This window comes from Drosophila albomicans, chromosome 3 (assembly GCF_009650485.2).
Source record: "Drosophila albomicans strain 15112-1751.03 chromosome 3, ASM965048v2, whole genome shotgun sequence".
NCBI lineage: Eukaryota > Metazoa > Arthropoda > Insecta > Diptera > Drosophilidae > Drosophila > Drosophila albomicans.
The window spans coordinates 39,198,323-39,453,687 of record NC_047629.2 but is presented as its reverse complement, the minus strand read 5'-3'; the positions used below and the strand labels follow the sequence as shown (position 1 = coordinate 39,453,687).

The following is a 255,365-nucleotide window of genomic DNA, read 5'->3' as shown; positions in this document are numbered from 1 at the left end:
CCCACATCGAGTAGATATATATAAACATACACTATATAGCATCTCTCCCCGCTAAAAAGGGCCCCAGCAAGACAACAGACGCCACATTCCACGTCGTTGGGCATTCCCAGACAATGCTCAATGAAAGAGACAGTCGGAGAGAGACAGACAGAGCGAGATGCAGATCTATCTCTGGCTATAGAACTATAGCTATATAGCGACTATATAGACAGACAGCAGATCTCCACCCCGCCGTCGTTGTTATAACTTTAAATAAAACTTTTCGCTCTCGACGAACACACAACATTTTGTTTGCTTAGGATTTTCCCCTCGCTTCTTGCTTCATCGTCATCATCATTTCTCTGCTTTCCTTTCAATTTTCATTTATTCTCTTCGTTTGTGTTGTTGTTGTTATTGTTGTAGTTTTGTGATCTTCTATGTTCCTTTTTGTGGTTGGCTTTTTTTTTGCGTTTCGCTACTTTATTTAGACGCTGAAAAATGTTGCTATTTTGTTGTTGTTGTTGTTGTTGCTGGCGTTGTTTTAAATTTCTAATTTTGTGGGCAAGTGAATCTGAATTTGAATTTACGCTGCCATCCGTAGGAATGATCTAGCATCCACCAAGGCAACACACACACTCACACTCACACATAGCACGTGCTTATATGTCTGGCTACAGACGCAACTCGCTATAGCACAACAACATTGCTGTTGTGATGAATTATAAAAAAAGTTAGCCAATCTTTTGTATTGACAAAAATTCAATGTTTCATAAATACAACTTTAGCTTAAAGTTAAGTAAAAATGAAATGTTTTTAATTACATATCAAACACAACTCAAAGATAACAAATTATTACAGAAATAATAAGTTAATAATCTCTTTTCATTACCATCAAAGCGCTACGCTTTGTTAAATTAAAAAAAAATTTGCTTACTATGTTTTTGTAATACTTTGGATGTGTGAAGAAGAAATTTATCAGTTAAAAATTCTTTTTCATAACCATCAAAGCGTTAATATGTGCCTAACTAAATTTAAAAAGAATTATTTACTATATACTTGTAAAATTTGAGAAACACACAGGGAAACGAACCTGAAGTTTGGGAACTTGATTTTTTAAGATTGAACATTTTGTTTCAAATACATTTTTCTTGAAGATCTAAAAGTTGTTAAACTCAAAATTTTCATTCTAGTTTTTAGAAAGTAAATGTTTTTTATTTTAATTGCGAAGTATTTACTATCTTAAAGATTTTTTACAATCTTTTTGAAATTGTTTTGATTGAAGTATGTTATTACTTCTTTTTAATCAATCAGAAGTAGTCGTAATTTTTCCTTTTCAAGAGGACCACTATAAAATATCTGCACATATTCAGTAATGATTGAATAAATAAAAACTATTTTATTTATTCGCTGAGCAGTTTAATTAAATAAAATGAAATGAAGTTTATTTGAAGTTACTCAATTTATTACACATTTTTATTGTATTGTATTGTAAATAAAAAAATAAATATAATATAATATAATATATATATATAATATATATAAAATCAGAAAAATTTATAACTTTTTTTTTTTTAATTTTTCCTTTACTTTTAAAAATGAAAAAATTAAATGTTAATGTATCCTTTAAAATATAAATGTGAATTATAATCATTACAATTAACTTTCACCTAAAAGTCGCTCCAGTTGGTCTTGTCGAGTCTCCACTGTGGCTCTCTATTAAAGCCAACTCTGCTGCATAGTGTATGCAAATAGCGCGCTATATGAACGAATGAATGCGACTGTCCCGCTGATTTGTCCCTAGAATGAAACTCATTGGCGAGACGCAAGCAGACGGAATTTAATTTGTTGACACGGTCACAGGGCTGCAGTTGAAATGCGAAAATGAAGTCGAGCCGGCAATAAAGGATGTGCAAGGCAAGCCTATAAGTAGGCAACAGAAAGTGCGCTGCAAGGATGCAAAGCAAGTTGGCAGCCCTGTGCAAATGAGTCATCACTGTTAGCGCCAGCCCTGGCAGCACTTTTTTTTTGTTTTCTGCTTTTTGTTTTCGAACGGAGCGCCACCGTTGCGACATTATTGCCAGCCGGGCAACGTTGACTGCGACGGAGACGACGACGCTCGCTGCGACTGCGACGTCGACTGCAGCTGGCGATTGCAGCAGCAGCAACAGCAACAGAACCGCAGCTGACGTCGGCGTCGTCTGCTGCTTTCGTTTATTTTTGGCCTGTCGCTAGGCTATTTTTTGACTGTTTGGTCCACGGGCCGCAGTCGCGTCGTCTGTCTGCTGCTTCTGCTGCTGCGATGGACGAGCGGCGAGAGGTGCAAATGTGTGCAGCAGGAGGGAGCTTTCGGGGGTGGGGAGGTGGTGTGTTTTTTTGGGGTGCAGATCGTTCGCTCTGCTGTTTTGCCGTTTGTCGTTTGCCTTTGCTTTGCTTTGCTTTGCATGTTATTTTTGGTATAAACATCTTTATGTGCTTTTAAATATGCTGCGAAGTGACATTAGCTTTTTCTTTTTTTTTTTGTTTTTACTTTGTTGTTGTTGTTGAGCGCTTTTTACTCGGCCAAGCGGCGGGGCGAAGCTGCAAGGGGGGATACACGAGACAGACGTCGCCGATCCGCTACAGAAATAAAATTTGTCACAGACAGTTAGATCACAAATGTCTCTTTTGCTGTTAGTATGTGTGTGTGTGTCTGAGTATATGGCAAACATGGCTAAACATAGCCAACAGCGACAGGAGATGGAGACGAGGGAACGTTGCTTCTGCTGCTTCTTCTGCTGCTGCTTTGGCTGCTGTTGCTGCTGTTGATGATGCTTTGATTGATTGTTGCTCTGACACCGCAGCTGTCCAAGGTGGCAACTATACTCCAGGCAGCAAATATCCCCCCGGCTATTTGGCAACACAGCTTTAATTGATACGCCGCTCAAGCTTCAGCTTATAGATGAGCACAAGGTCTCCAAAAACGATTCACAGCTTTTCTTGGAAAAGCTTAAAGAAGGTGACAAGTTTAGAAGAGTGAACAGCAATTGCTGAAGGAGCTTTGCCTACTGCGTAACAATCTTAGTAAAGAAGAGCTTTACATTAAAGCTATATTTGATAAAAAGCTCCTTACAATTTGAGTTAAGTTTTGTCTCAGCAAATAGTATAAGTGCTTCGCTATAGAAAAGTAGAAGAGCTCATAAAAGCACATTAGCTTGGAAATTTGCTATATTTATCGACAAAATGCAAGTCTTTAGGTATTATAGTATGAGTAAAAAATGAACAAACAAATGCTTTTAATTAAAGATATACGTATTTATTTTCAATTTTAATGTAGAAAATTTTAAGCAGCAAACAGAAAAGAATATAAAATTAGGAATATTCAAGCTTAATTTAATAAACTTTAACCTTTTTCTGATTACTTCACTTTTATTTTTACTTACCAAGTTTCTGGAAGGCTCATACCATTACAGATTAAACTATAATGGCAACTTTGGAAAATTGTCAAGAAATTTATTATTTAAAATTGGTTCCATAAATGGAAAATCTTTATGGCATACATTCGATGAGATTTTTGTTTAACAATTGTACACAGAAAGAAAAAACGTGCTCTCTTTTTTTTTTAAGACAATTGAAGTTGCAGAAAGGTTGCACCTGATAAAGATACCATACAAAACCTGACATATGAATATTAGAAAGAAAGACTTTTTAGCTTGTGTTTTACAAGTATCCTACAAGATTTAAACTTTCTGTTTTATTTCAAAATAATCTTTGGTAATATTTGAGCTTCGAATTGAATCTAACTATACTGTATTAGTTAAGGCTTCAAATTGGAGATGCAAAATTCGATAGATTAAAGTTAAAGAAAATAATGATAGACTTCTATCTAGTCAATTTGCAATAAGCGTTAAGCTTTCGATTAAATTTAGAAGAAGCTTTGGGAAATTTTAACTATTAATTAAGAACACAAAGAGTTGTTGCCCTAATAATGTTATGCTATGTAAGAAAAAGGCTCAACCTGTAACAGATGTGATATATAAGAAAGAAGTACTATGACTATAAGGAAGAAATACTTTAAATAGTTGGTTTCCTATAAGTTTTAAGCTATCGATTAAATGTAGAAAGAGCTTTGGGAAGTTTTATATAAAAGTAAAGCCCAATTATTGCTTAAGAAGTAAAAGAGCTGATGCTCTAATAAAGATAATTAGTTTAATCACACGTAGTTAAGCTAAAATAATAATAAATTCACGTTTGAATTATCTGTAGTACAAAGTAGCATTACTCAAAACTTCAAGACAAAGCTCCGTTAGCATTCCACAACTAGCTGTTTGTTGTTGTTGTTGTTGTTTGTGTTGCTTGCTGTTTGTTGCTTGTTGCTTGCTGCTGATTTTCGTGTTCGCTCGCTTCGCTGTTGCCATGGCCATCTCTAGACAAGACCCCAGATTGCCAGCAGTCATAGCTCTTGGCGCAGTCAGACACAAGACACAACCACACACACACACAGAGAGAGAACACACATCCGTTGTCTATTCGTCTGAGAGTTGGCAATTGCATGTGCAGATACAGATACAGCTACAAATGCAGATACAGATGCAGATAGAGATGCAGATACAGATACAGCTACAGATGCTGATGGAAATGCAGATGGAGAGATGGAAACGCTAAGCGCTTTTTCTTTCCTGTGCATTTATTTTCGAATTATTGCACACACAAATACAAATACAAATACACACACACAGACAGAGAGACGGTTCTTGAGTCATTCTTCCGCATTCTTGGCTGCAGAAATGACCGTTGGACTTGCCACAGCATTTTGTTGCAGCTACTGCTTGATGATGCTTGTGATGCCAGCCTTATTTGGCAAAAATTAGCAATGTCTTTTGTCTGTCTCTCACTCTCTGTTGTGTGTGTGTGTGTGTGTGTGTGTGTGTGTGTGTGTGTGCATTGTATGCAGATATGCCAAAGCCGAACCCTACAACAACTTCTACTATGTAGTTAGTGGCCAGTTAACTCGCTTCTATGTTATAGGTGCTGTTGTAGGCACTCCTCTCAAGACTATTGGAGTTTGCTCAAGGCGTAACTGATAACAATGGGCCGAGCAAAGCGGAGCGGACGAACTGCATTCCAGGCATTCCATAGACCACAAATACACAAAGTACAAACACACACACATTCAACTCGGCTCGACTCGACGCTTTTCATATTCAAATGTGCGACAACGTGGCCCAGACCCAACAAGCCACGCACTTAACATACCAACAACAGAGTCACAGCAACAACAACAACTTCAATCCACTGCAGTGGACAAATGGAGACGAGACAAGCGGGTGATGCTGGCGATGTCGATGTCGATGTCGATGGCGTTGCCAATGGCGTTGACGATGACGATGACGCTGGCAATGATGGTAATAGCAATAGAGAGATGGAGACGGAGTTGAAGTTAGACTTCGGTGATGATGTTGTCGCTGCAACTTCAAAAGCTACGCAAACAGCACACGAGAAGCATTCAATGTGAGAAAAGAGCTGCAGTTGCAGTTGCAACTGGCGTTGTGGCGTCTCGGTCCTAGGTTCTTTCTTCTTCTCTTTTTTTTTTTTTGTGGGTGCAACACTGCAGTAATGCGGGTCAGCCCATTGCATGAATGCGGTTAAGTGACTATGGTAAATGGCATATAAAAAGGTGGATCATAAAGCACCTATAAAGATAGGCGACACCATTAAGGTTTTAAAAATCAACTAACATTTGAATTTTCTTTAAATAATACTTAGAAAACATACATATAATAAATTAAACATAGTAAAAGGCATAAATCTTGGAAGGAAAATGTTTTAAAATATGCTTAACACTTTCAGAATTGAAAAAGGAAGCTTCAAAATGTATTACAAGTTTTCATTCCACAGGTAACTAGCATTAAAGATATATTTTTTGGAGCCTGCTGATAATTAATTAATTTTATAATACTGTAAGCTTAAGGCTTATTTTGCCAGTGCTTTAATAATGATGTTAGTGTTAATATTGATTATATGCAACCCTTTCAAGTAAATAAAATAGTCTTGTGAAATCTGCACAATTGTTGTCCGGCCTATAGGGGTGGCTTCCCCACAGTGTTTGATATGTATGAAATTCAAAAGTAGCGTTTACAAAAAGTGTCCTTCTTAATAAAGGAGTTGCCCAATTAGAAAAGTTTCACTGTGAATACTTTAAAATATAATATTTGTTAGTATTTTTCCCTTAAATAAAGTAAGAGAAATTGTAGCCTGTTTATAAGAAATACATTGTGATAAAAAATGGAAGCACAACCAAATGAAATATTTTTTATTTAATAAAATGAGTTTTCTTGTATTTATATTAAACAAAATTTGCATAAATTATTTAATATAACTACAATATTTTGCGATGTAGTCTAACTGAAAGAATTATTAATTTACCTACACTAATTTTTCAATTAATGAAATAATCGTTAATTGTCTTAGTCTTATTATTCTTATTAGTGTTATTATTATTATTGATTCTATAATATATTATATTAGATATTCATTTTCCGAATATTTATTGAGTAAACAGTAAAATCCTTTTCAATTGATCGCTTTAGCTAGATATAAAGATCAAATTACTTTCATTTGTTTATTCATTAATATTCAATGGAATCTTAATCAATAAATAAACTTGCAATTAAAGTCGCTTGTTTTCTTGAAACACCTTTTTACTATTTCTAGCCTACATAACTGTCCTTCTTATTGAATCCTCATTAATTGGTTAGTTCCCACATTTCACTTCAGTTTATCGTTTGCCAAAATTCCGCTGAACTCTTGTGTTTGTTTGTGTTTGTGTAAGAGCGTGTGTTTCCTTCAGGTTTCGTCCTTAACGAGTCTTCCCGGTTCCCTATTCTACTTTTTTTTTCGAGGGGTGATAAATCCTTTGTGTCGGCACAACAGATAAAACTGCACAAATTAGTTCCCGAAAAAAAAAATCATCTTGTGTGTTTTCATGAATGGTTTTAGTTGCAATTGTTGTGTGTTGGTTGGTTTTTTGATGTTTTTTTTCTTCCTCTCGGTGAGAATGGAAAGTATCTCACGCTCGTTTGTCGATAAGAATTGATTGCATATTTACAGTAATCCAAGATGAGCACCTCCTTCGATTCCAAGAAATTTAACGGTCTGCCCTTTTTGATGTCCTCAAAATCACGGTCAGAGGTCACAGGTCAGCAACGGCCTGAAAGAAAAAAAAAACATATGTGGCCCTCGGCCCTCGACTTGTTTGTAATCAACACATCACTTCCCACACTTGAGACGAAACGAAGGAGGAGGAGGAGGAGAGGAATTCTTCTTCGATAATATTGCGGCACTGTCACTTTGATATTGGCACACCCACGCACACACACACACACAATGCTGGCCACAGGAGCTGACAACGGACAGCAGATCGATTCCAAGAGCGCAACTCGTAATCACTTTACATTCACGATACCCTGCACTTACTGTAAATGGGTATAATGGTTTTGCCGGAGTAATTGTAACGGTACTTATAAAATAGTTCGGATTGTTACAATTTAAAATTATATTCTTACATTTTTAAGTCAGTTGCTTGAGCTTTATTTATTCTTTATGTCTGTTCCTTCAAAAAGTATTTAAGCTAAAGATTTCAAATTTGGTATACAAATATATTTCACGCTTATGTACATTAAATTTGTGTTATGGATTAGCATTTCCCACTAAAAAGAATAAGGAATAATTTATATATTAAATTTCTTGAAAATTAATTAGAGTAATTGCAACATAAGAGAGATAATAATCTAAGTTTACTATTTACAAATAAGTAATTTATAAACTAAATTAAATTAGAAAAAACTCTTATTTATTTTCAACTCAATGCAACAATAAATTTCTCAATATACAAAAATTAAAGAGTAATGAGAGAACTTGGAAATATTTTATGTCTTTCAATTGGTCGTCATCATAGCAACAGCTAGATTGTTTATGAAGTAAAGAAGTTAGAAAGTTAGTTAACGTATTTTAATGGTTATAATAAATTTACTTGGTTTGTATCAAAATATTTTGGTTTGCACATTATGTTGCAATAAAGAAGATTATATTGTATTGAGAAGTAATTAGTGTTGTATATAAATTTGGTTTGGTCTTAATTATTTTCAATAAATAGAGAAGTTCAATAAAAACTTGTTAGAATTTACTAAGAAGCAAAGAAAATGAACTTCTTTATATTGTAGCAATAAAAAAGATTGCAAAATTCCATAATCTTAAAAATAATTAATAATCTTAATCCCTATAACTTCGTCTTGTTTATCTCCGATTAAATATTGAAGTGCAATAAGATTTTTTTTCTGCACAGGGTATTGCTTAGTTCAGCAATTGCAATTGGCACGTCCTTGCTTGTGTGTGTTTTTTATTGCTGCTGTGGTAATCTGTGGCACAGGAAGTGGTTGTCAGCAAAAATGATTACACGCTGACTAAATTGTATTGGGCCTCCCAAAGAGATGTCTCAGTGCTGTCGAAATTCCAGGAAAACCCAATGGCCGAGTGATGAGTGCCGACAGCCGACTGCTGAATGCCGAATACTAAATATTGAATGCCGAATGCAATCGTAAATGCAACTGACCGACGACGACGCCTTCGTCTTCGACTTGGTTCTAAAGAAAACCCTAGCGATCGCCTGCTCCTATTTCAAATGCCTGCTCAATGAGTTCTACGAATTTTGCAATGCATCGATGGCGATGCGATACCCACAGCTAATGCCAAATGAGTGCTGACCAAGTCACTTGGCTTGACACACGCAGCGACACAGCGACCAATAATAATACTGATATCTTGTCCAGCAAGAGATATTCCGAAATTGAAACAGAACCCACAACAATCTCAGACAGACCGAGAAATATGCCCAATTTGTTTGTTATGCATAATGCCGTCGTCGTTGATATTTTTTGTATTCTGTTTTTTTTCGAGCAAGACAAAAAAAACACCGCCTACAATGCAATCCCATTATTAACCCAGCCAGACACTTGAGTTCTGTATAGTCTGGTGGTGTTGCTTTATGCACTTCATGGTCTTCTGGTCTATTGCTCGTCTAGGTCGTTCATTCTCAATCTCATTCTCAGTCATTGTGTAGGAGTCTGTGTGTGTTTGTGTGTGTGTGTGTGTGTGGGAATGACTGAGCTGGGAGTTCCCACTAGAGTGGGATGCATCGCTATCTCTCTAAATCATTATCGATTTATAATGTAAATTGACTTTGATCTCAAAATCGATCACTGCATAATGGATGCGATTTATCTAATGGTACTGAAAACTTAAGAATGGCTAAACATTTTGGGTGTAAGCAGAATAAGAATAATACGATTACGATTATATTTAAATGGAAATGAAAACGAAACTCATTTTTTCGAGGATCTTAAAGATTGCTTAAAGCGAAGTTCTGTTTCTGAAGGCTAAATTGGACAATGGATTTCTGAAAGTATCTTAGAATGGGGAGGAACCCTAGAGTTTAATGATTAAACTATAGTATATTTTTGGAATAAAATAAATCAAATAGATCACGGCTAAATGATTAAAATGTGATATATTATTCGAATAAAAATGTATTATCTTAATTTAATCTTGAAACTAAATTTACAGAGGAAAAATATAGAGGTTGAAAGTACACAAAATAATTCATTGAACAAATTAATGAATCAAGAGTTCTTAATAAATGATATATTGAGGAAAATATCGCTTATGCGGGATCAAAGTATTTGCATGTTTATATCTCAAATTTTAAGAAAATTTATAGTGGATATTATAGTTATGCGCTTATGGTATGAAACAAAGATATTATTGGAAATATTTAGAATCTGAAGAATTCATAATATAAGAGTTATTAAGGAAAATTTTGCATCAGCATAATGAACTATAAGTTTTGCATGCTTATAGAGTCTCTATCGAGTCTTCATAAAGAAAGTAGTTCTCTACTTTAATCTCAAAATATCTCTTCAAGTGCTTATTGCACTTAAAGATCTCTTTTAAGTATTCAAGAAGTAAGTTTTAAATAAATATTATAAATTTACGCATTTACTCAACTAACATTTCTTTATTAACATTCTTATTGGATCTACATTAAGCTTACTGCTCTATAAATAATAAAATTAGACACATTTAACTTATGGCTACCATAAAAGTAAATTCCCAGAGAATTTAATCTTTAAGACATGTAAACTACATAAGGTTTAACCCACGCAAGGTTTTCTTTTTAACGATCTGTTTTTTGGGGAAGTACGAGTTCTGAGTGTGTGTGTGTGCTTGGAATGTTCTATAGTCAAGTTTTACAAGTAACATATATCGGCCCAATTATGACGATTTCCTAATCAAATTCCTCATTCAACTTGCATATCATTCTGAAAGTTACCGAGTGTTGTTTGTTGGTGTGTTGGTTCCATCATCCAGATTTGTCTATCTATTGGGCGCTGTGTTTGTCTCGCTTCGACTTTAAACTGACTATCAATCTCTCTCGCTCTTTCTGTCCGTCCGTCTGCTTGTCTATTTGACTAACTGTCTCTCTGTCTGTCAGCCTGGTTGGGCTCTGTCTGCTTTTGTTATGCTTGGGCCCCATTACTGCTGCATTCCACATGCGCAGTGTTTGCCTTGATGTTTTTAGGGTGTTGATGTAGCTCTTGTTGTTGTTGTTGTTTCTGTTTGTTACAAAATCATTCATCGCACACACACACACATGCACACTGAGCATATGTAGATAGAAACATATAAAAATTCTTTGCATTCCAATGAATCATGCTGTTGCTGTTATTATTATTGTTGCTGCTGCTGCTGTTGATGTTGCTTTAACTGCGACAGCGTCTACTTCTACTTGTAAACTTTAATTAGGTAACATTGAAGTATGTGTAGGTATGTATGCATGTATGTATGTTATGTATGCATGTGTGTACACACGTCTGGCACGTCGCAGTTGCCGGAGTAGAAAAAAAAAGTTGTATGCAAGTTGCTGCTGCTGGCGCTGCGACTTCTGCGTCGCTTCTGCTGCTGCTGCTTCTGCTGTTATTATTAATGTACGGACTACGCATAGGCAAAGCGACGGCATACGCAATGCACTGCGCAAAACGAAAGAGAGCGAAAAATAGAGCAAACGAGTAGTCAGCACTATTTTTTGTTTGTCAAGTGGCAACGCTGACAACTCCAACTACAAAGCAAAATACAAATGTTTTTGCACTCTCTTCATTTTGTGCTTTTTCTTTTTTCTTGCTGTGTATCAGCAATGTGCTTGCAAGCGTGTTTGTGTGTGTTTGTAATTGTAAATAATGATGATAACACGATTACACGACTAGTTAAGGAATTTATTGTAATTCGCTTTGCCATTTGAGTAAGAAATTAAGACAACAGGTTATGCTGCGAAGAAGCAGCAGCAAATGAATCATATTGCCGTCGTGGCAGCATTTCATCAACGTTGAGTTCAAAGTACACTCCAAGGCTTTTAAGAGAGCAAGTTAGAGAGCGAGAGCGCGCATAAAGAGAGTGAGTTAAAGGCAAAAGTTGTATTAAAAACATAGTCAAAACATATTTTTGGGGCCCCCTTTCAAAGTCAAAACAATGTCCGTGTCCGTGTTTGTGTCGCATGCCAAGCGCAAAGAGTCAATCGCACAGTCGCAGCAGCAGCAGAGTGCAAGCTACCAACAACAGTGACTACAACTACAACCACAACCACAACTCCAGCAATGTGCAGTCTGCTTCTGCTTTTGCTTCTGCTGCTGCTGCGCGGCTGCAATGTTGAAAATTGTGAATGAAATGACGGCGGCGGAGGTCTAACCTCTTTGGTTTGGAATGCGGTATTGGTATTGCGACTTGCCACCGCAACTGGTTTGCAATGCCCACAACTCCACTCCCCTCCCCACCCCCTTTGTGACTCCCATCTGCAGTCGCAGTCGCCGTCGCTGTCGCAGTTACAGTCGAGTCTTTCGTTCATTATCGCTTTGTTGGCAAGACAGGGTGGCGTTAGTGGCCCCATGCTCTTTGTTTGTATGTATGTATGTAGGTACATACAAACTTACACATGCATGCGTACTCGTTCATACTATGTATGCGTGTGTGTGTGTATTGCTCTCACGCTCTTCGCGCGACGTCTACGTCTACGTCGACGCCGACGTCAATTAATGTGTGTTTGTGCCCACCTCTCACCTATCTCCCAGTCACAGTCTCACTACGTGATCTTCGTCTCGTCGACCCCCCCTTTCCACACCTCCACCTTCATCAACGTTTGTACTGCGATTAGTATGAGCGTATGCATTGGTATTGACGCGAGCGTGTGTGTATGAAAGAGAGCATATGTGTAGGTGAGAAATTCGCGCACATGTGCGCGTGTGAGCGATCAATTGGCGCTTGCCTAACTGTGTGTGTGTGAGTGTGAGTGGGGTACGCTTGTATGTGTGCGTACATTTGCTCGCGTTCGCGTTCGTGTTCGTGTGTGTCATGTGTGCGGGAGCATGTGTAAGTGTGAGAGAGATACTAGCTTTTGTTAGTTTTTGACATATTTTTGTTGTTATTGTCGTTTTTATTTGGAGAGCCGCAACAGCTTTCGTTAACATGCTTTGTGGGCTTTTGGGGTGCGCGAGAAGTGGGAGGGCTATTCACTATTGCTCTTTGCTGTCGCTGCCGCAGCCGCAGTTGTTATTGTTGTTGTTATTATTGTAGCTGTTGTTATTGTTGTTGCTGTTCTTTTTGAGAGCGTCGAAAAACATAATGGCGGCGATTTTTTGATAGAAGACTTAAAAATTGCGTTGTAGCAAATTGTTTAAACTTTTCAACATTTGCCTGTATGCACATTTCATTTTTCTTTATTTATTTTTTTTTTTCATTTCAGAACGGCAATTAAAATAATTTAATTACCCAAATATTGTAAAGCTCTTGAATTACATAAAGAGCGTTCATAAAAAATATTTTAATTAATTGTCGTGTATTGTATTACATAATTTAATGTTGAAATGCATACGCATAATCACATTAAAAAATATGACAGTCATCATTGTTTTTATTTTTGTTAGTTTTTGTTTTTCTATAAAAACTATATTTGTTTTTTTCTAATCTTATGTAATTTCTATTTATTTGAAATTGGAGGCAATAAAATGTAATGCATTAGCTTCCTTGTATAGGAAAATATTTTTAAAAATACTCTAGAACTATGGAATGTTTTTATGGAACCCTAAGATAATTAACCTAAAATTCTAATCTGTTAAGATTCCTACTAATATGATAAAAATAATCAAATTAAGTAAATAATTAAAATAATAATATTATAAGATCTTCTATATTTAATAGTCTCTAAATAATTGAAAAATAATTATATTGATTTTTATTTTTGATTTGTTATTTCTAATTTTTTATTTACAGTTTTAATGCGTATTTTACTGTAAAATAATAAAGTAAATAATTCAGAAAATTAGGAAATAAAACTGCCACTTAAAAATCATAAATAAAATAAGTATTATATGCATTTCTGGGATGTATTAAGTACTAATTAAGTATTAAGTATTACTATTAAGTGTTAAGAAAAGCCTTACCTTAATTTATACTATATTTTGATCAACATTTTAATTGATGGAACACATATTAAATAGGCTAAGAGCATTTTCTTCCTTTTTTAGATAGTCTTCAATAAGTAAGGAAATAACTAAGAATAATTTAATGCATCACAGAAAAAATCATGCTTTAAATTAGGGAACTTTACACCCCTAATCAGCTTTATACCCAATTTTTGTGAATGAAATATCAGATCTATTCTTGATCTTTCTGGTGTGATGGGAACACCTTTTTCATAGAATCCCGATGCTCTTTAAGACGAAATCAGCTGCGTTCGTCCCTCTAAAATGTTTTTCGATGCCGCAAAAATAAACAAGAGGCATTCAAAAAAAAAACGCATAGCATGCAAATTTATTTAGCGCATTAACAAAACGACGAGGCGCAAAGCGAATGCAGAGAGGCATAAACAGGATATGGACATGGAAAAAATGCGAGTAATTATGTATGAATATGTGTTATGTATATGTATTATAATTAACATTTCTGGGAAAATTCGAATGCGATGCGCACAGGACAAAAGAAGAGCGCAAAAAAAAAAACAACAACAGCAGAAAAACAACAAAATACCCAAAAGCAAAAGCCGATGATGCTGTGGCGGAGGCTGTGACTGTGGCTGAGATTCAGACACATTCAGACAAGACGCACAACAATAACAACGGCGACCCCGACAACAACAACAACAAGAACTGACAGGAAAGGTAAGGCAAAGGTATGAAAAGGGATTTGCGCCTGCGCCTTGCGCCTTCTCTCACACACATTTCCCATTATAAATGAGCAGAGCAGCATCCCAAGTCCATATCCACATCCACATCCACGTCCTAAGTGCCGAAGTGGCGGCGACTTCTTGTTGTTGTTCTACTGGTTTTGCGAGATTATGTGCGGATTTTTGCACAGTCTCTGCTTCAGCCTCAGTCGCAGTCGCAGTCGCAGCCGCAGTCAACGCAGCCAAAATGCCTGCCAGAAATAATCATAATGAACAATATGCAGCTCAGGAATAACATCAGACTACGACGACTCCAACTCCAAGTCCGTTTCTTTCGTTGACCATCGTCAAAAGCCGAATTCAAAAGAAAAACAGCAACGCCTTCCTTCTGTTCCTTCTGCTTCTGTTGCTGAAGTTGCTCCTTACGACTCATCGCGTCCACTTATTCACACTGACTCGACACGCTTCCCTCTCTCCCTCTCTGTGTCTCTACCTAATAAATGATCAACGCCTAAACCTGATGATGGCCATAATAAGTCGCTATATACACTATTATTTAGCCTATCAATGCGATAATTACACATTTTAAGCGCAACCAGTTAATCCAGGTTTTTCAATTATTCAATTCGATATCTTTAAGATTTGCGGATAATAATTATTTTCGATTACTGACATAGTAGTAAACGAAATCCTGTCATCATCAATTTCATTCATTTATACATAATTTAAATTTTAGAACCAATAATATCAGTTAGTCCCAGGAGATAATATCTGAGATAATTCTAAAGCTGTTTTTAAATATTTAATTTAATATCTTAAGATTTACAGATAATAATTATTTTCGATTACTGAAATCATAAAATGTTAGTAGTAAACGAAATCCTGTCATCAATTTCATTAGTTTATTCGTTATTCCATTTTTGAATCAATTATATTAGTTAATACTAGAAGATAATATCTGAGACAACTTTAATACTGAATTATATTATTACATCTTGGAATAAATACCATATATTTAGTATATACATTTTTGTTATTAACATCTTTAATTTCCAGAATATCCAGAATATTCTCTTTTATTTAGCCTATCAATGCGATAATTACACATTTTAAGCGCAACCAGTTAATCGACGTTTTTCAATTATTCAATTCGATATCTTTAAGATTTGCTGAGAATAATTATTTTCGATTTCAGTAAACGATCATCAATTTATCAATTGATTATTTAATTTAATACCTTAAAGTTTGCTGCTAAGAATTATTTTCGATTTCTGAAATCATAGTAAACGAAAGTAGTAAGCGAAATCATGTCATCATCGATTTACCTAATTAATTTATTATTTCACTTTTCATCAATGATATCAGTTAATCATAGAAGATAATATTTGAGACAACTCTAATAGTGAATTGAACGACTGAATTTAAATACCAATATATGGTATTTGGTATACGAATTTTTGGTATTGACATCATGGATTTAATACCATATATTTGGTATATATGTTACATTTCTGTTAATAACATCTTGAATTTGCTTATCCAGAAATTAAACGTAGTACCCACAAAGCGAATAAGAAATTGTAGCAAAAATTGTATAAAATTCACTAATTGGGTCAAAATGTTTCTATATATATTCAAAGGACAACAAAGAGTACTTTTGATAGTTATTAAATTATAAAAATTATCTAATAAATACACAAATACAAAAGGAGATCATTAATATGTTCGTTTTATCGTCGTTATGATATTGCTAATCAAATTATGTGCAATTTCTTTCAGGGACGATTCAATGTAATTTTCGACATTCCTTTAAAATATAATTTTTTTATCTACTATTAGGCAACAAAATGTAATAAAATTCAAATTCCTGTAAGCAAAATTCCAGATAAAAAATTTTAGACTTAAAAACAAAAATAGATTTTTTTACGGAAATACCATATAAATTGTAAATTTTTCATAAATGTTTACAAAATTAATAAATGTGATGATCGAAACAAGAAAATACAGTAATTTCTGCTTATACTTTTTTTTGTTGAGCATCCTTCTAATAACTTGTAACAATTATTCTAGTAATCAAATTTTTATAGGTGTACTTTAAGTAAAATTTTTTAAAACTGTTTCAAACTTCATAATTGTACTTTAATAAAATTCAAGATTACTAACAATGTTATAATTATGTTGAGAACTTGAATAATGTGGTAAAGCTTTCTTTTACGAAATTCCAGATTGATGAACAAAATTCCAACAATGTTGACAAATTAGAATTTAGCAAATTCGATAAAAAAAATTTAAAGAATTTTCTAAATTTGATTAAAAAAAACCTAGGAAATCAATAAGAATTATAAAAAGATCTTTAGCATGCAAAGAATGCAACATGATCTGTAAACATTAAGAATCATAGATACTTATCAAATTCCCAAGGAGTGCATTTATAGTTAGTTTCGAGTATTGAGAATGAAATGTTGTTGTTGTTGGTGTTGCATTGAAAACGCAATCCGGATCTTAACATTGGGCCAACGAAATGATGATGCTGCCTGTTGAGGTGAGAAGATTTTCTCTACCCGTAAGGCAGCATTCCATGCAAAATGCAGCAACAGCAACAGGCAGCAACAACTCCAGACTGAGGCCAAAAACTTGAGGTGAGAGGACAATCAACTCGGTTGTCGAAAGAAAAGAAAGAGAAGGAGTGAGAAAGACAGGGAGAGAAAGAGAGAGAGAGAGAGAGAGAAGAATGGGCAGCAGAAACTCGTGGCTAACTCAAGCGCTTGCGCCTATTTAATTTGGCTGCCAAGCTTCGAAGCTCCCACAGATTCCAGATTCCTGCTTGCCACGCCACCATGCCACAGCACAGCACAGCACAGAGCACAGCACACCATGCCACGCCACGCCGCACCGTTGTCTTGGCATCTTGTTAACGATCATGGCAACAGGATTCTGCTATTTTGTCGCTGCCCTGCGCCACAACAGCAACAACAGCAACAACAACAAACAAGAGAATCGACAACAGCAACAAAAAAAAAAAAAATTATGCAGCCTCGACGATGGCGGCGCGCACATTCCACAAGCGGTGGCAGCAGCAGCAGCAGCAACGTCAGCAGCATCCCAAAAACGAAATGAACTGCTTGCAACAAAAATCGCTGCAAATGCAAAAACAAATCAAAACAAAAACAAAAGCCAAGCAAAGCGAAAAGAAAACAGAGAATGTGGCAAGCAAACAGAATAACTAAATGTGGCAACATACAGTGCTTCTTCCCCTCTCTCTCCTCCTCTCTGCCCTTGGCTGCCGCCCCCCTCTCTTTGCTCCTTAGGCCGCCCCCAACTGCGGCTTTCTGTCTCGGAATTTTTGGCTTTCTCTTGTCGCCGGCTTTATTAGCCAAGTCTGGCATGGCCAAAACACACGCTCTGTCTCTCTCTCGCTCTCACCTTAAAATGCGCCGTTTTTGGCTGCTGCAATACGAAAATTCCACAAAGAACTCTTTATGTGTATACAATATGAATGTCTGGGGCATGCAACTGACTGCAATCAAACATTGGCCATGGCCCAAGCTCTGTAAGAGTAATAGCCGCCGTAAGTCTCCACTCTCCACACTCCACACACACTCTCCACACGCTCTCTCTCCACTGCAGCAGGGATTGCAGAAGTGCCCAGCGCATGAACGAGATGGAAATGGATAGCGAAGGGAGAGAGAGAGATGGAGATGGAGAGCAGCGACTGCGAAGCCTTCGTTCGTTTCGTATCTTGAAATGAAATGCAAAGAAAAGAAAATAACAAAAACAAAGTTTCTCACGTTCCTCTTCCTAAATTCTTGGAATTGCAATACATTAAAAAGAGGTCTTTGCTTCGTCTGCTGTCTGTGTGTTCGTCTCCCTCTCACTGTGTGCGTGTGTATGCGTGTCTGTGTGTGTGCATGGGCGGACAAACGGACCTTGGGACAGCAGCAACAGCAACAACAGCAACAGCAGCAGCAGTTTTTGAGCCGTGCTGCAGCAAGCAGACCAAACGCCCGCCCGTTCAACATATTCCTTTTCTCATCGATTTTTTAAGTCTATAAGTGAATGTGTCGATTGTCTGCACTGTCACAAAAATCACAGGTGAAACAGGCAATTACCAAAGATCTTACTTTACACCTCCACGAAATTGGGGAAAGAAAATCAACGCTTAGAAAAATAATCATAAATATATTTTATGCAAATATTAATACCATACCGATATCTAATCTTGTAATTCAATATGATTAAAGTGAAAACACTTTCTTGTCAAATTTATTAAATAGATCTTTCGATATAACCTCAATTTAATAAATTCTTCTAAATTACTGCATGTGATTTAGAGATTATAAATTAAATGGTATTCGAATTAAATTTCACCTCTACATATTTATGACATTTTCGAAAACTCTCTATTCTCTGTAGTATAAATAATAGGAAACCGAAAATCATGTAAATGACTCGCATGAACAAGTATTCTTAAATTTATTACATTTTCTTTAATGAAAGTCCTCCAGAAAAATGAAAGTATCTTGATTAGGAAGAACTGGTCTCCATTGCACTTTATTCTATCAATTGTATAAATTATATTATAGCTATAAAATGAAAAGTGCTGTAATACCCTTCTACTCTATGGATACTTGGTTAGAAATAATTTGATTTTTTAAGGTTTTAACTGTATTCCCTAGTTAGGATAACGCTTTTTTTTAGCTAACTATATTAGTTTCATACAAGTATATACATTTAAATAATAGAAAACTGGCTGAAACTAATTTTATTCAGATGATCCTCAAGTATTTTCTTACAACAAATCAAAATATATAGTTCAGAGTTTAATTTGTTCTTCAGTATTAAAGAATTGTACCAAGATATATGGTAGCAATTCTTATTCTTACAAAAATAAAATAGAAAGTAAAGTAATCGAGTTCCTTAATTTAATCGTAAGATAGCAATAAATTCTATATATCCATATAATACATAATGCAATTGTTCAAACTTTAGGTAGTTATAAAATGTAATCACTTCATCTTAATTTATACTTCCATGTCTCTTTTAATATTAAGTATACGCTACAGAAAATACACCCATAATTTTCACATCAAATAAAATTAGCCTTACGGTAGTAAGCCCTAATAAAATACGCTCATAAATATTCTAATAAAAAAAGTTGCATTGAAAATGAAGCAGTTACCTTTGCTGACGTTGGTATGCACGCCCTGATTTCTTGCAGTGTAATGATGTGAAGCGCGCAGTTGTTGTTGTTATTCTTGTTGGATGTTGATTTTGTTGCTGCTGCTGCTGCTGTTGCTGTTGTTGCTGCTGCTGCTACTTTGGCAATATGATTTTGTTGCTTCTTTGCTGCGGTTCAATTTGATTTTGGACTGCATTCGGGCGGTCGAGCGATCGCCTGCCCAATGGTTAAACAGCAATGCAAGTCGACGTCGCCGTCGCTGTTGGCGTCGCTGCTTAGTTGCTTTGTTGCTGCAGTCGTCGTCGTCGTCGTCGTCGTCGTCGACGTTGTTGTCCATCGTTGTCGTGGCAGGAGTTGGAGAAGGTTGAGGAGGTGGCATGGCCATTGGGGCATAATGAAAGTCGTCGTTTGCTGTTGCTGTTGTTGTTGTTGTTGTTGCTTCGTGGTTGTTGTTGACGTCTTCGGCGGTTTGATCAAATGAATGAATATTATCATCGATGCCCCTTCTCCACACTGCTCCACACACACACCTCCCCCTCTCCGCTGCTGCACTTCTGTGCTGCTTGCCTCTTGAATGTAGACCGTAGACCGAAAGAATGTCTGATATCTGACTGAGTGTGTGTGTGTGTAGAGTGTGTGTATATTTACATTGGCGGGTTTTGTAGCTTGAGCGTTGACTCTGTTGCTCTTTGCCTGCAGGCAATGCGAAGTTGGGAGTTGGGGCATGGGGTATGCAACAGTGCTGCATGCAGTTGTTTGCCACTCAGCAGGAGTAAACGTTTGATCTAATTGGTTCGCTCATCGGCATCTCGATGATCTCTTCGATCGAGGTGTCTGCAAAAAGCGCACAAGAGATGCTTGTCTTCGCTTCTCAACTATTATTATTCGTTGCCGATGCCGTTGAAGTTGCTGTTTTGCGATTACATCTATCAACTCAGAGACCATTGACCAACTGATAATCAACTTTAGCCATGGTAAAGTGGCAACACACACTCACACACACACAAAAGGTCACGCTCAGGTTAAAGGAATGCAGTTGAGAGATACCAAATATAAATAGCTTTATTAACTTGGCTAGAACTATTTTAAATGCTTGAAAAGCTCTTACGAAGTTATGCACATTCCTTTTTCCGCTGTAGGTAAGCTGAGAATTCAGAGGTGCCAAAGTGCTGCAATTGGCGTGATTAAAAGTTAGTTCAAAGCTGTGTAAGTTAAAATAAATAAATTAACCTTTTTTTAAGGGAAACCTATTTTTCAGTTTTGCTCTAAGGTGCAATGAAGATATACATAATGTAATAAAGGTAGAAAAATATTAATAACAAGAAAAAAAAGAAAAGGTAATTCATTATTTCTTAAGTGCTAATCCATGATATTAAATAACAATCTTGTTTTATTCACAAAAATTCTAGCTTAAATTTAGGCATTGCATAAATTTCTAAAGGAAGCGCGAAAATTTAACTCGACTATAATATAATATTATGATTTAAATTTGCCGCAAAAAGTAGAATACGGAATGGGTTGCGTTTAATCGACTAATGAGTATTATCATGTTTGTGGAACTTCAGAAAAAATTAAATTATTGAGTTCAGAATAATAGGCAATAGAAATACATATCTTAAAATCATTGGTGATGCCTAATTAAACAAAGTTGTATGGATCCTGTTACCTTAATGATAAGAAATTAATGCTTACAAAGTGAAACTAATAAAGTATCCTTTTAAAGACTATTTGATGAATGAACTTGATCCTAAATTAAATAAAGCCACTACAAAACATGTAAGAAACCGAAGACGAGTTTGCTTGACTGTGAGATACCCGGTACCCATTTCGAATAAATGCAACCCAGTGTAGTATTATTCTAAAAGAAAATATAACAAATTAATATACTGCAAAAATATTAAAACATATCAAAGGATATAGTCGGTATTTTGATTCTGTACTATATTGAATATTTACCATCGAGTATAAAATATACCAGATTGTTAGCCAAAGCTACCAGGAATCGGAGTAAGTAGAAGATGCCTCCTTCTTAATGTTACATACATTTCCTGGAGGCGCAAAGTTATAATATCCTTCTACCTAATGGATAGCGGGCATAAAAATAGAATAAAAATGGCATATATGTTAGCAAAGATTATCGAAGGATATACGTTTCAATTTTAAAAATAATAATTTAAAGCAATTCCAGCTTAGTTATGGAGATAACTATATATTAAGAGATAGATATTAATGAATTCTATTTAATTTCAGATAAAGAAAAAAAAATTAATCAGATTGGCAAATACCCAATATAATCAAATGATTTCCATTTCAATGATTGGATTTTATTTCAGATATAGAATTAAAAAGAAAATTTATTTGGTAAAAATCCAAAATAGTCACAGGATATCCTTTTCAATCAGTTCAATTGTAGTTAAACACAGAAATATGGATAATTTTAACGAATATGATAAGAAGTGAAGTTTTCTGCAGGCGAAGAATGTTGTTATTCAGTGCGTCTTTCAGGTTGAAAAGTTCTTGCTGGGCAGAGAATGCATAAAACACCGCACACACGCATCGCGAGAGGCCGACAGACAGACAGACGGAAAGTGCAGCAAGCGGGGGAGAGGAGAACTGAGACTGAAACTGAGAAGACAGACGGACTGAAGGACAGACAGACTGAAGGCAGACACAACAACAGGGATTGGGACTGCGACTGGGATTGGGACTGAGACTGAGACTGAGTCTCAGACTGGGAGACAGAGTCCGACAGTCGACAGTCGACGGCGTGTACAAATACAGCAGTTGATATTTAACAAGAGTCAAAATTCCAGGAATTTAGGATTGGTTTTTCGGTTTTTTCTTAAAAGAGAGAGAGTGAACTGAACTGAAACCTGGTCAGTTTAGGCTGGCAGACTGAAGTTGAGCTGGAGTTTGAGCTCGAGTTTGAGTTTTAGTTCAGTTCAACGGGGCATAATTAAGTGGCCTTAAATGCCGCTAAAGGAATTTCCCGCAGGCGACATTATTATCAGTTTTTAGGAGACACTTGGACAGACATTATTTTTATATACTGATAGGTTGAATGTCGTCGTTGTCGCTGTCGTTGTCGATGGCGATGGCGATGCAGTTCCCTTGTTGTTTCCCATCGGCATCGTTTTTGATGCTCATTATTGACTGGCATTGATCTTTCGATGCAGTTTTGTATTTTTTTTTTTTGGGTATTTCTAGGTATTTTACTCCATTCTTAATCTTAATGCCTATGTCGACAAACGAGACAATGGACCATCAAATTAATATTGTTACTTTTCTATTCGTAATTAGTTAAATTCATTGACGTGACTAACTGCATCTCAAAATGTCTTTAGAATATTCAAATTTAAATTCAAATTTGAATTAAAGATTTCAAGTTTAATTGCAAAATGCCAACAGGTTGATGCAGTTGATGCAGTTCTGTCTTGTGGCTTGCACAACATTGTGTTCGTCATCATCATCATCATCAAGACACACATTCCAATATCGTGACTTCATATCACAGTCACTTCAGTCAGGTGCGTAGACACGTGGGGGGAAAAACGATCTGTGGGTGGATAAATTCCATTCTTTTCTCAATCAATTTTGGAAGTGATGACCAAACAATTGTTTACAGATTTGCGATGAATATTTTATTTAACCTTATTTGAAGATATTTCACTTTTGAAACCTGTGAAAGAAGTGCATAGTTTAACTTTATTAAAAGATGTTTCAGATTTGAAACCAGTGAATAAAGTGCATGCAGTCATACAAAATATAAAGAAGTTAAAGTTGACAAAAAAATGTTTAAGAAATTTGTTAGGTTCATTCACGAATTGATATCCATTTCACCGATATCGATTAGCATAAATATTATTTCTTTTTTGCATTTACTTATTATTTTGAGAGATATATTTTTGAAAATAATTTCTCTTGTTGCTAGAACTTTCTTAAAGAAATTTCTTCAAAATGTATAAAGATAGAGAATAAACAGATTTCAAATTTTGAATTTTCATATATAAGAAATTTCGTCAAAATGTTTTTAATTTAAGAGAATAAAAAGATTTTAGATGCAGGATATACATAAATATATAGATTTAAAACAAATTCTTTCAACTCAGTTGAGTTGAGGAATAATTACTGCAGTGTTATAAACTCTATTTAGAAAAAAATAATAAATATACTTATTATAAGAATAATGCGTTCCAAAAGTAAGAAAAAATAAGAATGAATCGTCTTAAAATTATTTTAAACCTTAAAGAAATTTTAGAAGTATTATTTAACAGTATTATGTAGATCGCTTTGCCTTCCTTATGAAGATTAAGTAATAACTAAAGATATAATTTAACTTGATTCAAGAACATTCTTAGCAGTTCGTACTTCATTTCAATGAATAATCTACAATAAATTAAATAGATATGCCAGTTAGCAAACATAGTTGAAGGATATTAGCAAGCTTTAAGGAATAGAATAGTAGAAAAAATAAGTAAATCAATTAAAAATAATGTAATTGAAAATAAATGATATAAATAAAGTAAATTCAATAAATTGAATAAATAAATAACGTAAATTACATTAATTCAACAGATTGTGAACAGCATTAGGTGAGTTCGAGTGCCTTTAATTTGTGTTCTCTGAAAATAAGTCATAAAATAATACAATTCACAATCTTTTGAAATAAACACTACTGTAAACTGAAGTTTAGCAAAATCCCATTAAGAAGCAATTTAAGTAACACATTTCACTCACTGCCAGGACTTTAAAGGATAATCTTAAGTAATTTGTATATTGCCCAGCACTGTCCAATCGCAATTCTTCAGATATAGCTATATCTTTATAACGTGCCCCTTTTATGGGGTTTTGTGACGACTTCACTGCTTGCAACTACTTACTGGCAATGTAACTGCAACTAGAGGTACGTTTGTACTTGTTCTCAGTCAAGTCAAACCAGTTGCCCCCATGACTCAGACACAGACAGAGACAGAGACAATGAGAGAGAGAGAGAGACAGCGAGCCGGTCGCAGACTGCGAGCCAATCTCTCAGATACAGATGCAGATACAGAGATACAAAGATACAGCTAGGCCAGCTAGCTGGCTGGCTGGCTTGAGAATTTAACTGCAGCGGCAAAACTAATTGCATATGCATTTTGCATAATCTTATAGTAATTACAATAGTTCGATCAATGCGGTTCCCCGGCGCCATCAACATCGCCATCGACATCGCAATTCATTCATTCATTCATGCAACCAAACAGATCACAGAAACAGCTGCAACAGTTTGAAGCTTACAGCTGCAGTTGCTGTTGCTGTTGGAGTTGCTGTGACTCCCAGGGCCCCATTCATGAAACTGAAACTGGCTGGCGACCGCGACTCTGACTCTGAATGTGATGGCTGAAGGGGAACGGGCGGTGGAGGTGGAGGAGGAGGAAGGGGTTTTGGTTCATTCTCATGTTCATAAGTAAATACAAGATTGTGTCTGTGTGTGTGTGGCAGTGCATTTCATCACTTTACCACTCGAACACACAATTTAAGAACCCAGCCAGAGACAGAGAGAGATAGCACGATGGAGTGTGTGATAGAGAGCGCGATATTCACGTACGTAGTTGGCCTGCATTCTTCATGTAAGTAGTTTTTTGACACCAATGCACTTTGGTCTTATCGCGCATATTTCATATCTGGTTTCTCGCCATGCGATGGTAAAAACTCCGTGTTAATCTCTTTTCGTTTGTGCCCGCTGATAAACTTTATGGACGGGGGCATGCAGCGACAATGGGGGAGTGGCAAAGTGGCGACGCATTAAAATTAAATGCCTGCTGCACTTGTTAAAGAGCTTTCCACAGAGAGAGTGTCTAATATTCATTGTGTACATATATTTCAATTTATTAATTTCGTATGCATAAATCTTGCGCTTTATTTATTCAATTTGAAGTCTTTGTTGTCTCGTGGCGTTGGCCCTGGCCAGACAAACACAACACAACATATCTACAATGCGACTGAGTCTGAGACTTGGAAAAACTGGCCACTATCGTTTTGAAACCCAGAGCAACAGCAGCACATTCGATCTTTGACTTATGAATTCTTGGAATGCAGTTAGTGGAGCATTTTTAATGGAGTCGGTTCGCTTTCTGTCTGGTCAAATGGACGCCCCCCAAAAAACGATCTCCGAGTCCAACTACAACAAGCATGGACTCGCAACTCCGTGTTCGACTTTGACTACCGAGCTCGAAGTCAAGTCTAGTCAACTCAAACCATAGTTGCATGCCACAACAGCAGCCGTAGCAGCCGCAAATTGAGGCCAAATCTAATTGAATATTTGAATATTCGATCAATATTTTAATTGTGCTGCAACCCAAATTCTACACAACGTTTTGCTTATCTCACACGAAACGTAATAATTGTTATTTGCTGGTCAACTCGAGAAAGTCCTGCAAGACTATTAAACGATTTCATTATTTTCAATGATAATACTCTATTATTTAACACTGTATAATAAGAAAAATAGAAATAGGAAACAAAAAGATTTTTCATATCAAAATAAAATGCAGAACTGTAGTTAAATTTAATATCATTATAGCTTAAGTTGATTTCTGAAGTATTTTAAAAATATTTTATTCAACTGAAATTCCTAAACCAAACCAATAAATTCTGTCTTGTGGAAGAGTAATATAGATTGTTGACTTCTAAAAAAATTCGGAAGTGATTTTATACTCCAGAGATAGCACAACCATGTTTTCTTTAAAAATTTAAATACATATTTGATTGATCTATTTCCAAACTAATTGCGTGAAATAATAGCAGTTTCAAAAGATATTTGGCATACTTAGAAAAAGGATAAACGACATAAATCGTAAAATTAATTGTATAATCGAATATTATGCAAACTAGAATTTAGTTGCAGCTGTTTTAACTACATTGTTTGTGAAACTAAAATTGTTAAAAATAGTTAAATTAAAGATGTAATTACAATTTTTTCAAATGATACATACTTTTAAAGAAATTGGGAAATTTAATTGCATACTTGATAACGATAAAATCTTTATGTTAGCCATTAAACGAAGACTTCATATAAAACAACATACAAATAATAATATTTATATTTAGGATAATTGAATTTGGGATATGTTTGGGGTCAAGAACTTTGTAAATTATTTTATTTGTCACTTTAAATGAAAGAAAATTCCTTTTAAAGAGCAGTTAGAGTTAAAAATTGTAAGTTGAAATTATTATATATCACTTCCCTTGGATAAAAGATGCGTGAAATTTATTGTTAAACAATTGTATCACATTTTAAATTAGCTTATGGTCCTTTTATGTGCCTATGCTAGAAAATAACTATTGTAATGACTTTAATATTCACTGAAATTACTGAGTTTCTTTCAGGTTTTCATGCTGTGAACCTATCAAAGATCTACTAGAAACATTAAAATACATATTCTATATCCTTTTGCGATCCTTTCAGCAGCAATTTCTGTGATTATATAATAATAACGATGCAACTAACAAATTATAAGCTATGTTTAAAAACATTTCCAACAGTTTTCTAAATATATATAGACAAAACTAAAAACATTTGAGTGTTGTCAACGAAAAACAGACGCCATTTTGTGTATTTTAAAGTTAATTCTGAGCAGAAATTGTGTAATTTGTCTTTAATATTAATACAATTTAATAAATAGTAAAATGTAAAATATTTGTTATAATATGTACAATTATTTTTGTCTATTGAAAGCAGTTGAAATTCGCAAATTTCGCAGCGTTGGTAAAAATAAAACCACGTCAACAAAATTCACCTGACGGCCATTTTGTTTTCTCGGTTTTTATTCGCAACGCGTGAGTTTCTCTCAGTGCGAGTGTCGAGCTTTTTGTTGTTGCTAATTTCGGGTGCGCTCTCTCTTTTCTCACTCTGTTGCCGTGCATAGTATATATAAAATACACACATTAATTCGATTCATGGAGGAACACGTGATTTCTTTTTTTTGGCAATATTTCGACTAGAATTTTTCAAGGAAGTTTTGAACAAAGAGTTGGAATTTTCCCTACTAAAGAAGGACATTTTGAGTGAAAGGTGGAAATTTTGGAGAATTTTCTGGATGTCTCGACGACATTTTGACTATTATTCATATTCGATATTGCGTACGTCATTTGGAGCTTTGGCATTCTCACTCTCTTCGTGTGCGTGAGAGGGTGTATATGTGTGTGTGTGTGTGTGAGTGTGCTGCGATCTTTATAGAAAGAAATTTGCTAAACTTTTGTTGTGTGTGTGCTTGTGAGCTGAGTGAGAAATGCTGCGCATGTGTGTGTGTGAGCGCGATGCGTTGATACGTATTGTGCACGCCCCTCACACACACACACACACTCACACACATACAAAAGTATGACAACGAGTGTCGGCGACCCTTACGTCAGCATTAGCACGTGGACTATTATTAAAGCGTTTAATTAACTTGAAGAAGCATTTAGGATCAAATTAATACATAATTGTTGATGTTGATGATTTGGGGGGCCATCCAAAATGGAAAACGTTTAAGGGCATCTGTTTTGAACATTTTATTGGCTGAATGATTCTTTGATGTGCGTATAAGTGTGTGTGTGTTTTCACTGTCTTCGCTCTTCATGTTGTTGATTTTTGATGTTGTGTGTTGTAGCTAGCTTGCTTGCTTGCTTGCCTGGACTGGACACAATGACAACTCGTAAACTGATATCAGTTGTGTGCGGTTAAAGGTTGGGCCCACAGTCTTTCATAATAGTCCGTTTGTACTTAGTTCCGTTTCAGTATCAGTCAAATTGTCAAACTCTATTGTAAGCATTTAATTGCATATAGTTTTCATTTTGTTTTTATTTTTTTGGGTTTCTTTTCTGAATTGTAAGTACATTTAATTTGATATCAAATTCATTTCAATTTCATGCTTGCCATTAGAAAATGCCCTCATGGCAATCACACACACACGCATACACGCACAAGCATATGAAGCAGCTCTCACACTCACACGCACACACACACGAACACAGACCCCCAAATCGAAATGTTTTCTAGTATCAATGTGTCGGTGAGTCGCTTGTGTTTTGTGACGTTACACATTTCATATGGCACACGCTACGCGAGTGTGCGTTTGTGTTTATGCGTGTGTGTGTTAGTTTAAACCTCTTGCTCTGCTCCACACACACACACACCCCTACGTACATTCATTTGTATGTATATACATATACGCGCTTCTGGCACAGGAATTTTTTCTACAGATTTCGTTGGGGCTTTGGCTGCGTTTTTTTTTCGTTGATTTCGATCGTGTGTGTGTGTTTAAATAAGTGTCTTTGAGCACACTACACTGAGCACAAAACGCATGCAGTTCGCTTAAATGCAAAGTCTGGCTTAAAGCAAGCATATTGCTTAAGTAATTTCAATGAATATCCTCGACAATTATAAATTAAAATGAGAGTTACTAATTCAATTGGTATTTCAAATAAATAAAACATGTGATTACGTAAATATTAGCAATAAAGTGATCTAAAGTCTAAAAATAATTGAATTAAACCAAAAATAACCATTTTATTAACTCGCTTTAAGCCAAATTTATAAAAATATACTATGGAAAAATCAAACAAATTTGATTTACTTCATAGAAAATGTCCATATTTAATAGAAATATCAAAAAGTAAGCATCTGAAATGCAATTTGTGCTTAACAAAATAATGCTAAAATATTTTTATAACATTTTAAACATTTTCATTTGCAGTAAAACATATTTAAAATGCGTTTATTCCAAGTAAATATAATCAATGCCACTGAATATTTGTAGAATTTGGCACATTACCTTAACAAATTATTAATTTATTGATTAATGATAATTAAATTAACAATAGAATCAGCGTCTTAAAGTCATAATTCATAACTAATTGATCATCTAATGGGATAAAATTGCAATTGATAGGCTAAAATTGCATTTGGCTGGGCCGCCATTTTCTTTTTGCTTCGTTCATAAAAATTTTTTACCGTGCTAAGCAATCGTATTCACTCACGCACACACACACACAGAAGCAAACGACCGCAAGCTTTTGCCATTGCCGCTGCTGCTGGGACAAAGTGAGCGACAGAATGTGAGAGAGATAGAGAGAGAACTGCTCTCTTTGATACGAATTCCTGTGCATGTATGTGTCGGTGTGTGAGGTGTCGGTGTGTTTGTTTTGCTATTGTTTTCCGCACCAAAGCAGCAGACATAAGCAAAATGTATAAATTTTTGTTGTCCATGGTGGCGTTAACCATTACATGCAAAGTCACACTCACAGTGTCGAAGACGGCGGCAGAAGCAGCGACAGCAGCAGCAGCAGCAACCGCTGCGAGCAACATTCATTCAGTAACGAACTTGTTGCTTTTTGATGCAGTGGGCGCCCAACTCAAGGCATATTCATTGATCTCTGCTGCTGCTGCTGCTCTCGCAGCGCTGTCGCTGCCTCTGCCTTGAATGCCTGTGTGTGTGCGTGTATTTTCGTCGCGTAACTATTCGCTGCAAACGAAGCTTTGGTGAGACATTTGTTTCAGTACGTCACCGACAGCGCCAACGTCAAGAAGGAGGAGGCGGTGAACTGCTTGCTCTGCCTGGGCGCGGCGGCTTACACTGTGTGGCTGTGTGCTTGCTTCATTTTGGGCTCTTCTCCTTCTGGTCTCTGGATGGCGACAACGACGACAACGACGACGACGGCGGCAACGAGCAGCAGCGACAGCAACGGCGGCGGCATCAAAGTGAATTTCAATTAAAACTGTGCAAAGGTGTTGGTGTTTGGCCTGTGTCTGTTTCTCCGTCCTATATGTGTGTGTGCGTGTGTGTTCGAGTGTCTGCATCTGTCTGTGTGCATGTTTGTGTGTGTGCCTTGCTGTGTGTCGCCATTTAACTAATTATTAATTATATTGCTAAACAAACATAAAAAAGCGACAAAAAGAAACTTGAACCCAATTTCAACTCGATCAAGCTAAACACAAAATAAAAAAAAAAACCAAAAACAAAAAAAAAAAATTGCAAATTTGCGACGCAGTTTTAAAGGCCATAACGTAGCGTAACGTATAAAATAACGTAACGTAACTGCTTAAACGACAACAACAATAAAAATAACAAGAAGCAGCGGAAGAAGAAGAATTAAAAACAAACTAGCGCGCGACTTTTGAGCTTCGCAACTGAATAATTAAAATTAGAAGCGAAAAGTAAATACAAAGAATAAAATAAAATACAAGCCAAAAGCAACAATAAAAAAAAAACTTAAATAAAGAAATGAAATGTATACACACACATACAAACACACACAGTTACAAACTCGTATGGATTTGTATAAAAAAAAATGGCGCACAAGGCAACAGTAAACTTATACAATCAAAATTAAAATGTTTGCATGTATTGCAAAAATGTATAAAACACAAAAAAAAAGAAGCAAAAACAAGAAGAGCAAGTGAACTTTGTACTAAATGGCCCACAAGTGACAAGCGATGATGATCAAAGCTGATGATGATGATCAACATATCGATAAACGACAATCGAGAAACTAAACCGCCCACAACTCGATTGAAGTTGAAGTTTGCAGCTTAGCTGTGATAAGAGAACGATGCCACTTTTGGCTTTGGCGGCGTGCATTGAACCAATTTCGTAGTTGCTCGTAGTTGCCTCATTTTTTATAATACCTCTGTATATTTATTTAAAGCGCAAATGTTCAGATACGACACAAATGTCGCCGCCAGCCCAGCAACAACAACAACGACAACAACAAAGTCAACTACATCAGCAACAACAGCTACAAAAACAACGACAAACAGAGACCAAACAACAACTAAGGCAAACTTGCCTATCTGCCTGTTGCTTCTGCTGCTGTCGCTGTCGCTGCCTCTGCCGCCGCTGTCGTCGCCGTCGACGTTTCGTTCGGTTGAGTTAGTGCGTGTGCTGAGCATTTAGTAAACTGGCACACACCAATACTAAAGCACTCTCACACACAGAATACTCCACTCAGTCACACACAAACACACATACTTGTAGAATAGCCCTGAGTATGTGTGCGTCGCTGCTTATATAATCAACATCGACATCGCCGTCGCCATCGCCATCAGCAGTCTGCCTAATGGCTTTGTTTGTAAGTATCAAGTAGTTTAAACTTTTACTAGTTTTTATACTCACACACGCGTACACTCGGTTCTCTGTGTGTGTTTGATTTTGTTATTGTCAGCGCTGTCAGCGCAGTGCGGAATGCAGCTAAAACAGCTGTTTTTGCGCTGCGCTTGTCCGGCCGTGCATTACAAATTGACAACAGAAAACAGCTGTTTTGTGCAGCCTGCAGCAGCGACGCAGCGCAACGCTGAACAGCTTAAGCCAGCCATCCCCCTTCTCTGTAGCCCCACCAGGCAGACAGCAGAGTCCTCCACAAACACTCACATGTGCACTCTCGCGCTCTCTCATTCATTCTCTCTCACTGTTGTCCTTAAGTGTGCGCTGGGCTTTTTGCGCACCAAAGAAATAAATACACACAAACAGCGACACACAGTTAGTCAGACACGACACAACGGAACAACGAACAGACAGACAGACAGAGTGAGAGACAACCCAGACAACAGCAAGGCCAGCGAGGCCTAAAAGCTCGCTCTCTCTCTCTCTCTGTCTTGCATACGCTCATTCACACACTCGCATGCACACACACGCCTGCTTGCTCACCCACACAGTCATAAGCGCAACAAGTTGTCGCTCTTGTTGTTGTTGTAGCTGTGTGCTCTTAAGCTCTCTCACGCTCTTCATGTTGGCCTTTGCGTATAGCGTTGCCACACAGCCGCGAATGCTGTTATTTTAAAATGCGACAACAACAAAAATGAATGATCGTAAATTGTCTAATTAGAACAAATAAATTAATTTTATTAAGCTAGATATACGAAGAACAAAAAACTATTTTTGAATAATTAGCTACACGTGCCGTGCACAAAACGTAACTTGGCGTTGCCACCTGACGACATACTACAGACTTCGAAGCTGTGAGAATATTGCGCAAAAACGTTTTTGCAGTGCGGTCGGTCGGGTCGGTCGCTTTGCTTTTGCTTCGCTTCTGTTTTTGTTTGCAGGCCCATAAACTATAATACATAATAAATAGCCAAGGCGCAATATGCGCAGCTTCAAAATGTCGAGAACGACAGACACATGGTCGGCCAGCGCGATCAGGGTTTGAGGGAGGGAGCAATGGGTAGGGGTAGCATTCGCAGTCGGGGTAGAGAGCGAGCGAGAGAGACAGAGAAAGAGCGCACGTTTTTGGGGGAAGAAGGCGCCTTTTTTCCTCAAGCCTCAAAGTTCACAATGGGCTGTAAATTTGCTGGCTGCCAGTGAATACTATTTTGTATTGTTGTAGTAGTTGTAGTTGTTCTCTACATACACACAACATACATACATACTTATTTAAATGCGCAATTAAGATTGGTACAGTCGAGGCGCGATCAACAACAACGACATGAAAAACTATCAACAGAATTGAACCAGTTTGATATGTTACGCATTTATCAAAAAACAAAAACAAAAGCAACACAAACAAAAAAGAAAAAACTAAACTAAATATATCAAGAAGCGAGAAATCGACAATTGAATGCGAAAAGCTTCACACGGATCACCCTGTGAGCGTGTGTGTGTGTGCGATCGCCCCGTCGATTAATTATCGATTGGTTATTTTTGTTTAATGCACAATAATGTAAATCCATTGGCAACTCTCTGCCACAGTGTCTGGCATAATTACGCGCACACACTTTTAATGAGACGTCGACGTCGGAACATTTTTCGAAATGATCTCTGGACTCCTTCAATGGCCCCGGCGGAGAACGTCATCGGCCGCTGCTCTAATATAAATAATCGTAATCTAAATACGGAAAAAAGGCGAAGAAATCGCATGGAAATTGTGTTGATGCTGCTGACGTAAAAGCCACCAGTGTGTGTGTGTGTGTGTGTGTGTGTGTTGCAGCTAGTTAGTTTACTTGTTGCTGTGTTTGCTGTGCGCCAATTTTCATTTTCATTTCGTTTTCATTCAGCTTTCAATGACGTACACAAAGTTCCCTCTTCCTATCTCCCCTTTCCCCTCCAATGATATTACATTGGCCACAGACGGGGCAGACAACCTTGTAAAGTTTGTGCGTCATTTGGTCGGTTAAATGTTGTGTTGTTATTATTTTTTATTTTCATTTTTTGTTATTTGTTATTGTTTCTCCACATTTGAACAATTTTCGCGGCACTTTCGCTTGTAATTTTACCGCTTCGATAAATATTAAGTCGTAAAAGTCAAAGCCAGGGCTTGTGTGTATGAAGGTATCATATAATATTATATCGTACTATTTATATTTGCCTTTAACTCGACTGAGTGTTTGTGTGTTTGTGTTTTACCTGCAATGTGCGTCATTGTTGTTAAGAAAAAAAAAAAACCAACAATCTTGAAACATTTTCTATTTTTATTTACACACATCTCTATATTTTCTTTGTAATTTTTACAAAACTTTGTTGTTTTCTTCTTTTTATTTTTGTGAATTTTATGACTTTTGTGCGGTGAGTCCAAGTGGCATTTGCATTACCAATTCCAATTTCCATTCAGAATTTCCATTTCCATTCGAAATTTCCATTTCAGTGTCGAAGGCACTTGTGATACAATCAATCGAATTTCACCAGAACTCGATCAATCATAGCCCCATTTGTGTCGGTCGACAACAATCGTGTTTCCCTGACTCAGACCTCAGACTCAGCAACAAGCACATGTAACAAAAACACGCCAAATGCAAATTTCTTAATGTAATCTTTTTCTTAGAAAATCTCAGCTTATCGAAAAAATCCCGAAATAAAACTAATGAAATCAGCGCAAAAACCAGCAATAACATCAACAACAACAGCAACAAAAATGAAAACAAGTAGAAAATAAATATGTCAGCGTAATTTATCGGACAACCGAGCCGAGCAGGCAGAGTTAATTCATTAATTTCTCAACTCAGTTTTTGCCATATCTGAATTCCATTAATCTGGAAGCCCTTTATCGTCAGCGTATTTAAATTTAGCACTACAGTTTTGGGTTTCATTGTTTATTAGGTTTGTAATCAACTTCTTCATCTTCTTTAGTTACTATGCAAATATCCTTTGGTTGCACAAGCAAATATATTTCTCTCCTCTTTATCATACCGGATATTCAAATAATTGATTTTATTATGAATAATTAGGGTTACGGTTTTATGTCCTTAAACGTTAAAAGTTAAAGTATTTTAATTAAATTAAATTTAATGTTTAAATTTTTTAATAGAGTTTTAAATAAATCTTTTGTAGCAAGATTTAAAAAATAACATTTTAAATTCAAAGCTGCAAAATAAAAGTATTTTTTTATGATTGTTCAAAAATAACTTTAAAACATAATTACTTTTTATTAATAACTATAAAATTTGAAGATTTTGGCAAGCAAAATTAGTTTTAAGTGTAGAAAGAAATGTTTCAATTAAATACAAAATTATTTTAACTACTTTCTAATTCATAAATGTTTAAAATTTTAGTAAAATTAAACTGCATAAAGGAACAAATTCTTTACTAATTTAGTAATGATTGCAAAATTGAAACTCACAAAACTTCAAAATGTTCAAATTTCAAAATTTTTATCAAGGCTTAAAGTATTTTGAATGTAGGAAAAAATTCTTAAATAATTTAGAAAAATATATTTAGCACTTTCAAAACTCGAATTCAACCTCAATTAGTGTTTTAAAAATAGTTGCTGACTTCTTACTATGATGAGCAGTATCAAGAGCAAAGCACAATCTAATCTTAAGCCTAAGTTCGCCCTTGTGTATTTAATGCGTGTGTAAATAAATGTATGTATAAGTACACAAGTATGTATGTATGGGTATTATATGCCTGCCATGTGAGTGGATACTTGAAGACATCAAATATTCTACAAGTATCTTATCCGTAGTTGAAAATCAGGCGGGTATTCATTCATTCCAATGGAGCATATTTCTTCACGTTATGTCGTTGTTGTTGCTCTTGTTGTTGTTCTCATTTACTTCCGTTTTTACTGCATTTGCTGTGGTTTCAACATGTGTTCGTGTGTGTGTGTGTGTTGTCGTTGCTTTGGCTTGGGATTTTCATTCATTAAATGCGAGCGCAGTGCTCAACGCACACACACACACACAGACACACACAGCGAGCCAAACATAATCACATACACTTTCATTCATAAATTCATGCAATGCCGCAGCAGCAGCAGTAACAGCAACAACAGCTACCGCCGACGCCGCCAACGCTGACGCCGACGTCAACGTCGACGCCTCCGCTGCGGTCTCTCGTGTCATCGCTCCAAATGCGTTTCGTTTGCTGTTTGTTGTTGGTGTTGTTGTTAGTTTATCGCTGCCATCGCCAACGCCATTGAGACCCCCAAACCATGTGTGCGTGTGTGTGTTTGTATGTGTGTGTTTAGTGTAGTTGTAGTTGCTGCTTGCTTGGTTGCATTTTATAGATTTGCTCTAAATTTCAATGAATTTTCATTGAGCACACGCACAACAGCAAACACACACACACACACTCTGCTCTGTGGACAGACATAAACTGATAAGTGCGGAACGCATCCGTATCTCCTCCGCTGTTTTTTTTTTTTTTTTGGGGTCAGCACCCAATACTCTTACATTTTTTGTTCACTGCATATTGTCGCAATCACAACAACTACAACAGCAATAACAAGCATATTGTATGCTGCCATTGCCCCATTCCCAGTGCCAATTCTCCACTCTGCGCTTCCCTCTCCTACATCATTCTCTACCCAATTCCATTCACATACAGTTATGAATGAATTGTGCGCAAAATATGAATGAAAACGCACACACACACATGCGCTACGAATGTCAGAAAGAGACAGCAACAGCGAAGAGTGTGTGCGAGCGAGATAGCACTACAGCTGCGACTCGTATCGGTTGCCGTCGCTGGCTTTCGTCTATATAGTCACAATATTTCCGGCCTTTCGGGGCAAATGCTTATTTATAGAGCGCCCCCTCCTCCTCTTCTTCTCTCTCCCCTTCTCCCCTGCTCCCTTCACACATACCACAACCCACTTCCACTGCCACCCCGCCAACACGACTTTGCAACAACAACTCGGCTCTAAGTGGCATCGGCCTTTAGGGCCTGCAATACCCTAACTTCCTTCGATGTGTCACAGTCAGGCAAAAAACTTGAGATTCATTCGGAATAAAACCTAAGGAATGAAGTGGCTTAAATAAAGCAAGAAATTCATATTTATTTATAATTATATGCGTACTTCATTATAATTATATTAAATATTAAAATATCCCATTTATACTCAATAAATTAAAAATAAAAAATATACTTGTTAAAAAATATATTGAAAATTTGATTGTAATCAATCATATGTCATACAATATTTTCTTTCCATTATAATAATTAAATAAATAGCAGAAACTAAACAAAATTAAACATTTTAAAATTAAATGATATTATTCATTCATAATTTTTTTCTATTAAAATAATAAAATAAATAGCAGAAACGAAATAAAATGAAATATTATAAAATAACACAATTTATTTTAAGACCAAGTTTTTTATCTTTTACTTAAAATAAATTCAATGATTTTATAGTGTTTAATATTTTCGTTTTTGCTATTAATATAATTATTGTAATGAAAGTGAAATTAAAATTAAAAATGTATGACTCTTAAAATAATAAAATCATCTTTCTTTATTTTTGCTGCACAACAAAATTGTGTTAAAATCAGCATTATTTTAATGAAATTCCAATTTGTTGAGAGTAAAACGTAATATTTTAAGTAATTTTTAATTTGTAGATGACCCATATCAGAATAATGCAAAATTATGACTTATTTTCTTATGACTTTTTTGAATTACCAATTTTCTTTAGAATTTTGTGTAGAGCATCCAAATGTCGCCATTGCTTCGCATTTTGTTTGGTATTTTTTACGTTTGATTTTATTTTTGGTTCGTCTCCAAAATGCGATTGCATTTGCCACCTTCCATCATCCACTTGGAGTTCCAGTTTCGTATGTGTGTTCGCTGCACTTCCATTTGCATTTCCAATTCCATTTTCAGTTCCACTTCCAGTTCCACTTCCATTTCCACTTCCTCATTAGGCCACACGCACAGGAAGTGAGCGGGAGGAAGCCGCTAGCTGTGCTCACACTTGAGGCATTAGTCACTTTTGTTTTCGTTTTGTTGACTCTCCATCTCTATCTCCCTCTCTCTCTCTGTCTCTCTCTTTCTGGCACTCTCTTTCTTCAGTTGCTTCTTTTGCTGTTTTGCCACTTCCTACCACAGTTTTGCTTCCCCCCCTCAAGACACTTGAACGCGCCTCGTCTGCAGCCAGTTTCCGTTGATAAAACATTTGCAGCGGGGCAACTGGCTAAGCGAAGAGGGGAGGGTGAGTCGCGGGAAGAGGGAGTTGGGGGGCAGCCGTCACTTTTGCTATTTATGGCGAAAGTGTTGTGCGTCCGAGTTCAATAGTGCTTTGAACTTTTGGCTCCCTTTTGCGCCTGGGAATGAGATTCGGATTGGATTTGGTTCGGGAATGGGAATCGGAATGGGAATGGGAACGGGAACGCAGCCAAAATAGAGCGGCACATTGTCTGCCAACAGCAGCAGCAGCTAAGCTAAGAAGGGGCGACGCAAGCAGTCGAGGGGGGTGAGGGGGCAGCTACAACTTCCGCTGCGTTTGCAGCTTTACGCAAAAAGACGTTAAATTTATGAATATGAATGAGGCATACGAGAGAGAGAGAGAGAGAAGGGGAACCGAGGGGCATGTGGCTTTGGGGGCGACGCCAACGTGGTGGCACAGCTGCTGCAAGTTACGTGTCGCCGTCGCCATCGCCATCGTCGTCGCCCCCACGTCGCGTTTTTGTTTCGGGGGAAGTGAAAACTGGGCCAAATGTCATTAATACATCTCAGATCGAAGGCGGAGCTGCAAATCATGCGCTTGTTGAGAGGTGAGCGCAGAGTGCAGACGGACAGAAGGGGAGGGGAACGGAGAGGGGGGAGGGAGATCGCCCACATTTTTAGAGTGAACTCCTACTTGGCAGCCGGCAAATCCACAGTCCACAGCCAGCCGCCACATCCGATTGCAGCTACTTTGTGCCATGGAATGTGCTATAATTATGCCAGTCTCTATCTCTATCACCCTCTCTTTCTCTCTCCTCGTCGTCTGTCTCCCTCGCTGGCTGTTTGTGTGGGCTCAGGAAGCGGCAACTGCAATTGCCTGCTGTGCGACTTTCCCTCATAGCCCATCCCAAAAAACAAAAAGAGCTCAAAGTAGAGATGCACGTGTGTTGTTGTTGTTAGGCGGGGGCTGCCATTTGTTCAGAGGGGGCTGCTAACACACAGCACAGTACACATAGCCAGCGCCCACTGCTGTGGCAACAGCAGCTGAGTCGCTTCAATGCATTTCGCTGCTGCCTCTCGAGACTCTTGAGAGCTCACTCTGCTCTGTTCGTTAGTGGCCAACACTTGTATGCTAATGCATGCAACATGCAACATGCAACTGCCAAAAGTCCTATGCAAACACATACACACACTTAGTGCACAGTGGTACCGTTACCATTTGCTAGCTACTCAATTAGTTCAGTCATTGACATGAAATATATAACATATGTATGATTATAAAAAAACAACTTTTACCTCTTCGTATCAGACCATGAACTGAACTCTGTGCTTAGTCAGCTTGCCTAACGATGCATTACAATTGATTTGATTTCTTTAATAAGAGCTACTTTAATTTTCTCAAAAAGTTTTAGGGATTTCACTTTCATGTCTCAAATATAAGAAATGCCGAGAAACATCGAGAATTATTTAAAAAGGTCTAAGAATTTTATAAATTTGGTTGCACTTATTCAATATGATAAATATTGATAGAAAAGATGTCAAGAAGAAATTAAGAAATAAATATTTTTGCAATTTTGGATATTAGTATTTAATATATCTTAACCTTCAAGTGGATTGTTTATAGACCTAATCTAAAATAATCGAGAAAGTCCCAAATTTTATTATATTTAACATAAACATTTCAACTTCCCAAAAAAACGCGAAAAATCTATACTTTATTTTTTGTTAATTGTATATTTAATTCTGCCTAATTGTTTCTTCATCTTAAATCTTCAAACAGAATTAAAGATATATAATATAACCATAATGCCAATAATATTTATTAAAAAATAATTTATTATCAAAAGCTAGAAAGATAAGTAGTAAACATCTTATGATTGCATTTTTTTTACTTACATTTTTTGACTGTTGATTTTTGCATTGAGTTGCCCCACTGTGCCATTAGCAAACTCATCAAGGTGTTGGCAAATTTTGGGCTAGTTCTCATTTTGCTGTGGCGTCGGGAATCAAAGCAAACTCAACTTTGGTTTAGCTGCTGTTGTTGTCGGTGTTTTTACTGTGTGCAGTATGACGACGATTCTCTTCTAGTGGGCTTATCAGCTAAGCTAAGCTCAGTTGTCGGTTGCAAGTTGCAGTTACGAGTTGCCGGCGGCGGCGGTTGCAACGCGTCGCTTTTTGTGTTGTTGTCTGGCAACAGATTCTCTCATGCATAAAATTGCACACGACATAATTTCCATGACTGAGACTCGAGAACTGGGAACTGCGAATGAGAATGCGACTGAGACTTGCGACTGGCGACGAGTCTTCAACGGAGACTAACTAACTAACTAGTTGCCCCAGGGCTTATCCACAGCTCCGTCTCAGTCTCTTTTTTAGTATTCACATGTCTGCTTTTCTCCTCTCCGCTCCTCTTCGCAGTCGGTTCTAACTGTCTGTCGCAATTTGGGGCAGGTTCGCTGCACTTTTCGCTGTCACTCGACTAGAAATTATGTGCAATTTGTCTGGCAGGGGGTCTAGACCCCTTTCTCGTAACTGTCGTAACTGCAGAGTGCAGTCATTGGCCCATTGTGTGTTTGCAATGCACATCACGTGCTCCCTATTAGACAAGCATTATTAAGTATTAAAGCCCATAGAAAACTTTCGACGAGCAGAGAAAAAAACAAAAAAATACAATACACAAACCCATTGACGATTACGTGCGTTCGTTCATTTCTTCGATTAGGTATCAACAAACAACACACAACACAAAAAAAAAAGACCCGTGACACTACATTCCAATCTTTTCACGTCATACAAAAAAACTTTACAGCGAACAAACAAACACACATAGCGAGAGTTCTCTGATAAGATTTATTAATTATTTTTTATGGTCTTGACGTTGCTGTTGATTGTTGTAAATAGTTCAAACAAGTCGAAAGTCCACATTGAGAAATCCCAATCGCTTAAACCAAGTGCTATATATACATATATATTTATTACAATTTCCGTTTCATTCTTTTTTTCTGCTTTTCCTTTTTCAGTTGTTTTACAGGCCAAGTGACAAGCGTTAACTACAACTCTTCGACCGCCCCCTGCCACCTTCCCCCGCTCTGTTTACCAGGTAAGTGTTAAGCATGTGACTCAAAAAAGTTGCAGCAATTCCATCATAAGTCTTTTATAGTTGCTTTTGGACTTTTGATAAGCCAAAGATTGAGCGCGTGCTTCTTGTTTGTATTCGTCTGTCTCACCGTCTGTCTGTCCGTCTGTTCGTGTGTGTGTGTGTGTGTGTGTGTGTGCGTGACTGTGGCAGGTGTGTGTACACTTTCGAAATTCCAGAAATTCTTGAATCAAGTAGCCGCCGTCGTGGCTTATCGATCGTCTCCATCGTCGTCGTCGTCGTTGTCGACTTGATGAAGCATTTAAAGTTGTCAATGGACTTGCATTCATTCCGATTGCAGTTGTTTTTTTATTTTACACCTGGCGCCCTAGTTATAGGTAAAATATGATGATGCATTTGCGCCCGCTTATCAAGAGTACAAAATGTAAAGTACAAAACTATCGGTATCAAGGCTCTGACAAGTTAAATTGCTCACATGATTCTCGAAATGATTCAAAGAAATTTAAGTAAAAAGTCTCGGGCTATATGCCTACTACAACAACGTTTGGGAATTTCCTGGCGCTATCGAAGTTTCCCAGAAAAAATGCAGAATCAGCTCGGATGTGATATCATATCTGTGAGAAACTATTTCAGCTGTAAGCAATAGACTATAAATTTCCAGAAAATTTTTAGCTATTTCATTGTGGAACTATTTGAAAACCAAATATTGAACAGTTGATATGATAAACAAATTGCTCACACTTTTTAAAGTTTATAGTGCATTCGAAATTTTAAAAGAAACAGATCGTTAATAGATCTAAGATTTAATAACACTTAAAATTAAAGTGTAAAGACTTTAAAATAATTTTCTTCACAACACACTTTAATATTATAATAGAACATTTACAATTGATATTTAATATCTTTTGATTAAACTGTAATTTATAAAGCATTTTTACAAAACTTTAAATTAACTAGTTTATTTCTTCCTTCTTGTTATTTCCATTATTTTCATTATTATTTTTTTTTATAATCTATTAAGATTATAAACAACACAATATTGTACAATAGAAGCCTTTCAGCAAAATTTCATTTTATTTCTTGAGTTTTAGGAATATTTTATTTTCGGTAATTTGAAAATGTTGCAACACTTAATTTTCCTTGGATTCCATTTACTGTTGTTAATTGAAGAAAAGTCTAGCTAGAAGCAGCCCCCTATGTGATTTCAATTATCGCTGTAATTAAAAGTTTGATTGACATTCCCCTATGGAAATAAATTGGGATTAGCATGCAATAGATGCATTTTCCTACAATTTCAGATACTTTTGTATCTTTAGTCAATAATAGCCCTCATATATCAATATCTCAGTTAAAATTGATAAGTGTGTGTACATTGCTTAAGCTGAGATACATTTGTATCTGAGCTACATTTTGTATCTCAATCTGGAATTGTATCTGTATCCGTAGATTGCATATTATGCATGCCTCTGCTTCTTAGCCATTGTCACCCACATTTCGTCGATCGCTTGACATTTTGACGCCCTTCCCCTTCGACTTCTTCCACTTCTGCACTTCCCCTCTGGCCCATCAGTTGTGGCATTTCCCCTCTGTGCGTATTTCGTATTCATGACATGCCGCTGCCCCGGCAACTATAAATAACGCCTATTTTAAATTTAAAGAGTAATGCCTATGGAATTTCCTATAAATACCTTCATGACGAACACAACAAAAACAGCTTTTTAATACCCTGCCCTGCCTCCTCCCACCCTCCGCTCTTCCACCAGCGTGCCCTTCCCTTGGCCCCTTCGCATTTCGATCGTTGTGTTATGTTGTGCTTTGCTTTTTTTTCGTTGTAAATGACCTCGTTCACAAAAAGTTCAGAAATTCCATTTACAAACATGTAATTGAAAAAGTCCACACACACACACTCACACATGCAGAGAGCGACACACACACGTAACAAAGTCAAACACGTTGGAATTTGTTTTTTTTACCGTTCAATGGCGAATTTCGGCTGTGTGTGAATGTGTGTGTGTGTGTTTGTGTGTTGTTTACGCAAAAGAACGCCACCAGCTACAGCAACATAAAAAAAACATACATACAGGCATACATAAAATAAATGTACAATACATACAAACATTCCAAAAGACACTTACGAAAACCACAGCAGAAGAAGAAGCAGCGGCAGCGACAGCGACAAAGGCTGAAAACTTGGCGCAGAATGTAAAACGAGTAACAAACAAAAAACTGAAGAATTAAATTGCTTGGCCCAACGGGCTAAAGTAGCGCATAGTTTTGGACGCATCAACACAGAGCGAGCGAGAAAGAGAGAGACACGAGATACTCTTTTTAGTAGTAGTAATAAGGGGTGTGGAGGAAGGGGGGTCAGTCAGTGTCAGTTTGTTTGTGGAATGCCGTTCTGTAAGTTTCGTATGCGCTACCCAAACATTTTCATGGCGTAGTTCAGTTCAGTATCGAAACTTTCTAGCACACACACACATTTACAAACAAACTCGCATACAGATCCAACGGCAGAGACAACACAAATACACACACACGCAAGCACAATCAACTACTTTCGAAATGTACAACAACAACAACAACAACAAAACAACATTCGAAGTGCTGCCGCAGTCGCCGTTGCTGCCGCTACAAACGTCGCCAGCTAGATTTCGCTGTCGCTGTAGCCAGCGAGCGCATGCGCGACGCCAACAACGACAGCGACGTCGAAGTCAACGGCGACAGAGCAGAGATGCGAGCAGCAGTTTCGAACGAATGATCGGCGCAAAAGGAAAGATAAATTTTCATTCAGTAAATTTTTGTAGGTGCAGCCGCATGGTCGTTGCTTGAGCTGCGCGCGGACCGTTTTTGTTATGCCTTCGACATTTTTTGCCGTTTTGTGTGAGAACGGATGTAACAACAGCGATAAATATGAGTACAACGAACAAAAAAAAAATGTATACAGTGTGAAAAGTAAATATTGAAAATGCAAACTTGACACTAAGAAACGTTGCGAAAGGAAAAAAAGTTATTTAAAAAGCAAAGAAATTAAGTAAAAAAAAATACCAAAGGCTCAGTCAGGAGCAGCGCAAAAACGGAGCAGACAGCAATCATTCACACACAAGCAAACAGACAGTGCATACACACAACATTACATACATATGAAACTTGTGCGACCGCATTCCAGAAAGTTCAAATAACGATTGGTTGGAAGAGGAGTTGGAAAGGGGACAAGGCGGAGGAGCCGCACAGCATAAGCAGCGTGGAAAAATTAATGTTAAAGAACTCTCTTACTCAATGTGTATGTGTGTGTGTGCGAGGCTTGAAACTTTGCCTGTGCATGTGTGTATTTATGTAGCCTGGAATGCGGTTCCGTTCAACAACTCTACGCGAAGAACTAAGCCAAATAGAACTTGCGCTTCACAAAAAAAGTGAGTAATAAAAAAATGTGGTGTCCAGAAACTGGTTTTGATGTTGGCCAAGACTTTGTGTCGTCTGCATGGAGGGGCAACGGCATCGGCATCCAATCCATCCATCCATTGACATCTAAGGAGTTTCTTTGATTCTAACCTCGAAGTCTGCAGCAGCAGCACATGGGCAAAGAGAGCGCAAGACTTGTGGAATTTGCCAGCAGCAGTCAATGCGCTCTCACGCACAGATACATGCAAGTATACACACACACACACACACATATAGACACTGTGAGTTACAAGAGTCGAAGACAAAAGCTCGGCTTCGTCTTTGGAGACGAAGTAAAATATTTATTGGCTGAAATTGGATGCTGCGCGTCGTCGCTTTGACTGTATGTGTGAGTGAGTTAGTGTATGTGTATAGCGTCTATTTAGAAATTCAAATTGAAATATTTGAAGCATGAGTCATGCAAGACGACGACGACATCGAGCGTGGGTCTTGAGCCTAACTTAACTCGAGCGTTATTCATAGTGCAACTTTAGCTGTGTGCGGTGGACATATTTCTCAGCAGCAGCAATCAAGAAATAAATATAGTTTTATGATCACAATTGATTTATACATGTTACAAAGTTATTAAAGATCAAGACTCGATTAGCTGTAAATTAAGTGCATATTACAGTATTTTTGTAACTTGCAGTTGCAATGTAAAACAAAGGGTAAGGCAAGGAGATTGGGAAAGAAAGGGGGTTACCTCGTGTGCCTATCATAATTGCAATCGCTGGACTTAAGAAGTTGCATCAACAGCAGAAAATGGCAAAACGAAGAAAAGTCAACCACCAGCATAGAATGCGGGCTGGCAGAAAAAAAAAAAAAAAACAAAAGCAACATCAAGAACCAACAAGTAAGCAATGTCCGAATATGATCGACTGTAAAATACCCGTTAACGAAAATACTTTTTGCGAAATTGAAACATTATTTGCACTTGATTTTCTACTCACTAAAATTATAACTGAATGATTTACTTAATTATCCGTTCGTTAACTATTTATATTTGGAATATACATATTTCTATCAACAATTTGAAGTATAAATACCCTTTTCCAACGTATTGTGTAACGGGTACAAAAATGAAGAACACAAGCAGCAGGCAAGCATAACCAGAATTTTACAAGAACAACAACAGCAACGGACGAGCGAAAAAAGCTAGAAGGCATGAGAAGCAAAAGCAGGCAGACAGGGACAGGGACAGTGACGCCAAAGTCCAAAGTGGACAGAAAAACAAAAAGGGTAAAAAAGGGAGCGCAAATGTGCTCTCCTTCTCTCACACACGCACACATGCATCGTTGGTCTAACGGACAGCGGCAAAATGATCCCTTGTTGATGTAGTTCTTGTTCTTGTGTAGTTGTTGTTGCTGTTTTCTTGTTTCTTTTTGCGAAAAGCGAAAAAAAGGCGACAGTAAAACGTTGGCGGTGGTCGAGTGCAGCAGCAGCAGCAACGAAGAACGAGTTGAGCTTGCGGAATGCTGTTATCGTTTTGGTGGTTTATCGAAATCGCTAAGCTCTATCGATTGACAGACAGAGTTGTTGGCAAAGAGTTTGTTGGCCGTTTTATTTTATGCAGAACAAACAACACACAATAAATGTCAATTAAAAATGATATTTGTATATTATCGGGGCGGCAGTTGCTGCTTCTGCTGACCGCCATAAAAATGTGCTATAAAAAAGTAACGGTGAATGCTACGGTCTGCTGAAGTTCGTGTGTGGCTCGAAAACTATTTCTGTGTAAGTTTTTTTTTATATGTATGTATGTGTGTGTCCGCTCAATAGAAAGTTTTTGTTAATAAAAATGGCAGGCACACAAAAAATGAAGAAGCAGAGATAGAGAAGAAAAAAAAAACACTAAAAACTAAACACACAAAATATGTCGAAATATAACAACGAAAAAAAGAGTGAATGAAAAAATGTTGACCTAATTTTTGATGTGGCTGTGGCTGCTGCTGCCAACTTCGCTGCTGCTGCGCCACATACTTTCCCACAGCTTCCCAGCAGCGTGTGATCACATCTCGCGGGAGCAGCGACGACAGCGGCGACGTCGGCAGCGGGCGCTCCCTTAGCACAGCCACAAAGGCAAACAACAGCTGGAACGACGTCTAAATTAATGACTGTTAAATGAAGATTGTTGCTTCCAGCATTCCAATGCGGCGCTGTTGTAGTTGTTGGCGCTCGCTCTCTCTCTCTCTCTTTCTAACTAACAGGGCGCGCCTGCGCAGCGCAAACTTTGATTTTCTTCTTCTTCGATTTTGTCTATTACGTACACCTTTGATTTCTTGGCTATATTTAGCGACTCCCTCCCCGGATTCGATAAACTCCCCTCGTTGAATAGTTGCAGCTGTGATCAGTTTATTTTCTCTGATTTTCTCAGCGCCACTAATTGTGTGTGTGCTATTTATATTAGAAACCAAAACCTTAAGATGCTGCCCGAATTTAGTCGCTGTCTACGAGTGTGTGTGTGTGTGCTTTTTTTGTGTTTGCTTGCTTTGCGCGTGTGAAAATATTTAGGCTACGCTCTTTGAAAGCTTTTGTTTTTTCTCGTATTAGTTTTTTTTTTCTTTTTTCTTTGTGATGTGTTAACTGACAGTCAATAATTGCGACTTGACACACATAGAGTAATCATTATGATTGTTATTACTATTATTATTATTAAATATGGCTTAGTTCCAGGTGCTATGGTGAATTAATTGTGAGGTGAGTATGCAATCTAAGTAACTAAGTATTTGTGTGTTGTGTACATTCAAGGAAAACGAACTAAACTAAAATTTTAAAAGTGCTACTTCTCTCTGATTTGACTACGAAACCGGTTTTCGATTTGGTTTGACTGTTTTTCATACAAGTGAGATCATTTTGAAAGCTGATTTTGTCAATGAATACCACATTCCACATTCCAATGGTTTTTTTTTCGAGTAGTGTGCCCTGCACACAAACATAAGCACAAGCACACACACACAAGCGCACGCAATCGTGTGGTGTTACAAAGCTTTGAACTAATGCCGACAAGCAGCGCGCAGCCTCCAAAACTCTTGTTGTTTTTGTTGCTGCTGCCCTGAAGGTGAGTACAAAACATTCATTTAAAACTCTTTGTATGTGTGTTTGTATGTGGGTAAGTACACAATGTGACTGAGCTTGCAGCTGAGCGAGCGAGAGAGCGAGCTTTTTCACTGGGTCAAAGCAGCGACGCCGACGTCGACGGTAACGCCAACGCCAATGCTTAAACTGCGCGCAAGCGCCGAACTTAATTTTTTTTCTCCGGCTCTTGTTTTTTTTTTTTTTTTTTGGACTGCGACTGTCAGCTCAAGGTGAGTTTGCGGCGAGCTGGGCGCCTGATCGTTTGTCAGACAACATTCCAAGCATGCCAACGAAATCTAAACAACACAACTGCGTCTGTGTGTGTGTCTGAGTTGGTATTTATATGCTTTGTTTGCGCATTACAAAAGGCCTCGGATGATAAGAGAAGCCACAGCCAGAGCCACAAAGGCAGTGGTTGGGGGCGGGGACAGGCAGGCAGGCAGCCAGAGATAAGTAATCGACAATCAAATATGTCGTCTATCTACCTACACACCAATACACATGCATAACCAGCCACATACATGTGTTTGGCCTCCGCATTGCAACGACGATTTTCATTCATGAAATGACTTCTCCCTCTTCCTCTTTCTCCTCCTCCTCCTCTTCTTGCACCTCCTGCTACCCCTCCTCTGGCAGGCAGGTCGCACTCGAAACTGACCAAAGTGGAGCATGGAAACGAAAGCTAAGCACGTTGGCCCAAAGTCGTGATAAACATATTTACCAATTGATTATTTTCTAACACACACATACTCACATGGATACAACGACAACAACACATGCTCTGGGCAGAGCTAACCCAAAAGGTGCTAATCAGCATAAATATGCCATGTATGTGAGTGTGTGTGTGTTGCTTTGGCTGTGAATTTCCGGGTGACTTTCTAAATGCCCATGATGAACCAACAAACGAACGAACGAACGAAAGGGGATCATCATGAACGGGTGTTCAAGCTGCCAAAAGGAACTAGTTCCGCAGCTGAACTGCAATTGCAACGAACAACAACAATAATAAACAAACAAGGTCAATGGAATGCACTTGAAGACAAACGTAATACGGGAATTCGTAAAATACGAAGGAGAAGAAATTAAATAAGCAAAGAAATTTAACTTATTATATAAATAAATAATAAATCACAAAGATATGTTTCTAATGTAAATGAAATTGATTAACTATAGAAATCTGACTTACTATAAGAATAACTAAAAAAATGTGTTCATAAATCTGTTTGTAATGTAGAAGAAATTAAAAAAATATGCAAAATTAATTTATTATAAAAATTACATTAAATAAATAACAACGATATATGTTATTTGTAAGGGAGAAAAAATTCAATTAGAGAAATTTATTTTATTAATTATTATTCAAAGCTACTTAAAATACTTTTACAGATCAGACTTATTAGCGATGTGTAAAAAATAATTTTACAGATCAAAATTAGTAGTAATTTTTATTATTTTATTTACGTTCTACTTGAAGTTAGTAAAGACAAAATCTGAAAACACATATTTTCATATGATATCGAAAAAAATCAAAGTTATATTCTTAAATAAAGAAATGATTATATTCTTATCTTTGAAATCAAAAAGATTTTATAAATTAATTCCACTATTTTAATATACAGTATTAGTATTATAGTAACAATCTGTCTAAGGATAATAAGTAAATGATGTGAGAGAAATATGTATTTAATAAAATTGATAAAGAAATGATTAAATGATTTACGAAGACGAAAAAAAGAAAAAGTGTACTGATATAAGATATATATTTATGATCGTGCTAGTTAATAAGATTCAATGCTTTATTTATGTCAAAGATTAAGCTCGAGGTATTCTTATTATAATACAAAAATAAAAAAACGAAAGTAAGTTTTAGCATTAATAAAAACGAAGTCGTTTCTTTCTTAATCTAAATTTGTTTTCATTTAAGAACTAAACTTAAGATACGGTAAATCTTTGAACGTCATTATATTTTTAAATATTTGAGGGATTTATTGTGAATGTTGAATTGATATTAATTGTTATTGGTTAAATGTCTAAAAATAGCAAAATTTAACAAAAATTTAGAAACGCTTTTGAATTGATTGTTATGCATATGCCTGTAATAAAATATCTGAAAATAGATGCCGAAAAGCAGAATAAATGAAAAAAGAAGCGAAAAACAGATTGTAAATAGTTTTCGTTTTGGGTTGAAAGAAAGAAAGAAAGAAGAAATGTTGCGTCGGCACAACGCATTCGCCCCTCTTTTAATGTGCTGGTCTCGATATTATTTAAAATGCGACACGTATCGGTCGCTAGGTGAGTGGCCCACAGAGAGAGAGAGAGCAACAGAGAGAAAGAGAGAGAGAGAGAGAGAGAGAGAGAGTAGCCAGAAGATACAGAGAAAGACGCAGACAGCGTGCAGACGCAGAGTGGTAAATGTGTCTCGAAATGAAAACATTTCACAATCCCGGATACGCATCGGAATGCGTCTGCTGGCGACCGATGGCGATGGCGATGTTGATGTTCATGGCGGTGGCACTGGCGGCCCATAAAGCTTTGCAAATGCGGCCAGCGCCAGCAGTGCTTAGGCCAAAAAGATACAGCAGCGAAGTGCGACTGCGACTGCAGACACATACGCACTCACAGATACAGATACACAGCTACAGAGACAACTGCAGCAACAGCTACAAGATACAGATACATTTGCAGCTAAAAGATACAGATACACGCACTGAAGAGAAGATACTGAGTGCATTTGCGCTGCGCTTTCTTCTAAGTAGTTGAGTCTTAAGCATTTGCTTTTGTACTTCAAGTTTGCTCTCATACCCGGTAGCTTTGCTTTCAAAAGGGTTTAATTAGGCAACGCTAAAATAGAAGCAAACTTTTTGTATAGAGTTGCAGTTCCTTCATTGTAGTATAAGTAACTTAATGAGTGTTGTCCTGTCAGAATAATGTCTTGTTACTCTACTGTCCGTCTTTCATTAATCATTAAATCAACTGGAACTCTTAAGTCTTTAGGTATTATTTCTTAGTTATCAAGAATACCGTCAAAGCTGCAGGAGCTCCCTAAACTCAGTTGAAATTTTGTCTTTAAATATTGACAAATCCCCTTAGCTTTTACAATATTTAAGCTATTAGTTGAAAAGTCCCTAAAAATCACTAAAATCTAAATTTTTAAATGGTTATTCAAATGTTCCAAAAATTTGATAAGGAAGTTTTTTTAAATTAGAAACTATTCTTTGTAAGGTCCTTGCATTGTTCTAACATTTGAAATGTAAATTATAATTTTACAAATATGTAATTTGATTTTTAAGGTACTAAATTCTACTTATTAATATTCTTCTTAATAAAATCTAAGATAGTATATATAGCTTTATAATAGTAGGTTTTTGTTTAGTAAAAATTTTCATTTTTATGAATAAAAATTATTCATTTTAAATTAATATTAAATCTATTAAATATTTTTCTATAATAATTTGATATATATTATGCTATACTGCTTACATCGTTTTTCTTTAATTGTTGTTGAAAGTAGCTAAGGTAAAATTAGGATAATTTTTCATTTAAGTGCACCTTTTATATATTACTATTTTCAATAACTTGTTTTTAATGATAATTGTACATTTTAAAATTACAAATGCAATACTTTAAATTGTAAACCTTAAGTTAAAAATTTCTTCCAATCAATAATTGAAGTACGTAAGCTTTATGGATAAATTTATGCTTTTTGTTTTGTATTCATACTTAGGTGGTCAAAAATTGACCCTTCTAGAAATGAATAGAATCTGTGGCAACCAATTTTATTATTTCCTTTTAGCCAACACTCTATGTAACAACAAACTAATGCCTAACTAATTTAAAAAAATAAATAAAAAACAATTTTCTTATTTAAATTATCAGTTATTAGCACATAAATAAAATGATTATTTGCCACTATAATTTTATTGCATTTTCTTATTCCTTAAACAATTTTTGTTAAGTGGCAAAGGGTCTCAGGCAGTCGAAGCAGCGCGTGCAACTCTTCATGTTGCAGCTTGTTAGAGTTGATGCTGTTATTGTTGTTGTTGTTGTTACTGCGGCAGTTGGCCTTCAGCTTGGCCACGTTTCGTGTGCAGATGTATCTACGAGTTGTGCAAGTTCAATCCTGTCGTGCTCTGCATTGTGTCAACCCCAATGCGGAGAAAACAGAGAACGCCTTGGCAACACACAACACACAAAACACAAGACAGACAAACGGACAACTAATTAAATTTTCTATGGCCAAAGAATGCGCTTTTGTCGGAGGCAACAACTCTGACTGTTGCGACCCCTCTTCGCCTTCGTCTTCGTCTTTGGACTTATTAAGTTGCCGTTAAAGAGCGATTGCGAGTGGAAGTATATTTTTATCTTTTGCTTGCGCCAAAGGGTCGCACAGGTAAGAGGGGAGGGGAAGCGAGGTGAGGTGGGGTGAGGCAGAGGCTATTCATATTCATAAGCACCAACATTTTCACAGCCACCAATAGCTCGTAAAATGTGTGTGAAAATGGGGTGCGCGAAAGCAAAGGAAAGGAAACTCGCTGCGACTCCCGAAGCGAGATCGTTCAGGGTGGCTGCCTCTTCTCTAGCTATCTCTCTCTCTCTCTCTCTATCCAGCTCCATCTCTTTCGCCTGCAGGGAAGCGCACGTGTGTGTTTTTTGCTGTTGCCAGGCCGAAGTTTGTTGAGCTTTTGTGAAAATGAGATCATTGTGCTACCAACTTGATGCGCCATTGCGTAAGCTGGCGGCTCCTTTTTTGTATTTATTTTTTTTATTAGAAACTGAAACTGGAACTTCAGCTGCGCCGGCGCAAAATACAAACAACAACAACTGAAAAAGTATCTGCGAGTACGCGAGTATCTTCTGCTGGTAGAAGTGTTTCTCCCCTCTCCAACATCATGCTTAATTTATGTAGGCTTTTTTAGATACTCGAACTCGCCGTCGTAATTGGCTAATTATATGTATGTATGCATGTGCGTTATGAATTTCATTTAACCATATCTTTAATTTAGAAATTGAAAACTTTTGTTCACCAAATTGAACCGTCTGACAGTCGAAGCAAAAGATATGCGGGTTCGCCCAGAGTTTTTCATATTTCACCCAAACGATATGCGAGCATACTTTTGCACGAAATGTAAATTACTTGATTTGTTGCTTGGTTCCGCTCCAAACTTCAACTTCAACGTCAACTACAAAGCAAAACAAAACAAAACTCCCTCCCATTTCCCATTTTCCACATTTCACATTTCCCACTCGCCCAACTCGCAGCAAAAGCAAAAGAGATTGCGTTTGCCCGTTGCACATTTTGATAAACATTATGGCGGTGGCCCATGGCCATGTGAAAAGTGCAGCACTTTCACCATCATCATTTCCCTCGCCGTCGCTTTTCCAGTTCAACTCACATCGAAATCAATTTTCTAAAACTCCCCTCCTAGTTTAGGGGAGCAACAGTGTCGAATACGGGGGTGTAGCCCTGGTTAATAATCTGATGTTGATCTTGGCAGCCGATAAACATAAATAAACTAAATATTATCACGAGAGGGAAACCAATTCTTAGTTGCGGACTTCACAGTTCTAATTTTACAAATACTACTGCTTATGAGTTGCATTTGAAAATTACGAAAGTATCTTAAACTTTTGTCAGATTTTCTAGATTTTACCGAGTGAATAAAATCTAGATCGAAAACTAGATTGCAAATTTTGATTTAAGGAAAGATCTTAAAGAAAAACAATATTGACATTAGATGTTTAGGTTGAAATAATCTTGATTCAATTTTGAAATTTTTCCATTCTTAAAACAAGATTATAATCTTGAATTTCAAGATTGGGCAATCTAGATTTTTTTGTAGATTTTCGATCTCGATTTAAGAATAAACTTTCTTGGTTCAGTTTTGACATTAAACAATCTTGATTCAAGATTATAATCTTAGTTTTAGCACGATTTGTTGTTCTTTATAGAAATCAACCTCAGCCTTCTCAAGTTAGCTACATTCCTTAAACAGATTTATATATAACTACTTGATTAACTTTCCTTAATTCTTTTCTTTAAATGTCAATATCAATTGCACTTCCAAGGATTTAATTTACAAATTGATGGCTATAGAAGATTGAAGAAAGTATCTAGAATTAATAGTTCTCTTCTTAGTCCTTCCAGAATTCGACGCAGAGTAAAGACTTGTTCGATGATGAGTAATTAAGATAAGCTACATGAAATATGATTTCACTTAATAGAGGCTAGATGTAGTTTCCCAAATGCAACTGATTCATAGGTGAACTGCATCTGCAAGATACAAAAGAATCTTTCATAACTAGAACTGACCAAACTTTATTTTCTTTATATTTTTTTAATCTATAAATTTTCATTATCAATATCTTATTATCATAGCTAACTCGCTTATACTTATAATACACTTTTCATAAATTGTGAATTTGCTAGCTGAGAAAAATCTTAGTATGACACTTATAGAAATCAAGTTTACTAAGTTGAACATTAGAATTCCTAAAATAAAATTCCCCCGCAAATGGAATAAATTGAATATTTACTACAATATTTATGATTCCTGCATTCCTGATTTAGATGCAATCGAATACAATTATTAAATTTAGGCAATAAATACTTTGGTGTGACATAAATCGCATACTGCAATAGGTTCTTAGTTTCTTTGGCTGACAGTTTGGTATATTTATTACTCAATGGTATATTTTGAATGTAGAACTATATTAATATACCAAATAAAGCTTGAGGTATATTCTATTATTTTTGAGGTATATTCAATTGTTATATTTTAAGAATAATATTGCGTATCTTTTGCTCTTCTTTGAAATGGGTAGCGGGTATCTCACAGTCGAGCACACTCGACTGTATATTTCTGTCTTGCTAGTATTGGTATTTTTCTCAAATATATATACTAATTTAAATGTATCTCAAAGATACATCCTTTCTAGTCTTTGGATTGTTATTTTTCTCAAATATATATACTAATTTAAATGTATCTCAAAGATGCATCCTTTCTAGTCTTTAAATACATATGTAAGCAAATAATGGAATTACTCGCCGTTATTATTGCTAATAAAATATAGTTGAACATGTCTTTAGATCCAGATTTGAATTGAGCAATTCCTTTTTGCTGGATTAACTGCTTCTGCTTCTGTTGTGCTTAAGAAATCAATGGGATCGCATTGTTTAATCGCAGCCATTCATTGCTCCCTCAGTCAAGCGACCCTTTTCGCAATATTTCAATTGCGCGAATACGACTACAATTATGAGTGTGAGTGCGAGTGTGAGTATGAGAGTGAGTGTGTGATTGTGAGTACTCGTAAGTACGAGTATTTTCTCTACAAATAATTCAGGTAGATGCCTTAAGGTCATCTTCATAAATGCAAACAGATTCGAATGTGTGTGAATGTGAGTGTGTGTGATTGTATTGTATCCATACTTATGCGAGACTTATGATCATATGCATAACTGTAAGCATGGGCAAGCCAAACCATTTCCAGTCGCTTCCACACTTTTCGTTTGAGGTCTCGTCGGACGTCCGTCTCCATCGTTCAACGGCTGTCGCTCTGTCGTCGGTCGTCAGTCGCTTGTCGTCTCTGTGACTGTGCAAATTATTGTCGCGCATAAAAAAAAAAAAAAAAACAATATTGCAGGCCAGTGGCAGACCGACCAGCCAGAGAGTCAGATTCAGATTCAGAGTCGCTCCAAGACGGAAGTTCAACTAACTCATTTCCGGTTATGTGGCGTGTATATTTGGCCTGGCCTGGCCCGGCCTGATCCGGCGTATACACACAAACATACATACATATATAAATCCGCTCTGCCCCTGCTTCCACTTGCCACTTGCCACCGCTTGCTTGGTCCGCGGTATCAACACACACTCTCACTCATTCATTCATACCCATACTCATACTCATACTCATACTCATACTCATACTCATACTCATTCATACACATTTCATATTTCATGGCAGCTCGTCGCTGCTGTCTCGTTGTACGTGGTACTAGCACAGTATATAGTAGCTTATAGCATATAGTATAGCATATATATTCTCATAGCGCTCTTGCGATTCGATTCGATTCATTCATGGAGCAGTCAGGCGGCGCATTCATTGAGAGTCGCTGCTGTTGCTGCTGTTACTGCTGCCGCTGCGCAAATACATTCTTAATTAAGTTGTAAATGAAACATAAAAAAAGCTCTAATTACGTCGTAGCGCGCATAGTTTTTCCTTATTTCCACACTCTTACACACACTCAGCGGCAGACACACTTCTAATTTTTCGTATTTAGTACATGCACTTCCGCTTATCACTAAAGATTACTTAAAAGGAATTTGGGTCACCAGCAAACGACACAACATAAAAAAACACAGCAGCAACAACAACAGCAACGACTAGCACTATAAACACACACTCAGACACACTTATACAACAACAACAACTGTAAGCAGACCTCTGGACTTTGTTTATGTGCACAGATTCACGTCATTTGCTTTGTGCTTATTGCAAGTGTCGAAACGTCCTAGAGTTCCAAAGATTACCGGAAATACTTAAAACTAATGCTTGCGTGCAGCTCGCTTTGAAAATTTAAATTGCAACAGTTACGCACACTTATCGAAAATTGAATATTTTTATCGATGACTTTTCGAAATTAAATTCGTAAATTCTCGAAGTTCGAATTGTTTCCTGAAATAGCCAAAAAATGAACCCCAAGGACGCTCAACAGTTTCCACACTTGTGACATAGAGGTCGTTCTCATGCAGTGGCGTCATCTATACGTTAGTGAGCATCATCGAAATTCAAATTGTTTCCTGAAATAGCCAAAAAATGAACCCCAAGGACGCTTTACAGTTTCCTCACGAGTAACATAGAGGTCGCTCTCATGCAGTGGCGTCATCTATACGTTGGTGAGCATCATCGAAGTTCGAATTGTTTCCTGAAATAGCCAAAAAATGAACCCCAAGGACGCTCAACAGTTTCCACACTTGTGACATAGAGGTCGCTCTCATGCAGTGGCGTCATCTATACGTTGGAATGCATCATCGAATTTCGAATTGTTTCCTGAAATAGCCAAAAAATGAACCCCAAGGACGCTTTAAAGTTTCCACATTTGTGACTAGAGGTCGCTCTTATATTGTGGCGCCATCTACACTTTGGTGTGCATCATGAATGCGTTGACAAAATGGTTGTAAGCTAGGATAGCGCATGCAGTAGGCCAGTAGATGGCGCATTTAGTTATTTAAAAAGCGTTGCCACTTGAATGGAAAAAGGTAAATGCGTTATACGTGTAGATGTTATATTGTATAACATTCATATAATGGAATGCAACGAATATTTGAATTTGAATATTTGATAAATGCAATGGAATCCATTTAATTTCTTAGCGAAACTACATATTTATTGTATATACTTGAAATATTTAGCTATTATTGCGTTTAAATATCTCCTGTTTTGCATGTAATTTAAATATTTGTATTTAGCAAAATTATTTTTATAAGAACTTGTCTGCTTTATATACATTTTCACCTGCAGTATATATTTGGATTTCATCGATGAACTTGATTTTGAACAACCCGTTATTTTTAAATCTGTCCTTGACATGTATTTAAAACTTCTAAGATAAAAAAATATGCATGAGTTTTTATTTGATATGCTAAAATACGAATTAATCTTTCCATGTACTTTCCGTTTACTGGAAGCATTTTGTTTTCATTTAAGCGCACAAAGGAAGATATTTAATGTCACTTTTAAAATTAAAACTAGCGATAGACTGTCGCTTGCAGCAATTAATGTTCGCATATCACCATAAACAGTGGTTTTAGAATATCTTCCTTTTGAAATAAGGCTGTGGTCAGTTGGCAATTATTACCTGAGTTAACTACCCTCCTATGTAGAGCATTGGGCAAAGAAACCTTAAAATATATGTTCTAGTCGCCTGCAAGAGATTCTCTGAGAGAGTGCCCCTTAATACTCGCAATGCCAATAAATATTATATAGACAACACAAATTCATAATAAATGATATTCCTTTTCAGTCATTAAATATTTGTACCAGGTAAGACTTGAAATCATTAAAATTGTAGAAAAAATATTAATTATATTGAAATTGTAATAATAATAAATTGTAATAGAACTAAATATGAGTAAATTTTGTGTTGTTGTATAAATAGCTGTCAATACTTTTAAGGAAGAATCTAAATAATAAAATAAAGAAAACAGGGCACCTTTATATAAGTTTTGTTAAAGTCCCGTACAGTTTTCAATTAATCGGTTTGATTTTCAGCAATTAGAGCCAACGAACCATTTGATAAGTTCAGCTAAGCCCCGATCATTAATTTTCTTTTTGCGCGTATTTTCCCTTAATTTCGTATAAAATCTCATTTATTGAAATGCTGCTGGCGACAACAACAACAACAACAACAACAACATCAACAGCAAGGCGTCTGGATCAACAGCGCAAACAAGAAACTTCCCTACAGTCCACTTTTCCACGTCCACTTTTCCTTTGTTGCAGTTTTGCGACAGTTCTCGCAGTTAAGAGGATTATTGCTAGCCAAAATTTACAGATTTTCCCCCGTCTATTGTTGTTTTTGCCATTTTTCTCGCCGTCTGTGCAAATTTTATTGAAAAATTCCAAATCCACTTTTTTCAGTTCGTTTGCGAATGAATTTTTTTTTATTTTTGGGTGCATTCTTTGTATTTTTTTACCCATTTTTTTTGTATATGTCGCCTGTCAGTCGCATTAGCAGACGACCTTATCCGGGTACGTTTGCAATTGCAATTCCAGAATTGCTGCTCCTTCTGATCCTGGCTTGACACTGACCCACGCGTGTCAGGCGATGCGCTTCGAGGTCGCGAACGGGGTTGGCAACGCTTATTAATGGGTTCAGTTAATGTGTGTCACAACCCCTTCATCGCCCTTGCCCCCATCCCTTTTACACTAGATTAGCTGCAGAGTTTCCCAAAAATAAAAAGCAGAAATCCTCAAAAAAAAAATTAAATTTTCCTCCTCAAAAATTGGCAACAAAAATACGTAATTTATTAATTTCGCATGGCCATGTGACAGTTGCGATCCTTTCGATCCTTTATTTACACAATGCGCGGCGGCATTTGGCTGACCCTTTTTACCCCCTGCCCTAACCCTCAACCTTTTGATTTCTCTCTTTTTTTTCAGCCAAAATGTCATGAAATTTCCTTTTATTTTTTGAACAATTTTGCCTGGAAAATTCGCATTATTCGCACCCAAAAAAAAATGAAAAAAAATTGCAACATTTTTGAATGCGGAAAGTGCAAAGGAAAGGGTTGCAACCCTTTCCACAGATCAATGCGTACCCCTTTGCTTAAAAGTAATTTGCGCTGACCCCTTTTGAAATTGCATTTTTGGGTTAAAATTTTACACATTTTCAATGAAAAGTGTTTTCCGAAAAATGTGGAACAACAATTGATTTAGAATCGAATATCAACCCTTTTGCGCCCGTCTAATTCTAAAACTAAGCCCAAACCCATTCCTCATTCCTCTTTCACAATTGTGGAGCATGTGACAGTCTTGCGCTTCGCACGCGTGTTGATTTCAAATTCAATTTCCAATTTCTGTATCGAGAAACCAGCTGCCAAATTCGGACAATAAAGATAGACACAGAAGGGGAAGCACCACACCGCGTTTTAAAAGTACAAACGACCCGTAACATCGCATACACACACTCACACATGTATCGGTAGATACATTTGTATCTGTATCTTATATTTTATGTGTTTATGTTTACTTACTCGATTTCGATATTATTGGCGCGAGCGAACGCGACTGTTTGCCCTAGGCTTAGGGTCTCATTTAGGGGTCGAAGTTGTAATTTCCCATAAAAAGATAAGAAAAATAGTACTATTGTGTGTATTTTTTTATTATTTTTTTTCGTTGGTGTTAAAGTTGGCTCTTTTCACGTTTAACTGGCGTCGCCATCGGGGTCGGGGTCGGTGTTGCTGCCAACAGGAATTATGACTTTTAAATCAAGACACGTGCCAATGGAAATGCTCAGACTTCAACATAAACTACGCAGAAACTACTCATATGCTGGCTTCTCAGCGATATCCGCTTTAATAGTGTTGATGATACTTCGTTAAAAAGTAATACTGAAAATTATATGGGCAACGTGTATCGATGGTCATCATAACAATGTTTTATTAACTGCAATGCTAATGCTAATGATTTCCTGTTAAAAAGAAATATTTCCTTTTCCTAAAAAGAATAATGTATAATAAGAAATATTTCTTTTTAAGATGAATATTTCTTTTTATACATTTGTTTCTAGTGGATTTATATTTATTAGTATTAAAAACCCAGAACAGCTTGATCTTTTAGAATCGTCATTACCTATATACAAAAGTTCAATATTTTAACATTTTAATATTAGATGGATATGGACAACTTCCATACTTTATAAACAAGCAACAGCAAAATAATAAAAAACTTAGTTTTCATTTATTAGGTCTGTCTTCAGTTTAATGAAACACGTAGCGATTTTTTAATTTATGTAAAATTTGTGTTCTTTGAAAAATAATATGACAGTAACGAATTAACAAAATTGTATATTATTTTTCATACGCTGTTTTTTTTATTCAATTAATCGCTTTAATTAAAAAGGCCAAGTTATCCAAGTTATAAGTATTTGATATATACGTTCACTGTAAAAAATCCTAAAGACTTGTATGTATTGAATAAAGAAAATGTAAATAGACAAAAGTGCATTTCAATATTTTAAAATAACTAATAAAAATTGATTTTTCATTTCTACTTTAAATGCTGCAGTGCAAATTCGCTCGTAAATTAAGCTCCTTACTTTAATGTCAATAAATTCTCATGATGACAAATAATGTTACAAATAAATAACTCTTTGCAAAATATTTCCAATTAATTTCACACAAATTTGTAAAGCATTCATTTCGCAGCAGTCGAAAAGTGAGAGTGAATTTCGAAAGCCAATAGAGTAATGGAAATATATATATTATATATAGTGAAAGTGTGTGTGATTGTGTGCGTGGGCTAAGTAGAAGTATATTGGCAATATATATCTTAGTTTTAGTTTTGCTGTTGCTGTTGCCTTCAGTTATTGATGTGCTGCTGTTGTTTGTCATCCGCAGCCAAAAAGATAAAATAAAAGTCTGGAGCGCAAGAATACGAAGAAAAAGGGGCGAAGGAGAGTTGGCCAGTTGGTCATCGTCAGATTGTTTGTATCGCCCCTTTTCTTTACTTTTTTTTTTACTTATTTAATATAAACTCGACACAAAGACTGACCACACACATACACACACACAATCGCAATCACACGCCGACACACGCACTTTTGTAAGCGGCTTACTTACGCACTTCAATATCTGTAGCTGTAGTTGTAGTTCTATCTGTGACTGTGTATGTATGTGAATGTGTGTGTCCGTGTGATAGTGCATGAAATTTATTGGCGCATTGGGGGCGCCTCAGTTTGAGTTTTATTGAGGGGGAGAAGAGGAGGCAAAGGAAAAGGGAAAAGAAGGGACTTCGGCTGTTGCTGTTGTGTCAAGTTGCGTTTGCTTATTTTGTTTTTGGGGCGAAGCGACGCGAAGGCTTTTATAATTTTATGCCATTTCTTTCAATATTTATTTTGTTATTATGTTTTTGTAATGAGTCCTTGTTGCTGTTGTTGTCAACAGCAGCGGCGACAACAACAACAGCAACAACAACAACTTCGGCAGCAACAACAACTGCGACAACAACAACAATAATGCCAACAACTTTGACGAAATTAGGACGAAAATGTTGGATGATGACGTTGAAATTGGAAAAATTGTATCCATAGATTGGAACTTGTGTGTGTGTATGTGTGTGTATGGATTGCCATGGAAAATTCCGACTGGCACTGGGCACATAAATTAATTAATTTTGTTTTTGCCGTTGCTTTTTTTTGGGCTTTTTTTCTCTTTATATTGTGAGGGGGGAGAACGATTTTTCTATCGAAATTTTATTGATGTCATTGAAATTGAACTACTTACAACAGCTCGAGATGGCAGCTAAAGAGGGAGAATGAATAAAAGAGCGAGAGAGATAGAGAGAGAGACTGCTTGTTGTCACGGTCTAAACTTGCGTTTACTTTCTATTGATTTTCGCATAATGAGTTGAGTTGCAAAATCACATAAAAACTGGCACAGAACAAAAAGTGTAGCATACATTTCAGCAGAAAATGGGGCGGAGCTTGACACAGTCAAACGTGATTGCCAGCAACAAACACATACAAATGAATGTACAAATCTGTATATATATATGTAAAGGCCATTTATTTTTTCGTCACTTTTGCTTGACTTCACACAAGCTTTGGGTAATCTGGCTTTGGGATATTGGCCCATTATTTGGCTGCTATTCTGATTTCTCTATCCGTAGTTGGCGTAGTTTTCAATTTATCACCGTTGCTTCGATTGGTTTTTAATTAAACGCAACTCATATTTATTGCTATAAATAATTTGCCAGCAAGCCAAGCGCTCAACTTTAATTTCAAAAGCGATAAATAAGAAGAGAGCTCCCCATTCGAGCAGAAACTACAATAAGTACACAAACACACACACATACATACATACACATGCCGTAAAATAAAACACAAATGAAAGTGAAAAGAAAGTAAAGAAAGCGGCAGCTACAACAACTGCAAAAAGTGCTGAACGCAGAAAAGTACAAATTGCCCACAAAATATAAAAACGAACGCACCGAGGAGAAGCGCCCGAAGGAAACCCAAACCTATAGAAGCCTCCCCCTTCCCCTTCTCCTTCTCCTTTTCCTGCTCATACTCCTTCCCAGTGCGTTGTCCAGGCGAAAGCCAAAAAAGAAAAAAAAAAGTTCAATTTACTACTTTTCACTTTAGCATCCGCCGCGTCGCCCTTCGCCTAATACGAAACACACGCACCCAAAATGCCAGCAACAACATCAACGTCGACATCGACAACAAACCAGGACTATTCAGCACCATCCCCCTTCCCCCCTTCCGCCGCTCGGTCGAAAAGGGCGACGGCGGCGTCATGAGTCTCTGAAATTGGAGAAGCCGCCTTACAGCATCCCGAGCGTAAGGGGGAGGGGCGGGGACAGCAGTGGACAGCCGCCACAGCAGCAGCAGCAACATCCTTGGCAACATTTTCTCCCCTGCCAACAGCAAAGTTTTGCCTTTTGCCTTTGCGTTAAATTTTTCTTTTTATTTTGGAATTTTTCGATAGCCTCACCGTATCACACACAGCCACACACTCACTCACTCATACGCATGTGTGTGTGCACGGTTGTGGCATGCACATACACACACACACACAACACACACATACACTCATATGTATGTACGCTTATGCATAAGTGTAGCAGGCGGACACGAGCTACTCATTATGCGACCTAGCTGAAAATGCAAAGGGTATGACAGACTTATTTAATACTTAAAAATGTACAACATTTGAAATATACAACAAGTGATATTTTATTTAAAAATAAGTAGATTATACTGATAGTTTGCGATAATATTTGAAACTTTAAACTTTTTAACTAATTTACGGAATAAATAAATTATGTTTCTTACACTGTACAAATTCTTAAAATAAATACTATTTATATATTTTAGCTTTACTAATTAATTTATTTTGTTATAAATTATTATCTACTAATAGTTTTTAATAAAATTTAAATTTTAAAAAAATTTACAATTTAATTCATTAATGTATTTCATTAATGGAAAAAGAAAATGTATTCGTTATTACAATAAAAATAATAATAATGATATACAATAATAATAATACAATTTATTTTTAAATGCACAATTTAAATTATTCTTTATTTTTTTTAAAACTTATAGTTCTGGTTATATTTCAATTGTAATATATTTTTAAATAATGTACAACTAAATTCAAATTGGAATTCAAATAATAATTAATAGTTTTAAGAATTCATTAGCCTTAATAATTTAGAATAAAGATTACTTATTTTTAGTGTCTTCAATTTATTTTATTGTAGTTTGTAAATGAATAAAAACTATTAGCATTCAATATAAGTAAAATCAATCACATCTAAAGTTTAAAGGGTTCATCTTACGTCATAATATGAAATTAAATTGAATAATTTTTGTGATTTATTATTATTATTAAATGTTATTTTTTCCTTATACTTTTCTAGGGCATCCCTAAGTCGCGCTAGCCTTTCACAATACTCCCGCTTGTCTTCCTTTAAGGTCAAGCGAGAATAAAATAAAAAGAAAGTTTTTTTTGATGAAAATTACAATTTTTCTCTTATTTTTCTCTCAACTTTCTTACAAAATGTGCTGCCATCTTGTTGCTTGTTTCCTGTAGCTTTCTCTGTCTACTGCTTGGGGTCCCCCCCTTTGTCACCCCCCTCGACAGCTGCCCCATTGTAACTGCTGCTATGTAACCATACATGTAGATAGCAGCGTGTGTGTGGTTGAGAGTGTGTGTGTGTGTGTTTGTACACCTCGGGGCAGTTTTGTGCCTGTTTCGACTCCCCTCCCCCTTACGCCCAGAACTCATCAACGCCCAATGACCATGTGGATGTGAACTTGTGTGAGTGTGTGTGTGTGTGCGAAGCCAATTGAAAGGGAAAGGCGCAAGCGAAATCTCAAAACGCAACAAACTGAGCTAAATCCCAGTTTAGTTTGATGGCTTTGGTTCGGTTTCCCATTCGTATGGAGAAAGCTGCCAAACAGATTGGAAAGTGAAAGTGAAAGTTGTGCGTCCGTACTTAATAAAAATGCTGACGTTTCTGCCTCTCTTTCTCCAAGGCTCGCTCCCTCTCACTCTAGCATTTCTATGCTGCTCTCAGAGTGAATTGTAATAGACGCTTGTAGGCAGCACTTAAACTTCGGTTTGCCAAACAAAACGAGTCGCAATAGCAAAGGATGATGATTTCTAATGTTAGAGAAAAGGAAGAAATTTAGCTACTATATATATTTTTGTATGTATATAAATCTAACCACCAATTAAAGTTTTCAATGGTAGCTACAAGAATAAATACATAATTTTAGTTGATTCCGAACAAAGAGATCCAAAATCTATGAATCTATGACAGTTGCAGTAAGATGTTTTAAAAATTGTTAGTATAATTCGCATAAAGATTGACGTACATACAGACGTTCTATAAGTATTTTATTCCTTTAAAAAAATAATGATATTTTATATATACTATTTCCAAAATACTTTAAAACTGTCTTTAAAACTCTCAAATTATATTTATCCAAAAAATTTGAAATCTATATGCATTTGAAACTTATTTTAAAATGAATTGATTCAAAATTCGTAAAATATTATTTTTAAAATGTTGTAAACGTTTTCTACAAAACACTATTTTGTGGTATATACTACTTAGCTTCAAAATACTATAGAACTCTATGTCCTTGGCAAATTCAAATACTTTCCTATTACCCTCAACGTCTGTTAAAATTTAGAATGCATTTCACAAATAAATTAAGCAAATGTTTATTATATTCAGTTTTTAATATCAAGGTAGATTAAAATACTAATTTATGGTATATATGTACAATTCTACCTTGTTTCGTAATAGTATATAATAGTATTAACTGTCAAAGTAAAATATTTTTTATTCAATGTTTTTTGCTTTTGAAAAGTATTTCAAATAAATTGACGCAAACTTTAAAACATTCTTTTTAAATTTTATAGACTATTTTAGAGTCCAACATGAACATCTTGGGCTACCTGAAGCAATATGTGGAGCGCGTTCACCGCAAGCTGGGCATCTTCTTCGTCCTCCTCGCCTTCTTCACTTTGCTGTTGGAACAGAGTTATTACCGTGAGCAGCGTGACTTGATCTATTGGATCGATCAGCTGAAGATGGTGTGTCGCCATCCTTATATGATTTTATTGGTGCTGTTGGTGATTCTCTTGGGGCAGTTGTTGCTAGTGAAATTGCAAAGACGAATCGAATGGTTCACCTGCGGCATCTTTGCAGAAATCATGCGCAAGTATCGATCCCGTAAATTTGCGGATTTCATAACGCGACGTCTGTTGTGGCACTTGGAATTGGCCATGTTGCGCATGCCAGTGATCGAAGATCAGAATATGTTGCACAATGCAAAGGTGCAAGAACGCATTCAACTGGCCAAGAATGAAGCTTATCTGGCTGTGGATATCTTTCGACGAGATGCGGCTGCTTTACTGATGAATCGCTTGCCGCTAAACAGCGAGGATTCTCCATTCTTCATCCTCGACGAGGAGGAGCAGGCGCTGCTCCGTGGTGGATACTCTCGGATCGGTCTGCGTGTCAGCAGCGATGTGCTCAGAAATTTGCTTTATCCGCAGAGCAAAAGTCTTGACTGAGTCACTGGCGCTGTTAATCTCCCACGAAATTTATCGTTGTCCTCTTGCTTTTTTCTTTTGTCCGGCTTGTATATATGAACTGAAATATAAATGGTTTAAAACTCGTCGCAAACTCATTAGGACGCAGTTCCTGCCCCTTGGCACCTCGTCTCCCACCTCTCTCCAGAGTTCCTTTTTTTTGTATTTCAGTTTTTTTTTGTTTCGCTTAGTGCGTGTCATTTATTTAAATTGCCACGTTTCGGCTCTTAATGTGCATATGCTGCCGAAAATAACAACAGCAACACCAACAACAACAACAACTTCGTCGTTTAGAATAGGCGAACAACAAAAAAAAGTGGAAAATAAAACTAAAATTTCCACCCTCACTGCACAGCTGGAAAATGTTTGGAAAATGAGGAGAGAAAAAAATACAACCAAAATATTTTCTGTACAAAAATCCATAATAAGTTAAATTATTAAAGTTTGTCGTTGTTGTTGCTGTAAGTATTAGTGTTGTTTCTCTTGTTGCTGTTGTTGTTGTTGGCTGCCTGTCGTGCTCAGTGTAGGTTTTTGACACGACGACGACGACCCAAGGACTTGTGACCATTTGCGACGCGACAAGGATAATAGCAACAGCGACTATAATTCATAATACACAGACTAGGAAATACTCTTCTTTGAATTTTTAATACTTACTATAATTTATTTTTGGTTGTTATCCATTCGAAGCACTTTTGAAGACTTATAAGGTCTGATTTTTATCCAAGCGGCTGATGAACATTCTGTATGTATTTTTAAGACTTTTGATGGTGTTTAAACAAAAAGCAAAATAATTATTTTTAAATCAAATATAATATAGTAGTAGTATGTAGTACGTAGTACTACATTCAAAATATACCATAGAATACAAAATATACCAGATCCAAAAGAATTTCTTAAATAACTTTTAAATTTTTTTTCAGTAATCTTAAATGATGTTTCTATAATTGTATGTATCAAAATCTTTTACGCTTGCTATTCGATTTTTGTCAATTTCGAAATGGGCGAGCCAGAAATTTGAAACAAACTTTGTCTGCGTACAAACATAAAAATTGCTGTTGAATATAATAATATAATAATAAGTATATCTCTATCTCATAAAGTCTCTGAGATCTAAAAGTTTATACCAACGGACAGACACACAGACGGTCAGACAGATCATCTTGGCACGCTCAAGAATACTTGTATATCTCTCTTGAAGATGACTTCATCTGTCTGTTACATACATTTCCTGTAAGCATAAAGTTACCCTCTACCCATAGGTTAAAAAAAATCGAATATAATAATATTGAAAAAATTTAAAGAATTCAAAAGATAATAGAAAATTTTCGTTAATTCAAAAAATGTTCAAAGTTTCAATAAATTGTAATATATATAATATTTTAGAAATACCAATATTCATTTCTTAAAATTAAACTTTCTCTTATTCTACTTACCATGTTTATTAGAAAACTATAAACAAAATTTATTTCAGTCTTTCGTATATGCGCTTTAAATAATTGATGTGGTAGAAGAAGAAGAAGATTATACACAAAATTACTTCATTCTTTCGTATATGCCCTTTAAATAATTGATGTAGTAGGGTATAAAGCCGCAGCGACATTTGAAAATGGTGCCAAAGCATATGGTGACAAAATTGTTGTTGTTGCTGTTGCTGTTGTTGGTTGTGTTTGTGTTTGGCGCCGTTGTCGTTTGCCGTTGCCTCCGCCTGCACAATTTAATTGAGAATCCAAATTATATACACACACACACACACTCACATATAGAAATATGTGTATATATGTAGTAGTATATTTAATAGCGTCGTGGTGTCTTGGGGTCGTGGAACTTACGTATTTTTTGGGTGTTTAATGCCCATGCACATGTCCATGTGAGTGTGTGTTTGTGGTGTATAATTTGTTGTGTTTTGGCTGCGTGTGTGTGATTGTAAAATCGATTAAAAACTAATTTTCAACTTGTACATTTTGAGTTAATGACCAGTCGAGTAGCAGCAACAACAATAACTGTAAATAGAGTAGTTTCCCAGTTGAGCATTTTATTGAAAGGCGATGGCGATGGCGGCACTTAGACTCGACAGCTCATTATGACGTATCCCTGGAGTAAAGATAGCCAAGTGTTGATGGGGACAGCAATAAGCAAAACAAACAAACAAACAGCTTGAGTGATGCCTCACTCTACCAAGCATAATACTCAATTCTCCATCTAAAGAAATGCTGAAAGAGACAGAGAAAAAGAGAGAGAGGGAGAGAGAAGCGATTCGGCAACAATGTCATCTCGTATTTTGCGGAATTATCAAACAGGCTTTTATATGAAAAGTTTTTGGTCAACAGGAAGGAACATCGAACTATGGAACTGTCACAAACACGCGCCGGACACACCCCAAGAGAGTGAATTCCTTTCCTTTCCTTTCCGCATTTCGCATTTCCCATTTCGCATTTCACTTTCAGCCTCGAGCATCTCTCGAACATCTCTCGCATTTTTCTCCGGCGCATTCTTTACAAAAATTATTGATAAGACAGCCTCGCATGTAATACAAATATTGACATACTCTGATTTCTCAGGGTGGTTGTTGCTATGGCAAAAAAAAAGAATAAAATGAAACTGAAAGCAAATGTCAAAACTCAAGTCAGGAAGGGGCCCGAAACAACTTTGTCTCAAGGGCCGCAAAATCAGCTTAGAACTTTCCTCAGAGCAAAGTGAGTCGGAAAATCAAAGGAAAAATTATACGCCACAAGATTGCGGGATTTCTTCTTTTTTTTCGGCTGTAATAAGAAGAGATGATGACACGTCCAACGATTTCTTTCTTCTCTTGACACATGAATACAATTTGTGATTTTGTTGTTATATTTAATGGTTTAAATTCATACAATATATATATGTATATGGTTGTATATATATTTAATATAATCATTAAAACACATACAATTTTTGATAAATGCTCGCTTACAATCGAATGACAAAAGGTGTGTGTGTGTTGTGTGTGAGTGTGTGTGGAAGAAGGAGGTGGAAAGAAGGAGAAGCGGATAGCGGATTGAGGATTGAGGTTAAGGTTAGTTAGTTAGGATCAGGGTTATGTTTGAAGTTTTGGGGTGCTTTTGATTCTGCTCTTGATCATAAATGTTTTGTTTTGTTCTCATTTCGTTACACATTACATATAATATATAAATATAAATAATTATTTTTAAGTTTATGTTTTTTTCGTTTTTGTTTCAATTTGTTTTCACACAGAGTTTTACATAATAACAAAGTTGTTTTTTTATCGAAGAGTAAAATGTTAAATATAATATATATTTAGATATATATATATATATATATGTATATTTGCCAATTGCAAAATAAATTGTTTTTTGATTTTGTTCTCATTGTTTTTTGAATATAATTCTTTTTGATTTTTGCTCATCGTCTTTCGTTTCCATCGTTTTTTGATTTCATGCTCGTCTCCTCACTTAACTCAACATCATTTTTTAATAATAATTAATTTTCAATGCAATTTTGAATTTTGTCTTACAAACTAAACGCTAATAAGAATGTTTTGTTGATGTTTTCATATTTTTTATTTTAAGGGTTTTTGAATTTTGTTTTTTTGGGAGTTTCGCTTAGATCTAATAAAATGTTTTTGATTCTTCTCCAGCTCAACAGACGTTTTTCATTTTTGTCTGCGGCCAAAATTTTGATTTATGCTCATTTTAAAGGTACGTTGCAAGTTCATTGTAAAATTGTTTACTTAACCATGTATATACTTAAACTTATATATTTTTCGTTTTTCTTTTTATATTATTCATTTTGTCAATTTTGATTTTGTGCTTTATTTGTGTGCCACAACAAAAGTAATTGAATTAAATGATAGCAAAATCAATAAAAACCCAAGCCAACATCTAACATCAGCCTTCATGTGCCGCAGTAATATTGAAATATTGTGAGATTGCTAAGATTGGCAATAATGTGATTTCGTTTAATGGCTGCAACGCTTAAATTTGCATACAGAATTTTTGGCAAATGGTGCAAATATAATATGTGGGGAGGGGAGGTAGCAAAACACCCTCGGAAAACGTGACAATGTCACAAGTAAATTGCATTTTTCATTTTTCACATAGCACTCGTAATTCGTATTCCTTCTTTGCCTTTGCCTTGCATTTATATTGCATTTTCCCTTCGCACACTTTTAAACATGCAAATTGTGGCAGCAACACAGACACACACACACATACGATACTCTTGCCACCCCACGTTGCACACAGTTTGAGGCGGGTCGCGTTTTTGGCAATTGCCTGGCCCAGGATTAGGACAAGCACACAATGCCAACTATTATAAATTGCCATAAAAATTCAATAGAAAATATAGAAAAAAGTTCGTATTTGCATGAAGAGGGTGCAATTCGGATTGGCAACCTTCTTTCTTGAGGGTTGTTTGCGATATTTTTGTGCCTGGACAACGGATATCAATTGGCATGCTGCAGATAGTTAGATGTGTAATTGCAGTGAGTGAGAGTATCGAATATCTTTAATCAATGAAACTGAATTTGCATGGCCACGTGACAAATAATTAACGTCGAGATGCCTGAGGGTCGATAGCTGGATAGCTCGATGGACACTCGCCGAAATGTGAGCGCGATTTATGAAAAATATTTTTAATGAGCATTTTTCGTTTCATCTACATTTCTCTCAGTAGACTTTGAATCAATTGTAGATTTCCATGCATTGTGCACAGTTTCTTTTTTTTTTTTTACTATTTACTACCAGCAGTGGCAGCTGCTTGATTTGAATTTTCCATGGAAAAATGCTCAGCTTGACCCACACAACGGCTGCATTTGACCGTGTGCGTTTTTCTATTTTATACTCTCGCATTATTGTTGTATATATTTTTTATCGCTGTTTTCACTAATCATTTGGAGGGTATTTTTTAAGCAAATAGACTAATCAGCGTTGCTCTGTGTGCGTGGGGGTTGAGCCGGAAGTTGAAGTCTCTACGTTTTTTTTTTTTTTTTCATGAGGGTTGCATATGATAACCGACTGTAAATTCCCGACATTAGATTCGAAATCGAAGCTAAGAAGCAGCTGCTGCTCAGTATGAAGGCATTAACATGTTCTTTGCTTTGTTGACAAATTTCATTTGTAAAATTCAATCAAATAACAATTTCATAATTTCATCGAACTCTAAAGGCGTTCAACCGGCATGAAGCATGAAGTGGCCCCTATACCGAAACCCAAACCCAAACCCAAACCAAAGTCACACACTTCTTTAAAAAAGAATTAAGAAATTGAGTGTCAATTGTGGGCAATCAGTGACAATTTTTTAAGGGCTGCGATAAGATTGAAGTACAAACTCGAGTCTGGCACGCTTTGGCTGTGAAAAATGTTTGAGGCGAGGGAAATGAAAAATCAAAATCGAGTGCATAATAAATCAAGTGATATAAATAAAGAGAAAACTCAACTCAAGTTTAACACATGTATTTTTTTTATTAATATATACATTACAAAATAAGATTAAATGGTGCAAATAATTATATTTAAATGGTAAATAAAAAATTAAAAACTATTTTCTTATTTTTTGATAGTATATTGATTATTTCTAGTTTATTTTTTTGTTATATGGGTTTTCTTTGTTGTTTTGGTTTAGTATTTGAACAGCGACGCAATTGCTAAAAGGCACGCAGCATTTTAAAAAACACACGTTTTTAAAAAATAAAATTATAAATAGCGAAATTAACGTCGCTGTTCAATATATCTATTATTTTGTTTTATGATATTCTACAGACTCGTCAAAGTATCAGCAGCTAGAACACATTTTCATAAAGAACAAACGCCTTAAATACTACAAAATAATATATGAAAATGTGTTAAAAGTTGCAGTAATTCGATGAGTCTGATTCTGGATGCTGTTAGTTCGGATTGTATATCATCTATAAGCTGTTGGGAGAGAGAGCATCGCTTTCAGCTAAACTCACTCCCAGCCTTTGACTAGAATGAGCTTTATGGTTATTATTAATATTTGCGACTAGCATCGTAATTTTTGGTCGGTTTTGGGTGCGTTTTTCTTTTGCTTTGGAATGTATATACTTACAATTAAAACTAAACTTGTATAGCAAATAAAAATTATTTAATACTTTCAACTAAAGGCTAATTCAATATATTATAAATTGTGGTGCTTTCGCTTTTTTTTTGTTTATCGTTTCTTTTTTTTTGTGTATGGCATGTTTGGTTTCTTGAGGTAAATTCACTAAAAATTTCATTTACTTCTGCTCTATATATGTTGCATTATTTTTTGTTTTTGTTAAGCATAAATGTTCATATTGTTATATAAATTCATTTATTTAAATTATTGTTTTCAAGTCCGTCTGAGGTAGCATTTAAAAATGTTTTTTTTTTTTACTTCTTTAAATTATTTTGCATTATTCATCGTTTTATATTCACTTACTTTTCATATTATTTCTTTATATTTATTTATTCAATTTGTTTAGTTAGGTATATTTAAAAAGTACTAATGGTTATTGTACTTTTTGCCCTGAGTTGTTCGTGTTGTTTTTTGCCTGCTGCAAATAAAAAACCTTTACTGGCGCCTTTCTTTCTCTAACGTTCCATTCTATTACAATTACTCTACTAGGTATAGCTCCCCTCCTCCTAACTTCTCTCAACTTTATATGTACAGTGTGAAGTTGTGTGTGTTTTGGCAATATGTGTAGCGAATTATTGTGAATTATTTTGTGCTGGAGGAAAGATAAAGATTCCTGACACAAAAGTAGTTGTAATAATTGAATTGTATAGCTAACATATTTTTTTTTGTATAGGATAGTCTTGAAATAAAAATTGTGTGTTTTTATAGAGCAGAAATGAATAATTTATCTACAGTGTGAGATTAGTTAAAGATCGTTTACTATTGGAACTCGCCTTAGAACTACACCTTGTTGTCTCTACTTTAATTTGTGCGATTCAAAAGTCGCCTATTTTTTGATTTTGAGCAAATTTGTGCATAGAATTTCCCTTATATGCTGAAGCTTGAATCGTGTACCTCTAGTTTGTACATATAACTAGTTAGCACTACTAAGTATATTCTTTTTTTGTGTTTTTAGTTTTCGTTATCCCAAATCCTTTAACCTAAACGCACCGAACCCAGCCATATACATAGTATCGATTATTATTTGTGTAATGTGGCTATGGCTACTACGATATATTGTTTTGGTTATATGTATATATCCTCTACGATCCACACGCCTTCCCTCTCTCTTTCTATCTCCAACTTGCTCCACACTCTTGTTTCTCTTATGAATTATGTACGTATTTAAATTTCCTTTGACTAAGTTCTTGCTCTTCCCGTTTACGATACGTTAATGGCTTTTAAAAATTACTATTACGCATAGGAACTTTGATATTTAATCACTAAAGATATCGATATATGTATGTATTATGTTTGTTTTTTGTATGCTATGGTATGTTTTATGTTTTATGTTATTCTCCACTTATGATCTCTTTTTTTGTGTTTTGTTATCGGTTATGGATTTATAAAAAATAGTGTTGATGTGTTGCCAGCTGAAACGGACTTGTTATTGTTGAGGTTATAGATATTATTTATGTTTTTTCGGGTTCCATGTTATACACAAAACTCTTGTTGTTCATTTTTCTTTTGATTTATGCCAACAATTTGCAGATCTCGTATACGAGACTGCAGTTGTTGTGTCTTCAGTTTTGTCTTCTTTTTTTTTGCTTGTATATTAACTTTAATAATGAGCTCAACTAATATGCGCACTCAGTCTTTTGTAGTTCCACTATTTTGTCTTGTCTTCTTGTCGGTTAACGGGCAGAGGGGGTTTTTGCATTGGTATGATTACTGCCGACCAGCACTGTGGTCGACTTAAACAATCGCTATAGCGCAATGACATTGGCTGCAAAGGTGACTAACGCATTGGATTAATCTGGTTTAGCGAACAAGTTAGTGACAGTTTTAGCATGAGCAATTATAGTGGGCAGTCATTCAATCATGCTATTAGTTGATAAATTATTTAATATATCAACATATCATGCAATAAATAAAAGTCTTTAATTGCTCAGCCAATCAATTACTTAGTGAATCACTCACTTATGAATAAGTTTCTTCATCGCCATTCTAATCAATCTGTTGACTATTGGTTACATAAATTTTTCTGATATTCTTATATTAATCTTTGCTTTCTAGGCAACTGATTTAGCAATGAATTTATATGATTTTTCTGACTTTTAAATAAAGGTTTTTAGCTTTTCTAAGATTAATCCTTGCATTATAGCCAACTTGATCAATGATCATTGCATTATCTTTTGTCCTGTCAAGTAATCTATTGACTATTAAACAAAAATATTTCTCAGATTAATCCTTGTTTTATAATTAATCGATCTATCAATAATCATCACTGTATCGCTTACTTTGTTAATAAATATATCGACTGCTAGATTCTCAGCTTCTCTCGGATTAATCTTTGCTTTCAAGCCACACTTTAACCACATGTCATTGCGCTACAATTGTGGTAAATGGTTGTCTTAACAAAACGGAAGGGATTTAACTTACATACGCTGGCAACACCTTTAGTGTTGTGTTGTGTGCTGATGAATTCTGTTGGGTTTTCACCGTGTCGTTGCTTAGGCTGGAGTCAGCCTGAAGCTTAACGTGGTCGTCTCCGAGGCGCGCATGCGCACCGGCAAATAGACGAGAGCGGGTGCAAACACACCCTCGGCATCGCCATCGACCGGGGCCAAATGGAAGGCCTGCATCTGATATGCCTCCTCCGCCTTGATGGGCTGTGCATAGCTAGCGGGTTTGCCGCTGCCATTGGCCAGATCGCTGCAGTTCTCAAACGGCGAAGTGGCCGCCGAACGTTGGGCGCCAAGCCCATTCGGTGTGCCTGGCTTGGAGCTGCTACGTCGTGGCGTCGGAGTTACAGTTGCTGAACGTGGCTGCTTCGGTGATTCGACCAGAGACACGGCATTGGCCTGGCTCAGTTCTGGCGAGGCGTGTGGCGTTGTGGGCGTGACCGTGGGCGTCGGCGGTGTGCGAGCAGCCTTGATGCTACTGCTGCTATTACTATTACTGCTGTTGTTGTTGTTGCTGGTGGTGGTCAGGTTTGTGGGTTCGTTGTGCTGCTCCACAACATCACTTCTATCCCGACTCGACTTGGTTCTGGCCTTGCCCTGTACCAAGGCAAACGATCGATCGCGATCAGCGCGCGGCGGCTCCGCTTCGGCAGCCAAATTGGCATCGCCATCGCCTCCGTTATTGAGCAGTGCATGCGAACGCTCGTGGATGAAGAGGAATGCATAGTAGGGTGTGGTGAAGGGGCACAGCGAACACTGATACTCCTTGAAGCGTGGCGTCTGCTCAAACATGCCAGGCAATGGCAGAGGCAGCGGCATTCCTTTGGGCAATCCTTGCATCTGGCCAAAGAGTTGCTGCTGTGCATTTTGTAGTGCTTGCGCCAGATTGTTGGCTGGCAAATTGTTGGCAGCAACATTGGCATTGCCGTTGGGTATCTTCAGCGTGGGACTGTTCGGCTTGCTGCGACTGTTTTGTGTAGCAGCAGCAGCAACGGTTGCTGCTGTTGGTTGCTCCAACTCGCGCAGCTTCTCGACGCCAGCGGCACCATGTTCGTTGAGCAGATGCGTGCGCAGCCACTTGAAGCTGCGGAATTGGCGAGCACAAAGCGAACACACTTCATTGTTGGCATTGGCATCGCCAGCCAGCGGCATCTCAGCGTCCATCAGCTGTTGTTGCTGCTGCTGTTGCTGTTGCTGCTGTTGTTGCTGCTGCTGTTGTGCCTCGAGTTTGACGCCGTTTTGTCCACGCGGTTGTGGCAACGGAGCCCCATCCTCGATGATGCCGTGCGTGTTGTGTTTGTGCACGCGCAGAAAGTATTTGCTGCACAGCTCCTTGTTGCAGATATTGCACACAACGCCGCCAATCTGTGCTCCGTTTTCGATCTCAATGCCGTGCATGCGTTGCATGTGCGTCTTCATGAAGTACTTGTTGCACAGCTCCTTGTTGCAGATCTCACAGTAACTCGAAGTGGGCGTGATCGTGTACGCAGCCCTCGGCGGGCCACTTGCGGCGCCACCACCAACTCCAGCGGCTGCTGCAGCTGCCACTGTGGCACGCTCGGGCGTGTAGAAGCCTTCGCGCAACGGGCTGTTGCCGGGCATGCGACCCAGATGCACTTCGGCGATATGTTGCTTGAATTCCTGCGTTGTGGCAAAGTCGCGTTCGCACTGCAAACAGCGCAGCTCATTCGGCGTGGGCGTGGCTGCCGCATGCGGCGAACCAGCGCCGCCCAACGGCGACAGCTTTAGCGGCAACTGTTGCTGCTGCTGCTGCTTTTGTTGCTGCTGGTAGAGCATGGGATGTCCCTCGGGCAGCAGCTGGCCGGCGTGTTCGGTCATCAGATGAGCACGCAACGCATATTGATGCTCCAGCTCGCGACCACAGAGATGACAGGGCAACGGTCGCTTGCCGTTGAAGTCGTTGAGCTGCTGCAGCATCGATTGCAGCTTCTGCAGATTCTGCAAACCCATTACCGAATTGTTGTCTGCTTTTGACTCTGGCATTGACTCTTCGTAGGGCTCGAGCTTGATGCGTTTGCTTGGCTGCTCCTCTGATTGCAGTTCCTCTTCGAGTTGCTGTTGCTCCGGCTCTGATTCAGCTAATTGCTGTTGCTCTTGTTGCTGCTGTTGCTCTTGATCGGCTGCTGCCTTGGCTAGCATCAGATTGAGTGGCATGAACGGCCAACCAGCGGACATGAGTGGCTGCTGTTCCTCTTTGCCACTCAATTGCAAATCATCTGGCGGCACAAACACGCCGTGACGCTTCCATTTGTGTGTGCGCAGAAAGTAACGATTGGCGTACTCCTTGCAGCACAGCTCACAGAATGCCTCTGGCAGCAACACTCCGAGACGTCGCAGCTTCTCTGGCGCACAGTTGGCGTCGCGTGCCTGTTGCTGCAACTGTGGCGGCAACTTGCGCGGTTGCGGTGCAAAGGGCAGCTCCTCCTGCTCGAGTGTGAAGTCCTCGCGAAAACCTTCGGGTAGCTGATACGGCTTAGCTTCAGCTGGGAGAGGCGCATCAAGCAAAGGTTCCAGCTTCACTGGCGCTTGGGATTCATTCGGGCTGCCGCGTCGCTGTTGCAAGGTGGGTGAAGGGGCAGCTGCACCAGCTGTGGCTGCTGCTGCGGCAGACTCGTGCTGCTTGGCGCGATGTCGACGCATGGCAAAGACGTTGGTGAAACGTTTCGAGCAGATGTCGCAATGTACAGTTGGTGGTGCTGGTGGCGTCAATTGTGGCTCTGGCTTTTGTGGTTGCTGCTCGCGTGGCATTTGCAGCTGCTGGAACATGGAAGTAGCGCCACCACTGCTGTTGCTGTTGTTGTTGTTGCTGTTACTGTTGCTGTTGCTGCTGTTGTTCATGCTCATGCTGCTGCTGTTGTTGTTACTGAGGCTGTTGTTGTTGTTGAGATTGCCGAGACTGTTGTTGCTGTTGTTGCCGGGCGCACTCAAATCGCCAGCTGGATCAAAGATGCCATGCTTGTTGGCCTTGTGTGTCTTTAGAAAGTATTTGTTGCAAAACTCTTTGTTGCACAGCTCGCAATAGGCTTCCGGGTTGAAGATGCGCAACGGTGGCCGATTGAGTCCTTCGACGCCTGTGAAGCCGGGCATGCCCAGGAGCGGCCAACCAAGAGCTGCGGCCTCAGGTGGAAAGCCAAAGCCGGGCGGCATGCCTGGCAAAGCAGACTGTTGCTGTTGCTGATGTTGTTGCTGCTGTGCCATGGCCTGCAACCAGAGCTCGTGCTCCTTGTTGCTGCCTGCATGTCCGTTTGCAAGTTCGAGCTGCTGCTGCTGTTGTTGATGTTGCTGTTGCTGTTGCTGCTGCAGTTGCTCCTGCTGCTGCTGCAACTCGAGTTGCGTTGGACTGTCGGCACGCTCTAGCTTCACTTTGAAAGAGTTGAGCAGCTCCAATGGCTGCTCGCCCGACTGTGGTTGCTGCTGAGGTGGCGACTGTTGCTGCTGATGATCCTGCAACATGTGCAGACTCAGCTTGAACTCGGTCTCAAAGTTCTCGCCGCATTGCTTGCAATATGTCTGATAGGGATTCAACATGGCATGTTGTTGCTGCTGTTGCTGCTCCACTTGCTCCTGCTGCTGCTGTTGTTGCTGTTGCTTCTCCTCCTCTGATATGTCTGCGGGCTGCAACTTTTGCTGCTGCAGCAACTCGAATGTCTGCTTCAGCTTAACTATCGACTTGGGCAGCAGCATTTTCGACAGCTTCTCCTCATAGTCAATGACCGCATTGGACGTCGCATCGTTTGTCTCGCCAGCAGCCATGGCCGCAGCAGCAACAGCTGCTGTTGCCTCTGCTTCGGTTTCCCCCTCGCCGCCGCTCAAATTGAGCGATTCAAGGCGACTGGGATTGTGTTGCTTGCGTCGCTTTTTGGCCGCATCGTTCAAGGCTTCGAGTAGCTGCAGCTGCATGGCTGCTGCATTCGCTGCTGCCGCTGCCATTGCGGCCATTGCCGTTTGATCCAACTCGCCGCCCTCCTCAGCGTCTGCCTCGGGTTCATCGTCGTCGTCTGCCTCAGTTGTGTTGCTTCCCAGTTGTGTTGCCTGTTGCAGCATTGGCGACTTTGACTTTGATTCCGTGTCCAAATGTGGTGACATGGCTGCTGTGGTTGTTGCTGCTGTCGCTGTTGCTTGGTTGCTCGTTGCAGCATTTGTTGTTGCTGTGACTGTGGCTTCATGTGTGTTGTTGTTGTTGCTGCTGTGGTTATTGTTGTTGTTGTTGTTGCTGGTGGTGGTGTGGTTGTTGCTGCTGCTGCTGCTGTTGCTGCCGCCGCCGCCTCCTCCGCCGCGATTTGTGTTGAGTGTGGATGAGTTGGAGACATCGGAGAGCGCTGTGTCCTCGCTGCTCAGATCCGGCGGTGGGGTGGCATATATGGATGCTGCCATTTTGGATGATATTACTAAATTGAATAAAGAGAGAGAGAACAAATGTGTGTGAGGAAAGCGCGCTTTAATTAAAGGAAGCCCCTAAAACTAATTGGGTGTCTAAAGTTGCGGGAAGCTTAAGCATGCCAGCTGAATACGAGGGATTTGATTGGGTTTAAGTACGAGAAGAGCTATATATATATATATATTTGTGTGAGTGTATGTTGGTCACATGTGCATGTAAGAGAGAGTGAAATGTGGAGAGAGGAGGGGGCACAAATCTACGGTATGAATAGCCTGAAGCTTAAATCGTGTTATGCTTCGTCTCCTACATTTCCCTCTCCTCCCTCCGCCCCGCTTATGTACTCAACTTGCCTCCACAAAAGCATGTTGCCAAAAATGCTCAACACACACACTGACACACACTCGCTCACACACACAGCTGCCTTAGAACATTTTGTGTCTCATTTCCTTATGCGCTTAATTTCATTTTTCTTTTGCCTTTGCTTTCGGCTGCTCTGTAATTTTTTTCCTTCTCTTGGCACTTTTTCATTTTTGTGCAAATTCTATGAAAAATTTTTCCATTATGTACACAAATACATGCGCACAGCTAACACACACACATACATGTATAGAAAAGTTTTTGTGTGTTTGTTATGCGCCCAGCTGCCAGCCCAGTTCAGCCACCCAACCATCCCCCCATCCACCCACACACTGGCCCACACACACACATCAACACACACACACTTGCAACCCCATTGCCGCACACGAAAATTTATACAAAGTCATCCGATTTAAGGAATACAAATTTTGCTTATTTTGTGCGAAGCACACACAAACTTTTTTCCCTCCTCCATCTCCTTCCATCACATTCATCTACCCACCCACACACACACACACACACATTTAGTCAGTGTAATATTTGCCAACCCGGCACAACGCCCCCGCGCTCATCTCTCCCCGCTGGCCCGACACCATCACTTGAACTGCGCATAAAACTTATAAAAATTTTCTTCAACATGACTTGGTAAAATAAATTTGATTCTCAAGAAAGCAAAAGGAAGCCGACAACGACACGAAGACGGCCCCACAAAACAAGTGCGATGAGAGGGGGGAGGTGGCGACTTGCCTGGGTGGTTGGGCATGTAAGAAGAAGAAGAAGAAGTAGAAGTATAAGAAGAAGCGGACAGGCGGCTGCCAGGCAACGTGTGGCAAGGGGCCAAGGCAAAGGCAAAAATGTCGAAATAAACCGAAAAAAAAAATATATATATATAATTTTTTTTTCCTATTGCTCGACTCAACTGAAGGCAGAAGAAAAATATTCTCAACTATGCTGCAGACATAAATTAAGTTTCCATGGTTGGAAATTGGTTCTCTCGTAGATTTTGTTGCCCTTGTTGTTGTTCCTGTTGTTGTTGTTGTCGTTTGTTGTTGTTGACTTTGCTTTTATACAATTTCTGCAGCAGAAATTCAGCTCTCCGCCCGCCTTTTGGTACTTTGTGAGGAGTTAAGCAAAAATGCCTGCCAGGATGTGCGCCATTTCAATGTATGAGTGTGCACGTGTATACTCGTGTGTGTGTATGAGTGTGGTTGGGATTTTTATAAAGCCTAAGGTAGTTTGATGTTATTTTATTTGATTTTTTTTTGCGCCTGCTCTTCGCTTCGTCTGCTTAAATGAAAATGGCAAATGCCGCAGTGTAAACAGCGCCGTAACTCAACTACATATACATATGTAGCTGTATACATATATAGTGCTAATATTAGACTGAAACTAAAAGACAAAGACAAACGGCGACTAATTGGCAAATATTAGAAGAGAGTTGCACTTTTGATCACGTTCTCATTAATATGGTTGGCAACACTTAATTATGGAATGTTGAATGTAAGCTCACTGCTGTGAAACTCAGGAGGGCATTTTAAGTTTTTAGACGTACTCATTAATGTAAGCTCACTGCTATATAACTCTGCGATGTTTTAAGTTCAAGTTTCGCGATTCGTTTCGTTCACTTCAATTTTGTTTTCGTTCAATTTTTTGCGCGGTTTGTAGTCGCTCGCGCATGCGCAGTTCGTTGCTGCTGCTCGTGTCCTGCCAAGTGGCTTGTTCGTTTTCAACTGTCGCATGACGCAGCACAAAAAAAAGATTGTCGTCAACCGTCATAAGCGCAAAATCAAAACAGCAATAACATTGATACTAAAATCACACACACACACACAAATGTATCAATACACACCCCGCAGCACTTTTAATAGTTTTCCCTACACATACACACATGCATATGGACAAAGCAGGCAGATAGCTGCTACCCACAGCATTTTTTCCAATGCTTTGCACCCAAAAAACCTCAATAAAACACCCCAAAATATCAAAAATCAAATAATTTCCCTTAAAAAAAAAAATTGATGTGCGCTCGCTAACAATAGAACGCGACAAGCGAGCAGCGCTGCCCGGAAAACCATTATTGCTCCGCCCCTTTTTTTCAAATTTTCACTAACCACCACACACATACATAGAGAAATGCTCGCACTCGCTCACACACGTGAAGTCTGTCTCACTCACACCAGCAATGTTGACTTTTTTCTTCGTGCTCGTGCCAATTTATCAATGCTCGATAGTTTTTCAATTTGTTTTTCCAGCTACCGTTCTCGTTTGTTGTTGTTGTTGTTGTCGTTGTAGTTGTAGTTGTTGCTATCGCTGTTGTTGTTATCGTTTTTGTTGCTGTTGTTGCTGTTGCTGTTGCTGTTGCGCGCAGTTACATACATTTTTGTTATTCTAATGTATTCAACATTTTTGTGACTTTGTAGCGACATTTCGAAGGGTGCGGCCCCTAAAGACTGAATCACAAAGATTTCTGTTATTCTTTTTGACTATTGTACTCATATCTGGGCAGTGAGTGGATTTGACAACTCACACATTCATGCATGAGTCTTGTACGGTTTTGTGTTAGTTCTCCCAAGATGCTTTTGTCCGCTCTTCTGAACCCAAAACTGATTAAAGCAATTGCGCCCGCCTCTGCAGGCAGAATCTTTTCACGTCCTCCCCCCTCCCCAGCCTCACTTGAATATTAACATCCGAAATAATTGCCTTCTTGGGTGCGGAAGATGAAAGGCACACACTCGGAAGTGCAGCGCAATTTTTTATGGTTGCCAACAGGGGTAGAAATTACGGCAATCATATCTCTAAGAAGGTTGTAACAGTTAAATAATTGGTTATTTAATCTCTGCTCCCTTTGAGATGACAGCTAATTAGGGAGTGCAAGAAGTCAACAACTTAATCTTATTTCAAAAAAGAAAAATCACGGAACGGATACTGCAAGAATTTTCTTAAAGCGAAGGGGTAAGATAGGGTAAAAATGGGAATAAAAAATGTTTTTTATTTATTTATTCTTTGTCATAACATAGAATGTGATGTGACGCTTGAAAGTGCAGCCAGAGTGACTGGAGAGGAAATAGAATAAGAAAAACAAAGTATAGAAATAATCTGTATTTCAGCGCAACATAAAAGTCAGGATGTATTTAAGGGAAGTATGATTCAACATATATTCAATATTATTAAAAAATGATATAACCATAAGAACTTAAGATTTTAAGGCAAATAAGTTCACTAAGATAGAATTTGAATGTTTAATATCCAGGATAAAAAAGTAACTATCTTCTTTTATGATATATAATAACACCTTATATAAAAGAAAAATCAATAATATAAAATAATTTTAATTAAGTAATAAGAACATGAAGTTACAATTGAAATATTTTATTCAATATTAAAAATATTGATTAAGAGTTGTAATCGTTAGAGCATTCAAATTGATCATTTTATTAACTTGTTAAATCATATTTTTGCTTTGCATAAAAAGAATACAAAAGAATGAAAAAAAGGATAATTTTTTTTTTTGTTTTGTTTCGCTTAAAAAGGGCACCAAATTTATTTATACCAAGATAAATATTATAGCCATCTATTCCGACTCGTATATATGTGAAAGTGCGCTGCTATTTACAGAAAAGCTCCCCTGACATTTGCTATGCAATGTTTGTGCTTTTGCTCTGGGATTGATAGATTGATTTTGACTTTACAAGATGCTCGCATGTGTGTGTGTGTTTGATTGTGTTTGTGTGTGTGTGTTCCACCCCTTTTGCTCCACAAAACAAGCCCCACAAAGTGAGCGCCACACACATACGAATTTCCCCCATTTTACCACATGACAGCATGAAAAGCGAAAGTGACTTGCCAGGTTCTGTCTGTCCGTCCGTCCGTCTGTCTGTCTGACTGTCTGTCCTTGTGTTTGCTTGTGTGCTTGTCTCTCTATCTGTTGTCCTGCCACGCAACGAGTTCGCGAGTTGCGTTGCGTTTTGTGCCAAGTCCGATTCTCGCAACGAATTCGGTTTTGAAGACATGCGCAAAGCACACACAACGCATCCGCTTGGCTCTCTCTGTCTTTCTCCCTCTCTCTCTATCTCTCTCTCTCTGGCATCTCATATGTGAGCATGTGTGTGCGTGAAATTCGAAATTGCCGGTTGAACGAACCAGGCGTACAAAATAGCCGCAACAGCACTAAGAGCAGGAGCTCCAGGAGCAACAGCATTTGAAATTCATTGGCCAGCGTCGTCGTCGTCGACGTCGTCGTTGTCGGGCATCGTCGTCCTCGTCCCAGTTGTCTGGCCACGTCTAGTGGTCAAGGTTTGCTATTGACTTTCACTTTCTCCCACATGTTCGGACCAAATGTCCACTGCACTGTGTCGTTGTGGTCGGAATAGCCGATGCCGGCACTTTCACTTTCGAAATTACTCATACGCACACAAACACAACGCAAGCGACAGCGACAAGTGGCAGCCAGCGGAGGAGGGAGGGATTGGGTCAGGAGCAGAAGCAGAAGCAGGCGCATGTCTGTTGCTGGACAACAACTACACGTGTGCACGCAAAACGAAAGCAAACGTAAACAAAGCCCACTTGAAAACTTTCCAGCTTACAATTATGTGTCCTTTGGGTGTCAACAAAGGTAACTCACAACTATAAACACGTAAACTCAGTGGCCAACTGTCGGCTCGACCTACACAATTACTATTATAGAAATTTAAAACCAAGCGCGTTGAACCACCGCCACCGTTAAACACCCGCCCACTCCTCCACACACATGCCATGCAAATGGATCTAGTCCCTGGGTAATTACGAATTGAAATTATTTTGGGACCGGGGTGCGTGTACTTTTCTTTTTTTCCCTTTTGACGGACACCCGTCGCAGGATATGATTGATATACTTATGTGCTTGTCGCCCCATATGCCACACTCTCTTTACTCTTCCTACTCTACATTGACACCCCCGCCCAGCTGTGGCATGCAATTAATATTTTTGGTGAAAATCAAATTGAAATTATTGCTGGCATTCGACATCAACCCCGAATTTGAAAAGTGTTGCCCTCACTTTTGTAGGCGGGACACTTTTGGTTGGGTCGCTTAATGGACTGATGGATTTTTGGCTTGTTCGACAAATTGATTTTAGAATGAAGCGCATTGTGGTTAGTTTTCTTCTTGTTGTTGTTTATGTTATTTCAATTCTTGTTGAGTCACTGATGAATATCATTGTGTTATTATTATAGTATGAGTATTGCAGTTATATAATATTATAAATTGCAATTGTGCATGATTTGGCAATGATGAAATTCGTGAAACCTCGTTAGAAGCAAGAAACAAGTTAGTTTATTTAGTGAATGACGGTGCAAAATTGTCTAATTTGCAATGCGAAATTCTATAATGCAATTCTATAAATGCTTGTCCTCAATTTACATGCGTTATTAACAACATTGCGTTGAACAAGGTTCAAAAGAATTTTAAGAATGTGTTTATTTTTAAGTATAAATTTTCTTCTAGTGAATTTTCAGTTTTGTTTTTGAGTTCGAAGTTGTATTGGTTTTGTTTTTCAAGTATTTAATTATAGCTTCACTTAATGGAATTTTATACGCTTTGTTTTGGACTTAAATTATGATGATGTTTTCGTTAATTTGCTTATTAAAAGTAAAAATATTTAGTAATAAATTTAAAGAATTTTAATAAAGTGTTGATTCTAAGTACTCATCTGTACTTTCATGTAAGTGAATTTAGCCATTGTTTAGGGTACAATTGAATTTTTATCTATCTTGAATTTCCTTACAGAATTATACAACATCTCAGGACAATATTTTATGAAACTCTAAGAATGTTTAAGAGCGTTTTAACTGTTTTCAAAAGAGTATATATCTGAGAGAAACTCAACACAAAAAAAAAGAAACTCTAAGAACATTTATCAGTAAAGTTTAGTAGATCAGTTTACAATCTTGTCTTGCGCTTAAAATTTTATCCTGCTCATAATAATTTTAAAAGTTTTAGTAAAAAAATATTTATTTTTAAATTGTTTGTTTATTAACTGTTAATCAGTTTAAATAAGCTTCACCTACTTCTCATTCAAGTAAATTTTAATTACTATATCCTGTTTCCAATTTTCTTGTTTAGTGCTCAATCCAATTTTCAGTCTAAATTTGAAATAACCTTAACCCACATTTTTCTACAAAACTAATCAAAATTATCTTAATACTTTCGCAGTTATCAAATGATTATTTATAGCCCATTTTGAGTGCAATCGAGCTGCCAATTTATATTTTGCTGGTCAGCATCGATGCGCCCAACGTGGGCGAAGTGTTATCTTAAAAATGGAAGACTGTTACTTGTTGTCCCCTGGGACATGTGTGGGTGTTTAGTGCGAAACCATGTGCGGATGGATGGATGGAATGCTCATTAAACTATCGAATACACACGCACATACTCGAATGTACGTCATAGAGAGCATAGAGAGCACCCTTCGAAATGGAATTTTTGTGCTGTTCTTTACAGTTGACTTGCTGGCTGAATTTCCAACATTTCTGCGTAACGTGCTCATTAGTAACGAAATCTCATTAGAAACTAATGAACGAACGCGTTGGCAACATAACTGCAATAATAACACACTTACACACACACACTCTCATACATACACACATACACAATACTCCCAATTATTTACTAGTTCGCCTGCTCGCTCAGTTAAATTTTTATACATATTTTTTGCTTCATTTTCACTTTCACATCTTCGCTCGCATCGAGAATCGGAGAATGGCGGACGAAGTGAAAAATTAATTTGCCCAGCATTATTTGCCGTTCGAACCGAAGCGCGACGAGTAAAGTAAATCCAACAACAACAACAACCAAAATAAAGAAGAACAAGTAAGAAAGCTACAGTCGAGTGTACTCGACTGTGAGATACCCGCTACCCATTTTGAATTAAAGAAATATATTTTGCGGTATTTTCTCAAAATATACCGAATATACTGCAAAAATACTAAAAATATACCAAATGGTATATCGACATAGTACCGCATTCAAAATATGCCATAGACGGCACAATATAGCAGATTGTCAGCCAAAGTAACTAAGACCCCTAGTAAGTAAGCGTTTTTGCCCATACAAAAGTATTTCTTTAATAACTTCCACAATTTTTATCTGATCGCAACCAATCATAACTACTATAGTAGTTATTATATATACCAAAATTCGCAACTCTAGCTTTAAAATTACGCTTGTTATTCGATTTTTTTGATTTGCGGGGGCGGGGTGTTTCATTCGGACAGACACACAGACGGACAGACGGACATGGCTAGATCGTCTCGGCTGTTGACGCTGATCAAGAATATATATACTTTATAGGGTCGGAGATGCCTCCTTCTACCTGTTACATACATTTCCTGCCGGCACAAAGTTATAATACCCTTCTACCCTATGGGTAGCGGGTATAAAAAAGAGAAAAAACGCCACACACACACACATGAGCCGACCATGCGGCGACCCTCAGTCGTCTCAGAAAGAAGTACCTCAGATCGCTCTATACTATAGTCTATAGCCACTATAGCCAGCAATTTGCCGATATTGAATTTCCAATGCATTGGAGACATGCGGCGACCCTCAGCCGTCTCAAATTTACTTCTAGAAAGAAGTACCTCAGAGCGCTCTATACTATAGCCGCGTTGCGTTGCGTCGTGTGTTGGAATTTGCCACAGCAGACAGTGGATGGCAAGCAATGTAAGAGGGGCATAGAGTAAAGAAGAGTCTTGGATTGCATTGAGTGCATTGTGCACCATGAGTAAAATGAGTAAAATCTTCTGCAGCCATAGCTATGGGGTTTACATGATCTTGCGGAATGCGTGGGTTCGTTCGATTTGTATTTGGTTTGCATGTTTCATACACTCCTTTTTAAAATTATACGACACTCAAATTAAAGCGGGTGTGATTTTTGCCCATTCTTCTACGAGCGACGAAACAATAATTTTGGAGGTGTCTTATAATTTTGGACAGGAGTGTATTTGCTTGGTTGACCGTACGCCTCAATGATTGGCTACTTTTTAAAGCAAGTGGATGACTAAACTGAGTACAAATATTTAGATTTCATTATTAAGCACCGCTGGTGTTATGGATATTTAAACAGTATCTCGGGTTTATTGCTCTCAAAGATCTGGAGCAGTAGTTGATATTGAAATCTTATATCTGGCCCTGAACCTGACCATTAAATTTACTGCTCAACTCTCCTCTCCGACTTGCCACGTGCTGCTGTCTCACGCCCATAACAATGTGGAAACGTTGGCGTTATAAATGATAATTAAAATGCATCAATTTATTGTTGTTGTTGTTGTTGCTGTTGCTGTTGCTGTGTGTGCAGCAATGAGGCCAATAACAGCCATTTAATAAATATGCTCAATCAATGTGCTGACCTGCAACAGCAGCAACAACAAAAACAAGTAAGAAAGCTACAGTCGAGTGAGCTCGACTGTGAGATACCCGCTACCCATGGTAAAAAAAAGAAATCTGGAAAATGTGCCCAAAATTGATACTGTATTCTTGCGTATTATAATATATATAATATATATATATATATACTTATTTTATGATACAATAATGTTATTGAATACAAAATTGGTTTTTGAAATATGTCGCCGCTCGAATCAGCTCCTGCTTCAATAAAATACTTTTAATTTATTAAAGCAAGACCCAGGGAACACCACGAGGAGGCCATTAAGTATAATGGGGTCTTTTCCGAAATCTAATTTCGGCAGACCTACGAGTCGACTTGTGCTGTGAACAAACAACACCATTATTCCCCCAAAAAGTGTTGTATATATAAAATCATAATTAATATAAATTAAATTTATAATAATAAACAAAAAATTTTGATTTCATGGACTAAAATTAAAATATTTAAATTAAATTAAATTAAATTAAATTAGGTGCAAATACTTTTAGAAATAGAAAAAAATCTAAACCTGATCATCAATGCTAACTAAAATACCACTATGATAGCTATAAATTGTCTCATATGTGCGTGCTGTGGCTCTGTTATCCCTAATATTTGAGCACGCCCAATCAATATGTGTATCATAATTGGTTGTGGACGTGTTCAAATCTAACAAAAACCTAAAACTATTAGCTGCCAAAAAATCGAAAACCCTTCTACATTCAGCAGATAGCTCCCGTAAACAAAAATTAAAATCTCCTAGCACTACACTACTGCTATCCAAAAATGGAAATCCCTGAAATAAATTTTCAAATTCAGTTTCGAACTTATGCGGAGGATATTTTGGACTTCTATATATAATGAGGAATCCTAAAGACTTATATTTAAACACTGCATACTCGAACACTGCGGAAGCTAAATTATTGGGGTCAGAATAATATCGTCCGCTTGAGCAGAGACTAACATTCTCAAAAACTTGATTTTTGGCGAATATAAGAATGCCTCTCTTTGGACGAGATCCACTAGAAGTCGACTGGCAATCAAGACGAATAGCACAACGGTAGCCAGGAATATCATACGATTCATTGGAATATGTAGAAGCCTCAACGAAAAATAGAAATTGAGACTGGAGCATTAACTGATCGGAGCAAATATCAGTAATGTGGCAATGTAAACTTTGTGTATTATGGAATACAGCATTGATTTTAGAATTGTCAAAGAGACAGCTGAAATGGGAATTTAACAATTTTGTGGATCTTAAACTGGCAAGCTCTTGCTCTACCACTGACTGACGGTCAGCTTTCGGGGCACAAATTGCCCAACAATAAAGAGGCCAGCCGCACTTGTGGCTCTACTACAAGCTACATACAAAGCTTCCCTTTGCATACCAGGAGTTGTGTGGACCACCACGTTGGTATATGTAGCACCCTGACTTTTATGAATAGTTATACCTTCTGCAGGTACAACTGGAAATTGTTTGCGGTCAATAGAAACTTGCTCATTTGAATGGTATTGAAAACTTTTCACAGTTTTCTGAACAGGGGTCCAAGAGGGTTCAGCACGATGAGTGCACCTAGATCGAGCATTAGTTCCAACACTTTCATCTAAGAATTTAATCCAAAGAACATGCGGGGAGTTGGATGTATTAAAACCTATTTCCATAAGAATACCTGAAGCTCCATTAACAAGACCATCTGCAGTATCTATATTGACCGTCATCATGTATTTAGCAGTGGTTTTCAAAATAAGGGTTGTGCAAAGCCCTTGAGTTTGAGATGTTTTGAAATCCTTTACGGATTCCAAGCATCTGGACTTAGCTTCTGAGTTAAGATGTGCAGCTTTAATTGAGTCAAGAGCAGTGGAAATGAACTGCTCCGTAGGTATCGAGTTTAACTTAGCAGTGTTAAAAATATTTGTATCCTCATTACGCAAAAACAAATGAATGGCATCATTAGGAAATTGGTCTAAGACCGAAACTCTAGCTCTAAGTAAATTAATGTCATTTATTGTCATTTGACCGGATGCCATGTTATTAAGCGCTAGCGCAAATGCTTGATCGTCTCGTTGTCGCATAATCTCTGTGAGCTCAAAAAACTTAAAAATATCCCACAAAGCAGACCCAAATATAGCACTGTATGGATCATGCGACGATGTAGTGGATTGGAAAATCCATCGATCTCCTACGGGACGTAGTTGTCTGAGATCGCCAAAAACAATTACTGAAATTCCTCCAAATGAGGTTTCCCTGTTAGCAAAAATTTGCTTAAGACGAGCATCTAAGTGAGATAACATTTTGGCACCGACCATTGAGATTTCATCAATAATTAAAAGCTTAAGATCTATAAACCTTGAGCGAAGTGTATTCAGTAAATCTGCACCTAAATCTTTAAAGGAGGACCCGGACTGATTCACTGGAAGTGAGAACATGGAATGCAGGGTTGAACCTCCAATTCCAAAAGCTGCTTTACCCGTGGGAGCACACAAAAGTATTTTAGCAGAGGTGGGGTCACATCCTGGCCTACTATTATATAGTTGCGAAAGGGAATGGAAAATAGCTGAAATTAATCTACTCTTGCCAACACCTGCTCCGCCTCCTACAAACTCATAAAAAATTTTCTTTTCTTTAGCATTATGCATTACATGCGTGAAATAAGTTTTTTGCTTAAGATTCAAAGATTTAACTATGCTTGCTAAGTCATCATGTGACATAATTGGCGGGAGCTTAATAAGTCGGATGACATTGTCCGAATCTTCGGGAACATTAACGGCATTTAAGTCCAAAACATTTACTTGAGAATTTATTTCAGGGATCGCCAAAGCCCTAAAATGATTATCTAAACTATCTGCCTGATCCCGTTCCTCAAAATTTCCCTCAGCTTCTATGGCCCTTCTAAGCACGTCTTCTAAATCCTCTAAAACATTATATTTCTTATACCTAAATCCAATAGATTCTAAGTTTGCTGCATACACGCTTTCACAATTAATACTAAGCAAATCTACCTCTTCATCCCTCCACGGAAAATATAACATTAAAAGTTCCCTAAAATAGTTCTCTCTGTCGGCATTCAGATTAAACTTCCTAAACCTAATAATTGGTTTGGTCCGTTCCCTAATGAAGCCACTACCATCACGAAGAGCCTGAACTGAATTTCCTAGGACCTCGTTTTCTCCATCACCACCGTCATCTGCATCTTGACGTGTTGACCGACAGGATTTCGCAAAATTATAATTTGCAGCAAAATCGGCTAAACACAGGCCTTCGAGACTATCTGGCCGCTGAATATAATGATCCAGCATTCCCAAAACATAAATATCGGTGGAATCTTCATTCATATTTTGGAGCTGTTGTCTAGATTTGAGCATTCGAACTCTGTGCTCTGGTCGTGACGTATTTATATAAACTTCTGCGTTGCTAGTCTCAGACAAACGCATTCCTAGACAACAGTAGGCGGCTTCCTGAGCAGAAATCTCAGTGCCGGAGATAAATTTGTGGCCAATATGTTGCAGCTTTTGTTTAATGCTGAAGTTGCCTCTGTGAATCTCGTTCACTGCTTCACGCATTAATTTGGAGATTCCTCTTTGGGATTTGTTGATATAATTAATTATATAACTGCAACAGGCATAGGGATCCAATATGAACTGAATATCCATATTGGCCCTTTGCATTGAGAGAATATGTTTATTGTAAGCGTTAACTTTAATGGCTGCAAATGTTCTCTTCAGAAATATTTGGGGCTTTTTCAAACCAGATCTCAATGCATATTTATAGTCCTCGTAGCTGAGGTTTAATTGTTGATGAGATAGGAAATTCTCAAATATGCTTAATTGACTTATAGAGTCAGAATCAAATGGGAAATTTAAAAGAGATTGAACTTTTTTCAAATTTTCTTGATGAAGAGAAATGTTTTCAGAGTCTTCAGCCAATGGCTGAAGAATTTCTGTTTGTGGCATGGGAAAATATGGAATACCGAAGCGACAAATAGAGTTACCTCTCACTTCACGCATACAAGAATGTCCGTGATTGTGCTTCTGATATTCAATATACTGAGCTAACTCAGTATCAGTTACATCTGTGGTAATGAATTGGTCAATAAATGAAATGACTGAGGCTATAGACAATTCATTTTCAAAGTCCACAGAGGGGGCATCTTTCAGCCAAAACATGCCATGAATATGAGGCGAACCTCGCTGCTGGAATTCAACACGCCAATAATACTTGAGAACGGGATGATTTTCGAAAACGCCCCCCTCCCTCTTCATAATTGTTAAAACCTGACGATATCTATAATCAAAATACCTTGCACAAGTTACAGGATCTGACCTAATCAAACGAGCCTTTTCACTAAAACTAAAATTCGAAGCTTCTTCTTCTGTAACTTGCTGCCTATCTATATTCCCCTTCAATAAAACTAATAATTCCGCCCACCGTGTCTCAGCAGCTGACAGAGTGATGAAAAAGGTTGGTAGACCGAATTGTCGAATCATCGCCATTACCTTTTTCTTTTCTGCTTCCCAGTGAGCAGGAGACGTGCGAACACCCTTCAGGACCCTATAGCCTTCATCGTGGCGAATAATGCTGTCTATATGCTCATCGTTGAGAGCGTTAGAGGCTGTAATGGCGCGTGAGGCGCTTTGTTTTCTTAAGCAAATTGTAATATTACTACGAATTTGGATCAGCTCTAACTTTTTATAATTGAATAATAATTTGTCAATTCGACAACCTCTCCTATCTACATTTCGAAGCTCAGATTTTATAATTGCGGAAAAGCTAAGGGGACAAGTTCTTTTTATGCCAGCATAAATTGTAGGGAATGCCAACTCTTCCGAGTCAGCATCGAGAATCATATCTAGGGGTCGTTGGCCTTCGCCTGGAGCCAGGGTGATTCTCTGCATGGCAGCGGGGTCTATCTGATTATTCTCAAGCAGTGTTTCTTGACCCCCAGGATTGAGCTCCTCTATCTCAGCATCATCCTGATGTGCTGGATTTTCAATTCTTCGATCTAATCCCTCCACAAATTCTGCGTCTGCTTGAGATGCTACGAATGGAACAGTTTCAGTTGTATAAGTAGACAACCACTGTTCATTTAAAACTACACTATGTTTTCTATAAAGTTCTGTATTAACTAAATACCTAATGGCGTCAGCTATTCTTAAGGGTCTTATGGTTTCGGCCATGAAATCATGGCTATATTCCATTCTACGCTTGAGGTGGAGCTGTACGACCTCGGCTTCATGAAAAGCCCGTGGGAGGGATGTTACGATGTTACCTATTGGTATGGGAACATTAACTACAGCTCCTTTAATTGCACTCTGACGCTCATGACCTAAAGACTTTATAATCATAAAAGGAAGTCGAGGAGAAATGAGGCGTTCCTCTAATGGAGTGAGGCCTTTAAGGCAATCAGGTAATTGGGGGAAATCTAGTCCATTTGAAATGGAAGTTTTTGGTTTAACACCAGATCTTATTTTGCGGCAACATGTTTTGCAAAAAGTTAAGCAACCGTCAGATGAAGGGAACTGACGCTCAACATCGAAAATCTCCGCAGAAAACTCATAATTGTCTTCAATTATGGTTCTAGGTATCCTACTTACTTGATGAGGAAACCAGAGACCTTTACAAGAAAGGCAAATTATGTTGGGGCCCAGCTTGACAACTCTATTAAAATTCTCAATAAGAGCTTCGATTCTAGTGGGTCTGGGTGAATTCTCTTCCTGAAGACTATTCGCACGTTCCTCTCTATTATGGGCAGCATTTCGACGGTTTTCTGCTATTCTATTTTCAATATTTTCTCTATATTGGCTAACTCTTTGGCTAAGTCGTCTTGAGGCGTCAAATGCTGCTTGTCGCGCTAATAACCGGGCACTTCGACGCGCACCGGTGTTGCGCACCTGTTCAATAATCCTCCTAGTAAGATTATTTCTAGCCTGTGACCTATTAACCCGATCTAGTTCCCTCTCTAATAGACGCCTTTCAAGATCTGTCCGCCTCGCTGCCCTTAATGCCGAGTTTCGTCTTTGTTCGTTGGTCCTGTACATTGTATCCCGTCTACGTATACGTCTTCGTGAAGTATCAGCCTGCTGCTCAGGCTCTCTAAAAGCTACGTCCGCCCGTCGTTCCCTTCTAAATTCAGAGTTCTGAATCTGCTCTACTGTCCTGTACTCTACGTTCTGCCTACGTCTCGATCTACGTAAAGTATCAGCCTGCTGTTCAGCCTCTCTAAAAGCTACGTCCGCCCGGCGTTCCCTCCTAAATTCAGAGTTCTGAGTCCGTTCTACTGTCCTGTACTCTACGTTCTGCCTACGTCTCGATCTACGTAAAGTATCAGCCTGCTGTTCAGGCTCTCTAAAAGCTACGTCCGCCCGGCGTTCCCTCCTAAATTCAGAGTTCTGAGTCCGTTCTACTGTCATGTACTCTACGTTCTGCCTACGTCTCGATCTACGTAAAGTATCAGCCTGCTGTTCAGGCTCTCTAAAAGCTACGTCCGCCCGTCGCTCTCTCATAGATTCAGAGTTTTGAGTCCGTTCTACTGTCCTGTACTCTACGTTCTGCCTACGTCTCGATCTACGTAAAGTATCAGCCTGCTGTTCAGGCTCTCTAAATGCTACGTCCGCCCGTCGTTCCCTTCTAAATTCAGAGTTCTGAATCTGCTCTACTGTCCTGTACTGTACGTTACGCCTACGTGTCGATCTACGTAAAGTATCAGCCTGCTGTTCAGGCTCTCTAAATGCTACGTCCGCCCGTCGTTCCCTTCTAAATTCAGAGTTCTGAATCTGCTCTACTGTCCTGTACTGTACGTTACGCCTACGTGTCGATCTACGTAAAGTATCAGCCAGCTGTTCTGGCTGCCGATACTCTGAATTCGTCCGTCGTTGTCTTCTATTTTCTGTATTGTTCGATTGTTCGTTCTGTCGATAGTCGGCGTCTGTGCGTCTCAATCTTCTATGGTCTGTATTTTCCGTTTGCTCATGCTGCCTAATTCGCGCTGATCGTCTTCTATCTAAACGTCGCTGACTATTTGTAATCTGTTCGCGTTCCCTATACTCCTGATCAGCTCTACGATTCCTCTGCGAACTTGCATTATTTTCCCTCTCGTCTACAACATAATCGTTATTTTCCCTATTTCTTCTATTTATTAACTGCCTAGAACGTGCTCTTTGTGATGCAGACTGTCGACTAACTCGTGGCATTTCTACAAAATATCTGCACTTAAATATTAAATATTAAAAAAATATTATATATATTAAATAAATGAATTTAGACAAAATTTTAAAAATTTTACAAAATATTAATTATGAAATTTTACATACGGTGTAACTCCTAGGGAGGGCGCAATGCAAATAGATTTGCATAGATGGCACTATCGATACACGATACACAATGAACGATTGTATAATATATAATGTAATAGTTTGTATTAAATTTAAAAAATGGAATACAAAATTTCTATTTTTTGTGTCTTCAAACAAAAAGATTTTTAATTATATTTAATTTAACTTATTTTTTCGTAATGAAAATCACGTTTTAAAATTGACAACGTTAATGAATTTTTCACAACCGATCACAAATAACGCACAATTCGAACTGACGAAAGGATTGACAACGTATGCAAATTGTTCACAACACGTACAAAATTATTTAATTTAATTTATTTTTTCGTAATGAAAATCACGTTTTAAAACTCACAATGTTAATGACTTTTTCACAACCGATCACAAATAACGCACAATTCGAACTGACGAAAGGATTAACAATGAGATAAAACAATACCTCTGTTTGGTGACAAGTGCATATATTTTTTATGGTTTTAGTGTTTTTCTAGGTAAAGAACAATAAAATTTCAAAAGGTTCAACAACTAAATTTTCCAAACTGACCTGACCCAGCGAAATGTAACGCCAATTCTTACCTAATTAATATTATAATTCAATAGAAAATAGGGAAAATCCGGGTTTTTTGGTGCAATTTTACATGTTTTACGAGTTTTTGGGTTTTTAACATTCATCATTCATCATCATAACCGGAAAATCCGAAATTTTATTACCTGTTTATAACCCTATTGTAAATGCCTATATAATTACAAAAGGGTATTTTGCAAATTTGTGCAATTTCCATAAATTCCAGGAAAAAAAAACCCAAAAGTCATTCAAAGAAGTCAAAAGTCATAAAATCTAACCGCGAGCCGCGACACACAAGCATCAATAGGGGTGGGGGAAAAACACCCGAGTATTTGCTCAGACACTCGGGTGTCTGAGTTGAGTTTTTCGGTCAATCGGTCTTTTGCTGACTCTCTTTGTGCGAGCGTTTCTCGTTCTGCTCTTTACGCACTGCTCATTGAACGACCGAAATAAAAAGAGCTCAACGAAAAGCGCTCAACAGAAAACAGAAATGAAGACAGCAAAACTGTCTTGCTCAGAGCGAGAGCGAGAGAGTATGAACTTTTTCGGTTGTGCTCGCAACGAGAGCACAAGAAAAATAACGGTCGACAGTTATTTGCAAGCTATGGTATGTAGGCACACATCCTACTACAAGACTATTTGAAAAAGAACATTTAAATGATTTAGCAATTTTTGTTAGGCAATTTTTTTTTTTTATAATTTTTAGCAACTTTTTTTTCTCAAATCTAGCAATTTTTACTCCGGAGAATCTGGCAATACTGAGATGAACCGATATATACGATGCATTTGCATTCTGCATATCAGTCGTGCGTCCTCGCTCTTCGAGAAAAGAACTTAAACAACATGTTGAACATTCAGGAAAATCTCTGCCTCATCGTAACTGTGAATGTGTTGGTCCTCTGCTTTGTTGTTGTTGTTGTTATTTGGAATATCATAAATGGAGCTTAATTGTACTATATTACCTTGTAAGTATTTCGAATGTAAATTAAAGAAAGCATGACAAATATAATATATTTCTTTCCCTCTCTTTTTTATAGAACCACTTACCACACACATCAAGTTTACATACATTTCCATTGATTTAACTATGAATATCAAATTGTTGGCTTTGTGGATCGATCGCTGTTCGAAGTATAAGCCAATAACAATAACAACAAATAAAATGTTACCTTGAATTAACTGTATTTTTATTATTGCTTATATGTACATATATATGCATGATTACTATGATTTTTTTTTTTTAGATTCCAACGAAGGTGTCAAAGCAGCCGATCTATTTTTTTTGCACTCTTTTTGTAGGCAGCAGAACATGAATGTGTAAGACTGAATACAAATGAGTATGTGCATCTCTATTATATAATGCAATTTAATTGTTTAATATGCCAGACTGTCAACCAAAGCAACTATTACTCGACTGTAGCAGACGTTGTGTTTTGTTTGTTTGTATTTTCAGGAATCATAAAAACCGTAGTTATGATTGTATGCACTAAAAACTGTGGCTCTAGCTCCAAAATTACGCTTGCTATTAGATTTGTATACCCGCAACCCATAGGGTAGAAGGGTATTATAACTTTGTGCCGGCAGGAAATGTATGTAACAGGTAGAACGAGGCAAAGTATATATATTCTTGATCAGCGTCAACAGCCGAGACGATCTAGCCATGTCCGTCTGTCTGTCTGTGTGTCTGCCGTCTGTCCGTGTAAAACACTGGATCTCAGACACTATAAGAGATAGAGCTATAATTTTTTTTCGACAGCATTTGTTATCTATGCACGCAGATCAAGTTTGTTTCAAATTTTTGCCACGCCCACTTCCGCCCCCGCAAAATAAAAAAAAATCGAATAATAAAAAAAATTACACTTGCTATTAGATTTGTCGGAGAGTAAGTAATGCAGATTCGACACACTGACGTCACTGCGCAGCTGTGCGTGCGTCTCGGCACATTGCTGCGTAGTTGTAGGTGCATTTTGGCAATGCGTAGTTGCTTGTGCGTTTCGGCACATTGTCAATGCGTAATTAAGAGTGTGCATGTTAGATTGCATCATTCTTCTTGCGCTTTGTCGGTTGTCCGCATTTTGTCGCTTTGCCAAGTACAGTTATTGCGGGGCGACAGCGTTGAGACGCTGTCGCCGAGTGTGGTTCGATGGCTATGGCGTAGACAGTAAAAGGATCGAGCGGGCAGTGTGCTCGTAGAATCGCCTGTGAGAGCATCGAAACTCGCTTCGCGATAATGAATAAACAGACTTCGGTAGAACAGACTCCGACATCAGAAGTGGGATTCGGCCCTGACCAAAGTATTTCAAGGGATGTCTTCGCGTTAATAGAGCAACAAAAATCGGAATTTTTTTGGCTCTGATTAAGATTCCGGCGAGCGAGTTGTAGTAGAATAGTGAGATCTGTTTGCCGAAATGTAATCCAGACATTGCTGGTGTGGGTGCCACGCAGTGGTCTGTTACGGTCAAAATAAGTGTCTGTTACGGTCAAAATAAGTTTGCGAAAAAAAAAATTATTAAGTGACTGTGTTCTTACAATAGTGTTAAGAAAAGCTTTGGAAGGTTTAGCGGTCCAGTGGTTACAAAATGTGTTACCCTGTTATAACCTGGCAACAGTTCCGGCAATTGTTTGAGCAGCGGTACGAGACATCTGAGACGCCAGCCGCCGTCTTTGTGAATATTTTTAAAAGTCGTCCAAGTTAGTCGTGAAGTCGTGAAAGTTAGCCTGTTGTTGTGAGTTGTTGTGTGACAATACTGTGCACAAAACTGCGAAATTTAAATTTCGATCAAATTGCCATTGCGTTGGTTCTTGGACAGATGGCTAATTTCGATCGGCGTCTGCAGCATGGTACATACAACGCATGTAACCAATCGACGTGAATTGCAAGCGGAGTTGCAAGTGATAAGCGATAAGAGAACGTCGTTTTATAAAAAAAAAAAACGAGGAACTAGAGGCCAAGTGTGCTAAAAGTGTGGAAATTAAATGTTATCAGTGTGGAAGGCTTGGTCATGGATGACACGACTGTAAAACTGGAATGGGTGTCCAGGTGCCGGCAACTGGAAGGGTGTGGCGTTCGGAGCGGCCTCGTCATAGAAGGGCAAATGTGGCTTGTTACCGATGTCGGGAGCTGGGTTGATTGTCCAGACGAGGTGGGAGTGCGATCGGAGGATAGAGTGGAGCTGTGAGCTATGGTGTAGCCTCAGTCGAGTATGCGGGTGAGAGATTTCCAATTACATTTCATTTCGAGCTGAGCGCTCATTATTTGAGGAAAGCGTTTTTTATAAGTTAGTTGGTAAGAGGCGTTATTCCTCGATAGAGGATGGGTAGCGCCAGTACTTACAGTGCCGCACAGGCTGAATTGGTGTCATGTTTAATGTTGGTTCTTTGGTTGTTTTGTTTCATATAGTACCAGTGGAAAAAGTGAAATGATACTAGTATGAAAAATAATATTGTAATTGGTATAGAAATATTGGATCAAGAATTATTAGTGGAAGTTTCTTATGATAATTTTAAGATTGTTCAGACTAAAGTTGTGAATGCTAATACTGATCAGATTCAAACAGAAATGCTCGAAAATTAAAAAAAAAAAAATAAAAGAAGTCTCAATATTACTAAAGCAATAGTCAATATTTTATATCGAAGGATGACGCATGTTAGCGGTTGGAACTTGTATTAGACGTTCTAGTCAAGGCAGATTCTCATTTGACATTCAAAATGTTTTTTTTTGAGATTGCATTGGTAATGGGATGAAGGCGATGGAGATGCATTCAAGGTTGGAGAAGGTCGAGTTGCTAGTGTCGTTGATCCTAGGAACATGAAAGAAGTCGTTAGATGTGAGAAGACAGAGTTTGATAAGAGTAAGGCTAAGGTGATGTGAGAAGACAGAGTTTGATAAGAGTAAGGCTAAGGTGATGTGAGAAGACAGAGTTTGATAAGAGTAAGGCTAAGGTGATGTGAGAAGACAGAGTTTGATAAGAGTAAGGCTAAGGTGATGTGAGAAGACAGAGTTTGATAAGAGTAAGGCTAAGGTGATGTGAGAAGACAGAGTTTGGTAAGAGTAAGGCTAAGGTATGATTCTGTGTGGGTGGCTTTGGGTTGCTTAGAAGCGGTGAGAGACGGCAAGCGGAATTGGACCCGTGGTTCAGAGGACCTTTTTGGTGGTTAGGTGTTGGACGGAGACCGATACATTTTGGAGTCTACACAGAGCAATGGACGTTGCAGGTACCCACACGAAGGTTTGCGAAGGCTACCGGATGTGCAAATCACAGAAGAGTTAGATGTAAATCATAAAAAGAAAAGTCTATTGGAAAAATCTATTGGAAAAGTCTGTTGAAACAAAAGAGAATTCGTGAAGTCATGTGATTGGCGATGGACGAGAGTTGCTTTAGAAATGCGATTGTTGATTTCGTGAAGCCAAGAATTGGGCGATGGACGAGAAATATGGTTGATGAATTCGTGAAGCCAAGTATTAGGCGATGGACGAGAAATATGGTTGATGAATTCGTGAAGCCAAGTATTGGGCGATGGACGAGAAATATGGTTGATGAATTTGAGAAGCCAAGAGTTGGGCGATGTACGAGAAATATGGTTGATGAATTTGAGAAGCCAAGAGTTGGGCGATGTAAGAGAAATATGGTTGATGAATTCGTGAAGCCAAGTTTTGGGCGATGGACGAGCATTGTGGTTGTTGGATTTCGTGAAGCCGAGTTTTGGGCGATGGACGAGTAATGTGGTTGTTGGATTTCGTGAAGCCAAGTTTTGGGCGATGGACAAGCATAATAAGAGAAGTGAAGTCAATGTTTTTGGCGATTGACAATTTAATTTGTTTGTATTTAAAAGTTGGCTAATAAAAGCCTGGTTATGTATGTACTTTGGATTAGGAACTGATGTTTTGAACTGATTAATGTAAAATTTGAAAATGTTTAAATGGAATGGAAATTAAAGAAATGGCTTATAAGAGAATATAACCTGAGATATGTCAAAGTAAAGTTATGTTATGGAAGACTACATGGATTTGAGATTATTTGACTGGGTTTTTCTGAGGAATTGAAATTGGAAAGTGAGATTGAAATTGAGATAGTTATTATAGACACGAGGACGTGTATATGTCAGAATGGCCGTGTCGGAGAGTAAGTAATGCAGATTCGACACACTGACGTCACTGCGCAGCTGTGCGTGCGTCTCGGCACATTGCTGCGTAGTTGTAGGTGCATTTTGGCAATGCGTAGTTGCTTGTGCGTTTCGGCACATTGTCAATGCGTAATTAAGAGTGTGCATGTTAGATTGCATCATTCTTCTTGCGCTTTGCTCGGTTGTCCGCATTTTGTCGCTTTGCCAAGTACAGTTATTGCGGGGCGACAGCGTTGAGACGCTGTCGCCGAGTGTGGTTCGATGGCTATGGCGTAGACAGTAAAAGGATCGAGCGGGCAGTGTGCTCGTAGAATCGCCTGTGAGAGCATCGAAACTCGCTTCGCGATAATGAATAAACAGACTTCGGTAGAACAGACTCCGACAGATTTTTTTCGATTTGCGCTGCGGAAGTGGGCGAGACAAAAGTCTAAAACAAACAATTTATAGTAATATTGATTTTGATATTGATGTTGATATTGATTGATTGAAATGAGAATTTATTCAAAAATTATTGTCGGGAGCAGCAGACAGCGTTACATGCCCTTTACTCTTGTTTTGACTTATGAATTATAATTGCTTGTTATCGTGTCTAGGCAAAAGAATATAAATACGCCCTCCGTCGATTGTCTATGCTCTCCGTTGCTGCTCTCTCTTACGCTCTCAGCTAAGCAGCTAATAAACTGATTAACTTCGAACTGCTGTGCGTAACCCAATAGTGTGTTAAGTTAAGTTAAACTAATTAGAGAACATAACTATAACTTTTAGTACTCATTGTTTTAGTTTTAATAAATATAATTTGAAGTATAATAAACATTTTATTTACTGCATATATTTTTGAGCGTATATTATAATTATATATAATTATTGATGTCGTTATTACAGCTGCTGTTTAACTTTGAACTTGTATAATAGGCGACGAAGTTGTTGAGCTTGCTGTTGTTGTTGTTGTTATTTGGTACGTTTCGCACACTTGTTTACTTTTATCCATATATTAATGGATGGCCTTGTCTCTTGCTCGCCACGATATCGCTCTCTCTGGAGCAGTAGTTGATATTGAAATCTTATATCTGGCCCTGAACTGAAATTTACTTCTGCCCTCTCCTCTCCGACTTGCCGCGTGCTGCTGTCTCACGCCCATAACAATGTGGAAACGTTGACGTTTGGCTACTTTACAAAGCAAGTGGATGACTACAAATAGCATGATGTCATAATTAAAATATTTCTGCAGTTTTCGATCTACATTTGTCCAATAGCGGTCACCCCCAATAACCCCCTCACTATACGTTTTATTGTTAACAACCCGAACGTTTAAATATATATTTAAGAAAATACAAAACGCGAGTGTCGTTATTTAATTTCGGGAAAGGGAAATCTCGAACCTACAGTGGATCGCAGCTTATTTCGTGCAGTCGCAAACTGAAAGTTTGAACCTTCACTGCTACTAAACCATCAAAGATATTTAAAAAATTTAAATGAAGGTTGGTACAGCAGAATTTGTAGATTTGAAATTAAAAAGAAAAAATTTCTTAATTACAAAAGTAAAACATTGAGATAAAAAAAAAAAATGTTGGGCTTTTTTTATGCCGCAGCTTATTTCGTGCACTTCAAGAATTTTTATTTAAAAATTCGAAAAATTAGCCTAATATTTTGTGTTGCCTCCTCTCTGCTTTAGGATAGACTTCAGACGGGTTTCCATTGACGATACCAATTTTTTGGTCGTTTCGACTGGAATTTTTTGCCATTCTTCAAGCAAAGCCGATTTTAAATCGTTTTTAATCGAAATCTGTCATTTCCGAATAGCCAAGTCCAAAATTTGCCATAGATTTTTTATCACATTTAAATCTGGTACTTGTGCTGGTGCTTGCACAAACTGTGGACAGTTCCAGACGAGCCAGTTCTTCACAATTCCAGCCTTATGCTTCGGGTCGTTGTCCTGGTAGAACCGAAAACAATCGCGTATGCTCACTTTCTCGGCACTTTGGAGAAGGTTTTCCTTTAATATTGAAAGATATTGATTGGTGTCCATTATACTATCAATAAAAACAGGCTACCGACTCCAGAGGCCGACATACAGGCCCAAACCATAACGTGACCCCCGCCATGCTTAACTGTTGGTTTTAGGTGTTTGGGGTCTAGCTCGGTATTTGGTCTCCGCCAAACATATTGACGCCCATCCGAGCCGCATATGTTAGATTTTGATTCATCTCAAAGATGACGTCTTCCCAAAAGGAAATCGGATGACGGATATGTTCCCGAGCGAGATGTAAGCGGTAGTCCCGATTTTTCTTGTTAATAAATTATTTTTTTCGAACTACTCGACCATTAAAGTTGTGTTCGTGCAGGACCCGGCTCACTGAATCCGGGCTTCACTTCTTGCCCATTTCATCCTCTATCTCCACAGCCAATTTTGGAGGCGATAGCTTCAACTTTTCTTACTATGCGACGCTCCTCTTGTTCGCAAAAAATTTTATTTGGTGCATTTTGACCTTTATTTTCCACCCGATTTTCACGAATAAAGCGCTAAATTATATATTGTACAGTGCTAAAGCTTAGTGAAACCTTCTCCGCAATAGCACGCTGGCTGTTTCCATCTTTAAAATATTTGGGAACTAATTCTCGTTGTTTAATAGTTGTTCGAGGTGCCTTGTTTGTAATTCCCCAATTTTTTCGTATTTCAATGTCTCAAATGTCAAAATACTCATTAAATCTTTTAGTTTAACTACCAAAAATACCAAATCTGGCGTGAAAACCTAATATTCTAGTCAAAAAAGTTAGAATTTCGTCTATATAAAATGACTGCACGAAATAAGCTGCGGCATAAAAAAAGCGCAAAAAAATTTTTTTTTATCTCAATGTTTTACTTTTGTAATAAAGAAAATTTTTCTTATTAATTTCAAATCTACAAATTCTGCTTTACCAACCTTCATTTAAATTTTTGAAATATCTTTGATGGTTTAGTAGCAGTGAAGGTTCAAACTTTCAGTTTGCGACTGCACGAATCAAGCTGCGATCCACTGTATGTGATCTATGTACTCACTGTATGTGAATATGTATGTAATAGTTTGTATTAAATTTAAAAAATGGAATACAAAATTCCTATTTTTTGTGTCTTCAAACAAAAAGATTTTTAATTATATTTAATTTAACTTATTTTTTCGTAATGAAAATCACGTTTTAAAATTGACAACGTTAATGAATTTTTCACAACCGATCACAAATAACGCACAATTCGAACTGACGAAAGGATTGACAACGTATGCAAATTGTTCACAACACGTACAAAATTATTTAATTTAATTTATTTTTTCGTAATGAAAATCACGTTTTAAAACTCACAATGTTAATGACTTTTTCACAACCGATCACAAATAACGCACAATTCGAACTGACGAAAGGATTAACAATGAGATAAAACAATACCTCTGTTTGGTGACAAGTGCATATATTTTTTATGGTTTTAGTGTTTTTCTAGGTAAAGAACAATAAAATTTCAAAAGGTTCAACAACTAAATTTTCCAAACTGACCTGACCCAGCGAAATGTAACGCCAATTCTTACCTAATTAATATTATAATTCAATAGAAAATAGGGAAAATCCGGGTTTTTTTTGGTGCAATTTTACATGTTTTACGAGTTTTTGGGTTTTTAACATTCATCATTCATCATCATAACCGGAAAATCCGAAATTTTATTACCTGTTTATAACCCTATTGTAAATGCCTATATAATTACAAAAGGGTATTTTGCAAATTTGTGCAATTTCCATAAATTCCAGGAAAAAAAAACCCAAAAGTCATTCAAAGAAGTCAAAAGTCATAAAATCTAACCGCGAGCCGCGACACACAAGCATCAATAGGGGTGGGGGAAAAACACCCGAGTATTTGCTCAGACACTCGGGTGTCTGAGCAAAACACTTGCATACTCGGTTGTTTTGCAGAATTTGAGCAGATACTTATAAGACACATGAGAGCAAAAATGATCGGCAGCACGAAGAACAACCACCGGCAAGACACAAGTGTCTACAAGCCGAATGTCTAAAATGATCGGGTGCCAAATAGGCGAGTGCAAGAAAGAACTGAGTATGGCAATCACTCACACTCGCAGTACTCACATGATTTTGAGTATGTGTGTATCTCTTACTCGGTTTGCGAGTACTAAGTAACACCGACACTCAAAAATTTATGGGTGTAAGTTGAGTGTTGAAATCGCCACCCTTGACGATGTCTGATACACATACAATATTGCAATATTGTAAAATTATGCGACCGATTTATTTTCAAACATTGATATATCGTGTAAGATCGATATCAACAAAACCATCATAAAATATACCTACAAAATCGATGTATCGTTGCACGATCCATCGATGATTTCAGCAGCATTATTGCGGACACAATGGCGACACAGAATAATAAAAAGCTAATACGCTGCACCAACACAAAGTTTAAATGTCATTATGTTCCCACGTAGACACGCACTTATCTTAATATCCCCACACAATGCCCAAAATCTAAATGTCTTTCAAAACAAATATTTGTGCTAAAAATTGCGTTCTTTTCGTTTTGGCTTTTACCGCAAAAAATAGTTAATACATTTTTGAACATAACGGACAAATGCAAATATATATACGTACACGTGCATTCACATGCATACATAAATACATACACATGTATCTATGTGTGTAAAAACGCGTTATTGTTGCATTAAAGCGGCTAATAATTATTACCATTTATTAAAATTGCTTCTCGATTATCTTATAGGATTCTTTTCCGATCACAATCAAGAACTGGTAAGAATATTTAGTTGGTCTAGTTGGATAACCTAATGAGGCATGCTGCCGCAGCCGTTTGTCGCCATACAAAATGATAACTTCCACAATTTCTTTCTGATCGTAACCAAATTTTCAGGAATCATAACTACTATAGTATTTATTGTATATACCAAAATTCACAACTCTAGCTTTAAAATTAGGCTTGTTATTCGATTTTTTTGATTTGCGGAGGCGGAAGTGGGCGTGGCAAAAATTTGAAACAAACTTGATCTGCGTGCAAACATAACAAATGCTGTCAAAAAAAAATTATAGCTCTACCTCTTATAGTCTCTGAGATCCAGTGTTTCATACGGACGGACGGACAGACGGACAGACACACAGACGGACAGACTGACAGACGGACAGACGGACAGACGGACATGGCTATATCGTCTCGGCTGTTGACGCTGATCAAGAATATATATACTTTATAGGGTCGGAGATGCCTCCTTCTACCTGTTACATACATTTCCTGCCGGCACAAAGTTATAATACCCTTCTACCCTATGGGTAGCGGGTATAAAAAGGGAAAGCCAATGGGCGAGTGCGAGAATTATATTTCCATCCCGTTCGTGCACTAAATATTTTTCTATCAAATATTATTTGTACAATAAACTATATGAAAATGTATGTGTACCATCCCCTGAGTGTGCCATGAGAGTGTGAGTGAGCGAGTAAATGTATGTGCGTGTGTGTGTGAGTGAGGCATGATAAAATAAAAATACGAAAAATGTGGAAAAAATACAAGAAAAATTAATAATGAAATACACACACACACACACTAGCACAGAGACAAGGACAAGCACTACGTATATGTGTGTGTGTGTGTGTATAAGCTTAGCCATTTCTATGTGTGTGGGTGTTATGAGTGGAAGGGAGGCAGAAATAATAATCATTTTTATAATAATGCAAGTGTATTTGACCGGACGCCAAGTTTTCCTAATGCGGACAGCCAAAGGGAATGGAAATGGAAATGGTAAAGGGGGGGCAGCCAGTGATCGTCATTATCGTCATCGGCATCGTTATCTCGCACACACGCATCTCTAAATACAACCCCCTAAAAGTATGCAACAAAAACTCGCACTCGCACTTTGAAGCTCGCAGCAGAGAAATCTATCGCAGAAATTTTCACAACTATACGAAAAATAAGCAACAACAACAACTAGAATTGACAACAACAAGAAAATTCCATAAATTTTTGCCGCTACGCTTTCGTCCTCGTTTCCACACACACACAGACACACTCCCATCTATATATAGAGAGGGGAAGTTTGCAATTTTATCACACACACACACTCACACTCTCATACACAACGCCCCCGCCGCCCACCGCCCGCCCTTCCACCCCGCTCACCCTTCCGGCATGCAGCAGCGACTTTATGAAACCATCAAATTATTTTCTTTTCCATTTCTGACACTCAAAAGAAACGAACGCAAAGAAAGCGGCAGCAGCAGCAGCAGCGCCAAAAGAAGGAGAACAAAAAAGGAATTACATACTATGGACACAAAAGTTTGTGGACGGAGGCAAAAATATTATTTTCCAGTTACACTCGGCTTCGTCTCTCGCTTTTGGTCGCCATGGCACATCCTTTACATTATTTTTCTGGCCATGCTGCTGCCTCAAAGTTTTGCGACCGATTCCCTCTTTCTTTCTCCCCACTTTCTCGCACACACACACACACACACAAACGGAACCCATCCAAATGCCTGCGGGTTACTTTTTGCTGTAAGTGTAAGTGTGTGTGTGTGTAAGATTGTGGTTGTGTGTGTGAGTAGCTACTTCGTCTTATTCGAGTACGAAATTTTTATGAGAAAATGCCTGCCAGCTCTCTACTGCTGCTGCTGCTGCTTGAGTAGCCGAGTAAGTATTGGTGTGTGTGTGTGTGCCTGAGCACCCAGTGGGAACTGAGTGCATGAAAAAACTACTTCCTACTGCCGCTCAAGTGCTTTGTTGACAAACTTGAGCGAAATTATTTTTTGAGAAATATTTGCGCAGAAATGGTTAAGCTGAATTCCAATTATGTTTTTTTAGATGCTACAAATTTAAGTTATATATTTTATAGATATTCGATTGTCAATATCCGTTTCTAAATAAAATACACAACTTCGATTTAGTTTTAAATATATATGATTAACTTATATTCTCGTAACGCGCTGCGTATCTAACCTCATCGAAGGTACAAACGAAAAGAAGTTGAGATCAAGTGTGACCATACAACAAAGTGAAGCAAAATACGGTCACGTTTGTTATGCTTATTATGATATATAATATGGGGAACATTTACCACAGTAAAAATGTATTAAATTGTATTTTTGAATAAACTTTACTAAAACATCTTCAACTACTTTTCTTGCCAAGTTCCTACTGGGACTTTGCCTGCTTGAGTGTTTTTCTCTTTTTCTGTGAGGCAAGTTATAAGCCTCCACAGTGCTGTATATCAAAATATTTAAAAGCAAATATAATATTGGTGGGGTAAAAAGCACTGGGGAAATGGGCAGGCCATAATAGAAAAACACTTAAGCAGCCGCCTCTTGGTCGATTGGGGTGGGTGGTAGAAGGACTCGACTGCTGGTCGCAGGAGGGTTTGCAGGCTGGCGCCTTGCCCTGTGCTATGCGAAATATCAAAAGGCATACAAAATGTAAAAATATTAATAATGAGCCGAGCCGAGGGCTGACGGCAACCAAAGCGAGCGCAAGAGCAAATGAGAATGTGGAGGAAAAAAAGGAGGAATTGTGGAAAATTTATTGATTTTGACTTTCGAGAAGAACACAAAAAAAAAGAAGAGAGCACAAATAAAAATGAAAAAAAAATAAAGTAAATGCTTCAACAACACATGCTATAAATGATTGGTTGCCTGTTTATCAGTCTCACATAAGCACTCACACATACATACATATACATATATAATGCCATACATAAGCGTAAATACGTATGCATTATAACGAAATTGATTTCGATCTTATCAAGGCTTATCGTTGAAATTTTTATATTTTTATTGGCATTCGCATTAAAAATACTTAATCTCACAGGCGAAGTTATTACAGAACCCAACCACCCCAATTGAGGGGACATTGCGGGGGTGAAGAGCAAGCGGCGAGAGTGGCTCTTTAATAATGTCCATATCGAAATTTTACTTTATCGCGATTTTTTCCTCTCTCTCTCTCTTCTGCTGGCCTTTTTTTTAGTGTCCCGCGTCAAATACATACGTACATATTATTATTATTATTATTATTATTATTTTTACGTTATTAGCACCCGTAGGGTCCTCGTGGCGTATGCGTAATGCGCGATAAAACTCGTGTCAAAGTGGTTCAGCATGGAAGAATGTGTATGTGTGAGTGTGTGTGTGTTTGTGTGAATGACTGACTCCCAGCTAATGAGACTTTTTAATAAATTGCCCCACCATTTTTAGTACAATTTTCATTATTAATAAAAGTTTATGACATATATATCAGCTATATGCGTTGCTGTTGTTTAATAAAACAGCGTAGCCGAGTGTGGACCAAGTACAACTAGAAGATATCCTGTATAAGACGTCGGAAATATAAATCCAAAATTTTAATTTTTTTCTTCTTATTAAAAGTTTAAATATATTTAAAGCACTTTAAAATCTCTTCTAAACATTAAGAGTTCAAAACTTTTTCTTCAACAATCTTTTGTTAACATCGAAGCTAAAAGAAAAGTAAGTCCAATTCTACTTATTACTAACAACAACTGCTCATCGCATAGTTAGTAATCATTATCTTATTAATTCTTATCAGAATCATCTATAAAATACGTCAGTCTCCATTTGTAATATTTACAACGCTTTAGACTACCCGCCATGCCCTTTTATTTTATGGTTACAGGGTATAAAAAGCAAGCACACAGAATTTATTAGTTCAATTAAATTTCATAAGTTCCCATATTCGTTTTATTGTAAATGTGAGTGTGAGTATCTGTGTGTGCGTCATGACGACGTCAAAGTGCGCGATGTGCATTAGAGCGCCTAAAAGTAGATAGTCACAAAATGTAGATACTCGTAATAATTATCATTTTGCATTTTATGACCCGAAACCTTTTTCAAGCGACTAATGCAAAGGGCAACGATTCATATTGGGGTTATACAATTTGAATAAAAGGAATTGCACTTCAAAAAGAATTCATAAATTTAAAAACAACTTTTAAGAGTTGTTTAAATGCAGTGAAGCGTTAAATTAAAACTCCCTTAATCAACAGATTAACCCTTTTTGTCAGCAGATGTTAATTTAAATGATCTCTCTTTAACTACCCCATATAAGGACATGCATAATAAGTTGGTTATACTTAGGATATTTGTACAAATCAACTACACTATAATATCATATTGAATATGTAATATAAGTGTGTCAATTTCCATAAAGTTTTTCAAGCCAATTCCGAGTTACACTTTTAAGACCTTTAATGTGAAAAAGTCTTTTTAGTTTTTTTTTGTTTTCAGTTGGAAATTAACAGCACTTTAAGCAGTAAGCAATGGATTTTTGTATTGTTCGTTATGCCAATTCGTTAAGCCAATTTAAAGTTTATTTATATCATTTTTTTGAGCAAGCAAATTTGATATTGAACTAAAGGTTCTATTTGGGTTGCAGTTGCAATGGCAATACTCGTATTGTTGTTATATTTGGCTCACTCACAGTGTCTCTAGTCAGAGAGCGCACCTTAATCCTACGTGTAAACTTATATGAAAATAAACGCGCAACGTTACGAGCTGTAGTATTACGATACTTATCATCAGTCCTTGCAACGACATTATGTTAAACAAAAAGACGAGTACGATTGACAACAACTCATAACAAATTTGCAACATTTTCTTGTTGTTGTTGTCGTTGTTGTTGTGATTGCCAAAGATTTGAGTTGTTTGTTACATTTGTTGTGTTTACATTTGTGAGCACTTCATATATTATTTAGACACTTTGTTTTGGCCGAGCACTTGGCTCCAAGTTACATGGCTTAAATCGAATCTTATTTGTATTCTTTGCATTTAACACAGGACACACTCAGTGAGAGAGCAAGAGAGATTGGCATTTTTATTTTATTATCATTATTATTAATTATTTCGCAGCTGATGTTGATTGCTTCGTTTGTTTGTTTGTTTATTTGTTGTTGTTGTTATTGTTGTTGGTGATTGAAACTTACAGAACTTGTACAGGGCGTTTCACTTATTTATCATACCGACAAGTCTAGCACGCCGTTGTGGTGGCCACGCGCGGCTTGTTCTGCACCACGTACGCGTTTTCTGTAGACTGATTTGGGTTTTTCGGTTTTTCCGTTTACCAGCCTGTCGCCGCCAATTCAATTTCGCCCCCCTCCGCATTGTCCCGCAAGGATGCACAAACTCCCACACACACATACACTCAACAGAGAGGCAGTGAGAGAGCGCACAATAGAGAGAGCGCAGCCAGTGCACAACAAGAGAGCATTGGCCTAAACCAACAACCACCCCCAACAATCAAACACCATCATTCCCACCACCACCAACAACAACTCTCTCTCTTATTACTTCAATGGGATATCGGCGCTCTGTTGCTATTTTGTTTACTTTCGCTGTGTGGGCGTTAAGAGCAGTAGGCGTGTGCCTCTCAAAAACAAATAAACATGTTTGAAGCTGATCTTGAATGCACTTGAAAATTTTTTAAAATTTCGTTGCCTACTTTTAGGAGCTCGTTTAATTTATTTCCTTAAATTTACAATTACTTCAGGTTAGCTGTCAATATGTCATTACATGTTCATCTGTATGTAGGTATACAGCGCGCCCACTTGATGGATTCGCCAACACACACACAGATACACTCGCACACACACTTGTGAGACACCCTCAGTGGGCAGGACATGCGCCTAAGATTCGCTCTCTGAGTAACATTTCCTTTTTTCTCCCTAATATTTTTGCCGCTCCACGTTTCTTTTTTTTAATATAGTTTATCAACATGTCGCAGTCTCTGATAAAACAATCATCGTTTATGGTGCAACACGCTCGAAGCAACCGCCACACACACACTCTCCCATACACACACTCGCACATTTTAGAGCCTCCTGTCACAATTGAGATATTTGAACCTCGCACTCGTCGAGGGTGGCAATCGCTCTGAATTTGAGTCAAGTTCTTAGACAAATGTTTAACTGGGTTAAATTCAAATGCAAAAAATGTAGGAAAAATAAGCAACCATCAAATTGGGTAATGATTTTTGAGCAACTTCCAAGCCATCGCCACCAATACCAAGGCGAATGCGTAACGTAGCGTGCGGCTCGTTAAGGGCAACTCCTCAACTTCCAAAAGAAACCTCCCAACAAAAAACTATACGCCGGAAATGACAAGGCATAGCTTTCGCATTTCTTTTAAACTACAAAACAAAACTAAAAACGCGAAAACAAAAATACAATTGAGGCAAAGTAACGAAATGGCGACTAATAGTTACTCTACATCGAAATAGTAAAATCTATTAAACGTCTGTCTTGTCTTGATTGCACTTTAAAATTATGTTGCCTACTTTTAGGCGCTCCCTTTTAAATTATTTTGATCATTACTAGATTATTCAAATTTACTGATTTGAATATATTTTATATAAGGTGTGAGCTTAGTTGTAAATGGAAATTATATTTAACTTTTGTTAATAAATTATTGTGGTCTTTATTATATTTATAAAAATTACATCAATCTACTTCAGCTTAGCATTGTATAATAAATCTGTTTTAAAAGTGCCTTAAATCGTCAGCGTGTACTAATTATATATATTATAGCTCTCTATATTTATAAGATATAAGTTTATCTTTTTATAATTAAATTCTGTTGAATTACATTTCATATTCTGTCTCGTTACATTTTCAAATAGTTCAGCTATCTAACCTTGCTTTTGCAGAGTATGCCTAAATAATGAAAAAAAGAAGAAAATACAGTTAAATCAAATATGCGCTTAACACGAAATATTCAAATTTTCTGTGCGTTTGCTGGAGACCTGAATTTTTATTTGAGTTTTTATATGCTATATAATTTTGCGTCTAGGCAATATTCCTCGGAGCGACTTTTCAATAAACAGTCTGAGAATCGTTTACTTGTCGCCCTTGCTGCTGTTGGAACTTTTGCGCTGTCGGTGCTGTAAAAGTTCTTGGTATTGCTCCATGGAGCCATCCTCGTGCTTCGAGGTGAACTGCTGCTGCTGTGACTGCTTCGATGACTTTTCATCGCCGTTCCCTTTGCCCTCGCTGTGCTTTTTTTGGGCACGTTTCGACTCCTTGATTTTATCACGCACACGTTTTCCCAATCGCGATGCCGCGAGCACCTGGTTAACCTTCGAGCTCTTCAGATAGCGTGTACGCCACGACTGCAAACAAATGCAAAAAGAAAGGAAGCACATTAAATCGTTTATAGTTTAAAGTATTCACTCGTATTATTGCAAATTACCTCAGAATTCGTTTCCTGCAGTTTTTCGTGCTCATCCTCGCTGGTGTTTAACGATATCACATCGTTATCCTCCTCCTCGGGATCTGGCAGTTTCTCGGGCTTTACTTTGACTGGTGGCTCATCTGTCACCTCAGCCAACTCTGCAATCATTTCGTGCTCTAGATCACCGCCTATGGAAATGACATCATCGTTCTGATCCTCTTCGTCCACAATGGAACTGCTTAGCTGTGGCTGCTCTGCTTCTACGATTGGCTGACTGCTAGTGGACGGTTTCTCAACATCTGCCGATTCAACAGGAACTGCTTCAGCAGCAGCTGCTGGTTTCTCAGTCTCCACAGCTGTCGATTCAATTGGCTGCTCTTCCTCTGCTTTCTTCTTCACTGGCTCAGCCTCAGTCTCATTTTCGCTTTCTTCTCTCACCTCGCCCTCTTCGGGTTCGCTTAGCTCAGCTGGCTCTGGCTCAGGGATTGGAGGTGGAACAACTTTTGTCTGCTCTACTGTTTCTTTTGGCTTTACGGTTGCCTCATCGTCGGTGCTGTCGCTTATTAGCAGCGTTTCCGGTTCCGCTGGTATGGGAATCACATCCGGTGAAGCTGAACGCGATCTATCCGACTTATCTTGACTTATTTCTGGCTGACTTGTTGTCTTTACAACTGGTGTAACTTCCTTCTCGGGTGTTTTGGTTGATGTCCGATAATTGCGCTTTATCTTGATCTTCTTTTGCGCTGGAGCTGGTGCTGGAGCTGTTGTTTCCTTGGGTTTGCTACCATTGGTTTGTGCCTGCTCTCTTCTCGACTGTTCGCTTGACTTGCGCTTGCTGCTCGACTGCTCAGAGCTCCTATGACTACGCTTTTCTCTGGACTTTTCCTTCTCTGATGACCGTTTGCTGGTCTTCTCCTCCTCATCGTCGGATTTCACTTCAATCTTGGTAATCGGCTCCATTGCCAGCTGCGAGCGTATAGCTCGAGCTCTAGCCTGCAATTCCAGCAGCTCCAGCACACTGATCTGTCCATCCGCTGGAATTTATTGAGAGTTTTGAGAAGTTAAGTATAAATTCTAGTAGGCAATTGCTTTCAAACTTGATTAGAATTTATATCAACTTACGTTCTTTATTTTCATTGGTTTTATCGGCTCTTTTAGCGTTCGATTTTCGCAATTTCTTAGCTACAAAAGAGACAAATACAAATTTCAAAAACAAGCAAAAAATAAGTGTTAAAAAAACAATAAAAATTTAAAATTGCACGTCATGGCTGCCAAAGCTATGGAGGATATGAGCACTACCAACACGGAGAACGAGGATCCGGTTGAGCAGCAGGAAGAAAGCGAACGTGATCCCGACAAGTTCACAGTGCGTTTGAATGGCCAAAAGGATTTGGAGCAGCGTCTGCGTGAGTTTAAAGCCGCCTGCGATGCGCACGAGAAGCATGCGCGTAAACGACGTCGTCGTCGCTACTACCACATGGGCTTGGTAGCCAAAGTCGTGATGGAGACGACGCACGACGAACTGCGTCGCATGCTCGAGCACGGCACCTTGACCTTCCACGTGGACATGGTGGCCTTCAAGCCCGACGAACTGGCCACCATCATGGAAACTCTGAACATTGCCATCTCTGCGCATGCCGACGAACGTGAGTTGCGCACAGCCACCGGATTGGCTGCTGAGATCAATGGCGACTGTTGCCGCGTTGGACGACTGCGCAACAACTGCACAACAATGTTGGCACGCGGTGCTGTGCTTACTTTAACGACGGATGTAGCTTATCGCTATGCTGGCTTCAGGGAGATTGTGTATGTGATCAATCTGCATGCGTATCTCAGCTCAATACGTTTGAATGATGTGCTGCTTATCGGACGCGAGGTGCGTTGTCGTGTGGTCAAAACATTGCACGAAGCACTGGCTGTTCTGATCATCGATGCTGGGCTGTTGTCTTCTTATGACTTTATTGAACTGCCGCGACAATGCAATGCGCTGGCACCCGAAATGTATGCGGAGCTCTTCACCAGCGATCTGGAACGTGCTGCGAGTCTTAATGCTCACTATGTGGTCATGCCAAAGATACGATGTAAATCCTTTTTGCGATCGCTGTCGATGGCGATTAAAGCGAATTACGAGTTCAAGTTGATTGGTTGCATTGACTTTGAGTATGTGCGCAATAATATGCTTGATCTACTTGGCATTATTAAGCTGTTGGATTACATTTGGATACCAGACATGTTTTCAGTCAATTGCTGTGTCTACAACTATATTATGGAGGACGCTTTGCCCATTGCTCATTGCCAAAAGAAGCCGGTGATTGGCACTGTGCCGCTGGAGCGTTGCAACGACTTCAAACGATTCGAGCTGCACGAGTTTCTCTGGAAGATTGATGCTATTCACATGCAGAAGAGTCCGTGGTGCAACAAATATCCGCTGATTGTCAAGAAACTGATGCCCATTCGAGACTATCGCGTTGGTGTCGTCCAAAACCAGCAGCAGGTCAAGAGTATTCTCACATCGTATCAGACAATCATCAACTTTATCATACGCACCATATCGACCATCGAATGTCAGGCGATCTTTGTATTTACCAAGTGTGAGAATGCTAGTGTGGCATTGGCACGTTCCGAGATATATTGTCCCGTCTATATGATGATGCCGTTGCTCGAAGATGACGATGAAGCGACAGTCCGATGCAAGTTTGATTTGGCACGCGCTTTGCATCTGCGCCGTAATATGCATCCTGTGATCTATACGCCCGATCTCAATGAGTGCGGTTACAGCCCGATTGAGTTTGGTGTGGATTATATGCGGCGCAAAGGCTGCTTGGAAGTGGGTGACTTTGTGGTCACACTCGAAGTGGGCAAGGAGGAAGATGAGAATGTTGTGCTGGGCATTGGTGAAGATGTTTGCATACTGCGTGCTTTCTACGTGGCGCCTGTGTTCAACTGCGAGAAGTTCAAGTATGGCACCTGAATTTCCAATTCGAACATGACGTGCAGTTGTACAGACAATACTCATAAAAACAAACCAAATTAAATGTATGTAAGGTAAGACTAAAAAGTGTAATTCTTGGGCGGATTGTTTTCAGATGGATTCCCCACTTACCGCGCCGTGTTTCGCTGCCTCCAATGTCGCTGTCTGATGAAATCTCTTCCAGCGAAATGTGCTCTGTAAAGACACTTATTTGAAGTAATTCCTCGTAATAATATGTGCTATCTACTTACCTTCCTTGTGCTCCACATCCGAGTCCTCGGAACTCTCAGTATCTGTGGGGCAGCGAGTGTCCGCTATGATAGACTTTAAACGTTTGGTTGAGATGCAAAGCAGCTCATTTAAACAAAGTTCCTCGATTTCATCTAAGCTCGTCTTCTGCATATTTAGATTTAACCTTCAATTTCATTTACTGCTATTGACATTCCACTTACCTTAAGAAACTCTGGTGCTAGATTCATGATAGTCTTTGGCTTCAGCGTGCCAAAGATTTGCTTGACCAGCTCCAGGCGGTCATCAATATAGTGGGAAATGGGCTGCAGCGTGCGGTCTTCCTCCGATTTTTCCTTCTTGATGCTAATTGGCTTCGGTATTTGTTCATCCTTACTTCTTTTCTTAGAGCTGCTCATTGTTTTCTATTTTTGCTACAAATCAACACAAAACTACAATTATGATTTTGTTTGTTTGCGAAAACTCCGAAAACTGATATCAGCTGTTTCAGCCAGAGTTGTCATTGGTTGCCAAGGCGGAATAACCAGTGTTCAGGTAACATTCTTAGGCAACAGCTGTGTCAACAGTAACTCTGACAAGTGTGTTCTTTTTTGTTCTAATTTGTATTAAATTGCGTAGTGTTGTGTACATTAGACTAATATTGTAACAGTAAGTATGATGGTGATCAAAAACCGTAGTTATCAAATAGCATCAATCGCCGCAGCAGCAGCGGCAGTCATAAGCCTTTTATGATTATTGTGCTCATTGATACTGTTTGCATTTAATTCAATAAAGAGCGTTGTTACTGGGTTTTGCCCCACAAAAAATTTCCACTCCGCAAAGTTTGCACAAATGATTGCGTTATTTTTTAAAAACAAAACTAATGTGCAAATAAATGAATTGTGAAGTGCTTGTTTTATCGTGTGGTATTTATCCGTCGCAGCTTTTTCGCGTGGTATATCTTCGAGTAGGCTCTTATTGAGTAATCATGTTTATTTGGCTAGACTTAGTCTGGTCACACCGCTGGCCATATGTTCATTTGCGAGAGAGCGAGCGAGACGCGCGTTGTGTCGGTAAAAATAGTGTTCTTTCGCCAAGAAAAAATAATTCCGCTGAAACGTATTACAACAATATGTGTGTGCTTCGGTGATGTTTGGATATAAAGTAACAATTACTAAATACGGCATGGAATAGTTGTAAAGTGATAAGTGCATAACAACACTCATGCATAACTTGACGTTCTAACAACAACACTTAGAACGAACGACGAGCGAAAGGGAGTGAATAAAGAAAAAAGTACAAAAACAATTAAAAGATGAGTATATCGCGTGGTGGCAGCACGGCGCTGGATTTAGCGCCGCTGCTCGATGCCAGCAACAACAGCGATAACAGCGACACTGAGGCAAAATCAAATGGAGCCCTGTTGAATGCTTCTTCTAGTCACAGTCATAGGGACAAGGAGCGCGAGCGAGACAGAGAACGCGAGGAAGCCGATTCAGCGGTATTTGTAAAGAAGGTTGGCAGCGCCGTTTTCTATGGCATCTCGTCATTCATGATTACAGTGGTCAACAAAACCGTGCTGACCTCATACGCCTTCCCCTCGTTCCTGTTCCTTAGCCTGGGCCAATTAACCGCCAGCATTGTGGTGCTGGGCGCCGGCAAACGTCTGAAGCTGGTCAACTATCCGCCGCTACAGCGTAATACGTTCGCCAAGATCTTTCCGCTGCCCTTGATCTTCGGTTTCAACATGATCTTTGGCCTGGGTGGCACCAAAGCGCTTAGTCTGCCAATGTTTGCGGCACTGCGTCGTTTCTCCATCTTGATGACAATGCTGCTGGAGCTAAAGATACTCGGTGTACGCCCCACAACAGCTGTTCAGATTAGTGTTTATGCCATGATTGGTGGCGCATTGATAGCTGCCTCGGATGATCTGTCCTTCATGCAAGGCTACACGTATGTGATGATAACCAATGCGCTGACCGCCTCCAATGGCGTGTACGTGAAGAAGAAACTGGATACCTCGGAGATTGGCAAATACGGTTTAATGTTCTACAATTCATTGTTCATGTTCTTGCCGGCGTTGCTGATTAACTATTTCACGGGAGATCTGCAGAAAGCGTTGGATTTTCCCAGCTGGAATGATCCCGCATTTGTGCTGCAATTCCTGCTCAGCTGTGTCATGGGCTTCATACTCTCCTACAGCACCATTGTGTGCACGCAATTCAATTCGGCGCTGACCACAACGATTGTGGGTTGCCTCAAGAACATTTGCGTCACATATCTGGGGATGTTTATTGGAGGCGATTATGTGTTCTCGTGGCTCAACTGCATTGGCATCAACATCAGCGTAATGGCCAGTTTGCTGTACACATACGTGACCTTCCGGCGGAAGCAAGCACCGGACAAGCAATCCCATCTGCCCAGTTCTCGCGGAGAGAGTGTCTAGTAAAGAGAGATATATATGAAGAAAAGAGGAAGAAAGAGAGAGAGAGAGAGAGAGCAATTCTGCCAAAGCCATAAACGTTTGTTTCTACCAATAGAGAGGAGAATTGAGAGATCAGAGTTCAGATCTGTGTAACTAGCATTATAATTGCAATTGTACATATGTAGTTATGTATTTAAACATATTTCATTAGCTCTTATGTAATTTAAATATCTTTGTAAATTTACTACTCTATGCTGAGCCACAAAAACCATTATTATAATTATAATAATAGTAATTTAAAAGTGTCATAAGTTAAGAGAATGAAACGCAGACGTAATCACCTCCAACATAACAATAGATAAACGATAATTGAATCTAAATATATTTGTAAAATGTAGCACACCAATTTGTTGATGTAGCCCACAGCACAACTTGATAAGATTGCCATGCGACACAGAGAAAGAGAGCAGACGATGATAAGATATGGAAGCTACTGAAATACCCTTTTTCATTTCGCACATTTCTCTATGTACATATGTAAGTGCTTAAGTCGTGAAAATAATACCACGTTTTATTGTTAATCATGTTAAATCCCCTTAAATTGACCACAAGAATTAATTTGTTTACTTTTCAATAATCGATATTTATAAATAATTGTGCAATAGCTGAACGTGTTAATTTAAGTAAAAGATTCTTTTTCCCATATATATTTTTATCCCATTTAACGCGAGTTTAAATCTTTACAAAATTAAGTTCAAATTAAAAATAGAATTGAGAATTTGTTTTCAGTTCTATAAATCATTTTTCTTTTCTTTTTCTGATTGAACTTGTTTCTGATAATTGTTGCCTTGTAATCTTAAATTTGAACATAATGTTTAATTGAGCAAAAGTTGAAGTTAGTTTCTTAATTGACGTTAAAGTTTTTAGTTCCTACATAAGATTTGATTAGTTTTTCTTTATAATCTCAGTCAGCTATAAAGCCAAGAGTGCGTTCAAATGCAAATTTCCAGTTTCAAGTTATGATACTATTGTTAGATGAAACGGAAGTCTATTTCCTTATAATTGCGTTGATAAACCCGAATCTAAGACCTCTATAAAATGGTTTCAGCTTCAACTATTACACTCTTATCTTGGAGCACTGCAATGCTTATCTCGTCTAAATATGATTAAACTACATATGTTCGTGTATATATTATAATTATATATTCAAAACTAATCTTATATATAGTACTCTTATGTATATTCATGTGTCAACTGTGCAAATTACTCATCGGAAAAAAAACAAGAAAAAAGCAACGAAAATAATAAAAAATTGAAATAACTAAATAGAGGAACAGAAGATAGATGAGTTGCCGGTCGGATGGATTGCTCTGGCTGTTTGGTTGTTATTTTTCGTTTTTGCTTTTTGAAGGTTCAATTGTGATTATAAACAAAGAGTGGAAGTCACCAAAAAAGTAGAAAAAAAAACCGGTTATTGGATTTCTTTCGGTCTTTAACATAAACCGTTGTGGGGCGGCAATGTTTACTTCTGAATCTCTTTCTACTGACAAATTGTTCACTTGAAGCTGTGGCTAAATACACATTATTGAAGCCACGTACAAAGCGCCGCTTAATTTATGGACAGGTATTCAGGGTCGCATCGAAGAGCCGCCGAGTCATACATACATAATCACTGGGGCCTCTATTTGCTGTTGTTGCTGCTGCTGCTGGTGTCGTATTTACTGATGAGGTCAACTGCAAAGGTGTTAGGAGTTGAGAAGTGTTTGCAATGTGTGTGGAGATGAATTCCAGGTGGAAAAGTCAACCACATGACATTCGCTGCTTTTGTCTGCCAGAGTGTCGCAGATCGTAGCGCAACTGTCTTCGGAAAGTATCAAATAAATTCACTTGTCTCCACAGCGATGATGCGACGTTGCTGGCAAAGTACTTTGCCATTGGCTCAGCGAAGCTGGCAGCGTTCTCTGCCCCAGGCACAATTCCGCACCATGGTCACAGAAGCGCCCACGGAGGAACTGGATGACTTTGAGCGAGAATACCTCAAGCAGCGCATACAGATCTCACCATTCCAGAGAATGCTGCTCGGGGCGGGTTCGTCCATTGCCGCTCTACTCGATCCACGACGGTACAACATTATTTTTAGTATTTCCAGTTAATGAATCACATGCATTTTAAATCATTGCTCATTGTTAGCCATGACATGATCGCCTGCTTGGGCGAGACGACGGGCGAGAATGCACTATGGAATATTCTGGACAGCATGCAGAGCAGCGAGGAAGGACGACGCATCCTCGCTGAGAAGCCACGCATCAACACACAGACCATTGACTTCAAACGTTTGGAGGCGTTGCCGCCTGACACCTTTGGTGCCACCTATGCTAAGTTCCTCAAAGACAACGTAAGTCACAATGTAGCAGGTAGCAGACAATTCAATAAATTACAGGGAAAAAACAATAAATCTTTTTACAAGGTTCATTATTGAAAAAGTGATAAGACGTGTATTAAACAAAATGTGACTTATTGTTAGTCAACTTCAAATTAAATAATTATAACAACTAAAACAGGAGTGTTTAAAAAAGTGTGTGAAGGTGTTTAAAGGAGACATTTTAGATTAATTCTTATTTTCGTTCTGACCATAAATATAAAATATATACAAAAATAACAAGTCGAAGGCAAAACTAGTATCAGAAATTGATTAGAGTGGCAAAGAATTTAAATTGACCAAATAAAACGTTTCGAATACAATCAAAACTTTTGTTTCAATAGAAGAGTAAATCTTACTTTTTGATACAAAATTATGAAGTCATTATTTATTTTTATTATCCTTATATTTTTTATATTTTATAAATATGCACTTTTATATTAAAATTGACATTTAACAAATATTTTATAATACATTAGTTAGATTAGTAATAACATTTAAAAATAATAGGGCAAATACCATTTGGAAATGTATCCCTCTCCTCTTAGAGCTTTTCCCAAAATGAAATCCCTGATTAATTAACTTTTTATATACGCAGCAAGTGACGCCCGATACACGCATGGAGGTGCGCTTTCTCGATGATCCTAAGCTGGCCTATTTAATGACCCGCTATCGGGAGTGCCATGATCTCGTTCACACTGTGCTTAACATGCCAACGAATATGCTAGGCGAGGTGGCGGTCAAGTGGGTGGAAGCCTTAAACACTGGCCTGCCGATGTGTTATGGAGGCGCCGTCTTTGGCGCAGTGCGTCTGCGACCCAAGTGAGTAGCCAGTTTTTGTGGTTCTATTGGGTTAATTGCCAAATAATAATACGATACATGCGTGTGCCACTTTTGGATGTTTCGCTGTTTACTTTTAGGCAACGTCGAGAGTACTTGAAGCGCTATTTGCCGTGGGCCATCGAGAATGGTAAGCAGATGAAGCCATTGATGCCCGTGTATTGGGAGCAGCGTTGGGAGCAAAGCGTGCACGAATTGCGTGCCGAATTGGGCATTAAAGTCTTGCAATGAAAAAACCTTATATTGATTTTAAAAATTATAAGTTGGTTGCGATTAGTAATTTTATTTTAACAATTGGAGAATAGGAAAACACTTAAATAAAACTGAAATGCTGCGCATATAGAATAATTGTTGAAAACTCTGCTGTTTTCACTTCTAAATGAATTTCATGATTTAAATTTGAATCTGAAGGCGCGAAGAACCCAGATATCGATAAAAATAAAAAGTTATCGGAAGGTCGAGCGATCTGGTATTTGTTCTATCTTATGGATATTTTTCTAAATTGGAAATTTTAAAATAAAAGGCCTCAAAAGGAGTGCTTGAATGAATAGCACAAAAATATAAACGTAATTGCTAGATCGAATTTCAACTAATTTAAATGATTTGGACAATTGTCCAAGTGTTGAATTTGTCGGGAATACGGCGAGATTGGCAGCACTGAGTGTGATCATCAAGCGGTAACGATCTGGCAACGACAAACGCCGTGTTTGCTTTTGCTGATGTGTTGTGAGAAGCTAATGGATAATTGTTTATTAAAAAGTCATTATGGCTGAGAAATTTAATGGGTTTAGTCACGACGAAATACTCAAAATCACAGGACACAAACAAGGTGGTCGAACCAACAATGAAAGAGGTAAATAAAAGACAAGCGCTTAACTTGATTTGGCTTGTTTTGATTGTGTGCGTGTGCTAAACAAAACAAATGTTATTAACGTACGTGTGTGCTTGCGTGTGTGTGTGTGCTTATTTTAACTTGCAGCAAGGCATATACTCATGAGCCAGCCGGGTATAAGGCGCATGCCGGATAAGACGGATAAGCCGGATAAGCTCTTCCGCCAGGCCGATCAATTGCGAAAGCAGCAACAGCCACAACAACAACCGAAGTCTCAACAACAAACGAAATCGAAATCAAGATCAACCACGCCCACAGCGCCAGCAACTCCCACGCCTAGTGTTGAATCACTCAATCTCGATGGCGGACTCTCAGAGTCACTTGTTCAGGCACTCTACTGTGGACCTATCAACAACAACAATAATAATGGCAAAGCTGCCACGTCTGCAACAAGCGGCGATAGCGAAGTTCTCGATGACAGCTCAATCATTAAGCTAGGCAGCATAGGAAATGATAATGATGTTGTTGCTTCCGCTGCTGACAGCACCATTGATTCTGCAAATGAAGAGAGGCTGAGCACTGATTCCCCTTTTAAGGGTATTTCACTAAAGGATTTCGAGCAGCATCGCAAGATGATCGAGGAGCAGAATAAACAAAAGAAACAAATGCTCTACAAAGCGATCGAACAGCATACGCAAAAAACTGCCGCCGAATCTCGCAAAATCGAAGAGATTCGTCATGAGCTCTCCAAGCTGGAGAGCGATCTTGCCGTGGATGTGGCGCTGCTACGCAAGCAGATTGACACTGCCTGCATCCACTTTGCAAATGTGGAGTAAGAACTCGATTAACTGTACTACTTATCAGCTTCTAATTGTAATTTATATTATAGAAAACAGTATGTTAAGATTGAGGCTCAATTTCTGAAGGCGAAAATCGATTTGCACAACGCATCCGAGAAGAAGGAGCTGCTCACGGAACATCTCTGCACGGTTATTGCCCACAATGAGGATCGTAAGGCTCAAAAGTTGACCGAACTGATGCAAAAAGTCGGTTTATCGCCAACTGAAGATGATCAACCTGAATCTGCTGCAATAGAAATTAATTAAATACTGCATATCGCATAGCTGCAAATCATTGCCCAACATTAATTATTGATATTAATATGTGTAGTAACTTAAGTGTTTTAGCTGTAAGCTTAAAGTGCAAATTGCAATAATTAAATTGTGTATGTTCGTTAATAATTTAAAAGCTGTTCTTTTTTATTTACTGTGTAAAAGTCTGGCAACTCTGAGCGCATGAGATGCTGTAGCCCTGTTTAAACAGCTGATCGAAATGAACGCGTGCACGGTTTGAAACATAAACAAACGTGAGCATTTATTAGTAAGCTAAATATATAGACATTAAGGATGGCAGGACGTGGTCGCGGTGGTAAAACGGGCTCGCTGACTGCGGAGCAGATGCAGGCGCTGGGCTGTGTGGGCAAGGACATGCCACAAGTGCAGTCGGCGCCGCCGCCAACATTTCCTCCGGTGCTCAACAAACCTATCACACTAGAGGTGAGTTTAATATGCATTGTTATTGCTACAGTGCTGCTATAAAAAGAGCCAACAACAGTTAACTTGCGTTTTACACAAATTGAAAAAATTGAATTTCAAAAAATTCAGATATATTTACCAAAACAAAAACAAAGCGCAGCTTAAATATAATATAATAATAATATTTGAGTGTTTTAATCTAACTTTAGACAACCACAGCGCAAAGCTATCAACTGTTGTGGAAAGAAGACTTTCTGAATCGCATGCGGGATTCGCCTTACTACATAATCTCTGCCAGCCAGGAGAAGAAGAAAACAGACGTCAAGGATTGGCGAGAAGTAAGCAACCAGCTATGCCATAGATTCCCTTTGTGTAATCTATGATATAATCCTTTTTAGAAAGCAATACAGCGCCTTAAACATCGCGCCCAAGCCGAGTTCAACTACAAAGCAATGCCCCGAGAGCTGAATTCCACAAGTAGGAAGCGAACTGCAGCTGAGTTGCGTCCCAAACAAGTTGCTAAGAAAAATAAAAACATCGAGGATAGACTGAAACAGCTAGAACAGAAAGAGCTCAAAAGTGGCGCTGGCGCCGGCGGCGATAATGACAACGATGAGGCCAAACAGGAGTCTGACTCGGAGCGAGAGGATGAGCAAGAGGATCCCGAGGCAGCATTGGATGATGAGATGGACGAGGAGAACGACTATGCCAACGATTACTTTGACAATGGCGAAGCCTACAATGAGGAGGACGATAACATGGACGATGGTCCCGTCTACTAGAAAATATGAAATAAATTACAGGATAACAAGTAGTTTTGTTGAGTTTTTGTGATTTACTATTGCGCCACTTTAAGCTTATTTAACACATATTATTAACTGCTGCAATGTACGTGGTTTTATGCACTTAATCCAAGTTGCTGGGAGGGCTGTAGTTCAGATGGATCAAGCCTGAGGACTTCACCTGCAAATCAAATAGCAAATCATTAGCAAGTCCGCGATGACAGATGAACGGATGACTTACGAAGCCAATGGTGCCAGCCAAGACCAGGATACCGGTCAACAAGGCGGCGTTGTACTTGGTCTGGTTCTGGCTGTGCTGTTCCTTCCAGTCACCAGCGGGCACGGGCAAATCGTTCATGGTGGAGTGCTGGTGGTGTCCGCCACCGTGGTAGGCAGCACGCGACATGGCGCCAGCTGCAAATGCAATTCCATGTTAATAAATCAATAAATTCCAGTTTATGATGCAGGAGCAACATTATGTAATTTTTAAGGTTAACAAATTGAGTGACAAATACAGAATTAATACGCTTGCACTTACCATTTCTGAACAACAGTCCTTGTTTGACGAGGTGCTTGACCAACATGTTTGCTAAAATGATATCAATAAATTAAATAATTTGTATTTCTATTACAATATTGTTTTTTCTTTGCAATAATTTGCACTCACCAGTGTTTTACTTATGTATCGCGACCAGTGTGGACAGCTGTAAGAGTTGAGAAAATACTGAAAACTATTAAGTTGGCTGTGCGCAATATTCGACTCGCGTGAAGTTGGCGTTCGTGATGATGATGGTGGTGGCTCATCGATCAGCTGTTTTTGGTGGAGGCGTTCTCAAGCTTTGGAAATAATTATACGGTTGAGATAAAGATTGATCACTACCCGAACATTCCGTAGCCATGCTGACCATTGGCACCTTGGCCAACATCAAGCACATACTGCAAAAGGAACTCTTCAATGCTAACGGCAACAGTGGGAGTGGCGAACGTTTGCTCTCCGTGGTGACGGTGACAAAGACTTTCAAGAAGAAAGACAAGCGAGCCTGTTACCTTTGTGTAGTGTCAACAGCGCCGCCAGTGCCCGTGGTCACATTGTGCCTGGTGAAGCAGTCCGAGCAGCGGGAGAGCGAATACAAGCGCAAACGTAGTTGGCAGCTGGACGAGATCAAGTGGATCGATGGGCGCAACGAACAGTTTGAGACCCATGAGTTTGACATTCAATTGGAGAAGCTCTACAAGTGGTATGCCCTTAATCTGCATGAGCGACAAAACTTTCTGGCCGTGCTCAACAGGCAAATTCAAAAATATGTGCGAGGCCCACATCGAGCGGAGTTTCGTAATGTTCCACTGGCCTGGCTCTCCGAAAAGTCGCCGGAGAAGTTGGCAGCAGGGCGAGCGGGTAGCGCTGGAAATGCTGTGCAGAAGCCACACAACTCAGATGACGAGGACGACGAGGAGGAGGCACAAGAGTTCACTGCGCTGACTGATAAGGAGGCCAATGAGCTAGGCAAACTATTCTCTGAGTGTGATTTTGCTATCAAGGATGCCGAGCAGTTCATTGAGCAGTTGTCCAAAGAATTGCATGATCTGGATGGCGTAAGTTACATTTAAGTAGTTTATTGTCTTTCGTTGCTAATCTCTTGAATTCACCAGGCCAATATGCAAAGTGTTCTCGCATCGGAGCAGAAAGTGCTGAAGATGATGGAGCACATTGATAATGCCATTACGGAAGCGGACAAGTTTGAAACGCGTCTGGATAGCTATGAAGATATTCTGGGACATGTGAAGGAGACCATGGAGAAGATTGGTGGCAAGAATGCCATGATCGAGATAGCCAACAACAACAACATCAAACTCATGAGGGAACTCAATAAAGTTATCGTAAGTATAATTAACAACTTCGGACTTGAGTGTTTAATAAACACTGGTTGAAGTATGAAGCGAAGAAATCCACTTCATACTCGTATCGAATTTATTGTTTAAACTCTTAATATAATCCTTAACCTCTGCAGAGCCAACTGGACTTGCCGCATAGCCAGCAACAAGCATTGGATGATCCGGATCTGAAGACTGCATCGGGACGTAAAGCAGCCATAACAGCAGCTCAATGTCTGCAGCAGGCGATGAACAGCGACATTGATCCAACGCTACTGCGGTTAGAAGCTGTGCAGGATCAGCGAAAACGCTTCGAGAAATGGAAACAAAAGTTCTCGGCAACAGTTAGTCGTTTCCTCAACAATCTGTTCATCCATTTGGGCAACGAAATTGGCGATATGCCATTGACGAGCACCGAATTGACGCTGCCCAACCACTCAAATGTGCATCGCGAGTTGACGCCGTACACGGAGCTGATGCACTGGTCCAAGGCAATGGATCGCAAGACCTACGATGGCCTGATGCGTGTTTACACGGCATCACTGAGCAAGATCTACGATCGCGATGTGCGAAACTTCTTTAATCTGGTAAGAGCTGACATCATTTTATAGCATGTATATGTTTGCTAATTATTTGTACAATAGGCCAAGCTGCAAGTGTCCGATAAGTTGCGCAGTTCTCGTGAGGATCTAGACATGTCTAGTTCGTCGCGTAAGTCCGCAGTGTCAACCATTCCGTATGGCACGTTGGGCATCAATCGAGAGCAATGGGGTCCTGGGGTGGACAGCGCTGATCGCGTGCGTTTCGATGCGTTGCTGGAAAAAGTATTGGCGGAGCTGGAACCGATTGCCTTGCAGGAACAGTTGTTCTGCATCAACTTCTTTCAAATGGATGTGATAAGTCCGACAACGAAGAACACGCAAACCACACTCGAGGTGGGCAAGGACAAAGACAAAGGCAATGAGATGTCCCAATCTTTCAATGCCTCAATGGTGTCTCCTACGGACGGAGCTGCGGTGCCGCAGAAGCGCCTCGATCGTCAGATCAACGAGGATGTGCGCAAGCTGATGATGGGTCTCTTTGGTTGCCTTGAGCCCGAGCTGGTGAGCTTCATACAAAGCTTTGAGCGCGTGGACAGCTTGTAAGAAAATCATCTATTTATTTTCTGATTCAACACTTTACTAATGCTGTTCTCAAATTGCTTAGCTACTCGCTTTATGTGCTGGTGCGTCTAACGCAGCACGTCATGTCCGCCCAGGACACACATTCCTTTCTCAGCATGACCTTCGCCTCGGCCTTGGTGCAGGTCAAGCGTAACTTTGATCGCTTCATGCAACAGCAGCTGCAATCCATCAAGGAGGCCAAGTTGCCCAAGCGTTCGAAAGCCATTCTGCCTTATGTGGAGAACTTTGAGAATTTTGCCCAAACGGCCGAGGGCATCTTTCGCAAATCGGATCGTCGCACCGACATGGAGAAGTGGTATCTCCAGCTGGTCAATGCCATCTTTGAGGGCATTAGCATGCATTCGCAGGAGCATCCAAAGACGCCGTCGCAGGTGGTGCGCATGGAGAACTATCATCATATGTACGCACTGCTGGCACAGCTCAAGGTGCCGGGTCTAGATGCGCTCAAGAAGGAGGCCAAGTTGCGCTACAACGATGCACTCAAGGCATATGTGACGCAGTACTTCGGACGACCGCTGGAGAAGCTCAACGTAAGTTAGATTGCAGATGCCTAACGATTGCCTCTAATGACATTTCCTTCTTTAGCAATTCTTTGAAGGCGTGCAGCAGAAGGTGGCCCAGGGCGTCAAGGAGACGGAGATCAGCTATCAAATGGCATTTTCCAAGCAGGAGCTGCGCAAGGTCATCAGCCAGTATCCGGCGAGGGAGGTGAAAAAGGGCCTGGAGAACCTCTACAAGAAGGTGGACAAGCATCTGTGCGAGGAAGAGAATCTGCTGCAGGTCGTTTGGCATGCCATGCAGGAGGAGTTCATAGCCCAGTACAATTATCTCGAGGAGCGCATACAGAAATGCTATGCGGGCGCCATGATTAATCTGGAATTTAACATACAGGATATACTGGCCTTTTTCTCCGACATTGCACGTTCCCATTGAGAGAGATTCCTTTTTTCAGTTATGGGAGCGGGGGGCAGTTTACTTTTAAGTGCAATAGTATTTAGAGCGAATGTTTTTTTTTCTCAAAGACAAAAATATACGCGCACATATTTAAACAGCTGATTGAGAGCAAAATTAAGCAAGAGCGCAAGAGAGCGCTACGGCAAGTCCAATAAGATTTTCCAACTGTTGCTCGTTCTGAAGTTTTGAGAGAGCGACTTTCATTCAGTTGGCGCGCCAGAATGAGATAGCAAGCGGCAGTGAGAGTACAATAACAACAACAATGCGAACGAGATCGCGCTTGTTCTGAGTCGTGACTGCCGTGAGACTCTCACGGTAAGAGCAGCTTTCAGTCATTTGCCGCGCTTCATACCGTGCGGTTGTCGTGTTTGCGTTTCGCGTGTCGCTTCGTTCTTTTATATTTGAAAGCTGCGGCGGTTGCTTTGCGCTGAGTTGTTTGTGCGTTTGTTTTGTGTGTGATATGCAAATGGAAATTGAAAAAGCCGCAACGAACGCAAATAAATTGGCAACAACAGCGCGGTGCATCTACTTAACGTGAACTCCACTCACCGTGACCAAAAAAAGGGTCCTCCATCCAACCCCGGCGATCGCGCAATCCTTTTCACGTTGGCGGCGCAGGCGTTGCCTCCGTCTCCGCCTCCATATCTGCCCCCGACACCAACACAACAGTTCCTTGGCTCGAGCTCAGCACAGCAGTAAAGTTAAAAGTAAGCGACCAGTTCGACAAGTTTTTTTTTTATTTTGTGTTGCCTTTGCATTTTTTATGCACACGCTTTTTGTGTGTGCTCCCTGTTCGTGTTCTTTATATTTCGTTTGCATACAAATGCAATGGCACACACACACGCCATAGTATTTCCTTTCCTTTCTATACGCTTGCAAGTGTGTGTGTGTTTGTGTCTGCTGCTCTTCAACTTCGTTTTGTTCTGGCGGTCATCAGTTGGCTGCAGCTTTTGCTGTTCTTATTCTTATTGTTGCTATAGCTTTTGCTGTATTTTAAGTTGCTCATACAAACACACAGACACACATAGATATTCGTTATAGGCTTTGCTTAAAGCTGGCCACCTTGATAAGCCGAAGTCGCAGTCGCTGTCGATCAAGTTCAATGCTGTTGCTGTTGTTGTTTTTTGGTTGCAATGCATTCATTCTCTCAACTTCCGCTATTCGCCCGCGGGTCAATAAACAATAATTACGTAGTTGTAGTTGTGTGTACTTGCTTAGCGTTAATAAGTCTTGGATTAAATGTGTGTTACGAAATAAAACGAATTACGAGCTTTAAAGGTTATGTCAAAATTTGAATGCAAAGCTTTGATATTAGAACTCTACCAAGCCAAGCTTTATTCCAAATGTTAATGATAATAGAAATAAAACTGCCAAGCATGAAAAATAGTATTAGTAGACTCGATTTCAAGTTTAACTATAAATTTATGCAGCTCCATTCCAAGTTTGAGAATAAAACAATAAACAATTGCAATATTTTTCACAGTTGTTGATAAACAAAAAAAATAATAATAAATAAATGTGTGTAATTTCATCCGTTCTATTAAGCGTGACAAATTGAAGACCACTTGCGAAAAAATTTATAATTTATTTATTTATAGTATATTTTAGCGTTTAACTTTTGTTTTGCTTTCTTATATCGTCCGACTCTAAATTATTTGCTTACTATAATGCACGGTCATAAAGGAAATGCTATAAGGCTGTGCAATATCCGCTGTGAATTCGAATTCTCATTCCAGTGTCATTCGTAATATTTGCATTTGCATTTGCATTTTGCACTGTTCTCGCAGTTTTTTTTTTTCTATATATTTTCTTTGCTTTTTTCCCGAGTTTCCAACAGATAACTGCAAGGGAGTGGAGGGGGAGAGAGGGAGATACTGGGGGCCTCTAGGGGGCCATTAGCGGGGTTTGTGGACTTGAACTGACTCAGACGCCAAAGAACTGAACTGAACTCAAGTGAGCTTGCCCCCAAAAAAAGAGAGAAATGTGACCAAGTAAAATACACTCACGATATGAGGGTGATTCAACTTTGGTAAACATTTCAATTCAACGAAATTATCATTATTAACATGGGCGAAGTAAATATTTAATTTACGGCGACAAGTGCATTTTGTCGTTAAAGATAAAATTTCTTGTTGATTGTTATTATAAATATTCTTTATATGGCACAATTGCCAATCCCCTTGCTCATTAGGCAATTGCAGTGGGCTGCATGAAAGCGAGTGACACCTTTTCTGCTTTTCAACACTCTTTTATTTTTTTTCAAGTCAAGAGCGTAGACTGAAAATACAAATTGTGGCTGTTCTTTCGGTCTGTCTTGTGGAGTCAGCTGCTTGGCTCTAATCGCTGACCAAGTCCAAATTTTCAACTATGCCGAAAGTCAACAACTCTTCTCGTATAGTAAAAAGTACTACGTGACGCTTAAACTTTTTTTTACATAGTTTTTGGATTTGGTAATCAAAAACCACTCACACTCACACTCACACACTCCCCTCCCCCCGCCTACTTCGCAAAGTGTGCCATATATGGGTAGTGGGTAAAGTATAAAAATACGAGTATTATATGGTTTGTTTGTTTGTTTGTCTGAACTGTCTGTTGTACAGAGTGCAGAGAATAGTATGCTTGAAGCTTATAGTTTATTATGCAGTGGAAATGTGCAGTGCACATTGTTTAAAACAATGGCGTTATACGATAATAGAAATTAAGCGGGTTGCATGTCAGCCAAGTTGCCTGAGAAAATGAAGTCACTCCAAAGACCCAAAAGACAAAAACAAACACAAACACAAACAGAAACACAAATAAAAAATAAAAAGCAAGCGAGAAAAGTTACGGCAAGTGCTAACTAACTAAAAATACTAACATCTATATAGATATATTCAGCATGCGAGTACTACATAATAACTCAGGGTGTCTGGGCCAGTGAATCTTACTCGTTCTCAAAATGCCACAGCCGCCATGTGAACAACTCACTGCATTAATCAAAGCCCATAAACAGTGAACTGAAAGGGCCGCAAAACCTCTCTCTCTCTCTCTCTCTCTTTCTATCTCTCTTTCCAAGTTCCATATAGTCAACCTACTATGGGTGTTAATGTTTTAGCTGTGTGGTTTTTTAGCCAAAACTCGCTTGAAAGTAACTCGACACAAAGTTGCTGCGACCATTTATGGTGTCAGTAAGGTACACTGCAGCAAATAATGGTCTTGATAATGATAATGATGCCTCGCTTTGGCTGGTTCGTGCACCAGAACGAAGCACCAAGAATCGAGTAGTGAGCAGTGAACAGCAAGCACAAAGAACGCCCTGAAAATGCTGCAATTTGGTTTTCTTGCCGGTTGTGTGCCCTGGAGTTGAGTTCGTTTGTTTCTTCGTTCTTTGCCATGGCCAAGAGCGCAGACTGTTTTTTGCTAGAAAGTGGCCAAAAAGGCAATTGAAGAATAACAACAACAACAACAACCACAACAAAAGTAAAGCATGTTGAGCAAAATGGCGCTGCACTCAATTTGGTAACTGACAGTCGGAGGCCAGAGGAACAGACACGACCCGATGACGACGACGACAACGACGTCGACGATCGTCCCCTTTCTGTCTGCAGTTGTCTCAACTTCTACTTCAGCTTATGGGTTTCTTTTCAACTTGCAAACGTGCAGCTGATCGAGTCAACTATGTTATAGACCAGTTCTCGCTCAGCTCTTTTCCATATGCTCGATTCTAAGTCGTTGCCGAACTGTGCCGCGTGTGGCAATTTCATGTCTTCGTTGCACGCACAATTGCCCCGCCAAACGAGCGCCATATGCACAGTGTGACAAGGCAACTACAGTGAAACTTCTCATAGGGAAACATTCCTTTATTAAACGGAACTTCCCTTCAGGTGCACACTTTTTGTGTGACGCTTACTTTAATATATTTTTACACACATATTTAACTTTTTGGGAGGACACCATTTTTTTTAATATTTACTATTATTCATCAATAATGTATAAAAATCCTGAGAATGTATAAACAAACTTTTAAAAGCACGTTAGAAAACAACATAAAAAATTCACTTTAATTGCCAAATGCCAACTTGTTAGTCATAATTTGCAATTTAAGACGTTAGTAAAGAAAATACATTTGTTTTTATAATAATGATGACTCACACAATTTTAAATAAAAATTATCTTCATGTTAAGAATTATCGTAGAAACCTATTGAACGACGAACACAATATCGACACCTTTTCCCCAATAGAGTTTTCACTGTACTTAGTGGAGGATTCAGTCATAGACTGTCTGCCATTTTGTTAATGCGGAAGCGGGTGTCTTGACCCTAAGTTCGTGCCAGATAAATTGCAAAGCACAAAAAGATATGGCAAAGTAGCGCGAGAACAGCTTAGCACTCGCATGTTTTCATTTTTTGGTGTATCAAAATCATCAATTATGGCAAAAATGTTCTAGCGCACGAAAGGTTTGCGTTGAATTATTATGATGAGGAATAATAATTGTTGTTGTTGAGATGCTATTTAAAATTAGAAATGAGCCGGAAACCGGTAACTCAACAGCATCCCTAGCTTCTGTAATTAATAAGCGAGAACTGCGAGCGTCTTCAATATATGATCGAAAGATCATCAACTATTTATAATGGCAACTAGGAACTCATTAGTATTTACCTGCAGCATTGTTACCTGTCAATTTGCATTGTGTGAAAAATCGAAAAGTCAAAATAAACAGCATTCAATTACAAGCTGAACCGAACTGAACGGAGGGAACGGAGCGAGAGAATACTTAATGAAGTTGTAAACGACCAAACAGCGCGACCTTGAACATTTTTGCGACAGCTCGCTGGGTAAATTTACCTTTTGAGCCCAAAAAAGACCTTAATGAAGTTTCTACGGACTCGGTTTACGTTCGTAGTTCACAACTCGCCGGGTTTATTTCCTCTTTTGTATTTTGTTGTTTCTGTATGTTCTCTGTTTGCTTCCCTGTCCTCGGCCTCGGCTTCGGGGGGCTTCAGTTGTGCCTGTCTTAGGTTTAGGCTAAGGGCTCAGGTAATACCCAGCAAAGAACAAGAAGAAGAAGACGAAGGCGGAGAAGGCATGTGAAAAGGCATCGAGCGATACACACAGTTGAATGATTAATTTCCTGTTTATGCGCACATTGTTCTGTGTTCTCTTCTCTGTTCAGTTTCAGGTTCAGGTTCAGTTTCAATACTTTTGGAAGGTTTCCCTCCTCCTACTGAATGAAGTGCGAGAGTTTTAAATACAAGTATGAGCGAAGATGCCAGTTAAGTTAAACTAAGCGAAGTTGCTGCTAGCGTGCTGTGCCGATATTAACGCAATTACAAGCCTAGCCAACTGATCAGATACTTGCGCACACACATGTGTATCTGTCAGATACATTATTGTGCCTGTTACACGTGTTACCATCATCCTTCTCCTCGTTCAACTGTTCATGTAAACTACACTCTTTCTCGCTCTCTCCCACTATCTCTCTGTCTCTTTGTGTGTTCGAGCTGACTACCTGACAGGTAGCTCAACTCAGTTTAGTTTAGCTGAGCTCTCCGCTTCGCTCAGTCTTACCGAACCTGTCGTCGTCGTCGCGTCTCATGCCTCCCAGATTCATCATTGTTTAGTTTCTGTGTGTTTTTTGTTCAGTGGGAAAGCATTGAATTCGTGAATAACGCTGAGAATGAAATAAAAAACCCCGAAAATAATATAGTATACAATAAATAAAACGTTAAAAGCGGCTACGACGTAATTTCCTGGAAATTTTTGCAATTGAATCGAAATTGATTTTCGGACATCATTGAGTGCGAGTGCGAGCTCGACTTCGAGTACTCGTTTCGTGCGTGTAATGAATGAACGAGAACCTGTATTTAAATGACGCGACTCATTTCCATACAGCTCCTCAGTGTGAAGTACTCCCCATCTAAGCCAAATGAGTTATATGGAGCAGTGCGACTCCCCTTACCAGTTTACACCACTTTGTGACGTGTTACAGTTAACATAAAAGCTGAAAAATAAAGCAAAACAGTTATCGAAACCAGAATATTGCGACATCAAAGTGGAGTTTGTGTGTGTGAGAATTTAAAGTGTGCCAATAAAAGCAAATTCTATTTAAATGGTAACGAATATTTGCAATATTTATGTCGGTTATGTCAGATAAGCTTAATATGTTAGTTGCCTCTTTCTTTCATTGTGGTGGCCTCGTTGATTGTTTTTGCTTCTATTGGTTTTGAATAGATTTGTTTGCTCAATTTCGAATGTGGCATGGGGTCATTTTGTGGCTAATGATTCCGATAATTGCCATTGTGCGAATGCCTGTCGAAGTCGAAGTCGATGCCGAAGCTCTGACGTCGCATAGCTTTGGAGATTTACATTGTTTGGTTTCATGATTATGACTGTCAGGTGGCAGTAAACCTTCCTTTGCCTCCCTTGCTGAGTTATGGCTGCAATTAGACGTAATATTTATGCAAATCATTGCTTGGCATTATAACTTGTGGCGAGTCATAGACGCGACTCAACTCAACTCAACTCGACTCGAACTTGAGGCCAAGCCGCAAACGAGATTTCTGCAACATCTCCTCCTGCCACTTGGAGAGGGTTGTGCGAAATGATTGAAACATAATTATTGGATTGCCAAGTGCTAGAGCTAGCTTAATGCTCTTGACCCACTGACAGGTGACAAAAGGACAGACAGAAGACAGACAGACAGAGACGTATCTTTCACGCTCGAATGGGGCACTTTATAACCGCAATTTGTTGAATATTATTATGAGCTGCAAAAAGTAATAAAAGCGAAACAGAATGTGGATATACGACGCAACGCTCTTTATAATCCGCCTTGATCTTTATATAGCTATAATGGCCAAAAAGAGCTTAATGCTTAATGCCATTTGCATTGCTTTAATTACACTCGCCAGTTGCAAGTGCGAAAAGTGTGCGACGTGTTGGCCCACAAAAAAAATGTGTTGAGAGATGATATCAAAACTGAAATGAAGCCACGGGCCAATTGTCAAATTGTTGCTAAATGCGAACATACGAAAGTGTCTATGTATTTGTGTTTTGTTGTGTTTGCCTATCAAACATGGCATTTGTAAATTGATGAAAATGAAATCGATGAAGCGTCAACGTCGCTCTCCCCAACTTCCCCTCTTTGCCTCGTTGTGGGGCGTGTCGGGGCTGAGATTTGCACCACTGGCCAACGTTTAATTACATTCGATTGAACAATCAATAAAAAGCAATCAGCGCGATACACTGCTCAAGTATTTCAGCTACACTTTCCAACCGTGTTTCGTATTTTGCATCTTGTATCTTGTAGCCGTAGCCGTAGCTGTAGCTGTTGTGTTATTAACAAGTGCAGTCGATATCGTTAGTCTTGGACTAAGCACTGCATTTTACATAATCTATCCGCTGCCAGTGGCGAGTTTAGATACACCTCTCATATATATGAGAGACCGAAACTGTGTCAAGCCGACTGTGAAATGTCTATTCACTTGCATCTGTATCTGATGGATTGACAAGCTTGCTTTGGTATCTGGTGCCTGGTGCCGGCTGCCGGCTTGGCTTGGCTTGGGTTGACTTGAGTTGGCAGTCCACGCATAGTCATAGCTCCGTATTATGCACTATTATGTTGAACTTGTTTCAGTTTCAGTTTTTCGTATTTGTTGTTTTTACTTTCGTTCATGTTTGCCGCGCTTGGCAGCAGCAGCAGCAAAATCAACAATAAACACGAGCAACAAACGTACAGAGAGAAACAAATAAACAACAATCTCATCTCTTGTTTTACTTTCCTTTCTTTCTTTCCAACTCAGCGACAATGCCAGTGTCGACTTTCAATTATAAACGCTAAATGCAGATACTAAAAGATAAAACCGAGCGTTATTTCCAACAAACTCTGCCTTACGGTAGCACTTTGCCATTTGTTCTGCTCTCGGTTGGAAGCTTCTTCTTCAAATTATAAATGTATCTGCTTTTTTTTTGGGGAGCTACAAAATATATCTGTCATTTGTGACCTTTGGCGAATAAGTTCAGGTTCAGTTTTAGTTTTAGTGAAGTTCAGGCCTCTCATACGTGTTTATTTTAATGTGGACTTTCGCTCCAAAAAGGTTAAGATAAATTCATGGAGCGGTTTCCCGGATACACACGCACACACAATTCATAGTTTTTAAATGGCAACGAGCTGTGAGTTTGTTATATATTTTACGACGGAGAAACATTCTATACATGGCAGTCGGCTTGGGTTGCCAGCTGGCTAATTAAATAGCTAAATTATGCATTTGTATCTATGATAAACTATCAACACCCTTTTATTTTTTTGCTGAAATCAAAGCAAAACATTTTTAAACACAGGTCACCATAAAAGTTTCTAATTAAATGGCAAATGATTTTTCCTAGAACTGGGCGCTGTTTTTTTTCCCAGAACAATTTTAACTTAAGGTTTATGGCCAGCAAAACTTTAAATTTTTTGCGCGCAAAACTTACAGTGCACAACCTTTAAGCAGAGTTGTAGTTGTTCCAGAAGTTCTTTGCTTTTCGGGTTGTGGTTACGCGCGGTTGCTTTTGGCGTTGGCGGTGCTGCTGTGAATAATGATGGTGGTCGAGTTGCTGATGGTGCTCATGGTGCTGATGGTGGTTGTGGTGGTGGTGGTGGCATGTCAGAACCTTTATCATGCGAGAAGTCGAGTCAGCAGCAAGTAGCAAGTAGCAAGTACAACAACGTTGTTGTTGTTTTTCTTGTCGCCGTTCAATTCGAGTGCACATTGAAAAGCAGTCGCGGTCATAATGACGTATGAAAGTAGTTGCTGCTGACTTTTGTGTTACCTGTTGTTGCGGTGGTACCTGTTAATAACCTGTAACTTGATGCAGATGCCGCCAACGGACTGTCGCCTAATTCGACATCGGTTCCAGACACTGACTTGCGCCCAAAGACAACAGCAAAACCCAAAGCCAAAGCCCAGCAACGGTCCAGCGACTCGCAGTCGAGACGGGGCCCTAAAATACATATGAGCGGCATTTCTCTTTGGGCTATCACAATCCCTATCTCTGATATCTGTATCTATATCTGCATCTTGCGTCGGTATCTGTAAGCTTGGCTTGCAAATCTTTACTGTGGCTGGCGCCAGCAAAAAGCAACGAGCGTCGAACGTCGCGTTTTGTTTGCAAAATTTTCAATAATAAACAGCCGACGTCCACTTTGGTTTTTGCCTTAATTTGCGTTAAGAGAGCGTCGACGTCAGCGTCGTAAAGATTTTTTTTGTTTTGCTCTTGCTGTTGCAAATGACGTGAAGTTTCATTTCGTTGTTTGCAGTCTTGAAAATTTGTTTCAGATTCAGAGAGTGAGAGGGTGTTGTTTGTGTTGTTGTTGTTGTTTTTGGCCTGTTTCGTGGTCAGCGTCTGGCAAAGGCAACGAACTCATGATAAAAATGCTGTTGACCGTTTTTTGTTGTTGTTGAGATGTCGATATTGCTGTGGTTACAGACATTTCGAGCTCAGCTCATTTATTTGTGCAAGCGTGCATAATTATTTTGTAAAATGTGCATTCCAAGTGATTGTGATAAGAGCTGTTATTTTTAGTATTTTTCGTTCGCCTTGTTGTGGTGTTTTTTCAAGGCACAGATAAAATATATGCCATCGTCACGATAAGATGTATTTTTTTGTGTTTTGTTTTGTTTGACAACAAAACGAGAGAAGAGAAGTGGAGAGGAGAAAGACAAAGGCAAATGCGGTGGCAAAGAAAAATAGTCATTAACAAAATGACACAACTCTTGGCTCTTGTTTAACCTTTGGGACAAGCCACATCATTGACTCACTCATCGAAATTGCCTTTTATTTTCTTATTTGTATAAACTACAACATTCATTGGCGCTCTTGACTTAATTAATATTATTTTAAAAGCTGTTTAAACATGCGTATAAATTGTATTTAGTATCATAATGAACAGGTGATGTTAACCCACAAATATAAATTCACAACATATACACAACGATATAAAGATACTGTCACATGATAAGAGCTGCACAAGCTTGACGAGCGAGGCATCTGCATGATGTAATGTTCTACCGGAATAATTGATTGTTACTGCGAAGCGTTCAGCAGAAGAAATAAATGTCAGACTCGCTTTCTCACAGAACAGAATGAACAAATAAAGCTGAATGTTGTGTATACGTGACTTAGTTAGTTAAGTAGAAAAGCTTCACTAGATTAAGTCGTTGGCATAAACTGTTCGAAGAAGTGGTGTAATTCCTAGCTGAGTTCTCTACATATCTATCCACTATTCTCTCTATTTGTCTGTCTTACTCTCTCGATCTGCAGATTATAGACAAGCCGTCAGCTTGTTTAATATGAATAGAGATAAGCAGCTACGACATACATATTATATATGAAAGCACATTAATGCTTGAAGAGCTTACAATAAGTGGTGTAATTCCTTGTTGAGTACTCCTCATATTCACTCCTTCATCTCTCTCGATCTGGAGATTATAGAAAAGTCGACAAAGCTCATTGAATATGAAGAGATAAACAGCTACGACATATTCTAAATTAAAAATACTTGAATGCACATTAAAGCACTGTAAGCTGTTAAGAATGAATAATAAAGCTTAATGACAAGTTCAGTTTGGCTGATAAATGAACAAAACAGATGTTTGCTTAATTTTCAAAGCACATGCAAGCTCAATGAACTATTTGGAGACTTGACTCTCGTGCTAACCCAACATATAACAATTAAGGCAATAATAATATGCTCTTCTGCCAGGCAGATCAAATGTTTATGGACTGCTATTATGGGAAATGGCAAAGACTAGACTAGAATCAACAAATTCTAATGGTTTCCTCCAGCAATTTAAAGCGCTGATGGGCTATACAAAATAAGCTGGAGCTTAACATGCTTCTTAAAAAGTATAAACAGACATTGCCATGATATATTTAAGTAAGTCAAGCGGAGTTCTTTGTTTAACGTTTTGTATTGAAACAGTTGTTGTTTACGACTTTTTGTTGTTTATGCGTCTGTCTGTTTCATATACTTATAACATAAGTATACTCTCTCGACTTTCTGACGGAGATATTAAACGCAGTCAACTGAAATTCAGTCCAGTGAAATTCGCAAAACAGAAGTTATTGCCACAATTTGTGTATTGTATAATAAAGTGAATCAACTACAAAATAAAGAAGAGAGAATGAAACAGAACTTAATGAAAGTCGGGCAGAGTGTCATAATCAGAGATTATTATGGCGACTAAATCCATTGTTGTAATGGGCCTTTAGAATTGCAGAGCTTTCACTTTCTCATAGCGAATGCAAAATTTTACTTTCGATAAACGGTTTTCAGAGATTTGTCTCATTGTGTTCTGCGTGTGTTCGCGGATTCCATTCGCATGCTAATCGTTGTCAACGTTGCTAAACAAACCCATGAAATCCATATATGAATCATTTCGTTTGAAAAATGTTAAAGCGGATATTTTTGAACTTTATTTTTTGGTGGTTTTCGTGTGAATGGAAGCCGGTTCAGCTTTGAACCCATCAATAAGTTTCCAACAAATCTGCGTCACCATTAACCTTCCCTTCTCTTCTCTCTTCTCTTTCTATCGCAGATCTAATCGATGAGCAGCAATCTGAAGAGCCGCAGCAGCGACGAGCAGCTAAGCAGTTTGCCCAGAAGTGTCAAACCCACGGCCACGCCCACCTATAAACACATATCCGGCGGCATGGCGACACTGCCACGCCCCGATACCTCCGATACAGGGAACGCACGAACTTGCGTCTACATTGGAGGCGCCACCGGAGTGAGCAATGCGGCCACCTTAGATAGAAGACAGCCACAGCGGATGTCCTGGCTGAATATGCGACGAGCCAAGGCCGATGCAGAGATGCCAGCGGTGACGCCATCGCCACAGACAACGCGCAGCTGCATCTCGACGGTGTCGAGTGTGGTGGAGAGCGGCGGCGGTCGGACGACGGCCACCTCGGGACGCATTAGCTCCAGTGGCATCGTGACGCTGAGTGGCAGCAACAACACGCTGACGGACATACAGGGCGACTATCATGAGCATCATCCCCATCATCATCATCATCATGACATGCACGATGGCGTCTCGAAGAACTATTCCTCCGTCTCTGTCTCTGCGTCAGCTTCGGCGTCCGCACATTCTGCACACAATATCACCACGGCCAGCAATGCGAAGCTGCTGCCCGCTGCGGAGGATGAGTCAAATCAACAGGTGAGTAGTCGACGACGAAGACGACTGTAACGGTAAAGATATACGATTATTTTTAGAAGCGTGAATCGCTGGCAATTTGCTTGTAATTTGCATTCATCTTTGTGAGGAATTTGCATTGGAACGTGATAGCTGAATAGTTATTATTATAGCCACGAGCAGCGGCAGCTAAGAGAGTTCCTTGAGAATATTCAAATTGAAAAACACAAATATATTTCCGGGTCTACATCATCTCTTAGATACTGTTTATCTCAGCTAACTATTATTATAGTTAAACTAGTGCTTGGCTTTATCTAATCTTAGCCAAACATCTGATATAAAGATGCGCTGCAACGCAAAACGATGCGAACTATCAATCTCGTTTAAAATATTCAAATTTGGAATTTTTGGTTCCGCAAACTTGAAAGTTTATCGACTGCCAAACGCGGAAAACTAACTGCTTATCACACACACTTTTCACACTGTTTCGTCTTTTTCGGATAGTCGTGAATGAATCAATTATTCACACTTAGTCAGACGGTCGTGGAGTGAGTGTACGTGACCCAAGAATATTTCTCATCGATCAATTGTGGCGCCTAACTAGTCTATGATCATTGCAATCGCTTTGATGGCTTCTACGTGAGATTGCTAGAGACGACTGCGTGTAATCTGTCCGGATGACCATTGATTTATTGCAGCCACTGTGCGCAACTTTTCCCATGAGATGCGTTAATTTTCGCGCTGTTTATTTGTTTCTAACTTCGTTTTGTTTGCTCATAACTTGCGGCGATGCGGCAAGGAGACAAACTAGTTTGGCTGCTGTCTGCATTCAAGTGTTGATCCATGGATTGCAACTTCAGGCCTTGACAAGCGGCGGGGAAAAAAATAGCACAACGCTTTGATGACATCTTTATTCAAAATTTAAAGTCGTTAGTCAAAAATCTGACTGACTCTTTGTTTTGACAACTGTCCAAAATAGTAGTAGTTGATTGTTGTTTAAGCCGTTTGTTCGTTCGTTTTAATGCGCCTGGTTTATAGGGTTGTCCATTCAACATCATAAAACAAGTTTCGGCATTAGTCTGACATTTATTTGGGTTAGTGAGGCACGGGCTTAGCTTGATTTGCTCCGCAACTAACATAAGACTGGGACTGACAGACTGACCATCATCATCATTGCTTTGCCACTCTTTCGGCCGGAGGGGCGCGTCGTTGTCTAGCGGCGATTCTACAATTTGCGCTAATTGCATTTGTTATTCAAGTTCTGTAATGAGTGCAGAGTGCACATTGAAAATATGCCAAACTACTGCTAATTGCTTTTAATTGGGTTTACCATTGGAGCACACGAATAGAGTGTCCTTAATTTCAAATTAGAAACGGTTAATTGAAATGGTCAGTATGGTTGTAAATCTTCAAATTCGTTTAATGAGAATGTTTACAGTTTTTCTTTTAATTAGTTGGATGATATATGCAAGGGAACAAACACATTAACAAGTGTGAGATATTTTGGTGTATTCTACACCAAAACATGTACAATGTAGAATTAGTATTGTTACGAAGCATACGCCTTTATACAAATCTTCAAAATATATTATTTGGCTTCACATCATGTTTTTTTTTTTATTATTATTCATTCATTTTAGTCATGCAATTCAGTCTTGTTTAATTCAACTTCAAAACTACAACGCGCTGTATAACAGATAAATAGCAAAGTTTCATTAGCACAGAACTCAACCTCCATTAACCAAGACTCTTGAAAGTATGCAATACTTTTTGGCAGCTAACTCATTCATATGCATAAAAGTGTTGCATATCCACAGGGGTAATGCCAATTGGTATGCGCACGCTTGTCGCCTAAGTCTTTTATTTACACATAGGAAAGTGGAGTGTTAACAAATAAACTGTGTAATTATAAAGCATTATGTTCTCAGCATGATTTTAATTAGTTGCAAGCGAAACCGAGTGCATTTGCTAAAAATACTTTTAAATAGTCGCAATCGCACCATAATTATTCACATGCGCATATGAATACGAACATTCATAGGCCGAGTGATTTGCAATTGCTTGCCACAATAACAACAGGCAGCCGCCCCGTCGCTTACTCAGCATGTTTCACCAAGTGTAAGACTGTTTGAGTATGTGTGTGAAGCGGGTGTAGTTACACACACACATACAGTGTACATACACTTGTATCAGTTACTTCATCTCTTATGCCTTTTCGTTTCCAATTCGCTGATTAACAAGTTCAACAAAACGAAAAAATGTGCAGCAGTAGCAACTACAACTCAACTCGTACTTTCGGTGCAAATTCGGCATCGCGGCATCGCCTCGTCAGTTGCACGTTTTGTGCGTTAACAGAGGCACAACCCAAAACCCAAAAAGAAAAAAAAAACAAAAATAAAAAACTAATTGTAATATTGGTCGACTTGCCGACTGCCTGACTCAACTGACTGATTTGATATGTAAGATTTGCTCTGCGGTGCGTTAGTTTGTTAAACGATGACGTCATTGCTCGCTCGCTCTCGTTGACGTTCGCTGCATTGATACAGCAAATCAAATGATCATTGAAACCGGCTTGGCACGGCTCGACTTGCGCGAGAGATACGAGATACAATATATACAATATCAGACTCTGCGGTTGTGGGAAGCAATATGATAATTGGCGGTTATTAGAATTGCATGGACGGACATGGGCTTTTGAAAGCTGCCTCCGCAGTGAAAGTGGCCAAGTTGCTCAAGCTTCAGTACTCAGTTGTTGTTTGGTGGCCAGTGGTCAGCAGAATTTCGATATGAGTGTGTGCACAGCACAAACAGACAGCAAGAGAATTTGAATTGAAATGGAGAGATACGACAATTGGGCAACGCGCTGCGCTACACTGCGCTACCGGGTTGGGTGTAACGGAGCACTTGGCTAGTTAGCGATATGGCCAGTTACTGCTATATGGCTTCATGATTCCAACTCCTTTCACTTGCCGCGCTGATTAGACGAGACGCACCAAAAAAAAAAAAACAGAAACAAAAATCGTAAAACAATAGCCATGTCACAAAAGCGACCGCAATGCTCGAGTGCTTACCAGATGCATCACTTACACTACAGACTTTACTTTACACTTTACAACACATCCAGCTAAGTAGCCAATGACAGCGATAGTGACATGCGACATCGAGACAAGTGACCAGAGATTGGAGACCAGAGACAAGCAACAAGCGACAGCGACATCGAGTGGAGACACAAAAGGGATTGTCCAAGCGAGCTTTGAATGTTCGTGTTCGTCTCTTATTCAATCTGTTGACAAAAGATTTCCAGGCACCTTTTGTGTGATCAGTTGTCAGCAGCCTCATTGTGGGCGCATTTTCACACTCCAATTTCATGTCCACACACAATTGACAGACGACGCATTAATAAAAACTCTATAAAAGTGTGCGCGTAATTGTTGTGCAGCACAGCCAAAAAAATCTCTGATTCTCTATAGATTCTACATAGCACCAGAAGAAAATGTCATTCGAAATCAATTGAATATACTCAGAAAATTAATGAAAGCCTTATTTATAGGCCACTCGATTCAAGCAGCTTTTACTTTTGCCGCCTCGTTGGGCCTTATATTATTAGCGCTTATTTTATTATTATTATTATTTTCGAATCAGGCAGAATTTCAACGGCCACTTTGTCCATTTGAAATGCCAAACACAGCGACAAACCTGCCACAAAAGTGTCCAAAAACGTATGAAAATAAAGCAATTATGAATGCTAAACGTAAAGCCAAAAAGTACAAAATTCTATACCACAAAATGCAGACACTACCTGACAGGCAGTCTCAAACGTGGTTGAGGCGAGTGATTGACGTCGAAGATACCCTGTAATAAAGTTATTAAATCAGGAACGGTCTCTAGCGATTTTTTAAAATTTATTGTAGAGGTTTGTAGCTGAATTTTTATAACTAAATCATAAAGTAATAATTCGTATTCTTGTAAGCAACTTGAGCACATCATTATGATTAGGGAAGACGCAAATATACCCTGCAATAATGCTGTTATATCAAGACATTCTTCTTAAATAGTTTAATGACTTTTTTGAAGTTTTTTTCTATAGTTAGTATGAAAGATTTTTAAATAAATATCTAAGTAAAGCACATGAAAGTGGTGTAAAGAAAGCGCTAAAAATTCCCTGTAATAATGCTGTCAAGTTAAGAATTTATTCTTAAATATTATAGCTTAACGATATTTTTGTAGTGTCTTCCTTTATTGAGTATGAAATGTTTTTGCAGAAGCTTCTAAACAAAGCAAAAATAAAATGGAAATACGAAAAATGCCCGTATTAATGCCTTTAAGTTAAGAACTTCATCTAAATACTTAGTGAAATTTGTTGTAGCGATTTTGCTAAATTTCTTAAAAGACTTTTTATAACTCCATAAATGTCCTATTATGTCTTTTGATTTAATATGAGCTAATCGCGCATACCCCACTCTTTTGTTATTGTAAAGTATTCAAGTTTATAGTGCGACGTAGCGCGCTCAATTAAAGCTTATCAAACGCACATTCAGCACTCGGGAAAGTCACGCTCTCCACAACGGAGCTTGGCCAATCCATCAATACTTGGGCCATTGGGTCGACGTTTCCGTTGCAAGATTCGATTATGGCCACGGTCGAGTCGAGTCGATTGCGAGCCAATAAAGAAACGATTTAACGATTTTATATTTAAATTCGTTGCGAGCTGAATGTAATGCCAAATATCAATCAGCCGTTGAGCTTCGTTTGTTGTTCTTGAGAACTGCGTCAATAAAATAATATTTTTATTTTCTATTAACGCGCACAGTCTCTGAGTTGATCTAAGTCGTCGAGACTGGCGTTGAATTTGGTCTGTTTCGTGTTTATTTTTTTTGTTGTTCTTGTTGTATTTTTTTTTATTGCGGCGCGCACACTGAGCGTCGTTAATTATGCGCCCAGAGACGCGAGCTTTGCGTTCTCGTTCTTGTTCTTGTTTCTCGCCTTGTTCAAGTTTGACTTCGGGCTTGAATTTGAGACGAGACAAGATGAGTTGCGCCAGTTGCGCTCGCATGCTTACATAATAATTATAAAAATTATGAGATTGTGTGTCTGTTGCCGCTGCGCTGTGCTTGCTTAGAACGTGTTAAAATGAAATTTAATTTAACTGTGAGAAGAAGCACAGCAACAGCCAAAGCAGCTAATAGACTAGTTTCTCTCTTGCCTTAGCCCACTTCCTGCTTGCCAGAAATAGTTAATTATGCCCACGACACGATGGGAATAACTGCGACAGTGTCTTAGAACTTTCAGTCGCAGTGTCAGCGTGGGTGTTTTTTCATTTTTATGAGTGAAACGCAGCGGAGATAAACTTGTTGATGGAACATCTAAGCAATCAAAACATATGCAAACGCACAAATAGCATTCTGTTGTGATGTATAAAGTCAGTCAGGCGTGCCTTATGGCGCCGATACATGCAGCTCCCACGAGGGGCGCTAACTAATGGCGAGCACTGTCCACCAAGGCACACGAACGCAAGTGTTAAACACGGCGCACGCTTAGCCGCACTTCGGCTGTCGGGCTTCGGTTTTCGGATTTCAGCTTCGGCTGGGCGCTGACTTTGCGCAGCGACTGTGCAGCGCGATAGAAAGCCACGCTTTAGAGGCTCGCGGCCGCCCAGCTCAGCGTCAGTTCTGCATTAATGAGAGAGCAGTTCGGTTCGGTTTGCGGTTCATGCTCACGCTCGCGCTCGCCAACACAACGCCAACAACCAAAACCACGCTACGTGTGGTCGCCCCCAGTGTGTGTGTGTCGTCTCCTCCAATTTCCTCTCCCCCATCTCCGTCCGTTCCCCCCCTCTGCAATTTCCAACTTGAAGTGAGTGAGTGAGACGTCGCAAATGAAAAGTCAGCAGCGACTGTTTTCAGTCTGTGCTGTGTTGTGTTGTGATGTATAGAAGAAAAGCCCATAAATCGTCGGCAGCCACCGCGCTCATTAATGGAAAAACTCGTTTCGGTGTCTCATTCGATTTTCCAATCATAATTCGGTCTGCGCTTTGCAATTTTCAGTCGACGCTGCTCAGTTGATGAGTGGCGATCGCTTCGCTTTGCCTCGCTCCGCTCCGCTCCGTTCCGCGTAACCAATGCAATTTCCGAGTGAATGCGAATCATCGCAGTAGAGCGGATGTGCAAATGTGTGAATGCGAAACGTCGTTGCATTACGCATACGCCGCGTATGTCGTCGCTTAGTTTGTTGTTGTCTTCTACTTTTCCGTGTAAAGCATATTGCAAGCAAATCTAATGACAGTTTGCCGCTTCGCAAACTTCGATTTCGTCTTTGCGGGCTTTGTTTACGGAACCAGCACGCTTCGATGTCTCTCTGTTTTTCTATGTATTTGATATACGATGCGATTGACGTTCGGTTCGGTTGGGCAAAATGAAAAAAGACATTCAATAAGCGGTTCAGGGCTAAGCAATGAAGGTGTTGCCAATTAATATTTAAAGCGACGTCGTCGTAACGTGATAACTTGTTCCATATGCATACATATGATATTATATAGTTATATCCCTCTCTACACTCATCTTTTTGGCATTGCCTTTTCTGCTTCTTAGTAGTTTATTTATTTTTTTATTATTGTTTTGCTGTTTTTGTTTGGCTGACACCAAAAAAATGATACTATATCCGCGTACCAGCTTAAATTGAAATGTTAAATGTCGACGCTAAAAATTTGTATGATTTTTGGGCGACTTATAAAATGAAAACAAAAACTGATAAACTCGTTATGAACCGCATTGTAATCAATTGCAACGAAACGAGCTATGTAAATCGCGATTTGCACATTAATTGCATCGATAAACTGCAATTAAATTTCAAGTTTAATTTGACATTTTCTAGTTTGGCGCGCATCTTAAATTAAATTCAATTTTAATTGCGAAAAAGAAACCCACGTCCAACATTTTGTATGCAACAAATATCAAATGCAAGAAAATGACAAATTCTTTTGTACCTACAAACAATATAAAATCTGTCCAAAGATGGAAATACCAACCACAAAATATCTAGCCGATTATCTATACGTTGTGCATGAGGATGTGCCCTTCCGATATTATCGCAAAGTAAGTTGAGTGCAAAATCAAAATTAAGAAGTACTAAACAAGTAAACAAGCTAAAGTCGAGTGTGCTGGACGGTGAGATACCCGCTTATCAATTTAAATACAAGCAAAACACTGCAGTATTATTAATAAATTATTCCGAAAAAATACAACAATTTACCGAAAGCTATGTATATTTGGTATACTTATTTACAATTATATTCGAAGTAGAGTACAAATTATACCAGGTTGTCAAACAAAGCAATTAAGACCCAACCGGAAAGATACAAAAATATATCGAAGACTATATTTGGTTTATCAATACACTATTATGTTTACCGAAAAATACTTAAATATAAAAATACTAAATTTAGTAGCAGCTGTCTGAGCAGTTCTGATCAAGAATATATATTCATTATGGGGTCGGAGAAGACTCTTCCTTCCTAATAATACCCTTGTATAGGTAGCGGTTTTAAAAATGCATTTTATAAATCGTGTTGATAATTGCCATGGCTTTATGCTTGGTCGGTTGGGGGTGGGAAGAGGAAGGAGGGGAAAGGGTTATGCATGATATGCCACATGATATGGCTATAATAGTGCAAGAGAGTGTTGAGTACTTGTAATAGTCTGAGGTTTTGGGGTGTTTAGCATTTGTGTTTAGCTTTTTTGTTTACATTTTCACTGTGCGGTTTTGCGCTTTATTAACTGCGTTTACTTTGGAGTCACGTTGGATGTCCGTCCGTCGGGCTGTCCGTTCGTCCGGATAACTGAGCGTCACTGAATGAATTTCACTTAAAAGCGCTTCTCTGCCAAGCGATTTTATGCTCAAGTAGTATTTTTGCTGTAGCTGTTGTTTGTTGTTGCTGTAATTTTTGCTTCGAGCTGTTAAGTTTTTTATTTTCTTTTATTTTTGCCTTTTCGGTTTTTGAAAGTATTTACAGCTGTTTGCTGTTCGTTGCTGTAGTTGTTGCTGTTTTTGCCCCGCATCTAATGGGCTTATGCGGTACATTTCGCAGGCGTCGTCGACGTCTTCGTCGTCGGCATTTTTGGCCTCTCTTCACAGACCTTTTATAATGGGGCGCTACTTTCTTTTGCTGCTCATTACGCGATAAATAAATACGTACGACACACAAATAAGAACACCAAAGGGAATGCGTTTGTAAAACAAATAAACTTAAACGAAAAAAGCAAATTGTTAACTTAAAATAAATACAAGAAAAATGATTACACAAGTCGAAAGCGGAAATGACGGCAGCGATAATGACTTTTTGTTGTGGGTGGCTTTTGCCGGCGGATGCAGCACCTTCCCCCTCCCTCCCCGCTCGTTTCTTTCTTTTCCTCTCTATCAATATTTAGCTAATGTCAACCTATGTTTTTCTCTTTTATTTTACAGACAAAATGCTCGGTGTTTCGCGGCCTTGTGCTCTGCATTTGCCTGAACGTCAGCTATGCGAATGTGGTGCGATTCCCACGTGAACTGGACAGGTATGGATCGGCTTACCTGCTGCCGTACATGGTTCTGCTGTTTCTAGTCGGTCTGCCCATGCTGCTGCTCGAGATATCTGTCGGCCAGTTTCTGGGCCAAGGGGCGGCGCACACCTGGCGCGCCTCGCCCATATTCAAAGGTAAGCAACAGGTCTCAGAGTTTGCTCGCTCTCTTTGCATGTCTGTTGCACATGGCAACAAGTGGTCACATTTTGGGGGCTGTTGCAGCTGCAGAGAGCAGAAATCAACCCTTGGCGTCAAAAGCTGTGCACTCAATCAGGACTAAAGCTTTCCCGAAAGCTGCAATTTTGCGTTGCACTTCCGTTGTTATAATTCTCAAGTTGCAATTCCGCCAAGTGCAGAATATATACGGGAAACATTTGTCCTTAGATTGGGGGCGGTCGTGCATTTCGCAGCAACGACGGTTGGACACATCCCGTCTACCCAAATCTGAAATTGTGTCCGTTGGATGGCAGTGCTGCAAGAAGTTCACAAACAACAAACAAAACAACTTTGGGCCAAACTCTGAAGCAAGTGCGCATGCAAATTATGCAGAAATTATATAAATTGCACAAGAGCAAAACAACTATATATACATAACAACAACAAATAACAAACAAAACAAATGAAAAAGCAAAAAAATGCAACAACAACAAAAGTCTAAAACAAGAATTCACGAAACGCGCAATGATAAACAAAGACAACAAAAACAAATGACGAGAGGAATTGCAAAAATCTCTCGCTCTCTACTATCAGACCAAAAATATATCAATGCAACAAAAAAACATATAAAAGACATAAAGAAAATACACAAAAAACGACTAATTTAAATGTGACTTAGTAGGTAATGATCATCATCGTGTAAAATCAGGACAGAAGCGAAAAACCTCTGAACTCAAAAAAAATCTCCCAAAAAAAATATTAAAAAACTTCAAAATGCATTGGTGTGTGTGTCCCGTTCGTGAAATCGCTGACGCGCCATTCTGGCCATCAAATCGTAAGGGGGCGCCCCCCCCAAGGGCCGGCTGGGAAGAGAGAGGAGCGGAGAGAGAGCTCGGGCCGGGCTCTTTGGGCTCTCCTCTGGCAAACGCAACCGACCGAGACCAATGAATGCAGACCGGGGGCAAGGAAGCAATGAATTGGATTTGGATGGTTACAACCCACACAACCACAACACACATATAAATGTCAAATGTCCAGCTCGCCTTTCGGGGACACTTCTTCGGCTTGTGGCTGGTGCGGCGCGTCCACAAAAAAAACCCATAGAGACGTTTAATGGCAAATTCTAAATGAACAAACAAAAAGTATAAACCAAAATGCAAAAGCAAACAAAAATGATACAAAAATTGTAACGAGAAAACAAAAGCAATTCAAAAGCAACAAGCAAAAAATATGAGCAATATGAGCAAACATACTTAATAATGGCAAAAAGCAAAAATGAAAAAGAAAAACAACTGCAAATTACGACACAACACCTTCGAAAAGACCTCAGTATAATACACATAATGCTGGGTGCTGCTAAGGAATGCCCTGGCTGTATCGCCCCTTTTTTTCTCGTATTGCAATTTGCAATCGCATTGCTCACATTTTTGCATTTGGAAATCTATTCAAAAGTTTCAGCAAGTGCAGGCAAAATGCAATACCACAAATTTCTTAATTCCCACAAACTTGAACTCAATTAGCAATAGTTGTTACAATCAATTATATCGTTTATTTCGAGATCGCTTGATTCATTTACTCAAAATTTTGTTACCCACCGGTTAGTTGCTAATTAAACACTTTCCAGTTAGCTCTGATTAGCAACGTGAAATCAATTTCGACGAAAGTAGAGAGTTTTTTATAAAAGCGTTAAAACGTCTTTTTAAATTTATAATCGTATTCATATTTGCAATTAATTTCATCTTGCCTTAGGCATTACTATTTTTATTGAAAACGAAAAAAACTTAGCTACTGACATTTATTTTTTTTTGTCTATAAAAATTTATTGTCAGGATGAAAATGAAACTGATAGTGAAAAAACTATAATGTTAATGTATTGACAGCTTTTAGTATTAATTCTGCTAACTATCGAATTTAAATTCAATACTAGCAACATTAAAATAAAAAAAGAATGAAAATAGCTTCTGAATGTCTTTTAGCGATCATTAAAGTTGCGTTTTGGCTTTTGCAAACTATAGAATGAATGAATCAAATTCATTGATGGAGTTTATTGGCACAGTTTGTTCAGTAGCTGAGAACTTTTTCGCACATTATCAGCCGGTTGCTTTATCTCTAGTTAATACTTTATAAACACATAAATCGAACGAAAATAGAAAAGAATGAGGATAGAAAGTCAAAGAATAATTTAGTTGTTACATATAACTATTTTTTCTTAAAACGATCATATTTTTTAATCTATATAAATTTGTATTATTGAAATGGAATTCTATAATTTTATAAATATTTATAATTACAATTTTATATAGTTTTATAAATATTATCACTTTAAGAAAAATCTGATATGTGTAACTACAAAATTATTATTTCACTTTTATCAATTTAAATTCAATCGATCAATTTTATAAGTCTGTACAAGATTGTATTATTGAAATTGATTTTATAAATCTGTATAAAAGTATATAATGCAAATTTGAATCGTTTGATATTTGTTTGTTATAAATAAGAATTTATTATTGTAGAAGAGTTGGCTATCTCTGTGGAACATGCTATTTAAACAATCATAAATTCTTGAAATATATTAACCTATTTAAATGATAATTTCTTTTCAATTTAGGCGCCTGCATAATCAGTCGCTTTGCATCGTGGGTGTCGGCCATCTGGGTGTCGCTGCAGGCAGTGTTGGCCCTGGCCTATATTGGGATGTTTGCCTCGAACACAATTCCGTTTCGCGAGTGTGTGGGCAATCTGAAACTGCAAATGGTAAGTAGTTGTGGCTTAAATAGTAATGTTCAGCAATGCAATATTTATTTATTGACATTTTGCAGACGGGCTACTCGTTGACCAACAACAGTGGACAGGAGTGCTTGGAGCAGACATTTCTGACTCCCTTTTGGCGTAATCCACTCTACTTTGGCCTGCTGGCAGCTGGTCTCATTGGCCTCTGGATAATCGTCATGTTGTGGTAAGTATGAGTAACTTTTATAGAATGAATCCAAGTTAATACTTTACTCTTTTGCAGCACACACAATGGCAAGATTCTGCGGCGCAGTCTCTTCGTCTATGGCTTGGCTGGCTTGGCGCTGCTCTGCATCCTTACCGGCTGGGAGGTGCGCAACTCATTCTCTCGCCACTACTTTCCACAATTGTGGAAATACGAGAGCAGCCTGCTCGCCGAGAGCAACATCTGGTTCAATGCCTTGACCCAGGTGCTGTACTCGGTGAACTGCGGCTTTGGCGCTATGCCAATGCTGACGGGCAAGTTCCTCTACAAGGGTGACGCAGCACGCACCTCGGTTGTGTATCTGTGCTTCAATCTGCTGATCAATGCTATTGCCGTCACACTGTTCATGGTGCAGTTTGATTTCTCCGCCAATGGCTATACGATTATGGATGAACTGAAGCCCTTAACTGCCATCTACGATCGTGTTTTGTACGGTTCGCAGTCGGAGGGAGACCTCTTGCGTCATTTGGTACCTTCGCTCATCTATGCATTGATCATACTCTCCGCGCTCGTCTCCATCACCGTGGCTGTCTACACCTCAACACGCCTTGTGCCTCGTCGGCCCAACTATGTCATCTGCCTAATAGCTTTGGTTGTAGCTGTCATGTCCTTTGCAGCACCGAAGTTCCTGATTGCCCGCGTGCTCGACTCGCGGATGGTGGGCACCTTGGCCATCACGGCTCTCGTGTTTGAGCTGATTGCGATCACTTGGATCTATGGCGCCAAGAACATCTACACGGATCTGGAGTTCTCCATTGGCAGGCCCATTTTCCGTGGCTGGATGTGGATGTGGTGCAGTTGTCCCGCCATACTTACGGGGATACTCGTCTGGTGGTGTGCGGATGACGATACGGATGATCTGCTGGCTGGATACTTGCCACGCTGGGCACCCATACTCTTTGCATTAGCTGTGATACTCATCATCGCTTGTGTGCAGATCTTCCGGCAGGTGGAGTACAATTTCTTTGGCATGATCTGCGAGGCATCGAAACCGGCCAAGGAATGGGGACCAGCTGATCCGTTGGCACGTCACTCCTGGAAACAATGGCGTTCAGTTTGTCAGGATACAGGACGGCGTGACTTTACGCTGCGTCGTCGCGGCACTCGCGATTACACACACTCCATCAAGAAGGGACAGTATTCAAGTGCACAGAAGTTTGGCGCCAATGGACAGGTGGCGCATCCGCATCAGACACACTGGAAATCGTCGACGCCGGGCAACAGTTCGCCCAACTACAGCGGGTCGATGTTTGGCGACTCGGCCATTGAGGAGGACATCAGCGTGGACAAGTTTCCGGGCATCACGCAGCAGCAGTATGTGCCATTCCAGGCCAGCGATGGCAAGCCGCTTCGGTACTCGCAGCGTGCCCGCCAGACGGCCCAACCGCAAACGCTGACCCGCCTGCCGCCGGGGCCAACGACTGTGGAGAAGCATCGCGAGGTGGTGTACATCAGACGCCTCTCGGATGGCGGCAGTGGCACGCATGCCACACGCATCGAGATTTCGCCTTCTAATGAGTCCATTACCTACGGCAATGGTAAGGCGAATAGCAATGCGGCCATGTCACGCAATCCCTTGGGTCGCTCTACGGGTTGCTTGGCTCCAGCGCCAGCGTTGCATGCGGCTGGCAATCACATCAAGCGTTCGGCCAGCTCGGTGGTCAATGTGAACACGCATAAGCTACCTCCGCCCACGTCTGCGGCTGCGGGCGATCACATCTGCTGGCGCAAGTTCAACGTCAATCCGGAGGAGTATTCGACGGAGTTGTAAACAAACCATCAACTGTGTGGCCAGGCCTCAATCGCAAAACGCAAACGAAGCATTCACATTCAATAAGACTTGTTGCATCCAAAATAAAGAAATATGTATCTGAATCTGCATTGAACTGCAAGCAGATTTATCTTTAAGTTACGAATTACGTTACGAACTATGCCCATATGCAAAGTGTATCTTCTAGTTTTGATCTGTACATATGAATATATAGAGAGAAAGAGCATTACTTTAAATAGTTACTTAATCCTCCTAGTAAACTAAGCAAATTTTTGATAAACTTATACTATGTAAAATTCTGTTGTCATTCATTGTCTTGTAATCTTCTCCCCTTTTTTGGGTAGCCACAACTACAATACGAATAAGAAGTGTGATCCTCAGAGCATCGCAAATACTAGTTAAGTCCTATGTTTAATGTGTGTGCCTGTCATTGTCTGTATGTAACTGTGTCTGTATGTTGACTATGTATCCTGAGTGCCTGTGAAACCATAATCGTAAATTAACCATTTAAATATGTGTATGAAGTATGTTTTAGTTTGACTTTGTCCTAATATATATATTCTGTGTAGTTAGTCGACGACGCTACGGCGCGTCTAAATTGTTAAGCCAACTGCACACAACGATTACGAAAACGATCTTATGTAATAAAACATACAATTAGTAAATTATAAACATTATGCGTTTTATTTTGGAACTTAACTTGATTTTTGCTTTGATGCACATTATTCGAAAGATAAAATTAGTAAATTATATATATTAAACTTAGCTAGATTTTTGAATTGGTTCACAATATTAAATATCTAATTTGCATTTAAGGTCAGTACGACTAATAATTAAAACAGTTAAATTTTTGATGTGATATATTACATACATATAATCTTTGAATTTCTTTCTTATACTTTAAATGTTTATGTTATACAACAATATTTAATTGCTGTTTTGTATTAGCTGTGTTATCATTATCCTATCAGTAAAATACAAAATATTTATTTATATAATTAAGTAATAATATAAATTTACTGACTTAATTTTAGGGTAGAGTAGCGCTCACTACATATGGATAATTCTGTTGGGAAAATTTCGTGTGCGCCAATATCTTAAGTGGAATCAAGTAAGAATCCTACAGTCGAGTGTGCTCGACTGTTGGATACGCGCTACCCATTTGAAATATCCAATATTGTTCTTAAAATATACCAAACAAAAATACTAAAATATTATATAATGAAGATATATTTGGTATTTCGTTGAAGTATTACGTTTGAAATACACAATAGTGGTCAAAATATACCAGATTGGCATTTCAAAAATGAACGAATTTGTATGGAAACTAAAAAATTAACGAAAAAATATATTTCATCGTAAAACAGAAAAAGTTCTTAAAATCAGTCTTAGCTCTAATTAAAGTATTAAGCCAGATTCAAAAGAATACCCTTTACTTATTTTTTAAGTTTTTTTCAGATTATGTTTTTTTACTGTAAATAGATAGTATAGCACGCGACAAATTCCGCCAGATAATTACCCATATGTATGCATGTAGGTCTTTGGTAATAGTTAAAAATATATTATACATTAAATAAGATAATTTAAATGTGAGTTTTAATTTACATTAATTTAAAATAGGTCGTCTTACAATTTTTTACAACATTGAGTAACTAAAGCAAATTTTGTATAAAATTCGATTTACTTTGCAGTATTAACAAACTAAAATATTAAATTTTTCGTTTTAACAGCTATTAATCGTAGCATTGTATTCTAAATATAATAAGTAATTTTATTAATTTGAGAAAATGACTTAATTTCCAAAAAAAAATAATAACCTACCCCACAGTGCGCCGTGCCACCAAAAAAGGCGTTGTAAACTCAGCAGCCTAAAAGTATGCAACAAATATGAACAGTCAAATTGCCAAAAGGTATGCAAAGTGTGATTTAAAATTATTCAGTTATTGTTAATCCAATTAAAAAATGTAAACTAATAAAAACATATAAATTCAACAAAATCGAATGCAAAATAAGGCAAATCTACATTTTTAAAGGCATATTAATTAGGGGATTGCCGCACTAAATATGAAATAAAATCGTAGAAGCATCTGCAGCTTTGTATTTCAACTTGAGAAGCAACTTGACCAAATTGGTAAGTTTGCTTTTAAATAGACACCATGTTGATAAGTCTTTATGCTCGCCCACTACAGAACGGTAAATAGAAATAAAATAAATTTTCATTACGCCCACAGTTTGAACAGCACCTCAATCTTTTTAAGTAGCCTTTAAATATGATATTCAGTCGTGATAACTACACGATGGCTGAGAACGTTTTAACGGTCTGCAATATGAAAACTATAATTATTAATAAGCGAATAAAGCGTATGTGTTGCTTTGTGTATAAACAGTGGAGATTCATTAAACATATTGTCTACAAGCATAAAAGACATAATAATTAATGTGTGCAGATGTTTCCATACAACAATTCCAAGCCAACTGTTGAAGAAGAAGTTCCGAAACAACAAATAGACGGAGCCATATCTAATGGATAAAAAACAAGTGACTGATTTATGTCTTGGAATATTAGTGAAAATCATTAATGCTCATACTAAAAATGCTAATGCTAATCGATGCTCAACAGGTACACTTTGCACGACGGAGATCATCGAGATGGAAATATACATACTACGTGCATAAGTATCTTTTGTGTGTGCGTCCGCAGCGAAGTTGTATCTTTGAAGTTGGCTTTGGTTTTGGTTTTGGATTTAGCTGTGGCTGTGGCTTCCTCTGTTTTGCATAACACAAGAGCCGTCCGTGTGTTGTGGCTTTAGAGGTATGTATGCTTGTATGCATGAATGTACATCGATATGTACGTAAGCCTGTGTTTACATCTGACGTATTTGCTGACTGATGAATTTTATACAAATTTGATACACTCGAGGTGAACTTGATTTTATTTTTTTTTTTCATTTACTGCGGTGTTAGTTTTGTTGTTGCTGCTTTTTAGTTTCTTATTTTTGTATTTGTGAAATATTGTAGAAGCATCTTTGCAGAAGCGGCTCAACGAGTTTTGTTCGCAGCATTATACGAAACGAAATTCAAATTAAAGCTAATAAATAGTTGGGCGCCCGTTTCTTTTTTTTGTTTTTTGTTGCTACTCGAGAAAAAAAATAACACTATTCGACCACAGCCTTTGCCTTAAACCAAAATTATATTTTATTTACTTATTTTATCTCGATTTGATTTTAATTCGATGCTACACACAAATGTAGAAAATCCACAAAACTTGTCCAATCAACCTTCAGCTGACAAAGCAGACTTATCGGAGTCTGGGGAGCGGCTTCAACTGCCAATCGCAGTGCCATCAAGTGTGATTATTATGATCATTATATATGCACATCTAATTGATCTATTAAGGATTCTTAGCCCAATCATTTACTATAGCATACTTTTGGCAGTTAATTACGTTAAAAATAGAATAAAATAAATGCGGAAACCAGCTAATGGACCACACGAAAGTTGGGTTCAAATTCGAATCTAATTAACAGATAATTCATTCTGAGATGTTTGTTGCCAGAGGCGTCGAACTTGAACCCCAAATTAATTCAACCGCAAACAGTAGACATTAATAAAATCGAATCCAATCGCAGCGAATCGAATCGAATCGCGTCGTATTGAATGGTATCAAATGGCAGCGAATGGAATATATTTTAAGCTCTTAAAATGGGAGGGGAAAAAGCCAAAACTTGAAAAATTTGCATGCGAAACTTGTAAATCGTTTGGGCGTAGAACTTCCAAGTCAGATCGAGCCACTGTCGTCACAGAGTCTTAATGTCTCACATTGCACTATGGTCCCAAATCCCGATTTGGTGGCATAAAGTCCAAAATTTCATGGAAGAAAACCTGAATTTTTTTTTTATATATTTAAACTAGATACCCTAGATAGAAAGTATCAATAAATATTTTTGTCAAAAATGCAACCTTGCAATTTTTACAGATGTTTAAAGTCAGGTGATTGAGCAGCTGATTTTTGTGACAAAATTGGAGCGAAATTTTTAATAACTTTGAGCGCTTGGCAAATCTAAACTAAACAATATTTTTCTATTATTTAAAATGGATATTGAAGTTGGAGATATGTAAATTACGAATAATAAACACAGTTTGTGTGGTAATTTGTTTAACGTTATATATTTGTACTGTTTTGTGTTGTCCAAGGAAATCAAAAAGCTGACAAAAGTGTTCGTCTTCTGTAGAGGAAAAAAAGGTGTTCTGCGTATTTGTGCGTTGTTTAATGTATGTTAAACAATAGTAGACATTTTATATTAAATTTTAATAATAGTTTGGTTTGCGGCTTTTTGCGGCTTTTCCGATGCTTTAATTATTTAGATGTGCTTGAATTCTGTGACGCCACGTTGCTGGACGTGTGGATGGACAGCGGACGCCACTCTTCCGCGCTGGTTGAACTTGTATTTGGTCAAATAGATGAATGTACACTGAGTGACGACAAAAAAGAGAGTAATAAATAAAAAAAAAAAAAAAAAAATTTTAATAAAATATCACGTATACGTCATGATGTCTATATGGGCATTGGAGTAGGCGTGGTCAAACTTACTTGAAAGTTTGCTTAAATATTTAGAGTGGTCTATTAATGAAGTATGCCAAGTTTCAGCTTGATAGATGCAATATTCGATTTTATGCCACCAAATCGGGATTTGGGACCATAGTGCATTGTAAGGCTATCCAAAATAAAATAAAGATACGTGTGTATCTGTGAGATACATTTGGTATCCATATACATTCGAAACATATGTCTGTATTGATTGGTAGAAGAAACAAGCGAACCAGTTCGCTTTTTTGAAATTAAATAACCCGTTCAGTCGTCGTTTATTTAAAATTAATTTTCGATATTCGATTTTTATTTGTCGCAGAGCTCGCACAAATTTGGCCAAGACGCGTAGAATGTGTTAAGCAGCAGCCAGTTGAACCCGCTATTACAAACAGACATACGTATAAAGATGGTATGTGTGTTTGTTTATTGGGCAGATATTTTAGGTGTAGGTATGTTTGTAGAGTTTTTTTTATGTATATTTCTAATTTGCCTTTGTTTTGACTTGGAGCACACAGTTCACTTAACAGCCTTGTGTCTGTCGGCGCGTGTGAACGACGCTGCTCCAATTTCTGGCTTGATTTGCACTTCAAACTTGGTTGCTCTTCTCTTCTTTTTTTTATTATATTTTATATATACAACTAGGCTAATTTACCAACCAGCCCAGCAAATCGAGCACCAATATGCAGCACTCTCGCATGGCCATAAATCAAATCTGATTCAGTTTCAGTTTCAGCTTCTGCTTTTGCTTTTCAGCTTCAGCTTTGAACATCGAACTTCAAGTTGAGCACCTTCCGTTGCGTCTCGAGTTGCTCTTGAAATATCTTGAAAGCCAATTGAATAATTGGCTCAATCACTTCTTCATCGCTGATGATCACTTGACAGCTGTCAAGTCTTTTGGTCGAGTCTTTTAGCGCACACTTTGCTGGCGCTAATTATAAGACATGTTTGATTTATTTAATTTCTTGTATGCTCAAGGAATCTTCTTCTCCTTCTTCTTGAGATACTTTCGCTTTGACCTGTAAATTATTACATAATATCCCACCACAATGATTCTGAGAGCAACAGGTTTTTCGCGGAATCCGATAAAAATCTGCCGACAACCGCCACCGACACTGACACAGCGACAACAGTCAAGTGACCCTCGGGGCCAGGCCACAAAGTGAGTTGGCCAGGCACAAGGATTTCAATGCCAATGGCCGGGAATTGGTACGATAAATTGCCCCATTCCAAAAACTGGTTACTCAGTTGGCCTGCAAAGTGTCCTTGATGCGACTTATTAATGGTTGTGTTGGATCAAACACGTTTACTGGGCCACCTTTATTTTTCATTTTATTTTTTTTTTTGGTAAAATAATCGACTGCGAGTTTCACAGTTTAATGCAATTCCACACAGCTACTTAATAAATTTTATAATGGCATAAATTATATTGACAATTCACCACAATTTATAATATTCATAAAAACACCGTTAGTAAGCTGTGAATGTGTAATTAACAAAAACACAATTCGGAACATCCGTTACTCTCAGTCTCGACAGGTGACAATCGCCCAAGCTTATACACAACAATAAACGGCTAGAATGATGATTAAATTCTGTGTTTAAACAATTTACATATTTCGAAATGTCAATTAATGTACGTTTAGTGCTCGATTTATTCGTTTGCTAATTACATAAGTCCCACAAACAAATCAACAAACCACAAAATCAAAGTCGCAATACTTATTTTTGGGGGATTCTTTCCAAAAAAAACAAACAAACGAAATATCTTTGAAATAATTATCATAAAATAACAGTCAAACAAAAATGGCTAAAAAACAAATTGAAACAAGAAAGCTACAGTCGAGACTGCTCGGCTATGAGATACCCGCTACCTATTTTGAAGAGCATAACTTTGCGGCATTATTCTTAAAATATACCAAATAAATATACCAACAAAAATTCTACAAATATACCAAAGGTTATTTCTGTTATGTATATTTATATAGTGCGACATTCTACACATACATTTTTAAAATATACCATGGGATATATTTGAAATATACTATAGAATACAAAATAGATGATCTGCGTGGAAAAAAGTGCTGACTAAAAAATGATATCTCCATCTCTTATAGTCTCTGAGATTTCCTGCATGCACAAAGTTATAATACCCTCTTACCCTTTGGGCAGCGCGTATAAAAACATTTGCAATAAATAATTATTGAACTGGCAAATACGAGTAATGTTGAGAATCAGGTTAAATAAATTATATGCGACGAACAAAAAACGAAAGAATCAAAATCGATTGCCAAAAGTCAAACATTCATTTCTAAGCGGGAATTTCAATTGCCGAGCGCCGTATAAAAATTATATTTAATTTAGCAAATTAACATAATTTTAAACATAAATATATTCTCGGATTTCGCTTGGCTTTCGTAAGTCCTTGAACAAAAATGTTTTTGTTTTGAAAAAGAACACGAAAGAGAAGCTATTAGAAGAAGAATGAGTGGCTATTGTTTTCAAATTAATCCAGTTCCCAACGATCGATTTTAAAGCACAATCACGGACAGGTAACACAGATAGTTGTTATTTTTGGACTTCCTTAAACCACTCAAATTAAATAAAATAATGTATAAAACCAACGAAGATTGGGAAATGTGTGATGTGATGCCGTGTGATGCCGAACTAGTTGGTCTGGTTGTTGTCTGGTTGAATTTGCTAAATTTACATAAATATAAATCTAAAGCAGCTTGACAAGTAATAAAATTTGTTCTGCCTTGACTGGTATGTAGATTTTTGTGGGGTTCGAGCCGAGCTTGTTTATATAAAGGATACATTTGCATAAATCATAAGCTCAATTAAAAATGTCCAAAAAGTTGTATAGTATTCTTCTTCTTTTTTAGTTCTTCTGCTGCTGACGCAACCGTCTGTCCATCTGACCGATTATCTGACCGTCTAACCGACACGACATTTGACTGGCATGTATTTTAGTCGTATTTTATGCGGTTTCTATACAGATCCGCCAACAAATTAAAATATATATCTAAGTTGGAAATTTTCGTTGACTGGGCCCATAATAAATATTCACTAAGCCTATTCTTGTCATTCGTTTTGTCGGCCACATGCGTCATGCATTTGATTTCAATTTTAATTGCCGCGGCGTGCAGGCATTTAATTACTAGGATCAGATAGAAAGATATACATACATATAGTAGTAGGCATTCGAGGATCATTCATTACTTCTCATTCAGTCAACCGACACACGAATGGAAAGATTTATGGTTTTTGGGGATCGCTATATAACATATTCCACTAATTAAATGAGATATTTGCGGCGATAAAAACGTTACAAATTATTTCCGCAATGATCACAAAAGACAAACAACAACAAGAACAACAGCAACTAGTATGGAATGGTTTTTATTTATTTCAAAATGTCGCTAATTATCAGTTGTTGATTGGATCACATTGGGGTGTTAAATATATGTGTCTAGAATATGAATCTGGTTATGTGAGGTGCTCGCTTTATGATGCTCCATCCACGTCCACATCCACATCCACAGTATCCACCGTATCCACTGTGGCACTGGCCCATGTCATGGACATCGGGTGCGTTAATTTGACAAGCCAGTTTTGTAATTAATTTTAATCAATTTTATGCACATGGTTTGTCCATTGATTGATCCACAATTTGAGCGCAGAAAAAAGCAAATAAAATAAAAGACTCGTCCTTCGACTATTTTGCAGATTGAATAATACAACAACATGTGTCCGTCATCAAATGTTGCAAGTTGCCAACGCTGCGGATGCGCAATGATATGCAAGAAAAATCTCTTTCCTCTATGGAAAACAACTCGATTAGCTTGCAATAAAAGATGAAATTGTTTTTCGCCATGTAAGTGTTTCTCGACAAAACATTGTCACAATGACGAATGCTGAAATGTCAGCAAGTCGCCAAGTGTCATTGCCTCTGAGAGCAGACGTGTAAAGCAAGTTATGACCCGAATTGTTGAAGTCCGCGCCTCAACACAGCATCACAGTCCGGTTGTCCGACTGTGCGTCTGTCTGTCACCTGGGCTGGGTGGAGGTTTTAGCCATTAAAAAAGAACAATTACTAGGCGGATGGATTGTTATCTTAACTCTCCGTTGACGGTCATCTAAACAATTAGCTTCTTAAGGGTGACTTCCTAATGCCAAAGTCGAAAGACGTGTAAATTGCTTCTCATTTTAAGTGCATCTCTGCATAGCACATTACTTAATATCTAACACTTTATAGTTTATGATGACTACTAACACACATTTTGTTGGTATTTAATAGCCTCTAATAAACGCAATTTAATAATGTCATAAAAGCCAAAGCAATACACTTGCCAAAAATTCTAGTCAGCAAAACTTGTTTGTTGCGTTCAAATAAGCAGCTTCTTAAAAGCTACCGAAATGTATATAGTATACGAATTCTTACTTCTTCTGGCGCTGAGAACTTGCAGCAGGTATAAAATATTTTGGCAAAAGTGAAAGTCTCTGAGCTGCGGCACTTAGCTTCTTTATTGTCTTTATATTTTATTGATCTTCTATTCTCGGCGTAAAGTGCTAAGGAATTTTTTTTTAAATTTTATTTGCAAGCTCTAAATTTGGAATTTAATTCGAAAATTATTTTGTAATTTATGAATTATTTTTTATTTCAAAAAAGATCAAATTCCAAATGATTTGTCTTGAACTGTCTGTCAGAACATCTCTAAAAATTCCTCAACTTTGACACAGATACAAAGTTATTTTCGGTCATAATTTTTATAATTATTTAGAACCACTTCGATTGTTAATTCAATTTGCAGTTGCTTCTTTTTCTTTTTGAAATCTTTCGCCAAGTGTAGAGCACTTGTCGAAGCGGTTTAAAGACGCTCGATTTGAATCTGTGAAGTGATGAGCCAGTTTAGCACCTCATTGAGGATTGAGCTAGATTATAGAGTAAATATTTAAGAGCACAGGCAACGATTGGTAGTAGAAGATGCTGCTAAGCTGCAGATTTTGTGCTGTTTTTTATTTTTGTTATTTTTGTTTATCTGAGAGCTAATCGTATTGTCGCATTTGTCGCGTGGGCAAATCACGCCAAATTGTTCGAGTTTTGAGTTTTCGAGCATCGTCATCGACGCTTTGGCGTGACTGAAGATCATGTTTTTTGATGTATTTTTGGACAGCAGTAGAAATAAATAAATATATAAATGCAGCTTATTAACTACTTATGTTTATTTATTTGTTGGTTTCGGTATTCTTTTTTCTGCGCTTTAATAATAATTTTTTAAAAACAAATACGTTGCAGCGGAAACCCGTTTGGCTCGCAAAAATGATGCGCCAATGAAGCGGCGGCCTCAACTTGCACTAGCACTGAGCATCGAACTCATCTCAACTCTGCATCTCCATATCTACAAAGTTAACTGCTTGACTGCAGCATTTTTTTCTGTTTTTCTTAATAAAAACACAAAATGTGTTCGGGCGATTGTCGGAGCGTATGTGTGTGCGTTTTTTTTTTTATTGACAGCGCATTTTGCGTTTAAAGGTCATTTAGTTATTGGGGCTGCAACGTCTGTCTCTGTGTGTGCGCATCTCTGCCTGCGCCTACCTTAACATTCAGACAGTCAATTCCAAAGTTGGACACCACGACTGACCCAAGATGCGGCGGCAGCACGTCACGGCACGCACCAGCGGCGACAGCAACCGGTTCATCTTCATTTAGTAGCTGCATGTAGGCCTAATCTTCGTGCTACGGATTGTAATCCCCGACAAACAACGCCTGTGACAGCAATCACAGCAGCAACTGCATGGAATTTGACTGATTTATGTAGTCAGCAATTTCACCTCTAACCATGACGCTGACTACAACTAAATCTACTAAATCGAGATTGTGAATCGCCGATGTAGTTGTAGTTGTAGTTGTCGTACATCAAATATTTGCCTTGTTTCTCGTGGTCCGATTGAAGCCTTGAAAGCGATTGCCAAAATTACAACATAACTCGCATTTCGTTGCAGGCATCCATCGTTCGGATGGATGTTAATCTCGTTTACAAATTAGACTCTGCATGACAATGTGTTTAACACTCGCAGCCATTCCATCATACAGAAAATACTCGTTTCCCAGTCTAGAAAACAAAAATGCCAAAAATACAACAATACGAAAAAAAAAAAAAACAACAGAAAATTTTGTCAGAAGTGCGAGCAACGCAGTTTTGGGCGTCTGCCTAGCTGGCCAACTGGCCGAAGAGTCAAGTGTCTGCTTAAGTGTAGTCACTAGTCATTTAATATATTTGCTCAAATAAAAGCAGCTAAACATAAATACCAATAACAGGCACCAGCAGCAACAGCAGCAGCTGTACAACAAATTTAGCACGCAGCACAAAAAACAACTGGCAATTGGCAACTGCTAACTGAGCCTCTTTTTTGTTTTATAAATATGGGAGGGGGTTTTTTTTCTTCTTAAAATTATTAATTATTTATATACATTTATATTTTGTTTTGTGTGCGTTCGACGTATGTTATGCGACTGTTAAGACGCCGCAGCAGCGTTGACATTAACATCAAGAGCAGCAGCAGCAGCAAAGACAACAACAGCGCCGTCAACGTTGAGTTCGTCTGCTCGAAGCTGCTAAACGACTGGGCCTGGGCATGAGATTGAGATTGAAACCGAAATTGAAACCGAAACTGGCACCGGTTGGTCAGCGTTGTTGTCTTTGTTGTTGCTAGCACCAGCAACAGCAACAGCAGCAGAAGCAACGACAACAACAACAGCAGCAACAGCAGCAGCATCTTCACTCTGTCCGAGTGTTAACAGCTGTCGCCCAAGTCGTCGCAGCAGCAGCAGCGACTGAGCAGCGCGCTCCGAGTATATATAAGTAGAGAATCTACAAGTTTTGATGCTTTAGTTGCTAGCCCAGAGTCGACCCAGAAGTTGAAGCAACGTTTTTATTTTTGCTTGGCATCGATCAACAATTCAATTGACCATTGAATTTTGATACGATCGGATTCACACAAGGATTATACACAACACAACGCCGTCGCAGTGTCGCACGTCGGGATAATAACCTAAAACTTTAACACTAAAGGAATACCAGCTGCCATCTGTTGCAGTTTTAAAGTGCTCACCATGGTAACTAAATTTACTTTTAGTTGCACAAAACAACAAATTAATACCGAAAATAAACCTAAAGACAATTGTGCTAAATACAAGATAAAAGTGCCAAACAAAAAAAGATCAAGAGAGAGAGAAGTGAAACAAAGAACACTAAACACGACAACCAAATACTCGTATTCGTAATCAAATTGAATTATTTTGCGAGCGATTGCTTATCTAACGAGCACCTCATCTTGCTGCCCAAGTGACATTTAAAGAGTGCCAATTGTTGTTGTTCAATTGTGCAAGGTGCAAGTGTTGTTAAATGACCAACTAAACGACCGAGCGTCCGTCCACGTCCGTCGCTTGCCATTGGCTACTGCCAACATTACGCATACGCTCCGTACACCCACGTGGACTGACTTCATGCTCATGCATATAGCCTGTAGTCTGTCTGCAATTGTGTTTTAAATCATTTACATGCAGAATACAGAATCTTCTACGGCTGATTGAATGCTAACTTGTTTGCATTTTTATGCAAAAATTTTCCATCAATTTTTTCAATGGATTGACATTTGTATTGGCATATTTAGGCAAATGACCATTTAACGTTGCCTTAAGTTACCATGTGCATTTGTATTATTATAATATTCTTGGCGTTTTGCCATTGAGAGACACAACGGCTCAACGTCAGACAGAGTTGTCGTTTGGCTCATCAGTTAATTATCTGCTGCAAGTTTGTTGCCTAAGTCTTTCGATTGCAACAGAGAGATTAACGGCAAATGTTCAAAGAATCAAATACAAGAAGCACCTATGCACTCAGGGTTAATTATAAATCACAAAGGTCAAATTGTCATAAACGAATTGCTATAATAACGAATGGGCAGCTTAGTTAAAAGTTTTCAAATTCCACATTGGATTATCCTTGGGATTAAGTTGTTGTCCCTTTAACCAGAAGCATCGAAAAAATGTTATATGTAGCTTTACTTTATTTGGGCTTTTCCCTAAAGATAAATGTCAAAGTTCATATGCAAAATTGACTTTTGTTTATATAATTTTTCTCTGCATTAACATTTATACTCATATTCACATTTTCATCGCTGATATCGAACATCAAACAATCGAGTCTATTAAGGTGAAAAACGCCTCTAGTTAAAGAAAATGCGTAACATTCAATCATTTCTGAAGACGCTTTGACCCAAATGTGCGTCATTGACGGTTTTCGATACGAAGGCAAGGTCATTGCTATGTGTAAAACTAATTAATTATCTATAAATTAGCATAATAGATTATGGGAAGGTAAGCGCCATGTTCGAAGCACATGGTATAAGATGGACCCGAAAAAACATTTTGAAATTTTGTTCGCATCGAGAATGTTTCTCGAAGATTCGTAAAACCAAGTGAGAAGTTGACATTACAACCCTCGCTTGTGACTAATGTTTGGGCAGTGATTAAATCGATTGAAATAGCTTTAACCGTGTAGTACTTAATATTAATCTCAATGAATAAGAGTCTCTAGTCCTTTCACTTTCGCATCGCACCGCAACACGCTGCAAAGTGCTAACCAAACGTTGGCCCCCACTCTGACATTTTTTTATCCGTTGATTCCCAAGCACTTTAATGCTTTAATCGTTGAATAGCAAACAAGTTGGATGAACACCCAAAATTCAAGTTCATTAACAACAAAAAATTTCAAAAGTCATTTACATTTAAATACGATATGTTCTTTTTTTTTATTAATTTGTATTGTTTGTCCCTCTGCATTGTGATTTAGCGATATGTCAAAATTTGGCAAATATCTTAAAGTTATCACAAAGAATTGAGTAGGAATACTTGACTATATACCAGTTAGTATATCCGCAAACAAAAAGGTGTGTACGTGTGTGGGTTAGTCCAAGAAATGTGACTAAAACGATTGGGGAACTGAAAGGCGTTTTTTTTTTTTTGATGCCAGGCACTGCCAATGATTAGTGCGTATGCTAATTTTGGGTGAGCGTTGACTTTAGAGTTTTTCTCACTTTATTAATGGCCGATGGCGATTATTATATAATATTGCGGCATTCAATGGCTAAAAGCAGTCAAACAGAACTTTTTGGCTATCCATCCGGTTTCTTGCATAATTAGCTATTTTTATAGCATACCCAATGGACATCGCATAAATCTCGAAATTATCAGCGAATTCTTTAGTTAAAGCATTTGAGAATCCGCATTGCGGAGTCCGCAAATTAATTGCAGTTCTACTGGACACATTTACCACTTTCGTTAACGTTAACGTGAACGTTAATGTTGACAGCATTTAAATGCTTGACCTTGCCGAAATTTTAAAAAAATCTTCTTAAATGGCAATCGCATAAAATGCTAATTATTAAACATTAGATTCGTTGACAGCCCTAGCGGAAGACAGCGGAAGATATGACTTAATCTTTGAGTCTGCATTCGCTTAGATGATCGGACGATCTCTCTTGTCTCCAAAGTAATTAATTATTTCACCTGCATTTATGTTTTGATTAGCCCCACACGAATGAATAAAAGGCTGAGAAATGTGAATACATAAAACGCTAAACACGAAAACAAACAAAGCAACCTACAAAGGTTGGCTTGAATCAACTATGGATCTAACTGGCTGACGTAGCTTGACTTGGTCGATGGCTACCGTGACCTAGAGATGCTGTCAAAGTTGAATGTCTTCAACTTTACACGTTAACATTTTAGAGTAATTTCCAAGCATTGTTGGTGCCTGATTTGAATACTTCATCTAAATGCCTGACATCGGTTGAACTTTAAACGAGTTTGCTGTTAACGTTGCCTTGCATTTAGGCCTAGAGCGTTAATAGTCGTTTAGCATTAGCTAACAATTCGATATGGCAATTACAAAGAACTTCAATCACTTGTTTAGGGTCAACACATCTTTTGCAATTCCTGCTAACCACTCCATTTACTATATACATGCATATTTACACAAAGTATTTCCTAATGCTTCCATTCTCTTTCGTCGCTCTTTCAGAGAAGTGCACTTTTTGTCTTAGCGCTTTGCGTTGCGGCAGTTGCCACCGCATCCGCTGATGCTATCCATGAGGTAAGAACCAAACATTTGAGGAAAGCCCCACAGGAAGTGTAACTGAAAATGTCCCTCATTACAGCGGAAGATTCGTGCGGCCGAGGGTTACTTCTACCCCCCTCCAGATGTACCATTCGAGTTGCCTACCAAGCGCACCACCCTGCCGCCAACGACCAGGGCGCCAACGACCAGGGCGCCAACGACCAGGCCGCCTCCTACCTACTTGCCGCCCACCAACAAGCCACAGCCACCTGTGACGACACGCAGAACGACTCTGCCACCACCACCACCAACGACTCGTCGCCCAACTCCACCACCGACCAGGGCTACGCCACCACCAACGAGGGCAACTCGTCCACCCACTCCACCACCAACTTACTTGCCCCCTACCAACAAGCCTCAGCCACCAGTGACCACGACTCGTCGTCCAACTCCACCACCCACAACCAGGGCTACCACAAGGGCTACTCCTCGCACCACTCCGGCGCCAACTTACTTGCCACCCACCAACAAGCCTCAGCCACCAGTGATCATCACGACTCGTCGCCCAGCGCCACCACCAACGACCAGGGCTACCACCAGGGCTACAACTCGGGCAACTACCAGGGCTCCACCACGTACCACACCTGCTCCAACTTATCTGCCTCCTACCAACAAGCCCCAGCCACCAGTGATCATCACGACTCGTCGTCCAACTCCACCACCAACTAGGGCTACTCCACCACCAACCAGGGCTACACCTCCACCAACCAGGGCTACTCGTCCACCAACTCCACCACCAACCTACTTGCCCCCTACCAACAAGCCTCAGCCACCAGTCATCATTACTACTCGTCCACCTCCACCACCAACAACCAGGGCTACCACCAGGGCTCCACCACGTACGACTCCCCGTCCAACGAGCACTCCAGCACCTACCTACTTGCCACCTACCAACAAGCCACAGCCTCCTGTGACCACTCGTAGAACGACGGTGCCACCACCACCACCAACGACTCGTCGCCCAACTCCACCACCAACCAGGGCTACCCCACCACCAACCAGGGCTACTCGTCCACCCACTCCACCACCAACTTACTTGCCCCCTACCAACAAACCTCAGCCACCAGTGACCACGACTCGTCGTCCAACTCCACCACCAACAACCAGGGCTACCACTAGGGCTACTCCACGCACCACACCTGCTCCAACTTATCTGCCACCCACCAACAAGCCCCAGCCACCAGTGATCATCACTACTCGTCGTCCAACTCCACCACCGACCAGGGCTACTCCACCACCAACCCGGGCTACACCTCCACCAACCAGGGCTACTCGTCCACCAACTCCACCACCAACTTACTTGCCCCCTACCAACAAGCCTCAGCCACCAGTGACCACGACTCGTCGTCCACCTCCACCACCAACAACCAGGGCTACCACCAGGGCTCCACCACGTACTACTCCCGCCCCTCCTCGCCCGACCAGCACACCCGCCCCCACTTATCTGCCCCCAACCAACAAGCCACAGCCTCCAGTGATCATCACTACTCGTCGCCCAACTCCTCCACCAACCAGGGCTACCCCACCACCAACTAGGGCTACACCTCCACCAACCAGGGCCACTCGTCCTCCCACTCCACCACCAACCTACTTGCCACCTACCAACAAGCCTCAGCCACCAGTAACCACAACGACTCGTCGTCCTCCACCACCACCCACAACCAGGGCTACTCCTCGCACCACTCGTGCCACCACCCCTGCTCCAACTTATCTGCCACCCACCAACAAGCCCCAGCCACCAGTGGTCATCACTACTCGTCGCCCAACTCCTCCACCAACCAGGGCTACTCCACCACCAACTAGGGCTACCCCACCACCAACCAGGGCTACTCGTCCACCCACTCCACCACCAACTTATCTGCCACCCACAAACAAGCCACAGCCCCCAGTGACAACCACCCGCAGACCAGCACCACCACCAACTTACACGACTGCTCGTCCCACTTTCCGCACCACCCCGGCTCCTACTTACTTGCCACCCACCAACAAGCCCCAGCCACCAGTGGTCATCACGACTCGTCGTCCCCCACCACCACCACCAACCACTCGTCGTCCTCTGCCACCACCACCACCAACGACTCAGCGTCCAGTTCCCACTTACTTGCCCCCTACAAACAAGCCACAGCCCCCAGTGACTCGTGCCACAACCACGACTCGTCGCCCAACAGCACCACCCACCACTCGTCGTCCTCCTCCACCACCACCAACGACTCAGCGTCCAGTCCCCACTTATCTGCCACCCACAAATAAGCCACAGCCCCCAGTGACTCGTGCCACAACCACGACTCGTCGTCCCACGCCACCACCCACTACTCGTGCCACGGTGCCAACCACTCGTAGGACCACTCCTTACGTGCCACCACCAACCAGGGCTAGCGTGCCACCACAAACGACCAAACATCAGGGCTACCAATACCCCAGGCCCAGCATTCCCTTTGACTTCTAAGCACCCGGATACCGGTTAATCGGTTAACTAGCCAGTTATCAGTTATCGAGGTCGATCAGCGATCGGGTGACATTTCATTTCATTTTAATTGAAATATTATTGTCGAATGAGGGGATGCAATAACTGATGCTCTTTTTATTAAATAACAAAAGTATATCTAGCAATGCAATGCCAACAATATTTCTAGGGCTAGATACATCTAGTCAATACAGTCAAAAAACAAAAAAAAGAAAAGAAAATGAAAGATTTTTAAAGCGTTTGATGAGGGTGCTCAACTCAAAGATCCAAGAACCAACCATCGAAACGAATCAACTGAAGCGTCAGCAAGAATCAAAACTCGTTTTGTTTATTTTTTATTAATTAATGAATCGCATACTCATACAATTAGGGATCTATGTATCAACTTTTGTAAATCTTAAAGTCTATACTTTTACTTCCCTACCCCTACCCCTCCCCTTGGCTAATTCACTGCCACTCCCCCACCCCCCACACAATCTTGCTATGTTTTATTGTACGTTTCCATGATGAAAAACGCCTCAAGACTATTTAGCTCTATATATTGAAATAAAATGAATATCTTTTATACAAATTTCCAAAACCCCGAACAATAAATTAAGTTTATCGAAAATCTCGTTATGCATTTTTATTTCGCCAGTGGCAAACGGAGTTAATCGATTACTTTTCGTTATCGAGATGGGAGCATGATTATCGAAACTACTAAGTGGAACTAATAAACTAATAAACTAACAAACGACTTCGTTTATTACTTTTTAATTTGATTTAAATTGTGGTTAATAAATAAAAAGAAAATGAAAATTGTGTATACACACTTCGTTATTAGTTAAATGGAAAGAGAACTACACGAAAACTACATTAAATTCAAAAATTCTTATAATCAGAATTGATTTAGACACGAAATAAGACTTATTAAGCGTGAAGAAAATCTTCTTATTGGTCGATTTTAAATTGGAGTCTTGACTCTAATGATTACTTAATTATAAGTGAATAGTTTTTCGTTCGTTAATCTTTGACTCCCTCGCTCCACGTATTGTAATAATTGTATAAATTATAGCTGTTAACATAGATCTTAAATAAATAGACTCATCAAATAGCTTTTTCTGTTCTGCATGAATAATAAGACATTATGCTAATGAAACAATTAAAACCGCATAAAGTTTACATTATCGTAACTTCATCTTGCGAATCCAAGTCAACATTTCTAAGTAAGTATTCTGGCAATCAACACTAAGTATCTGTATCTTGACTAGGCAGAGTACGAGTATCTCAGGTTTTCATGGTCGATGCATTTTAAACTCTCTTTCTTTGCTGCACACACATCGGCAACACGAAATCATTTAATTAATTAATATACTTATATTTTATTTGTGTATTTTGCTTTCGCATCCACAGACTAAGCTCATGTATTACTGCTTTGCTTGCTTGCTCGCTGGCTTACATGCTAAACTTTCTAATTAGTTAGTTTGCAAGTTTTTTAGGGGCTGCTTGGTCGAAACTGCAGGCAGTCGTCATTGCGATTCGCGATGAGGAAGTCGCGTCCGGTGCTCCAGCTGCAGCAGATTGTACCATCGATACCAAACCAGCGAGACGGTTTCAGCAGTAATCTTAGTGTGGAAAAATGTTTATAAGGCCAGTGAATAGGCGAGAGCTCGAGTTAGTCGATAATACTGCTTTACTGCCAGCTCCAAATCCTGCAACAGGCGGCGGTGGCAGCGTTGGCGGTGTCATTAAAAAGGCGAAAAGCAGCCGCTGGCATCGGATTATGGGCCTGCTATTTGTGTACACAATTGTGAGCAAGAGACAAGTTGTCGAGATTTCTGTGTTCCGTTTCAAAGCAAGTGCTGCAATCTTAATGCGACTTTCAATTTTTCACAGATGTCTCTTATGGTAGTCAAGGTCGTCTCCACAACAGCCCAACACCAGCAGCAGCAGCAGCAACAACAGCAGCAATTACTTAACCACATTGAGTCGACAACAGGACAGCAGACAGAGACTACGACAACGACGACAGCTACTACTTTTGGCACCGAAAGTGACAACTTTAGCGACAGTTTGGCGCAAGCGGCGGAACGTCAAAACATCGAGAAGATGCGTGCCAAGTTACAGCAATTGCAGCACGAGCAGCAGCAACAGTATCGCCAGCAACAGTTGCAAATGCAATTGCATCTCCAGCAAATGCATCAACAGATGCAGTTGCAATTGCATGCCAACAACGGTGTGGAAGGAGCTGCTGCTGCTGGGACGGCAGAAGATGAAGGTGTCGGTGGTGTGGCAGCTGGCGAAACTGCGTATTTATTGGAGCGTGCCGATGATGTTGCGCCCATTTACGGAACATGGCGCACGAAAGCAAGACGACCCCAGCCACCAGCATCGACAACAACGGCTCTGCAACACGCAACATCGGTGGGTGCATCATTGCAGCTCAACACGCTCAGCGATAGCGATGCCAACACCAGCAGCAACATGGACGATAATCATCTCTACGAACGGCTGCCAAAGCGATCCGTCACCATGACGCCTCTGCGCGATCAGCTGCCACGGCCACCGCGTCTCTCCACGCAGCGTCCTCCCTCCACAGTACTGCTGCGACGCCAGTTCTCGGAGACGCCTGGTAGCTTGGCTATGCGGGATGACTACAAACCGAAGCCGTTTCACTTTCCCTTCGAGGGTCCGTTACCCGAGCACTTCAAGAAGGGCGAAGCAGAGCGTCCGCATATAGCTTTGAACAACATACAGGACATTCTGCACAATCTGCACATCAACAGCGTAATGCCCAGCAAGTTGCCTCCTTCGCTTGTGATGATGCCCACGGGTCTGCACATTGCCGGCAGCTATAAGAACCTCAAGTCCAGTGGCATTGCTAATTTCCTGCGTGGCAAGCGCAACAAGAAGCAGATGCAGTTTAGCATTCCACTCCCTATGTTGCCCATTGGCATGCCCATGTCCCTTTATGGTCCTGCTCCGCATCAGCGTGTGGCTATTGAGCAGCTGTATCCTTTCAAGCCACGATCACCGCAGGACATCAATCTGCTTGCGATGCAGCCGTCGAGCAAACCCAACTCGAAGAAAAACAAGAAGCAACAACAGCAGCAGCAACAGTTAGCGCAAAGCAACTACAACATGCTGCTGGAGCATGGCAGTCAGCAGCACTTTGTGGCCGATCCCTTCTTGCAGAGCTTTCCACCTATTATCACACTGAATGCCACTCGACAACCACAGCATAAGCGAGTGCCATTCAAAGTGAATCTGGACATCTATCCGGTGCTACCGCCCTCGCGTCCCACCTCGGTGCTGCGCAATCCCTTCCAGTCTGAGTATGCTACTCCCTCGGTGGGTCCTTTGCAGGGTTCCTCGGCGGGCTCGATCTATGGCCAGGCGCACATGCAGCACGGCATCTATCAGGCCCCTTTCAAGTTCCCCACACAACCTCCGCCACCTTCCACCCATATGTCCATGACTTTTCCCGATCAGGCCACCCGCTACAGTCAGCAGCAGGCGCTTTATCAGTCCCAAAAGTATCCACAACAGCAGCAGTCGCATAACAGCCTGATGAACGATGATTGCATGCAATCGAATTATAATGGAAATACTGGCGCAGTGGACACGCATTCCAATCAGATCATGCTGCATCTGAATGTGTTCCCCAAGCAGAAGCCCACAGCGCAGCCGCAGTTGCAACGGCCCTCCACAAATCCCTTCTACAATCACAATCACAACTACAACTCGATTGGCCCTGGTACTGGCAGCGGCTTGCAACGCATTACAATGGGCGAAGAGCGAGAACGGGAACGGGAAAGGGAACGGGAGCGAGAGCAACCGTTGCCAAAACCTCCAAGTCCCATTGAGCCACGACAGGTGGCCAACAGCTCCTTCTCATCGGCCACAACCGTGGTGCAATCACAGCATAATCAAACCCAGCAGCAGCAACAACAACAACAGTCGCAGCAGCAGCAGCAATCACAACAACAACCAATAAATCGCTCAATTTCACGCAGCGATAATCTGTCGTTGCTTGACTTTGAGCATCCAATTGTGGCAGCCGAGTTGCCCCAACTGCCGCAACCCGCTGCACTCGTTGGCAATCCTCCGCCGGTTCGTTATGGCCTTCAGAGCGATCATTTGCGTTTTGCGAAGAATGCGCACATTGATCAAATGGCTGCCGAGGCTCAAACAGCATCGTTATTTCGCTTTCCCGTCGAGGATCTAATACAGTTTCAAGTGGATGATGCGCTCTAATTCACAAATTTAGCATGTACATTTTTAATATCACAAATACATAATGCTTAGCGTTTAAATTTAATGCGAAAATCACAAAATCACACAAGTCTTTAATAAAAGCAAATTAAATTTAGTTGTAAACAAATCACCGATATTAATGGTGTTGAATAACAATTGTAGCATACTTTGCGGCTGCAGTAGTAAATAATTTTACCACCGTGTGAAGTGTGTACACACTGGTCGACGTTTTTCATTGCCACTCGTTTTGCGCATGCGCGAAATGTGTATCAAAACAGAACCGGCAACAGCACTAAACCAGTATTTAACTGCGATCACAATTCACGCACGCAGTTTGCCGTTGCCATTGCGGCTATCCAAGAACTGGCAACAGGTAAAAACGGCCATAAGACAGAAGGTGAGCGAGCGTCGCGCCGTCAAGACGTTGCTACGGTTGAATTCGTCGTCGGTTGTCGTTACTTGCTGTTGAGCTGTGTGTGTGCTACAGTGGGCAAAAAAAATAAAGAAATACAACAAAGTATTTAAAGCAAGAGAATCAAGTTTCGTACCTGGCGTCATACTCGCATTGTTGTCTTATTTTTGCGTGTTCGCATTTCGGCATTTCTCGGGTGCGTGTTTGTAAATGTGAAATAATCATTTCGAAAAGTGTTTAATAACTGTGCAACTAAATCAACAAGTGTAAGCAAGTGCTAACAAAACTCGTCCAGAACTTAGACAGTTCTTGTGTTTGCTTCCTTCTTTTTGCCCGTTTTTTTTTTTTTTGCCTAAAAACAGCAACTGACCATAAAACTATGTATATGTGTATCTTGTAGATACTTATGTATCTACGGGGCGCAATGGCTTTGCCTGCACGTCAGCTACGAGAGCAACCAGTTCTGTATTTATTTTAGCTGCCTTTTTGCACATTTCGGTCTTTAGTGTGTGCTCGCTTTGGCTTTCTTCCCCTTTCCCCATTCTCCAGCTGTTTCATCAGCTTGTTTCAGTCCGAGTCTGTCTGCGTTGTGTGTGTTTGTTTTTGCGAGAAAGCCATTGACAGCGTTTGCCAATCGCTTGGCTCGAGAAGCACCTCCAGCCCAATGATCGGAACTCATCGTTGGCATCATCGGCAGCAGCCGCCTCATCATCATGTGCTACTTTTCACATGCGCATAAAGTGAAATTGGCCATCTCAAAAATTTCTTTTCTATGATTTTTGTGGTCGTCTTAGGCAAATGTGTTTTTAATTGCAGCAACAACTGCAGTCTGCAGCTCGAATGCGTGACTTTTCAATTAGGCAAAGACTTGGCTCAAATTGTAATGTAAACAAAACGTTTGAATCGCGCATTAATATTCAATCTTTTACGCTGACTGCGCTCAAATCTGCAGCAGCAGCAGCAGAGGCAACAATAGCAAATAACAATTGCATTGCCAAGCTAAGCTTAATTCATTGCTCAGAGCCAAGGTCGATTGGGCGTTGGGGGCTAACATTGAAAGAACTGTTTTGCGATTGCTGTTTTTTTTTTGTTTTTTGTGTTGTGTGTTGTTGTTAACGAAAAATCTTGTTTTGCATTTTCTGGCAGCAGTTGAAAAGTTGAAGTGTAAGTCGTGCCGTGATTTGTGCTACATGTGCTAAATACTTGAGAAAACAACATCGAATTCTTCGCTTCGAGCTAACGGATACAGATACATAACGGGCCCCAGAAATTAGCAACGGCAACATGTTGCTGCCGTCGCTGCTGTTGTTGCTGTTGCTGGAAGCAACTGCGGCACAGCTGCTGAATCATCCGCCACATTTTGTGGCCGGCACCGGAGACATGTCTCGATTCAGCCTGTCGGAGCATACGCCAGTTGGCAGTCCAGTCTATCAGCTCAAAGGTAAGTCCAAGTGGTCCAAGCCAAGGCCTTGTCTCAACTCTGCACAATAGACCCAATTCTCACAGCCTTTCACTAAAACATTATTATTTAAGTCTTGTTTTTCGGCACAAAAGTCAGTGGCGAGTTCATGCAAAACTCAGACAAACGTAATTACAAACTATGGACATGTAATAGATTGTGTTTTTTTTTTGTGCATTTTCTGCATATTTTTTGCTGGTCATTTGATAGTTTAATTATTTTGTAATTTTGTGCGCCTTAGATCTCAAATTGCCAGCGCTGACTTTCATTTCATTTGTGGCTAACTGAAAAAAAGGCATACGAGTCGACTTTGAGTTCGACTTGGAGTATAATTGAAAAATTAAGCTCTTGCCCCGCCGCAACGTCACCTACTTTTTGTGGGTAACCTTGGTAAGAGTATTCAATTGTTGTTGTTTTTCTTTTGCTCTTTCCGCTGTTTCTTCAGCACGTTTCGTGCATGCCGCTTTAGCTGATATTCGTACATATGTAGCACACACATATGTACACGTTTTGTATATTACATACACAGACATCGTTCGTACATCGATTGCTCAATTCATGTTTTTTGATAATTGACACATGTGCTAAAGAATGCACTCGCTGTTTGCTAATCAATTGCCCAGCAAACTCGCAAACAATTTGCATTGCTTTTCTTGGTTGTATCTTCTACGGGGCGGAAATGCATTTGAACACGTTTGTGCGTAGCAATCGATAGCAAAACAAACGCACCGATAATGGCTGCTCGAGTTGTCGATGATAATGCTAATCACATGACTGCTCGCATGGCGTGCTGCCAATTGTTGCCACTTGTGGCAGCGCTCACTTTTATCATAGATTCTCTCTCTGTCTGGACACTTTTACTTTGAGACTTGCTGACTAACAATCAATCGAAAGCGACTGCTAAATTGCAGGTGTGCTTTTCACACCCGTTGACGTAATCGCTTCCTTTCGCAACTTGCCACTTGCCACAAATGTGAATTGAGTAGTACTCTACTCTATTACCCTGATACCTTTCGTCGCATGATTATCCAACAGCAACAATAACAAACTGCACGCTGCACGAGATCGCATTGTTGCACCTGCTACGGCTGCTGCTGCTGCATTTGTGGCATGAATGTGGCATGACGGCCGCCCTGTTGACACCCTAACACACAAGCCCAGTTGTGGATGCGCTCTGTAATTTAATGCTACCATCGAGTGAGACGACTTTCCAGTTTCCTTTTGAGATTTTTAATATTTATATCATATCGTATTTGCCAAGTCCTCGTTAGACAGTTGCAAGTGGCAGCAAGTTGCACATTTTGGAGTCGATGTCTTACTTTTAGCCAGTTTTTGGTTTTGCAAGCTGCAAACTAAAAACACGTTTAACTGCGTTTGAAATCAAGAGTGCCATAAAGCACAGTCAAAGCAACAACAAATTTGCTAAAATTGCTTTTGCTAAATTGTGAGCCAGGAAGCAGCTCTATTAACTACATAATTTGTTATTGCAATTTTGACTAGCAATCATCAAAAGCGATTGCATCACTGATAGTTTGTCAGCACGGTTGCAGCGCGGGTCAATTCAATATTCAAATATATTACTCGTTATTAACCATTCGTTATTCAAAGTGGCCATTTGATAATTTGATACTACCAGCGAAGTAATCAATGACTGCATCTCAAAACAAAAGCTCGTTCAGGGCTGTTTACACTTGCATATCTAATTTCGATTTGGAAAAAATTGGTTTAACTGGTAGAGTGACAGCTCTTTGACCTTATAAAATATATGTGATATGTGTTAACAGACAGCATCATCAGTATCGACTTGAGGTGGTTTTTATTGTATTAAACTCGTAACCAGATTCTTTTCGAAATTTATGACATCATACTGGAAATACCTCAAATAATAAACAGAAGAGTTAATCAAGCAGAGATGTTTTTAGCATTGTTGAAATTAGATAAACAATCGGATAAACAACAATAAGTATTTAATACATAGTTTTTAGAGAGTTCGTACATAGCATGTTTATTATAATTGAAATAATATAATAATAATATCAGTGAATATTTGTGGTCAGACTAGACTAAAATATCACTTTATTACTGAATATACAAAAGACAGAAAAATAAAGCACTTTTTTATAGGTAACATAAAATTATAATTGTACAACTCAAAATCTCTTTTCGACAAGCACTTAGACATCAATACAAAGGTTCTTTTGTTATGTTTTATTTATTCACGAACTTTGGTAATATTTTGAGCTGTGGGTATAAAATGGAATGCGTGTGTGCGTTTACATTAGGAGGATTCCTTATCTACAACATTTACCTCTGCAAACATTCCTACATTTCCTTTTCCATTATTTTGATGGCTGTAGAAGGTCACTTGAAAAGAATAAGAACCTTAAGGTTTTCCTATGTGATGTATATTTACTTAGGTTTCTAACGCTTATCTTATTTACTAATTTCTGCTCTTGAAGGTGATGAATATAGAATGGAAGCGGATGTTTATTCTCATAAAGACAGGTTCATATTGATAGATATTTATTTATTCCGGTGAATTGTTAAATATATTTTTGTAATGATAACACAGTGAATTCAAAAATTGCTGTCTATTAATATCTGGGTGTATTTTCAAATATTTATGCCCGCATTTTAATGCCACTTATTAAATGCCTAAAAAAGAGAGAAACATAAAACTCGAAAGTAACTGCACGCACTCAAAATAAATAATAATAAATAAATACTTTTGAAATATATTATTGCACTTCCTATTATTGCATTGCTTACAAACCTCTTCTTAAGCTATTTCATTTCACTTCCCAAACAAGTTTTGCGCATATCTCAGCAAATATTTCTAAACAATATTCAACTTAGTCTGGATAACAATCTTCACTTTCTATTTGCTTTATTTTTTTTGCGATCTTAAATATTGAATTACACTGAATTGTGAATGATTTTGCAAAAAAGAAATAGCATAATTAGACACCGTGGAGTATTCGAAGTTGTAATTATTTACACTCATAAACGAAACGAAACGAAAAGTGCGGCAAAACAAAACCAAATAATTGGGCAAACGTTGCCACAATGCGGGTGGGTTTCCATTGTTGTTGTATGTGCTGGAGTAATAAATAGCAAAATATTAACAAATACGCTTCGCAGAGCATGAAATCACAACTTATTTATCCCTCATGTGATACTCCCGAAAACAAAGTGAAAAGTAGAAAAGTTTTCAACACATAGAAAAACGAGAAAAATCTCCACATAATTGTTATTGCTATTACACAGGGCCGAGTGCATTTGGTTGATGTTGTGTTCCGAAAACAAGATTCCATATGGGGCACCAAATAATTCAAACAAGTACACACACAGCTGAAAAGACTTATGAGAAATCACATAAAAGAAAAACTACAAGAAATGATTATGTACATTAAAAAAGTGGAAACGGCCACTCACGCGTCAATAGTAAATGGAAGCAGAGAGCAACGGAGAAGGTGTGAGGGAAACGAGTCTGGTTGTCTTGGCCAAGTTGGCCAGGTTTCGGCCGGGTTGGCGACCGCAATTGGTAAGGTTTTTTTTTTTTGGGTGTAGTAAGCTGGAGAACGTGTTGTTTGCTTCCCGCTTTGAGTACAAGTCGTGTCGCTGCAATTGTCGGTCTCCACAATTCCAACTCCAACTCTATCTTCTCCTCTCTCTTGCTCTATGTGTGTCGTTGTCAAACTTGAAAACAGAAAAATCTGTCTACCTCGATGTCTGGGCCTGCGCCAAAAAGTCGTTTTCCAGACCGCGCTGTTGTCTATTATTATTATTACTATTATTGTTAGCTTTTGTGCATGCGCTGCTGGGATCTGGGGGATTTGTTTTCTTTCTTTCGTTTGTTAGAATTTCTAATGTTTTTTTTGTCTTTCTTCGTGTTGCCCTCAAGCTGCGCTATGGAATTTTGATGCATAGCATACTAGTTGTAAGTAGTTTCCTGTGATTAACAAGACCCACAAAATTACAAAAAGAGAAAGAGAAATTGCCAAAGTGCCTGAATGACTGACAAAGACACAACCCATATTTTTAGCTCACTTGACCCAACTCCCAGCGGCAGTTCGAGTTCGAGATCGAGTTATAGTTATAGTTACATACATAGTTAGCTCCATTTCCACGCCCAACTAAACTGTCGACGCATTAGACTAGAAACACAGCAGAGAAGGAGGTTGTGGGAACTTGATTTGCATTTTTCACACGCTTCCACAACAAGCCCAGAAACAGACAGTCAGAGAGTCAGGCAGTCAGTGAGACACTCAGTCAGTTAGTCATTCACTCAGTCATTCACTAAGTCATTCATCTGACTTTACTACAACTAGTTGTAGTCGTAATTAAAGCAGTGAGCGTGTCGGGGAACCAACAAACCGCTTTTACTACAATGCGAGCACTACTCAAAACTAGAGTCACAAACGCCCCAACTAATTTGTTATAACACTCTTTTCAAATTCACAGGCATCGACCCGGAGGGAGGGCGTCTTAAGTACAGCATCTCTGGCCCAGTTTTCTCCGTGGATCGAGATACGGGTGTTGTGCGCTTGCGTCAGGAATTGGATCGGGAAACGCAAGACACCATTGAGGTGATTATCAGTATCACCGATGACGGCATCTATGGCACCGAACCCAACACAGTTTCGCAGCGTCGTGAGATTCCCGTGCGGGATTACAACGATAATCAACCGACTTTTATTGGCAGACCCTACACGGCCAGTGTTACCGAATCCTTGCCTGTAGGCGCCGAATTGACAATTGTGCCGCCAGTTTTAGTTGTGGATCGCGATGAGGGCATCAACGCAGAGGTGCAGCTCAAGTGTGTGCAGGTGAGTTGTCAAACTTCCTTTACAATCAGCGCAAACTAACTTTGTTTTACTTTGCAGGAGAACGACATTTGCGACATCTTTGAAGTGCGTGCAGTCAGATTGTCCGATGGCAATTATACCGCCAGAGTTGCCTTGAAACAATCTCTCGACTTTGAAAGTCGTCCGTCTTATATCATGACCATTGCTGCCTCAGATAGCGCCTTGGAAAATCGTCTCACTTCCTTTGCCACCATTTCCATAAACGTCATTGATGTCCAGGATCAGGCTCCAGTCTTTACTAATGCTCCTTACTCCGCAACTGTGGCGGAGAATACGCCAGCTGGAGTTAGCATATTGACAGTTAAGGCAATCGATGGCGATGTTGGTATACCCAGAGAAATCTTTTTGTCGCTGGAGGACGAACCTTTCGGACACTTTGAGCTAGTGCCGTTTGGTGATCCCAAAGATGGCACAGCCACGCTGAGAACCACCAATGAGCCGCTGGATCGTGAGAATCCAGAGATACTGCAGAACGGCGGCGTCTATGTCTTCTCCATTAGAGCTACAGAACTGATCGATGGCGCCATACCCGCAGATCATTCGATAACTAGGGTAACCATTGTGGTCACCGATGTCGACGATCATAAGCCCGAGTTTAGTGCTTCGCACTTTAATGTTTCCATCGCGGAGAACTTGGCCAATGGCATGCCTCTGCCAGGGCTCTCTATTTTTGTGGATGATCGGGACATGGGCGAAAACAGTCGTTATCAACTTAAGCTTAAAGATGTTGCTAATGCCGCAGGAGTCTTTGCAGTCTCCCCAGCCGAGGGACAAGGACGCACTCCAGTTGTAGTCAAGGTGCTTGATGCCAGTCGATTGGATTACGATAATCCGGCACAGCGTAAATTCGAGTTCGAATTGGTAGCCAGTTCAAAGGGAGTGGAGCAGGCAAAGGCACGTGTGGAAGTTCATTTACTGGATGCCAATGACAATGCACCCATTTTTGCACAGCAAACTTATCGCTTTACGGCGCCAGAGAATCTAACAGTTGATTCTTTGATTGGCTATGTGAATGCTACCGATGCGGACTCGGCTGAGTTTGGACATGTGCAGTATGTGCTCAAGGGATTTGGTGCCGATAACTTCTATGTGCATCCCGAAACTGGAGGACTATATCTGCAGAAGCCGTTGGACTATGAGAAGCAGAGCTCATACAGTTTGACTGTCGTCGCTGTTGATGGCGGCGGACGAGAGTCAAATGCCAATCTCTTTGTGGATGTGCTCGATGTCAACGATAATTATCCCAGCTTCGAGAGCGATGAATACAGTCGCACCATACGTGAGGGCGCTGCAATCTTTGAGCCACAGTTCTTTGTGCGCGCACACGATGCAGATGGTCCCACTCAAGGCAACGGCAAGGTGAAGTACGCATTGGTGTCAGAGAACAGCATTGCTGGAAATGTGTTCCGCATTGAGCCTGAAACTGGTGAAATCACACTGCAAAAGGCAGCTAAATCTATGGATACGGAGCGTGGAGAGTACGAACTAGTAGTTTCGGCAACGGACTTTGGTGAGTTTCGGGAAAGGCTACTTGAAAAAGAATATATGTAAATCCTATTATCTTTGGTCTATGTCTGCTTATGCTTTATGTTTATGATTTAGTTAAGAATTAAATTTAATTCGATTTGATCTGTTTTTTCAGGCATTCCTCCTTTGACCAACACAACTCGGGTGCTCGTACGCGTTGGTATCTCCGGCAATCAGCGTCCCATATTCAAGGGACACTTCCAGAATGTGGAGAATCTGCCAGTGGTTGGACCACCCAGTTACCGTGTTTCCATACCAGAGAATGCTGCTCCAGGTTACAATGTAACAACAGTTTCTGCACATGATCCCGATGGTTTGGACAGTTTGCTGAGATACCGCATCGTTGGAGCCAACGACAATTTCCAGATCAACGAGCTGTGAGTGAAATAATATTTCAACTCTTCAACTTTAACTTACTTAATTTCCCTTCTTGTAGCTCCGGTTTAATTACCGTGTCCCCTCAGGCGCGCATTGATCGCGACTTGAACATGAACAGCTTTGAGATTATTGTGAATGCCGTAGACTCGGGCACGCCCATTCCAGAGACAGCCACCACCACAGTTTATGTCAATGTCAAGGACATCAACGATGAGAAACCCAAGTTCGAGCAGGCGAGCTATGCTGCCTATGTCTCTGAGCGCACTGTGATTGGCGAGAGCGTCTTGAAGGTCAAGGCCATCGACAAGGATCTCAACTCACGCTTAGAGTACAGTCTACAGGGACCTGTGAAGGCCACAACCAAGGCGGGCGTTAGCATTGCCAATCGCAGCAGTTATAATGTGCAGGAAGCCTTCCGCATCGACTCCCAGACTGGCGAAATCTTCGTGAACAGCTCTTTAAGACACGATGTTGCTGCAATTATCATATTTACGGTGGCTGTGAAGGATCTGAATGCCGAAGTGGATCCAGAGGGACAAGTTGATACCACCGAGGTCACTGTGTATGTGCAGTCCTTTAAGGATAAGGATCCAGTGTTTAAGAATCCAGGCTGGAGCAGCTCACGACCCGTGGTCAATATCAAGATCAAGGAGGAAATGCCCATTGGCAGCGCTTTGTTTATACTTCAAGCCGAGGATCCTGTGACACAGCAGCCAATTACCAGCTTCGAACTGGTCGAACCCAAGAAGCTCGAGTACTTCCAGATCGCAGAACGCACGGGAGAAGTTATCCTAAAGAAACGTTTGGACTACGAAGCTTTGGCTGAGTCGGAAGGCGCTGAGTTTGAGCTACAGGTGCGTGCCAACAGCGCCGATCGCCAGCGTAGCACTATCAGTCGAGTGAACATCACCGTGGAGAATGTGAACGATAACAGTCCCATCTTCGAACAGAGTTCTTATCATGCCACCATTATTGAGAACAAGGGCTACCCTGAGCGTGTAATTCAAGTGAAAGCTCATGACAAGGACGCCGCACTCAATAGTCGCGATGAACGTTTGGGTTACCACAAAGTCATCTACTCCCTCCAAGGAGAATTCGCCATGCTCTTCGAGATTAATAATTTGACGGGACAAATTGTTGTTGCTCGCAATCAGAGCATTGATCGCGAGCGTACTCCACACATTCGTCTGCAAGTAAAGGCGGAGGATTCGCCCGGCAAACCCACCGATGCCAAGCAGAGCGTTGTCGAACTGCTGATTGATGTGCTGGATGTGAATGACAATGCCCCTGAATTCTCCAAGAAGATCTACAGCACCGTGATACCAGAGAATGCGCTGCAAATGGAGAATGTGCTGCAGCTGGAGGCCACCGATGCGGACGAGGGACCAGGAGGTGAAGTTCGCTACGAGCTGGTCAACGAGGGCGAGGCAAATGGCTTATTTAGCATTAATGCCCAGAGTGGACTGATATCCACACGTCGCAATCTCACGGGCAAGGGACGCGCTGAGGCCTATGTGCTGATCGTGAGAGCCCAGGACAATGGCAATCAGGTGCCTAAGCAGCCAACGCTATCCTCGGACGTCGAAGTGCGCATCTTCATTGGCGATGTGAGTGCCAATGATGGAGTGCCCTACTTTGTGTCACCTCGAGTGGGACAGCGAGCCAATATCACAGAGGTAAGTCTACAGGAAAATTGTAATTTAAATAACTGATATAACAAATGATAATTAAATCATAACAATATGAGTTTAGGGAATAAATTATAATTTAATATATTAACTCTTTATATTCTTTGTTATTTCCATATTAAATATTATTAATTAATTACTATTATTACAATTTTGAATAATTGAAAAAAAATTTTTTAAACTTTGTCCTCAGAATGCTGCTGTTGGCGCTCCTGTGTTCCAAGTAATTGCTAATGATCCTGATGATGAGAACACGCCTTCAGGCACAATAACCTATCGCATTCTGCCTGACACTCCAGATGCCGAAGCCTTTAGCATCGATTCAATTACAGGACTGATAACCACGAAGCAGCCCTTGGATCGTGAAGAGAAGAGCATGTACAAAGTGCTGCTTGAGGTCAGCGACAATGGACAGCCGAAGCAATCAGTGACGCGTATCCTGAAGATAGAAGTGCTCGACATGGACGATCATGTGCCACGCTTTGCCAGGGAAATGGTGAGTAAAGAAATTACGAAGATTACGATATCATTTTCATTGAAATGCTTTTTACTTTTACTGACTTCATAAAGAGTTTAATAATATTAATATGTAAATAAGTGATATTAAATTTATTTAAATTATGTTTGCCCAATTTTAATAGACATCTGACAATCTGAGCAATGTTGTCGTATCCACTAAGCAACTTTCTGCGTTTTTTGTCAATTCATAATTTAAACATTCACTTTCTGCAGGACGAAGGACCGTTGACCATGTCCGTGCGAGAAGAAGAACCAGAAGGTACAATTGTGGGCAACTTTACAGCCATTGATGAAGATCAAGGCGAGAATGCAGCCATTGACTACGTCATTATTGAAGGCAACAACGAGCAACTCTTCACCATCGAACGCACCAACGAGAGCGTTGCTATCCTGAAGACCACGCAACCCATCGATCGTGAACTCGTTGAGTCCTTCACACTGACCGTGAAGTGCATGAAGCTGGGCGAGCCAGCTTACAAGTACATTGGAGATGCTTATGATCGTCAGGATCCTTCCCATTTGCGCATCACAGTTAAGATAATCGACATCGATGACAATTTGCCGCAGTTCGAGAACCCCGATTCCACAGTAGGCATTAGGATTAATGTACCCATCGATACAGTAATCACCACACTGCGTGCTACTGATGCCGATGCCGAGGCATCTCCCATTGCGCTCTCTATTGAGAACGTTACTTTTGTGCCGCAATTCTACAAGCGCAGTCGCAAACTGGCCACCGGAAACTTGGAATCGCTCTTCACGCTCAACAACCGCACCGGAGAGCTGCGCACTGGCGGCTCCTTTGCCGACTACGTCGATGGCTACTTCCTGATGCGAGTGTGTGCCAACAACTCGGCGCTAAGCAAACGACAGACGAAGAGCAACATCAAAGTGTTTGTCATTCGTGACAAGTCGCTGCTGAAGTTCGTCTTTGCCCGGCCACCCAACGAGATACAGCACAACATTAAACCCTTCCAGCAGCAGCTGCAGCAGAAACTCAAGCCCATGGGTCTGGAGTTGCATGTGCTGGACACTCAGGTGTTTACGCGTGCAGACATGAGTCTGGACTTCACTTCGACCAGCTCGTGCTTCCAGATGTTCCGCAATGGCGCCGCTTTGTCGCTCAGCGAGATGCAGAAGTTGATGAACTCGAAGGAGTTGCGACACGAACTCATCGACATCTATGCGGCGTATGGCGTGAGTGATCTGGAATCCTGCTCCGTGCGGCGCACACACACGGCGGCACTATTTGGAAATCTTCTGATGTCCGCGGGGGCGTGGCTGGTAATACTGGCAGCGCTGATAGGCGTGGCCGCCCTGATATCGCTCTGCACCGCCTGCTGCCTAAAGAAAAAGTGAGTAACGAATGAAATAGAGTTAACCCTATAGTATCAAAGACTGCCTTTAGAATAATTTCTTGTTTAGAAAAGGTATATTATAAGATTTTGAAAATATTCGTTAATAATTTTTCTTCTTCATTGTCTTTATTGTCATTCACTTGCCAATAATTTTATAGAGAGGTTAGAAGTGTCCTAAATACTTCACTCCTTTTTTTGAAACATCACTTTATGTCCAATACATTTTCGGGTATTTCTTACCAATTCGAATTCCAATTTAAAATCTTATCTTTTTCAAGTAGCTGCCATCAGATTAAGAAGCTAATATAGTAAATTAAATTTCCAGACTTTCCTGTATGAATAAGGTTTAGATCTAAGTAGAATCGGGTGCCCTTAGAAGGGCGGACCATAGACCATTGACTATAAAAATCCATCGAGTTTTGAAGTGCGAATAAAAAAGAAATTATATATGGAGGTCTTGAGTACTATACAATATTTAATATTCTTTGCAGATTCAAGCGACACAGCAAGCGCAGTTTGCAGGCTAGTCTGCGAACACCGACGGAACACACGCCCACCTCGTATAGCTACTCGATGCCCGCCGTGCTCTACTCGGAGCCCATCTATGGACCATTGTAGCCTCAGCTCATATTCTGCACAGCCAGATCCAGTCAATGGCAATAGCGCTGAATCAAAAGTCTCTACTCTACTATAAAATCTAGTTATTTAGTGCACAAGACTCAAGCAACACACGCAGTTGGCCAAAAGAGTTGTGGCCAAAAGAAGAAAGAAAGAAAACAGTCCATACAAGCATAAGCATACTATGCACGTGATCTAGTATGTACATTTAATTTACATTTATTTAGCATTAGGTAAACTAATTTAAAACTGTACAAAAGTCGAATCAAACCCCTTTAGTTGTAAGTTTCACTTTTACGAATAGTTAAGCAAGTCATTTGATATTGTGTCATCGAATAGATAGAACAGATTTTGCAACGCAACAAATAGAAATTTGTATTTTATTTTAGTAACAAAATAAATGGCAATTTACCTATGAATTTATCTTATCGTTTTATTGACTCACAAAATGCTAAACAAGTGCAAAATAAATAGCACTTAATAAAATACTTATATAAACAGGAGCTCTGGAACTCTATTCTCGCTCCATTCTGGAGTTCAACAAATGGCCAGTCGAGCGTAGAGAAAACATGAATTTTTCACTGGCCAAACAATTGCATATGTTTTTGCCATTACGGCAAATGTATTTGTTAAATTGTTCTTGTACGAATGTGAACATGTGTGCAAATAAATTCTATCTACGAGTATTACTAAAATACAAAAAAGGAGAAATAACACGCATATTTGAAAGCATTCTATGAACATGCAAAGCGATAGTGGAGGTGTCATGAAAGCAAGTCAACAAATTAAATACGAACACAATAAAAATAGTTGAGACTTGGTAAATAAAATAGCAGTTTAGTAGAGTGTTAACTAGAGTGGGCAACAAATGAAATTAAATCGAAAAGTGTTATAGAATGAGCTAACTTAATTTCAGAAAATAACCAACCAAGATAGGCCAGATAACGTTAAATGATTAAAGTTACACACAACCCACATAATCTTAAATTTACAATAAATTTATGTTACAAGATGTATCGCTTTATATAACTCAATTCAAAATCTTATAGCTGGCATAAATTTCAGCATAATTCCTTTTGCCAAAATTCTATTTCGAGAGCAGTTCATAAAGTAAGCTCAGTTTAATTGCAATTTCGATTTGAATTTTGAATTACAGTGCTCAGCAGTAAAGCAGTTTGCAGAGCAAGCAAAGAAAGTGCGAGCAAAATAATGAAAACCCATAAATAATAAATGTTGTTAAAACTAATGTGCGGCGCTCATTAGCCTCAGGCAACTGCGCACAGAGACTGCAACAAGGGATGATGATGCTGGTAAATGAACTTCGACTGCCACACATCAAAAGGGTGCAACAAAGCCTGTGTGTGTGTGTGAGTGTTTGAATGTTGCAAGATGAATTTCATCAGGGGTTGGTGCTGGTAAGTAGTTAGTGAACGAGGCTGACAAACCAACGAGTTATTTTTATAACTTTTTAAAACTCAACAGCAACAGCAACAACATCAACATCAACATCAAGTGTTGTTTCGGGTCAAAGTAAATCAACGAGCAGTGGGTCATTTTATATGGGGTTGTCTCAGCTTGTACTACGATGTGTAATTACAGCCCGGCTTCTTGGTTCGTCCTTTTGAAATTGCGTACTTTGTAATTAGCATAAAACCAAACTAACTGCGAGTGTGTTTTTCAATGGAATGAGTAGACAACGAAGTACTCGTATCTATCGCATATTCGAATACTGCCAAATCACTTTCCACTTGAACATTGATTGATGATGACGATCGTAAATCACACTCGAAACTCGAGTGACGTCGCTTCCTCCCTTTGTTTGCTGGCAAAACAGATTGGTATAGCACTCTTTCAGTCTCTGACACTGAAACAGGGCGCCACACAGTGCCACATTGCCACACTGACACATTTGTCTAAGCTGCAGTAATCGCCAATTAATGCACATGCTAATGCCAGAGGCGCCGAATGCGCAGCTCCAATTCCAATTGCAACTTCCAAGTTCAGCCACAAGTGGTAACAATTGTCAAAGTACTTTGTTTCCATTGTGTTCTGCTAACTGCAGGTGTCCTGTGTCAACAGTCTGCACACAAAAAGTTTGTGTGCATATTAACTTTTTACCCTAGATTCATTCCAACAGTTATTCACTCAGGCCGTCAGTCAGACTGAGCTGAGAAGGCTGAGCAGGCAGCTGGCCAGATGTCCAACTTCAACGGACAAACAACAATGCTAACAATTAATGAGTGAGCAATGGGCGACGCGTCGATCTCGTATGTTAAGGGAAGTCGTATATTTCCTTTACTTTGACGGCACCAAATTGTAACAGTTACAAGTATAGAAAATATAAAAAATGATAGACTAACAGATATGCTGTTGTTCTTAAATTAAATAATCTTAGGCATATGTGCATTTTTTAGTTGAATTTGTTTTCAACAAATAAATTTTTGGGAATAAATATTATAGTCATTTTTTTAGGTTATTTGCTTTATTAAACAATTTAATTGAACTATATATATTCTAATTTAGGAAAACTCAAAAGAAATTTATAATTTTTGTACATTGTTCGGGAAAAGTATAAAACTTTACTTAAGTCTTTTCAACAGATTATATTCGAATTAAGTTCCTCAACATCAGAGTTCTGAATCTAAAATAGAAATCACGCTTTCTATGCAATTCGAAGAATTGTAAACTTGTGACTTACTAAAAGATCATATGATTCTTAAGCTCAACAATTATAAATTTAGTTCAAAAGAAAATTCTACTAACAATGATATACATCATTATATAAAATCAAATATTATTTCCGGTTTCTTGTAAGTACAGTTTATCTCCAAAAATCTTCTATATTATATTTCAAACATTGTTTCCCTTTAATTCTTATTATTAGAAAATTATTCGAGTGTACTCTTATTGTATATTATCATTTTTGAAATAAATATTTAAATATACCTCACTCTTATATACCCTTCATAGTATCCTATATACAGGGCAGCAAAGCCTCGCGTGCCATTGCCATATATTCACAAAAATATCTACCTAAATCATAACGGTTGCTTTCTGTCGCGTTGCTGACGCTGTCGCTATTAACTGTCACTGTCCCCGTCAGAGGTGCCATAAAAAAAGACTTAGGGCCCAACCCCGCAATGCACACCGAGCGCGTAATTCACGCGATTGTAATTGCAGTTAACTACTTGTTAAGGTTTTTCTTTTCTCTTGCATTTTTGGGGGTAAAAATAGTAATTTTTGCAATACATTTTTTATACTCAGCCACACAATGGACTAGACTAATCACAGGATTTTCGCGTGATTTTTCTCTAAACCGGAAGTGGCATTAGAGCGAACGGAAGCGAGAGTAAACACGGCTTAGTAGTGGAAAATGCCAATCAATCGAACTATTGGAAGTGTATAAAATCTAGCTACCCGCTGTCGCATTCGCAATCGCATTCAATCAAAGCATTGTTTACATTAATAATAACTGGGCATGAAACCGTTGTTGTGTCGACATTTTAGCAACTACCTTCATTTCCATTTATGCAAACAAGAAAAGGAAGAACAAAAATTAAAATGAGAAAAATAGAATTAACAAATATCAACCATAAATTACAAATGTCACATTCATTATGCACATGACGCTGCATAGTAATTAGGCTTCGTTCTTCGTCCTGGCATCCTCTTCGCATCCTTTTTTTTGCCCAAATATATATTTATGACCACTTGATGAACTGCACCCAGTTGAATGGGCATTCTCGCTTTTCTCTTATTCTGCTGGGGTTGTGACTCTACTTTCGTCCTGGTTTTTGGTGCTCATTTGCATAACAATCAACTCGTCGTTTGTGGCACAGCCTCAAGCTGCTGTTGTTGCTGCTGCTGCTGCCGTAACACTAACTTCTATGCTATATGAGCGATGGGTACTGTTTGTAGTATTGGGGTAGCACCCAGCCAAGCCAAGTCTAATGGTTTCCGAAAACAAGCAGCAGCAGCAGCGGGTGTGAAGTTGTAAAGTTTAATGTATTGTTTGTCTAACAGTTTATTCATTTGGAAAAAGAATTTCACGTTGTGTGATTGGAATATGAAATATGACTGTTATCCTCGGGGTAGAAAAGGGACAACATTTTCTATTTCAAAGGTTGCAATATTCATCATTGCATTCAGTTGCAAAGTCAGCATCGTATTCATTATTCAAATTGTAACTGCATTTATAATGAATCAAATTGATAATTTTATAAATGATTCTGTTGTGAAAAAATTGAAGAAATATTACTCTAATAGATTACTAGCAAATTACTTATGTTTATTAGTCATATGTATTAGTAATAAGAGTAATATTCTTATACATATACTGCGAACATTATTCTTTATTTTTTAAACTTAAAATATCTATGACTGAATAAATTTTAAATTTTACCAACAAAGAATATATTCAACATTCTAAGTTATTTTACGAAATATATTTTAAAATATCAAAGTATAAATATGATTACAATTTCAATTATCAGATTGTGTTTGAAACGTAGATTTGAAACTGACAAACCTAAAATGAAGTGAATTCTTTTTAGTTGTATTTTCTTTAAATCTTTTTTCGAGCTTAATGCAATGAAATCAAGCGTCTGTGATACGATTCGATATGCTTTATAAAATATAGAATAATAATATTATGGAACAAATCCGATACTGAAAAAATAATTATAAGCAAATATAATTTGAATAATATATAAATATAAATTAAATATATATATCTTGGCAATAAATGTAAATTCTTTTTGAATTATTCAAATGCAACCGTTGCCATTAATATTTAACCAGACTTTCAGCAGTGCTTACAAAAAACTTAAGCCTCAATTCGATTTGGGAATAGCCCAAGTTCTTTTGAGATACATATCTCAATTCGGTGCATGTGTATCTAAAATGATTTCTGATTTACATGTGTTTACATTTTGTGCGTACCACTTTCGGCTGCAACAATGTGACATAAATCTGCTTAAATTTGACTAAAACCGATCAGATCGGATTAAAATCGAATACAACAAAAACTTGCATCACATTTTACAGTTTCAATTCGCACACACACACACACACTCTGATATCCTTGGGATGAACATGCACACAAATGCGACAGATTGGCCTGCTAGGTAAAAGCAAAGGCAAAGGCAACGGCAACAAATGTAACAAAATACTCGAACGGCTGTTTGTTTATCCAATGTTTTTCGGTTAGATGAGCACACAACTCAAAAGCAGGACAAGGTAGGGCAAAAGGATCTGTCGGTAGTACAGTATGCACTATCAGGAGAAGGCAAGGCAAACACAAACAACACAACGTCACAGATTTCACAGATAAACCAATTCGAGCAGGGTAATGAATCGCTAAAAAGGTCGAGCAACTTGCTCGGCTTTACACTCATCACAGCACCCGTTAAAAGAGAGAGAACAGCAACAGCAACATTGCCGTGTAGTTGCAATACACCAAAGCGAATGCTGGCAGATAAAAAGGGGTAAGCAGTTAGAAGGGGTAAAGAGCACGTTGCACGTGCACCGCAAAAAGGGTTACTTCATTTTTTTATAGACTTTTCTTTTTTTTTTGGCAAATGTGTGTCAACTGAACGGCATCGAATGCTAAAAAGGCGTAAAACAATCAAATCAGCAAATAAAATTCGATTGCGACAAATTGGCACAGTTATGCCTGACTATGGATTATAATCAATACAATAAAATATATGATGGCAATAAGTTATGCTTGCAACTGTCGTTTCCGTTGTTTGAACTCTGCGGAAATGAAACGAAATCAAAGTGCATAAAAAAATGCTTGCAATTGAAATAAATCTAGATTAAAATTCAATTGGGCTAAGTTCACTTACAACAAATGAAAGAAAACATAACTCTCAATATAATAAAAAGGTATTGCTTTTTATGTGTTCTTTATATTCCCCAATTCAAAGTTGAATCTGCGCTCAGTGAATCGCATACAAATCGTACCCAAAGGACTTGCACTTGTCGCATTCGGTGTATTGTGTTTGCTTCTTGCACCGAGAAGGCAATTTGTTTCCATTTTTGGTTTTCTTATCGTCTTACGGCAATCGGCAAATTGTTTAGCATTAGCATAGTCCGCTACAGCAAGGGGGAGGAACAGGAGGATGATAGTCAGGCAGTCGTAATGCCGTCATTGATCCGTAGATAGACATCTAGAGCTACCCCGTGACCAAGAAGGCAGCAGGATAATGATGCCCGGCTGTGTTCCTTTCCCCTCCTCATGTTCTCTCTTCCGTTCTCTCTTTAATGCCGCCCTTATGCATCCCTCAGCGCCATTTCAGTAGAATTGAATGCAGCTTAACAGCTCGCCCGCTGCGTATTTGCGCCTTTGTAACGCACCAGCACAACGAGACACACTCTGTGACATTGTTCTGGCTATAATAATGATTATTGTTAAGATAAATCCCGACACCTTCAACAAAAGCTGCACAAATGACAAACGCGTCGCTGGGCAAGCGGCTTAACTAGTCGACAAATGTCTTCTCGCATCAATGTTAGATGCTGCATTCCATAGTAATTGCAACTTCTTAGCTCTCAGCTGCAAGTTCACCCTTCTTCGAAGTAGATCCTTATGACATTTGTAACGGAAAATGTCAGTCAGTCAGTCAGTCATTCTCTCAGTCACTCTCTCAGTCTTTTTATTTCGACTCTTGCCGGTTCATTCAACTAAATAATTTGAGTGGCATTCATGCAGGTCCACTTCCACTTGGCTCATGTTTCACTCGGATTGTCGGCTGCTGCCTTATCGAGTTGTCGTTGTTTTTTTTCTTGTTGTTGTAACTCTCGTTGTTATTGTTGTTGGTTTGCAGGCGCATTGGTACATTCGTTTTGTAGTCGTAATTCTGTGGCAGGTGACGGGCAATCTTCCATTGTTCAACTCACCCCATGTCGAATTCTAAGGGCGCAAAAATGCCCCCTACAATAAACAAGCACACATACATACTCACTCACACACACATGCACACTCTGACACACGTAAAGCCATTCATTTTATGTGCACTGCAATATACAATATTTATTTGAATTTAAGTCTTTTGTTTGAAATCTGAAATCCGCACAGGGTTGTTTGCTTTTGGCTACCAACAAGACTGACAGTCTTAACTACTACCGACAGTCGGACGAATATTTGAATTGACTTTTCGGTTTTTCTCGTTCAACTTTATTGGCAAAAATAAATGGTAAATTGTTTTTACAATAATTTAACTTATCACGTAAGCCTGACTATAAAATGACTAGCCCTCTTTTCATGTATCGCATTGCAATGATAAAATACAAAACTATTCTATAAACCCAATTCAGAACTTAAATTGCAGCTAATGCTTAAAACTTCTTAAGGATATAAAGTAATAGTTGTTGACTTTTTCTTTGCTTAGATTGTAAAGTTTGTGTATATGGCTTACTAGTTAGGTACATGGGATGCTCTTACTAAATTTACATGGACAACCGATGTTATTATAAAGCAAATAGAATCGACTTTGGGAACTTAGTATGCATAATTATTCGGGAATAAAATGCACTTTAAGTTGCCACAGTCAACTCAACGAGTTACACAAACGAGAAATCAATACAGCAGCAATTGCTTCGATTGGTTTATCGTTTGTGTAGCTAACTAAATGAATTTGCAGCAAATTGATTACTAAGTCCAGCTGCTTAGCAGGGCTTAGGGAATCCATTTACGCCTAAAGTTCACTTATTGCAAAATATCAACTGATTGCGCGCTGCGACGGCACTAAAACCTGACCCACGAACCTCACAGCTGCGCTGAGCAAAAGTTTTTTATTAAACCAAAAAACAGTTGCTAGCGTAGTTCGGATTGTTGGCCAGATTAAAATGCCGTGGCTAGCTACACAGTGTCGAACATATCACCCAGAGAAGATTGACACCAAAGATGCGCCCAAAACTATGCTATACCTGATGCGCAAACTGTTTATAGCTAAACTGCTGATGATGTTGAGGATGTTGCTGATGTTGCAACGGTTGCTGGGGCTCCTCATGAAACTCCTTCCAGGGCGGCGTTTGGGTGTAGAAACTGCTCTGCTGATGCAGTCCAGGTGTCTCGACTACCGGCAACGTTGTGCCATTGGCAGCTGCCTCAAAGTTGCTGCGAAACAGATCGTATTTCTCCTGGGAAAAGTGTTCTGAAGCTGCCGTTGAAGCTTGTTCCTGTTGCTGATAGAAACGCATGCTGCTGCCGAAATCGAAGCCAGCTGGCTGCGCAGTTGACGCATAATCCACAGTCGGATTGGGTTGATGATAATGCATCGGCGTCGTCTGTTGATGCGATCCATAGGGAAAGATGCGACCGCCGGCAAACATGGGAAGTGGCTGTGGATTCACAAAGAGCGCATCGAACAGTTCTTTGGTGATGCGTTCGCCGCTCAGCGTAAAGTTCTGCAGCTTCTCCAGATCCAGATTGATGGTGCCACCGCTCTCGAGCACCTGCTCCAGCGCAAAGATGTAGTTGTGTGCGAAGCGCAGTATCTCGATCTTCGTTAGCTTCGTCTCCTCGGGTAGCGAGGGCAGCGTGACCCGCAAACGTTCCAGAGCATCGTTAAGTGTATGCATCCGATTGCGCTCCCGATCGTTGGCCTTCATGCGCCGGAACTTCTTGATGCGCACCACTTGCAACGGACTTCGCGAACGCGTCACACGATTCTTGCCGACGGCATATTTGCGCTTGGGACGCGGCGCATTCGGATCTTCGGGAGATTTCATCGGCGTGCTCGTTAGCTGTGGCTCAAAGTTATTGCTGCTCGCTGCACGACTGTTGAGATGCTCCACCAAAGTGCGTCCACTGCGTGAGCTGTGATTGCTGCTGGTGTCTAGTAGCCCTACAAAGCCAGCGGGTGGTGAGTTGGCCGAGGCCACATCCCAGCCGCCGTTGTAGCCCAAAGCAGACGCATGAGCTGGAACGGGCGGAGTACCGCTGGCATTTGCCGTGGTGTTGTAATGGTCCTCAAAGTCCAGGCGACGCCGTGAGCTGGCATTGAGATCGGTTTCGAAGCTCTTCTCGTAGCCGCTGTCGAAGGACGCGTCGTCGTCGTCATCCTCGTCGAACTCAAAGGACTGCGATGGATTGTAAACGCTGTTGTAACAAGCAGACATGACTTTTGGCAGTAACTGTAACACTCTTAGTTGTAGTTTTAGTTGTCGTTGTCTATGTTCGCATTTTCCGTTTCCGCTCAGAGATTGATGATTGTTGCCTTAACCGTTTCGCGTGCCCGCACCAACTAAAAGCTGAAGCGAGTTGCGCGCCGGTTTTATGTCCATTGCCTCAGCCATTAGTGCGCAAGCTGCAGAGCTGCAGAGCTGAGGCAGAGTTGTTCCGTAAGCCCGCTGATTTAGTCAGAGGCAACAACCCTCGGCGCATTGTCGTCGGTCGCGACGATGGCGGCGCCATGGCACAAATCCCAAAAGATATGCGCGCCGTGATTGCCGAGCTGCACAGCCCCGGGGGTTGCTTTTGCCCACACTCACACACACACACACATACACATATACACTCTCACTCTCAGACACTCTCCCTTGCTGCCAGTTAAAACACGAGCATTTTTTACGCTTTGCGAACGCGTCGCCAACCTAAGCCAATCGGAAGGATGTGTCTCTCTGTCCGTCTGTTCGTCTGCTTATCTCTCGCGATCATTACCACACATAAAAGTTCAAAGCGGTGGCATGTTATCAATTGCTTTTGTCACAACATTGAACTTGTGCCACTTCATTTGCAACTCTTTCACTCTCTCGCTATTTGCATTTAAACCGCAATAATCATAATGGACTTACGCCTGTCGCTTAAACGAATTACCGCCACGTGCAACACTTTCATTTGACGCAACTGGTGAAGATGCCACACTCCCCACCGCTGCGGCACGTGTCTGTGAATTGGGCTTGAGCTGGTTTCACTTTCGCTTTTCTCTATGCCAGCTGCTCAAGTGGCTTTTTGGCAAAGACACACGCCAACTTCCGCCCAACATCGTGTGGCTGGTTTAAGTAACTGAGGCGTGTGCCTCTTGCCACTTGTGCCACGTGCGGATTTGTTATGATATCCACGCCAAATTGCCAACATGAGTTCGCACTTCACAAATTATTCTATCAATGGTTACAAATTTGAGTGGATAAGTATGCTAATTGTATATGCTATATGATCACACTCCTTAATCCTTGAATCCAAATTAATATGTTGGTTTTCTGGTAAATGATTATAAGCTACTGTGTGAAATTCGTGCATCCTTTTTAATCCTTCATCTTGTCAAGGTTTAATAAAAATCTTTAATATATTATTGCGTATCACATCACTAAATTGTATTGATAGTAAATTTAAAAGATTTGATAGTGTAATATTAGAAGACATTTTATTATTACGGGTGTGGAAAATTTAAAAAAACTGTTAATTTCTCTAATATTTAGTTTAATATATGAAATCCTAAAATTGAAACTGAAATATAATCTGACACTTTGTGGTAGAAAATGGGAAGTCTTTTAAAAATAAATTGTATTAGTTCAAATATTAAAATTGGTAATAAAACTGTGAATTATCTTTTATTTCCATTTTTAAATTCGTTTTTCACCTTTATATCTCAAGATAGGTAAATAAAAAGAACAGTGGAAAAATAAATAAAAATAAGTATTAAAAGATAAAATCACGGCCATTGTTTTTATATTGAAATTTATTTATGTACAATATGCACAGCTAACAATACTTTTGTAATATAACTAAATTTATTTGTGACTTGCAAATTACTTATTTCATCACTACTTATTAGGACATTTGCTTAATATATATGAATATATGATTTTTACAAATTAATATTTATTTCTTAAAGTATTTACATGATTGTTTAGTTTATACAAAAAACATCATAAGCCCGATGAAGGTATTGTGAGACCAATTTTTTATTTTCTCAAAACAAACTTACGATTTTAATGGCAATTTGTTACTCTTATGATCTCCTGATTTATGGCCTACACTCTTTAGCACTGCCACCGAAATTTACACCAGTCACACACGTGTCTGGTGTTGAGTGTGAATTTGTTGTTCAAGTGGCCGCTGGTCGCGTGTGGCTAATTGAGATTTTGTTGGATTCATAATGCGTATCAATTATTGTGTTAATTGAAGTGTGAGGTTGCAACACGCGTTCTGCTGAAATGAATGTAAAGTGTGTAAAAAAAAGAAAAGGAAGCTGCGTTTTAATAAATATTTGTCGTCCAAAAAATTAATACCCTGGGGGTAACAGCAACAACATCACAGTTGCGTAAACCAAATACAGGCTATTATTTAACGCGCCCAAGAAACCCCGAATATGGACGACATTCGTCGTCCTGCGCATACATATAATTTGATCAAAGTCCTGGCACAGTCCGAGAAAAAGTAAATACATACGCAGCGAATATGCCTCAGGCTAATTGCATTCTAACAAGCGACGCAAATTCAATTTTCCAAGCTGCTTGTGTGCACAATTCTTCTTCCCTTTTGCAGTTTTCTGAGCTAGCTGTTGTGTAAGTATGTGTAAGTATATGTGTGTGTGTGTGTGCGTGGTGTGCAACCCCCGACTGCATTCGTTCCAAGCACGTAGCCCGAGGCTATGAGCAATGCTGAAGCAAATCGTTTGCCTGCTCAGAAGGGCACAATTGCCTCCTCATAGAGTGGATCCAATTCTCGCGGCATGGCAACGTCGGGAAAACGATTTGAATTTCCTGACACAGCCATTGGCACGGGAGATGATGAGGACGACCGCGAGTCCGATGAGAGCTCAATGACAACTGAATCTGCAGTGACATGTTTCTCTCTCAATGGTTTCTTTTGCTTAATCTTCAGTGCGGTTTGATAAAACTTTGGACCACGGCGTCGCTTTACCGACGGTGGACGCACCACTCGGTCCTCCTGATCGGTTGAGGTCGAAGAGTCCGAGGTAATATGCTTGAATCGCTTGAAGTGCTTAAAACGAGAATTTTCAGGGTTTAGACTTTTAGCTATTGGCGTCGGCGTATCCGAAGTGATGTGCACAAATCGCTTTGATTTTTTTCTCTTCGTCTCCGATGTAGTCGTTGAGGCGTTACTATCCTCAGTATGCGGGTGACTTCGCTTACCGCGGGACGCAGGTCTCTCCTGCTCGCGATAATACTCGCAGAAATTTGTGCGCTTAACAAGCACTCGAACCCTGCGTAGTTTCTCAATGTCATGTATGCTTAGTCTGTGCAGACGCACTTCAGCCTTCCGCATGAGACATTCTTCGATGAGTCGTGCCGTTAATTCCCTTGAGAAGCCTCCACTATTACGTACAGTTTCCTGCTGCTCAATTGGATATTCAGCGTTCGAATCTTGTTCCAATTTTATGGACCTAATGTGAGATTCAGAATTTGATGCAGGCTCCGACTTGATACATGGCAATTCCTTTAATGTCTCCATTTGACTTTCAGTACTGGATGACCTCTCCAATTTGAACTGCATTTCCCTTTGTGGTTCCACAAGTTGATCCTTTGTATGATTCCCCTGCAAATCCCTCGTTGGTGTTTCTCTTACTTGTTCAGTAAACGTCTTGGTTTCCATGGTCGTCACCGTGTCCGTCTCCGGCGCTGTGACCGTCTCGGCAACTGCGTTGGTCCCGAGCGCAGCCTCTTCCGCTGCACAGACTTTACCGATGTTGAGCTGGAACACTTGTGTCTCCCTTGTAAAATCAGATGTACGCGGTGGGGGCGTTAACTCTTTACTTACGCCAGATTGTCCATCGTCGCACTCACTGGCATCTCGCATGGCCATCGTCGAGGTACCAGAGTGCAAGCTGTCCGCTTCACTGTTGCTGCTCAAACGTCTCACACCATCCTCAATTGTTGTTGCTGTAACTTCTACTGCTGCTGTACTACTTTCGATATTCACGGGTGTCGTGCGCTGCCTCAGACCCTGTAAGTTTCTAAACTTGCCGAGAAGTGTGTTACTTTCCATGAGCTTATTATCATTGTCTGCACTTATCGCCTCTTCCTTCTCGAAGCTCCAAATGTCCACAAAAGCTTTAAATCCATTTGTTTCATTATTGTACTTGGCCTGCGCCTGAAGAACCTCATCAAACGAACGTTTCTGTGGACTTGGCTCTTCGATTGGCAGCTTCGCTTGCAGGTCTGCTTGCGGCTTTGGCTCTTCTACTTCTTGTTGCTTCGTTTCAGTCTCAGCTGCTGGTGATCGTCGGCCACTTCGCATGGCTCTGTCCATGTCAGTGATCATCGCATTTGCCACGACAGCAGCTGCTCGCACACGAGTTCTTCGTCCAGACCCCGTGTAATATGCCTCTGAGTCGTCTGATTCGTGATCTTCCTCCTCCTCTTCATCATCCGTAACTATTTTGTTTAAACCATAATTAATGTAGCATAGTGTATATTAATAATTATAATATTGAACTCACCTTCATCCCAGAACTTGCGCGTATTTCTCTTGCGTTTTCTTTCTTTCTCGGCTTTTTCACGCGCTGCTTTCTGCGCCGCATCCTCATCTTCATCGGCGCTCGCTTCCCCTTCCGTTTCGCCACCGCCAACCGCATTCTCATAGCCTTCTTCAATAGTGCCATAGTCTAGCTGCGGTCGATTTTTGTATTTCGCATAATCGATTTTCAAAAACTTTAGTCTATCATTCGCCTCGGCCATATTGAGTGCCACGAATTTATTTTTAAGATCTCTGCTCTTCAGTAAGGCGCCACAACGCTCATGTAACGTACTCCATTCCAATGCCCATGAATAACGTTTGTTTCGCGGTTGAAATGCCACCGTCAACAAATCTTTGATTATGCTACTCGGAAGTCGCAATGCTTGCAACGCTTTACAGATGGGATCATAGTCGGTTACGGGTGCATTGTGATTCGTGATGGCAACAATTTCATCCACATCAATGGTTGAGCTTAATAGCTCATATTTGGTGTGATCCACTTTCTCAGCTCGAGACGATTCTTTTCGTGGTGCTTGTTCATCGTCATCCTTGCGTTTCTTTTTATAGCGGGAGCAACGTTTAACCTCATTGTAATTAGCGCTTGTGGGATTGAGGTAGAAAGCGGTAAGCCAAAACTCCGATTCCATAAAGCCTTGCTCAGAAAACACCTTGGCCAAGTCTGCATAGTTAACGGACAGATTGTTCTCCAGATTGAGCATAAACTGCGTTGTTAAGCCAGGATGATAACGCCACACTTCGATGGTGTTCAGCTTCTGTCCAATGATTTTTAGCAGCAGCGCTATCTTGGCAAACTGCCAGCCACGAAAACTCTGCGTAATGAAGAGAATTAGAATGCTTTGCTACTTTTAATTAACTTTTTTCAACTTACGCGTGCTGCTAACAATTGATAGACAAAGTCCAAAACGTTCTCATTGTTGGGCACCTTCTGAAAGACAGGATCTATTTGTCTGTCCATCTCCTCGTCCACATCGGGCAATGGTTTTTCATCATCGTCGCAGTTCTTGTAGTTGCCAATGTTCCCAGATCGATTCCCTTTACAAATCTGTTGTTGATAATTCAGTTTCATGTTCATAGTATGCGGCAAAGCGTGACTATGTCGCTGCAACTCCAGTTTTTGCAGTTCATTTAATAAGAACTCTTCGCTGCCCTCTCGTTCTTTTATATACTGATTCATTAGCGACTTAAATTGATCCAGCTGAGCCATAAAATCATGCTCATTAAGCGCCATCAACTCCAGTAGCTGATTGCCCAATACATAGCTAGTATAGGCTTTAAGCATGACAGCAAACGGTGTGGTCATGCTCAGGTTGAACTTCTTAAGTACAATGCGTTCGAAGAAGCCATCTTTGCCGAGGCCCAGACGCACACACACTTGGGCAATTAATCTGGCTGGTGTGTAGTCTTCCTCATGGGGCGCTTCCTGCATGCTCTGGGCATAGAAGCGAATGTTGTACATCTGTATAAAGAGTAGAGTCGATTAGTTATCTAACTAAAAACAAAATAAAACCTATTACCAAAAGCTTATTGAATTATACATTTTCTTTACACAACAACATTTTACTTATTCTTCTTCCATTCACACTTACCATATTGTCAATAACGTAGCCTCGATTATCATCCAACGTAAATACCGTGAGTAGATAAAGATGTGCCACTAGAGTAATAGATTCTTGTTCCTGGTCCTCGTGCTCGTCCCCAAGCTGGTCAGTGGCATTGCACTTTAACCAAGCGGCCAGGATGCGCAGCGAGAGCTGTTTCACTGCCTCCATGCTGCCGGCATCAAAGAGCTTAAGCAGGCGTAGTATAATGAGATGCTTATGCTCCTGTCTAAAATACGTAACGTCTGCAACGAGGTGTGAATTAATTGACAATGCAAATTTGCAAAGAATTTATTTTACCCTCCACTGTGGCTGGTGGCACTGAATGTTCAATGACATGATGTTTATTCTGTGCCAAATTGGCAAAGATGTGTTGCAAGTAGGAAACATGCCAAGGATTGGTTTGGAAATTAAGCAAATACTGCCAGTCGATATCACAGAGGCCGTCAAGCTGCGCAAAGATATTCGCGGCCTTGCCCAGATAATACAATAGCATGCGCCGCAGACTTTCGGCACAGCTCATCCACTCTTGGCCAAACCACAACTGCAGTGAATGATGAACCAGCACCTTGACAATGTAGATGAGTTCCTCGGTAATGGACTCGCGACTATGCAACTGACAGGCATCCCAAGCAAGAATCAATTGCACTAGCCTATCATCTGCTATCAGCTGATAGACATCCACATCACTGCGAAACGCGTAGAAGGCAAACAATTTCTGCAAGAAACCAAAGAATTGCTCAATGGGTCACCATGTTGATTGGCAGGGAATTGACTTACTGCGTTGAACTCGTCATATTGTATGCGTGAGGCGCAGTCAAGGAACCTTTGCTCATCTTGCAGGTCGGGTAGTATTATGTCCATCGGTAGCACTTTATAAGAATCGTCTAGTGGCCGAAATAAACCAATTATTTAACATTATGATTATGATTGTGATTCAAGCAATGTATATTCGTTGTAGCCGGCCAAAAAATTGTTTGTTAGCGATGTGTATTTCAAAATATACCGAAAAATACCGCAACTGGTCACATCGTGCCGTGAGCGCAGCGATAATCATGCGTGCTGTAGCGGCGAGCTTTTGTTAGAATGTAGCGGGTGAAATTTTTAAAATGAGTTTTGAACAACAAAAAATTCTTTGAACTCAAGTTAAATTTATAAGTATTTGAAGATTAACAAGAAAATATTATGTAGTCACAATGAATTATAAAAAATTATACTTAATTTAGCAAAAATAAATTCATACCATATTAATATACATACCTCAAACTTTAATATGGAATACTCAATTGATGTCCGCACAATGAAATTGCTTTGTTGCCAGCTGGCATATGCAAAGTGCAAACAAATTATTATTAGCTGCCAACTGCGTCTGGTACTTCATCTTACAATGAAAGCACCAAGGGTATTCCTATAGAAATCTAGCCATTATAAAGAGCAAAAGTGTGCGTGTGTGTGCGTGGGGCCAGTTGGTCAACAAGCGGGGCTTCAACGCGTGCAACAGAGCATGGCATGGTTGCAGTCCAACTGCATTAAATTCCAATCGCAGGCATTGTTCAGATTTTTAGTGAACAGCTTAATTTGATGAGAATCACGATAGGGGGAGAAGACAAGCAATTAGGCACACACACCCGACCCACTACAACACACCCTAAAAATAATACATATTTTCCATGTTAAATGGCGAGTGATTTACAATCGTTTGGGACGAGCAAAAACACATGTACTAGCTGTCCAGCTGTCTGTGGCTGGAGATAACATTATTTCGAACCAATTTATCAGTAGCAAAATCAATTAGTAACTACGTAAGAGCCTCTCAGTTTAGCCTTATCTATTGAGCGATGTTCGAGGTACAGCATAGAGTGTTTGGTGCTTTGTGTTTTGTGGTATTCTGCAGAACCCATTCATTATACGCACAGGTAGCACTGTCAGTGTCATAAATATTCCCATCATCGTTTATTTGGCGTCACCCCAACCGGAGTGGCTATCAAATGGCACAAATGAAAACCTGTTGATATCCAAAAGAGAAAGAGAAACGGACGGACACACACAGTCATGTATCAAAGGTTGCGCTTCTGTCGTAATTGAAGAAACGTTTTTCAAGGGAATTGAAGTGTTACAAAAAGAAAGAATGAAAGAAACGGCTGTGCAACAGCAACAGCAGCAGCAGCAGCAGCAGCATCTCTCCCATAAATATTCATGAAGCTCTAAAAGGGTTTTTACTTGTATCGATGTGTTTAGGTTGTCCACATGCTGCGGTGTCATTGCCCAACTCTCCCACTCTACGTCCCGGCGATGGATACGAGCAAAACGCAAATTGACACTAAATGGAAAAATTGTATTGAGGACCCCCAATTGTGAGCCCCCATTGGAGAGAAATGCAATTGCATGGTATTGCTGGATGAGAGTGCTTTCACTTTTGGGACAACAACACGTTCAATTTTAAATACCCACCATGGGCGTTGGCTACGCTTAGATGCTTAGCTGCTTAGTCGCTACTGCTGTTAAGCAGCATCATGAGAGAGGCAGTCGCCTTTGAGCCTGCCACATGAATTTGAATGAGCTGAGGCCAAGGCTCAGGCCCACGCATATGTTGCGGCCAAAGTCCAGTGTCCGCATTGTCCGTGTAGTCCGCACAGTCGATGCTCCCAGGGGATGGCAAATAAACATTGCAAGGGCGCGCATGTGTGCCATCAACTTCAACTCGAAGCGCGCATTGCGCTAGCTAAGGAGAGTGGGAGGGACAGAGTGAGGGGAACGAACAATGGTGACGATGCGCGTCGTCGACGCTTTGTTGACTGCCCCACTAAGTAGGCAACAGTTTTTGGCCACTTCCGTCGCGTCGCGTTGCTGCAATCGCCAAGCTGCCATGACAGCCCATTGTATCTAACTCTGTGTTCGTGTCTGTGTGTGTGTGTGTGTGTGTGTGTGCACTTCGTGTGTCACATTCGTGTTTTCCGCACGCAACAATCGTGCCTCGGTTTCGCTTCCGTTTTGATTTATAAACGGCCGTCGCGGCCGAGTTGCGTATCATTAACAGTTGATCAACAGGTTTGCGCACACATCCCGAGACCGAAGCTCGACCAGCTCGTTGCCAGTAACCGGTGAGTGCATAGAGCATAGCAGAGCAGAAAGAATAGAGTTATCCACTCGCCATATTTGTGCAGTAATTGAATTGCAACAGCACCGCAATCTAGTTATAAAAGTAATTTCACGTGCAAACGGCAAAAAACTAAAAAAAAAATAGAAAATAATAAAAACGTAATAAAACGAATAGCTAAAAGTGCAAACACAGATTGGTGATATAAACTTACATACTACGCGACCACAATAACGGAACCCGTTGGCTGTTTCCGGTTTGAAAAACATCAAACAAAATAACGACAAAGAGGTAAGTTGATTATGAAGAGAGCTTTTTTCGGGTTGCTTAATCAAGTTTACAGAGTTGAAAAACCATTTCACAATGCCAAAGTGCACCAAAGAAAAATACAAAAAAACAAATACGAATTAAAATAATTAAATTAACTTCCATTGCAAGGCGTATTGTGATAAAAATTGAATTTACGTTAAGCTAAAAATATATTCATGGTTTGCTGACTTTCCGCCCCCAAATAATAACATTCTTCGACGTCATTAATCGCTTAGCATTATGGTAAATATGTTTACCATATCCACTTAATAATGGACAAGTTTGTTGGCTAAACACAACAGCGTAGGTCGCATTAAAAATTGAATGATTAGCTCCAACGTCGTTCCAGTTCTCTGGATTCGTAACACATGCAAAACCCATAATAATACCGTCGGAATAGCTTGGGAGCAAGGAGAGAAGGATTGGAGCTCCAGCACAGCTGGAGAGACACCGAAATTTATTTGCACTTCTGTGGATATTCTGTTTATTTACGAATTTTCGTTGAAGCCTCGATGATTTTTATTCAAATGCGTGGGAAGGCGTCAGGCACGGAAACCTATTTAAACAAAATACTTATAGGCAAATGCCATCCTTTGGCAAATATTGGCGCAACTCCAAGAAGACGACGACGACGCTCTCAGAAAAAAAAATAAATAAAAATGAAATAGAAATGCAAACTGAGACGCGACGCCTCGAAACGCCCCAAAGAAACTGTTTTAATTTCGTCACGCGAATCTCTTTCTCTCTATCTCTCTATCTGTCTATCTGTGCTATGTACATTCTCAGCGTACTTTCATATGAATGAGTGTACTTCTTGGTGAAGGAGCATTCTTTGGCCAGGATGCGAGTACAAGCACCTGTCTTTGTCACTGCAAGACATGGCCATGAATAATGTCTGGCCGGGAGAGAGAGACTACTGAATAATACAGTGACTTCACTGGCGACTCGCTCCCAGTTGGAGTCTTCTTCTAGAAATTCGCTGGAATGTCAGCCACTAACAAAGCCATAAATATTTTCGGTTAATTTCAATTACAAGCTGCCCAGCACGTGCTTTTGGTTTTCTATTCCTGGTTGCGGTTCGGTTCAGTTCGCCTCTGCTCCTGGTTAAGTTAATGTAACCATGGGCAGCGCCCTGTTTTCTGCCGATGCCGTTGCCGTTGCCAGGTCGAGTGTGTGGTCATAAAATTTGATGCGTGCCCTATCATCGCGTTGAAGCTATCTATTATAATTTAACGCAAAGCCGCTAAAACTTTCATCTGGGCGGGCGTCAATCAATCAACGACAAGCACACAAATTAAATGCAAAGTAAGACAGCATAAAACCAGCGTCAATCCCAGCGCCAGTTTCATTCATACAATCCGTCAACAGTCAAACAGTTAGCGGCAAAACATTGAAGCAAAACTGGACGACAAAACAGTCCACAGCTAACTTGGCCCGCTTCAATTAACTGTCCCACATCTCACATCGTTGCCATAAAGTAGCCAGCTGAGTGAAGCATCATTTAATCAGGCGTCACACACTCAGATTAGATAGCTCCACATGTTGTCGCTGTTGAGTTAAAGCCAATCGAAATGGGCATTAAAGACTTTGCCCAGTTCAAAAGTGATTTTTCTTTTTTGCGCTCAATTAATAATCATTAGTTTCAATTTGCTTTGATCTCTATTGAAGAATAACTATCTATTCTTTTGAAAGGGTCGATAGATTTAAATTATAAATTTCGCCAAAAGAGAAATGAATGAATTAGTGGATAGTAAGTATACGTTATATATTTTACACATTTGTTTTTCAGTGCATTGAAAGAAGGTCAAAATACTAAAATTATACCAAAAGCTATATTTTGTACAAATCGTAAGGAATCGTAACAATTTTTGTCTGTACTAAAATTCGAGGCTCTAACATTAACATTTCAATAAATATTTGTACTTTAGTATTGATGAAAAATTAGCGGCTTAAGTTCGGATGTTTAGGTTATTCATATTACAGATAATGTATTGATTTTAGATTTTAAATTTTCGATTTTACTAGGAAGTATCCTTGTTTGCTCTCTTTTGAGTAATCTGTTCTCCCAACAGTGTGGCAGATAGTTGGTCTCTTGGTATTAAGCTGATGAATAATTTCGCTGCATGCGAAAGCATGTGAGTAACTTCTTTAGGTTGAAGTACAAACAGGCGACAGCGAGGTCGATGTTGTAGTTTTAGTTGTTGCTGCTCCTCCTATTATTGTTGTTGTCTGTCAAGTGGAGGCGACGAGCATCTTGAGAGCGGCAAACAGAGCTCTCGTAAGTGCAATTCTCAGGCACTTAAGTTGTTGAGCAAACATGGCCATAATCTTAGCTATCATTATCCAGTATCGTTTTAAAGCATAAGAAGTGGTTGGGCCAAAAGCGCACGCATGCCGCGTCGAGAGCAATTTGATGGTGCAAAATCCGCGAGACTGTCTCTATGGCGTATGCGGCGTATACGTATTATTATCATTATCATTTTCATTACAATGGAAAAAGCTACCGCCTACCGTGAGTAGCAGTGAGTAGTACTTGATGCTCTCACCTCAAGCCGCATCTGAAGCTGAAGCTCACGCTGCAACAAGACATTAATAGGCCATAAATTGTAACTGTTATGCGTTGTTGGCTTTTAACGCAGCGGTTGGCATTTGGCATCAAGTGAACTTGGGGCTTGGGGCGCAAATTCAACGTCACCGTCGGGAGTTGAGTGCCGTCCAATAGCCAGTGGGGAGGGGGGAGTTGGGGGCATCCTTAGATGGACAGCTATGCCGCCCCACCGCTTTCAATTAGAGTGGTTATTTAGCTAAATCGTTACGCTTGTTGCTGTAATTTGAGGCGTAGGCGGAAATGATTGCGCCAACAGCAAAAACAAAAGCACAACGAACGGCGAACTCCTGCTGTGGCTGGATACTCCAGGGAAAACGCACACGCAACGACAGCGGGGAGGCGGCAAAGCTTTGACTTAATTGGTGCAAGCATTCCTTTGCTCTATTTACACAATTCCATATTTCAATATTTCACATTCCCAGTCTCACTTAGCGCTCATTTCATTTTCCGTAGGAACATGGCCCAGTTGAGAACTTCCGACGGCTGCGGGACACACAGCATTGTCCTTCTGCTGTTGTTCTGCCTGTGCAGTAGCAGCAGCATTCAGGCCGCATCGATACCCAACAACAACAATGAGCTGGCTGCCACAGGTCTCAGTGACCAGGTGGTGGAACAACTAGCCGACAATGATCTCTACAGCAGCAGCAACAACAAGCGGGCTTGGCAATCACTGCAGGGAGGTTGGGGCAAGCGAGCAAGTGATCCGGCTGCCCTGGAAATGGATGATTCCATCTATATGACTGGACATTTTGTGCCCTTGGTCATTACCGACGGCACCAACACCATCGACTGGAACACCTTCGAGCGCATGGCCAGCGGCAGCAATCCCGAGCAACAGCAACATTCACAGCAACAACAGCAGCAGCTGTCGCAGGAGGAGAGCGATGACTACAATACGGACAACACGGTGGAGAAGCGTGCCTGGAAGAACATGAACGTGGCCTGGGGCAAGCGACGACAGGCTCAGGGCTGGAATAAGTTCCGAGGTGCCTGGGGCAAGCGTGAACCGACCTGGAACAATCTGAAGGGCATGTGGGGCAAGCGTGATCAGTGGCAGAAGTTGCACGCGGGTTGGGGCAAGCGTTCGATGGCCAACTAAGCGAAGAACCAAAAACTAAAATAAATAACACACGCTCGCTCTCGATCGATTTAGCAAAAGCAGTCTAGGCAAATAAACCCATGGATTTACATACATATGATACGATTTATAACTAGTCAACTAAACTGTGTATAACAATATACTAAACAAAAAAAAAATACTAATCTACTTAACTATTTAATAAAATACTATGTGCATTTTAGGTCAATATTTTCCATAGAATTCTTCTTCGTTCTTGTTGCCGTTCTCGATGTCTAGTTTCGATGCAATTTGAACTTGCAAGTTGAGGTCAATTCCGAAAATGTATGAAAGCGCTCGCCACAAGAAAAAAACAAAGATAAAAACTAAAATTGAAAATCCAAAATATTCGTAAATTCGAAAATCGAAAATATATTTGTAATTTGCATATGTATTTGTATTTATGTGTATGTGTTAAAGCCAGTATTATAACATACTAAAATATAACCACTTGCACTAGTTCCCCCAAACATACAAACAAAAGTATACAATTCCTCGTATACAATACAAATAAAAATAAAATACTTAGAAAACGAATGCATTGAAAAGCTAGTTGCAAACCTTAACTTAGTTAATGGAACTGTGCATATTTTTTAAATACGTATACATACAAAACTTAACTAACATAAATGGCAATTATATAAAATGCAATTATCAAAATAAATCAACAAAAATTAGCTTCAATTTTAACTTCAGGGCCGCTGACCAAAAGTTTACCAACAAAATCGTTTGGGACTCACAATTGACCCAGCCACGTGAATAATTAACTCAATTTTTCCATTCTTCCTCATTGCTTTCAATTCCCAATTAGTAATAAATAATTCAGCAATTGTTTTTATTTATTATTTTTCTTGGATTTTTAAATGCTTGCATTAATTATTTATATCTGCTTTTCGTGCACAAAATGTTGAAGAGTATGACAATTTAGTGGCAAAGGAGGATATATGTATATTTTAGTATTCTTTTATAAATTATTCTATATTATTCTATATTATTCTATTTTATTTCATTTTAAAGAAGATACTGTTCTAACTTTATTTTTAAATTGATATTTTCTTCATTTATTGCATATCATTATATTTTATTTTATAGCATTTATTTATAGCATATTTAATTTGAAAATGGTTACTAGTTTTCATTACTTTAAAATTTAATTTAAATTATATTCTATCTTTCTTGTATTGTATTTTGCTGTATCTTTTTAAAATCTTTTAATTTAATTTGTTTTTGTTTTCTGTAATACAATAGAATGTGAGCTACCGAGTGTCTCACTGTCGAGTTCACTTGGCTGCAACCTTTATAATAATTTTAATTATTTTTCTGGCAATTAAATAATTATTTTCGAGGAGTATAAAATAGGATTTGTTTTTCCAAATGGTCTCAGTTTTAATTTAGCTATCAGAGATGCGTTATCAACCGCGACTTCGAGATGGTCAAGCTATTCCTTTGCCTTGGCCTGTGGCCATGTACCGTCGATTGAATCACACTGTGTGGCCACTAGAAGATGGAGCAAGTCGTCTTGTTGTGTTCTTAGAGAAAATCTCAATATTTGTGGGATTTCTTATTTTTACGCTGCACAACGAAGTGGATTTTCACTATTTGATTGCCAATCGCAAGGACATCGATAAAATGCTAACTGGAGCACCGACTTATTTGGTGCTGGTTGAGATTCAAATTCGTGGTTTCGAGTTGGCCGTGCGCAAGGATGACTTCAAGCGATTGCTTCAGAAATTCTATGCAGACATTTATGTGTCTCAAGAATCGCATCCAGAGCTTTACTCTCGCATTCAAAGACTAATGCTGGGCACTCGTCTCAATTCGATTGCTTATCTCTTGGCTTTGTTTAATTTCTCACTGGTGCCAGTCCAGAATATCATCTATCATCGGCGTGATATGCTCTATCAGCAAGTGTATCTATTTGACAACACTAAGCTATACTTTTTCTTACCTCTGATCTGCATGAATTACTGGGTAGGCATCATTATAACCACCATGCTCTTTGGGGAACTGAATGTCTTGGGCGAGTTGATGGCGCATCTGAATACGCGTTATCTGCTCCTAAGTTCCGATTTGAATAAGATTTGCAAACGTTTGCTTGAAGACGAGAATCGTGATGAAATTGCAGCCAAATATCGGAGAGCTTTAATTCATATTATGCGCCGAAATGTTGCTCTGAATCAGTTTGGCCAGGAAATGGAGAAGGAATTCAGTTTTCGCATATTTATCATGTTTAGCTTTAGCGCCGTGCTGCTCTGTGTTATGGGCTTCAAAGCCTATACGGTAAGTCTACAAAAAACTTGTTAAATCGTTATGATTAAAATTGTATTTTGCCTGTAGAATCCAGCTGGAAACATCGTTTACATCATTTGGTTCATGGCCAAATTCTGCGAGCTTTTGGCTTTTGGAATGATTGGCTCGATTCTCTATGCAACGGTGTGCTTATTTCAAATGCCGATTGTATTTTATTAAACTATAATTTTTTAGACGGACGAGTTGAGCACCATGTACTACAGTTGCAATTGGGAGCAAATTATCTACCGTTCCAGCAATGCTAGGGAAAATGTGTTACTCATGAAACTGGTCTTTCAAGCCATTCAGATTAATTCAAGACCCTTTTTTCTTACAGGCTTAAAATATTTTAGAGTCACTTTGGTGGCTGTACTAAAGGTAATTTAAAGAAATATTTGTTTTTAAGGGCGTATTTTATTGTCCTATGTTTTCAGATTATACAAGGCGCATTTTCTTACTTCACTTTTCTAACGTCAATTAGATAAGCACTGGAGAAAAAACAAAATCGAATAATAAATCATATTTATTAATTCTCAGCTCTTCTCATTGCAATAATTATTGCAATACTTAATTGATAATTCCGTTGGTTTTAAATAAAATATTCCCGCGCATAGACGTTTCATAGCAAACAGCTTTTACTGGTTCGTTTGAGTTTTGTGGTCTATGGTATATTTAGCATTGTAATTATATATACCAACATTCTGGACTTTTTTAGCATATTTAATTTGTTATGTTTCATCGACTTCCAAAATTTAATCAAGAAAGTATGGTCTATTTAAAAATAAATAATTGGCTCATGAATTAATTGGTCAATTTCTAGAAAACATTAATGTTTGCCATAGAAACCGATATTTGCGAAAATTTCAAAAGCAACGATGCAATCGATAGTGCTATCGATATTTTTCCATCTGGACTCAACGCCGGTCGGCCACACATTGCAAAATTCCGCCAATTTTTGGCATTACAACAGTTTTTGCAATAGCACTACGGGTTTAGGGGTTTTCCAATTTTAGGTAAAGATGAATTTCTCAGGGAACAACTGGTAATTATTTTAAATCAATTACACAAACGCAGTGTGCTACACAACTAAATCATTTTGCAGCTCACCAACTTATCACAGTCCCATCACACAACACCAAAGACCAAAGACGCCAATGTCGCGCGGTGAAGTCCGTGAGAATCTCGATCTACGCCGACGCCGAGCAGAAGCTCGAAAGTATTTAAAATGGGGTTTCATACACATCCTACTCTTCGCTGTGCTCGCCTTTGATATTAGCCAAGTGTGCGTTGCCGATGGAACAACGCTCTGGTATGAAGTGGAGTATACAGTTGGTGTGTTTCTACTGCTCAGCGCCGTTGCCTGTATTGGCAAATACATTTGGTGGCTGATGGTGGACAATGTGACTATGTCGATGACCGATATGCAAAGCTGCCTCTTGAATGAAACAAATGGTAAATTGCATTATTTGTAATTGTCTACGAAACTAATGTAAAAACCTTGCTTTGCAGACAATGTGCTTTTGGACAGTTCAATGCGTATACGCAGCAAAACGCCAAAACCACGCTATTATGAGCAAGAAGATGATTTCAATGACAGCGCTCCCATCATTAATTGGCACTCCTCGTTCGAGGACAGTCGCTGGGGTACCCAATCCCCTCGTCGCAGTCCGAGTCCAACACGCAGCTCACAACAGCAGCTAAATAATGTATCATACAACTGTTCCATCGGTGGCAACAAGTCCCTTAATGCCAGCAATCTCAGCAATGAATCTGCTGCCTATATGTCGCCATATGCCGAAGTCAGTCGCGATGACTTTCCCACCGATGTACGCAAGCTGCCAGCATTGATGCGGCGGGCAGAGCGTGAACGAGAACGCAGCTATGCCGAGCTGCTTGAATCTTCTAATGTACAGAATATGGACTCGACAAACTCGTTCTGGAACTATTGCAATAATGCTGCCTTTCTACTGAAGCGTTCCATCTATCAACTGGCACCTGCACCTGTGGCCTCCACAGAGAACACGCCTACTTCAATTGAAGATTTTGGCTTTGTGCAGTTTAAGGACAGCAATTCGGAGGTCATCAAGCGCATCTCCACGGTCAAATTGTCGCAGTACCTAAGCAATCTCAGATATGTGAGTAAGACAGCAACTGAATCTCAATCTCTATCTAAACTCTTGTCTCTTAGTGGATATCCACAACAATTTTGCAGCGTCTAGTTAAACAAATTGACAATATGGATGAAGTATTTCGCCAGCGCGGACTTATTGAACTAAAGATCGGCGCTGTGGGGTTGGAACGCTTGCGAAAGATGGCCGAGAATCAACAGTTCGTGCAAGGCTGTGCTCCCATGTTGCCTTTGTTGCTGCCCTTCCTCGACACCTTCAGCAATCAGGAGTATGTGGTGCAGCGCATTCGCGAACTCTCACAAGGTTCCTGCATTGGTGACTATCGCTGGAACTCGGGCAAAGCCCACAATGGTCAGGAATGGGGCGACCATTTGCCCACAGATGCTGCTGTAAGTGCCTGCAATTTCTTGGACTTACTTTTATTGATATATTTCCCCATTTAATTGCAGATACTCTTCCATTTATTCTGCGTTTACTTGGACAGCCAATTAATGCCACTGCCCCAGGGTGGTGGACGTCCCTTTCACTCGCGCTATGTGCTGATGCGCGAGGAGAAACGCTCCACAAAAGATATTATTAATGCTGTGAATAATCGAGCACACTGCGCCTTTCTCATAACCAACAGCCAGATGAAGCCAAAGTTTAATTTCATCAGCGAAAAGGAGCTTCACAATTGCGCCTACGATCGCAACAATTTGTTTTATGTTATCATACAGTTTTTGATTTATATGCGCTCGCACCAGGAATCGGCCCTCGAGGGCGTCAACTTGGGAAAGAGCGGCATTAACATAATGTGCGTAATCGAAGACTGAATAAGCTGTGCTCTCTGCTGTTTGCGGTAAGCAGCATTTTGCATATTTGACTTGGGCCAAACGAATTTGGCCATTTATTTTCTTAATGTAATACTTATTATTGTTAAACAACCTTCTGAGACGTTTTCGGCTGCTCAAATTGAAACTATTAAATTATGCATTGTAATTATTAAGAGTCAATTGCAAAGACAACACATCAAACTGTAAACATGTCCGCGGTTTTTGTGGTCGCATCAGCAGTTGCCGTCACTGTTGGCCGCAATGCATCATCAAGAGGAGTGTCATGTGAACTTTACAGCTCACACACCATTCGTTTACTTCCTCTTCCCGGTGTTGCTGTCGTTCTGTTGTTGTTGTTGTTGCTGCTGCTGTCGTTGCGGTCAGTGTGGTCTGCGCTTTGCCAACAATTAACTTATGCCTTGGATGTCATCGAAGTCGAAGCTGAACGTGGCCTCTGCTGCTCCGTGTTCTCGCCATAAACTGTGGCAAGGTGCACAGGTGCAAGACTTTAATTGCTTTTTCATGATTTTCAATATAGAGCGCTGGTCAATGGCCCCCGCACCAACATCGACGACTCATGTGCAGCTCCACGCTTCGGAGAGTGACAAAATTAATGGTTTCCGGCAAACGACAAACGGAGTGTCGTCATTTTGTCGACGCTCGAGAGAAGCGTTAAGAAAATGCTGCTTCCTGGCTTTGCCAGTGACTGTGACACTGGCCAAAGACTGGCATCATGTGCAAGCACAAGTCCTTGCAAGGAGTGTGAATGAAAGCAGCTCACACAAACACACACACTGCAATTGCTATCGTCAATGTGAACTCTCTTGACTGCTTTCTGGTTGCATACACTTAAGGCTATGGCGATGGCTATGACGATGGCAATGGCTATGGCTTTGGCTCTTGCTTCTCTGTTCTCCGTTCTCGGAGCTTTGCAAGGAGCGCATTACCATTTTTCTTGGCCATGCTCATTTCAGCTACTGCTCCGGTTGCTGTTTCTGTTTCAGCTCTTTGTTCATTTGACGTTGAATCGCTTGGTCGGTTATTTTAATGCCATCGCCATCGTCGTCGTTGTCGTCTCTATTGCCGTCGTCGTTGTTCTTCTCCGACTCCTTTTGCCCTTGTCGCCGCTGTCGTTGTCGTTGCTGGCACCTCGAGTGAGTAATGTGCTTGGGTTGTCAACTTTACACTTTTATCCCTCGCATTATATTTGCTTTACCTATACATACACAAACACTGACTGACACACACACACGCCCTCTCACACCCTTTTGTCGTGGAGGGTGATATGTTTTCTTGATACTTTTTCTCAAGTTGTAAATTGGCTTAAAAATAATTTGTCAAAGCATTTCAGCGTACCGGGGATTGGGGATTGGGCTTTGGCGACGCCTATGGAGCTGAAGCCAGAACCGGAGACGGAGCTACAGCTGAAGCTACTGTTTGTCGCTCGCCATTTTCTTGCCAAATTGTTTGGACCTTCAGCTAGTAGAAGATGCCTTTGGTGGAGTGAAATTCTTTTAAAGAAACGCATGTGCGCGTCTTCATATCCAATTAGAAAAGTTTTTGCTTCGACTGCACCGTAATTGTGTTGATTAGTGCGGCTCGCTGGGCTCCTTGGCTTGGCTCCTGTCTCGGTTCCCATTGACTTGGTGGGTTATTTCCCCAGCGCAGAGTGTTCTTTAAAAGGACTCGAGCAGTGCGCCTCAATAGGCCTTCTTTTCAGCAAAAAATAAAGAAAGAAACTTCGATCTAATATAATTCCGCCAGTCACTTTGTGGGGCTCATCTTCTTCCCCTTGGCTTGCTTTAGTCCTGCAAATGTTTATACACAATAAACTGGCTAGTGGCAAAGCTTTTACTTTTCGGCTTTCCTTTTTCCCTGCTTATTTATTTTCTACTTTTGTGTATGCCCTGTAACTCACAACTTTGCCAGCTCCAAAGTATAAAAAGTTTCTGCATTCGCATGGAGGATATAAAAGCAGCTCCATGAAATGCCGCTAGTCCTTCCACATCCAACCAAATGTATGTGCATACATATGTGAATACTTAAGAGGAGCTTTCTTGCCAGTTTTATAATTTTTGTCACATTTTTTTGGGCAGTTTTTAACTGTTTAAAGTTCAATCAACTTAAGACAAACTTGTCAATTTAAAGTAAATAGTTTGTTGAATCGAAATAGTTCTAAGTTATCATTTAGTTTTCATCAATTTACACTTTGTTTATTATTATACTCAAGTTGCTCTATTAATTGCCTTGCTTTATTGGGTATTTCTTAGTCGTTTCCCTTATAGTTTGTCTACAATTTTTACTTGTTTTCCATCTACTTCTCTTTTCTGGTGGGGGAAGAACACATTAATGAACAAAATATTTTCCCTATTATGCGCCAATATGGTCGCCCATATTTCGGTTTATTTAATTTTGCGCAAATAAAACGGAAGTGGCATTTTTATTTTTACCATCGTCGTCTGGGTCTGGGTCGCTTCTCTCCTCCCTCCCGACCACCCAATCCATTTACCCACTTGGTATCTGCTTCGTCTCCGTCTCCGTCTCCGTTTCCGTCTCGTGCTTGTGCTTGGTGCTCTCGATCCTGTCTCATATTTGTGCGCTCCATAAAATTCTGATGTGAAGCCAAACAAACTTGCGACAATGATGATAATGTCGATGCTTAAATGTTGAACAAATATTTGGCGCTGTTTTTTTTCTTATTTTTTTGTATTTTTTAAACAAGCAACGTGCAATTTGTGTAGTTGCCGTCGAGCTTTAAAGAGTCGTCGACTTGTACTCGCCTCCACCTACAATTTCCCCCCAATTGGGAGTCGTGTTCTCTCTTAGCCAGTTGTGAGTTTTCCCAGGCAGTTGCCAGTTGGCAGGCAGCAAGCAGGCAGTCAGAGACTTGGATAAAATGGCCATCATTTGGTTTTGTTGTTGAAGAGGACGCGACGGCATTGCGACGTCTCTACGTTAATGGCCCAAAATGAGTTTTTATGGCAACTATTTGGCAGAGTTTTAAGCCATGCAGTTTATCTATTGACCCCACAGTACAATTCTCTTGGAACAGCACTCGATGGCTAATGCAAGTGCACAGCATGTGTATGAGTGTGTGCTTCAATCTCAGCTATTGAAATAATAATTAGAAGCCGCCAATGAGAAAGCATCGCACATTTCTACAGCTGCTCCAAGCCACCTGAGAATTGTGCAAGTGTATGTGTGTGTGCAGCTCTGTGTGTGTGTTTGTCGTTGTCGTTGGCCAAATTAGATGCTTGCGTGAGTGACGATTGCTGCAGTGTGTGCAACCGCTGCGCTCTTGGCCACTTCAGACTTCAATCCCAATGCTGATAACTTACGCAACTAAGCTCTGCCAGTTTGCCGAAGCACTGCGGGCCACCGCTGGCCACTGGAGACGACTCTTCGAGTTGGGAGAGAGATTGGGAGATGGGGCAGATGGGAGTTGTGAGTTGGGAAGCATTTGCATTTAATCGGATTTGTTGTGCAGATTACAGGTACTGCAGGACATAGTTCTGATTCGTATAGGGAGCGAGAGAGAAAGAGAGACAACGACGAGCAGCAGCAGCATAAAAAGAAAATCACTTGTTGTGTAATTTTCCATGTGTGTGTGTGTGTGCTTACTGACCACAACCACTGCCATGACAAATTAACGTGGCTGCCAATTCTAGTTGAGACTTGTCGGGTCTCTCTCCATATTGATCCTCTTGTTGCTGCCATCTGTTTGGCAATTTAATACTCTTGAAGAGGTTATAATAACTTGATGACCACGTTGCTGACAAGCAGCTGCAATGCTCACTTGAGTTACTCAGCAAAGAGATTCGTAGTTCACCTAAATGTCGGCACTTTAAACTCTTTAGCTGCTAATTGCTAATCTAGTGGACGTTAATTAATAAAATACAATAAGAGCACAATTCGATTGGAACTTTTCTTATTAACAAAATATTTAAATTAAAGCAAAGATTCTTTGCGAAATAGGTATTTTTACTTGCAAGAATAATTGCTACATATACTATATTATAGATTCAAATCTATTTAACAGCAGCTGTTGTAGATTCACATAATGCGTAGTTACCTCTTTTAACAGACTAATTTTTTGTGAATTAATATTAAAAAGTAAATAAGTAACGTTTAATTTTATATTGTTTACTTAAACATCTCAATGAAACTAAAGGAAAACTGTGCAAGAAACCTAAAATAAAGGATTTTTAGAGGAACAAAATATATTTACACAAAAGCTTTTTATACTTAAAAACTTTGAACATATTTTTAATTAAAATTTTTTTTTGAGAAGTTACTTAAAATAGGAAGCTCGCTCTTCGAAAAGACTAATTTTCTGTCTCTTGTCATTTTAATTCTTTGAGAATTTCATCTCAATTTATTTCTCGTTATTATATCAAACTTTGCATTAAATTGTGTATTACTAAAATAAATAACAAAAAAAGGACAACTTCAGACTGAACCTTTTTAATGGCTTCTAATATTTATTTTCAGTTATGATTCCTACTAATTTTTCGCTTAAAAAAGTTGTTAAGCTCTTCGGGAAACTGGCTTCAGCTGCCTTTTCTCATTGTAGTTCTAAAATGTGTTCACATGAAAAGCATGTTTTTCTGCAGCATTGTTTAGTAGAGCTTCTTGGCAATTTTTAGTTAAGTTAACAACTTTTCGAGTGCAATTCTAGTTCTAAGAAAGAGTATTTGATGTGCTCAGCTAGAATTTCTCTCCCTCATTTTTGCTGTTTGCTAGAGAATTGTGCGTGTAGGTAGCAAACCGGAAACATTGTAAGCATTTCCGCTTTATATCAAATATAAAAAATGACTGCTTTTAGACATGTTTGACAAAAAGTTGTACATCAGATTCACACACACACTCAAAGAGAGAGAGAGAGAGAGAGAGAGAAAAAGAGAGAGGGAAAGAGAGATAGATTCATTGAGGAGGGGAGAAGATATAATTGCATAAATCAAACTCAAACATGTAGCATGAAAAATCGCATTAATTTATCTGCTCACTGCGCATGCAGCCACTGCCTATGGCACACCATCTCCACACACACACACACACACACACACACTTAGACACAGAGATAGCTCCATCTACTATATAGAGAGAAAGAGAGAGGACTCATCCTATCAACCTCACAAAGGCGCTGTGTAACATATCCGCTTATGTCAATTTTTTTTACTACATACTCGACTTGGCGGGGGAACGGAAAACGTCAACGTCGACGGCATCATCAACGAGACTAGGTCCTTCCCTACTCCGACTCCAACTCCCTCTCCGCCTGATCGTCCTGTATTCTCATTCAGCCAGTTGTCACTGTCAGTTTTGGCTTCCAGTGTTTGTCACAGCGCCACTGTTCCGTCTGTCCTTTGGTCTGTCTGTTTGTCAGTCGCTCGCTTGCTCGCTTGGTTGGTTGGTTTGTTTGTTTAAATGCAACATTTACTTTATGGATTGTTGCTATATTTTTTCTTCAACTTTCAACCCGAAAAACAGAGCGTATAAATTTCACGTCAATTTCTATACACAAAGCAAGTGAGAGAAGTGCGGTGAATTTTTTTTGGGGATGCTGGAGAAGAAGCTCAGCTGTGTGAGCTCTTGACTGATGTGGCCCTTCACAACTTTGCTCCTTTTTAATAACTTGCTCACACACACACACTGCCTCACACTCACTCTGACACCCACTAACTCACACTCACACACTCTGAAAGAGCGCCACATGGACACACACTAATGCGCTAATAACCTGGTTCTTGTGTGCGCTTTAAATGTCCTCTTCATGGTACATAGTTTAAAATTCTTTATAATTGGATTGCTCCATCTAAAGCTGCTCTTCACTTTGGCCAGCCACGCCTCCGTTCACCCCTTTTGACCCCTTTGGGAAGAGGTGTGGGGAGAACCAAGCACATTTTTTATGGCCACTTCGGACAGAGACGTAGTCAATGTGGAAAACCCAAAGTCCGCCTCCAGGCCCTTTTTTTTCTCTCGTTGTTGTTGCGCCATGGCACTTCAAAAAGGATTTTACAGTTGACGCGTACAAACCAAAGCTTCTACAAGCGTCTCCCCAAACACCTCTCCCCGCAGGCAAAGGTGCTGGTTGGGATGATAGCGGGGGGAGGTATAGAGGAAGGTGGCCTTTTTTTCGGTTGCCCGAACCAGACGTGCTCCTCTTTGGGCATAGGCTGGGCATCCGGTATCCGACATCCGGCATCCCGCACATGTGTGGGGTCTCGAAGTGATGATATGTTTCATTTCACACGGCAACCGTTGGCAATCCTTTCGACCGCATACAGACGGACGGAGAGACGGACGGACGGACAGAGAGACAGATAGACATGCTCATACCGAAAAATGTATACGCCTCTTTGCCTGCCTTTGCCGAGATTTATGTTTTCTTGTAAACAAAATAACGGACATGCTTGAGGCTAAGGCTTGAGTGCTGTGTGTGAGAGAAGTGGATGTGTTAAGGTGAACCGAGCGTGAGCTGACATCAGGATTAGGCGTGTTATGCTGCCCTCTACCTTATTCGATTTATCCTTCAATGCGTGTTGATGTGACCTCGCGATTGCACGTTTGCCTCTCCACTGTGCGGTTATGCGAGACCAAGACGAAGAAGGAGATGAAGTAAATGCGGGAGAAGGCGCAAGGAATTAATTATTCAATGGATTACAGCAGCTGAGATACATCGCATTCCCGAAAACTGGCCTTCGCCTTAAGCCTTTAAAGCGTAGCAAGGATTTCAAGACGTGTTTTTATGCTGTCTTTTAAAATAGGGACAAGAAATTGGTAATAAAATATATACTAGACAGATGATTTAAATATGTTGCTCAAGGCAAGGTCCAGTCTTACTCTTCAACGGGCAACCTCAATATGTCAGTCAAAGTTAGTATAAAGATTTTTGTAAAGTGGATTCCCAATTTCTATAAACTCTGACACTTTTATCAACATTAATGAATGCATCGAAAAGCTTAATGTACTTTTAAATAAATGTGTATATGAACTTCATCTTCAATAAACACATTTATCTATATTTTTCACATACATATTTCTTGTTTTAGTCTATTTTGAAAACGTGACTAAAAGTAATTTAAAATACAAATATTTTCAAATTTTCTTTTTATTAAACTGTCACACAAAATTCACCAAGCTGAAAAATACAAGTTTCCATATAAACTACTTTTTATGTAGCCACATGAAAAAGCTGCAAAAGCAACATGAACAACTTTAAAAATCATACCAAATTTTTGCATAATTTCGCATTATACTTTTCTTTTACGACCCCGTTTTATTGGCTTTGATTATGCTGGCATTTATTTTTTCAGCTCGAGAACACATCAAACAATAATTAGGTGTATTAGGTTTACATTTTCGCTTAATCCTCACTATAAATTGGCCTCAAATTATGTCTAGACGGCGACCCCAAACGAAGTCTTCAAACCATACTCTCGCTCTCGTATGGAGAGCATACGTGTATTTCTGAATTTATTATGCCGCATACGTCTGGTGAGAATCAGAGAGAGGCTAGCAAGTGCCTGGAGCCTGGGGCTGTCTCTTGTTATCCTGCCACATACAAATATTCTAATTTGCATATGTTTAGCAAAAAAGACGCCTCGAAAGTTGGTCTTGACTTGAGGGGGGCCATTTTTTTCTGTTTTTCTTGGTTGCTGGCATTAAAAACTCTGGCAACGCCAAGGACAGAAAAGGCCAGAGCAAATTATGCTGCCGTTTGGATGGATGGCAAAACACTCATACGCACCGTGTGCGCCACAGGTGGAAGGTAAACTTGAAAGAAAGCAAACACAAAAAACGAAATTGCCCAGCGAACAGCATGTCAAGCGGAAATTGCGCACAAGAGAGTGAGTGAGAGAAAGACCCCAACTCCCTCTCCAAATACGACTTCAACTCCAGCTCGAAGCTTACCTTAGCTGCCAGTGGGCCATTTAACATTCTGGATCGCTGCCGGTTTCAGTTTCAGTTTCAGGCTGTAGTGAAATGTGTTTGCCATGCAGCCTTGGCTAATTGAGCAAATCGGTAAACGGCTCTGGCAGCGGCCCACTTCCGTCACGAGCGTAATTATAAATCAATTGCTTTGCGGTACGAGTATTTGCTTTGAATTTAACGTTTCGCAGTCGTCGCAGTCGCATTCGCATGGCGAATCTGAATCTGAATTGGAATCCGACTCCATCAGCGTCAGCAACAGCGACAGCCACAGCGACAAGTTCGAGTTGCGTGACATTTGGCAAATCCTTGGGGCCATTTCTTGTTTTTTTTTCTTCTGTTCTTTTTTGCCAGACGACACGACTCTGGCAAACTCACCTTCTCCATCTACCGGGAACGTTGATGTTGTGGAATCGTGCCATTTCTACACATTCGCACGGGCTGTTTGTCAGAGTTTGTCTGCCTGATACTCGCTCTCCCTCTCCGTCTCTCTCTCCTCTTTCTGTTCGTTTGCTTTCAATCTGTGCGTTTGGTTTGCGTTGCGCTTTTCGTTTTTCAATTTCTTGTTGAAAATTTATTTCATGCAGAAAAGCAAATTTCATAACTTCCACCCACGACCTCCATATGGCCACGCCTTCGCCTTCAATGCTTGAAAATTTTCGAGTATTTCTTTCCGTTTCTTTTCGTTTTCTTTTTTATGTGTTTATATTCGCATTTGATGCGTTGCCTTTGGGCTGGTTTACTTTGCAGCAAAGTTCTTGTAAATATTTTTGTATGTGTTTTTGGTGTCCCGCCCAGCGGCTTGCCTCAGTCTCTCTTACTCTCTTTGGCGCTCCGTTCTAGCCTTCGGCTGATCCTTATCCTTATCCGATTTATGTTGTATGTACTGCACACACTTTATAGTATATTGATTTGAGGCAGCAAGTCTCTCCCAAGGCATTGAAGCATTTGTTCTTTGCCCGTGGCGGCTGTGGGAAATGGTCCCGTAAACGTTTAATAAAATATGATTTCAATTGATTCGCAAGTCGCATTTGAATCAAAATGTGTGATATATAGTACTCGTAATTCGCTGCTGTTGCTGTTTGCCGTTGTCGTTGCCGTTTGTCGCATCCTTCTCTCGTTTGCCAATCAATAAAGCAAAGTGCTCACAGAACTCTCGACTTGAGGCGACTCGACTCGACTCGACTCGATCTCTAGAGGCTGCGTTTGCTGTCCATTCAAAGGCCTCTTCTGTGTCCGTGTCTGTTTTCTGGGTAGGGAAGGGGAGCCACAGTTATCCGCTTAGATCGCTCAACTAAAAAACTCAATTTGCATATTAATATTATTTGGGTTTTTCGGACGCTGCTGCTGTTTTGGGGCCACTTCACTTCCTACTCAGCCCTTTCCTTCACTTCGTTACACTTGGCCCGTTTGGTCCTTTTCTCAAACAAAAACAAAAACAACACAACTGTCTAAGCAACAGTAGTTGAATTGAATTTGCTGTGCTTCAACGCCTTGCTGCTCTTTGATATGCCATCTCCCAATGCTCAACTAACTCCCTCTCTCTCTCTCTCACTCTCGCACTCTCTGTACACCTCTTTCTCGTGCGCATTCCCTGGAGCATACTTTCAGGCGCTAGTTGAGAGAGCTGTGCTCAATATTAAGTGGTAAATCTAAAATACAAATAATCCAAATGTGAGTGAGATGTTTTTTCGGTTTTCACCTGAGCAACTGAGTTGAGTTGAGCGACTCGACAGGTCATCATCAAAAATATTAGTTAGGTTTTTCTCGTTGTGTCAAGTGCTCTAGATTAACATTCATAAGGCTGTGATTTATGAAACTGCCACAGCAGCCTGGCAAGTGGCATGTGGCATGAGGCATGTGGAAAGCACACATCTCACTTGACTGTTTGCCAACTGACAGCTGCAGAGAGTTGAGAGTTGTGAGTTGTTTCACAATCTTCGTCTTTGGTGCTTCCTCTGAGATGTGATTCCTTTAAAAGGAATTACGCTTAATGCTTTCCACTCCAATAGTTCTAGAAGTGATTATCTTTTATTGTGCACAAAAGGCTGCAAGTATGGCCAGCATAAGTTGCAGTTGCACACCAAGTACATAAGTAATTTAATCTCGTCGCCACTTTTGAGTCACTTTATGTGTTAGGTCCACTCTGCAGAACTCTACGATTCTATACGTAGTCTAGATTTTAGTTTGAATTCGTTATTGCAATAAAATAATAATAATTATAATAATTTCTAATCTACAGCCTTCTTTTTTTATTTTAGAGTTGATTATAATTTAACCATGTCTTCCTATTTTCCATCTTAGTTTATGATATACTTGTACTATACAATTTATTTGCTGTTCCTTTAGTTGAATTAGTCAAATCGTAATTTTTCTTTTGTAGCCGCAATTTGAATTGAGTATATTTTCTATAGCTGGTCAATATTTAATGAATAGCTGGCTTTACTTCATTATTTTCTTTGGTAGCAAATCTAACGTCGCATCATCTAATACATTATATACATACATATAGAATTGCTATAATTGTCTATACTTCAATATTTCCTTAAAGCGCCATTCTATTCGCATATAGTTTATAACCTTTATTTATTCAGAGTTTAATTTATTTACTGTTTCATTATTTAAAACAGACCATCCTCGACTTCAGTCCTTTCTTTTCAAACCATTCTTAGAGAATATAATCTACTCATTGCACGTTTCAGTTCTGTCATTAAAGGTAATATAGAAATCTTATTCCTGTAACTATCTCCACCATAATCCTTTCTTATGGAGCCTTTTCATTTGAGTATATAGATTTATCTATACTACGTCATTTTGCGTTCCAGTTGAGTATGTGTTTCATTTTATAATTTATTTATCTCTGCATTAAGTAAAGTCCCTCTTATATAATCTAGATTAACGTATACCATGCTCCAGTTGAGTTTATGGTTTATTTTTATAATTTATTTGCCAATCTATTATTAAAACTAATCCAGTCTCCACTTTGCAGCCTAATTTTCGCTTCACTCCAAAGGTTAGGCCAGTTTCCAGTCGAATAATGTCTCCACTCTAGGCGCTTTTAGAGAGTCTCCCATTAGGTCTCCAGTTCATTCCAGTCTATGCAGAGCTGTCATATGTCATAGATACATTTAACCATAACTGCCTGAGAGATGACAGAGTGCCAGAGTATCATAGCGACGACACCACGACGATACTTACCATAACCATGAGTATGAGTATGTGTTTTGAGAGTGTGAGTGTGAGTGAGTATATGAATGTGAATGTATGCGAGTACTCGCTGCACAATGGAACATATAAATCGGCGTACATAAAATGTCGTTACAAATATTTTATAACAGGAAATCCGTTATTTATACGCACATTGTGCAAGCTGATGGAGATGGAGTGGAAACTGGAATTGGAGATGGAGTTGGAAGAGATGGGAGCTGTGAGCTGCAGGTTTAGTTATAGCTAAAAGGAGAGAGGGTGGGGGTATATCACAGAGTCGCTTGGTAAATATGAATGAATGTTGTTTGCATGTCGCCTGTCGCCTGTCTTGTGGCCCAATCCTCTTCATCTCCATCTCAATTTCCACCTCCATCTCCCCACCTCTAGCTCCTTCTCGTCCTCCATCTACAGCTAGCTGCCTCTGCTGACTGCTATTTGTAGCTGCAAAATCCTTATGAATTGACTACAATTTTATTTATTATTACTCGTTCTATTTGCTGCTCTGCTCTTCGTGTTCTGTGTTTTGTACTCTGTACTCTGCACTCTGGTGCTTTGTATATATTCTACTACCGCCGCATTTCTATGGCACTTGCGACTTGTTTTGAGCCACACAAAATGACGTTCCCAAGGCAATTCCATTATGGCTCACAATCCGCTAGCAAATTGCAAAAGCTCAATTGATATTGGCTCTCAGCATTCTCTGCATTCGCCAAACAACAAGACAACAACAACGACGACAACAATCAGCGGCAATAGCTTTAAAAACGCCGCTCAACTAATAATTGCCTCCAAACAAGCTGCTAACTGAATCGGTTTTAAGGACCATCAAGTCCTTATGTATTCGTGTTTCATTTATTCAACAGCACCTGGGAAACATTCAACACTTTCTTTTGGGGGGCTGCAGCTTACAGGGTATTACAAAAAATTGTTTGGCCAATTCAAATTAAAAAAGTTGCGTGAATTCTCAACCACTCTCAACCTGTTTGTTCTTCGCTAAGGCAAAGACAAGGCCAACACCATTTTGTACATGTCCGCCTCGCGGAGGTGCGGAAGACATCTGTAGCCGCGCCTTAACAGCTCCGCCTCCTCGCGTTCCTCCAGGGGCAGCAGCTGTTGCTCCGGCATGGTGCGCTCACAGATGCGACGCGCATCCGAGCGAAACTGTTCCACGGCTGCCACAAAAGCCGCATGACGAGCCAACATATCACTCTGAGAATCGAGCAGGAATTGATCGTGTGCAGCCAGCAGACGCATCAGAACGAAGCGAGCGAAGCGGCGCTTGATCTCCGAAATGGGAGGATCCACATACTTTTTGACTTTTAGGTAACTGAGCAGCGTCAACAGCAGTATGAGCATCATCTTCACGGAACCCACTATGAGCATGGCCACCAACGGTTTGTCCCCAAACTTCTCCAGCTGCTCTAGCCACCAGATCAAGTCACAGCCATACATGCTGTGGCCGTAGTCCACGATGGCCACCACTATCATAATGACGATGCTGATGGCAGCCAGGAAATCGTAATGTAGATGCATTTGGGCCACAAAAGATCGCCTGATCCCAAACATTTTGATGAGGATTTGTTTGGGCTGAGAACGAGAATTTAAACTTTGACTAACTAGCCAGTGCAAACGAGAATGAATTTTTATAAATTAAAATTAGAACTAAAGCTACAGTACATAGTATATACCATAGAGTACAAAAAATACTAGATTGTCAGACAAAGCAAGTAAGACCACATTCAAAAGTTCTAATGCATGGAGTTGGTTGCTTAGTTTGACAATACGATAATAAATGGAATATTTTATATATTTAATGTAGAAAAAAGTCAACTTTAACACTGTTTGTCATATAAGTTTTCTGTTATTCAGGAAAATGGGTAGTGACCATCTCCCAGTCTTGTACATTCGACTTACTCCGTATTTATTCCTCAATAATTTGTTCTTTTTGTCAGGGTATCATTCAAATTTACAATTTAGATTTATAGCAATCAAAGCAGAATGTAATCTACATATGTGATTTTTCATTTTTACGTTTTCTTATTTTGAGAAATGATGTGATTACTTGCGTATAAACAGTTTTTACAATGTTGTTACCAAATTTAATACCTCTATCATATAAGGTCACTAAGATCTAGCAGCTACTAGAGGCGGATACAGACAGACAAACGTACAGTCGTATCTCAATTAACAAGTATAAAAAAAATAAAGTTTAGGTTTATGCAATTGGAATTTATTTATTCAGAGAAAACCAAAGACTTCTCGATCTGCGGGCAGCAAAGGATTGTGACGCCGCTCAGGTGGACGAGAAGGACGAGTAGGTCGTCTTTCGGGTGGATGAAGAGAAGCTGTTTGCTGTCTCTCTGGCGGATGTGGAGCTAACTGTCGTCGATCAAGTGGGAGTGGAGGCGACTGTCTTCGCCAGTCAGCAAGGGGACGATATCGCTGAGGAGGCGTCGAATGCAGCGGCTTCTGCTGATAGTAATGTTTGTGAATAGTCACTGGACGTAGATTCAGCTTTAGTTGCTGAGCACGCTTGTTGGCCAGATAACGTTGCCTGTCAATGGCGTCCACGCTGTCTTTGACCCCAAAAACGAGATGCAAAAAGGGTTTGACCAGCACACTCAAGGCGACAAATCCAAGAAAGCCAAAGACGACGGGCGAGATGAGTGTGAAGAGAAACACACCAAGGGTAAAGGGATTCAACACGGTGAAGAAGGCGACAAACTTGATGAAGGGATAAAGCACATGGCCTACATGATTGAACCACTCCTTCTTCTTCTTCTTAAAGAGACTGTTGTGACGCAGCAGATACTTGATCTTGCTGAAAGGAGCTGGAGTTGTTGCAGGTCGCTTAGTGGTTACCAGTTGCACCAACTGAGGTTGCTGAGGATGCGGATACGGATGTCCGTGTGGATAGTAATCGCCATGTGAGTGATACGGTTGCTTGGTGGGATTGGCGTAGATCAGTTGCGCCTGCTGACCTATGACTGGGTTGTGTGTATCATACGGTTTCTTGCGTCGCTTCTTACGCTTCTTCTTGTCCTTGTCACCCTTGTGCTTTTTCTTCTTACGCTTCTTACGCCTCTTCTTGCGCTTCTTGCGGCGTCGTCGTCGCGTTCGCTTGCGTCTACGTCGAATGCGCTTACGACGTCGCCTGATCCTCTTACGTCTGCGTTTCTGACTGTCTTTGGCACGCGTTGATTCTTCTGGTTCCACAGCCTTTTGCTGCTCCGCTTCCTTGTGCTGCTCCAGCGGCGCTGTCACCGTTTGCTCCACCTCAAACAGTTCCTCTTGCGCCGATTGCGCTGCTTGTTCTTCGGCTCCCTCGTGCTTGTCCAGCTCTTGATTTAACTGCGCGGCCAAATGAAAGGGCTTCACTGTGGTCGTGTGCTTGTCCAGCTGCTGCTGTTCCATGTGCAGTGCTTCGAGTAAACTAAAACTGCTATTGGGCAACTTGAGACGCAGCTGCTCTGCCTGCTGCAGACTCAAGTGCTCCAATATACTGAATGGCTTTGCTGTGGTCGTGTGTTTCTCCTGTTCAGTCAACTCTTCGTTCAACTGCTCAAACACATTCACTGGCTTCACTGTAGTTGTGTGTTGATCCAGCAGCTGCTCCTCCATATGCAGCGCTTGCAACAGATTCAAACTCACGTTGCGACGATGCTGACGCAGCAGCTCCGCTTGCTCCTGGCTCAAGTGTTCGAGTATGCTGAAGGGTTTCATTGTGGTGGTTGTGTATTTCCTTGCAGCTACCAAATCGGGATGCAATGGATCAACTAAATGGTATGGCTTCGGTGATGTTACTACCACAACTTCTTCCGCCGGCGTCTCCCACATCAATTGCGCCTGTGGACTTCGTATACCGCGTCCTTGTTTCTGACCAGCTGTGGTGTTGTGCATGAGTTGTGCATAGAAAGTTTCATAAATTTTTGCAAAATTAAAAACATTGTGCTCCTCCTGTTTCCCCGCCTCCGCCTCCATCTCTGCCTCTGCATCACGCTGCTTGGCGCTAAACTCCAACTTTGCTAATCCATCACGCCTCTCGATGTCGGGTTCGCTGCGTGCCTCGCCGCAGTTTTGTAAAATCAACAAAAATAGTATAACAAAGTTCCTAACACTTTTGGCATTTCGTCTTTGCTCCATTTCATTTCATTGTGGACGAAGGACGTCAGTCGACAGTCGACAGTCCTCAGACTTTTGGTCTTTAGTCCCGCTTAGGGTCAGGGTAATTTTCTTCGACTCAGTTTTATGTTTGATTTAATTTCAACTTTTGTGCTCGACTTGCGAACTTCAACTGACGTTTCCTTCTGGCCATTGCCACTTCATCAGCTCGGTCGAGACTCGAGAGTCGTCAGTCAGTCAGTCGTCATTCAGTCAGTTAGTTGCCTCAAGATCTTGCCAACTTGTTGAGCTTGTTTTTGGCTCCCCTTACTTCGAGTTGAATTCGTACTTGATTTCTGGGTTGTTCTTTTCCCTTTTTTCGCTCTGCGTTTATTTGCGTTTAGTTGGCTCTTGTAAAAGTAAAATTTATTGCCGCTTAGTACATCATGAACATTCACTGTTATGACAAATTCTCCTTACTTACATTTAACAACTTGTAAAGCACTTAATTATGTTTTGAGCACAACAGCCAAAAACTGCTGCCGAACAACTTGCACGGCATAACACAAACTTGCCCATAACCACCAAACAACAACAACAACAGTAGCAACAACAATAACAACTGGATTCTTTGTGGTGGGGTTCAGGGCGAAAGCGAAAACGAAAACGAGAATGAGACCGAGAACACCGACTATCACAACACAAATTATGTGTAACTGGCTCTCAAAATGCAAAAGACTTTGGAAAGTGCTTAGTGGCCAATTGCTGTTGCACTTCACTGGCTACAACGATGACTGTGAAGTTGACTCTAGCTATAGCTTGGTTATGGCTCTGGTTACGGTTCTGACTTTGACTCCGGGAATCTGGTCTGGTTTCTGAGGTCAGCATGTTTCGCTAAGTCCAAAGTAATCCATGAGTTTCTGAACTGCATGCATGTTAATTATAATGATTCGAATAAACATTAAATTCTGCGAAATATTCTCAATAATAAATAACAAAAACTATTTTTAATGCATGTTAATTATATTGATTCAAATAAATTTAAATTCTGCGAAATATTTTTCCATAATATAAATAAAAACAATTTTCAATGCATGTTATCATTCAAATAAACTTGAAATTTCGCGAAATATTCTCAATAATAAAAACAAAAACTATGCTTGTTAATTATAATGATTCAAATAAACTTTAAATTCCGCGAAATATTCTCAATAATAACAACATAAATTATTTTCAATGCAGTTTCCAATAATATTTGCGGCTTTCCATTGAATTCGTTAACCAATCAAACCGATTTAGTTTTGCTTTATGATTTTATTGCGGTTTGTACTGATTTTATACAACTGATATTATATATAATTTGATTGGAGTTTTCATTGCCAAACTTTCGTTGATTTGATTTGAGTTTTTATTGCATAATTTTCGTTGATTAAAAATATTATTAATTTGCATAGATAAACAACTAGATTTTTGGTTTGTATTTTATTCAAGGCCAAATAAAATTTATTTATTACATTTGTTAGCAATTGCCTATGGCAACGTTTTAAATTTATGTTTGAAGTTGATTCATGTTGCTTGGTACTTGAACTTATTATTTTTAAATGCAGCATAACTATAGAACAGCTTTGATACAGTAGATAGGTAACTATATTTTGTTTAATTGTTTATTTATATTTCAATTAAGTTTACTCTTAACGATGAGATTTTGATTTAGACATAGTTGGTTACATTTGTTATTGATGAGATTATTTTTGATTAATTTTTGCATTTTATGGTTGCCACTGCTTTGAGTCATTTGAAATTTGTTCTTATTAATATCTGATGCAGCATTTATCCATTACACATATGATACAAAGCTTATTATTGAATTGTAAAGACAACCAATGGCATTTGGTATGTTTACATCCAAATTATAATATAATTTTTAGGTACAATTATTTCGATAAAATTTGATTTCCAATTCTTTATGGCGAGATTTTTATTTTTATCGTAATTAATAATTTTTGATATTATTATTTGATGCAGTATATTTTTCGTAAACTGCAATGTGTATACTTCTTCTGTATGTACTACACAGTACATGAATATTGTGCATATCCAAGTATTCATTTTACACAGATCTTAATTACAGTCTTATTTTTCAAAAGATAGAAATATACGAAGTCAATTTAGAATTTTCAAGGTTATTTGTTCCTATATTACTATATGATAATAGATTTCAATATCAATTACTTATTTGCAATTTTAATAATCATATCAAACAAAGTATTTAAGGTATTAAATTTAGCACAGGGTGCTACTAAGGCTTCCTTAATATTCTAAAGAAATTGGATACCAGCTTGTTAAGAGTTTTCAATTGTTTTTGTGCGTTTATTGTTGGCGCTGACTTTTATCTTTATTACGGCCTTTTTTCTCTGTTTTTTCTGCTTGTGGAATGTGCATATAATATTAATCCATGTGATCTGCAATCAATGGCAATTTTAACAGCCATTATCGATTAACGCTTATGGCAAAATTTTATTAGACACTTTGCAGAATTACACAATAGACGAACGGACGAAGAGAAAGACAGACACTTGGTACTACATGTGTGTAATGCGTTTTACGAGATATAACTTTATGTGGAGTTGGAGTTGAAGTGGGAGGAGAGAAAGGGAGAGCGGACACATTAATAGCTGTAAAAATTGAGGCAAGTGGCGAACAGCAAACAGCGAACTGTAAATGGGGAAGTAAAAGTAAGAGCCAGGACAGGTGTTGATAACAATGGCGTCCCATCAAAGTGATTGACTGCGACACGCGCCCCAATTGAGTGGAGAGTGGAGAGGCTCCTGATGCTGCTGCTGCTGATGCTGCTCCACGCTTGCTGCTTTGGCTCTCTATATTGCCAATTAGGCGGGGCATGCAATTTGAACAATTTGAGCAATTTCCAGCACGTTGGGGGCTCTAGAGTCAGCGACACAGTCAGAGAGAGTCAGAGTCAAGGGAGCCCGTAGCTTGGGCATCCAATAAAAGCAGCAGTCGATCGGGTACTGATTGACATATTGTGCCAGTTAGTTATTGGCGCCAGACGCATCAAATGACGATTGTTGCCATGGCAAGCACACAACCTCCTCTACAATCTATGGCGTATCGCTAATTTGATTGCCACACACAGAAAGAACGAGAGAAGGAGAGAAGAGGAGCGTGTTGTAATAGGAACAAAGCGCTGACAATTTCAATATCAAATTGAAATACTAAACTACAAGGCAAGGGCAAAGCAAGCGGAAAAACTTTCATCATTTTTTCCCCCATTCACTCCATCTCTCACTCAACACACACACATATATATTCTTACGATACACACATACGATATTCGAGGCAAATATGTTTGGCATTGTTAAAGGACTACTCCAGTTGCCTGGCCGCGTGCTGCTAAAGCAACCAAATCGCTGCAAGCTCGATGCCAGCAACATGTATGACAAGCTGAAGTTCGAGTTCACCGAGCAGAATTTGTGCCGAGCAAAGGACCTGCTCAGCAACTATCCTGAGAAGGAGCAACGCGGTGCACTATTGCCGCTGCTCGACTTGGCTCAACGTCAGTATGGTTGGCTGCCGATCACAGCCATCAAAGCGGTGGCTGACATGATCAAGGTGGATCACTTCGAGGCCTGGGAGGTGGCCTATTATTACACCATGTTCCGACAGCATCCCGAGGGCAAGTATCGCCTGACAGTCTGTACTTCGACGCCTTGCTATCTGCGCGGCGGCGATGTCATACTGAACACCTGTAAGGAAGTGCTTCAGCTGAAGGAGAACGAGACTTCGAGTGATATGCAGTTCACGCTGAAGACAGCCTGTTGCTACGGGGCCTGTGTCAATGCGCCTGTGTTGGGCATCAACGATGACATCTATGAGGATTTGACGGTGTCTGAGTTGGAGTGTATACTGGACAATCTAAAGCAGGATGTGATACCGCCAGCTGGGCCACGAAGTGGACGCTTCTGCAGTGAACCCATCTCGGGACCGACAACGCTCCTCGTCGAGCCACCGCCAGCTGGCTTTGGCATGCAGGAGTTGTGCAAACCGAAGAAATGTTGAGCAAATTCTTGTGAGCAATAAAATGTAGCGTCCTTATTGTGGCAGCAGCGAGCATTGAAAGTGTGTGCGAGAGTGTCCATCTTATTATGCGCGCTCCTGCTGCCAGCGCAGCTGTTTCTATTCTGCTTAGCTAAGCTCCCGTCTCTGTAGCTGTCGCTGTCCTTGTGTCCTTGCTCGCGTCCTCGTTCGGTGCATTGTGTAGTGTCGAGTTTATCCCTTGCAGAAGGACATGCTTTGCAATTTCGTTGCGCTGGCAAAATAAACAACAAACAAACAGAAATGGCAGCCATGGCGAATCAAGCGCGAAACAACGCCCGAGTCGGGAGCCCTGGCCCTGGCCTAGTGCCTGCTCCTGCTCTTGCTCCATGTCCTGTCAGCCATTGCAGCCAAGTAATCAGCTTTTGTCTTGTCTCCCCCACTTTTGCTTCGCTTCGCTTGGGTTCGGTTCGCATTGCATGCTGTGGTTTGACCTCGGGTCCAACCCCTTTGGCGTTCTAATGAAATGTTGCCAGCCAACACAACATGCAACAACAACAACAACAATTACAAGAACAACTGCTGCAACAACTACGATAGCAACAGCGTCGATATTGTTTTGGCCAAAATAGTTTTAATTGTTGCACGCCGCCTCCCCCTCTTCAACCCTGGCCTAACAAGTTCACGTTCTGCTACCTCGTGTGGCAACAAAAAGGTCAGCTTTGTTTTATTGCTGCCACATTTCGTTATGGCCACATACACATTCGTACATACATAGAGTAGACTCATTCACAAAATGTATCCAATTAAACTACAAATTAATAGATAAAACACAATGGCGTGTGATTTCTGCTTCTGATTTATACACTTTTTATTGCCTTAAACGAAATCAATTTGCGAATTAAATCATTTTGATTGCTGATTAATTGCAACACTTGTTGTGATTAGAATACCGAATTAATTGTCTTTAAACATCTCATTTATTATTTACTATTTCGTTTGTGTTGTATAACTATTGTACAACTTAATTAAGAATTTTTGAATGTGAAAGGTTTAAGATGTCTTTATTAATTAAAACACGATTAACTGGTTCTTAAATTTCGATTGTCAAAACATAATTAAAAGAATTCAGAACAAATGTAAGTTTTAGATATGTTTAACACAATTTATTCAATTGGTAATAGCATACTATTAATGACAATATAAGCCTTTATTATTTAAATAGCGTAGTTTTAATGTTATAATCTTCAAAAATAAAATTAAAATAGCTAATCAAACCTTAAATACATTGCCCAGTTTATTTAACTTTTTCAATCATAATTAAAATGTATTTTAAATTTAACTTTTATAATTAGATTAAATGTTCTACAATCTAGAATATTCTTGAAATTATTTGAAATACTTTATTCGACTAAAAGTGATTTATTATTAAATTTCCGTGCTAATATTTTGCATATTTCACTCATTTTATAGACCAACTTACAAATTAATAGATATTATGATCAAATATGATTTATTTTGAAGTTTCTTTGATAGCATTTTAAGTATTTTATCCGCTCATTAAAATTAAATGCTTTATAATTTACAAGTACATGTAGTTGACATTATTTTTTACATTTCATTTACTTTATTAGTTAAAAAACAAAAATTGCACAATATGCTATTATATGTAGTGAAGTGAAATGTGATATAATTTTGATCTTTCTTGATAAGGTTTATTTAATTTTATTGGCTTCAAAATGAATAGTGCAGAATTTTCTATATGAATAAGAATTCATTTTTATATGCAATGCGATTGTTTAAAATTTCCTTGCAATTGTTTTATATATTTCATCTAACATATTTGTTCACTAAATATTTCGCTAGTATCAAGTAAAAAGTTTAACTTTCATCGATGGCAGCAATATTGAGTTGCATATTTAAGTGCAACTATATATTCGAGGATAACAAATGGCGTCCTTCAGTTGGGTTTTCAATAACTTTTGAAGCATTTTGCGTTGCATTTTGTGTTGTTTGTTGTTTGCTGCTGTTGCTGTTGCTGCTGCTGTTAGACAAACTGTTCTACTCAAACAAACAATGCAGATTTCCAGTTTTAATAAATCTGTTTGTCACTTTTGTTTGCCGCTTCAATGGCCATCAGCAACAGGAACACTGGCAACATCAGTCGTTGTATCAGGAGTAGAAGTGGCAGCACGATACGCCCCCACCCCTCTCTCAGTCCCACTGTGCGACGCCCTCGTACACAGTGGGCCCTATTGTCGAGGTCCCAGCGCATGGCGATGAATTTTTAAATGAAAATTGTTGCTATTGAAAGTTTTTAATTTGTGTTGTGCGTGTGTTTCAATGGTAGTTGAAGTGTGTGTGTGACTGTGTGTGTGCGTGAGTTTTATTTATATTTCAGTTGTTGTTGCTGCTTTTTTAAGCTGTGCTTTCCGCCCCCTTTGGCCGCCCCTTGTGCGCATTTTGCGTGATTTTCGCTGGCTGAAACGGCACCTTTGGGAAATTAATATCCTTTTTGGACGCTGACACGCGGCACGAGGCACACACAGTCGCACACTCGCACACACTCGTCTACATACCAGGCCAGTTGGTGACCCCAACTTGGGTAAAGCCAAGCGTCCAGTCGAGGCTCAACTGCTGCCATGGCAGTTGCCCAACTGAAGTCACGCGGCAACAACGCGTGAGCTGAGCTTCAACAACTTTTTGCGGCCACGTTGCACGTACGCCCACGTACGTCCCGCCGCTGGCCACGCCCTCTCAGTTGGCTAGCCTCGGCTTTTGTTTTAAGTTTTGCCCCGTTGCCCGTTGCCTGGCGTTGACAACTTTTGTGTGCCCCTCGCCCTCGCCCTCGCCTCTGCTTACCGCATCCATAATTGCTGCTGGCAGCAGTATCCTCTTGTTATCCTTGGCCAGATTGCATGCTGCCTTTTTTGCGTAACTCCGCTGCTGCGTTGTCGTTGTCCTTTATTACTTTTGCGCAATTACTCATTACGTTATTGCATTTCATACTTTTGATATACACGCATAGTTGACTAAGCAACAACGCAGGGAATGGAAGAACTCGGTGCTCGGGTTGCTCGGAAATAATTAGAAATATTTTTGCGCAATTCCATTGGAGAGTTGTCCAATTTGGTGTAGCATTAAAAGCAACGGCAGCGGCAGCGGCAGCTTTGAGACCATGTCTCTCTTCCTCTCTTTCTCCCTCTTCCCATCTACATATCTCCCTTGCGCAACTCTTTCTGCTCCGTTTTTTGGCTGCTTTTATCCGGGCAATTGGCGCCTTTTGAACACGAACTTGCAGCTGCAACTGCAGCTGCTGATGCTGCTGTTGCATCCGCCTTTGCCCGGCGGCCTTGTCGCCAACAAAGTTTTCATTTGCATGTTTCTAGTTAATTGAATTATGCACAACTCTCCGCTTGGCGCTTTGGGCGCTCCAAACATTTATATAAGCGCTTTGAGGCTGCATTCAATTCCAACTGGCGCTTGCTCTGGCTCTAGCGATATTAAGCATACGACCCCCTATCCCAGCCTGATAGAGCTCATTAGTTGGCAGCCGCGTGCGTTTGCAGCGTTTTTGCCACGACTCTTTGACTTCGTTTGCCACCATTTGGGACCAGCTACAGTCGAAAGCTAAAGCTATAGCTATAGCTAGAGCATAGCGGCAGCTTCTCAGATTTCCTTTTATGTGCATGCCATAAAAGTCCGAGTTCGAGGCGCTTCAAGTTTATTACATTCCTAAGCTGTGTGCCAGTCTTTCTATATCTCTTGCTCTCACTCTCTATTCCATGTCCTTTTCTCTTTCTCATCGTGTCATCAGCTGGCAATAAAATCTGCCGCTGTTTGCAGCTTCTCTTCTGTTGTTGCTGTGGCTTCTGGCCCATTGTTAGAACAACGTGCTACGTCTCCACACATGACTCTCTCTCTCTCTCTATGGAGTGAAGGGGAGGAGGAAAGTGTGCGTAGTCAGCCGAATTTAAATTTGACTTTTATTAAGCGCAAAATCAAAGTGGAAAATTTATCTGACTCTCAAACGCCGCTGCCTCTTTTTTTTCTCTACGCTGTCTTTGGCCAATGAGCATGCCAAGAATATTTCACGACTGTGCTGCCATCATCATCTTCATCGTTCGTTCGTTCGTTCGTACCGGGAGCATAAAAGCAATTTTATTGCTCAAGTTGTGCTGCTCGATAGGATAAGCCCCTCATTTATGCTTGTGCCCGTTGCCCGGCAACATGTTGCCGTTGCCGTCGACGTTGCCGTTGCTGTTGCCATAATTCCAATCCGAATCCCAAGTCCAATCTTTGTGGGCGTTTGCCACTTGCCACCGGCAATGGCAGAAACAAAAGGCGTGGCCAGCGGAGAGAGAGAGGCGGAGGCGAAGGCGAGTACGAGCTAACTATTAAAGTGCTGTTAACTTTATTATTTCGAGCACTTGTTGTATAATGTGGCAGGGCTGTCATGGCAACTTAGTGCTATAGTTTTGTGCGAAAAACACACACACAAGCAAAACTGTTGAGCAGATAGAGAGAGAGAGAGAGAGAGAGAGATAGAGTGGGAGGAAAAGCGTTGCAAGAAAAGTAGCAAAGTCATAATTTGACAAAAGTGGCTGGTGGAAAGGCGAAATAAATATGCTTGGCAAATATTTGCTGAAAAATAGCTTTTCTATGCAAAAAGTTGTTGCTTTCATTTGTTTTTGCTGTTGCTCTTTCCCCAAGTCGTGTTGCTATGTAGATGGAGAGAGAGAGAGAGCGAGCGAACTGAATTCTTGTTTTATATAATCAAAAAAAATAATACATTCAACTTTTCCCATTCGCCTGGCTTCCGCTCAGCTCCCCCTCCTCCTCTTCCTCTCCACGTGCTACCACAACAAATTGTTGCAAAACTACATGAGAAAAATCGTAAACATAATTTTGCCACTCTGCTCGTATAAGCAACAGCAAAAAAATAAAGTAGAAGGAAAAACGTACTCAAACTTTGTACCTCAAGAGCTGCGTTCCTGCTGCTCCTTTTGCGATAGTATCCAAGGATAATACCGAGACTCCTGCCCAGCAACAGCAAACCCAAACATACCTTTTCTTTTTTTGTTTGTCTGCCACGAATAATGATTCAACTCATCACAATTTAATTAGCAGCCAGCTCTTACCAATTTTTACCGTCTCATTTACTTCGCTGCTTAATAATGAGTGGAACGAAAAAAATATATAATTATTTTTAATACTCAAAGCTAAAAAAACAAAACTCGCATATGAAGCACATAAATACGCTAATTAGTCATTAAATGAATCTTTGCTTCCTACCTAATATTTAATTCGTATTTATGTGCATTCTTAAAAGCACTCAGCTATTTGAGTTATTTCAATTGAATATTGAATAACTCTTCATTTGAATTTAGTGCATGCCAAGCATACTTCACCTAATGTTTAATCAAATTATGAAATGAAAATTGAGTATTTACTAAAAATGGTCTTTGAAATATTTGCATTTAATGTGTAAACATAATAAAGTTGAAACTATCACATAAATTATCTTCAAAGTATTTGATTTATTTCTTCTCTTCAAAATAAATATAATATTTATTTGTATTCAAAGCATTTAACTATATAAAACAAATGAGTTTGCATTTTCTTAATTAGTTTTAATTTGATTTAGCTTTATTTTAGTTTTGTGCGTTATTTATTTGCTCATAATTTCACAAGTCATCTAGCTAAATATGCTGATCATAGTTTTTCACTTTTTACTTCAAGTGGGAGGTAAAATACTTTAGCCTGACTGCTCAAGAATTTATATTATAAATTTTCTCCTTATATTTTTCTGCTGTTTGCTGCACTCGCTAAACTCATAAAAAGCATTCCAAGCATAACTATTTTATTTGCAATTTTTTATTGTATTTCTCAAGTATTTCACAATAAATGCTAATCATGAAACTATGGGGGGAAATGTTTTAATTGGTTTTCATTTTCATTCTGCGCTCCACACTTTACGCTCTTCACTTGTTTCTTGCTTGGTTATCATTGGGAGTATTCTCATTTCGAGCCGCGATGCCCAGTCACAACCCTTGAGTATTTGAAATCAACAAGAATTGCGTTTGGACAATCATAGCTAAAAATCGAATTAACCAAATATTTGTTTATCTTTCAAGGAGTCTCAGATCTCTTGACTCTCTCTTGGCTAGCCGAAAAGCTTTCAGCCGCTGGGAAATTTCGCCAGCTGCTCTGCGATATCAAATGGCCAGCGTGATGGCATTTGGCATTTGGCTCAGCGTCAGCTGCTTCATTTCTCCATCACTTTTTGGTTCAATTTGGAAGCGAACCCCTTTTTTTTGGTACAGAACATAATACAGCGATGGTGGAGATGAAGAAGATGGAGGATGGAGGATGGAGCATGGTCGAAGGCCATTCGCTTGCTTGCTTAAAGTCTTTCACTCCATTATACTCAGTCGCATAAAAACACAACTTACCCGAGCATGTTGGCCGTTGGCTGCGAGCTGTTTGGTTGTTGGCTGCTGGTGTCCGTGTCCATGTTGAAGGAGGAACTGCAGAAGATGGAGGAGAAGGACAAGCGAGAATGATGCTGGGGGCTGTCAGCTTGGCTGGCCATAAAGTGTCGGAAGAATCACAAAATCATTGTAAATGTTGAACGAATCTCGCATTACACGCAAGGGGCTGGCGCGTGTTGTTGGGCCAAGACAAGTTTTGTTAGTGTGCGACGAAAGAGAAATGAAAGTGCCAAGCAAGTGGGGGGAGGAATGGGGGAGAAGTGTAGGGAGTCGAAATGTGGTTCACTGGCTTGCGGGCTTGCCCTGCGTTGCACTTCTTGATTAAATTTTTGCACTGCAAGTGCAAAATGAACTTGGCTCGCATATGTCCTCGCCTCGAAAGTCGTCAGCAGTGGACAGACAGCAGGTTTAGTGTCCTGCTACTGCTTCTCGTTCTCTTCCTTCTAGTTGTGGCGCGTTGGCGTGCTTGCGGTTTTTATTTCGTCCTCCTTCTGCTGTTGTCTGTCTTGCGTGTCCTGGCCGTGTCTTCTTCTTCCCTTTTTTTTATTGTGGCTTCGTCCCGTTGTTGGCCATTGTTGCTAACTGTAAAACAGCATTCCTTTCTCGCGTTTTGCTGCAATTTTCATTTTTATTTCCAAGCTGCATTCAACTTACATACTTTTCCATGGTCCGTGTCGATGTTGGTTGCGTGTCAGGCTACGGTTATTACAATATCCTTTCGCTGCTCATCGTTGCCTTGCACCCTTCCGAGTTCCCAGTTGCTGCTACTGCTGCTGCTTTGCGGTTGCCTTTGATAACAACATCAAACTGGTTGCCTTTTGCCCCCGTTTTGCCATTAAATTTTAAATTAAATTGTCCTGCCATTCTTATGTGCACTTTGTGGATCTATTTTTGAGCTGCTTTTATGGACGTTGTTAATTGGAATTGATTGAAAGTTATTTGATGTTTGCCTTTCGCCCCGGAATCCCAAACCCAAGTACAAACCCAAACCAAAACCAAACCAAACCAAGCTAAAGCCCAAAGCCAAAGTCGTTCGCCTGCCTTCCACTTTTCCCGTTCCTCTCACCTTTTTCTCTCTCATTCCTTTAACAAAGTTATGGGCTGAGTTCCTGTGCTGTTGTACGTGTCTATCATTGTGTGTGGGCTGCGTTGTTAATAGACTTGCTGAAGTAATTAACATAATTTAATTAGGTGCTCGGCATTAATTTTACGCACGGCATTAAGTGTTGAATTTTAAGTGTTTCCATTTTAATTGAGCGACATTTTTCAGTCACGGCCGCGCGCAGCCAATAAAACGTTCCCATCACACACACACACCTCATTCTACTAGTATATTGTAGTACAATAATAACAATGATAGCTGTGGGAGTCATCAAAGCTACTCAACAACAACGAATCCCGTATCGGCGCCTCACTAATTAAATAAAACAAAAGGTAATCCTTAGCAAGTATTGCGTATACGTAATATTGAATTGCTGATAAATTAAACCCGATGCTGTCAATAGACGTTGTCGACGACGACATGTTTACCCCGTTCGCTGAAAGCGTATTAAAAATGTAACTTCCACTGCTGCTTTTATGGCCAAAGGAAACAAAGTTTGTTCTTCCGAAAAAAAAGACAGAAAGCTTTGGTCGAATGTGCTCGACTGCAAGATACTCGCTCCTTATTTGCAATAAAACCAAAATAGAACGGTATTTTTTTTATAATTTACTAAAATAATATTCCAAAAAATACTAAAAATGTAATGAAGGCTATGGACACAAATACGGTATTATCCTTAGAATATACCAAATTAATATAGCGAAAGAATACTGAAATATGCCGAAGACTATATTTGGTATATCGATATAGTCCATTTAAAATATAGCATAGTGTGCAAAATATACCACAGGCTTTACTTGGTATATTGATATACTACTATGTTTAAAATATACCTCAAAATATACTAGATTGTCAAACAAAACAGTTTACATATGACTACAGCAGCCATTTTTGCCACATAACATAAGACAGACAGATGGACATGAATCTTCTCGACTGTAGACGCTGATCAAGAATATATATTATGGGGACGGAGATGCCGCCTTCTGCCTATTACATACATTTCCTGCAGACGTTAGTTAGAATACTCTTCTCCCCTTTGCATGGCGCGTATAGATAAAGTTCCAGCTTTGGCATGACGACGCCTCTCAACTCTCGCTGCTGCTGCTGCTGTTGCTGCTGCTGCTTTTGGCGGAGACTCGTAAAAAGTAGAGCCTAATAAAAATGCCGCAGCACGTACGTCAACCTGCAGGCATTAGACTCGGGTGTGCTTTGTGTTTTGCTTGTGTCTGTGAAAACAACAAGGAAATTCTGAACTCAACTGAACTGAACTCAGCTGCTGTTATTAATTTGCGCAGCGCAAACTTGTTCCTCATTTGCCCCCGCAATATCCTGTATAATATCGGGTAATCAGACAATGCCTCGCCCCTCCCCACTCCGTCCCTCCCCCAACGCTTTTGTTGGTGCCCTTTTATTTAGCTATTTGCAAGCAATTTGATTTTGTTTCGGGCGCTTTTGCCTTTTGTGTTTGCCCAATGTGATGAAGCATTTGAGAGCACAGCAGAAGGGAAATAGAGATCGGGGTCCATATCGAATTGCAGTTGTTGGTCCATTAGGCGAACCACTTGACCCCCCCAGGGGGTGGCTTTTAGCACCGGAAATGTGAAGAGCGATGAGAAAGTGAGGGAGTGCGGGGCAGTGCAAAAACAAATGCCAAATATTGTATTGGCAATGCACACGCGTTTGCGGGCCCAAAAAAGCCAGCGACGGAGCCCGAGCCCGAGCCTGAGTGTCGACTTTGCTGTGTAAATTGAGCTGCTAATGGCTCTCCGTCATAAACAACAATAACAAACCAAAAGAGGCGACAACAACAACAACAACAAGAACTCAAAAAGTCGAAGCATACTTAGTTGTTGACGTTATCGTCGATGTCGTGTCGTTGTCTGATGGCCAAGACAAAAGGCGTAACCCAAAAAAAGCAAAGCAGATGGAGAAAAATAAAAGGAAGACAGTGGGCAACAAACAGCCGTTGGCTTTCCCAGAGCAGAGATCACGCATACGCCGCGTTGCCTTTTAGTACTTGGTAAATTTAATCTCAGTGCAACTTTATTAGGCCACGTTAACTGCTACTTTGGCCCGCTACTTGAGTGCCAACTTCAATACACTTTAGGCGGCAACTAAATGAAGTTGTTGTTGTTGTTGCTGCTTTTGTTGCCACAGCTGCTGCTACAGTTGCTGTTGCACCTGGCGCACTTGAGAGGTTGACAGTCGTCGTCGGCTGCTTGTTGAAAACTGCCATTAACTTGTTACAACTTCCGTGCACCGCCTACGCCCAACATCAAGGCAGCGACTGCACTTCCTCTTGGCAATGGCGAACATTGCGTTTCCTTCAGCAGCTGCGGCTGCATCCACTGCAATTTCCTAAGCCTCTGTCGGGGGTTTTTTCTTTTGCCAGTTACTACTTTCAGCATTTTATTTGCAATATTCGCTAAAAAGAAGCGCGCGCGCCTGCAACTTTTGCTATGACTTCCGTGCCCGAGTACTTCATCTTCTTCACACACACAAACATACAAAGGGAGGACGACGCATATTTGCTTGACGTGAGGTCGTAAGGGATCGCAAGCAAGAAAGGGGGAAAAGCGGGAGTTCGTGGCAACAGCCGGCATTGTTTACCTGCTGCCTTGTCAGGTTCACAGACAAAGCCAAACAATTTGCGTCAGCAGCACCTGGCTCCCAGTTTTTCTCCCCTCTTTCTCTTTCTTTTACTACAACTTGATCGTCATCATCATCATCATCGTCGTCGGCGTCGTCATCGTCGTCATTATAATGAGAAAATTGTTTCAATTATGTTTGTGTTTAGTTGCTTCAATTTGCTAAGCAACATCATTAAGTGGCGTAACTTAATTCAACCTCCCCGACGAACCTCTTAACCAACCTTGTAGTTGGCCATAAAAATAGCAGTTCAGTTTTGCAACCCTTGAAACGGTGTCGAAGGGCTCGAACGTCTCTAGAAATAAAAGCCAGCTCCTCCACATAGTGCAAATAGTCGGGCGCAAAAGTATATGAATAAAACAACAAGCTCACCCACAACACACACACATACACATACACTTATACTCTTCTTCTCCCTTTCTCGCTTACACACATGTAAAAAGTTTTGCTGCCTTCGTTCGGTTCACGTGGCCATGGCGGCGACGCCTGCCGGAAGTTCAAGCTGCTGTTGCTCAACTGCTGTTGTTGTTGTTGTTTTTGTTGCTTTTGCTACTTTTATTATTGTTGCTGCTTGCTGCTAATACTTTGATTTTGTTGGCAACAACAGCACAAAACGTACGCTTGGATTATTTTCACATTACAAACAAAAGCGAAGGCCAAACTCGGGTTTTTGTAGGGTATCTAGTCGGTCGAGATAAAACTCAAACTATTGCAACTACATCGACTGGCCACTCCTGTGAAATTAGCAGTAATTTTGCATAATTGTCAGGCGCATGCTTAATGCGACTTTGGCTGACTTTGTGGTTAAAACAGCGGCTCAATGATGATTTCTTTTGGCTTTTTTTTGTCGTAAATCATGGGCCCACAGCACTGCAAGAAATACAAGTGTAAACTTTTGTGTCACACCCAAGCGTGGGCTTACAATGTATTGACTGAGTTCGGGGAGGGAAAGAGGGAGGGAAAGCAGTGCCAAGCCATGCCATTCCGTTGGCAATTGGTGTAGCATATTGTGACGTTAGTGCAAGAAATCCCACAAAAAAGCTTCTGTATTGCATGCACAGCACGTTCGTCTGTTTGTCTGGGCTGTTCTTCTTCCTTTTTCCTCCCTCCACTTCCCTTCCTCTCCTACTCAAATGCCGTTCATTTGCAAGCCTCAGCGTCGGCTGGCAATGTGATCAAGCCTGCAATCTGCAATTTCGAGCGAGTGACGCCCTAAGGTATGCAACGAGATGTGGCAGGCAGCAAAATAAAGTTTAATTTGAATGCTTCTGCTGTTGAACGTCACACGTTGCACGTTGCAGTGTGTGTGTGTGTGTGTGTGTGGCACTGTCTGCTCTCCCAATGGGGAAAACTGTTGGAAAATCAAAGTTATTTGTATTTATTTGCAAAATCGTGCAGAGCGTGCAACAGCAGTAGCAGCAACAATGCCCCTCACGCCCCAGACATGTTGTAGTGGGAGTTTGTCGCTCTCTTTCGCTCCTTCTTTATGTGTTTCACTCTCTTTTCGAATGTGTGAAATAACTCGCTTCATTGCTTACGATTGCCGTTACAATTCTCCTTATTTGTCGTACCTCATGTCGAAGGCAAAAGTTGTGTTGCTCTGTTTGTATTTGCAAGAAATTTGAACGTCAATATCAAATAGGAATCCAACTGCAACAAGACTTCAGACTTCAGACTGAGACTGGCCCAGCACGCACGTGCAACACGTTCACATGCCAGTTGCCAGTTTGCCAGCTTTGCCAGTTGCTACGCATGGACATGGAGACACGGCAGGTCCTTTGGACGTGTGGCCATGTAGCCATATAGCCATGGGATGACTTCAATGAATTGGCTTTAGCTTTATACATACGTATGCTCTTATTTACACTTCAAATGGATTCGGCAAGCTGTCAATTTCTCAATTTATTGTGCAAGCATAACTTTAATTTGGCATTTTATTGAGTGGCAATAAAACTGGCATTAAACCAAATATTTTGCAATTTCTAGTTTTATGAATTTCTAGAAAATTAATCGAAAAATTGAGTTTGTCTTTGGGCTGCGCAATAATTTAAATTGATCTCTGATAGTGTGTTGGTGGCAACGCGATAATTTGTTTTGCCCACTGGCAACAGTCATTTCTCTCCCTTCTCTCTCTCTCTATCTCTTTTGCGCTTTTATTAAATTACAATAAGCAAATGCAATTTAATTGCCTTGAAATGAAAACTGCATACAAGCAGGCTGAATTTTGTGCCGAATTTGCAAATGCAAATTCATTGAAAAAGTGCAAAGCACATTGACTGCTTATCAAACATTTATTTATGGTTTTAGTTCCCCAAAGGGGGAAGCAATCGCAGTTCCTGACAGGCCAAAAGTGCAGCCTTCTCTGCCTGTGGCAAATGCAATGCATATAGTCCCCAATAGCCCCTCAAATCCAAATCCAAATGCAATGCATAAATTTATTGCATGCCATAGCACAACAGCACACTGCACAGAATGCAGAGCAGAGCAGACAATTAAGAGCTGCAGACGGTAGACTCTATGGCTATGGCTATGGCTATGGCTATGGCTGCTACTGAGATATGGCTTTAGATGATGATAAGGAGAAACAGAGGGAGGAGGAGCAGCAATAGCAGAAGGAAGACACACCCGAAGCAGATTGGCTCGCTTGTCTCTGCCAAATGTGTGCACTGAATGCATAAAACGTAAAGTGCTCAACTTGAAGAACGCCTCGACTGCAAATGCTCTTTTAACAAAGTTAAAACAGTCTACGTTTCAATGCTTTAATCTCATTATGGCAAAACTATATATTTGCAGCTTGAAACCCAAAAAATTGTGCTCTCAATTTATTTAGCAAATTGCTTTAAATGTTTTGCACAAAATATGCATAAATTTGTGTATTTATTTCTCAGTTGCTTGTGGGAATTGTGAAACCCTTTTTTGTCTAGGGTAAAATGTAAGGCTGCCTGCCGTCTGTAGCAAATAGTTGTTGTTGTTTGTGTTGTTGCTGTTGCTGTTTGTGTGTTTTGCTACTGCCTTCATAAATAAAACAAGCGAACACAAGCCGTTGGCCCACAATAACGACAGCAGCTCCTTCATGCTTGCTGCTGCTGCTGTTTGTATGTAATATGATTTAAATTCAATTTACGGCATTTGTTATCGATATCAAGACAGAGACACAGAGAGAGCGCTCACTCCCCCACACACAACACGCACACACACATTCTCAATTACATGCTGTAAAATTTGTTTTCAATTATACATTTATACGTTATGTGAGAGTGCCGCTGTGTGTGACGGGGCGTATACGCAATATTTTATAAAGGCTCTTTAAAGCAATTGAAAACGTTGCGAGGGAGATTTGCCGCTTTGAATTAAAAGTGAAAATGAATCGAACTGCTGTCGCTGCCGTTGTACCGTACAAAAGTCAATCAAATGTTTAAGCCACGTTTCCCAGGCAGCCAACTGAAACAGAAACAGCAATGGCAACAGCAATTGCGATGGCAATAACAAAACGTCGCTGCTGCCCCTAAAAGTCTGCAGCATGTGTTAAAAATTTTAACAACCAAAGTGGTTTTTGAGCAAATTGCAAAAAATGGCAAAGCGAAAAAGCTGAAAAGGGTGTTGAGTGCGGGGTAGAGAGAGGAGAGGGCGGAGGCGTGGCAGCTGCCCCCAAACAGTTGCGAGAACTTGAAACCGCAATTTACTCATTTCGTTTCGTTGCGTGGTTTTATTTCGCTTACGAGCAAATCCATTTGGTTTCAGCCGCTCTCAACTCTCAACTTTTCGGAGCCGTTTTTGGCAGCTGTTTGATACCGAGTTTTAACTGTGTATTTTTTCACTTTTTTGTTTTCAGGGTGTGTGAGTGTGTGTGTGTGTTTGACCAGCGAACGAACCGAGCAACTAACCAACCTCAAAAACCGAACCGAACTCGTGCCAACTTCAACTTCAAGTGGCGGCAAAAGTTGTTTAAAAGGCTGATTTGCAACACACCAGCATAGTCTATATCTATGTGTGTGTGTGTATGTAGAGTACAAATTGCATGGCGCTTGGCTCATTAAGAGTGCTATGCAATTATAAGCAATGGGCAACCAACGAACCAACCAACTGACTGACTGAACTGAACTGAGCTCAGCTGAAACTCAAAACGAAACGAAACGAACTGAACTTCAAAAGCAAACGGTTTATTTCGTACGAATACGTTAGCACAAAAGCGCACCAAATGCGCGTCATTACACACACACTCTCACACAAACACATACGAACACTCACACACTGACGTGTTGGCCACTTGACTCATTAAAAAGCCTTACTCGTCTCTCTCTCTGTTTTTTTTTTTTGTTTCACTTTTTTTCTGCCTGCTGCTGGTGAAAAGCGCTTCAATTGCAGTTTCAGTTTTCATCTGCTCTCAAAAGTGTTGATGAAAGCGCCAGCTACCTGCCACGCCCCCTGTCCCCTACTCTCCGCTTTAACAGTGTTACACAGACATTGCCTTGTAGCAATTTGTAAGCACTTTTAAGCCGGCGCATGAGTGCTCGTTATACCACTTTTCAATGAGCCACAGCCGGTGGTAGTACTGAGAAGGGGGAGTGGCAGTTGAGAGAGGGAGGGGGAAGCGGAAGGGAGACAGCAACAGGTTGCCACGACAGTCTGGGCAAAAATGTGCATGTCGAGCCATATTAATTATACATTATGTCCGTGTACACAAGCGCATTAAGTTGCATTATTTCCCTTCACTTCACTCAACTTACCTGGTGCTGTGCTCCCCACTCGAGTTCAGTTCAGTCCTTGGCTAATCCTCCGCCTTCTCCTCTACTGCTGCTGTTTGTGGTCCCTCGAGCTTCGTCAACTTGCCCCCGAAACACTGCAAACAGAAAAAAAGGCAAAAAGAAAGGAAATCAGTGGAGGAAGAGCTGCACAGGAAGCATAAGAAAACTAAGTTAGTAACTCGTCGAGTGGCTTTCTTGGCAAATAAATAAAAGGCGGAGGACACCAAAGACATACAAGACACACACACACACAATCACAAGACTCTCCAGCTAATATTTATGTGTATCTTTTGTAATTAATAAAAGTTTTAGCAGCAACGGCAGCGGAGTAAAAGTTTGTTCATTTTTCCTTTTACGTCGTCGCTTCTTCGGCATTGCATAAATTGCGTCAAATTAGACAGAAATATTTAATTAATCTCCATAAAACTTAGTTTATTGAATTATTCACGCCGCCAAAGTCGAGTCGAGGGTTTTGGTTTTGGCGTCTGCTTAATGTGTTGGCCCAAATAAATTTTGAAATTACTTTCGCCAAGACTCATTAAACGCAGTCGATGGTTATCTTACTTTATATGTGTGACGTATATAGTATATGTATATACTATATATGTATCTGTGACAGGACATGCCGATTGTCATTAGGCTGTCGTCATTCGCTGGAGGGAAACAGCAGCTGCCCTTGACAAATGACACGATTTACATTATGCTCGTTGCAATTTTTCCATGTCAAAATGGACAGCAAATGTGTGTGTGTGTGTAGACGCAGATGGTAATGGGCAGCAAAAACAACAACAACAAAAGCAGAGGCAAACAAATGACGCGCGCTGCATGCTGATGTTCTTCTATGTGTATGTGTGTGTGTGTGTGGCTGCATCTTAAGCGGAAGCGGAAGTCATTTCGAGCCACGTCGACGTTCATGATGTTCATGTTGAGTTTTATGGCAAATGCAAATACATAAATAAAAATAAAATGTAATTTTTCATTTAGCTTTCGCCCGTTTCTTTCGGCTATGCTTTCTGATGTTTTTCTTTGATTTAATTTGTAACGGAAACTCCGTCACAGTTACAGCCAAACGGAAGTGTTGAATTTCTTGGCAAAACTTTTACGCAAGTCGCGAAGTCAAGTAATTATTTGGTGGCAACCTTTAAGCGCCTTTAAGTTTTTATACCCGCTACCCATAGAGTAGAAGGTTATTATAACTTTGTGCCGGTAGGAAGTGTATGTAACATACACATTTGGTATATTTTAAAATTAATACTGCACTGTTTGGCTATTTTCCCAAAATGGGTTTCGGGTGTATCACAGTCGAGCACACTCGAGTGTAGCATTCTTAGTTATTTTGACCCTCTTTTTGGTGGCCAACAGACAGCAATCACATTAAGAAGTAAACTCACATGCCAAGCGGCGGCTGTTTTGCATTGGGCCCACAGCTCAATGCCGATAAAGATGTCGCAAATGTCAACATGATGACAACAATTTGTAAAAAATACTTGATTTATTTGCACACACACACACACACACATACAAACAGCAACACACAAAAAACCACAAGACACGACGAAGCAACAAAATGAAATGTGCTGCTCCAGCTGCGCTAATGGCAAGGCTAGATTGGATGTTGATGAGGTGGAGTAGGAGGAGGAGGAGGAGGAGAAGGACAGCACTGCGGCTGTGTCGCCACGCAGCTCACGTAATGAATGCGTAGACGTAGCATGAAAAATAGCACACGATGTAGGCGTGGCTGAGGAGGAGGAGTGGTAGTGGGAGTTGGAGGCGGAGTGTATTGTGTGCGGTTGGCTAGCATATAATTTTCAATGTTGACAGCCAGCAAAAGTTAATAACGCACCATATACGATAATGGTCAGGCCGCACACACAAATACACTCAAGGGGCGTAGACTGAACTATGAAAAGGAGATGAGGGAGAGTCAGGCCTCGCTCTCTCTGGTGACCAGTCGCCGCACTAATAGCGTCACAAATGGCCGAGATTTAGCTGCCAGCAGGCGGGCGAAACTCGCAATTGCAGCTGTGAAGCAGGAGGAGGAGGAGCGACTTCAATTCGATTGATGAGCTTTGCTTGTGACGGCAGCTCCACTTGTTCCTCTTAGCGTTCAGCAGCTCTCTCTTCAGCCACCTCTCAGCTAAATTGTGGGCAATTAACTTGCTTGATGGCTGCTGCCAATCACGGCGACCTGGCGCCTGACACGTTGTCCACGCTGCTTTAAAATCCAACTGCAGCGATGCCTCCTGCTTTATCCTCCTCCTCCCCTTCTGCTCTACTAGCTAAACCCGACTCCTCTTCTTCGCCTCTAAACATTCCATTTCAGGTGAGTTGTTTTTTCATTCTTCGCCAAGGATTTTCATTTTAATTTGCTAAATACGCTGCACACTCGTAGCACTCTCTCTCCCTTCCTCTTTTCCTTCTACTGCACTTGCTTCTAAAAGGGCGAGCTGAAGCACCCTATGCATTAAGCGGATTAGGGGCGTTAAATGCTTTGATTTAGGATACGTGTGCCAGCTGTGATATGCGATAATTAATTCAGCTACCTGCTGATGGTGAAATGTGTGTAGGGGCATTGCGCATACGCCACATTGTCACACACACACACAGACTCGCAGACAAAGTAATAAGCTGAAAGCATGTGAGCATGATGAAGACATGCCAAGTCATTTGTAGCGAGAAAAATGTGCAGCATGTCACTGAAATAAGTCAGCATTGCATTCACACGACAGAACTTTGGCTCGAGGTGCTGAGCGGCATAAAACACCAAAATGAACATAAAATGCCACTCACATGCGCCACGCCCAAGTCTAGTGGGTGGTTGCAACACTTGCTGGCGACACACCGAATTCTTTATGCCGTGACAAATGCAACACACAGAAAAAGAAGAAAAACCATCTTCATTTGCATTTGACTTGTCTGATAACGGGCGCAGAATTTAATGCCAACGGCAAGTTCATTTAACTTTTTATTTTTTTGTGCCTTGGTTGAACCCAACTCAAACTGCAGAAATGTATCTCTCGGCTGTAAATCCATTTCACAAACACACAGACACGAATGTTCGCTGTTTTGTGTTGAGGTGACAAAAAGCTGGTCGCGAGGACACAGGACTAAAGCAAGGACCCGCCAGCTGCCACACAATCTGCCATATCACTGACAGTTTTATCGACTTAACAAAACTAACTGCCATTAGTTTCACTTTGCTGCGAGTGTCGCTGAAAGGCCACCAAACTGCACAGCAAAAGCAGCAGCATCCATCCACACACAACACAAAAAGTTGTCCATTGCGGAAAGGATTCAGAGCGAGCGAAAAAAAACCAGCAGACAGCAAAACAGCGAAGGAGGCGAATGCCAAGACAAAGCCAAAATAAACACAGCGAGCAAAAAAAAAAAAAGAAATGGCATAGATAAGACTCGGCGTGGAACATGAAACGTGAGAGATGAGATTGAGAACGGGAGCATGGGAATCGCCTGCTTCGGGCAGGACGTTGAAAAATCACTTTAGCATGACCCCAAAATGTCTATTTCATTAATACAAATAAACCCCGAAAAGGAGAAGCCCCTCTTCCACTTTCCCCTCACTCCCATCTCGCATACAAACAAAACCAATAGACGAAGCCAACCAAAACAAATCGTTTGTGCGTCCTGCAACGACATTCAGACAAATTAAAATGAACATGAAAGCGCCGCAGATACGAATAAAGAGCGCAAACCAAATGCCTCTGCTACCCCCTTCTCTATACACTCTATACTCTCTCTACTCTATTCCCTATTCTCTATGTTTTGCACTTCCTTTCCCGCACTCTGCTTGACCACGCCCAGTTTGCCTCCCCTGCAGCGCGCACGTCTCTCGCTATTGACATTAAAATTTGTCATTCGTTTTGGACAGTTTTTTTTTCTTCTTTTTCGTTGCTTTCGATTTTGCTGGCCGTATTTATTGTACTGTATATTAAGTTAAACTAATAGGTATGATAGACTTGCATTATGGCTCGAGAATTTATATATTTTTAGGGGTGTTTTCTAGTCAATCTTAGCAAAGGATTCGTTAGTAATTAATTTTACTTTTAATACTTCAATTACTCATTGTAACGTCTTGATTGATTCTGAGTTGCTTAAATTATATAGATTCAGATAAGAAAAAACATGGTAGAATCAAAAGAAAGTTTTTTAATCATGCTGAAATTATGCGATGATTGAATCTAGAAGATAAATTCTTAAACTAAGATTGAACCCGAAAGATAAATTTCAAAATTAAGATCTAACTTCCTGATTCCTGATATTAAATAATATTATATTATATATTCCAATTATTTGCAATCGTATTATTAAATATTAAGACTGCGAAACATTTTACCATTAATCCCAGAACGGAATGTCTTGAATCAAAATCAAACGTGCTTAAACAATCTTAAAAGAATTGATCGAAATCTTGTATAAAGAAATGTTTAATCCGGAATTCTTATTTAAAAAATTTGTAGCTTATAAGTTTTCAAGCTATTTTTTTTTCTTTAGAACTTAATTTTTCTCCCTTTTTAAAGGACGCTTCAATTCATACATATTTAAATTTTATGTTTAATTTAATATTCATATATATTCACTGCAAATCCTTTCCAGCCTTGAAAATAACTCCTGTTAAATTTTAAACTATCATTTATAGGCTATCTGCTCGTCGTTCATTTCATTTTTGCCCATTTTCGTGCTATCTTCACTCATTTATTTTGCATTTTTCTTTAACAAGCTGCCACATTATGTGCGGCTCCTCGAGCCCAAGCTCGAGCTACTTGAGATGCCATGCACGTGGCCCAAAAACTCGCCGCAAAATGTCCTGGAAGATGGCGCAGCTAATCAGGCGAGTGCTGGAAATAATTTTCGACCAGGCTGATTGTAAAAAGTTGTGTTGCTTCCTGCCTTTTTTGTTGTTCTCTTGCTTTTGGCTGCCTCCATGTTGTTGGTTTGCTTTTTCGGCGATTGATGAGCTCCATTTGAGCCCATCCGATGAGCTGTCATTGTTTGGAAGCCGCTTCATTTATATTTGTATTTCATTAAAATTATTGCCTGGAGTT

At 39.7% G+C, this 255,365-nt stretch overlaps 21 protein-coding genes and 1 long non-coding RNA gene across 36 annotated transcripts; 15 read left to right on the top strand and 7 right to left on the bottom strand.

The window, feature by feature from the left end:
• The first annotated feature begins 29,801 nt into the window (after window positions 1-29,801).
• On the top strand, window positions 29,802-47,042 carry LOC127565500 (uncharacterized). Its single transcript, XR_007954801.1, has 3 exons — window positions 29,802-31,493; window positions 40,762-40,841; window positions 43,643-47,042. It is a non-coding gene; the product is annotated as an uncharacterized LOC127565500 (long non-coding RNA).
• Window positions 47,043-74,133: 27,091 nt separating this feature from the next.
• Window positions 74,134-110,465, bottom strand: LOC117572463 (uncharacterized). Of its 3 annotated transcripts, none has more exons than XM_052004590.1 (2): window positions 110,385-110,465; window positions 74,134-78,650 (listed from the first exon to the last, which is right to left on the bottom strand). In XM_052004590.1, the coding sequence occupies exon 2, from the start codon at window positions 78,634-78,636 to the stop codon at window positions 74,290-74,292; it is 4,347 nt and encodes a 1,448-aa protein (XP_051860550.1). In that variant the 5' UTR covers window positions 78,637-78,650; window positions 110,385-110,465; the 3' UTR covers window positions 74,134-74,289. The 3 variants fall into 3 exon arrangements, with proteins under 3 accessions (XP_051860550.1, XP_051860549.1, XP_051860551.1); XM_052004589.1 differs by lacking the exon at window positions 110,385-110,465 and adding an exon at window positions 109,883-110,026; XM_052004591.1 differs by lacking the exon at window positions 110,385-110,465 and adding an exon at window positions 96,343-96,471.
• Window positions 110,466-111,872: 1,407 nt separating this feature from the next.
• LOC117567204 (neurofilament heavy polypeptide) lies at window positions 111,873-116,387 on the bottom strand. Its single transcript, XM_034247034.2, has 6 exons — window positions 116,050-116,387; window positions 115,849-115,993; window positions 115,730-115,792; window positions 113,749-113,808; window positions 112,645-113,660; window positions 111,873-112,564 (listed from the first exon to the last, which is right to left on the bottom strand). Exons 1-6 carry the CDS (start codon window positions 116,242-116,244, stop codon window positions 112,292-112,294), a joined length of 1,752 nt encoding a protein of 583 aa, XP_034102925.1. The 5' UTR covers window positions 116,245-116,387; the 3' UTR covers window positions 111,873-112,291.
• On the top strand, window positions 113,803-115,672 carry LOC117571091 (uncharacterized). Its single transcript, XM_034253075.2, has one exon. It carries the CDS (start codon window positions 113,891-113,893, stop codon window positions 115,595-115,597), a length of 1,707 nt encoding a protein of 568 aa, XP_034108966.1. The 5' UTR covers window positions 113,803-113,890; the 3' UTR covers window positions 115,598-115,672.
• LOC117567207 (ubiquinone biosynthesis protein COQ4 homolog, mitochondrial) lies at window positions 116,381-121,865 on the top strand. Its single transcript, XM_034247037.2, has 5 exons — window positions 116,381-116,494; window positions 120,150-120,372; window positions 120,441-120,645; window positions 121,268-121,491; window positions 121,590-121,865. The coding sequence occupies exons 2-5, from the start codon at window positions 120,152-120,154 to the stop codon at window positions 121,738-121,740; spliced, it is 801 nt and encodes a 266-aa protein (XP_034102928.1). The 5' UTR covers window positions 116,381-116,494; window positions 120,150-120,151; the 3' UTR covers window positions 121,741-121,865.
• On the top strand, window positions 116,828-119,576 carry LOC117567205 (UDP-sugar transporter UST74c). Its single transcript, XM_034247035.2, has one exon. It carries the CDS (start codon window positions 117,141-117,143, stop codon window positions 118,269-118,271), a length of 1,131 nt encoding a protein of 376 aa, XP_034102926.1. The 5' UTR covers window positions 116,828-117,140; the 3' UTR covers window positions 118,272-119,576.
• A 308-nt stretch (window positions 121,866-122,173) lies between the features above and the next one.
• Window positions 122,174-123,582, top strand: LOC117567206 (RAB6-interacting golgin). Its single transcript, XM_034247036.2, has 3 exons — window positions 122,174-122,362; window positions 122,489-123,173; window positions 123,231-123,582. The coding sequence occupies exons 1-3, from the start codon at window positions 122,275-122,277 to the stop codon at window positions 123,445-123,447; spliced, it is 990 nt and encodes a 329-aa protein (XP_034102927.1). The 5' UTR covers window positions 122,174-122,274; the 3' UTR covers window positions 123,448-123,582.
• A 75-nt stretch (window positions 123,583-123,657) lies between these two features.
• On the top strand, window positions 123,658-124,690 carry LOC117572098 (DNA-directed RNA polymerase III subunit RPC7). The gene is made up of 3 exons (XM_034254705.2): window positions 123,658-123,897; window positions 124,086-124,214; window positions 124,275-124,690. The coding sequence occupies exons 1-3, from the start codon at window positions 123,748-123,750 to the stop codon at window positions 124,656-124,658; spliced, it is 663 nt and encodes a 220-aa protein (XP_034110596.1). The 5' UTR covers window positions 123,658-123,747; the 3' UTR covers window positions 124,659-124,690.
• Window positions 124,689-125,424, bottom strand: LOC117572099 (uncharacterized). Its single transcript, XM_034254706.2, has 4 exons — window positions 125,326-125,424; window positions 125,197-125,247; window positions 124,900-125,072; window positions 124,689-124,839 (listed from the first exon to the last, which is right to left on the bottom strand). The coding sequence occupies exons 2-4, from the start codon at window positions 125,240-125,242 to the stop codon at window positions 124,783-124,785; spliced, it is 276 nt and encodes a 91-aa protein (XP_034110597.1). The 5' UTR covers window positions 125,243-125,247; window positions 125,326-125,424; the 3' UTR covers window positions 124,689-124,782.
• A 32-nt stretch (window positions 125,425-125,456) lies between these two features.
• On the top strand, window positions 125,457-128,765 carry LOC117572097 (exocyst complex component 1). The gene is made up of 6 exons (XM_034254704.1): window positions 125,457-126,251; window positions 126,309-126,536; window positions 126,668-127,117; window positions 127,175-127,671; window positions 127,737-128,244; window positions 128,300-128,765. The coding sequence occupies exons 1-6, from the start codon at window positions 125,556-125,558 to the stop codon at window positions 128,645-128,647; spliced, it is 2,727 nt and encodes a 908-aa protein (XP_034110595.1). The 5' UTR covers window positions 125,457-125,555; the 3' UTR covers window positions 128,648-128,765.
• A 240-nt stretch (window positions 128,766-129,005) lies between these two features.
• LOC117572096 (sodium- and chloride-dependent neutral and basic amino acid transporter B(0+)) lies at window positions 129,006-154,610 on the top strand. Of its 3 annotated transcripts, none has more exons than XM_034254701.2 (6): window positions 129,006-129,375; window positions 140,229-140,855; window positions 149,292-149,523; window positions 152,157-152,302; window positions 152,368-152,504; window positions 152,562-154,610. In XM_034254701.2, exons 2-6 carry the CDS (start codon window positions 140,238-140,240, stop codon window positions 154,312-154,314), a joined length of 2,886 nt encoding a protein of 961 aa, XP_034110592.1. In that variant the 5' UTR covers window positions 129,006-129,375; window positions 140,229-140,237; the 3' UTR covers window positions 154,315-154,610. The 3 variants fall into 3 exon arrangements, with proteins under 3 accessions (XP_034110592.1, XP_051861181.1, XP_034110593.1); XM_052005221.1 differs by lacking the exons at window positions 129,006-129,375; window positions 140,229-140,855 and adding exons at window positions 146,513-146,684; window positions 147,842-147,922; XM_034254702.2 differs by lacking the exons at window positions 129,006-129,375; window positions 140,229-140,855 and adding exons at window positions 146,556-146,684; window positions 147,702-147,922.
• An 11,178-nt stretch (window positions 154,611-165,788) lies between these two features.
• LOC117571124 (uncharacterized) lies at window positions 165,789-172,157 on the top strand. 7 transcript variants are annotated; one of them, XM_052004438.1, is made up of 4 exons: window positions 165,789-166,019; window positions 168,988-169,059; window positions 169,124-169,439; window positions 170,139-172,157. In XM_052004438.1, exons 1-4 carry the CDS (start codon window positions 166,017-166,019, stop codon window positions 171,527-171,529), a joined length of 1,782 nt encoding a protein of 593 aa, XP_051860398.1. In that variant the 5' UTR covers window positions 165,789-166,016; the 3' UTR covers window positions 171,530-172,157. The 7 variants fall into 7 exon arrangements, with proteins under 7 accessions (XP_051860398.1, XP_051860400.1, XP_051860402.1 ...); XM_052004440.1 differs by having other exon boundaries at window positions 169,124-169,472; window positions 170,436-172,157; XM_052004442.1 differs by having other exon boundaries at window positions 169,124-169,688; window positions 170,949-172,157.
• Window positions 172,158-173,064: 907 nt separating this feature from the next.
• LOC117572471 (uncharacterized) lies at window positions 173,065-175,907 on the top strand. The gene is made up of 2 exons (XM_052004208.1): window positions 173,065-173,336; window positions 173,423-175,907. Exons 1-2 carry the CDS (start codon window positions 173,166-173,168, stop codon window positions 175,781-175,783), a joined length of 2,532 nt encoding a protein of 843 aa, XP_051860168.1. The 5' UTR covers window positions 173,065-173,165; the 3' UTR covers window positions 175,784-175,907.
• A 273-nt stretch (window positions 175,908-176,180) lies between these two features.
• On the top strand, window positions 176,181-189,019 carry LOC117570704 (cadherin-23). 2 transcript variants are annotated; one of them, XM_034252507.2, is made up of 9 exons: window positions 176,181-176,461; window positions 177,345-177,636; window positions 182,119-182,483; window positions 182,541-184,032; window positions 184,165-184,426; window positions 184,486-186,103; window positions 186,309-186,611; window positions 186,848-187,989; window positions 188,484-189,019. In XM_034252507.2, exons 2-9 carry the CDS (start codon window positions 177,480-177,482, stop codon window positions 188,608-188,610), a joined length of 5,466 nt encoding a protein of 1,821 aa, XP_034108398.1. In that variant the 5' UTR covers window positions 176,181-176,461; window positions 177,345-177,479; the 3' UTR covers window positions 188,611-189,019. The 2 variants fall into 2 exon arrangements, with proteins under 2 accessions (XP_034108398.1, XP_034108399.1); XM_034252508.2 differs by having other exon boundaries at window positions 177,342-177,636.
• A 6,766-nt stretch (window positions 189,020-195,785) lies between these two features.
• LOC117572482 (basic helix-loop-helix neural transcription factor TAP) lies at window positions 195,786-197,845 on the bottom strand. The gene has a single exon (XM_034255331.2). It carries the CDS (start codon window positions 197,734-197,736, stop codon window positions 196,537-196,539), a length of 1,200 nt encoding a protein of 399 aa, XP_034111222.1. The 5' UTR covers window positions 197,737-197,845; the 3' UTR covers window positions 195,786-196,536.
• Window positions 197,846-199,367: 1,522 nt separating this feature from the next.
• LOC117568650 (uncharacterized) lies at window positions 199,368-204,737 on the bottom strand. 4 transcript variants are annotated; one of them, XR_007954798.1, is made up of 7 exons: window positions 204,439-204,737; window positions 203,959-204,376; window positions 203,647-203,903; window positions 202,929-203,516; window positions 202,023-202,869; window positions 200,009-201,957; window positions 199,368-199,768 (listed from the first exon to the last, which is right to left on the bottom strand). XR_007954798.1 is itself a non-coding variant. In XM_034249446.2 (7 exons), exons 1-7 carry the CDS (start codon window positions 204,520-204,522, stop codon window positions 201,181-201,183), a joined length of 2,913 nt encoding a protein of 970 aa, XP_034105337.1. In that variant the 5' UTR covers window positions 204,523-204,736; the 3' UTR covers window positions 201,043-201,180. The 4 variants fall into 4 exon arrangements, 2 of the variants coding, with proteins under 2 accessions (XP_034105336.1, XP_034105337.1); XR_004572162.2 differs by having other exon boundaries at window positions 199,368-199,765; XM_034249446.2 differs by lacking the exon at window positions 199,368-199,768 and having other exon boundaries at window positions 201,043-201,282; window positions 201,341-201,957; window positions 204,439-204,736.
• A 1,846-nt stretch (window positions 204,738-206,583) lies between these two features.
• LOC117568651 (allatostatins MIP) lies at window positions 206,584-211,481 on the top strand. Its single transcript, XM_034249448.2, has 2 exons — window positions 206,584-207,046; window positions 210,126-211,481. Exon 2 carries the CDS (start codon window positions 210,130-210,132, stop codon window positions 210,769-210,771), a length of 642 nt encoding a protein of 213 aa, XP_034105339.1. The 5' UTR covers window positions 206,584-207,046; window positions 210,126-210,129; the 3' UTR covers window positions 210,772-211,481.
• Window positions 211,364-213,563, top strand: LOC117572490 (odorant receptor 74a). The gene is made up of 5 exons (XM_034255341.1): window positions 211,364-211,390; window positions 212,185-213,069; window positions 213,127-213,222; window positions 213,274-213,456; window positions 213,513-213,563. The coding sequence occupies exons 1-5, from the start codon at window positions 211,364-211,366 to the stop codon at window positions 213,561-213,563; spliced, it is 1,242 nt and encodes a 413-aa protein (XP_034111232.1).
• A 414-nt stretch (window positions 213,564-213,977) lies between these two features.
• LOC117569577 (transmembrane protein 209) lies at window positions 213,978-216,217 on the top strand. The gene is made up of 5 exons (XM_034250800.2): window positions 213,978-214,120; window positions 214,181-214,530; window positions 214,588-215,213; window positions 215,267-215,596; window positions 215,657-216,217. Exons 1-5 carry the CDS (start codon window positions 214,098-214,100, stop codon window positions 216,017-216,019), a joined length of 1,692 nt encoding a protein of 563 aa, XP_034106691.1. The 5' UTR covers window positions 213,978-214,097; the 3' UTR covers window positions 216,020-216,217.
• Window positions 216,218-227,967: 11,750 nt separating this feature from the next.
• Window positions 227,968-228,840, bottom strand: LOC117569578 (uncharacterized). The gene has a single exon (XM_034250801.2). The coding sequence runs from the start codon at window positions 228,722-228,724 to the stop codon at window positions 228,152-228,154; it is 573 nt and encodes a 190-aa protein (XP_034106692.1). The 5' UTR covers window positions 228,725-228,840; the 3' UTR covers window positions 227,968-228,151.
• Window positions 228,841-229,396: 556 nt separating this feature from the next.
• LOC117572491 (uncharacterized) lies at window positions 229,397-231,417 on the bottom strand. The gene has a single exon (XM_034255342.2). The coding sequence runs from the start codon at window positions 231,299-231,301 to the stop codon at window positions 229,397-229,399; it is 1,905 nt and encodes a 634-aa protein (XP_034111233.1). The 5' UTR covers window positions 231,302-231,417.
• Window positions 231,418-234,550: 3,133 nt separating this feature from the next.
• Window positions 234,551-235,396, top strand: LOC117568520 (NADH-quinone oxidoreductase subunit E). Its single transcript, XM_034249222.2, has one exon. The coding sequence runs from the start codon at window positions 234,623-234,625 to the stop codon at window positions 235,334-235,336; it is 714 nt and encodes a 237-aa protein (XP_034105113.1). The 5' UTR covers window positions 234,551-234,622; the 3' UTR covers window positions 235,337-235,396.
• Window positions 235,397-255,365: the final 19,969 nt, after the last annotated feature.

What these genes read in the sequence shown, in the direction of transcription:
- LOC117572463 (XM_052004590.1), bottom strand. Translation starts at nt 78,636, where the DNA reads ATGGCAGCATCCATATATGCCACCCCACCGCCGGATCTGAGCAGCGAG.
- LOC117571091 (XM_034253075.2), top strand. Translation starts at nt 113,891, where the DNA reads ATGGCTGCCAAAGCTATGGAGGATATGAGCACTACCAACACGGAGAAC.
- LOC117567204 (XM_034247034.2), bottom strand. Translation starts at nt 116,244, where the DNA reads ATGAGCAGCTCTAAGAAAAGAAGTAAGGATGAACAAATACCGAAGCCA. An exon ending in TAGCACCAGAGTTTCTTAAG is followed by an intron (nt 115,994 to 116,049) that starts GTAAGTGGAATG and finishes CTAAATATGCAG; the next exon opens with AAGACGAGCTTAGATGAAAT. An exon ending in TGCAGGAAACGAATTCTGAG is followed by an intron (nt 112,565 to 112,644) that starts GTAATTTGCAAT and finishes ATTTGTTTGCAG; the next exon opens with TCGTGGCGTACACGCTATCT.
- LOC117567205 (XM_034247035.2), top strand. Translation starts at nt 117,141, where the DNA reads ATGAGTATATCGCGTGGTGGCAGCACGGCGCTGGATTTAGCGCCGCTG.
- LOC117567207 (XM_034247037.2), top strand. Translation starts at nt 120,152, where the DNA reads ATGATGCGACGTTGCTGGCAAAGTACTTTGCCATTGGCTCAGCGAAGC. An exon ending in GCTCTACTCGATCCACGACG is followed by an intron (nt 120,373 to 120,440) that starts GTACAACATTAT and finishes GCTCATTGTTAG; the next exon opens with CCATGACATGATCGCCTGCT. An exon ending in CTAAGTTCCTCAAAGACAAC is followed by an intron (nt 120,646 to 121,267) that starts GTAAGTCACAAT and finishes TTATATACGCAG; the next exon opens with CAAGTGACGCCCGATACACG.
- LOC117567206 (XM_034247036.2), top strand. Translation starts at nt 122,275, where the DNA reads ATGGCTGAGAAATTTAATGGGTTTAGTCACGACGAAATACTCAAAATC. An exon ending in TCGAACCAACAATGAAAGAG is followed by an intron (nt 122,363 to 122,488) that starts GTAAATAAAAGA and finishes TTTAACTTGCAG; the next exon opens with CAAGGCATATACTCATGAGC. An exon ending in ATCCACTTTGCAAATGTGGA is followed by an intron (nt 123,174 to 123,230) that starts GTAAGAACTCGA and finishes TTTATATTATAG; the next exon opens with AAAACAGTATGTTAAGATTG.
- LOC117572098 (XM_034254705.2), top strand. Translation starts at nt 123,748, where the DNA reads ATGGCAGGACGTGGTCGCGGTGGTAAAACGGGCTCGCTGACTGCGGAG. An exon ending in ACAAACCTATCACACTAGAG is followed by an intron (nt 123,898 to 124,085) that starts GTGAGTTTAATA and finishes ATCTAACTTTAG; the next exon opens with ACAACCACAGCGCAAAGCTA. An exon ending in ACGTCAAGGATTGGCGAGAA is followed by an intron (nt 124,215 to 124,274) that starts GTAAGCAACCAG and finishes AATCCTTTTTAG; the next exon opens with AAAGCAATACAGCGCCTTAA.
- LOC117572099 (XM_034254706.2), bottom strand. Translation starts at nt 125,242, where the DNA reads ATGTTGGTCAAGCACCTCGTCAAACAAGGACTGTTGTTCAGAAATG. An exon ending in AGGACTGTTGTTCAGAAATG is followed by an intron (nt 125,073 to 125,196) that starts GTAAGTGCAAGC and finishes TTGCATTTGCAG; the next exon opens with CTGGCGCCATGTCGCGTGCT. An exon ending in TGGCTGGCACCATTGGCTTC is followed by an intron (nt 124,840 to 124,899) that starts GTAAGTCATCCG and finishes TTTGATTTGCAG; the next exon opens with GTGAAGTCCTCAGGCTTGAT.
- LOC117572097 (XM_034254704.1), top strand. Translation starts at nt 125,556, where the DNA reads ATGCTGACCATTGGCACCTTGGCCAACATCAAGCACATACTGCAAAAG. An exon ending in TGCGAAACTTCTTTAATCTG is followed by an intron (nt 127,118 to 127,174) that starts GTAAGAGCTGAC and finishes TTTGTACAATAG; the next exon opens with GCCAAGCTGCAAGTGTCCGA. An exon ending in TTTGAGCGCGTGGACAGCTT is followed by an intron (nt 127,672 to 127,736) that starts GTAAGAAAATCA and finishes CAAATTGCTTAG; the next exon opens with CTACTCGCTTTATGTGCTGG.
- LOC117572096 (XM_034254701.2), top strand. Translation starts at nt 140,238, where the DNA reads ATGAGCAGCAATCTGAAGAGCCGCAGCAGCGACGAGCAGCTAAGCAGT. An exon ending in AGGATGAGTCAAATCAACAG is followed by an intron (nt 140,856 to 149,291) that starts GTGAGTAGTCGA and finishes TTTATTTTACAG; the next exon opens with ACAAAATGCTCGGTGTTTCG. An exon ending in GCAATCTGAAACTGCAAATG is followed by an intron (nt 152,303 to 152,367) that starts GTAAGTAGTTGT and finishes GACATTTTGCAG; the next exon opens with ACGGGCTACTCGTTGACCAA.
- LOC117571124 (XM_034253126.2), top strand. An exon ending in CCGCTGATGCTATCCATGAG is followed by an intron (nt 169,060 to 169,123) that starts GTAAGAACCAAA and finishes CCCTCATTACAG; the next exon opens with CGGAAGATTCGTGCGGCCGA.
- LOC117572471 (XM_052004208.1), top strand. Translation starts at nt 173,166, where the DNA reads ATGTTTATAAGGCCAGTGAATAGGCGAGAGCTCGAGTTAGTCGATAAT. An exon ending in TGCTATTTGTGTACACAATT is followed by an intron (nt 173,337 to 173,422) that starts GTGAGCAAGAGA and finishes AATTTTTCACAG; the next exon opens with ATGTCTCTTATGGTAGTCAA.
- LOC117570704 (XM_034252507.2), top strand. Translation starts at nt 177,480, where the DNA reads ATGTTGCTGCCGTCGCTGCTGTTGTTGCTGTTGCTGGAAGCAACTGCG. An exon ending in CACGCTTTGCCAGGGAAATG is followed by an intron (nt 186,612 to 186,847) that starts GTGAGTAAAGAA and finishes CACTTTCTGCAG; the next exon opens with GACGAAGGACCGTTGACCAT. An exon ending in GCCTGCTGCCTAAAGAAAAA is followed by an intron (nt 187,990 to 188,483) that starts GTGAGTAACGAA and finishes TATTCTTTGCAG; the next exon opens with ATTCAAGCGACACAGCAAGC.
- LOC117572482 (XM_034255331.2), bottom strand. Translation starts at nt 197,736, where the DNA reads ATGTCTGCTTGTTACAACAGCGTTTACAATCCATCGCAGTCCTTTGAG.
- LOC117568650 (XM_034249445.2), bottom strand. Translation starts at nt 204,522, where the DNA reads ATGGACATAATACTACCCGACCTGCAAGATGAGCAAAGGTTCCTTGAC. An exon ending in GCCACCAGCCACAGTGGAGG is followed by an intron (nt 203,904 to 203,958) that starts GTAAAATAAATT and finishes ACCTCGTTGCAG; the next exon opens with ACGTTACGTATTTTAGACAG. An exon ending in GCTACGTTATTGACAATATG is followed by an intron (nt 203,517 to 203,646) that starts GTAAGTGTGAAT and finishes CTCTTTATACAG; the next exon opens with ATGTACAACATTCGCTTCTA.
- LOC117568651 (XM_034249448.2), top strand. Translation starts at nt 210,130, where the DNA reads ATGGCCCAGTTGAGAACTTCCGACGGCTGCGGGACACACAGCATTGTC.
- LOC117572490 (XM_034255341.1), top strand. Translation starts at nt 211,364, where the DNA reads ATGGAACTGTGCATATTTTTTAAATAC. An exon ending in TGTGCATATTTTTTAAATAC is followed by an intron (nt 211,391 to 212,184) that starts GTATACATACAA and finishes GTTTTAATTTAG; the next exon opens with CTATCAGAGATGCGTTATCA. An exon ending in TGGGCTTCAAAGCCTATACG is followed by an intron (nt 213,070 to 213,126) that starts GTAAGTCTACAA and finishes TTTTGCCTGTAG; the next exon opens with AATCCAGCTGGAAACATCGT.
- LOC117569577 (XM_034250800.2), top strand. Translation starts at nt 214,098, where the DNA reads ATGAATTTCTCAGGGAACAACTG. An exon ending in CCTCTTGAATGAAACAAATG is followed by an intron (nt 214,531 to 214,587) that starts GTAAATTGCATT and finishes CTTGCTTTGCAG; the next exon opens with ACAATGTGCTTTTGGACAGT. An exon ending in ATTTGCCCACAGATGCTGCT is followed by an intron (nt 215,597 to 215,656) that starts GTAAGTGCCTGC and finishes ATTTAATTGCAG; the next exon opens with ATACTCTTCCATTTATTCTG.
- LOC117569578 (XM_034250801.2), bottom strand. Translation starts at nt 228,724, where the DNA reads ATGTTTGGGATCAGGCGATCTTTTGTGGCCCAAATGCATCTACATTAC.
- LOC117572491 (XM_034255342.2), bottom strand. Translation starts at nt 231,301, where the DNA reads ATGGAGCAAAGACGAAATGCCAAAAGTGTTAGGAACTTTGTTATACTA.
- LOC117568520 (XM_034249222.2), top strand. Translation starts at nt 234,623, where the DNA reads ATGTTTGGCATTGTTAAAGGACTACTCCAGTTGCCTGGCCGCGTGCTG.